This window comes from Podarcis muralis, chromosome Z (assembly GCF_964188315.1).
Source record: "Podarcis muralis chromosome Z, rPodMur119.hap1.1, whole genome shotgun sequence".
NCBI classification, from domain to species: Eukaryota; Metazoa; Chordata; class Lepidosauria; order Squamata; family Lacertidae; genus Podarcis; species Podarcis muralis.
This window is the reverse complement of record NC_135673.1, coordinates 22,528,130-22,806,133: the sequence shown is the minus strand read 5'-3', so window position 1 is coordinate 22,806,133 and position 278,004 is coordinate 22,528,130. Positions and strand designations below refer to the sequence as shown.

At 44.7% G+C, this 278,004-nt stretch overlaps 3 protein-coding genes and 1 long non-coding RNA gene across 6 annotated transcripts; 2 read left to right on the top strand and 2 right to left on the bottom strand.

The window, feature by feature from the left end:
* The first annotated feature begins 32,362 nt into the window (after positions 1-32,362).
* LOC114589382 (G-protein coupled receptor 12-like) lies at positions 32,363-36,034 on the top strand. Its single transcript, XM_028715745.2, has 2 exons — positions 32,363-32,643; positions 34,805-36,034. The coding sequence occupies exon 2, from the start codon at positions 34,807-34,809 to the stop codon at positions 35,917-35,919; it is 1,113 nt and encodes a 370-aa protein (XP_028571578.1). The 5' UTR covers positions 32,363-32,643; positions 34,805-34,806; the 3' UTR covers positions 35,920-36,034.
* Positions 36,035-47,878: 11,844 nt separating this feature from the next.
* LOC114589133 (actin-binding protein WASF3-like) lies at positions 47,879-123,896 on the bottom strand. 3 transcript variants are annotated; one of them, XM_028715245.2, is made up of 9 exons: positions 123,689-123,894; positions 88,389-88,548; positions 69,534-69,668; positions 58,962-59,115; positions 58,191-58,308; positions 57,366-57,481; positions 56,451-56,714; positions 52,708-53,099; positions 47,879-51,468 (listed from the first exon to the last, which is right to left on the bottom strand). In XM_028715245.2, the coding sequence occupies exons 2-9, from the start codon at positions 88,519-88,521 to the stop codon at positions 51,311-51,313; spliced, it is 1,470 nt and encodes a 489-aa protein (XP_028571078.1). In that variant the 5' UTR covers positions 88,522-88,548; positions 123,689-123,894; the 3' UTR covers positions 47,879-51,310. The 3 variants fall into 3 exon arrangements, with proteins under 3 accessions (XP_028571078.1, XP_028571077.1, XP_028571081.1); XM_028715244.2 differs by having other exon boundaries at positions 57,306-57,481; positions 123,689-123,890; XM_028715248.2 differs by lacking the exon at positions 56,451-56,714 and having other exon boundaries at positions 57,306-57,481; positions 123,689-123,896.
* A 24,172-nt stretch (positions 123,897-148,068) lies between these two features.
* LOC114589551 (uncharacterized) lies at positions 148,069-155,640 on the bottom strand. The gene is made up of 2 exons (XR_003704689.2): positions 155,404-155,640; positions 148,069-148,341 (listed from the first exon to the last, which is right to left on the bottom strand). It is a non-coding gene; the product is annotated as an uncharacterized LOC114589551 (long non-coding RNA).
* Positions 155,641-155,816: 176 nt separating this feature from the next.
* SLC16A2 (solute carrier family 16 member 2) lies at positions 155,817-255,034 on the top strand. The gene is made up of 6 exons (XM_028715992.2): positions 155,817-156,255; positions 232,841-232,985; positions 241,227-241,689; positions 244,207-244,350; positions 244,753-244,981; positions 245,290-255,034. Exons 1-6 carry the CDS (start codon positions 155,958-155,960, stop codon positions 245,508-245,510), a joined length of 1,500 nt encoding a protein of 499 aa, XP_028571825.1. The 5' UTR covers positions 155,817-155,957; the 3' UTR covers positions 245,511-255,034.
* Positions 255,035-278,004: the final 22,970 nt, after the last annotated feature.

Below are 278,004 nucleotides of genomic sequence, written 5' to 3'. Positions count from 1 at the left end.
TCAATATACACATTTTTTTTTGTATGCATCTTTGTCTAACAAGCACATATTTGCAACTTCAGTGATATGTGCATTCTTATGAACACTTTACCCTATACATATTTTTGTACACATTATTTGGCTGGAGAACCACACTGCAAAATTCAAGAAATTTCGAAAGATGGCTGCATTTTGGTTCGCATAATGCTTCAGAAAGCACAAATCAGGTAACTTTGCCTTCAAATGCAAACTGAACTGGTTTTTCCCCACAGGCCTAGTAATGTCTTTTCAAAGATGGGGAATCAACCACTATTACACTTCTTGTTCCCAACAGGCCTTGTTGCAACCTAATACCCGCATAGCCTAATTTGAATGTTTACTGCCTCGTCTCAAATTCCATCTTAAGATTGTGACCTGATGCAAGCTTCATGTCTTCAGCAACAGTCTATCTCCCTGCCATCACCACCACCACTACCACCATGATAGTTCTGTTTATCACCTACCTGATGAAAAGTTCTGGAGAAGCCAAAGTTTGCACTCTATTTTGTGATACCTTGCTTTGCCTAAAACAAAGTTTGCAATTTTTGTTTTTCAAAAGTGATTTTCTCCTTTCATATGCCATTCTGAGGACATTGCTGATGCATGTCCTATGAGTACTCCAACTAAATACAGTATTTGAGTCCAACATCTAACATTGACATTTCCTGTTATTCAGTATTTGACAGGATTTGACCTATGATTACGTTGAAAGAGTTCTTATTTGATTCAGGACAAGCCATCAAGAAATGCCAATAAGTTCAAAGTGTGGATAGAGTAGAAATTTGATTGGTTCACATCTTAATATAAACCTACCTAATTTGCAGTTACCAGGAGAACTAAAACTCAGATAAACTTTTAAAAGTGCTCATCTCTGAATTTGCAATGCAATTTTCCAACCCCCTGAAATTATGTTACAAAATGCATTTATTACGGAAAGTGTGTCTAGAAGGGCACACATTAGTCAACCTAACATACAAAAAAAAAAAAAACAACCCCCAAAAAAAGAACCAGACCGCTTGCAGAAATATATATATAATGCAAAAGTACATACAGTTCTTTCTGTTTAAGTTTTGAATGTTTTATATTGCTTTTGCTGCTTTGTTGTTTGCTTCCTTGGACTCTACCGTGGTACCTCAGGTTACAGACGCTTCAGGTTACAGACTCCGCTAACCCAGAAATAGTACCTCGGGTTAAGAACTTTGCTTCAGGATGAGAACAGAAATCATTCTCCAGCGGCGCAGCAGCAGTATGAGGCCCCATTAGCTAAAGTGGTACCTCAGGTTAAGAACAGTTTCAGGTTAAGAACAGACCTCCAGAACGAATTAAGTTCTTAACCCGAGGTACCACTGTATTAGGAACAAAGGGATATAAATTTAATAAGCTATAACAGATCATCATGAGGACTTTAAAAAAAAAAGCATACTGATGCAAAATTGTGGAAAAATGAGAAACCAGGAGATTCATTGCACATTCAGAATTTGAGTAGCAAAGCCAGACATTGCAAAACTTCTGTGTGAATGTTTGTTTCAGCTCCACAAGCAACCAATACTCTTAAAACATATTCATGTTCGTTTTATTTATTTTCATCAACCATAGATTTAAATCTTTCAAACAATTTAAATCAGCTCATGAACATGCCTTGAAATATGAGTACAATCACACTAATGAGTCTCTAGTAGATGGCATAACAATGTCTTTCAGCAACATATTCTTACAGTGCTGAAAGTGCTATTTATTCAGGAGTCAAATGGATAATAGTGCTGATATTTTAACAGGTGTTCATTATCTGAATTTTTCAGGAGCAAGGAAAAACTGGTTAGTTCCAGTTTAGAAGTTGTTATAACATATAGGTAAAGGTAAAGGGACCCCTGACCATTAGGTCCAGTCGTGTCCGACTCTGGGGTTGCAGCGCTCATCTCGCTTTACTGGCCGAGGGAGCTGGCGTACATGTGGCCAGCATGACTAAGCCACTTCTGGCGAACCAGAGCAGTGCACAGAAACGCCGTTTACCTTCCCGCCAGAGCAGTACCTATTTATCTACTTCCACTTTGACATGCTTTCGAACTGCTAGGTTGGCAGGAGCAGGGACTGAGCAACGGGGGCTCACCCCGTCATGGGGATTTGAACCGCCGACCTTCTGATCAGCAAGTCCTAGGCTCTGTGGTTTATTTATTTTTTATAAATATTTTTTATTGAGTTTCTTTTCTTAGGTTCATAAACACAAGATACCAATAAGAAAGTGCAAGAAACAAATACAAAGAGAAGTAATAATAATAATAATAAAGGTTATTTCTGTTCAATTTTCAATAGTTTTTTCAGTATTCCAGGTGGACTTCCCCACATCCTCCAGACCCTGCGTTCTTTGCAATAAAAGTTTCAGCAATTTGTTACCTTGTTTCTTAACTTACTGCATCTTTCAGTTATTATGTTTCCGAATTCACAATCTCATATCCCAAACTTTGTACATTTAAAATTAACATAATAAAGTTGATTCATATTACCACCTCTTTTTTCTTGTCTTAATTTTCAGTCTACCTAATCAAGTTGCTAAAGCAAAAATTTCCTAATCGTGCATATTTCTTAACATTCATACAACTTATAATGTTTTTGCAAATAGTCCTTAATTTTTTTCCAGTCCTCTTCCATTGTTTCCTCTCCCAGATCTCGGATTCTGCCAGTCATTTCAGCTAGTTGCATATAGTCCATCAACTGCGTCTGCCACTCCTCCAGCGTGGGTAGATCTTGAGTCTTCCAGTGCTTTGCAAGAAGAATTCTTGCTGCTGTGGTAGCGTACATAAACAAAGTTCTGTCCTTCTTTGACACCCTCTGGTCCACCATGCCCAATAGGAAGGCCTCTGGTTTCTTAGGGAAGGTATACCTAAATACCTTTTTTAACTCATTGTGAATCATTTCCCAGTAGGCTTTCACTTTTGGGCAGGTCCACCAAAGGTGAAAAAATGTCCCTTCTGCCTCCTTACATTTCCAACATTTATTATCAGACAGATGGTATATCTTAGCTAACTTGACTGGGGTCATGTACCACCGGTATATCATTTTCATAATGTTTTCTTTCAAGGCATTACATGCTGTAAACTTCATACCGGTGTTCCATAACCTTTCCCAGTCTTCAAACATAATGTTGTGTCCAATATCCTGTGCCCATTTTATCATGGCAGATTTAACTGTCTCATCCTGTGTATTCCACTTAAGCAGCAAATTATACATTTTCGATAATATCTTAGTTTTTGGTTCTAACAATTCTGTCTCTAATTTCGATTTTTCCACTTGGAAACCAACTTTTTTATCTATTTTAAACACCTCTTGAATTTGAGCATAGTGTAACCAGTCCCGCACCTTATCTTTTAACTTGTCTTGGCTCTGCAGCCTCCAATTGTCTCCAGTTTTTTCAATTATTTCCCAATATTTTGGCCAGTAGGCCTCCATATTGGGTCTTTTTCTAGCCTTGGCCTCTACCGGTGATAGCCACCTCGGGGTCTAGGCTCTGTGGTTTAACCCACAGCGCCACCTGCGTCCCTCTGTTATAACATATAGGACAGTGCTATTTCCCAAAGCAGCTAAGAAATCCAGAAACTACCAATGGCTTTTGCTACATTCTATAGTTTAGACAGGAGTGCCTGGTGTGCTTTGGTCTATGGGGTCACGGAGAGTCGGACACGACTAAATGACTAAACAACAACAACAACATACCGGTAGTTTAGAAAGACATCTAGGAAGGAGAGGCTCACACTTCCTCCTCCAGGAACCACAATCCCACTGCTGTCACCAGTGTTGGACACACCCAATTCCCTGATACTAAATTGGGACACACCCAATTCCCTGATATTAAATTCCTAATGGGTTCCCTAAAATTCTAGCTTTGATTTTGGCACAAAGAACGAGTCTTTCTGTCTTTCTAACTCCCACCTTCAGCCTAGACTAAAACAAAGACAAGCTCCTGTCCTTTTGTTCTCCTACCCCTAGGCTGGGCTCGGAAACCTCTGGCCCATAGCCCAGTCATGGCCCCCCAGGGTTTCCAATTTGGTCCACTAGGCCATTTCTCCCCCCCCCAACCATACCTGCCTGTCAATCATCCAACAGCACTTGTCTCGTAATGGGTGGGAGAGGAGAGTGAAGCTCAGTTCTGCACTGTTGTGGGTGCCTGTTCCCAGTAGTGAAGAGATGCTGGCAGCTAGAAGCAGCAGGATTTAACCCTCATTTAACAGGTACGTAACAGGCAGGGGTAAATCCTGCTCAGTTTCTCTGGGAAAAGGTGTGTGCTGCAAAAGGAAACAGACCTATTATTTTCCTACATTGCTCTGTGAAGGTAGGGCAGGAGAAAGAACCCCTTTTGCAAGGATCAGCTTTCCTTGTCCCTCTCCCCCTGGGAAGCAGGTGCTGCGTAGGGATTAAACAATGCCCAGAGTTGCTTTTGCAGGCAGAGATGAGGGCCACAAAAATAAAGACTTTATCTCACCCTCTCCCAGTTCCAAGGTCAGCAGCTTCTTCCCAAGGTTCATCCTTATCCAAGTGGTTTCTCACACACTCTTCTGGGAGATGCAATGTAGGGTCTCATGCAGGAAAGCTTTGCTTTCCCGTAGCTGTTATTTGAGAGAGAAAAGAGAAGCCTACTTGCAGTTCCCAGGAGAGTCATGGGGAGAACCACCTGGGGTAGGGAAGACTGAGCCTTTAGAAGGAGTTGCTAGTATTGGACGTGGCTGTGGTGGGGAAATGATATCTGCCCCTGGGAAACACAGTTCTTTGGTAGAGAGAGACAGAAGCCTGCATTTGACTGCACCATCCATGCCCATTTCCAACTGAGAACTTAATTTAGAATTTAACCCTCACTTGTCAGGAAAGGACACACAGTCCAATAAATCCTTTTAAATGGCAAGTCCTTTCCTTCTTCACAGGGCTGGCTGCTCATGAGGCACAGTGAGGGTATCACCTCAGGTGGCAGTCTGGGAGGGGCAGCAGATCCACACCCCAAGGAACACACCACTCCTTATTTCCTTCCCTTGTTGCCTTCCTCATGCTCCACCACCACCACTGCCTGCTCCTTCTGGGCCTCCTTCAGTGTGCCAGGACTTCCCTGGGCCACCTGCAGTGTGATGACCCTCCCTCCCCTTCATCTAAGGATACCAACTCCCCTTGCATTGTGGTTCTCTAATGCTTGGAAATCTGCCCAAGGGATTTTGCTGGCTGGCTGGGATAACCCACCTGTCAATCTAGTGGTGTCATAATGACATTATGTGATTGACAGGTGGGTGTCCCCACCCTACCTGTGAAATCTTTCATCGGCTAAGCCCATCATGACCTTGAAGATTGATGAAGACCTCAAGTAGGTAGTTTAATGAAGATGTCAATGCAGTGTGTGGCAGCTATGAAAAAGGCAGATTCAATGCTAGGGATCATTGGGAAAGGAACTGAGAATAAAACAGCTGACATTATAATGCCATTATACAAATCTACATTGCAACTGCATTTGGAATACTGTGTGCTGTTCTGGTCACCTTACCTCACAAAGGATATTGTAGAGTTAGAAGCAGTTCAGAAAATGGCAACCAAAGTGATCAAGGGGATGGAGAGGCTCCCTTTTGAAGAAAACTTCCAGCAATCTGGGACTTTTTAGTTTAGAGAAAAAACACATAAGATGTGACATGATACAAGTTTATAAAATTATGCATGGCATGGAGAAAGTAGATAGGCATTCCCCCCCCCCATCTCTCTTAACACCAGAACTTGTGGACATCCGGTGAAGCTGAATATTGGAAGATTAGGGACAAATAAAAGAAAGGACTTCTTCATGCAGCACCTAGTTAAACTATGGAACTTGCTCCCATGGAAGGCAGCAATGGCCACCAACATAGATGTCTTAGGCATGGGAGATTAGACAGATTCATAGAGGAGAAGAGGGCTATTGATCTACAGTCATACCTTGTGTTGCATCTGCGTCATGTTGCATCTTTTCACGTTACATCATGTTACCGGAATGGGTTACTTCTGGGTTTCACTGCTTGCGCATGCGCAGAAGCGTTAAATCACGCCTTGCGCATGCGCAGAAGCACCAAATTGCACCACATGCCCGCGCAGATGCAGCGCTTTGAGTTGCAGGCATTTCACATTATGGACGGGCCTCTGGAATGGATCCCCTCTGTAACACAAGGTAGCACTGTACTAGCCATTATGTCTTTGCTCTGCCTCCACAGTTGGAGGAAGCAATGCTTCTGAATACCAGTTGCTGGAAACCACTGGAGAGGTTGAGCATTCTCAGGTCCAGCATGCAGTTTTCCCACAGGCGTATGGTTGGCCACTGTGAGAACAGGATGCTGGACTAGATAGGCCATCAACCTTATCCAGCAGGCTCTTCTTCTGTTCTTCTGTTTCTATGGCAACACATCTGTACTTGACCAACTCTTTAGATATGTAAATGGATGCCCAGCAGACTTGACCAGGGCTGTTACCTTAACAAAGAGAATGGTTTCACATAGGCGCCGACTCCATGGGGCTTGAGGGGGCCCGAGCCCCCTCAAAAATTCGTTTGGGGGGGCTCCGCCCCCCCAATAATCTCCGGCGCCCCTCCAGCAGAGCGCCATCGCCGCCCCTCCCCTAGCCCAAAATGCACAGGGGGGGCGGGCTGCATGCCTCCTGCCCTCCCTCCCGAGCAAAAGCTCCACCCAATTTCCTTTGGAGCTGATTAATAGGCGCAGCACGCTCTCCCCTATTCGCTCACGAGGAGGCGGCGCCACTTTATTTGCATATTCATGAGCTTATTTATTATTCATGAGCTTTCCCGGGCCCCCCCAATATTTTTTATAAGTCCGCGTCCCTGTGGTTTCACCAGTTCAGCCATATCTTCTATGGCAAATTCCCACCTTAGATATACAAAATCAGAGGTTTGGTTGAGACCCAAATGTATCATCCAAGCCAACCCCTCCAGTCCTATAAGCAGTAGTTATAAACTACACAGTTAAGGTGGTGTGAGTCTTAAAATACTGTAAAATGGTACAAAATAATCCCAGGGATGATGGGCTTAGATAGATGATGAATAGATAGATGATAGATAGATAGATAGATAGATAGATAGATAGATAGATATGGATAGATAGATATAGATAGATGATAGATAGATGATAGATAGATAGATAGATAGATAGATAGATAGATAGATAGATAGATAGATAGATATAGATGATAGATAGATAGATAGATGATAGATAGATAGATAGATAGATAGATAGATAGATGATAGATGATAGATAGATAGATAGATAGATAGATAGATAGATAGATAGATGGATAGATAGATATAGATCAGTGTTTCCCAACCGGTGTTCCGCAGCACACTAGTGTGCCGCCGGACGTTGCCTAGTGTGCCGTGGGAGGGAGGCGGGCGAGTCGGGCTAATCCTCCGACGAGCTCCACCTCCAGACCCATTGCTCAAATCCTTTAACCCAGGAGGGCGGGGGGGGGGGGGGGAGAGAAAGAGAAAAAAGAAAGGGTGGGAAAAAAGAAGGGGAAGAGAAAATATTTTTTTTAAAAAAAGGAAAGAGAGGGGAAAAAGCGAGGGATGGAGGAAGGGGAATAAACAGAAGGGGAGGACAATGAAGAGGGGCGGGGCTTGGCAGGCAGCAGATAACTGGGGAGGGGGGCGCGGCTGGCGGCGGCTCAAGGCAGGAAGGGAGGAGCTGCCTCGCGGAGAGTCTTGGGCTGCAGAGATTTCCCGTTCAGGAGCGCGGGAGGCCACGCCGTGGATGGGAATCTCCTCCTCCTCTTCCTCCTCCTCCTCCAGGAGAGAGGGTGGTCCGCCCCACCAAGTCGGGCCTGCTCAAGCGTGGGAGCCTATAGTTAGAGCTCAGCTCCTTTTCTTGCCTTCCCCGCTCCCCCACGGAGCACATTTTCCTCGCCCCCCCAACCCCCGCATGTAGAATAGAAGCCCTCCAGCCTCCACGGTGCACAAACTCTCCCCTCTGCAACGAAGCGCTTTGTTGCATATCTTTGGTGAGGTTTTTAGGCAGTCTTGGTGCACCTTAAATCAGCGCTAATTGCACCTGGACGCAGTATTTACTTCCGAGTAGGCCCCCTTCTCCCCCCCCCCCCGGTAGCACCTGACGTTGCTATTCGTATCATCAGGTTTGTTTGTTGATAATTTAATTGTTTTAAAAGCATCATGCTAAAGAGCTCTCTCCCACCCCCAGACCCTTGGGCAAAACAGAAACACACACATACACAAACACAGAGATTGAGCCCTGCAGGTTTTATGAAATGAATGGATTCTGAATGCCTGTTTCAGTGGCTTGTCCGCCTTAGGCTGCTGGGCCAGACACCTGTTACACGGTGCAGTCCGTAAGCTGTGAGCGCTGCTACCTGCCGCCGAGACCACGTAACGACAGTCTTGAAAGACCTACATTGGCTCCCAGTACCTTTCCGAGCACAATTCAAAGTGTTGGTGCTGACCTTTAAAGCCCTAAGCGGTTTCGGTCCAGTATACCTGAAGTAGCGTCTCCGCCACCATCGTTCAGCCCAGACACTGAGATCCAGTGCCAAGGGCCTTCTGGCAATTCCCTCACTGTGAAAAGTGAGGTTACAGGGAACCAGGCAGAGGGCCTTCTCGGTAGTGGCGCCCGCCCTGTGGAATGCCCTCCCATCAGACATCAAAGAGATAACCATTACCTTCTATGCTGTTACTATTTTTTTATTTTTTTTTACATAAGTAAAAAGTGACCTTTCCCCATCTGGCATGGTGGTGTGCCTCGAGATTTTTTTCATGAAACAAGTGTGCCTTTGCCCAAAAAAGGTTGGGAAACACTGATATAGATGATAGATAGATAGATAGATAGATAGATAGATAGATAGATAGATAGATGATAGATAGATAGATGATAGATAGATAGATGATAGATAGATAGATAGATAGATGATAGATAGATAGATAGATAGATAGATAGATAGATAGATAGATAGATAGATAGATGATAGATAGATAGATAGATAGATAGATAGATAGATAGAGATAGATAGATGATAGATAGATGATATAAAGGAAACGACTGAATAAACGTGTTGGCATAAGAAAGTCTTCAATAGATGTTTGAAGGTTGACAGTGAGGATTAGCATGTTAAAGTCTAAATTGTTTAATACTACCTTCACCAATCTAGTGCCCACCAAATGATATGGAGTTCAACTCTTATCAGCCCCAGCCAGCACACACACACACACACACACACACACACACACCCCAATGGGAGTTATAATTGTTTTATTATTTATTAAATATTTGGTCATTCCTCACAAAGTAACCCAGTTGTAGTTCAAAACATCTGGAGGGCACCAAGTTGTGGGAGGCTAGTTTAATAAACAAATTATCTAACTAACTTTACTGAAATCTATTGGTTTGGTCTTTCTCCAAAAAGTGGGGCAACATTGTGAACCGGTCTTAGATGTAGACCTTATGATGCTCAAAATGTCTAGGTTCCCCAATAGCTTTCTCAGTATTTTAGTAACCTTGCTAAGCAAAGGAGTGAGGCCATCTGCCTCCCCTCCATTCTGGAGCAAGCCAGAGAAACCCAAAGGTCATCTGCCCTTTCAGAGCAGCTTGTCACCATCACCCTTGTTCTATCGATGTAATAGTGTGTGATGAGTCACTTGCCAAAGAGAAGCAGATTGCTTGTTGCTATAGTGATTACTCATTGTATTCTCCTTGGAAATATTGGGGGGGGGGGTGATATTTCACTTATACATGAATGGTTTCTTGTGATAAGTGATAAATTCAGCTGAAGAGAGACTTAATGACTACAGGCCAATAGTACCATAGATTTATTTTATTTTTAAGCGGACTCATCTGTAGTGGAGGCCCAGGACCTGCCTTGCTTTGCAAATGACCATGGGCCAAATTCTGATTCAGCATCACTCTTGCCCTTCACCCATATTTCACATGTGTTCTGCTTGCTTTTTAATCCCTCCCTTCCTCAAGCATTGCAGTTATATATTTAGCCATTTCTCTATTCAATAATCACTCTATTAATATAAAAAGGAACCTCCTTCTCATTCACCCCATACAAAACCACTGTGAGCTTGGAGCAGGAGTTCTCATGCTGATATCAAGGGCACCAGTCAATCAGTGCTGGATTCTGTTGCAAACTTGCAAAACTAATCTTTTTTTTGGGGGGGGGGGCTTAACAGAGCAACCCTAAAAGAAATGCCCAATGAGACTTAAGCATACTTGGTCTGCATGGAAAAATTGAAAACTCTGGGTGGGGATGAGGAGAACAAATGGAATGGAGTGTCCTGGAAAATGATGCGGCTTGCTGACTGAATCCTTGAACAGGAGCACTTCACACTGCAATATTTTGCAGCATGTTCCCACTTACATCTGATTGCTTGTGATACAAATGCTGCCTTCACTATTCATTTGATTTGTACTACTCATTTGATTTGTACCTGGGATATTATGTAGTCCATTTAGGGATGTGCTGTTAGCCTGGGGCATCACCGACTTTTAAAAAGTACAGCATATGTGTGGGTGGGTGGTCTATGCAATCAGGCTTTCCAAGAATATCAGGTCTCATGCCTGGTGACCAGTGCAATGTGCCCGTGTCGTTGTGCAGAAAATACCTCCCATTGTTTATTTTCTTCTAGCTCATGACGTTCCCTTCCAAGAGAGAACAATTATGCTGCGCAAGTTGCAAGGTGAAATGCTTTTGTACAAAGACGGAGAGACCCTGTTAGAGAAGCACAGAGGTCAGCTTTCCTGGGAAGGGGGCCAGTGGCACAGCTCAGCGCTTTGCAAAAGTTCTTATCTACTTTCTCATGCTCTGAAGGTTGCAAGGTTCTCAACCCTGTGGCATGTCCAGTGAAAAAGCTCCCACATATAGAGATGGGGAAGACCTCTACCAGGATCCTAGACTAGAGAGCCACTGCCAGTCAATACTGACCTGGATAGGTAAATAATTTGACTTAATATTATATATTTATTTCAAATTATACATATCCAGTGCTTTTAAAAAAAAAATGTTTAGGGGTGTTTTCATTTCCCTACCCATGTTGAAATACTGCTCCTCAATGAGGCCAAACTTAGATTCACAAAACGTTTAGGGGTATGCGTACCCCTGTGTACCCCCCAAAAAAACTCACTGTTCATATCCCACTTGTACCCAAAGTATATTTCACCACACACTGACAACATGCCTCAGAGCAACTTGTTTTGTCATCACAACAGCCCTTTGAGATATAACAGTAACTAATCTGGAGTCACTCGGAATTTAAGAATGGAGCAGAAATCTGAATCCAACTTAACTCACTTTGGGGCCCTCATGCCTGAGGACGTATTTATAGGGGCGGGCTGTTTGAAAAGGCAACCTGTGTGGTGTAGCAGTTAAGAGTGATGGGCTAGGACCTGGAAGACCAGGGTTCAAATCTACCACTTGGCCACGAAACTCATTGGATGACCATGGCCTAGTCATTACTTAGCAGCGTAACCTACTTTATAGGGTTGTTGTGGGGATTAAATGAGAAGGGGGAGAATTGTGTATGCCACACCTTGAGTTCCTTAGAGAAAAAGGTGGGATATAATTGCAATAAATAAATAGATAAGCAGCTCATCTCTGTTGAGCTGGTAAAGCACATGGGGACTCCTGACCCTGGTCTGCTCTTTTGTTCACTTGGGAACGAAACAAATGAAAAGGCTATCAATTCTTGCCTTTTTTGTGCATTCAAGAAAAAGTAAAAAGCAGCTGGGTTTCATTGTCACCTGTTCAAGTTGAGGTGACTTTTTCCTCATGAAGGAGCCCAGTTCAGGTAGCCTGTTAAAAGGTGGCTAGGCTTTTCTTGTGTGCCATAGGTGAGCCAGGAGGGTGTGCTTGCTTGGCAAAAGGGGGGTGGGAGGCAGTGGGCACCAGTCAGTCAGTGTCGCTTTCCTTTGCTACATCCACATTTAAGAAGGAGAAAGGGTAGCTCATGAGCTGAAAAGGAGGCCCTGACAGCTCTATTCTTCCCACTCAGTTTGAAAGCAACATTTTGAAAGGGCCTGATATGTGGCTTTCCCAATGAGGCGGCAGTGGCGGGGGGGGGGGGGGGGAGATGTGGCACCACCAGCAAAGCCAAAAGAAATACTCACACAATTAAAAATTCTATTTAAAATAGGGTGTGGTTCACTGTGACGATTCGAGATGCTAAAAAAAGAGGATGGGGGAGGTAAGGAGCTAGAGAAGGGTGCATATAAATAGAGGCATCACATCAAGGCAGGTTTTATTTTAGCTCCCCAAAGGCTGAATAGAGCGAATGCATATCCAGAACTCTTGCAGCTAAAGACAGTGAAAAAGAAAGAGTTACGTTTCCATGTGAGGCTTTCTCTGGGAGGGCTAGAAACTTGAAAAGTGCAGCCCTTTGTATATTTACTCAGAAGTTATTCAGTGGGATTTGCTTGCACATAGGGAGGATGGGAGAAAAAATTGATTCCGTTTGCATGTAAAGGTGGATCTATCCTTTAAAGAATTTACTGTTTAAGGATCTACTAACCTTTCTCATAGGGACGAGGATGGCGCTGTGGGTAAAACCACAGTGCCTAGGACTTGCCAATCATATGGTCGGCGGTTGAAATCCCCGCGGCGGGGTGAGCTCCCATCTCTCGGTCCCAGCTCCTGCCCACCTAGCAGTTCGAAAGCACCCTTAAAGTGCAAGTAGATAAATAGGTACCACTTTATAGTGGGAAGGTAAAGGGCGTTCCGTGTGCTGCGCTGGCTCGCCAGAGCAGCGATGTCACACTGGCCATGTGACCCGGAACTGTCTGCAGACGGCGCCGGCTCCTGGCCTCTAGAGTGAGATGAGCGCACAACCCTAGAGTCTGTCAAGACTGGCCTGTACGGGCAGGGGTACCTTTACCTTTACCTTTAACCTTTCTCATGTCTGCAGTTGGAAATATAACAACACAATACTGGAAAAGATAGCCACCTTCAAATATCCAAAGGACTGTCACATGGAAGATGGAACAAGCTTGTGTTCTGCTGCTTTAGAGGATGGGGCTCAAATCAATGGATTGAAATGACAAAAAAGGAGATTCCAACTTAACATCAGGGAGAACTTTCTGGCAATAAGTTGTTCGACAGTGTGATGGACTCCTTCAGAAGGTGGTTAGCTGTCCTTCGTTGGATGTTTTTAAACAAAGGTTTGATGGTCATATTTCAGGGGTGCTTTAGCTGAGATTCCTGCATGGCAGGGGGTTGGACTAGATGACCCTTTGGTTCCCTTACAACTTTACAATTTCTATGATTCTATGAATGCATCTGCTACTTAACTCTAAAGCTCAGGAATACTGTTCAGCCACGCAAAGACCAAAGATTATTTTAAAACAGTACGGCACATGTTTATTCAGTACACTGGAAAGACGGCAAGGAGAAGACACCTAATGGAGGTAATCAATTTTAAACTATTTACAAACTTACTTAATGTTTGGCTGCATTATTTACGTTGCAACTCTCCTGTCTGAGAACCTGGAGAGAGGCTGCCAGCCAGTGTACACAACACTAATCTAGGCATACCAAGTTTGACATAAGATAAGGCAGAAGAGAGTGATAAGGCAGTGAGAGATTTTACTTTCTTGGGCTCCATGATGACTGCAGATGGTGACAGCAGCCACGAAATTAAAAGACGCCTGCTTCTTGGGAGAAAAGCAGTGACAAACCTAGACAGCATCTTAAAAAGTAGAGACATCACCTTGCCAACAAAGGTCCGTATAGTAAAAGCTAGGGTTTTCCCAGTAGTGATGCATGGAAGTGAAAGCTGGACCATAAAGAAGGCTGATCGCCGAAGAATTGATGCTTTTGAATTATGGTGCTGGAGAAGACTCTTGATAGTCCCATGGACTGCAAGAAGATCAAACCTATCCATTCTTAAGGAAATCAGCCCTGAGTGCTCACTGGAAGGACAGATCGTGAAGCTGAGACTCCAATACTTTGGCCACCTCATGAGAAGAGAAGACTCCCTGGAAAAGACCCTGATATTGGGAAAGATGGAGGGCACAAGAAGAAGGGGACAACAGAGGACGAGATGGTTGGACAGTGTTGTCGAAGCTACCAGCATGAGTTTGACCAAACTGTGGGAGGCAGTGGAAGACAGAAGTGCCTGGCGTGCTCTGGTCCATGGGGTCACGAAGAGTCGGACACGACTAAACGACTAAACAACAACAACAAGACAGAAGAGTGGAGAGAAACAGTAGTCTCTTTAGCCATCTAGCACATCCTTCTACACACATCCTTGCTTGAGATTTAATGGCCACATTTAGGGACTGACAGAGATGTTTCCTTGTTACCATTATAACTGGAAATGTCAGTTACAGATAGGTAGCCATGTTGGTCTGCCATAGTCAAAACAAAAAAAATTCCTTCCAGTAGCACCTTAAAGACCAACTAAGTTAGTTCTTGGTATGAGCTTTCGTGTGCACATGAAAGCTCATACCAAGAACTAACTTAGTTGGTCTTTAAGGTGCTACTGGAAGGAATTTTTTTTGTTTTGGAAATGTCAGGAATTGAACCCAGACTCATGGTAAGTCTGTGCATGAGCTACAGCTCCCTCCCAGCAATGGCTTTTAAAAAACAACAACCATAATTGTTTCACACTGGAAATAAAACATGACATAATTTCATGTCACCTTAATCCTTACCAGTGTATAACATAGCTCTGTAGGTTCTGCCTATGGCCCCTGACTCCAGCCTTCTGTCCTCAAGACACACTGCCTGGGCCCTTTCAGATTTGCCATTGTAATCACAGTGGCTCCTTGAAGCAGAATTGATTGATTGCACACCATTACTCAAATCAGGTTTTGGTTCTGTAACCATAAACATCAGCACCACCTTCCAAAGGCATTTCTCTCCAACTCACCATGTGAGAAGCGCAGCTGCACTGCTGGAGGCCTCCTAGCATTGCTAAATGTCAAGAACTCAAAACATTGATAGCGGAGAGAAAAATGAAGCGCTCACACTATTTTTGGATGGGGTGAGGTGCTTCTGTAATTTTTGCATTCCAAAAGCCACATTCCCCCTGTGAAGCCCAGGAGTTTGTATTAACTCTCCATGGCAAGTCCATTCTGCTTTCAGAACTTGCACTGTCAAGATCTGCAGCTGATTCCTCTGTGTTCCTCCTCTCTCAGCTTGAACATTCTCGATGCCAAGCGCAGGTGAGGTATACTTGTAGGCTGTCACTATTTTGGGGTGAGATTCAATCCCATACCATCAAATGGAGGATACTCCTGGACTGGTTCCAGGATATAGGAAATGGGGACATTGTATTACATAAATTCCAACCCTACCTTCAGGACTAAGTCCAGAGAGTAGCAGGGGTGTACCTAGGGGTTGGCCAAGTTGGCTCCCCTACGAAGGGCCCAGACCCAAGGGGGCACAAAAATTGTGCCTCTCCACTCCGACTAGGAGTGACTAGGAGCCCATCTGCCTGCTCCCCAGGCCATTCTTTTGCTGCTCTGCATGGGTGGGCGTGGTGCACAGACTCTGCTAGGGATGTGGGGGTGATGATACTGCTCTTTGCCTATTAGTAGTAGTAGTAGTAGTACCCTGTCCATCTGACTGGGTTGCTCCAGTCACTCTGGGCGGCTTCCAACATATATAAAAGCACAATAAAACATTACATATTGAAAAGCCAAGGACCCAAGGGACAGAGAGGGGGGCTGATACAGCTCATTGCCAATGGTGCTAGAGAGTAGCATTGGAAGAGTGCTTTTTGCCCCCACCCCCAACCCCCGGTGGCTACATTATGGGGTGCCACAAGGATCTATCTTACCTCCAGTGCTATCTTCATGAAGTCACCAGGAGCAGTCATTTGCAGTCAGCTCTACTTCTCTATAACATCTGAATCAGGAGAGGCTGTGCAGTCCCTGGATGCAATGGTGAAATGGATGAGTAAAAACAAGCTGAGCTGGAATCCTGGCAAGACAAACGAAGTGTGGGTGAGTAGCTCTCGGGTCCAAGAAATTGGTCAGTTGCCTACGGTGCACAGGACTGCACTTCCCCTGAAGGAGCAGGCTCTCAGTTTGTGTGTGCTTCTGGATTAAGCTCTGTCACTGGGGGGTTCCGGTAGCCTCAGTAACTGGACGTTCCTCTCACCAATTGCAATTGGTTTCCTGGACTGCAAAAGCCTTGCCACAGTATTTCATGCACTAGTTACTTCAAGACACAGGTGGCGCTGTTGTCTAAACCACCAAGCCTCTTGGGCTTGCCAACTGGAAGGTCAACGGTTCGAATTGGTGCAATGGGGTGAGCTCCCGTTGCTTTGTCTCAGCTCCTGCCAACCTAGCAGTTCGAAAGCACACCAGTGCAAGTAGATAAATAGGTACTGCTGCGGTGGGAAGGTAAACAGCGTTTCCATGCGCTCTGGTTTCCATCACGGTGTTCCGTTGCGCCAGAAGTGGTTTAGTCATGCTGGCCACATGACCCAGAAAGCTGTCTGTGGACAGACACCAGCTCCCTTGGCCTGAAAGCAGAGATGAGTGCCGCAACTCCATAGTCACTTTTGACCAAACTTAACCATCCAGGGTTATCTTTTACTTTACCTTTACTTCAAGACTGGATTACTGCAATATGCTTTATGTGGGGCTTCTCTCATGCTTGATCTGGAAGCTGCAATTAGTTCAGAATGCAGCTCCACAATTTCTGATAGAAGTGAGACCTTGTCAGCATATATTACCTGTGCTCAGAGGTCTGCATTGTTTGCCAATTTTCTACCAGGCCAGGTTCTAGGTGTTACTATTAGTATATAAAGCTCTTAACAACTTGCAACCAGTTTATCTCCAAGATCGCCTTACCGCACCTGTGCTCACTCAACCACTTCAATTGGCGAAATTGGCACTACAACAGATGCCATATAATACCCTTCTATTTTTGTAAGAACTTGGTCCTTTAGTGTGGCAGCACCTATCCTTTGGAACTCCCTGCCTATTGAAGGATGGGGGTAGGGGGTGTTATGTGTTTCAATGTTGTATTTTTTAGTTATGAACCATCCTGAGATTCGTGGCTGAAGGGCAGTATACAAATTTTAATAATAATAATATAGATATAGATGATATAGAGATAGATATAGATATGGATATCAAAGTGCCTTTTTTAGTTAAGGTGAGCAGAAAAATAAATAATTACTAAGTTGGTATGTAGGTAGATAAAGGTAAAAAAGATGCTCCATCATAATAAAGTTCAAAATCCTATATTTTATACATTAAAAATTAGCAACTGTATAGCCAATAACATAAGACTTGGCATACAAGATCTACTGTAGATTCCGGCAGTATTAGGCGACTGGGCGTATAAAACGACCCCCCAAATTGGTAGCTGCCAATTTGGGGGGTCGACTTATACGCCCAGTCTTATACTTGGCAGCTTCACTGGGCAGCGGCAGTGGGCAGCGGGCTCCGCGCTGAGAGGAAGCCGCCCAGCGAAGCCGGCTTAGCATCTCTGGGCAGCTTCGCCAGGCAGCTTCCTCCCGGCACGGAGCCCGCCACCCACTGACGCTGCCCAGTGAACCCATACCTGGCATATAAGACGACCCCCAACTTTTAAGAGGATTTTCCAGGGTTAAAAAGTCGTCTTATACGCCAGAATCTATGGTACTCCAAAGGGTCTAGGTAAAGGTAAAGGTAAAGGTAAAGGTACCCCTGCCCGTATGGGCCAGTCTTGACAGACTCTGGGGTTGTGCGCCCATCTCACTCAAGAGGCCGGGGGCCAGCACTGTCCGGAGACACTTCCAGGTCACGTGGCCAGCGTGACAAGCTGCATCTGGCGAGCCAGCGCAGCACACGGAACACCGTTTACCAAAGGGTCTACAAACCTGCAAATTCCAAATTGCGCCCCCCCCCCATGCTGTAGTTAACAGCAACTTAGAAAGTGCTGCGAATTCACACTTTGGCACTTTTAACTCCATTGTTTAATCATTTTTATACTATATTTCCAATTTTGGTGAAAATTTTATTTAGGAAAATGATTGTTAAGTGCTTTGGTGAAGCCCTGAGTAATGCTCAAAAGTTATTTCCTGTGAAACTAAAGCCTATGGCCGCAACTACTGGCAAAATAAGGCAGGGCATGGACAGATTTGATTTTTGAAGCAAGCGTTTTGCTAAGGTGCTTGCACAGGGAGCATCTATTGGTTGCTTTGTGCAATGCCAAGATAGAAAGCAGCCTTATACTGAGTTAAACTCCCCAAGTGACACTGACGAAGAGGAGGAGTCTGACAACCTTGCCACTCCCATGCTAATAACCTTCAAGGCACCTTATGTCACTGACAGACAGCTGAAACCACACAACAGTACCCAGGCTACACACAGATTTCTGCCTAATGCCTCTAAAACTCATGATCCAACTGGTGCCCAGATACTCACCCTCATACGGGAGGACCAGCTTTCCCCTCTGCATCTCTGGCAGAACAGGACAAATGAGGTCCCTGCTCAGGAGGTTGGCTCCTTGCTAGCCAACGACCCCCACTTTGCAGCACTTGCCTCTTCAATACTTCCGAAGGCACAGAAGGAACTAACAGCCCCACAACCATCTCATGAGGAAAAGAGGGACTGGCAGCCAACAGGCCAGCATAAGGTCACCCTCCTAACGTGGAATGTAGCTGAATGGGCTGCATCTATCAGGGACACCTGTTTCACTGATTTTCTATCACAACACCACATCCTATTGATTCAGGAAACCTGGACCAGGGATGACATATCATTAAATGGATATTATTCCTTTACAACTGGAGCTGAACTGGGGAAAAGGCATGGCAGAGCAAAAAGGGGACTGGGGCCCTTCTCTCTACCAACACCGGCTCCACACCAAGGCCCCTCCCCTCTCTTAAGACACTAGCCATGGCCACTCTGCTGCATCTTAACGAGAAGGCTCTACTAATTATAAACACCTACATGCCCCTAATGTGCCAGAAATTTGATATCAGAGTCCAATGGAATGAGCTGGAAGGATATGTTACAGACCTCATTCTACAAAACCCTAATGCAATGGTGGTACTGTGGGGGGGGGGGGGGACCTAAATGCCAGACTAGGACCTAATGACCAAACCCTATATACATGGTTCAGCCATACCCCACCAGATCTGGTGGTCGTAGGCCTGCTAACAACATGAGCCTCAAAAGACCAGGTGTCGGACTTTGCAGGTCACTGCCTAGCACAAATGTCCATCAGACTAGGTCTTTACATCCTAAATGTTCACTTTCCTGTCTGGAATCAGGATGAGTGCCATTGACTACGTAATCGTCTCTGAGGACCTTCTCCAATACGTAAGCAATAAAGAGGACATACCCAGATTCAAGAATGACCATTTCCAAGTCTCACTCCACCTTACACAGAAGGAACATAGTGAGGGCAATCCCCAGCTACCCAGCTAATGCTTGCAGGAAAAATTATTATTATTATTATTATTATTATTATTATTATTATTATTATTATTTTATTTATACCCTGCCCACCTGGCTGGGTTTCCCCAGCCACTCTGGGTGGCTTCCAACAGAACACTAAAATACAATAACCTATTAAACATTAAAAGCTTCCCTAAACAGGGCTGCTTTCAGATGTCTTCTAAAAGTTTGGTAGTTATTTTTCTCTTTGACATCTGGTGGGAGGGCGTTCCACAGGGTGGGTGCCACTACTGAGAAGGCCCTCTGCCTGGTTCCCTGTAGCGAGGGAACCGCCAGAAGGCCCTCAGCGCTGGACCTCAGTGTCCGGGCAGAATGATGGAGGTGGAGACGCTCCTTCAAGTATACTGGACCGCTGTGCCAAATGGACTCCCCAACTAAATCAAAAAGTAACCAAGATGCTGAACTCAGAAAGCTTACAGACCATCCGAGCTACCCTGATATCAGCTGAGTCCCCAGAGGCCCTCCTGTTGGCCTATAAGGACCTGACTCAATAACTATACCAACATCTTAAGAGAACAGAGCAGAGACACCATCAACACCACCTCCGAACTATGGTTTGACAAGGACTGCATTGGTGCAAAAAAAGCTCTTATAAACTCATATCAAGCATTTGTTTCAAATGCAACTCATACAGCTGTATTGGACCTCCTCTAGCATAAAAGGCACTATAAGCAGGTGTTGGTTTGGGGTGGGGGGAAGGAAGCAGAAAGAAATAACTGGACACAGGCTATCCAGGCAGCCAAATCCAACAATTCAGCTCTCTTCTGGAATACCACAAGGCTCTCCCAATCTAACAAACCATTAGTGGTAGAATCCTATATCCTGTCAAGGATCTGGGAGACACATTTTCATGAACTCTACAAGGACAGAGCTGATGGGAGAGGCCAAATCCCTGAAAGCATAGTCAACCTCCCAAAGTTGGTTCCTGTAACAACGTCAGAGATTGAGAGCCTGGTAGCCCAATTGAATCCCAGGTGCAGACTTAATACCTGCAGAGGCCATCAAAAATAACTTGGACTTTTGGGCCCCTACCCTAGCCTCACTTTTCACCAGCAGAGACACCTATGGACATATTCCCAAAGACTGGGGACTTTCAATCATTGTCCCAATATATAAAAAAGGCAAGAAAGATGATCCTGCCAACTACAGACCAATCAGTCTTCTTAACATAGTAAGTAAACTGGATGCAAGTCACCTACAATGGAAATTTCAAGACTGGCTACAACAAGAAAATATACTTGCAGATGAACAAGCAGGATTCAGAGAAGTATGCTCGACCTTTGACCAAGGCTTAGTTCTCCAACACCTAATAGAGAAGTACTCATCTAGTAATACTGTCTCTCTCTATGTGGCCTTCATTGACTTCAGAGCAGCCTTCGACTCCATCTCCAGAATAAAGCTATGGGAAAAACTGGAGACCTCCGCACTTGACAGGTGCTTGCTATATTTAATACACACACTACATGAAGGGACCTTGCTAAAAGTGCCATGTTCCCTCCAGGGCCATCTATCCAACGCAATAGAGACCGAGAAGGGAGTCAAGCAGGGATGCATATTGGCCCCATCTTTATTCAATTTTTAAATACTGATATGATTCTCCACCTCCACAATATGAATTTCCACCCTCCAAAACTCACAGGAAAGCATATTCCAGTGCTGCTTTACACAGATGATGGAGCAATCCTCTCAAGAATGCCGATAGGCCTTAAAAGAGCCATGAGAACACTGGCAGCATATTGCAAGGAGGGCCTATTGGAGCTCAATTACCAGAAAACCAAAATTGTGGTTTTTGCCAAGAGGCCCAAACCACGTGCATGGTGCATCAACAAGATCGAGCAGGTCACCTGCTTCAAATACCTGGATATAGCCCCACATTCATCAGGAAGCAGAAAAGCCCACGGTGACTATGTTGCAGGGAATGCCCACAGAAGCACAAAACCTCAGGTGGACACGATATACCTGCAGCCCTCAAATTGTTTGAGGCTAAATTGATTGCACAGCTGCTATATGGTGCCCAGCTGGGCCCCTCCACCAACTGCTCACCACTAGAATTGGTACAATCCAAATTCTTAAGATCTGCTCTGCAAGTGCCTAAACGCGTCTCCAATGCGACTATATGTCTTGAAACTGGATCCATAAGAATTGAGGCCAGAGTGTGGCTCGCCACTCTTAATTACTGCTTGAGACTATCTTTCTTCCTGAGTGGCCTTGCTCCCCTGACTATTAAGGATGATTTCCAATCAACATGGAAACAAACTGTGAAAAATATAATAACTACTCTAGGCTTCAACCCACAGATTTTACTTGACATGGGGCATGAAAAAAGCTAAAAGAAATATTAAATAGTGTGTGGAAGACACAGAATGCCAAGCTGGTCTAGCCAGGTCCCCAAAATTTCTAATCGGTGAAACCAGAAGATACCTCACTTCCCAAATGCCATATATAACCAACCTTGAAATCTCAAAACAGTGAAGGGCTTTCACTCTGGCCTGTTGTCAGGCCCTCCCCTCAGCCATTCAAGAAGGCCATTATAGGAAGACACCATATGAGGAGAGGAAATGCCCATGGGGCTCCGGGCAGCAGGAAACAACAGAACATGCCCTTTTCCATTGCCAGTACTATGTAGACATACGAGCCAGGTTTATCCTGCACAAATTCCCAGGACGCACAGAACAACTCAACATCTCCCTACTACTCCAGGATGAAAACCCAGATGTTACACACTCAGTTGCTAGATTTTGCACTGCCATGATGGATATTCGCCCAAGGATGGTTTGTGCTAGAAACCAGTCCTAAACTGAAGGCCCATATTGCAAGACCGATATTCCCCTAAGCTCCACCCTTATAGTTGTTTTAACTGCATGTCTTTTAGTTCATATCTGTTTTAATTAACAATTCTTATTCGTCAGCTATCTGTGTTTAATCTCGTATGTTTTATCCTATGCTTGTTTCTTTGTTCTTATTTGCTTTAACAATTACCGGTTTAAATCCTAATTGTTATTTTATTCATATGTTCCTCTTATGCTGGTCTGTGACCGTAATAAAGTTTTATTCAACTGAGTCAAAACATAGGTCTATCTAGCTCAGTACACTAACCAGCAGCATCTCTCCAGGGTTTAGGACAGGGCCTTTCCCTTCCTGGAAATGCTGTGTGTTAAACCTTAAATGTTTGTATGCAAAGTACATTGTCTACCACTGTGCCACAACCTATTTCATGGGTAGGCAAACTAAGGCCTGGGGGCCGGATCTAGCCCAATCACCTTCTAAATCCAGCCCACGGACGGTCCGGGAATCAGCATGTTTTTACATGAGTAAAATGTGTCCTTTTATTTAAAATGCATCTCTGGGTTATTTGTGGGGCGTAGGAATTCATTCAAAAAATATAGTCTGGCCCCCCACAAGGTCTGAGGGACAGTGGACCAGCCCCCTGCTGAAAAAGTTTGCTGACCCCTAACCTATTCATTTAGTTATAGAATAAGATAAAGGTAAAGGTAAAAGTAAAGGTACCCCTGCCCGTACGGGCCAGTCGTGTCCAACTCTAGGGTTGTGTGCCCATCTCACTTAAGAGGCCGGGGGCCAGCGCTGTCCAGAGACACTTCCGGGTCACGTGGCCAGCGTGACGAAGCTGCTCTGGCGAGCCAGCACCAGGCAGCACACGGAAACACCGTTTACCTTCCCGCTAGTAAGCGGTACCTATTTATCTACTTGCACTTGAGGGTGCTTTCGAACTGCTAGGTTGGCAGGAGCTGGGACCGAAAGATGGGAGCTCACCCTGCCACGGGGATTCGCACCACCGACCATACGATTGGCAAGTCCTAGGCACTGAGGTTCTACCCACAGCACCACCCACGTCCCCTAACCTATTCATTTAGTTATAGAATAAGATAGTGTTGTGCAATTGTTAGATAAGCGCACCAGCTTATTTGGAAACCTGCAACAGGGTCATGGAGAATGCACCCCACAACCACATATGCACCACTACAAACCAGAGGTGGACCTTGGTAATATGGCGCCCTGGGGCAGACCAAAATTGCCCCCCCCCCCCGCCATCCCAAAGCCACCTTCTCAAAGCTGGCTAAGTGAGGTGCCAGCTTTGGGAAGGAGATGTGAGGCTCCAGCAGGGTCCTAGGCACTCCTGTCTCCTTCTAAAAGCTAAGCAAGTGCTAACTAGGCTTTGGGAAGGAAGGAGGACTCTAGAACCTGTCAGAACCTTCACATCTTCTTCTCAAAGCCCAGTACTTACTAGGCTTTGGGAAGGAGACGAGAAGGTACTCCCTTACACCCTGTGCGGGGGATCTGGTTATTCAGCCCTAAATCCACCTCTGTCCATACCCTCAAATACCCTACTCTATGCTGCAGCCCCTTCACTATGCTCCACACACACTGAATCCCCTATGAATACCCGAAACCACTACGCCCTGCAACTCTCTCTCTTTCTCCCACAGATACCCACCCCATACTGCAGCTCCATTCTGGCTCAAATGGGAGTGATGCCTCTTCCAAGATAGCACTTGACAGTTACAGTTTGTCCAATTAAACATTTTAACTGATTCACCTAGCCAATTAATTAATTGACTGAAAACACAATCCTCCACACAGTTCCCTGGGAGTAGAACAGTTGAACTCAGTTAGATATATTGTGCTGCAAAGCTGCGACTCAAATGCTGTCATAGAAACAGGAAATAAAAAGGGGAAACCCCCTGCAGTAGTGTAACCCAGGGGCCAGGGGCTTTTTCTACCTGGAGCCACATTTCCTTCTAGGCACCAATCTAGGGGCTGCATGCCAGTGGTGGGCAGAGTTAGAGGCAAAAGTGGGTGGGGCAGCCAATGTACACTTCGCCTCTGTAGAAGAAGGCTGCTGTCTACACAGATTCACATACCCCCTCCTTCTCCTCCATCCAGACAAATGGAACTTACACCTTGTTCTATTTTCCAAACATGATCTTGACAGCTTTCTGTTATTATGCCATCCATTATGTTATGCAATTGTATGCCACTGTGATAGTAAAGAGGAGCTTTCTCTTAGGAAAGTGGCTGTGATGAATGCCAACACACTGTGAACAGCATTTCTGAAGTGTGTATGTGCTACCCAGGCCACCCAGTAGCAAAAGACTATTTTAAAACCAGGATCATTAACAAAGGGATTTATTTTTTTTACTCCCCAGGAATTGCAGGAATGGATTCTTATAATGGCATGTGGTCATGTCACATGGCAATAAAAAGCCTTTGTTGCCATCCTTGAGCAGTTTTGCCCTGACATGCTTGGATTTTGTGAATGAGCAACGCAGCATCCAACTTCAGTATCCCATTGTCATGTTGTCTATATTTCTCTTTCTCCCCCCCCCCCAACAATCAGCTCTTTAAAGGTCTCACTCAGCTCTAAATTACCTCTCAACAGTCATCCTATCGCCAGCAACAATGGATCACCAGAATCACAAACCCAGAAATTCAACAATCCTGTGCTAATTCTGGTCTCACAGCAATCGGAGCAACATGACCCAGACTAAACTTCTGCCATACAATGTGATATAAATCTTTTCAAATGCAAATGCCGCATCTTCTCAAAGTGGTCACTGTCTGCCAACAACATCTACTACAGTGTTACCTCGGGTTACATACGCTTCGGGTTACAGACTCCGCTAACCCAGAAATATTACCTTAGGTTAAGAACTTTGCTTCAGGATGAGAACAGAAATCGTGCTCCGGCGGCGCAGCAGCAGCAGGAGGCCCCATTAGCTAAAGTGGTGCTTCAGGTTAAGAACAGTTTCAGGTTAAGAACAGACCTCCAGAACGAATTAAGTTCTTAACCCGAGGTACCACTGTATATGCATAGGATAGACTTCCCCAAACATTGAGGATGATTGGAGTTATCATCCAAAATATTTGAAGGAGAGGTTTGGCGTAGGTCAGCTTCAGAAACGGGTCAGCTCCTAGTTGTAGAATTTGATGAGACTTCCTTATCAGAAGGAAGACCCCAGCATGTGCTGCAGCATGAAACAGGACTGGATGGAAATAAGTCGCCAAGAGTGAACACCAGAAAACATGCTCCAAGAATTTGCTCCAACTGGACACATTCCCAGCTTGAGACACTTCCATCATTACAGGAGCCTAAAGAACATGGACTACAAGGAGTCTGAACCAATGTGTAGACTTGTTTGGAAACATGAGGCATCCCCTGTCAGATTCCTACTTGACAGGGGGAACCATGTCCAGTCAGGATCAGAACCTCACTAATGCATCAGGATGAGTGAGTCAACCAAGCTGACTACATAAACCAGGGAATGGGGAACCTAAGGCCCTCTATATGTCATTGGACTACAGCTCCCATCATCCCTGACTGGCTGGGGAGAAGCTGGAGTCTAACAACACCAAGTGGACTGCAGCTTCCTCAACCCTGACATAAACCCTCAGTTACTGCTTGGAGACTTCTGGTGCCATGGCCTCCATAGATCTACTCAATAGATTTATTCTAGGCTACGGACTGAAACCACATGAAGGCACATTTATTTATTCCATAATTTTTTTTACACCACTTATAAAAACAAAAAACTCAAAGTGGTTTACAAAAAAAAGCAAAGCATTGAGATGAATTAGCAACAATAATGTAAGACTTTCCAACAGTTAAAATGGCAATAAACTAAAAAAGAGCTTAATCAACTTTCAGTACCAACTTTCTTAACACCTGTGTAAGCTTGCCTAAACAAAAAAATGTTCTTAGGAGGTGCTGAAAGTGTACAGTGGTACCTCGGGTTACAGATGCTTCAGGTTACATATGCTTCAGGTTACAGACTCCGCTAACCCAGAAATATTACCTCGGGTTAAGAACTTTGCTTCAGGATGAGAACAGAAATCGTGCTCCAGCGGTGCGGCAGCAGCAGGAGGCCCCATTAGCTAAAGTGGTGCTTCAGGTTAAGAACAGTTTCAGGTTAAGTACGGACCTCTGGAACGAATTAAGTACTTAACCTGAGGTAGCACTGTACTGTACAGTGAAAGTCCTGTCTTATATCAATGAGGTCTTGCTGAAGCTAAGCAGGTCTGGATCTGTTCTATGCCTGGATGGGTGACTGCTTGGGAACCATATGAGTGCTAGCTTGGGTTTCATGGCATGGAAGAATGGTGGGAAAGAAATGAAAGGATATAGTATAATATGCTATGTATATTTTTTTAAAAAACACACCTGGAGAACTTTTCCCTTTCTAGGCCTTCTGACTGCTGATGGTGCAAGACACCTTCCTCACTTGATGTATTTTGTGCTCGTGGCTAGACTGTTCCCCTATGCTACCTGGAAAGCTAAGAGGGACCATGGAGGATGCTTTTTAGCCTGTAGGGTTTTCACTCTTAGCTGTACCAGATCCAGTCTCTGCTTAGCAAAAACTGCCAGTTGTTTCTGACTGTGCCAGATTGTGATGCCTAAATGTGTCGGAATGAGAAGAGAGATGTGTCAGAAAGAGAGAGCCTCTCTTGAGGAGGCAGATGGTTAAAGTGACATGTTTCTGCAAGAGTTGCTTAATATAAACATGTTCTTGGTAATCCTTTGAATCTATCCCAGTGAGTTTGGACTGAAAACTGCACACTGCTGCTCGGGGGTGGGGAGATTCACGTCTAGCAACTAATTAGCTTATATTATTCCTCTTCTGCATTCTTAAAATATTTAGTACACAGTGCTGATTACTATACACCCCAGTGTATCAGATGAAAATATAGGAATTGCAGCCTTGCAGTGTTTCTTCACCATTCTAATATGCCCAAGAGAGAGCTGTGCCATACAATCTAAATTAAATTCACACGCAATAAAAGGAAAATAGCTGTGTTGATCTATAAAAGAATTTCCAAAATCCATGTTAAGGCAATACTTTTATTTGATCAACCCAAATGCTATAACAATAGGACACAAGATTTTGAGTTCTGCAGAACTCTGTTTCTTTTATTTACCATCTAGCTCTAGTAATATGGATTTTGAAATTCACACAGATTTCCCACTGCATCATTTCCTTACATGTGGAACTGTGAGCAAAGATTCTTACAAAACCTTTGGCAGGAACTGGCAAACAGATCAAATTAAACAACTTAGCAGGCTATCCATGTGGGACATTATTGCAGTCAAACCAACAAATCATGTTTTGCCAGATGGGCACATGAAGGGGCTGAAACTCACAGAGCTTTCCTATAAAACTTGCTAGAGAGAACTCTGTGAAATCACTTTCTTTTTCTGCCTTGGCAGAAAGCTGTAACACTACATACTTCCTTCCAGCTTGGGCATCCCTTTCTTTGCTTCCAAGCTGAACACCTGTACATGTCTGAAGTCTGCAGCTCAGACACTATTTTTGAACTTACATTTTGTACTTTTGTAACTTAGATAGTAACTTAGATAGATAACTTAGATGCTCAGGTTGCAAACGTGATCCGTACGGGATGCACGTTCACAACCCGCAGCGTTCACAACCCGCAGTGGCGTGTTTGCACATGCGCGGGTTGCGATTCGGCACTTCTGTGCATGCGCAAAAAGTGATTTAGTGCTTCTGCACATGTGTGATCACCAAAACCCGGAAGTAACCCATTCCAGTACTTCTGGGTTTTGGTGGGTGTGTAACCCGAAAAAATACAACCTGAAGCGGCTGTAACCCACGGTGAGACTGTAGTTATAAACCTGCTTTAATTTTGTTACTGTAACTCCTGCTTTAAGACCTATATCATGTAAGTAAATAGTTCTTTTATTTCTTCACAAAACAATGTGTGTGATTGATGTTCTTAAGAGGGGGAAAAGGGTAATACCAGGGGAAATCCTGACTGCTTCAGAGCATCTTGGATTGTATTTTCTAGAATGTCGAGTCAACCTTGTCTTAGCTTCTAAGTTTAAGCTGCAAAGGATGGTACTCTGCTGATCTTACTCACATGAGCTAGGAAGGATAATAACTAAACAATACATCCTCTCCTAGTGTCCCAATCCATTCCTACAATGAAACTGTGCCCCAGAGCTTAGCATTGCCCCTCCTTCAATATAGCCCTGAAATCCACTTGCATAGCATGGTACATCCATTTTCAAAACATTATTCATGTTCCAATTCATTTTCAAGTAAGGAAATAAAACCCACTAGAGTTGCAGCCCTACGTATTTGTTGTAATTAAAAACATCCATAATACTTCCTCAAAGGCAGCATTTTCATACATGCTTTGTTATTTAAATGCATATATCTATCTATCATCTATCTATCATCTATCTATCATCTATCTATCTATATCTATCTATCTATCATCTATCTATCTATCTATCTATCTATCTATCTATCATCTATCTATATCTATCTATCATCTATCTATCTATCATCTATCATCTATCATCTATCTATCTATCATCTATCTATCTATCATCTATCTATCTATCTATCTATCTATCTATCTATCTATCTATCTATCATCTATCTATCTATATCTATCTATCTATCATCTATCTATCTATCTATCTATCATCTATCTATCATCTATCTATATCTATCTATATCATCTCTCTCTCTCTCTCTCTATCTATCATCTATCTATCTATCTATCTATCTATCTATCTAATCTATCTATCATCTATCATCTATCATCTATCATCTATCTATCATCTATCATCTATCTATCTATCTATCTATCTATCTATCTATCTATCTATCATCATCTATCTATCTATATCATCTATCTATATCTATCTATCTATCATCTATCATCTATCTATCTATCTATCTATCTATCATCTATCATCTATCATCTATCATCATCTATCTATCTATCTATCTATCTATCTATCTATCATCTATCTATCTATCTATCTATCTATCTATCTATCTATCTATCATATCTATCTATCTATCTATCTATCTATCTATCATCTATCTATCTATCATCTATCTATCATCTATCTCTATCTATCTATCTATCTATCTATCTATCTATCTATCTATCTATCATCATCGATTTATCATATCTATCTATCATCTATCTATCTATCTATCTATCTATCTATATCTATCTATCTATCATCTATCTATCTATCTCTATCTCTATCTCTATCTCTATCTCTATCTCTATCTCTATCTCTATCTCTATCTCTATCTCTATCTCTGTCTCTATCTATCTATCTATCTATCTATCTATCTATCATCTATCATCATCTATATCTATCATCTATCTATCTATCATCTATATCTATCTATCATCTATCTATCATCTCTCTATATCTATCTATCTAATCTACTATCTATCTATCTATTATCTATCTATAATCTATCTATCATCTATCTCACACAATGTGCAAGTGATACTTCCAGAGATGAAGCAGAATAAAGCTATCAATGGCTACTAGCCATGATAGCTATGTACTATCACCTCCAGTGTCAGAGGCAGGGTACCGCTAAATGCCAGTTGTTGGGAATCACAAGTGTTGTGTTCATGTCCTGTTTGTAGGCTTCCCAGAGGCATCTGGTTGGCCACTGTGAGAGCTGAATTAGATGGGCCTTTGATTCGGCAGGGGTCTCAAGTGGCTTAACTTGAAAAAATGTGCATTATCCTTAGCTTGGAGGCCCGGGACACTGCAGCCCTGGAAAGCATCTTGGACTTTCTATTGGGTTGGCCCAACTTTGGGTTACCCACTTAAAAAAAAATAACAATCCTAGCCATCTCAAATATCTGAAGGGCTGTCACATGGAAGATAGAGCAAGCTTGCTTTCTCCTGTTCTGAAGGGTAGGACCCGAACCAATGGATTCAAGTTACAAGAAAGGAGATTCCAGCTAAACATCAGGAAGAACTTTTGGGCAGTGTGAGCTGTTTGACAGTGGAACAGTCTCCCGTGGAAGGTGCTGGACTCTCCTTTCTTGGAAGTTTTTAAGCAAAGGTTGGGTGGACAACTGTCATGGATGCTTTAGTTGAGATTCCAGCATTGCAGGGGGTTGGACTAAATGACCATCAAGATCTCCTCCAGCTCTATAATTCTATTATTCTATGTTAGCAAAATCAACAAAGTGTCTTGTGGCACTTTAAAGACTAGCATGTTTATGATGGCATAAATGTTTGTGGGCTACAATCCACTTCATCAGATGCATAGTGTTATCTTGAGTTGCATATATATATATATACATAATTTGTGGAGGGTGGGGTGAGGTCGTAGCTCAGTTATGGAGTATCTGCCTTGCAAACAGGACATCCCAGGTCCAATCTTCACGGACACCTCTAGGCAGGGTTGGCATCAGGGCCAGCCCTGGATGTTTTACCAATCAAGGCAAAACATAAAATGGTGCCCTCCTCATCCACTCCCACATTTGCTGGTAAGCAGCATGCTCCTGTGGGACCTGGATCTGCTGCCCCTTCCAGCTGTCCCTAGCCTGCTGCCAAAGGTACGTAATTGCCTCACTGAGCTTCATGGGTGGGAGAGACTCCTACCTGAAATCCTAGAAAGCCACTGTCAGTCAGTGTAGGCAATATTGAACTAGGTGTGTGTGTGATAACCAGCCTCATATAACCAACATGCTTAATTAAGTCTAATCCATGAAGGGGTTCATACTGTACAGTAAGCTGTCCTGCCAGGCTTAGCTCACCGTGGGAGGGACAAGGTCATCAAATATTTCTTCACCCCCAGTCTACCTGAGAATTTTAACATGTGAAGAGGTCTGAGCTGGTCTGAGGAGGTCTGAGAAGAGTTTGTAAGTAAACCATTTTTATCTTACTAAACACGTGACCTTTCTTTTCCTATGCTGGAGGAAGAGGGGACTATTTTGGAACTCACATATATAGAAAAACATATATTAAAGGTATAACAGCCTATATTTCCATGCTTTAAAGGTAAAGGGACCCCTGACCATTATGTCTAGTCGCGGACGACTCTGGGGTTGCGGCACTCATCTCGCTTTATTGGCCGAGGGAGCCGGCATACAGCTTCCGGGTCATGTGGCCAACATGACTAAGCCGCTTCTGTCGAACCAGAGCAGCGCACGGAAATGCCCTTTACTTTTCTGCTGGAACGCTACCTATTTATCTACTTGCACTTTTTGCTGCATATTTGGGGTTCTCTCACCAAAGAGTACTTGCCCCAAACTTGGCTCTTGGCATCCAGGGAATTATTCTTTTGTACCATTCTTTTCCTTGCCACAAACATAGTGGAACTGTGGCCTGACTTGGTAAAAGGCAGTTTCCTATGTTCCTGTGTATGTGTGCACGCATGCACATGTGTGCTCATGCATGCAAAGAGTGAGGCCAAAGTGAAATGAGATGCAAACAAGTACAGACATATTTGCATAGTTAGCTGTGGTCATACACAACAAGCATTTGTGCCAGTAGCACAAACATCCTGGCATGGTAAGCCAATTAACACATGCAGCGTGATTTTTAAAATCCACAATATTTTTTCAGTTACCTGATTATTTGTACTTTCCTACATCTCATTTTCCTCTCACCTTAATGTTTATAATGTCTCCAGCATGCATTTGTTTATATACTTGCAACTCAGTATAACACTTCATGCATTGGAGGTCCTTGTGCATGTTCTAGTCTTTAAACTGCCACAAGACTGTTGCTATTGTTGAAGCAGTGCTTAATGCTCTTAGGTTGCTCTTCTCATCCCCATCAGTATCTCGAGTCCCTGCAGCTGGATCTAATTACACAACATCCATCCAGGTGCAGTTGAGCCCCAGAAGGCATCACCAGCTCGCATCCATCCTCCAGTCAAAATAATAATGATAATAATGCATTCTTTTTCATGTTCATATTGTGTCGTTCTGCATTTCACACCGGAGAGACCTTGCAGGTTTCTCTTCGCTCAAAGCGAAGATGTGAAGCACCTGACCTTGGGAAAAGGAGGCGGGTCTCGGCAGCCTTATGAATGAAATTCCAGAGGACGAGTGTGTATGCGCGTTCGCGCGAGAGTGTGTTTATCTCCTCGCCGGTGCGTATCTGGGAGAAAAGGAGAGGAGGAGCTGAGCTAGTGTGAGAGAGCGCCTCGTTGTTATTCTGATCACAGGCTCCTCTGATTCACAGACTTGGAGCCGATCGTGAATATAAGAGAAGACTTTTGACGTCAGAGTAGAGATATCAGCAGACCCAAAGGGGGGGAGGGAATATTAAGAGCAACTCGGCTGGCAGAGACCTGCCAGCGTTATTAGCCATGTTAACCAGAGAATGAAGCCTTAACTCCGAGGACTGAGAAGGATTTAGCAGGGAGGACAACTGACCAAAGAATTGAAAACCAAGGTAAAAACAACAACTGGGGAGGTGGGGAATTGCATGCCTGTTTCTGAATGTCGCCTGGGGTCTGCCTGGTTCCTTCCACACCCACACATTCTTCCATCCCGCAGTGGGCTTGGAAAGCGGGAGGCGGAGGGTGTTCGCGTTGCATGGAACGATGAAACCAGCCCAACGGCTTGGCTACTGTTTTCTAAATTGTTCTTTGGTGGGCTCTGTTAAGTTGTATTATGGGAGCAGCCGCAAGAGTCAAAAGCAGCGGCTGCAGCAGCACAGACCAAACGCCCAAAGGGTGACCTTTGAATGGCTCTCGGGTTCTTTGTTCACAGCACTAAAACCTGACACGAGAGAGAAATGTTCGCGGTGGTTGTAGAAGGAAGGGGTGATGGGTGGGAATACGTTGGAGTCTCACAGACTGGAAAGGTTGTGCGCGGGTAACTGTGTGATTGTGTCTGTGCGCGCGCGCGTTTGGGTTTGTTTTTTTTTTCGCGGCAGCTGAGCTTCTGCGGTTGTTCGCAGGCGGCTTGTGTCATTCCCCAAAAAAGGAGGGGTCGGGGCGGGAACTGCAAATTAAACTGGCTTCGCTTCGGTGCGGCAGTCTTACTGTTCTAACGGTAGCTGGATGTGTTATGTTATTTGAGTGAGAAGGTGCTTTGGAATCATGCAAATAGATATCCGGAGAGGACTAGACTACAAATTATATCTGCCTATATATATATAGCTAATTAGAGAGCGATAATTCTTTCCCATTCGAGTCAAAAGGTATTATTATTATTATTATTAGCAGCAGCAGCTCTGGGAAAGACCAAGCCAAGAAATTCTAGCCCCGCTATATAACGCTATGTAAGTCATCGGTGTCCCATTTTCCTTCCCTCCCCACCATGTAGCCGCAGCACCCAACATACAACTGATGATGCAAGCGCCTCTGCATCCTAATAGTGTTTAGGGTGTGTGTGTGGAGGGGGGTAGGAAACATTTTGGATGCACAACATGCCACTCTGATTTTGCTCATTTTTGTGAGGGGCATGAGCGGCGGGGAATGGAGATAATTTACAGTAAATTAAAAATACCCACTACCCCGAAAATCAGCAGTCCTCCTATGAAGCACTCTTCACCTGGGGTTTTGGGAGAGGAAGTAACCAAGCAGGTTACACTCAGCTAAGTCTGCACGCACAGACACACGCCCAGAATACTGGTCACTGCTTGCAGGGAAGGGACTGGTTTTTCCTTTTGCAAAGGTGCCCTTTTCAAAGCTGCTGTTGTGTTCCCGCGAGTGCCTCTGGCGTCTGGCTCTGGAGTTTTTAGGGTAACAGCTTTTAATACAGGCTGAGGAGCGCGTCGTCTTCCGTGCCTCCACCTTCGCGGCTCGGGAGCCGATGTGTGTTTCCTGGGGCAGAGAAGCAAGGGAGCATCCACGCTGATTCTAAGATGCCTTCTCAGCCGCAGGGTTAAAGGCTGATGGTTCCTTTCGTTGGCAATGGGACGGGGTGGCTGGTTTGGTGTCAAATCCAGGTGGAATTGACATTCCCTACCCCGCCTCCCCATCCCCAGAAATGGGACTGGGATATATTGGGTAATAGGAACAAAAGCATCTGCTTTCCATTGGCGGTGGATCTCCAGGGTTCCCGCCTTTCCTAGCCCTGCCTGGAGATGCGGGAGTTTGAGCCTGGGACTTCTGCGTGCAAAGCAGATGCTCTACCACTGAGTTAAGTTACTTCCCCATGCATATGGAGCTGCCGTTACATGGAGTCAGGTGCTGACCACTTGTCCATCTAACTCAGTATCGTCCTTACTGTCTGGAAGCGGCTCTCTGGGATTCCGGACAGGGGTTATCTCCCAGCTATACCTGGAGATGCTAGGGATTGAAGCTGGGGCATCCTCCAGACAAAGCAGGTGCTCTGTCGCGGAGCATCCTCTCCAGTCGAGTTTGAATGCACACTAGTGAAACCCAAACCTGAGCTCTGTGGATGCGAACACCGCTAATGGCCCTTCCCTCCTCCCTTCCACGTGCGGACCTAGGGGTGGGCGGGTGGCCACCATACTTGACACACGCACCCCAAACTCTGCCAGCTCCTCCTTGACCTTCTCTCAGGCACCGCCCGCCCCCCGCCCCCCGCCCTGCCTTCTCCCCTATAACTGTCTCCCGTTGCCTTTCTCTTCCACTCTTCAGTGATGCTCGGTCACCCTACAGCAGCCGCAGCAGCCATGGAAGAGCACTTGCTGATGCAGCAGCAAAGTCTGGAGCAGCAAGAGCAGGAGCAACTCTTAGCGCTCCTCAACGCCTCCTCCCGGCCCTTCGCCAGCCTCTGGCCGCCGTCGGTCGCCTCTGCCACTGCGGGGAGCCCTTTGGATCTGTCTCCGGCGCCAGGAGACAGCGGGGATGTGGCCGCGGCGGCCGTGGCGGTCAACCCGTGGGACATCCTGCTGTGCGCCACGGGCACCGCGATGGCCTGCGAGAACGCCTTGGTGCTGGCGGTGCTCTTCTACACTCCCGGTCTGCGCGCACCCACATTCCTGCTCATCGGCAGCCTGGCTCTAGCCGACCTGCTGGCCGGCCTGGGGCTCATCGTCAACTTCAGCGTGCAGTACTTGCTGTCCTCGCCAAGCGAGACTGCCCTGCTGAGCGCCGCCGGCCTGCTGCTGACTGCCTTCTCCGCCTCGGTGTGCAGCCTACTAGCTATCACCGTCGATCGCTACCTGTCGCTCTACAACGCGCTGACTTATCACTCGGAGCGCACGCTGACCTTCACGGCCGCTATGCTGGTGCTTGTCTGGCTGTTCTGCCTGGGCGTCGGACTCCTGCCCCTGCTAGGCTGGAACTGCCTGCGGGAGCCCAGCACCTGCAGTGTCCTCCGGCCCGTTACCAAGAATAACGCCACTGTGCTGGCCGTCGCTTTCCTGCTCATTTTCGCGCTGATGGTGCACCTCTACCTGCAGATCTGCAAGATCGCCTTCCGGCACGCCCAGCAGATCGCCATCCAGCACCAGTTCATCGCCACCTCTCAGGCCACCTCCACCCGCAAGGGGATCGCCACGCTCTCGGTCATCTTGGGCACCTTCGCCCTCTGCTGGATCCCGTTGGCCATCTATTCCCTGGTGGCGGACTCCAGCTACCCAGCCGTCTACACCTATTCTTTGGCCCTGCCGGCGGCGTTCAACTCGCTCATCAACCCCATCATTTATGCCTTCAGAAATCCGGACATCCAGAAATCCCTCTGGGTGGCCTGCTGCGGGTGCATCACCTCCGGCTTCTCCTCTCGGCCCAGGACATCCAGCGACGTATGACAAGGGTCTATGGTTGCCTTTATGGTTTTGGAATCTTTCTCTCTCTCTCTCTCTCTCTCTCTCTCTCTCTCTCTCTCTCTCTCTCTTCTCTCTCTCTCTCTCTCTCTCTCTCTCTCTCTCTCTCTCTCTTCTCTCTTCTCTCTCTCTTCTTTCTCTCTCTTCATTCTCTCTCTCTCTCTCTCCTTTTCTCTTTCTCCTCCTTTTCCCCTTCCTCGCCTTTGTATGATCCCCCAGCACCAGCAGCTGCAGCAGGGGGGAGGAGGGGAGAAAACAAAACGGGGGAGGGGAGGGATCCCTACCCAACCTTCTTAGGAAAAGAAAGCAGGGTGTCAGTGTCAAGGCTCTCCAGATGGTTATTTTCTTATGCCTGTTTTTATTTTGATAAACCATACACAAGTAAGATGTGCCTGATATGCTCCCCCTCCCTCTTCGGGCAAGCGACCGGGCGATATTTTAATTTTATTATTTCTTTGTGTTTAGGGAGGGAGGCCTGGCGAAAGACTCGGACATTTGCCAAAATCTGTGGCCAATGTGGAACACCAAGTGTAAACTGCAAGATAATGTTTCAAAACATAACAAATCTTGTTCTGCTTTCTTGATTTATTTTTTCGCCTCTAAAATTTCTTCTCCTTTGATTGAAAGCAGGATTCTCAGGAAAGGCGTTTGCGGGGAGCGGGCGGGGGTTTCTTCTGCTTTTTTTTTTTTTTAAAAAAAAGTTGCCTGATTTTATTCTGCGGGTACAAGTTTTTTAAAAAATGGGTCATGTGAATTCAGCCTCTGAGTTTCTTTTAGTTAGTTGTGGAGACTGGAGCGTAAGAGGAGGTTTTGCCTTGACTCCGGGGTCTAGGGCACTCAGGGCTCTTCTCTGAATGAAGCACACGTTTTCGAAACAGGGCGTGAATGTAAGCGCGGGAGCAGGAAGCCAGGCACAAACAGTTAAATGTTTGCTTCCCTTTATTAATGTCGAATATAAAGATAGCAAAAGCAAAACCAAAATTATAAACAGATAGTTTGCAGGAATATTTCCAGAGAAAAACGTGGGCTGCTCCGTTTGGAGTTTCCATTTTTATCCTAATCAAATTTTGATCCTCTATGCAATATCAATAGCCATTTAAAAACAAATAAACCGAGACGTCGTGGGATGAGTGGAATCTGCCAGATTCCTTCTCATCCCAAAGACGTGTCAGCACCATCAGGACTGGACAGCTCCGCGGAAGTCGCAATCAAACAGTAAAATGCTACCCGCGTAGAGACTTATTTAAAAAGCACACAGGCTTCTGTTTTGAAAAAAAAAAGATAGTGTGTAGTGTGGATTTATTAGCCCCGGGCAAAGGAGATGGGCCGGGTTGAGTCAGATAAAAATAACTGCCATTCCTCGTCATTGCCTCCCCACCTTCCCTCTAGCCCTCATAAAGATTGCACAACTCAACAACTCATGAGTTGACTGAGAAGGTTGAATGGCTGTTCCATTATCCTACTGTGGAGCCAGTACTCTAAGGGAGTCCACAGAAATGAACGCACCTTAAATTCGTGTATCACTGTGTGAGATTATAGAGTAACCATTTATTTCCTGCAAAGTTCTTTATTTATTTGGACTTAAAAGTGACCCCAGAGATAATTGGGGCTACACAGACTGACCTAAAATGGAAAGGAAAGAGCAGATGTGGGAGAATAGGGTTGATATGATTAGGAAGCCCAGTTAGTTAACTTTAAGTTTTAAGGAAGATGAGAGGTACTACTCTGCAAAACTACCAACCCTATTTAGTAGGAGGGAAGGAGATGAGAGACTGGGGCCTTCAGCTTCGCCAGTCTTATTGTTCTGCATACCTGAAGCTACTAAAGTAACATGTCTGAATAGGCACTCTTTGCTAAACTCTTTTCCTCTATGTATGATGTCATTTGTGATGTGAAATCAGGCAGGGGGACATAAAGTGACCTTTATAATGGGATGCAGCGTGGCCAAGAAAGGGAATGCAGTCAGGTCATTTAGGAAAGAGAATTAAAAGCCCTATGGAAGAATCAGTGAGATTAAGCCAGAAAACAACTGTGGTGATAGAGACTGCAATTCACCCAATGGCTTGCATGACTTACTTGTGACAGATGCAATCCTGCACCATTAAAGTTAAAAGGAACTTTGCTATTGATGACAATAGGAACAGGATTGTTCCTAAGTGTGTTGCTCTTCTGTGTATGTATGTTTGTGTGTGTGTGTTTAGGTCAGCCAGCAATTTGAGGCTTAGATGTAGTAGACAAGATATAGCCACACAGAACATTATTTTCTTCTATTTTCTGCTATGCTGTATCTTCACCTTATGCATGCACACAAGTGCAAAAATGCAGAAATGTGTCTCTTATGTTTGAATAATTCCTTTTGCAATCCACAAGCAAATTCCTCAATGATACTTATGTCAAAATTTTGATGCCTTTGACAGACTAGGTTTCAGCTGCATATATGCATATTTTTTGCTTTCCAGGATGTTTTTCTTGTGCCCAAATTTTGTGCAGACCTGCAACATTGCATCCCTGTGGTGTATGCATTGGTCAGACACATGCAAAAACAAAACCCAACCTCAGCTGAGTCAAGAAGATATTGCATCACTGTGGGAATCTCTGTTTACTTTACTTTTTCATGTTTATTTGTTTTGTTCATAAAACTTATCCCAAAAATTACTTTGTGCAAACCAAGAGATTTGCTGGGTTACAACCTAGAAATGCAGTACAGCTCAGTCTGTGCACGGGTGTTTCCTTACTAATCCACACAAAAAATGCTAAGGGAAACCTATGCAGCAGATGTGGTTTGCCTTAGTAGGCATCCCTTTGTGAATGTAGCTACCCACCCCCAAAAGAAAGATGCACAATTTTTAGATGGTTTTTAAAACTAGGTTACATAACACTTATCTGCTCTACATTTATTAATTCTAGTTTGATTAGCAACTCCTGAACATAAATGCACAAATTCTTTCCAACCACCACACCACTCCCTCCACCCCAACACCTTTATCTCCTTACAGGAATGTTGCTTTACACAGTTCATTCTTCGTTTTCTAAGTTGTATAAAAATAAAACTTTTGTGAAACTTGTGCATCTTACCTACCTGAAGGTCTTAGAAAGAAAAACACCTTTGACTTGAATGACTGTTGTAGAAGAGCTTAGTTGTGTACGCACACTGGAAATAGGTGTGATGTGGAAAGTGGGTGTTGTTGTATACAGATTACCCCTTATGGTATAGGTGGGAACTTCAGGCCTGGCCCTCAAATCTTTCCCTAGGTTACACTTCTCACTAGCCCTGCTGCACACCCTTAATGTTTTTCTCTGGCTGGGATGTGTCCTAGAATCATAGAACTGTAGAGGTGGAAGGGACACCAAATGTCATCTAATCCAACCCCATAAAATCCAAGAATCTTAGCTAAAGGATCCCTGGCAGGTAGCCATCCAATCTTTATTTAAAAACCTCCAATGAAGGAGAGTCCACCACTTGCCAAGGTAGGCTGTAACACTGTCAAATAAGTTCACACAGTCAGAATGTTTAGTTAGACTCTCTTGTAATTTGTATCATTGAACTCTGATCATGCCTCTTGCTTGTCTTGACAGGATAGAGAGGGGTGTCTGAGTCTCTGTGTAGAAACAAGCAGAATGTAGAAAGGTAAAATTTGCATTTGTTCCTCCACTCACTTTTGCCTCAGGTCCCTCCAACAACCAGCATGGTCTCACTGTTCCCCTGGGGGCCAGTGAAAAGACAAAACAGTGTGGGGAAGCCATTCTTTGGCGCAAGAAGTGCTACTTGTTGAATGGAATGTCCACACGTTTACCCTCCAAAGAGATATAAATGTACAGCAATCATTCCATTTGGTGAAACCAAGTCCCTGCAATGCACTTTATAGATGAGTGGGGAAAAACAAAAAACCAATGCTATTATTGCACTGTATGGTGTATTAAACTGATACATTCATCTGTTAAGAGTAATTTATTTTTATTACTGTACATAAAATGCTAAAGTGATTTGTCAAAACGATACTTAAAATTATTTTTAAAAGAAGATTAAAGAGAGATGTTGACTTCTGGGGCATTGGCCCTGATATGTGCCAATATTCTTGTGTCTTTTGCTTTTTTAGATTTGTCTTAATAAATGTCAGCAATGATCTTGTGCTTGAGTCGTTTCCTTTATTATAAAGCTGCAGAGTGTGTGCACCACAGCATCCAGTGTGGTCCATCAGCCATATAGAGTTACCTGCCAGGTGACTGACAACCTACACTGCTTCTGCAGGTCCATGCAAGCAAAAAACCCCAGGAACTTTATCCTGCTCCCAGTAGGATATGTTCAGTTTTATGAGACACAAACTCCATAAGCCTGCCACAGAGTTTCCAGCCCAAGATGAAAATGTGACAGACTGAACTTGGGGCCTTTTGTTTGCAATCATATTCTCAACTATTGGTGAACTACAACCCTTCTGCCATCTCTGCCAGGGAGATGTCTGTAAAGACAGCCCACTCTATGTTGAAGGCAGACAGCTGATTTTAACACACACATACTGGTCAAATGCATTGCCTTATTTTCTCCAGAGGAGAGAAATGGCAGCCATTCTCTTGTATGGATTAGGTAGGTAGTCTTCAGCCCCTGCTGATCCCAGGGCATTTTTGGTGGGCAGATTATTTGCCATGGCCCCAGAGCTTTTTAGTCATTTTAGGCCATGGGCTTGGTGACAAGTGAGACTCAAACCATAGGCTTGGCCACAACAGAGCACATGGCAAAAAGACAGGATTCTGGAACAGCAGTAATTTATGAACTTGAAGTCAGTAGCATTTGATGTGGGGTGGGAGCAGAAGGATGGTAATCCCAGGCCAATGATAGGTTACCTTGTTGTTGTTGTTAGATTAGCAATTTCACTTATGAATGAAAAACTGTCAGGTGCATGACATCTGGGCCCACTGATTTGTTAGTTTTCAATCTGTTGATTTGCCAATGAGCCCTATAGGTTAAGAATATAACCTATATATTCATGGATCATGCCAATGGCCCATCTAGCTTTGTAGGTATAAGGATGTGGCATGTCTCCAGTTTTGTCAGAAGAGTGCACAGTGGGTTGAATTGCAGGCCACTGGAGTTCCTCACAATATGAGCTGGGGTGCAATCTGTCCAAACTTAAAAAATAATTAAGCCCTACTGATTCCAATAGGGATGTGGGTGGCGCTGTGGGTTAAAGCACAGAGCCTAGGACTTGCCGATCAGAAGGTCGGCGGTTCGAATCCCCGCGATAGGGTGAGCTCCCATTGCTCAGTCCCTGCTCCTGCCAACCTAGCAGTCTGAAAGCACGTCAAAGTGCAAGTAGATAAATAGGTACCGCTCCAGCGGGAAGGTAAAGGGTGTTTCCGTGTGTTGCTCTGGTTCGCCAGAAGTGGCTTAGTCATGCTGGCCACATGACCCAGAAGCTGTACGCCGGCTCCCTCGGCCAATAAAGCGAGATGAGCGCCACAACTCCAGAGTCAGTCACGACTGGATCTAATGGTCAGGGGTCCCTTTACCTTTACTTTACTGATTCCAATGGGAACATACTTCCTTACTCCCTTCTGTTGAAATCAAGTGACTCTGTCAAAGTACTGGATCCTGGTTAGATTTTTGTGGCTTCTGGAATCTGCACTTTTCTAATCATCTCAAATTCGATGTCCATGATTTCAATGGGACCACCTTTGCATTTTAAGTGGCAGATTTAGATAAATGTAAATAGCATCAGCTGGTGTGTGTGTGTGTGTGTGTGTGTGTGTGTGTGTGTGTGTGAGAGAGAGAGAGAGAGAGAGAGAGAGAGAGAGAATTAAAAGGGTATCCAGATGTTTGAACTACCACCACCCCTGGCCAGAACAACTGTGCTGGCTGGATTTGATGGAAGCTGCAGCCCAAAATGTTTGGAGGAAGGCTGGACAAGGTTTTGCCCACTGTTTAAAAGTAATGGAAATATCAAAAGGGGGAGCAGAGAGAAGAAAAAGCAGTGGCCACACAGACAGAAATCATCTTAAAAGCTTTATTTATTTCTATTACTAACATGCATAAAGTGTCAACAGCTTCAGATTATGTTGTACAACATTTCTTGAAAAAATAAAAAGTCCCATGAAGCATTACTAGCAGTTCCCCCCACCCATCCCACAGTATCTTGCACAGATTGTATTTTTCCCCTCTACAGGCAGGAAAATAATAAAGTTCCATTTTGCAACCATAAACTTTGGTCCTGATTTTGTCAGCACTGACACAAGCAGAACCCACAACATCGGGAACCCTTGCTTTACAAACAGCAAACTGTACGGCAGATAGATACTAGTAGCAAACATATACTGATCTACTGACTAAATGCACATGTTTAGAACACCCCATTAGACTGTGAAAAGCTTCTCATTAGTGCTGCTGCTTTGCCAGCTCTATAATAATGCACATGAATCAAATTATCAATACCTTGAAGCATGTACAAACTTCATGTTTCTCTGGCTGAACAGAAATCAAACATACGTGTGTGTGTGTGTGTGTGTGTGTGTGTGTGTATAAACACTCATTTCCAAAAAAGAAATAGTATAAAGTATTATATGAGCAGAAGAGAGAGCAACAAAACTCTGAAGATCACTTGCACTGCTTGGTGGGTGTCCCTTCAGGAACCCAAGTGGAGGATAGGTCTCAACAGCAATTAGCCATGAAAGCTAGAGTGAACTTTCATTTTTAGAGGCAGTATACCTCTGGATACCAGCTGCTAGGAACATAAGATTGGGGGAGGTTGTTGCCTATAAGCTTCCCTGAGGCATCACCAGGTGGTGTGGCTGTACTGGCTAGGATGCACAGCAGAGACAACCAAAATGGTACCCTCCAGATGTTGTGGTCTACAATTACCATCATCCCTGACTAGCAGGGCTGATGGAGTGCACAGCAACTGAAGAGAACCATGTTGGTTACACACTTGAGATAGAGTGCTCACATTCAGAGTGTATTACCCAGAGATCTTCTCTACTCACCTATGTTGGTGTGTCAGCATCACAACAGAAGCTTAGGAAAGCTCAGGGGGGAAATGGGAGGCAAGCATGGCACTCTAAGAGCATGCAGTGAAGGAGAACAATGACTTAAGGCTTGGTGGGACTTTGAGATCTTGCTTCCTCTGAAAGCATGGCCAATCCTGCTGGGATTCAGCAACTGCACAGCTGAGCCCACAGTGCCAGTCTTGCTGTTGCCATGTTTCTCAAGGCACTGATACACTGTCAGATCCTTCTCAAGAGGAACTTTAAAACTATTTGCTGTCAGGGGCATAGTGACACAGGTCATCCATTTCTTTCCAAAGGGCTGAAAAATCTTGGCTTCCATTAGCACGCACATACATACATACATACATACATACATACATACATATTGGCAGGTATAATTGTGTGCATGGCAAGTCCCCACCTTTTTAATTCCTCCAGTCCCCATTCCCAGGGACCAGAGGGATTCTGGACATCAATACACTGGCCTGAATTGCTTGCACTTCTCTCTTCCAGCCAGTGGCTCAGGGAGCAAGGAACTGGCACATGGCATTAATGGCTCATGCTCTACAACAAAGCAAGGAGACAGCATCTCCCAAAAGAAGGCAACTGCCAGCAAGAATACTCACTGAACACAATAAGCTGGAAGACAGTGAATTTGGTAGCATCCCTACTTAGAGCAGAGATGGTTGGAGCAACATCTCGCATTCCCATGAAGTCCAAAACCCAGTCTCCTATTATAGGGATACTGAGATACACCTGTTCTCTGACTGTAAACAACTGCATTTAAACCAAGCTGCCTCGTGGACTTAAATATTTGCTTTCCTTTTAGGAACTGTGTTATAATCATGAAACTTCATCATGGGGCTGAAGGTGGAGAAGGTTTAGGGGGTGGGGTGGGGTGGGGAACCTGTGGTTCTCCAGATGTTGCTTGGCTACATCTTCCATCATCCCTGTTCATAGTGGCTGGGGCTGATGGGAGTTGTAGCCCAACAGCATCCGGTGGGTCATCGGCTCTTTCCAAGCCTGGATAATCAGGATAACTAACTACCTCTGCCCCCTCCTCAAGTCTTCCACTTGGTCTCAACTACATCATTTTACAATTGCAAAATAAAACCCAGATACAACCTCCCCTTTTTAAGCAGTTTCTCTCACCATGTACCATCATTTCTGCCTTGAGTTTAGTCCAGAACTACTGATCATTTATTTACAGTGACAGGATAACAAAGACTTTTACCCAAGAAGGTGCATTCTTCCATTGTCTCCCAAAACAGACAAATGCCAACAAAAAGAAAGAAAAAGAGAGGGGGGGGGGGAAACAGCATGTAAATCAAGAGGACAACACCTTCTAAAGTGCAGTGCAGGTTCTGAAATCTTTGCTTCAAACTGCAAGTTTCTCTAAGGACAGAGCCCTTCTCTTGCCCTTTGGGGGCTAAATTCACATGACTTGGCCAACTGGTAGCAGCTAGGCCAGCACAAGCTTATCACACACATCGACAGGGTCAGCTCTGTAATGGCTGTTAAACAGCATTCTCACACATTCAGGTCAGGCTGTATTGAATATTCTCCAATTTCAGTGTTTGTTTCGAAATAGCAGATTGGGTGTTATGATGAGCTGTACTAGTTGCTGCAAAAAAAGGGTTAACTTGCATTGCTGAACATTTTGCATTGCTTTGGCCCCAGTTCTCCCAGCTGCTTCCGACCCAGCAACTGCTGCTACTCAGAGGTCTCCTTATTTACTTACTTACAGGCCAAAGGAATCTTAACCTCAGTGGGATAGGAGGAGTACAGTGGAGCAACAGAGAGAAAACCACATCCTAAGCCCCGATGTCCACAAGAGCCAGATCAGGAAGCAAGGGCAGTTTTTTTTTACTTGCTTTCTCACTTTTTATTTGACACATTTATATCCTAACTTTCTACTATTTAGGTCTGCAAGGCAGCTTAGAATTTTCTTTGTCTACACTCTCATCGCAGGTGGGCTTCTCTGTGTAGATCTCCCACCCATCTACTTAGCTTATGCTGATGTTTTAATTATTAGCACACATATAATAGCTGGGTTTACAAGAAAGCTTAAGCACTTAATGTACAATTAAAAATTATAACAGTCATATAGCCCACTACGGTATAGCGAAAGAACAGTAAATGAACAGCCAAGCAAGCAATCAATCCCCTCCCTCAGCTACCCTCCGAAAAACAATCAGAATGCCCTAAGGTGCTCTGACAGATGAGTGCCTTAGTCAACTATCTAAACATCAGGAGCAAGGAAGCAGAACAGAGTTCCCCAGGACATCCCACAATCTTGGTAGCAGAAGTAAAAAGCCCCTCTCCTGTGTCACCAAATGGTGGAATAATGAGGGCAAGAATTCTGCCTCTGGGGGAGATCTTAAGGTGTGGGTGGGTGCTGACTGACAGAGGCAACTACATGATTTTATTCACATCTGCCCATGACATCATCATGCCAGATGTAGCAGTATGACATCATCCTTAGGATCTTGACTGCCATCAGGCCAGCTGTCTGGGAGAAGAACTGTGTGACAGGAGAACTCCTGGCCCTTTTGGCCTGGAAACTGTCACCAGCTCTGCTCCTGGATATGATGGGGGGGGGGGCGAGTAGCAGGGGCGGGGAGAGAGTGTTTCAGAGATAGTGAAGCTTGATTAAGGGCAAGATAGTCAGAACTGACACTCACAAACCCAGACAATGGAAATCTGCGCAAACCAAACTACATAGCTGCCTCATAAGAACTGTAACTCCATGAATTTGTTCTTGAGCTCAAGAGTTCAAGTTTATCTTTTCTCGCATTATCATGTTTTTTCAGACCTTGAGGGTCCACTTTAATACTGTTTTGGTAATTGTGCCTAAGAGCCTTCTAAACTAAATGGGTAGGGTATGCGTGCATGGAATGGAATGAACCAAGTGCTGACAATCACACGAGACATCACCATAATGTTAAATGCCAAATGATGGTGATGATGGCGAAAGCAAGGGACAAAATAGTACCATTGAAATCAGCCTAACATCCTATATACACACACATACATACAGAATATATGACTGCAACAAACACAATACAATATTGCAACAATTCCTATATAGTGCAAAAGCCAAAGGGTGCTTTTTAGATATGAAAACAAGCAGAACATAAAAGGAAGCCATTCTGAACCACCCTATGGCCATAAAACAGCCTGCCTATGGAGTTGCATCTGTAAACAGCATTGCCCAGGAAGATACCATAACCTTCTCCATTGGAGAAATGTACACCTGACTGGAGCCACTTTATGCTTCCAAAAGCATTAGATTACATGCCATGACAGTTCACAGAAGAGTTTGCCAAGTCTGCCTCTACAATCTTCACATTTGAACGGTCAGTTCCTTTACTACTTTATTGGAAATTTCATGTTGTGTATGTCACACCACCTGCTCTGCCTACTCTGGCCCTCAGCTGCAGTGCAGGATACTATATTGTAAACACCAGTGTTGAAGCAAGATTCAACTGTGAATTCACTCAGCTTCTGAACAGGGAATTGTAGAGTGGGGAGGGAGAGGGAGAGAAAGAAAGAAAGACACACACACACACACACACACACACACACACACACACACACTCACGATCAGGTATCAAAATATCTGGGGTTGTTGTAATCACTCTGCTTTGGTTACTTAGACATTCAAACAGGGTTATATGCAATCCCAAAGTGAACTTTCAAATCCATTTCACAATGTGAGGATGAAGACAAGAAGAATCTCTTGTTTGATGATGCCTGAATCTAAATACAGTTCTTCCTACCCACCCACCTTATTTCTTTCTTTATTTCTTTAGTTATTTAATGCCTGTACAATCAGTGAGCGCCTCAATCACACAGAGCTGTGTGATGGGGATGGCAGCTGCCACTCCTGCCATGCTCAGGGGCATGCAACAGAACTCCAGGGAGGGGCCAGATGAATATTAATTACTGCCATCATGAAGCTAACAGCAAAGTTACGTCCTATAAATTTGCATTCCTGATGATGAATAGGCCAGCCTATTCAGACAGGTAAGAATGTCGGCACGGGTTTTAATTTGGTTTTTAGCATGTTGCTGATTTAATTATTAATTAATTTAATTATTTCTGAATGTTTAAATAGTTGTTTTTAACTAATAATGCCATTGTTTTTATTATTCTTAAAAACCACTTTATGGCTTGCTGTTTGTTTTTTAAAAAGCAAAACAACCAAGTGATGTATAAATTTTGTGAAATAAATAGATAAATTAACGAGGGACTGCCAATTGAGATGGAGCAGTTTAAATATGAAATGGGCCTTATTATCTTTTTTAGGAATTTTTGAATGCTGGGGGTTGCATAACCCTGCCTGGCTTAACTTTTGGCAGAGGCACCCAAACAGAATGAGAAGGAAGCCTTTTTTACAGATTGTATTCTTCAGCAGCTGCTCTAAACTGTGAAGCTTAATTCAGTAGTACTGTTCCCAGTATAGTTTGCTATATATAAAGGTAAAGGTACCCCTGCCCGCATGGGCCAGTCTTGACAGACTCTAGGGTTGTGCACTCATCTCACTTAAGAGGCCGGGAGCCAGCGCTGTCTGCAGACACTTCCAGGTCACGTGGCCAGCGTGACGAAGCTGCTCTGGCAAGCCAGCACCAGCGCAGCACACGGAAACGCCGTTTACCTTCCCGCTAGAAAGCGGTACCTATTTATCTACTTGCACTTAAGGGTGCTTTCGAACTGCTAGGTGGGCAGGAGCTGGGACCAAAAGATGGGAACTCACCCCACTGCGGGGATTCGAACTGCCGACCATGCGATCGGCAAGTCCTAGGCACTGAGGTTTTACCCACAGCGCCACCTGCATCCTTTGCTATATATAATGCTGCTTTAATTGATGCCTAACCCCAAAAGAGACAAATAAGAGCGACACATAAATCCTGCCACAAGAAGCTTGAATTCTGTGATAGCCAGATGCCATCAATTGATTATCCCCCCCCCCCCTCTTACCACAAAGACCTGGGTGGGGGCAAATTACAGTCTAAAATTTCAGTATGCAAATTAATCATGGCTTCCAACCTTGCAGAGATGGATGCCTGGTCCTGTTGGGTGACAAAGGCAGAGTGAGAAAGACTATTTAGTTTTACTTGATTTTGTCCTCTCTATGAAGAAGTGCACAGAATCTCATGTTAGTCGGTGGAAACTCATAAGCCAGAAGAAACGTCAGTGCAGGCTGGTCCGTTAGGATGAATGGGGCTGAGCACCACCAACCTCAGTGTGCTTCCAGCCTGCATCCCTGGTTACTTACAGCTCAGCAGGGAGGGAGGTGGGGTCAGAAAGAGAATTAGTAATCTGGGCCTGACATGAGCTCTAGCTCCACCTACTGTTGGCCTCCCTGCCTTCCATCCTACCAGTCTCAATGGGCATTGGCTACCACTGAAAAACAAGGTAAGAGGCAAGCATAGTACAGTGATGGCAAAGCTGTTTACTTTGTCTCTCAGTGGCATCATGTTTCAGAACCTGGATTTAGAAAAAAAGAATGTCAAGGGAGTTCTGCACTTGCAAGGAATCAACTGTTCAGTTTGGCAGCTTGATCCCAGAAGCTGCAGGTAGTGCAGAATGCTACAGTAAGATTGTTGACAGGAGTGAGACCTTGCTAACAGAGAGCACCTGTGCTCAGAAACCTGCTCTGGTTGCCAATTTGCTAATGGGGCCTAGTTTAAGGTGTTACTATTTGTATACAGAGCCCTGAACAACGTGGGACCAGTTTACCCGCCATATCGTTTTACCACATGTATATCCAAATTTAGTCCCAATACTTTTAATATGGATTTTCCTGGTCCAGGCTCAACCTTCTGCTGAGAGAGAAATCTGTCCTCTCTGCCTCCTGCCACCCTCAGATGTTATAATGAACGGGGGAACAAAATATTCCGCACAACCTTTCCTGTTATTGTCACATGTATGAGCAAGTCAAGCCTTTAAATGCAGCCTTTGAATTCTGATTCAAACTCTGCCTATCTGATCAATCTTTAAGAGGAAGCTGTTCAACACCTCTGCCCAAATCAGAGCTCCTAGGACCTAGCAACTACGTTAACTAATCAACACAAAATAAAAGCTTAACAAATACATCTCTTCACTATGCAGATATATTCTTTGAAAATAAATGCTAACATATATTCTTCTAGAATAATATAGGTGAGAGGGAGAAGAAATGAACCTAACCCTTTTAATAGATGCTTCATATCAAAGCCACTATACTAATACAGTACAACAATAACCAATCACAGGGAACGCTTAGCTTATTATGATGTTGTTACATAAGGTATCATCCCTAAAGTGCACCCAGTTGTTTGCTAGACACATAATGCACAGGGCTAACCTTTGAACACTGTAGTGGTAACTTCCCAACCCCACTGCCCCAACCATTCTACGGAAATTGTTTTCTATTATTACCTATTTATCTCTAAAATGGCTAACAATCCCAAACAGCTTACAAACACAACCAACACCATACCTGACTGGCCCACCACCTTATTTCCCCCACATTTTCTATCCTGATGTCACAGAGGAGGGTCCGCAATTCTATCTACCACCAACTCCACGGTGATTGCTCCGCTACTCTTTGGCAAGGGTGAGAAGAGGGGCCCCAACCTGAGCCCCCTGAGCTGAGGTTTGGGGAGGGGAGAGCCCTTTGTCTGCAACCCCAAGCTGAAGGGGAAGTATTGAGACGGATGTTTGAGCAATGCTTAGAACAGAAGTTACGAGCATCAGACCCAAGACAAAACCGAGATTTCCCTCTGGTTTCAGAATGGAAAGATGGAGGCACTTGGCAGTGATTCTCAACCAAGAAAAACTGACTTTGGAAAGGTGGATACATTATGCAAAGCAAGCTATTTTACCATTTTGACCTTTCATTTTTGTTTGTTTCTGTTTACCATGCCAAGGGCCAAACAGTGATGCCACATGCAAACAGCACTTTGTCACAACTTGGGAGCTGTGTTTAATAAGGAACTGGCCATAAATTCAACTTCAGTTACTCTTCATGTGCAGTGCTTTCTAATTTGAGTTTACCCTGAAGTAAGTCCTGCTATAATCAGTGGGACTGGCTTTCAGAAAAGTGCAGATAGAATTGTCGCTCAAGCCCCAAGCACTAAACCATTAAAAAGAATAACAATAAACACAGTTGGGGTGGGTTTTTTTTAAAAAAGGAACAGTTAAAGCAATGAAATCACAGGTTGTATTCAGGGGAATGGTTGCCTAAACAGGTGTTTTAGTGGATCAGAGTTCACTTTGTCACATGCATGATATGATCACTTCCATGTTCTTATCCCTTAGTACAGACAGAATAAAGTGGTTGTTGTCTAACACGGTGCATTTACTAGGTTCTGCAATGCCTTATATTTAGTAAAACTGCCTATATCATTAATACCATAATGACTCTGAATACCAGTTACTGGGAATCACAGGAGGGCAGAGTGCTATTGCCCTCAAGTCCTGCTTTTGGGCTTCCCATAAGCATCTGATTGGCCAGTGTGAGATCAGAATGCTGTACCAGATGGGCCATTGGTCTGATCCAGCAGGCTCTTCTTATGTTCTTATAATGACTTATATTCACTCAATTGGCTCTGGTATTGACTGGCAGTTTTAACCCTACTTTGTAACCAGCAACAACAACATGTTTTAGTTCTCTCTGTACCTTCTTAAGTGACTTCCCATGCATGTGATGAAGTGACCTTTGACACCTGAAAGCTGACATCATGATAATTTAAAGTGCCACAGAACTCTGTTGCTTTTGTCACAATAGACTAACATGGCTACTTCTCTGGAACTTGCCTCTAAAATGTTAAGCCATAGAGGAAACTTTACAAGCATGTAAAAGCACATTCCTCTAACCCATGACACCACACGGCAGTACTCTACACAGAAAGAAGGCTTCCCACTCATACCCAGGAGCATAGAAAGTGCATCTGCTTAAATAAGCTTAAAACTTCGTCTCTTGTGTTTGACTGCTTCCTCAATCTGCATGTTATCTCTGAGACCATATCTTAAGCTGTAATAGACCACACTGACAACCAAACCAGGAGTGAGTTGTGGTGGTTGTTTTAGCTTTTCCAGGACTTTCAAAGCCTAAAATGCCATTTCTCACACCTGAAGGAAAAAATGGTCAACTGTTGGTCTACCACCACCAAATGCATTTTTTTCAAAAGACAAAAGTCACTAATGCACACTTGCCCACAAAGAGGCCACCTTAAAAAAATTTCAACAGTGCAACATGGCATGAAAGCAAAGCTCACGGAACATGAGCTGCTGGCAGCAGCTGGAATTTACCCGCAGGGGCACCCGGTCACACACACACACACACCTGGCTGTGGAAAGGTGGCAAAAAGAACTTGGGGGAATCCTCCCCAAGGCAGCACTCTGCCCCTTCTCAATCTGACCATTCATTCTCGTCCAGCTCCGAGTCATCATCTGATTCACTGTACTCAACGGCGATTCTGCGGGATAGGATTGTCGCCACGTCATTGCCCACTGGCTCTTTCTTTGCCTCTTGCTCCCATTGTTCTTGGACCTTCCGGAGTTGAATCCCTGCATTTGCAAAGGAAGAAATACTTTGGAGGACTGGCTTCTGAGCAGGTGTGTTGCTGGGACCTGACTTCACACTGAGACTCCAAGCCATGAAAGACAATCCCTGTTCCCTTCCCAAGTCCCAACTGGGGTCCCAGCAGCAACACTGAGCTTAGAAACAGATCTGTAGAGCTGGAAGGCACCCAAAGGGTCAGTAAATCCAAACCCTGAAATGCAGGAATAGATCACCTCGAGAAGCCCAGCACAACAGCAGGGGCGATCCCCACCAACCTCTAGTTCCAAATTTGGAGCTGGGCTTGTTTTGCTGTTAGGAAGCTTGAGTGGCCATTATCCACCCATTTTTCCTTGCTGAAGGCAGAGGAAAATCTGGGGCTTGTCTTGGCACCTGGTGCCAAAGGGCCTGATTACCTAGACATCCACCTCTAGCTTCCATTTCCAGCTTGGAGCTACAGAGGTTGGACTGAGATTTCCCTTGCAGTTGCACTGAACCCTCCACAATTCAGCACAAACAATGGGCATTGCTTCCTCCCCAATTGTAGAGGGAAATAGAGCTTCACTTCTCCTCCTAGCCATGGAAAGGTGGGAGTAGATGGAATTGTGGGACAGTGATCAATTTGTACAGGCCTGGCCAAAACAAATCTCCATCCCTTCCCAGTCATTTTATTTGTTTGATACTAATTAATTCTGCATTCGTTAAAGGGCAGCCAACCTTTTGGGACCATTGGGCACTTTTGGAATTCTGAAAATGTGGTGTGGGCACCAGCCACAAAAATAGCCGCCATAGAGCATGGCATAAAAGAAAATGACTACCACAACTAAAACAGCAGAAAAAGAGGCATGACCACAAAATGGAGTGGGCTTGGATCCCATTAAGGGGATAAAATACATCTACATCAGTCATCATACACCATGCTCACTCACAAAGACAAGTACTCTATAAGTCTCCTGTTTAAGGAGAACGAGAGGTCAAGCCATTGCAAACAGGAACTGAGGCGGAAGAGCAGCCAGCCTCTCACAAATGGTGGATTTGGATGAGATATTTACTGAGACCTTTCATGGGCACCATGGAAGGTACTATTGGAAGCACTGATGCCTGTACATGCTGTTTGGATGAGCATTGTTTAATGACTTCCAATCAATTTATTTTTACCCTTTAGAACTTCAAAAGCAAACAAATAAATAAAAATGTGGACTCTTTGTGGGAGGGAATATTGTCATACAGAAAAAGCCGGTGCTCACCTCTACGAATTGCAGCAAGCAGGTCGCTCCTGGCATCACTCATTGGTATCAGCGGGAACTGAGGCTTCCGTGGTTCAACAGTCATGGCTGGGGGAGAGGCCAAGTGAGCTGGTGAGGTGGTAATCGTTGGGGGTCCAGGGGGAGGGGGCGGAGGTGCAACGGGGGGCCCCATTGGGCCAGTCTGAGGGGGAGAAGCAGAGTAGGGGCAAGGTGGGGCCGGTGGAGGGGAAGGTGCGTAAGAGGAGTGAGCAGCAGTGGCAGCTGCACTGGGCGCCATGGTGGGAGGGGCAGAGATAGGGCTGTCAAAGGCAGTTTGAGCGGAGGGTATCACCGGGGGAGGGGGAGGGGGAGCAGGTGGCACAAAGTACTCGGCCATTGGCACTTGCTGGGGGCTGAAACGAGAAAGGGAAAGAGACAATTTGAAACAGACTATGGTCCCATCAAACATGGCACACATACAAAAACTACAAGTTAAACTTAATATATAGGTTGGCATCAGATAAATGCTAGATTACGTGGATCAAGTAAAGTGAATTACAGACACATCTTTTGGAACTCTCTCAGATACAAACATTTTGAAAATCTGTTTCAAAAGGCTAATGTTTCTAATATTGTTCACTGTTAGAACTGAAAATATTTCTACTTTGTTATCTGGAAGGTGTTATCTTTGGAAATGATCGAAAAATAGTGATCAACCTTATAACTGCTAAGATTATGATAGCTAAAAATGGAGGGGGGAGGTTTTATCTCCTAATATATGTTAAGGGTTTTGGGGGGGAAACACACCCTGGTCTATAGTAACAGTTGATTGAGTTAACTAATTATAAAATAATACACATAAATCAACCTAAATAAATCAACCAGTGTGGTGTAGTGGTTAAGAGCGGTAGATTTGTAATCTGGGGAACCGGGTTCGCGTCTCCGCTCCTCCACATGCAGCTGCTGGGTGACCTTGGGCCAGTCACACTTCTCTGAGGTCTCTCAGCCTCACTCACCTCACAGAGTGTTTGTTGTGGGGGAGGAAGGGAAAGGAGAATGTTAGCCGCTTTGAGACTCCTGAAGGGGAGTGAAAAGCGGGATATCAAATCCAAACTCTTCTTCTTCTTCTTCTTCTTCTTCTAATAGGTTTTGGAAGAATTTGTGTTTTTTTGTAATGTTTAGGAACAACAAGTTTAATGATACTGCTCAACTTTATGTTGTTTTCAACCTGCTGTAATTGTTTGATTATTTCTTTATGGATATTTTGTTTTACTTTATTGCATGTATAATAAAATGGAAACAAAAACAAATGAGCAAGTCACAGAATTAGGCTATTTTAAGTTTAGCCCTTCTTAACTGCTGCACAACTTTGGAGCTAGAGCTATGGTTAAAGGCAGCTCCTCCCTCCAAGTAAGCAAACTAGAGCAGATACAGTCCCACATACATGGGAATTTTCACAGTACTCAGACATGGCAGGCACCCAGATACAGAATGGCAACCAGTACTAGTGCAAGAAAGTCCAGTTGCTAACAAACTCCTGTGCTGAGCTTGTCCAACTCATGACCCACCAAGATGTGCAAAAACCTTTTGTTATCCTAGGCAAGCAGTTAATCAGTAAAGACTGAGGGACCATAGTAAACTAGACTAAAACCTCTTAATTTTTGGAGAAGGGGTAAAAAGGAAATGCTACTGCATGCTATGTATGCTGCCTGGAAGTGGCTTTCCAGGGTTTCAGGCAGGGGACTCTTCCAGTCTCCTCCAAAAATGCCAGGGAATGAACCAGGGACCTTCTGCATGTTAAGCAGATGCTGCACCACTAAGCTATGGCCCTTTCCCAATTAATGCAATAATTAGGTTGCATAAAACCATTTCGTTGGTTATCATTAACCACTATACCTTCTAACATGAGCATCTAAGGAGATTTTAAAAAATAAAAAATGACACACACACACACACACACACACACACACACACACACATCAGAAAAGTCCTGCTGAATCAGTCCAAAGGGCCATTTAGTCCACCATATTGATCTCACAGATCTCACAGCAAGCAGGATCTGCGTGCAACAGCACTCTCCCCCACCTGTGATTCCTCACAACTAGCATTCAGATGAGCTTCCCAAATGTACTCACTACTATCAAATCTCATGCTCAGATGGCATACATGTTTAATACTAGTTGTGTCTGTTTGGACAACAATCTGAATGGTGAAAAACTGACTGGCGAATTCAATAAAATCCCTTTCCAGACAAAAATCTCATAGGAGAAGTAACTGCTCTCTCGCTGTCTGCTGTCCATAGTCCTGAAAAAGACAGTCCGTTGTTTGCATACATAGGGCTCATTCACACTTACCTTTCCTCCACACTTTCCAGGCATGGACTGCACTTTAAAGCTCCATATCCGAGAACTCCCCGCTTCCCCACCCCCGGAGATTTCCCTGCAAAAACCCACTCTTTACCAGTGAATCAGAGCAAATAGCAATCCACGGAAAACCTGAATTGTTGCACTTCAGCTTTAAAGAACAGGTTTTTGCAGGGGAAAGTCCTGAGAGGAAAAGGACACTTGGACATGGAGCTTTGAAGCAAGGACCTGTTGCTGTAAAGTGCAGGGCAAAAGGTAAGTATGGATAAGCCCTTTGTCTAGAAGTGCTACTTCACATTTTACAGATCATCCAGCTATAGTTGTCAGCCTATTGCATTTCTATATTTTCTATGCAGCCCCCTTGGTCTTTTTTCAAGCCTGTCTTTTGAAGCTCATTACATATCAGCCCTTAGCCATTGATCCTACAAGGACTTGCACATGGTTTAATTTTTCCAATGGGGATACCTCTTCTTCCAAAGGAGGAAAAAAATAATTTGCAAGAATTTACATGCCAACTTACTTAACAATGAGGGAGTAAATTCTGCCCATGGGCCTCCATGCAAAAGGGGGTCAAGAGCAGCATGGGAATGGTAGAAGTTGGCTCTTAAGCTAAGTTTTCAGCATTCATTTACTGAGTAATGACAAAGACTAGGAACAACTGGGAGAGAACTTAATCAAGGGAAAAGGAGCTAGGTGAGTAAAGGATGCAGGGAAATGATAGGGGATTCTTGCTGAGCCTAACGGAGTCAGCTTGCCCTTGTGGCCACCAGAGAAAGCCAGCAGCATTCAATGCTGTTTCAGATGCCAGCACTTTCCCTGGCTGGGCGAAATGGATGCTGGCTGGCATTTACATGAAGGGATGAACAGTGATGAATATACAATCAAGTTCTCTCTTGGGAGTCCTGGTAGGATTTAGATTGTCACTCACATTACTGTACCAATGAGCAGCCTCTGCGCAACCATATTGTTGCCAGCTGGTTTTACAGAATGCAAGCCTGCCCTACCATGGGGAAAACCCATATGATCTTCCAACAAATGTAGTAAAAGAGGAATACTTATATTTTCCTCATGTTTCCCAGGATTGACGAATACAGCTGTATTCCTTGTAATCATCTGATCTCTGGACCAGCTGCTTTCCAATGTGGAAACCAAAGGGTGGAAACTTGAGCTTGGCCATACCAAAAATAAAAAATAAATCAATGGCAAAGAAAGGGGTTGGGGGTCAAGTTTCCCAGCTCCTTGGCTATCCATGGATCTGACTGCATTCTGCTTCTCAACACCTTTCCTACACAAGTTTCCTACACTATCAATACCCTGGTAGCTTTAGAAAGTGCCAAACTCTCTTTCTGAAAGCAGAAAGCCACACCTAACAGGGGAAGGAAAGCAGGCAGGAATCCATACCCATAATCCTTGACTATCTGAGGCCTCGGTCCATTTAGCATAGTCTCTGACGGCTGCGGTACATGGGGCTGTTGGACCCGGTTGAGACTGTTCTGCCGGCTTCCTGCTGCTGAGGGCCTGTAGACATGTTCCTGGGCCTGGTTAGCCACCAGGATGACCTCTTTGTTGTCTGCTGACAGGTGTGAGGCTGGAGCTAATATCTGCTGGGCAGGATGGTTAGGGCTGGCCGGGTATGAGTGATCAGCTGCATCTGACGCATAAGATCTGTCACACACAAAAACACCAAAAGGTTGTACTCCTGAATGGGGTGGGTGGATGGAAGGAGCCAAACTGAAGGGAAAATTAAGATGACATCTATTAGCTGCTGGGATCAAGGCATGGTGTGTGTGTATGTGTGCGTGTGTGTGAGCGCGCGCACACACATTTACACACGCACACACACACACTTTAAAAGGAACACACACATGCAGCAAGGATGGAGCAGGCATGGATTAGGAAGTTAGCACCACAGTTTAAGAGATTAGCCTTCTATAGGGGTTTAAGTACTCCTAACTTGTGCTCCAAACAGCACACTGACTTCTCATCTCAGCATCATGTGAATGCAGAAGCAAAGCCCATGCAATGATTCAGCAGCCCCAGAGCAACAAACATTGGTTTTTTTTTAATTTGGGGCAGGGGGAGAGTTTCTCAAAAGGCCTCATTTCCCTGAACCTCCAGCTAGTCAGATCAGAACCCTTGCTGTTGTGAGCAATAAAAGCATCCAGAAAAATAATAATAAGTCAAACAATAATCAAGCCCAAAAACAGCAAAAGAAAGAAAAAAGATAGAGCGAAGCGTGTAATACATAAAACCTGCCTATTATCTGGGGACAGTGATCCTTCCGATGAGGCCATGTGATATGGGGATGGTGAGAACCTGTTATCGGGCCGGAATTCCTTATCGTATGCCATCATGTTCCATTCCAGCCGCCGGTTGCGAGCCTTTCGCACTTTCTTCACTTCCCTGGTGGAGTCTTCAACCAGCCGCTGCTCCTGCAGAGAAACAGAGTAAAGTATCTGCTGTGTCAACCACCTTTCTGCTACTGGTGTGAATTGTAAGGCTTGGCTGGCCTCCACAATGGAACAGAATCCCCAAGGGGTAAAAACAGAATACACCACCTTCAGGCTGCAGAGTCTGAGGGTTTCTTTTTAGTGTGTGTGTGTGTGTGTGTGTGTGTGTGTGTATTTGAGTTTCCCATATGTAAATAATTCCTTACAAGAAAAAAACAAACCCCAGCACAACGAAAGGTGAGAATGCTTTCAGCTCAACACACTCCTTATTTACTGAGATCTGTGCTTTGTTTGTTTTTTCATAATGCAGGTGATTCAAAAATGTGGTCACGCACCTGTATTATGAGGTTGTCTAGGTTATTCTATAACAGTGGGGTCACTGCCCCCTTAATTCTGTACACTCATCCTCAGTGCCCCCTACCCTACCCTACCCTACAAAAAGCATTATTCACCATCCACTAAGAAAGACAATAACACAATAAAATTCAAAGCAGTAACAATGAATTGCACATTTAATCAAAACCCAATTAAAACTTTTTGTAATCAACCATTTATTTAGCATTTAATCTCCGGTGGGGTGTGAGAATTCTCTTTCAATCATCTCTAGACAGGCAGATTATCTGCTTACGTGCTCTGTAGAGAGACTACCTGAATCCCAACTCCTATATATTCCCCCTTCACAAAAATGTACCTTCTGCCTGCGTTTCTCTTTCCTCTTGTCCTCTGTTGCCTGCAGCATCTTCTCTTTCCACAAGTTGAAGAAATATGAAGGGTCCGTGTAAAACTTCAAACCGTCTTTCTTGTCATCTCTAGAAAGAGCAAGTTGGGGGGGGTTGAGGGGGAAGGGAGAGGTAGAGAGAGAGAACTATTTTAATTTTTATTTCATAAAATTTATACACCACTTGATTGTAAAAAAACAACAACACACCTCAAAGAGAATACTGTATTTTTCGCTCTATAAGACGCACTTTCCCCCTCCTAAAAAGTAAGGGGAAATGTGTGTGCGTCCTATGGAGCGAATGCAGGCTGCACAGCTTTTGCTGAAGCCAGGAGAGCAAGAGGGATCGGTGCGCACCGATCCCTCTTGCTCTCCTGGCTTCGCTTCACTGGAGAGGCACTGCGTAGCTTTCCCTCTCTGCGCAGCACTCCTTCAGCGAAGCGGCAGGAGAAATGGAAGGGGCTCCATTTCTTCTGCTGCTTCGCTGGAGAGGTGCTGAGTAGAGAGGGAGATAATATTTTTTTTCTTGTTGTCCACCTCTAAAACTAGGTGCGTCTTATGGTTGGATGCATCTGATAGAGTGAAAAATATGGTAAATTATCAGTAAGGAAAACATTCACATTGCTATGAAGGAACACCTAAATTGCATAAGCTAAGCATCATGGGACAATTTCTTTTAAACTTATTAGACTCCCCAAATGGGTACAGACTTAGTAACAGAGACTCTTTTGCCAAATGCCTTACCTGTAAGGAGTAAGGATGTTGAGCGGTGGGGGCTTATCGCACCGCTGGTACATCTCCATCACAGGGTTTGGGATGGAATTGCGAGACACCACCTGTTGGTTCTGAATGGTGGAGCTCTTGAAAGCTTTCCGCATGTTGATATCCTGCAGCGAGACTGGAAATGCAAGGCAGAAACGTGAAAAGGATGAAACTCAACACTGCGCACCCGCAATCCCAACACACAATGCGGGTTTTGTTTCCTACAAGTCACGCACTGGTTCTTTGGTGCGATGATTCCCATGCTTATCCTACCATCTCAAGGCAGGTAACGCTTTACACTGTACTGCAATTCGTTATAACCAGTATTTTAAATATTTAAATACGGGGGAGGGGGGGAGAGAGAGCGAGAGCGCAAGATTAAAGACAGAATCCCACTACCTACTGAAACCTAAAACTCCTGCCTGCCAGATCATAATCTCCCCCATCTCTCAAGAGCTAGGTTTGACAGATAATACAAACACTTAAAAAAATAAAAATAAAAACGCTGTAATTCACTATGATAATTTTTTGTAATATAAACACAGGGGGGAAACAGTTTAAATACAGAAAAAGCAAGTTAAATATTTAATACAATTAAAAGTAATTAACAATGGGTAATCAATATAACCAGTTAATGAACTAACAATCCTATGCAATCTACTCAAAAGGAAGTCTCACTGAGTTCAGACAGAGACTTACTTCCAGGTAAATGTGCATACAATTGAGACTTAAAGATCGTAAGCCCTGAGATTTAGACAGCTGTTATCTCACATTTACTTACTTACAAGTGGCATCGAGAGTGGAACCAAGAAAACTGCAGTGACGATCTCTGCTTTGAGAATTCTTGCAGATTTTAAAATGTGCTATAAGTACAGGCATACTTTCTACAAAGACCCTGTTACTTCAGGGGTGGGGAACCTTGTGGCCCTCCAGATGTAGCTGGACTTTCTCCCCTGACCATTGGCCACATTGCCTGGGGCAATGGAAATTGGGAGTCCAAAAACACCTGGAGGGCCAGAGGTTCCCCACCCCTGATTCACCTCACAGGATAAATGAGCCCGATGCAATAAAAAAAAGCTCAGCACCCTCTTGCTGGCTTGGAGAGCAGACCAGGGCAGGGGCTGGAATGGTGCAAACCAGCCCGCGCCGTCTTCTGTAGGTCTGCTCCCAAGGCGGAAAGTGCGGCAGCACTTGCTTTTATAGCAAAGCAGGACCTTGGCCAACACCCACACCCCAGCTGTATCCAATCAGCCGAAGCACCTGCCCTGGGACCTTGGGCAAAAGGGCAGGTGATAAATTGCTATAGCAACAACAACACCCCCAGGATATTCTGTGCCTTCTGCATCACCTACGCTTTCCAAGAAGCAGCAGTTATCCAGCTCCACTACTGAGGGGTGGTAGAACACAAGCAATTACTTCATCAGATTTCTGAAAAAGATTAAGGTTGCTAGGAAAGCAGGGGGTCAGTATGATTTGTGGGAGGATGGCAATTTTCTGATTAACGGAAATGGCAGATGGGGAGATTAGACAGCTGTTCATGAGGCTAAACTGAAGGTTCCTGTTTTCAATTTTTTTAACAAGATTGATTTTTTTTAAAAAAAAAACTGGCAAGAACTTCCCAGGCCTATCATCAAAGTACAGCCATACCTTGGGTTACAGACGCTTTGGGTTAAGCGATTTCGGGTTGTGCACCGCGCCAAACCCGGAAGTACTGGAACGGGTTACTTCTGGGTTTCGGTGCTTGTGCAGGCGCAGAAGCATCGAATCGCAACCCGCGCGTGCATAGACACGGCGCTGCGGGTTGCGAACATGCTTCCTGCACGGATCACATTCGCAACCCAAGCATCCACTGTACAAGGAAGGGGCAGACCTACAGAGGAAGAAGCAGAGAGAGGATGGATTGCATTGCACGTTCCTTGCTCTGCCTGATCTTCTCTCCCAGCCAGCAAGAGTGTGCCGATGTTTTCTGCCTGCCTCATTTTGCTTGTTCTGTGAGATATCTGCTAGTAGGTAATAGTGTTGTGCTGATTACTGGTTGGGGCATTGGAGTCTGATTGATCAGCCAGGGACAGACCGAAGGTGGGAGTTGTGTGTGTCAGGCAGCTAGCATAGAAAATAACTGTGTTAAAGCAAATACTAGAACTATTATCTATTGTTGAATAAGTGAAACAGCATTATACTCAAGAAATCTAACATCTGCCTTTATTGGTGCATCTGAGCTCACACCCCTTACACTCTTTTGAAAAGGTTAAGTGTGGGTGGCAAATATGGATCTAAAACAGGAGCAGAGAGGCTGTGTCCCTCCTTATGTTGTTGGACTACAGCTCCCATCATCCCCCCAGCCAGCATGGCCAGATATCAGGGAGAATGGGAGTTGGAATCCAACAACATCTGGTGGATTACATGTTAGCTACTGCAAATCTGGGCTGTACCATTTCAGACTTCAAGTGAGGGCTCCAACAGTGGAATATTCCTGCATACGTGTATTCCTGCACACATACATATAGCCCACTGTATCCTCCTGGCGAGGCTATCTGAGTTGTGGGTCGGCAGCCTTGTTTTGAAGTGGTTCCATTCCTACTTGGGGGTCGTTTTCAGCGGGTGATGCTTGAGGACTGGTTTTTTGTTTTTTTTTAGCACCATGGGGCCTTCAATATGGTGTCCCTCAGGGCTCAATTCTATGCCCCATGTTGTTTAATATCTATATGGAACCACTGAATGGAGTCATCTGGAGTTTTGGCATGCACTGTTGGCAGTATGCTAATGACAGACAACTCTGTTTCTCCTTTACAGTGGTACCTCGAGTTAAGTACTTAATTCGTTCCAGAGGTCCGTTCTTAACCTGAAACTGTTCTTAACCTGAAGCACCACTTTAGCTGATGGGGCCTCCTGCTGCTGCCGCGCTGCCAGAGCACAATTTCTGTTCTCATCCTGAAGAGATGGGTTAGCGGAATCTGTAACCTGAAGTGTCTGTAACACGAGGTACCACTGTACATCTGCAGGTGAGGCAGTGGATGTGCAGGACCGCTGTTTTGCCTCGGTAATGGACTGGATGAGAGCCAACAAACTGAAGCTCAGTGGAGGTAAGACTGAGGCGCTGTTAGTGAGTGGTTCCCCAGAACAGTTAGGTGGAAGATTACCTGCTCTTGAGAGGGTTACAGTCCCTCTTATGCAGCAGGTACGTGGCTTGGGGGTGCTCCTGGATCCATTTAATTAAAGATTTTCGTGTTTTACAGAAGTATGTGTAATGTCTCTCGTATTTTTTCCGTGTAACATTTTTACAAATCAGTTTCATTTGTTGAGACATTGGGGGGGGGGAGATGGGGGGGGGTCGGGTGGCAATGTTTCTATTTTGCTTAATGTATGTAGGGTTTGGTGTCAGGTACCAAATAGTATGGGAAACAGCCTTACTAGAAAAATTAACCAATAAACTGAAACTGACACGGGGACAAACAGAAGAAGATGCCTTTACAGAAGAAGACACTCCCCTCCTGGATCCATTCTGTTGCTTAAGGCCCAGGTGGCCTCGGTGGTGTGGAATGCCTTCTGTCAGCTTTGGCTGGTGGCCCAGCTGTGCCCCTATCTGGACAGGGATAGCCTGATTTCTGTGGCCTCCTCTGGTAACCTCTAGGTTGGATTACTGCGATGTGATATACGTGGGGCTGCCTCTGAAGACAGTTCAGAAACTTCAGCTGGTGCAAAATGCAATGGCCAGGTTGCTCACCAGAACATGTAGGTTTGAGCATATATCACCAATCCTGGTACAACTGTACTGGCTTCCGATTAATTTCCGGGCCCAATTCAAAGTTCTGGTGTTGACCTATAACATGGCTCTGGAGCTCAATACTATAAGGCTCACCTCTCCCCATACAAACTGATCCGACCCTGTGCTTGTCATCTAAGGCCCTTCTCTATATCCCCCATTCCAGAGAAGTTCAGAGGGTGACAACAAGAGAACGGGTCCTTTCTGTAGTGGCTCCCTGATTGTGGAATGCTCTCCCCAGAGAGACTTGCCTGATGCCATCATTACATGTATTTAGGCGCCAGGCAAAAACATTCCTCTTTACTCAGGCCTATGGCTATTAAATAAGCTATGGCTTGTGAAAGTGTGAGGGAGAGGACTGCTATTAGGATGACTATTTTATTATCGGGCTGTCTGTCAGTATGTTTTTAATTAAGTTTTTGATTATGTTTTTATCATTTATGTTCTGTAATGTGTTTTTAATGTTGTACACTGCCCTGGGATCTTTTGACAAAGGGCAGCATATAAATTGAATTAATAATGATCAACTGCACATTTATTCAAAGTCCAGTTAAAAGTATTTCAATTAATTAAAAAAACAACAACTGATGAACTTGATATATTGATACCAGCTTTTCAAAATCTGATAGTAAAGTACAGTTTCAGCGGCCCTCACACAGATTATCCCCCCCCCCCTCGCCCTGGGATGGTACTGCCTACTTTGAGAGCCACTGAATCCTAATATCAGAGAAGAAGGCTAGGGTATAACTCTGCTCTCACCAACCAACCATGGTATTTGGGGGGGGGGACATGGGGGGTTGTGTACCTTAGGAGCATTCACTGATGGGAGTCACCACCTGTAGCTTGAAGTAAAGGTAAAGGGACCCCTGACCGTTAGGTCCAGTTGCGGACGACTCTCGGGTTGCGGCGCTCATCTCGCTTTATTGGCCGAGGGAGCCGGCATACAGCTTCTGGGTCATATGGCCAGCATGACTAAGCTGCTTCTGGAAAACCAGAACAGCGCATGGAAACGCCGTTTACCTTCCCGCCGGAGCGGTACCTATTTATCTACTTGCACTTTGACATGCTTTCGAACTGCTAGGTCGGCAAGGGCAGGGACAGAGCAACGGGAGCTCACCCCGTCGTGGGGATTAGAACCGCTGACCTTTTGATCGGCAAGTCCTAGGCTCTGAAGCTTGAAGTAGCACAACCCAAAATGCAGTGAGAAAAACACCAAAGGTTAAGGTTGTTTTGAGGAAAGTTTTCCAGCTGCTGATGGAAAAACAAGTGGGCTTATCCTGTCCTTCAGAGCTCATCTTTCACTCCCCCAGCGGATTAGCAGAGAAAACTAAGTGCTAAAGCTAATCCTGCAAGAGCAAGAATCCTTCCTCACCACCTGTTGAGAACACAAGGAGGTAAAAAAATCATAAAAAAAATCAAGGCCAGCAGAAATGAACAACAAAAGTAAACGGTAAGGGCCACCAACTGATCTGTAAGTGGTCAGGTGGTCAGATTTAGTTCAGTGACAATAATGTTTGGGTGAGGGGACACCCCTCCACCAAACCGTAGAAATTATTAAATGGTAGGATTTTGATTATTTGGAGTATTGAAGTGAAGATTGGAAGCCAGTGGAAAAGTACAGACTAAGTTTCCTTCCAAGTCAGGGCCTCACCTGGGATACATGACAAAAAGTGTTGATGGTCCATCGAAGAGGAATCCTTGGCCCTAGGCAGACAGAGGTTGCGAAGGTGATGGTGTATGTGTGTGAGGTGACAGGAAAATAGTCTTTTTAGAAAAGTGTGCTGGGAAGAAGAAGGGAGAAAAAAAGAGAGCTATATCTTGGGCAGGCTGGCTGAAGGTGGGCTGGGAGAGATGCCTTGGACTCCAGTGCTGCACTGATGTGAGGAACAAACCCCTCTTGAAATGACCATGCTACAAGATCTGGAATCCCTCCATGCAGACTGAAAGTGTAAGTATGTATATAAATCAGATTTCTTAAAGTTATGACAGTCTTGACCGTGCCTTGTGGGGGTGACACCCAACTTTTGTAACAATAAGGTTTTTCTCTCTCATGCACAGGAAAGCCTTGCTTCTGTTATCCATGCCCTGCTAACTTGATCACTGTATGCAATGTGTTAAATATGGGGCTGCCTCTGAAACAGCAGTTTGGAAACTGCAGTTAGTGCAAACTTCTGTTGCAAGACTGCTAACTGGGACTGTGCACAAGGAAAATATATTGTTAGTGCTGAGATATCTGCACTAGCTCTCAGTCCATTTCTGGGACATGGGTGGCGCTGTGGTCTAAAACACTGAGCCTCTTGGGCTTGCTGATCAGAAGGTTGGCGGTTTGAATCCCCGTGATGGGGTGAGCTCCCATTGCTCTGTCTCACCTCCTGCCAACCTAGCAGTTCAAAAGCATGCCAGTGCAAGCAGATAAATAGGTACCACTGCGGTGGGAAGGTAAACGGCGTTTCCGTGTGCTCTGGCAGTTGTCATGGTCCTTCATGCACCAGTAGCAGTTTAGTCATGCTGGCCACATGACCCGGAAAACTGTCTGTGGACAAACGCCGGCTCCCTTGGCCTGAAGGCGAGATGAGCTCCACAACCCCATAGTTGTCTTTGACTGGACTTAAGCGTCCATGGGTCCTTTACCTTTTACCTTACCATTTCTGGGTCCAATTCAAAGTGTTGTTGCTTACATTTAAAGTTATTCACAGTTTGGGTTCAGGGTACCTGTTATATCATCTTTCCCTATATTAAAAAACCCCACCCCCACCACCCCCATTATAATAATTTTAGCATTTTTTAAAAAACACATATTGTTTGATGAATTGGGGACACTTTAATTTACAAAAAAGACCTACATGTGATAGGTGTTACCTTTTAAAATACATTTCCCTTATCTTACAGGTGGGAGGGAATGCCTATTCAGTGATGGTGCGCATGGCATCTCAAAACAAAAGAAAACATGCTGGTGGGGGGGCATTTTTATTATGATGCCAATTTATTTATGGTTCAGTTATAAGTCATATAAATAATTGGCCAATATTTCTTTAAGTGGGTCCATGGAGAAAAGACAGCTATGTTTTTGGTTTTTGTTATTTGTTATATTTTATTGGTTGCTTTTTTTACCAAGGTAATTCAAAGTGACTTATGATGTATAACAGGCATGTCCAACAGGTAGATCGTGATCTACTGGTAGATCACTGGACGTCTGTGGTAGATCACTGGTAGATCATTGGCTCCCCCCAAAGAAGCTGAACAACTGTGGCTCCCCTAAGAAAAGCTCAACATTTTACCTCCTCCCTGAAAAAACTGAACAACTTTGACCCAAACCCCCCAAAAATGGGCCTTCCTCCTTCCTAAAAAAAACACTCAACAACTTTGACCTGAACCCCAAAAAAGGGGGTAGATCACAGCCAGTTTTTAACTCTGTGAGTAAATCGCAGTCTCTTGCGAGTTGGCCACCCCTGATATATAAGAAGAAGAAGAGAAGAGTTTGGATTTGAAATCCCACTTTATCACTACCCTAAGGAGTCTCAAAGCGGCTAAAAATCTCCTTTCCCTTCCTCCCCCACAACAAACACTCTGTGAGGTGGGTGGGGCTGAGAGACTTCAGAGAAGTGTGACTAGCCCAAGGTCACCCAGCAGCTGCATGTGGAGGAGCGGGGAATAGAACCCGGTTCACCAGATTACGAGTCCACCGCTCTTAACCACTACACCACAAACGCATACTCTAAAACTAGCATAAAATGGAAAGACAAAGAAAAATCTAAAAGGCCATTGTGTTTTAAAAGGCAGAAATAAACATCTCACTCACAGGACACAGATAACTAAGGGCCATAGAATCATAGAATTGTAAAGTTGGAAGGTGCCCTGAGGGTCATCTAGTCCACCCCCCTGCAATGTGGAATCTCTACTAAATCATCCATGACAGATGGCCATCCAACCTCTGCTTAAAAACCTCCAAGGTTTTTAAGTCCACTGCCTCCCGAGGGCGTCTGCTCCACTGTCGAACAACTCTTACTAGCAGAGAAAACTAAGTGCTAAAGCTAATCCTGCAAGAGCAAGAATCCTTCCTCACCACCTGTTGAGAACACAAGGAGGTAAAAAAATCATAAAAAAATCAAGGCCAGCAGAAATGAACAACAAAAGTAAACGGTAAGGGCCACCAACTGATCTGTAAGTGGTCAGGTGGTCAGATTTAGTTCAGTGACAATAATGTTTGGGTGAGGGGACACCCCCCCACCAAACCGTAGAAATTATTAAATGGTAGGATTTTGATTATTTGGAGTATTGAAGTGAAGATTGGAAGCCAGTGGAAAAGTACAGACTAAGTTTCCTTCCAAGTCAGGGCCTCACCTGGGATACATGACAAAAAGTGTTGATGGTCCATCCTCTAATGAACAAACAAGAGTGCAAAAGACATCCCCCTTGTTAGCAAGCGCAGCAGTGGCTCCTGTATGTGCCCTTTCTTCCATGGATTTTGTGATTGGGCCAGAGGCACTCACCCAGAATTCCAAATGTGCCCACAAGCCCCCAAAACTTGCTTCCATAGGTTCAGGTCCTAGCCTCCAGAGCAGAGAAAACAAGCTTGCTCCATCTTCCATGTGACAGCCCTTTAGATATTTGAAGATGGCTATCACATCTCCTCTTTTCCAGGCTAAACATATCAAACACCCTCAACCATTCCTCTTGAGACTTGGTTTCCAGACCCATTATCATTTTGGTTGCCCTCCTTTGCACAGTTCCAGCTTGTCAATACGGTATTCTTTTTAAAGTGTGGAACTCAGAACTGTACACAGTATTCCAGGTATGGTCTGACCAAGGCAGAATAGAGCGGGACTATTACTTCCCTTGATCTGGACGCTAGACTTCTGTTGATGCAGCCTAGAATACCATTAGCTTTTTTTGCTGCTGTATCATACTATTAACTCATGTTAAGCTTGTGGCCTGCTAAGACCCTGAGATCCTTTTCACATGTACTACTGGCAAGCCAGGTGTCCCCCATCTTATATTTGTGCAGCTGGTTATATCTGTCTAAGTGCAGAACCTTACATTTGTTCCTCTTGAAATTCCTTTTTTAAATGTTTTGGCCCAGTTCTGCAATCTGTTAAGATGACATTGAATCCTGATTCTTTCTTCTGTGGCATTAGCTACCCCTCCCAGTTTGGTGCTACCTGCAAATTTGATGAGCATCCAAAAGGTGTGGCGGGAAAAAAATGATTTTGCCTGGTGCCTGAACATTGACAGATAATTGACAGGTGCTGGGTAAAGGCATGCTAGTCACTACATGGGACTATCTCACTGATAACTTTAAGCTGCTTTGGAAACCTTGGCCTATGAAGATAGTAACTAATGTGAAAAACACCTCATTATCATTGCCTTTTCAGAATGCTTACTGGAAGAAGAAAGCAAGGAAGGAAGTAATGGAGATCCTTCCAGGCTGCACACCTTTGTGCATTTACTTGGGAATAAGTCCCCCTGAAATTCTTGGGAGGCATTTCTGAGGGAAAATGATTGGTCAGCTGAGAATATAGCTCCTCAACAAATATGCAATTCTTCTCAGAGACTGAAAATTCAGTGGTGAAACCAGAGGCTTGTTCTTTTCATCATGAGATACTGAAAGACTGACATTTCCCAAGGTCCAGGTTTGTGACTTTGTTAACCCAAACTGCTTGCATTCAACAGGACCGTACATTGTGCTTTAGATAAAAGGTCCCCACTGCAAAATAAGAGGGGGGGAGGGGGAGTGCTAGAATCTGTAAATCAAGGATGGATAACCTGAGATTGAAAGCCTAAATGTTGCCTTTTGCCTAAATTGAAATCTGTGACAAAGGGGTTAGTTTAATCTCTGGTTTGCTAGTAAAGGTGAATTACTGTGTCATGAAATTGTGCATGTCTAAAATGTGTGCCACCAACATGAAAAGTTTGGAAAGCTCTGGGTTAGGGGTTTGTTAGGCAGGACAAACCAGTTTAATTTCCTTAGGGAAATGAAGAGATCCTAGAAAAAGGCTAGAGGCATTTTACAGGCAAAGTAAAACAGATATCCATTCTAGGAGAAATTAGGTTTATTAAAAACAGTCTTAGAGAGGAACGTTAAAAGAAAGTTATAAGTAACATTCTTAATTACACCTTTAAAAGAAGTTTTGACTGAAACAAAGTACTGTGCCTTTACTAGTGAAACCACTAAGTGTTATCCCACAGAATGCTTGTTACTAAAATTCCAATTTTGCTTCCACTGTGCCTCATCTTTAATTTATTCCCAGCGCAAGAAATAAGGGGCCACAGGATCCATACAATGAGTCCTTGTTGCTGAATTATAGTAAATACTACCATACACATAGAATCTCTGAATTAATAGTTGTTTTCGACAGAGTCTCTAAGTTTAAATCACCCAGACCCAGTCATGTTACCTTGCTCCCATTTTTACTGAGGGAGTTTGACACACCACCCACATTTGGCTCTAACCCTATCCACCTTGGCATGCAACCCCTGACAAATTACTCTCCCAAATGACTGAAGGACTCTCCAACCCTTCTATAAATCATCCTTTTCATAATGTATGGTTCAAAAACCCTTAATATTCTAGGAAAACAGATTGTTTACTAGAATTTCCTTTTCCCGGGAGTGTTTTGCCTGTTCCACGGCAGGGTTTTGTTGTACTGAGTCACAAAGGGAAGCTTGAAAATGGCAATACTTAATTAGCGCTTAAGGAAGCAAAACATCTAAATGCAGTTCTGTTCTCCTTGACCAGATAAACAAAACCAAAGGTTAATGTGACCCAAGTGGTTGCTACTAATGCTGCTTACCTTCTTCCACAGTGGAGTCCAGTTGGGTGACCTTGATCACCAGAAGATCAACTCGCTCTTGCAAAGAATTCATCCGCATGTAGAAACTATTGGCTTCATTAAAAAGCTCCCCGAATATGTCTTCAGCATGTCTGCCTGAAATACCATGAAACAAAAGAGGTGACCTGTTCCAGGCAAAATAAATTGAGGTGCCTTTCAGGTAGTCAAAGGAAAGCAAATTTGTTTACAAACCAGAGGCAGAAGTAATAGCAACAAAACAAGTGCAGGAGTTTTTTCTACAACACAGCATACTGTTCTTTTTATTTCCCGGAAATGCTTTTATTCCATTTTCCAGTTTAACAGCACAAGAAGCCCCCATACAATAAACACAACCCCTTTCCCATCATGGGAATATGGTGCAGAGGTTAGCCTGCCCTAACTGGACATGTGTTGCCATCACTCTCTAATACATACGTTACAAAGGAATACCATATTTCTACGAAATCATTTTCCGTTGTATATCAGCAAGTAGTTCAGAGATGGTAGCACAGCCTTCTCCAACCTGCTGCCTTCCAAAAGTTTGACTGCAACTCCCATCAGCCCCAGCCAGCTGATGGTAGTCCAAAACATGTGGAGGGCACCAGGTTGGCAAAGTGTGTGGCAACATATAGTAATTATTTCAAATAACCATTAATAGATTTATTCGCCTACATACATTTGACTAATCCTCTTTCTACAGCTATGTTGGTGACCACAATCGTATCTTGTGACTGCAAATTCTAAAAATATCAATTATGTGCTATGCAAGTAAATACATCTTCCAGTCTGTCTTGAACCTTCTGCCAACAAGCTTAACTGGGTGAACCATGATCCCAGCATTATGAGAGAGGAAGAAAAATGCATCTGTCTTACTTCCTCCATGCCAGGGGTCACCAACATGGTGCGCATGAGCACCAGTATGCCTACTATGTACCTCCTATGGTGCTTGCAAAAGTTCTAAGTAAATCATAGAATCATAGAGTTGGAATAGACCACAAGGGCCATCGAGTCCAACCCCCCTGCCAAGCAGGAAACACCATCAGAGCACTCCTGACATATGGTTGTCAAGCCTCTGCTTAAAGACCTCCAAAGAAGGAGACTCCACCACACTCCTTGGCAGCAAATTCCACTGTCGAACAGCTCTTACTGTCAGGAAGTTCTTCCTAATGTTTAGGTGGAATCTTCTTTCTTGTAGTTTGGATCCATTGCTCCGTGTCCGCTTCTCTGGAGCAGCAGAAAACAACCTTTCTCCCTCCTCTATATGACATCCTTTTATATATTTGAACATGGCTATCATATCACCCCTTAACCTCCTCTTCTCCAGGCTAAACATGCCCAGCTCCCTTAGCCGTTCCTCATAAGGCATCGTTTCCAGGCCTTTGACCATTTTGGTTGCCCTCCTCTGGACACGTTCCAGTTTGTCAGTGTCCTTCTTGAACTGTGGTGCCCAGAACTGGACACAGTACTCCAGGTGAGATTTTTTAAATATTCCCTTAAAAATCCAAAATGCATGATAGACTGTTGCTCTTCCTGCTCTGTTCTTGTCTGCAGTGGCTCAGCCTTTCCTACATTGAATATGCTGCATTAGACGTGCTCACATTTCATTAGATACAAACTAGGTTCAATGTCTTTCCAACAAACGTCCTGAGACATAGATTTACTAAGGGCCAAGTCCCCTCAATGTGTGCTTGTGAAATGAAAACATCTGAATCTCTACATCATGTTATGTTTATCTGCCCTTTGTACAGTTCAGCCCGTGCTAGTATTCTAAACCCCATAATCCAGCCTATGGCTGACAAACCAGTAGACCTACAGCTTGCCTGGGTACTTCAAGATGTGGATCCTTATATTACCCTACAGGTTGCTAAATTCCTAACAGCCATCCTCTCGTACAAGAGACAGAACGGAATGTTAGCTGATTATTGATAGTCACAAGAATTTTCTATAATGACATCAGATATTGTTTTTAGTGTAGTGCCAAAATTTTTTAATCTTAATCTTAAACTTTTTTATGAATGGCTAATATCCGTCCTTGTGAGTTGTGAACTGTGTTTTACTACTTGTGGTTTGTATGAGTCCGCTGTTTTATTTGATTTGTTTTGTTGTGTTGTGCTTCATGATGGGCGTAAAGCCGAATAAACATTTGTTGTTGTTGAGCATTAGATACAAAGATTGGACACGCATCCTCTAATGAACAAACAAGAGTGCAAAAGACATCCTCCTTGTTAGCAAGCGCAGCAGTGGCTCCTGTATGTGCCCTTTCTTCCATGGATTTTGTGATTGGGCCAGAGGCACTCACCCAGAATTCCAAATGTGCCCACAAGCCCCAAAAACTTGCTATCTGCCATCCATAACTTTTATAATCCTCAATTATGCTTCTTTTCCATATCTTTTGAAAATAAACTACCCCCCCAATATATTATAACTTTTGCAGAAAGATGCTCCAGCCCCCTTTTCTGTACCTTCTACAGCTTGACAAAATCTAATGCAAGAGAAATCTGAAATGAGAGAACAAATGCATTCTTAGACTGGAACTACATATTACTTTAAGCAAGGGGTTGCAAAAGGAAACAGCAATTGTAAGTTTCATTCCACCATAACATCTTGGATCACTTATAGTGCTTTGACCAGGCCAGTGCAGAGCTTGTCTGAGGTCCAGGGTGGGAGTTTTGTCCATAAGAAGAACCACTGCAGTGCAACCGCCTCATCTAATCTGATGCTACACACTAATTTGCATTAACACAGGTTCAGATTTTACTATTGAAGTCTTGCAGTGCACATGGACAGGCATGGCCGTTTCACCCATTGAGCCCCAGTTCAGCTGGGAAGGATGGGGGCATTTTTGGCATGACAGTGTAAGTCTGGCAGGGCCCTCTGGCCAACTTAGCCCTCCAAGGCCTGGAGCAGGTGTACCCAGCTTCCTTCTCCCCTGCTTTGGCCTGTCCTTGACGTTATGGGATTGTGTATTTCTGTTCCTATTGCCACCGGCTGTTATCGCTTGCTGTTTTTCAGCCTTGGATTCTGAATATGCACCTGGATATTTTGTCCATTTTGTTTGCTTCCTGTGTTTGGTGCCTCCCCCCCCCCTTTTTTTTCCCCCTCAAGGCTGCAATTATTATAGCGAGGGGATTTTTTCAGCCGGAACTCACTGGAGCTCAGTTCCGGCTCTTCTCGGGTGGACGCCATTGCCATTATAAGAGAACAAGGGAGGCATTCGTCGTGAATTCCAGCACCTCTTTTTCTAGAAAAATAGCAATGATTATAGTACAGTACATGAAGCTCATTTGTGCGGGGGTTGCGTTCCGGTTCATTGCATGTGCCGGCAGTCACACGTAAGCCTGTTCCACCCCAATTCTGGGAGTGAAAGCCAGGCATGTATTGGCAGCTGCACGTCAATAGGATGCGTGCAAAATGGTCGCCACCTGTACCAACTTTGTGCCACAATTGGGGGCAAGGAAAGCAACACACTGGCATGTCTTTCCAGCTCTACCTCTCTTTCAAATCAGAACCAGTGAAGGCGGTGAAGGTCCTGTGTGAGTGCCCGGAGGCGGTTGGAGGATGGATGGCGGCTAATGGATTGAAGCTGAATCCTGACAAGACAGAAGTACTGTTTTTGGGGGACAGGGGGCGGGCTGGTGTGGAGGACTCGCTGGTCCTGAATAGGGTAACTGTGCCCTTGAAGGACCAGGTGCACAGCCTGGGAGTCATTTTGGACTCACAGCTGTCCATGGAGGTGCAGGTCAATTCTGTATCCAGGGCAGCTGTCTACCAACTCCACCTGGTACGCAGGCTGAGACCCTACCTGCCCGCGGACTGTCTCACCAGAGTGGTGCATGCTCTAGTTATCTCCCGCTTGGACTACTGCAATGCGCTCTACGTGGGGCTACCTTTGAAGGTGACTCGGAAACTACAGCTAATCCAGAATGCGGCAGCTAGACTGGTGACTGGGGGCGGCCGCTGAGACCACATAACACCGGTCTTGAAAGACCTACATTGGCTCTCAGTACGTTTCCGAGCACAATTCAAAGTGCTGGTGTTGACCTTTAAAGCCCTAAACGGCCTCAGCTCAGTATACCTGAAGGAGCGTCTCCACCCCCATCGTTCAGCCTGGACGCTGAGGTCCAGCGCCGAGGGCCTTCTGGCGGTTCCCTCATTGCGAGAAGCAAAGCTGCAGGGAACCAGGCAGAGGGCCTTTTCGGTAGTGGTGCCCGCCCTGTGGAACGCCCTCCCATCAGATGTCAAAATGATAAACAACTACCTGACATTCAGAAGACATCTTAAGGTAGCCCTGTTCAGGGAAGTTTTTAATGTATGATATTTTAGTGTTTTTTGGTTTCTATGGAAGCCGCCCAGAGTGGCTGGGGAAACCCAGCCAGATGGGCGGGGTACAAATAATAAATTATTATTATTATTATTATTATTATTATTATTATTATTATTATGCATTTGCAAACATGTGCCAAAACCACTCTTATTCCCCTTGGTGGTGTCTTCTCAGAGCTTGTAATTTTATAATGCTGAATTGCGAAGGGTGTATAATTGTGTGTATGTACCGGTATGTGTATATGTATATTTGTGTGTGTGTGTGTGTGTATCCTTGATAAATGTGAGATAACTAGTCTCATATAACCAACATTCTTGAGTCTAATTAATGCATGAAGGGGTTCAGACCATAGAAAAAGCTGTCCTGCCAGGCTCAGGTTTTCTTTTTCTTTTCTTTTTTGCAGCGAGAAGCTGGGATTTGGGAAGGAAGTGTGAGGACTCTTGATAGGGTCCTAGAGGAAGGTTACCAGATTTTGTTCCAATGAATCCAGGGACACTTTTCAACTTCCTACTAAATAGATGGATTTTGTCAGGGGACTGATTTGTAAATCTGGGGACTTTTCCCAGGAAACAGGGACATCTGGTAACCTTATCCTAGAATCCTCCCTCCTCCTTCCCAAAGCCTAGTTAGTGCTTTCCCAGCTCAACTCCTTCCCAAAACCCAGTGCCCTCCTAAAGCTCAACCACTCTGGGAAAAGAAGCATGAGGGCTAGGTGGAAGGGTGTCAAATTTTGCCCTTGTTTCCCCATTTGACAAGGCAGTGTGCAGTCTGCAGATTCCTTGTCAAGGTACTATTGCAGCCCTCTTGTATGAAGGTTGGACCTCCCTGAACTACATAATCAAGACTTTGCTCCCCTCCAGTCTACCTGAGAAGCACAAGGTGTGAAGAGGCTACACTCTAACAAGCCTCTATTGAGCGCCTATACCAATAATTTAGCAACATTCACCACTTTGCAACTAAGCCAAGTTTTACCGCCTGTGCAACTTTTCTGACTGATGCATGGAAAAATGAACCTCTGAAATGATCTCTGAAAAGTTTGTACCGTATGTTCTGGCGTATAAGATGACTTTTTAACCCAGCAAAATCTTCCCAAAAGTCAGGGATCGTCTTATACGCTGGGTATGGTTGTGGGGGGTCGCCTGAGTGAAGCGGCGGAGGGCTTCAACTATTTAAATGGCCACAGCGCATTCTTCCCTTGCCTTCCCAAGCCGTTTTGCCTTGCTCCTTCTAGCTGCCTTTGTGGCGCAAGCCTCTGGCTCCTTTGTTTCACCCTCGGCTGCTACAGCGTGTGTGCGAAGAGGTGGCAGGAGAGCAGGCAGGAAGAGGAGGCTGCTTATCTCTGCCTGCGTGTCTCTCTGCTGAGCATCTCGTCAAGCAGGGATTTTTTATTTTCTTTTTTAATTCTCTAGATGGAGCCACTCAACGCAGCAGGGCGCACATTTTTATTAAGCATATAGCTCTCTCCTCTCCTCTGAGACAGCTGATCCCAACCACCCGCCCTTTGATGCCGCCTGGCAGGTTGCTCGGATCGCCTGTCTGAAGCCCTGCTGGGGTTGCTGCTGCCGCCGCCCTCTCAGCCTCCTCACGCCGGGTCCAGTGTCTGCGATCCGGGATGGCTTCATCGCCGCTGGTGCCAGACCTTGTGGAGCGCCCATGCTGCTGCTGCGGAAGCTGCCGGGCTGGCAGCCATCAGCGCTGGTTTGTGGCTGCCGCAGAGGTTCCTACTATTAAGTTGCTCTGTCTTTACAAGTGTTTACATGGATTAGAGTTCCTCACTTTGCCTCATAAGCATGTGTTGAAAGGGTGGGAACTGCAGTCTTAAATCCACTTATCTGGGGAGTAAGTAAGCCCCATTAAACTTGGAGGGATGTGTGTAAAGCATATTGTGTTGTAAAGTATATAACTTGGAACAACTTCAGATGTGACTTTAACAGGTAATGTGCTGCTGACCTGTGTTGTGTCTGTTGGTCCGCTAATGCCATCATCTTTGAAGTGGGGACACACATGGTTTTTCAACCATGAAGATGTATGCTGAAGCTCTGATCCTTGAAGCTCTGTGCAGTGTGTTTCTGTGATGTATATGATTTAAAACATGTTGAAGACTACAGGTTCTAGAGAGTGTGTGCAGCATGGGGTTGTAATGCATAGCTGTTAAAATTGTGAAGTAGCTTGCAAAAGGCATGTTGAGTGATAAGTAAGCATCTGCATCGTATCTTGAGTATTGTGCTTTTCTAATCATCAGCATCATCCCCTTCCTTAGGTTATGCCTTTCACCCCATTGCCTCTTTAGGCTTCTGTTAACTGCCCATTAATACTCCTTTTGTCCACTCACCTTTTCCATGTTCCCAATTCCTTCCTTGCATTTAGCATTTTTTGACTGCCTTATTCCTCTCACACACTACCCTTCATTCCTCCCCCCTCATGTTTCCACTTAACCACTCTTTCTCTTTTTCTGACTTACCTTCCATTTTTGTTCTTAATGGCTTTTTCAATTACTCTTTCATGCCTTCTCAATTTGTCTCTTCCTAATGCTCCCTTTTAGCTGCTCCTATGCATGTTTACTCACAAGTAAGCCCCACCACTCTGGGATTTTCTCCCTGTAACCCTGCATAAGAGTGTAGCCTTGCAGTACCAGCCCTTATGCATGCTTATTTAGAAATAAGTGCCACAATATTTAATAAAGCTTACACCCCAGTAAGTGTGTTTATCCTTCCTTTCAGCTTTAGAGTGAGTTAGGAAAAGTTTAATCCACTTGTACTGTTTTATGTTTACATGTTTGATGACAAACAGCCTTATGTTTATAAGTGACATGCTAAGTACCTGCATGTCATAAGCATTTGAATTAAAATTACCATATTGAAATAAAATCTGGTGTTTTTTTAATTCTTATTTAGTGTGCGTTGGAAGAGGGGTAGTCTTATATGGCGAGTATATCCCAAACTCTATATTTTATCTGGAAAAGTTGGGGGTCGTCTTATACACCGGAAAATACGGTAAGTACAAATTTTAACTTACCTAATGTTTGGTCTTCTCCTATGCTGGGGGAAGAAGGAAGTCTTGGAACTCACAAGGGTATATTTTAAGGTATGCAGGCTAAAATTTGGCATTACTTTGCTGCATATTTTGTGACTTTAAATCTCTGCTGGGGTTCTCTTACCAAAGAGTACTTCCCCAAACCTGAATCTTGGCATCCAAGGAATTTTCCTTTCTATATATATATTATACCTTTTCCCCCTTACTGAAAAGGTCTCTGGAACCTAACAATTAGAGCAACTCTTTTTGTTGATTTTATTGTTTACAAAGGCCTACCGAGAGTTACCGTATTTTTTGCACCATAACACACACTTTTTTCCTCCTAGAAAGTAAGGGGAAATGTCTGTGCATGTCATGGAGCGAATGCCTATGGGTGGCGGGGGGGGGGGGATCTGCTGCAGTCATGAGCAGAGGATCCATGGTTCCCCTTCCTTCCCTCCTCCGTGGCTCGCTTTGAAACAGCAAAGCGGGAGAAGAGCCGCTTAGTGGGGAGGAGAGAGGGACAGAGAGCCTGCTTGCTTTAAAGGAGCAAAGCGGGAGAGGAGAGGAGCCGCTTACACGAGTAAGCGTGTAAGCGGCTCCTGTCCGGTTGGCTCCTTTAAAGCAAGCAGGCTCTCTGTCCCTCTCTCCTCCCCACTCAGCTCGCTAAATAGCATTATTAGCAGCATCCTTCTCCATACACTCCACTTGTGCTCCTTGTCCCTTGAGTGCTTTTCCTTCCCTCCACACTTAAAACATGGTTACAAAGCACGGATCCACATGGATCCTCAGAATTTTTGCACTGGGTCACCTCAAATTCACCATCAGATCACATAGCATGTCCATGGCTACATCTTGCACCATAAAAATCACACACCCACTGTTGTCTGGGGCCGCAGTGGTGCAAAAACGTGGTTACAAAGCATGGATCCACATGGATCCTCAGGATTTTTGCATTGGGCTACTCCAAACTCACTGTCAGATCACATGTCTGTGGCCACAGCATGAACCACAAAAATCATACATCCACTGTTTCATTTAGAATATTTTTTTTCTTGTTTTCCTCCTCTAAAAACTACGTGCGTGTTGTGGTCTGGTGCATGTTATAGAGCGAAAAATACGGTATGTGACTTGTGCAAGGCTGGCCAACATTTTTAGGCCTCTGGGCACATCTATATTTCTGAGTAAGTGCTATGGGCTCTCGGTAGAAGTTGGACAGAGTAAAATTAATCTGGGTTTTGAAAAGCGTTTAGATAATTGCTGGAGATGTGGCTCAGCTAAAGCAAATTTTATACATATCTTTTGGAACTGCCACCAGGAAATAACAACAACAACAACAACAACAACAACAACAACAACAACAACAACAAAAATCCATGTGATTTTCAAATATCAAATACATTAGGATGCCATATACCTTTAGAACCTGAAGTATTTTTACCTGGCTGTTTGGAAATTATATTGGAGATTATCCTGGAAAATGATCTAGAAGTAGTAACTAATCCTAAAAAATTCCTACAGAATTTGAATGGATTGAAAACCATCTGATTCCTTGCAACTTTGATCAAGTTCACCTACTTTATGTGCAAATTATGTGTAAATTAGTTATTTGGGGAAATGGGTGGTTTAAAAAAATGTTTTGGAATAATAAGTTTAATGATAACGTTCAACCATATTCTTTTATTTACTTCAATGTTATTACTGAATTTTTCGCTCCACAAGACGCACTTTTTTTCATCAGTAAAAGTAAGGGGAAATGTCTGTGCGTCTTATGGAGTGAATGTGTGGTCCCTGGAGCCGAATTGCCCACAGGGAAAGCAAATCATGCTTATTTTTTTTTATAAAGAGGGAAGGGGGTGTTGAAACAAAGCCGGCAAGTGATAGGGGAGGGAGATAAGGGACTCTAGCGATAAAGGAAGCTGGCTGGGAGGGGAGAGGTAAAGACAGCAAACTTGCAGGGAGAGGAGACAGGAAGACTAAATCAACGAGGAGAGAAATTAGAAGATAAGGAGGAGCAAAAAACTGCTCTAGCTAAGGAAAAGTAACTAAGGTAAACAAGAGGTAAAGGAGTGTTGAAAGGAAGCAGCTGATAGGTGGGATCAGGAGATAGAAAAGGGATGGAATAAAGGAGGGTGCCTGGGAGGGGGGACGTAAAACCCCATGGATCCTCATGATTTTTGCATTGGGTCACCCCAAATTCACCATCAGATCACATAGCATGTCCACGGCTACAGCCTGCACCCAAAAAACCAAGCACCCACTGTTGTGTGGGGCCGCAATGGTGCAAAAACATGGTTACAATGCACGAATCCACATGGATCCTGGGGATTTTTGTATTGGGTCACCCCAAATTCACCATCAGATCACATAGCATTTCCAGGGCTACAGCCTGAATCAAAAATTCACACACCCACTGTTGTGTGGGGCCGCAATGGCGCAAAAACGTGGTAACAAAGCATGGATCCACATGGATCCTCAGGATTTTTGCATTGGGTCACCCCAAATTCACCTTCAGATCACAAAGCATGCCCAGGGCTACAGCCTGCACCCAAAAAACCACGCACCCACTGTTGTGTGGGGCTGCCATGGCGCAAAAACGTGGTTACAAAGCACGGATCCACATGGATCCTCAGGATTTTTTCATTGGGTCACCTCAAATCCACCATCAGATCACATACAATGTCCAGGACTACAGCCTGCACCAAAAAAACCGCACACCCACTGTTGTGTGGGGCCGCAATGGTGCAAAAACGTGGTTACAAAGCACGGATCCACATGGATCCTCAGGATTTTTGCATTGGGTCACCCCAAATTCACCATCAGATTACATAGCATGTCCAGGGCTACAGCCTGCACCATAAAAAGCCACGCACCCACTGTTGTTTGGGGCTGCAATGGCGCAAAAACGTGGTTACAAAGCACGGGTCCACATGGATCCTCAGGATTTTTGCATTGGGTCACCCCAAATTCACCATCAGATCACTTAGCATGTCCATGGCTACAGCCTGCACCCAAAAAACCACACACCCACTGGTGTGGGGCTGCCATGGCGCAAAAACGTGGTTACAAAGCAGGGATCCACATGGATCCTCAGGATTTTTGCATTGGGTCACCCCAAATTCACCATCAGATGACATACAATGTCCAGGACTACAGCCTGCACCAAAAAAACCACACACCCACTGTTGTGTGGGGCCGCAATGGCGCAAAAACGTGGTAACAAAGCATGGATCCACATGGATCCTCAGGATTTTTGCATTGGGTCACCCCAAATTCACCATCAGATCACAAAGCATGCCCAGGGCTACAGCCTGCACCCAAAAAACCACGCACCCACTGTTGTGTGGGGCTGCCATGGCGCAAAAACGTGGTTACAAAGCACGGATCCACATGGATCCTCAGCATTTTTGCATTGGGTCACCCCAAATTCACCATCAGATCACATAGCATGTCTAGGGCTACAGCCTGCACCAAAAAAACCACACACCCACTGTTGTGTGGGGCTGCCATGGCGCAAAAACGTGGTTACAAAGCAGGGATCCACATGGATCCTCAGGATTTTTGCATTGGGTCACCCCAAATTCACCATCAGATCACATACAATGTCCAGGACTACAGCCTGCACCAAAAAAAACCACGGACCCACTGTTGTGTGGGGCCGCCATGGCGCAAAAATGTGGTTACAAAGCACGGATCCACATGGATCCTCAGGATTTTTGCATTGGGTCACCCCAAATTCACCATCAGATCACATAGCATGTCTAAGGCTACAGGCTGTAGCAAAAAAACCACTCACCCACTGTTGTGTGGGGCCTCAATGGCGCAAAAACGTGGTTACAAAGCACGGATCCACATGGATCCGCGGGAATTTTGCATTGGGTCACCCCAAATTCACCATCAGATCACATAGCATGTCTAGGGCTACAGGCTGCACCAAAAAAGCCACACACCCACTGTTGTGTGGGGCTGCAATGGCGCAAAAACATGGTTACAAAGCACGGATCCACATGAATCCTCAGGATTTTTGCATTGGGTCACCCCAAATTCACCATCAGATCACAAAGCATGGCCAGGGCTACAGCCTGCACCAAAAATACCACACACCCACTGTTGTGTGGGGCCGCCATGGCGCAAAAACGTGGTTACAAAGCATGGATCCAAAGGGATCCTTAGGATTTTTGCATTGGTTCACCCCAAATTCACCATCAGATCACATAGCATGTCTAGGGGTACAGCCTGAACCAAAAAAACCACGCTCCCACTGTTGTGTGCGGGGCGCAATGGCGCAAAAACATGGCTACAAAGCACGGATCCACATGAATCCTCAAGATTTTTGCATTGGGTCACCCCAAATTCACCATCAGATCACATATCATGTCCAGGGCTACAGCCTGCACCAAAAAAACCGCACACCCACTGTTGTGTGGGGCCGCAATGGCGCAAAAACGTGGTTACAAAGCACGGATCCACATGGATCCTCAGGATTTTTGCAGTGGGTCACCTCAAATTCACCATCAGATGACATACAATGTCCAGGACTACAGCCTGCACCAAAAAAAATCATGGAGCGACTGTTGTGTGGGGCCGCCATGGCGCAAAAACGTGGTTACAAAGCACGGATCCACATGGATCCTCAGGATTTTTGCGTTGGGTCATCCCAAATTCACCATGTGGTCACATAGCATGTCCAGGGCTACAGCCTGCCCCCAAAAAACCACGCACCCACTGTTGTGTGGGGCCTCAATGGCGCAAAAACGTGGCTACAAAGCACGGATCCACATGGATCCTCAGGATTTTTGCATTGGTTCACCCCAAATTCACCATCAGATCACATAGCATGTCTAGGGCTACAGCCTGCACCAAAAAAACCACGCACCCACTGTTGTGTGAGCCCACCATGGCACAAAAACGTGGTTACAGAGCACGGATCCACATGGATCCTCAGGATTTTATCATTGGGTCTCCTCAAATTCACCATCAGATGACATGGCATGTCCACGGCTACAGGCTGCACCAAAAAAACCACGCACCCACTGTTGTGTGGGGCCGCAATGGCGCAAAAAAGTGGTTACAAAGCACGGATCCACATGAATCCTCAGGATTTTTGCATTGGGTCTCCTCAAATTCACCATCAGATCACATAGCATATCCATGGCTACAGCCTGCACCAAAAAAAACACGCACTCACTGTTGTGTGGGGTCGCAATGGCGCAAAAACGTGGTTACAAAGCACGGATCCACATGGATCCTCAGTATTTTTGCATTGGGTCTCCTCAAATTCACCATCAGATCACATAGCATGTCCAGGGCTACAGCCTGCACCATAAAAACCATGTACCCACTGTTGTTTGGGGCTGCAATGGCGCAAAAACGTGGTTACAAAGCACAGATCCACATGAATCTTCAGGATTTTTGCATTGGGCTACCCCAAACTTACCGTCAAATCACATGTCTGTGGCCACAGCATTAACCACAGAAATCATACATTCACTGTTTCGTTCAGAATATTTTTTTTCTCGTTTTCCTCCTCTAAAAACTAGGTGCATCTTATGGTCAGGTTCTTCTTATGGAGCGAAAAATACGGCAGTTTCCATTATTTTATTTATTTTTGTTTTACTTGCGTGTCAATAGGTAGAACTCTTGTCGTTGTATTAAAGCCTTCGTAAACCATTTATAATTTAAAAAGAAAGAAAGAAAGAAGGAAAGAAAGAAAGAAAGAAAGAAAGAAAGAAAGAAAGAAAGAAAGAAGGCATATAGAGCTATATGGAGAATTTACTCTATGGTCTGAACCCCTTCATGCATTAATTACACTTAAGGATGCTGGTTATATGAGACTGGTTACCCCACTTTTCCAAAGGGGCAGAGGTAACCACCCTCACCACCATGGCTGCAAGTGGAGCAGCCCAGAGGCTTTGAGGGCACCATTAGAAGACCTCAAGGGCGCCATTACAACAGAAAAGTAATTGTGCCCATGACTGCCACATTGGCGACACTTGCTTTTGCATGTCCTTTTTTGCCTACTAACATTTACTTAAGCCTTTAGAGAACCATGTTAATCACCATACAACATACTGAGAAACAAAATTGAATAGCCAAAAATATGACTGGAAAAAGTGACAAATCCAGTGTAAACACCCTCTGAGCCAACTCCACCAGCACAAACTGCCACATGCAGTCTCACTTTGATTTAGTTTTGCTTCAGATCCCTTTGATGGGTCAAACAGAGGGTTTTTCAGAGAGATATGTCTCTCTGGCAAATTACAATGCTAGTCTTGTTCCACAAGACAGCAACACAGGGGCATGCTTTGTCAGTCACATGTGCTCGCCTGAGGAAGCGACTCCAAATAACACACAGTATTGAAAAAAGAATAAAAGAAGCTGCAAAACAGGAGGTAATTGTCACCCTTTGTGGATCTAGCCCGGCTAGCAGTTTGGGCAGGCATTATGCAGGCCTGTTATTGGTTGCTCACTCAATCAAGGCATAAGAAAATGGTCTTCCTTGTAGTTTACAAGCCTTGTGGAGTAGCCATGCTTTTTTATTCAGACTTGAACTAGGTCAAAACAACTAACAGTTTTGCGCAAACATTTTCAGCAGTGCCATAAAATCTCACTTACTTTATTAAAATTTTATTTTCAGTACACCTTGTGAAAAGGTTAGGAACAGAAGAAGAGCTGGCTGCTAAATCAGTCCAAAGGCCTATCTAGGCCACATTCCCACCATACATTAAAGAACTATGATACCACTTTACATTAATGGCTTCCTTCAAAGAATCCTGGGAGCTGTAGTTTGTTGAGGATGCTGAGAATCGTTAGGAGGCCCCTGTTCCCATCAGTGATCTACAATTCACAGAGTTCCCAAGATGGATTATTAAACCACTCTGCAAATTATAGTTCTGAGGGAATAAGGATCTCCTAGCAACCCTGAGCACCCTTTACAGCTCTCAGAATTCTTTTGGAGAAGCCATGACTGTTTAAAGTGGTATGAAAGTGTTTTAAATGTATGGTGTGCATGTGGCCTTACTCTAGCACTGTCTCTTCTTCCACAGTGGCCAAAGATATGTCTTTTGGGTGGCCCACAAGTTGACCTCCTCACCTGAGGACATGGACACGATGCTTGCCGCAGTTTGGCTCACAACATACTCATCTTGGCTTACTCATGCTTGCTATGTGTTTTGTGTGTGTGTGTGTGTGTGTGTGTGTGTGTGTGTGTGTGTGTATTAGTCCAGCTTGGTTAATGCATCTTTGCAAAAGGAGATAGTACCCAATGTCTTGAATAAAGAGGCAGTGTGGCAGCTCCTAAAAAAGCCCGTTCTAGATTGTGAGGTATTTGACAACTACTGCCTTGGAGGTAAGATGCATGAGAAAGATGCATGAGAGGGTGGTGGTGGATGGCTTTTGCTGGGAGAAGACTGGGGAGTGTAAGTAAGCCTGTTGCTCTTGGTCTTAGCAACTTTAGATCCCTTTGCCATGGTATCCTCCTGGACCACACCATGAGTTGGGAGTTGGTGGCACAGTCTTGCAGTGGTTCCACTGCTACTTATGGGATTGAGCTCAGAGAATTGTGTTGGGGAATTGTGTGTCCAAACCACTGAGACTCTTGGGCTTTGAATCCATGCAACAGGGTGAGCTCCCGTTGCTCTGTCCCAGCTTCTTCCAACCTAGCAGTTCGAAAGCACACCAGAGCGGGTAGATAAATAGTTACCGCTGCAGCGGGAAGGTAAACGGTGTTTCTGTGTGCTCTGGCTTCTGTCACAGTGTTCCGATGTGCCAGAAGCAGTTTAGTCATCCTGGCCACATGACCCGGAAAGCTGTCTGTGGACAAATGCCAGCTCCCTTGGCCTGAAAGCAAGATGAGCGCCACGACCCCATAGTCGCCTTTGACTGGACTTAACCTTCCAGGGGTCCTTTACCTTTTACCTTTGCCCCCCGCTACTTATGGGATTGAGTTCAGAGAATTGACTTGGGGAATTGTGTGTCTACTCCCTGGAAGTGTTGCTGTGGGATGCTGCAAATGGCTATTTTGTCCCATTCCCACACTGCACACCCAACCCGGTGCTGTTTAATATCTATATAAAGCCACAAAGAACTATCACTAGAAGATTTGGGACATGGGCTACATTCACACTATATATCTGAAGCACTATGAAATCACTTTGAACTGTCATAGTTTCTCCCCAATAATTCTTAGAGCTATAGTTTGTTAGGAACTGCCCCTGCCGCCCCCAATATTCCCCTCCCACAGACTGTGGAATTGATTGTAAAACCACTCTGGAACTTGTAGCTCTGGGAGGAGAATATAGAGTCTCCTAACAACTCTCAGAACCTACAACCCCTAAGATTATTTGAGGAAAAGCCATGACTGTTTAAAGTGGTATCATGGTGTTTTAAATGTATGGTGTGAATGTGGTCATGGTGCCATCAGTATACGGTACTGCGAAACTGAGTTCTATTTCACTGTGACATCTGAATCAAGAGACACTGTGTCTGTTTTGAACCAGTGCCTGAGTGCCAACAGACTGGATCCTGATAAGATGGAGACTGTGGGTGAGTGGTTCCCAGGTCTGGATGTTGAGGAGTTTATCAATTCTGGTAAACAGGTATGTGTTTTGGGGGTGATGCTCTTCCTCTTCCTTCTCACTGCTACCAGCTGCTTGCTTGCCAGGCAGAAAGCAGGTGAGCAATCAAATCAAGCCATCTACAGCTCTTCATTCTCACCACCACTGTCTGGGCCGCAGCAAGAAGTAGGAAAACGAGCTAGCAAGTTGCCATAGTGAATAGAAGGAGCAGCTTTAGGTGCTCCTACCAGTGGTCCTCTTTTTATGGTGTGAACCCTCAAGAAGTTGCCTTGATCATGTGGACCTTTGACACTAGCCCTGCCTCTCTCACTGTTATTTCTCATAACTGGTAATTAAGCTAGTGTGTCCTAGTGGTTAGAGTGTCAGACAAGGGTCTGGGAGACCAGAGTTCAAATCCCCAGATCACTGGTGACTGTGGCCCACTAGTTGCCTTTCAGACTAACCTACCTCACAGGGGTGTTGTGAGGATAAAATGGGGAGAGGGGACCATATACATCGTCTTGAACGAATTGGAGGAAAGGTGGGATAGAAATTTAATGATGTATAAAATAATTTAGAGGCATATACTGCCTTTGAGGCTGAAGTTTCTACGGAGTCTTTGGGCCTAGCAGCCATTGGCAGGCTAATCTTCCATGAATCTGTCTAGCCCCCTTTTAAAAGTCCATGTTTACTTATTGATGTGCATTGCCCTTCCTTGCTATCAATCTCAGCTAACTTCACTTGCCCTCAGCACTTGCCCATAGCCAGACTGACTGACCTACATTGTGCTTCGCACCCCATCCACTGTGTGACATCCAAGTGGACACCAAATAATTCATGTGTGGTTTTTCCTGTGCCTCTTTTTATTTTTGTTTTAGATTGAGTTCCCAGTTTTATGTTTTTAGTTATGTTCTTATATTCCTACGGATAAGAACAATTTTAAAAAGATGTGTAAAAGAAAAGCAACACCACCACCTACCAGCAGAGGCAGCTAAAAACAGAGAAAGCTAAAAACAGAGGAGAGGGGTCAGATGGTCACCTGTTGAAAAGCCTAAAATGCCTGAGCAAGCAGGTAGATCATTTGGCACTGAAATTATAACAGTGCAGGCGCCTGAGAACATGTGATTTCATTGTTAAAACATCTACACTGGCTGCCCATCTACTACTGAGCCAAGTTCACGGTCCTTGCATTAACTGACAAAGCCCAGAACAACTTGGGTCCTGACTCCTAGGTACCTCAGGGAGCGCCTGAACCCTTTTTGCCCCAGCTCTGTCACTGAGATCATCTGCAGGAATGTCCTTGGTCATTCCCCAGGTTGGTGAGGCTCATCTAACAATAGCAAGAAACTGAGCCTTGAGTGTCATTGGCCCAGTCCTGTCAAATACTCAGCCACTGGAGATTCAGCAGGTGCCTCCTGTGCCAACCTTTAAATGCCTGCTGAAAGCTCTTCTATTCCGTCAGGCTTAGGTAGGCAATAAAACAAATAAACCTTTTTCATCCCAATGACCACATTCCTCTATGGGCAAGTTTCTGGGCCACAGAGGCAAAAGCGGGCAGAGAAACAGGCGAGAGGCTACATTGTCAGATACTTCTATGCGTGCATGCACACACATGCGCGTGCGCGCACACACACACACACCCTCCATCCAGACAAGCAAGAAGCATTATCAGAGTTCAAGAAGACACAAAAAAGCACAACTGGTGAGAGGTGCAGCCTCAGAAATATACATGGCCTGGGCAGAGTCCCAGGGGCCAGTAAGATACAAGATTCTCCACCCCTACTATACTATCATTCCAGAAACAGGATGCTGCCACAGAGATGGTTCTATTCAGCACCACTGAACCTAGCTTGGTATTGTTGACACTGACTGGCAGCATCTCTCCAGGGTGATGACTGTTCAGCTGGCATAAACCCAATATAAGTTTGTCATGCGGACACATCATCAGATTTTTAAAATGGGAAAACTCCCATGATCCCTGATCAGTGGAAATGCTGGCTGGGGCTGATGGGACTGGAGTCCAACAACATCTAGAGGGCTGCAATTTTCTCATTCCCAAGTTAAAGAAACATGCATGTTTCATTTCTGTCCCACTGTTGTCTTCGGCAAAAATATTTTTGCAGAACCCCTAGATCCACTAACCAGAATGGTGCAAAAGACTCAAAATTAAAGGATTCTCACACCAGCATTTGTAATGAGTATCAGAAGAAAATGAGACTCACAGTCCTTCCATTTAAAACACCACTCATGATACCTCAATCTTCTTTCATTTCAGCAATTTAATTTAGGGGAGGAAGGGAGTCATTTTGTTATTAAACAATTGAGAGTCAGAAATCCTTGACAATCTACTGCAAATCATCCAGAGAATCTCCCAGCAGATCCCGATCTATCATTTGCCAATCCCTACAGTGCAGGCAATGATTGCTCCCTCTTATTGCTTTCAGAACTTTGAAACACTCATATCTGGCTGCAGCCTCAGGCCTGGTACAGGACACACATGTTTTTAGTTAAAATAATGCTTGCTTGGAGCATACCATTAGTTAAAAGGTATTCAGAATGACACTTTGTATAAGATAAGGAAGCTTATGCTTATTAAAGGAAGCACAATTTTTATAGGAAAGAGTTATGTAGACCTAACTAACTAGTTGGAGAAACAAATAAGTCATGCTTGCCCCTTAGTTCTCAGGAGGTAGATCCAAGATGACCTCGTGCCTTGAGATCCAGCGTAAGTGTGCTGAGGAGGAGGAAGTTGTAAACAGAATGCAACCTAAGACATATCAGTCTAAACCTCAAAGGATAGCGAGAAGCCAGCACAGAGGTTAAAGATACAGGGATAGTCTGGGAATCTAGAGTTCCCTTACTCTGTTTAAACCCCATGCAAGCCCTTTTCTGCCAGCTGAACGGCACTCAAACTTCTCTAAGATGCAAAACTCATCAGAAACTTACTGAGGCTCCCCAGCTGCTTAATGATGGCGGCTAAAGTGCTGTTGGTCACACATTCCAGCTCACTGGTAACCCCATCTGGAAGGGCTCCGCGGCAGAGGTGACGAGGTTCTATGTTTCTCTTCACCAACGGCATCTTGGAAGGGAATCAGCAGGGCTTCACCTTGGATAAAGGGTAGAAGAGATTACAGAGACCAATTCAGTTTTCTTGTAAGAATTTTTGTGTCAATGGACATTACACTTCACAAAGATTTCATAAGCAAAATGGAAAACAAACAAACCAGGGTCTCTCTCAGAGGAGGTGACATTCTGAAACTGGTGTTGAGGAGGAGAAGAGAAGGAAAGAAAGCCAAGGCAAGGCAAGGCAAACAAGGGACAAGAACAGAGAAGCACAGGAAGTTGCCTTACACCAAATTCTATGATTCCATGACTGAATAAAGTTTTCACTCTTGGGGGCCCTAAATAGCAACTTGCCCCTCTCCAATTCTAAAGCAACAACAACCCACAGTAAAATTTGCAGAACAAAATATATAAACAAGGAGGGATTCTTTTTATTTTATCTATATTATTTATTAAATTTCTACACCACCCTTTATCTGAAGATTACAGGGTGGTTTATAATATAAAAACACAAAAGTATATAGCATAATAACAAATGAAAACCATGCCCCCAAAAGCACTAGCATCAGCATTCCACTCTCTGTGACATCATTTATTTAGCCACAAACACTATGAGGGTGTGTGGGGTTTTTTTTTGGGGGGGGGGGGTGCTTGGATGATGTTCCAGAAAAGCTGCTACAAAGTTTCCTGAACGCCTTGTATGCAGGAATCCACTTCTGCTTGCTTCCTAGGCCTGTTTCTGCGTCGCCACAGAAGAAATATAGTGGTACCTCTAGTTAAGAACTTAATTCGTTCCAGAGGTCCGTTCTTAACCTGAAACTGTTCTTAACCTGAGGTACCACTTTAGCTAATGGGGCCTCCCGCTGCTGCTGCGCCGCCATGCGATTTCTGTTCTTATCCTGAAGCAAAGTTCTTAACCCGAAGTACTATTTCTGGGTTAGCAGAGTCTGTAACCTGAAGCGTCTGTAACCTGAGGTACCACTGTATTACTGAGGAAGAAGTAAACTGAGCATAAGCAGCACATTCTGTGTGTACACACAAAAGAATGAATATATGTTATGGGATTTAGAAAGCAGGTGGGTATAACTCACCTAACAGAACCATCTGGGATATTCAGAACACACAGATTTATGGGGAAAGGTGAATGACTTGAGCTCTTCAGAGTTGCCATGGCACACATTTATTGAGGTGGCAGAATTTAATTTTTCTTGGCTGACAACTCAAGAGTGCCTGGATTCAGAATTCTGTTTTATTTTTAGCACACACCACCCCTATTAGACTGGACTCACAACAAGAATTTAGTGTGTGCTTTGAGTGGACACAGCTGCATTTTGCTGGATTTGCCTTGATATGCTCATTGTGGCTTTCCCTAGGTACAAAGGAATTGATGCACACTTTTCATTTTGTGAATTGTGCTTCAAAAGGATCTGTTTAGTACATTTGGTGTGCATTCCTTCATCCGGAATGTGTGCTGAATCCCAAAATCTTTGCCACTTTTTCGCTCATTTTGAAGTGAACTATTGTCCATCACTAAACAAGAACCCAGCTGCTTAAACGGATGATGAGTGGCATATAAATTGCACTGTCAATTCTGCAATAGCCTGTGGGCAATGAATGCACTGCATTAGCTGCTATCATCATTACACACATTGGCAAGGAATCTGAGGAACTGCTGAAGAATCAAGTGACATTTAATTTCCTGATGGGCTCAATAAGACACTAGGGACCCTTGTGTTAAACAAGTTTTAATGAACTTATTTCCCAGGCTTCCCCCTGCCTTTATTTTTTTTACCCATAATTCCGTTCCATTTCTCTATTAATCTTTAAAACAAAAAACCCTCAAAATACTGTTAAACACTACACTTAGAGGTTCCAGACACTGTTAAACACTACACTTAGGGATTCCAGATTCTGCTTCCTTGCAATGAAGGTCAGCAGAGACTGTGGTGTCTTTAGGATATATGGGGTTGTTGGTTTTTACACCTATATACAACCTGAGCATAGAATGGAGGGGCTCACAGCATTAACACCCCAACAGATCCTGCTTCTCTGTTAGTTAAAGCTTTGGGTCCAGCACAGAGCAAGCAGGTCCCTGTGTTCCCAGCCTGCTTCCAGCTGAGCTCACTCGCACTACTTTGGCTATTGCTCTCCTACCTAGCAGCTAGGTGGGTGGGGTGGAGGAAAGGTCCACCTGTTAGCACCATCACCCAGTTGTAGCTCTTGCAACCTAGCCCATCATTTTGAGATGCTGATGAGGACCCTTAAGTGACCTGCAAAGGCCACTGCCTTACAGTGGTACCTTGGGTTACAGACGCTTCAGGTTACAGACTCCGCTAACCCAGAAATAGTACCTCGGGTTAAGAACTTTGCTTCAGGATGAGAACAGAATTCGCATGGTGGTGGCGCAGCGGCAGCGGGAGGCCCCATTAGCTAAAGTGGTACCTCAGGTTAAGAACAGTTTCAAGTTAAGAATGGACCTCCAGAATTAAGGAATTAAGTACTTAACCCGAGGTACCACTGTACAAAGAAAACTGAGTAGTCCAGCAACCCCCCTCTTTTAAATTCTAAACCCCACGGGATACATGACCCCAATAATTGGAAGTGACTCAGGACATCATGCAGGCTGACATCCCAAATCTACAATACCTATTAAAATGTGTGTTCTCTCCCCCAATATGTATCTAAATCTGTATTTCCTCCCCCTCAAAATAAAAAGGAAAGTTGGAAGCTGCCTTAGCTTCCAAGTCAGAGCACTAGTCCATCTAGCTCAGTATTCTATACACTGGCTGGCAGTAGCTCCCCATGGTCAGAGTAAGGCCATCAGAGTAAGGCCAGGAATGTCTCCATCCAACAGGAAACCTCCCATTTCTGCGGCTGCTATGGTGGTGGGCAGGCCTTATCCTGCAAAGCCACCCTCCGCTTAAGGTAAGTAGTATTCCAAGCCTACCTGGAGATGCCACTGGGTATTGAACCTGAGACCTTCTACATGCAAAGTACAGTGGTGCCCCGCAAGACGAATGCCTCACAAGACGAAAAACCCGCTAGACGAAAGGGTTTTCCGTTTCGGAGGCGCTTCGCAAGACGAATTTCCCTATGGGCTTGCTTCGCAAGACAAAAATGTCTTGCGAGTCTTGCCATTCCCCCCTTCCCCCCCTTTTCTAAGCCACTAAGCCGTTAATAGCCTTTTAGCAGTTTAGCCGCTAATCCTTTAATAGCCGCTAAGCCGCTAAAGGAACATTTCGTACAAAGATTACCATAATAAAGGACAAAAGTGGTAAGGACCTAACAGAAGCAGAAGACATCAAGAAGAGGTGGCAAGAATACACAGAAGAATTATACCAGAAAGATATGGATGTCTCGTACACCCCAGGTAGTGTGGTTGCTGACCTTGAGCCAGACATCCTGGAGAGTGAAGTCAAATGGGCCTTAGAAAGCACTGCAAATAACAAGGCCAGTGGAAGTGATGGTATTCCAGCTGAACTATTTAAAATTTTAAAAGATGATGCTGTTAAGGTGCTACACTCAATATGCCAGCAAATTTGGAAAACTCAGCAGTGGCCAGAAGATTGGAGAAGATCAGTCTACATCCCAATCCCAAAGAAGGGCAGTGCCAAAGAATGCTCCAACTACCGCACAATTGCACTCATCTCACACGCTAGCAAGGTTATGCTTAAAATTCTACAAGGAAGGCTCAAGCAGTATGTGGATCAAGAACTCCCAGAAGTGCAAGCTGGATTTAGAAGAGGCAGAGGAACCAGAGACCAAATTGCAAACATGCGCTGGATTATGGAGAAAGCTAGAGAGTTCCAGAAAGACATCTACTTCTGCTTCATTGACTATGCAAAAGCCTTTGACTGTGTCGACCACAGCAAACTATGGCAAGTTCTTAAAGAAATGGGAGTGCCTGATCACCTCATCTGTCTCCTGAGAAATCTCTATGTGGGACAAGAAGCTACAGTTGGAACTGGATATGGAACAACTGATTGGTTCAAAATTGGGAAAGGAGTACGACAAGGCTGTATTTTGTCTCCCTGCTTATTTAATTTATATGCAGAATACATCATGCGAAAGGCTGGGCTGGATGAATCCCAAGCTGGAATTAAGATTGCCGGAAGAAATATCAACAACCTCAGATATGCAGATGACACAACCTTGATGGCAGAAAGTGAGGAGGAATTAAAGAACCTTTTAATGAGGGTGAAAGAGGAGAGCGCAAAATATGGTCTAAAGCTCAACATCAAAAAAAGAAGATCATGGCCACTGGTCCCATCACCTCCTGGCAAATAGAAGGGGAAGAAATGGAGGCAGTGAGAGATTTTACTTTCTTGGGCTCCATGATCACTGCAGATGGTGACAGCAGCCACGAAATTAAAAGACGCCTCCTTCTTGGGAGAAGGGCAATGACAGGCCTAGACAGCATCTTGAGAAGTAGAGACGTCACCTTGCCAACAAAGGTCCGTATAGTTAAAGCCATGGTTTTCCCAGTAGTGATGTATGGAAGTGAGAGCTGGACCATAAAGAAGGCTGATCGCCGAAGAATTGATGCTTTTGAATTATGGTGCTGGAGAAGACTCTTGAGAGTCCCATGGACTGCAAGAAGATCAAACGCATCCATTCTTAAGGAAATCAGCCCTGAGTGCTCACTGGAAGGACAGATCGTGAAGCTGAGGCTCCAGTACTTTGGCCACCTCATGAGAAGAGAAGACTCCCTGGAGAAGACACTGATGCTGGGAAAGATGGAGGGCAGAAGGAGAAGGGGGCGACAGAGGACGAGATGGTTGGATAGTGTTTTCGAGGTTACCAGCATGAGTCTGACCAAACTGAGGGAAGTAGTGGAGGACAGAGGTGCCTGGCGTGCTCTGGTCCATGGGGTCACGAAGAGTCGGACACGACTAAACGACTAAACAACAACAACAAGCCGCTAAACCGCTAAATGCGCTAATCCGCTTAGCCGCTAATGGGGTTGCTTCACAAGACGAAAAAACCGCTAGACGAAGAGAATCGCGGAATGGATTCTTTTCGTCTTGCGAGGCACCACTGTAAATGCTTGACTAGGGAGCTATGGCAAAATCATCTGTCAGGAACTTAAAAAGTTGTCTTGTTCTATGTTAGACCAGTGGTCCATCCAGCTCAGTACTGCCTACACCAGCGCTTTCCAAACTTTTAAAGTTGGTGACACACTTTTTAGACATGCATCATTTCACGACACAGTAATTCAGTTTTACTAGCAAACCGGAGGTTAAACTAACCCCTTTCCAGCTCCGGGAGGATTGTGGGGAGTGTTCATGAGACACACCTACATGCTGCAGCTGACACACTAACACAGTGGTTTTCAACCAGTATGCTGTGGCACCCTGGGGTACCTTGAATGATGGTCAAGGGTGCCACGGGCAACACTGGCCTCTGTCCCTCTTTCTTTCCCTCCCTCCTGTGATGCCCTATTGCATCTCTGTCTCCCAAAGGCTTGCACAGCTGTTTGTTGCAGCAGCCCTGGCTACAAGCTCCCCAGGCAAATGGTGAATCCCAGGTCCCTGTGGGGCAGTGTGAGGAGGCACTTCTCTTTGGGGCAAGGGAGGCAGCTCAGAGATCAGGGGCAGCAGCTGCAGCTGCCCAGAGGACTCCCAAGGAGAGGAGAGGAAGATGAGGGAACACTCTACAAGGGAGGGTGTTTGAAAAGGGGTGAGGGGCTGCCAGCTCTGCAGGCAAGGGAGTCCCACAGGGGTGCCGCAGAAATAATGCAGTTGGTCAAAGGAGCTGTGGACTCAAAAAGGTTGAGGACCTCTGCACTAACATGTCACAACACACAGTTTGGAAAACTCTGACCTACACTGATTAGCAGTGGCTCTCCAGAGTTTCAGGCAGGCGTCCTTCGTCATTCTACTTGGAGATGATGTCAACTGAGTGATCAGGGGCTATATACCAAATCATACCTAAGCTTTCTTATTAGAGATCAAACATGTCTAATTACTGGAGGACAAACTTTTCTAGATTTCTTATCAAGCCTATTTTCATGACCTGGCCATTCCTGCACCCATTTATTTTGAATTTCTGATGGCATGCTGCTCAGATAGTATAGAAAGGATAGGGAGGGTAAGGGAGAGCCTGAGAAAGCATTTCACAAGCTACTTGAATTAGTGGCATGATTAAGGGAACTGGAACAGAAGAGCTACAGACTCCACCTGCCAATTAAATGCCAGCATTCTGTTATGAAATGAACTTGCAAACACTGGTCTAGAAAAGAATGAATGCAAGGAAGGAATTTGGTTTAGCAAAATGATGGCCAAGATGAAAAGGCAGCACTGGGTCTTCATCCAATACCCTGTGAACTTGGAAGGAAGAGTACAAGTGCCTTGGGACAAGGCCACTGGGGAAGAATGGAATTGTTGCAGCAGTTCCTATTCAGTGCGCAACCTCCCCATTAACCATCTCAAGCAATAATATTGAAAGATCATCACGGCTGAAGGCAGAGCTAATCAGGTCCCATTCATCCACTTGCTCATAATTTAACAGCTTTGCCAAAAAATATATGGTGGAGCCTCCCACTATAAATCAAGGCAATTTAGAACTGGGTTGGGGAAATTTCACATAGTTTTGCAATTCTAGTCCAGTCTATTTATCTTCCCATCACTTGAACTTTATTTGAATGTAAATTGATATTTATTTTATTTTTTGTTATGATAACATTTTAAAAACAGAATAGTGCATATATTTCTTATACATCTTACATTGTGAAGTTTTGTCAATGTATTTTAAGAACTTTTTTTTTAAAAAATAGTATTATTTTGTAATAATAATTTTTATTAGTTTTCAATTACAATCCAATAACAGCCTCATTATAACAGTACCAATTTATAATACAATTATTAATACCAATCATTCAAATACCGGATTACATAATTTAGATAAAGTGCCCCCCCCCACGTGCTCGATTTGATGGCTTGATTATTCACTTTATTTCTGCGTTCCAAAATCTTATTAATTTCCGTTACATTCCAGGCATAATAATAATCCCTTATACAACAACTAAAATATTAATAACTTCTATTTGTGTTGACACTTTAATGATTTACAAAACTACAAGTGAGGAACTCAAACTATATCCTTGTTCTTCCTGTGAGTGGCAATTATTCTGTCCGTGGTGTTTCTTCCTGTCCTTGTAAGATGTTATGTCTTTCTTTCTCCCGGTTGTTGATGTCATCCATCATGCCTTGGGAAGAGCTATCCCATTGTTGTTCTAGAAATTTCTCCATCGCTCTGTCCCACTTTGTTGTTTTGCAACTTTAACAACAGCTGCAAAAGTCACTCTGTCCCAATAAATAACCTATTTTCACCATTTCCCCTCTCAGTCTGGGAAGAAGAGCGGTCTGTCGAACTGCAGATGACTTAATAAAGAACCTTCTCAGTTCCTTGGCAGTTCACAGACTCCTTTCATTCTTCCTTCCAACTGAAGATATACGAGCAATTATACTTCCAATTAAATTAAATCCTCTTAGCATTATTCAGTTCACTCCATAAATAATAAAAGATAGGGAAAAGTCAGCTCTAAGTTTCAATTGTATACCTTTTGCAAAATAGAGCTACCCTCCCCTTTCCCCCTTTTTACACACATAGTTCTGTTTGATGCTATATTCCATATTTATAATCCAATTTCTTCCATCCTTGCTTGTACAAATATAATTTGAACATTCAGAGGAGGGTTGCCGAATCATAAGTGTAGAGAATAAAACTTTAAATAAAGAAACTGTAGGCTCCCCCTCCATCTTTTGCACCGAATGAAGTCTTAAGTTCAAACCCTAAAGTCCTTGCAGTTGGTTTTGTTCCGTAGTTTGTGATCTCATCTTTTCTAACATGCGCCTGTACTTTAGTCCAATTAAACTCTATTTACCAGGAGAACCTCTGCTTCTTAATGGCGGTGTTGGAGGGTTTTTAGCTTTTGCACTCAGCACCTCCCTGCCCCCCACATTCCATGCCGGAGCGAGAGCCAGGTACCAAGATGAACTGCAAGCGAAGCCCGTTCTCCCTGTCCCTGGGGGGAACTTGCAAGGATAATTACCCTCAATCATCCTTGTTTTTCCTTCACCAACGATCTTCCACTGTCGTGGGGAATACCTCCATTAAGGCAGAGTGGAACCAGAAGCCAAATATTAGTATTATTTTAAGAATCATCACATGTACATTCTAGGGGGGGGGGGGGAGTAGCCCATACCTAGCAAAACCAACAAAATTTTCCTAGAGGATGTTTCAAAGACATATTATGAAAAGCTATTAGTATATACAGTCCTTAACATCTTGGGGTCAGTTTACCTTTGAGATTGCCTGACCCTATATATGCCCATTCAACTGCTTTGATTGCTGGCACTGGCACTGTTATGGGTGCCACATAATACCTGTTCCACATTTGTAAGAAAATGCTCTTTTAGTGTTGCAGCACCTACACTTTGGAACTTCCTGCCTACTGACAACTGGCAAGGCACCTTCACTGTACTCTTTTAGGTACCTGCCTAAGACATTCTTGTTTCGACAAGCCTACCTAGCTGTTTAGAAAGTTGATGCAAGTTTTTATGTTATATAATCTATTGTTACATTTAACTTTTTGAAAGTCTTAAATTATTGTTAATTTATCTTATTTATATTTTTTGTTGCATTTTTTTTGTTAACTGCTTTGAGGGTGGTTTGTTTGTTTTTTTACAATCAAATGAAGTATCAATTTTATGAAATAAATTAAATATTCCTGTACATACAACTGTATACAGCGGTAAACTTAACCCCCCCTCTCTTTCTTTCATTTTTGCAGCTCTCTTCCATGCAGAGAGTATTCTTTAGACTTTGGGATGATAGAGAAACAGTGAAGGAGCAAAGAGCCAGTATAACAGGATGAACATGACTCTAAAGCTAGGACAAATTGTGATTATTAAGGCTCCATTAGCCTCTGCATCACCTAAAACCATTAAATATTTTAACAACTGAATCACTGATAAATCTTTTAACAAGAGAAGGACTACCAATTTTCTTCTACTCTGCTTTACCAAGGACCTGTGGGTACTGGTTAGCAGTAGGAACAGAGTCAGAGTAACTGCTGACTTTTATATTTTCACAAGGTAGAATAGCTCCTGGCTCTTGTTCCCAATACACTTTACTGCTGCCTTCATCAGCATGGTGGCTTCCAGATGCTCTGGACTACAACTCCCATCAGTCCCAGCCAGAACAGCCAGTGTTGAGGGATTATGGGAGTTGTAGGCTAAAATATCTGGCAGGCATTGGGTTAGAGAAGGCTGCCTTACTGAAACAAAAGATATTTGCACACCAGGCAGAGTCTCTTCTATCTTGTTCCAAACTGTAGATTAGCCAGAGTTTACACCATTCTCCATGTCACTCTCCCCGCAGAGGTCTATTTTGGGGAGTGTCACCGGTTTGCTTGCACTGGGCACCGAGCCATGAGGATGCTGCAAAGGATGCAGCAACAATGATGAACACAGTCTCTCAGCCTAACCTCCATCACAGGTTTATTGTTTGTGTGTGTGTGTGTGTATCCATTATTTAAAAAAGATAAGGTAAAGGACCCCTGGATGGTTAAGTCCAGTCAAAGATGACTATGGGGTTGCAGCACTCATCTTGCTTCAGGCCAAGGGAGCCAGTGTTTGTCCACAGACAGCTTTCCGGGTCATGTGGCCAGCAAGACTAAACGGCTCGCCCCGTCAAACTGCCGACCTTCCGATTGGCAAGTCTAAGAGGCTCAGTGGTTTAGACCACAGCGCCACCCACACCCACATTTACCTTTATATATCCATTATATAACAACCATTACAAAAAGAAAATTAAACAAAACAAAATTCCAGCTTACCCCACTCCCCTCTCCAGGACAAATCAATCTACAGTGGTACCTCGGGTTACAGACGCTTCGGGTTACAGATGCTTCAGGTACAAACTCTGCTAACCAGGAAGTGGTTGCTCCAGGTTAAGAACTTTGCCCCAGGATAAGAACGGAAATTGCGTGCCAGCGGCACAGCGGCAACAGGAATCCCCATTAGCGAAAGCGCACCTCAGGTTAAGAACCGTTTCAGGTTAAGAACGGACCTCTGGAACGAATTAAGTTCTTAACCCGAGGTACCACTATATTTAAGTTTGCCAAAGTCTAGTCCATGATTTCAGCGGTTGTTATTCCACACAGTTATCAGTAAATTATAAAAGGATGCCATATTTCCACACAACCATCTACATCATTTGTATTATTCAATGCTTGTCATCTCTTTGTTAATTTTTCTGATACAGCAATAAACCATGCATTCTGTTTCCAGCAAGCAATACACAGATGTTCCATCCAATCTTTTCCAATTCTATGCCAGGCATGCTGCTACTAAAAGAAAAGCAATTAATTCTTTATAAGAAAGGTAAAAAGTGCCCTTCTTTAAAAATGGTTAACAATCCCAAACTTGGGATACATTCTACCTGTTAACCTGTGATACAGCTAATGTTAGTAAATACCCTCTGCCAGAAGGGTTTTATATGCTCACACGTCCACCACATGTGATATGTTGTAACTCTACTATTGCACTCTCTTCAGCACAGTGATGAGATTGTTTTATTAATATTGCTATAGTGTAATGGTGTCAAATGCCATTGGTGTAATAATTTAAATGTATTTTCTCATATATGAGTTGATACTGATATTAGTGGTTTTTTAGCCCACAAATTATTCCAATCTACCTCGGCAATCTCTATCTCTGAATCAAATTCCCACTGCTGTTTTACAGAATTACATCCTCCAATTGTTAACTCATTTAATATTTAATAGAGTATGGATTTTTCAAAAAAATGTATATTCATTTGCATGTAAAATCAAATTTTCAAATGATGTTAAAGGTCGTGTGGCTCGCGTTTTAACTTCAGAATTTGATATAAAATACACTACTTGATTAGCATAAAGCCAATTTATACTCTGCACTCCAAATTGTCTCATTATTTGTTCAGGTGATATAGTTGAACCATTTTCAAATAAATCAGTTGGCCTATAAAGATCTTTCTCTCTCCATTTCTGAATAACATGCCATTTTCCTGTCATATAAAAAGTAGATGCAGTACAAAAGGTAACAATGGCGAGATTGAAGGAGCTAATTTAGGTGCCTACATATTCCATTCTTTCAGATCTGCCTGTGCAAATGGATTTACTATGGGATCAAAACTGTTTTTCTTATGTATTAAAAATTGTAAACTTGGTGCTCTATATAACTCTTTCAAAAACCATTTGCAGCCATGTTTTATTATTTGTGTCAACACATTATTCCAAAACGTTTTGAATATGAGTAGCATTGCAATATTTTTGCAAATAAAGTAAAGCAACACACGCACATCCTCTGAGACTGCTGGTAAATCACAGCTAATCATAATCTGGGTCTTTTACCCTGGTGTACAAAGTTTACTATCTTTTGCCATTTTTACAATATCTCAATCAAAATACAAATGGGTATAGTCTGAAACAAAAACAAAATCTTTGGTAGAACCATCATTTTCACCAACAACTCTCTTCCCATCCATGATAATGTCAGCCTGGACCAGTTTTTGAAATCTGTCTTAATATTTCTTATTAATGTCAGAAAATTAGCTTTATGAAGTTTCTTCCAGATTTTTGTTATATTAATTCCAAGATATTTGATTTATTGTGGGCAGATCTTAAAACCTTTCTTCTCTCTTGGTTCATCTTGTAAATCAATTGGTACATTCAAACACAACAATTCTGATTTGGTTTTATTAATTGTCAATCCAGTCACTCTACCAAATGCTTTTATTTCCCCAATGGCCTCCGTCAATGACACCTCTGGATCAGAGACAACCAGGCAATATCATCAGCAAATAAATTGAGCGGATAGGATTGACCATTACATCTAATGTAATTGATTTTATTACTCTTTTGCAGAGTGTTTGCAAGTGGTTCTATTGCTAACATGAAAAGTAGCAGTGATAGAGGGCAGCTTTGCTTAGAACCTCTCTGTACATCTAATGTGGAAGAGTCCTGTCCATTAGCCCAAACAACTGCCTTGCTATTAGTATATAAATGTTGAAATGCGAACATAAAACTATCATCAAAGTTAATTTTAGAGAAGAGTAGATACAAATAACTTCAACATATTTTATCAAAGACTTTATGAACATCTAACGAAGCAATCACATGTGGATTCCTTGACAGTTTCCCATAATATACTGTGTTTGACATCTTCTGTACGGGATCTGATATATGTCTATGCTTAACAAAACCTGCTTGATTTGTATGGATTATACTAGGTAATATATTTGCCAATCTGTTAGCTAAAATACAAGTAAATATTTTAGTATCCTGCCCAATGTGTGAAATGATTCTGGAGTCTCTGAATCTTTACCTGGTTTCAGTATTACCACTATTCCAGACACTTTCTGGTATTTCCGGATCATTGCTCCTGTTACACAATTGTAAGGATAAAATTTGGGAGAGGGAGAACTGTGCATGCCACCTTTAGCTCCTTAGAAGAAAGGTGGAATATAAATGTAATTATTATTAAAAAATAGAGGATGGGATGCCAGTGTGTCATCTAAGACATGCCTATGCATTGTCTAGACCAGCCTTCCCCCATCTTGAGCCCCCCAGATGCTTTGTATACTGCTCCTATCAGGCCCAGCAAACACAGGGATGGTGACACCTGTGTTTGCTATGAACCCAGCCTCTGGAACTCACAGCCTGAAGAGTTAAAACCATGAAAGTCCAAAACTCTGAAAAAGAAAAATGAACAGATCCTGAAAGACACACTAAACATGCAGTTTTATTACACAAAATGGTGTTTTAGGGGAATGCAGAACAAGTAAACATTCCACAGGGACTGAACGTTCTCACTGTAAGTTGTATAATTAAGGCAGCCAGGACAATTAAGCATCTCCAGAAGCAATTAAGTAATTCAGTCTCACAATTAATTAAATAAATGCATGAAATCACTGATGGGTTTACTTAATCATGTGTGCAAAGGCATTTTGTCATTAAACTTGGATGGCTTCAGTAGAGGACTGGACAAATTCATGGCCGGTAAGACTATCAACGGCTACTAGCCATGATGGCTATGCTCTAGCTTATGAATAACAGCAGATGGACATAAGACATATGAATGAACCTTCTAGATCAGATCAAAGGACCATCTAGGTTGTGTCCACACTAGGGCATTCATGCATATGTGGGCCACTGTTTCTGTGTATTTGTAGTGGAGGCTAGATCATTTGGGCAAATGGGGCACTGTCCCCAACCTAAGTTTGCCTTCAGCCAACCTCCACCTGCCTGCCTTCTTACTTGCAAACTGTCCAAGGAGTAGCACTGGCCTTCAGTTTCCTACCCCTTTGTCTTGTCCTTGCAGAAAACAGTAGGTAGGAGATTGGGAGACAAAGCTGCAGCTAGTTGGCTCTACCTTTCAATGGTTGTAGCTCCACCTACTGTTGGGCTCTGTGCCTTTCACCCTGCCAGTCCCAATGTTCACCAGCCACCACTGTGCATTTGTGCACCTCTGTCTACACATAAACACTTTCAGTCATATGCACGAGTGTTTCCCAGTGTTTCCTATACACACCCATGGGTAGTGCTTGGAGTTATATATTTGCAATGTGTGGTGTTAGTACTTCCTCCCCATTACTACCTCTACAAATGCTGAAAACTGGAGATCAGTTGTAGGCATGTGGGATCTTCTGTAACTGAGCTAGGTCCCCTTCCTTGATAAATCTCACAAACATGACCTACAGCAGAAGCCCTTCCTTACAAGTAGTATATGTTGACTTGTTTGGTATCCCTGCATCCTTGTTTGGTATCCCTGCATCCAACCACTCCCACAAGCCCTCCAATTGTGTCAGGACAAAATGGTATTTTGATGAGCAGTCATCTTGTTCAAGACTTTGGCTACTTCATGAGAGAAAGGGGAGGAAGAGAGAGATTCCATTCAGTACATTCCATCATGAGAGTGCAATGAAACAGCTTAGCTAAATTATACTCTCTCGTCTTTTAGCCTAGAGACTAGCAGAGCCTAGGAAAAGCAGCTGAACAAGGCTATGGAACTACTATGGTTCACACAGAAGCAAAAATGTTTCTGAAAATAGTAAATGTCCTGTGGGTGCACTGTTAGAGTTCAGTCATAGAGCACATGATTTGCTTCAACAGCTCCACTTAAAAGGAACTTGGGGACATAAGAAGTTTCTGGAGAATAAGGAGAATGACCAATGTGTAAGAAACCTATAAACAGGACCCAATCACAAGAGCCATCTCTTGTTCTGTGGTTTCCAGTAACTGGTATTCAGAAGCATTATTGTCTCCAACTGTGGAGGCAGAGCAAAGACATCATCACTAGTAACCATTAGTAGCCCTCACCTCCACAAATCTGTTTAACTGTCTTTTAAGGCTATCCAAGCAAGTGGTCATCACTGCCCCCTGTGGGAGCTACTGCCATAGTTTATCTCTGTGCTGTGTGAAGTAGTCCTTTGTTTTACAAATAGTACTAAGCAAGAAATACCATTGGCCTGAGTTGTCATCAGTTAATGTTGGCTGGTCTTTTTAGTATTTGCATTGTAAGCTGAGCCTGAAAGGATACATGCCTCAGCTCTGTGCATGCACACACACAAACATTCTTGATGCCTTGGCATGAATTTGCCTCTGATTTACTGAGATGGGGATAGTGCTGTCGTGCAGGAAGGCAGTAGGAGTGGCCACAGTCCACGGCAGAGACTGCCCTTGTTTGTCCCCTGCTTCTGTCTAGGACAGGAATGTCAAGCCAGTGGTCTATCATAGGAACATAGGAAACTGCCTTATACTCAGACTATTACATATATTCAAGTTACATATGTTCACTCTGCATATTTCTGCTGTTTCTAATAACCAAACCTACAGCCTGCATAGACCTGCTTCGATTCAATGATGAAACAAAGTTGGGAAATGCATGCATGCGAATAAAAATAAACACATATTTTTTCCGAGGAGAAAGCTGCTGCAGCATTTTACTTTCCACTTGTGTGGCAATAATTTTTAACTGGCTGAAAACTAAAATGGCTATTGGAATGGCTCTAATTTATTGCCGGCTGTCATGGCAGCTGAGAATCTGGGTGGTACAAAAGACTGAGGAATTCCAGTGCCTCTTTCGTCTTGCACAAAGAGCCCACTCAAGGAGCACACACTTGCAGATTTTAAGTGACTGGTGCACTTGACTGTGCAACCAGCTTCCAAACACTGGAAGGTTCTTATTAAGCAGACATTCATTTTTATAGGCTTAGACAAATTCATGGCACATCAAGGCTATCAGCAGCAATGGCTATGCTGTACCTCCACTGTCGGAAGCAGTATGTCTCTGAATACCAGTACCTGTTCTGTTGCCTGCTCACAGTCTCCTATCCTTTACTTAGCTGGCCTCTGGAACATCCAAAGGTTCAGGCCATTGAAATGATTGCCCCTGAGCACTCTCTCCCACTTCGTTGAGCCCATTTGGTTCCCTGGTATACTCCAGAGATTAGGGTGAGGAAACAAGCTGAGAACACAATCGAACACTAGTCAAGCCTACCTAGTGGCAATGAAGACAGCAAAGAAGGCATACTTTGCTGCCTCCATTGGATCTTTATTGTGCCGTCCACAGAGCTTCTCCAGGTAGCGTTGGGCCTCTTACAGTCTTACAAAACTTCGAGACATGTTTGGGGATGGATTGGTAAAAAGCATACAGAAAAATCAAAGAATAAATGAGGCATTATCCCTATGTTTCAATATATGCAAATGAAACAAATTTATTAATAGAAATTTGGGGACTATTCAAGAGACCACTGATTTTGTGGAACTGATATCAGGTAATAATAGATCGTAAATAAATTGGAGCCAAATAGATTTCTTATTTATTTATTTAACAAAAATTGTATGCTGCTTGATTGTAGTGAAGCCTCTAAGTGGTTTACAAGAAATATTAAAGGGTGTTCCATCATGAGTAGGGGTCCATAGCTCACTCTTTCTTAACATTTGGGATGCAGGCCAGGTCAGTCTCTGCAATTCTCCCATAAAGGCAGAGCCTCCCCACTTAGTGCGGAGGGGGAGATGTCTCTTGTCTAGCAGCATATGGTCACTTCCTCCAGTGGCATTTTTCTGTTTCCAAAAATGCATCCGTCAAACCTCTTTGGAATCTCAGCTCTGTCAGATCCACTGACCTCCCCAAGCTGTTTCTGTTCTGGGAGATGAATCTGTTTGCTCAGTCCAACTCAATGCACATGTTAAGTCTGAAGGGTGGGGGGAGAGAGAAAGAGAAAGAGCGAGAGGAAACATGCCTGGCACTGGCATCAGAGCATGCTCCTTTCCGAGATACGCTTTCCCCAACACAATACAATGATTCTGAAGAAGTGTGAATGCACACAAAAGCTTATACCCAGAACAAAATTAGTTGGTCTCTAAGGTGCTACTGGACAATTTTTAATTTTATTTATTTATTTCACAATACAATGAGCTCCTGCATTTCCATGGGCTGTTAAATGCCGAGAATGATTCCAACAAAGACCTGCATGCTTTTAAAATTGAAGTTGAAATTCTGCAGCAGATATGCATAACCTCTGGTCCTCTGGAAATTGCTGAACCACAACTTCCATCAGCCCCAGCAAGCATGCCCAATGGCCAGGGATAATGGTAGCAGCATTTGGAGAGCCAAAGGTTCCCCATCCTTTTTTTTTTTCCAGTGATGGCATTTCAACTCACATTCTGTTTCTTTATTTTGTAACTCTCCCCGCCCCCAGCGCTTAAATCTTCCCCTACCTCATGTTTTGAATTAATCCCTGTTCTTATAATTCTTGACCGTTGCCCATGCTGCCTGGGAATGTGTAGTCCAAAACACCTGAACACCAGGTTGGGGAAGGTTTGTGTAAACTTTAAATGCCAAGCAAGACTTCTCAGGAGGATTTAAAGAAAGAGGAAGACTTGATTCCTTTACTGTTTAATATATTTCCTCATCACCAGATCCCATTTTTTATTGAGCCCCCAACAGATACTCCTGGGAATTGAAAAATAATATGGTGGAGGATGCTAGCATAGCTTTTCAGGTTCCAACATGGCTCCATACCCAGGCAGTCTACTGGTTCCTCTGGAGAAGGGATGGTTAAATCTGTCAGTTTTAATTTCTCTCTACAGCGGTACCTCAGGTTAAGAACTTAATTAGTTCTGGAGGTCCGTTTTTAACCTGAAACTGTTCTTAACTTGAAGCACCACTTTAACTAATCAGGCCTCCTGCTGCTGCCGCGCCGCAGCCACACGATTTCTGTTCTTATCCTGAAGCAAAGTTCTTAACCCGAGGTACTATTTCTGGGTTAGCGGCGTCTGTAACCTGAAGCGTCTGTAACCCGAGGCACCACTGTAGTTACCATTTCCCCAATTATAATTTCAGTTCTCCACAATTCCACTTCAGTTTGCGGTTGTTGTTTTTAAGTCCTTGTGAAAATTAATCTGCATCTTAGGGCGAATGTATGCTAATATACGGGACGCAGGTGGCGCTGTGGGTTAAACCACAGAGCCTAGGACGCCGATCAAAAGCTTGGCAGTTCGAATCCCCACAACGGGGTGAGCTCCCATTGCTCGGTCCCTGCTCCTGCCAACCTAGCAGTTTGAAAGCATGTCAAAGTGCAAGTAGATAAACAGGTACCACTCTGGCGGGAAGGTAAACGGTGTTTTCGTGTGCTGCTCTGGTTCGCCAGAAGTGGCTTAGTCATGCTGGCCACATGACCCGGAAGCTGTACGCCGGCTCCCTCGGCCAATAAAGCGAGATGAGTGCTGCAACCCCAGAGTTGGCCACGACTGGACCTAATGGTCAGGGGTCCCTTTACCTTTACCCTAATATACACATTTTTACAAAATTATTTCACAATGTCATTTTCTCTAAATGGTTCAAAATTTACCCTAGTACAGTATATGCATTGGTACACATAACTTGGCTGGAGAACTGCATTGCAAAAGTCAGAGAAGTGTGAATTTGGTGCAAATTTTATTCTGTTTTTTAGTCTATTGTTATTTTGATATTCTGAAAGTTTTAAACTATTGTGGTTAATTTTTCTTATTGCTAATACTATTGCTTTATTTTTTCTGTAAAAAACGTTGAGGAGGTTGTTTTACAATCAAGCAGTGCATGTTTTATTAAATAAATTAATAAATATTATTATTTTTAGGTGGTTTTTTTTTTTAAATTATCACATTTTACATAGGCCTCAAGATGATTTGCAAACATACCATAAAAACAACTGAATTAGTTTTAAGAACAATACAAGATGAACACCTAAAAGATATTTCACCCAGCAGGAATAATTGTTGAAACAAACATGTTTTCAATTGTTTCGAGAAAGTACAGATTGTGGGTGCCTGTCATATCTTAGAATCTCTACCACTGTAGAGTTGGCAGAGACTACATGGGTCATCTAGCACAACCCTCTGACATGCCCAAGGTGGAGCCCAAACCCATGACTCTGAAATTAAGAATCTAATGTTCTACCAACTGAGCTATCCCAGCTGCTTGAAAGTAACATTGTTCCATCAAAAAGGGGCAGCCACATGGAAAGCCCTGCTCTGAGTGACTGTGGAGTGGGGCTCCTGATATTTTGGGAACATTGAGGAGAAACTCCCCTGCACAGCACAGTGACCTTCTGGGCACAAAAGGATAAGGGTAGTAGTATTTTTCTAGAAAAAGAGATGCCAGAATTAACCATGAACACTTCCCTTGTTCTCTTATAATGGCAATGGTGCCCACCTGAGAGGGGCTGGAACTGAGTTCTGGTGAGTTCCTTCTGAAATAAAGCCCTGCCTGAAACTGTCTGCAGACAAACACTGGTTCCCTCGGCCTGTAAAACGAGATGAGCGCCGCAGCCCCAGAGTTGTCTGCAACTGGACCTAACTGTCAAGGGTCCTTTACCTTTTTTAAGGTGACCACATGCATTCAGTTCACCATCTCTCTCCTTCTTTAAGACATATGCAGCCTAGCACTTGCCTGTCAAGGACCCCCAAGACACCCCTGAATAAAAACACGGTTCACACATCATTTTTGTTTGGGTTTTTGGCATTATTTTGGCCACAACTTTATTGAATTACAGTAAGTGAGTGGTTGCTTAGGCATTGGTTAGCGACTATCTGTCCCACTTGGAGGTAGGAACAGAACTGACAACCACACCCGTGTGGAAGTCAGTAAGGGCAAACAATTTTGGGGAGAGAATAAAGCTGGGTGCCAGGCTCACACCTCTCCCCAAATGCTCCCTGGGGCTCTTGCGTGGCCCTAGTCCTTTGTCAGGGATACGGACAAAAGCATGGCGAGCCCCTGGATTCCTTTAACGGAATATCCTTGCAGCAGCAGCAACATTGGAGGGGCAGGCACAGCCAACCTCATCCTCTCCACCAACCAAAAAATTAACCAATGCCTAACCGCAACCTTACAAGTTGTGACAATTTGCTACTCAGTAGGCAAACCCAAGTGGCCCCAGCCAATCAGCCAAATGGTAAAATTCCTACCAGGCCCCTGCTCCAATGCAGACAACCCCATTACAGGCATAGCAAGGTCAGCACAAACAAACCCTAATTAAAGGGAGAATGGTCCCATCACCTCCTGGCAAATAGAAGGGGAAGAAATTGAGGCAGTGAGAGATTTTACTTTCTTGGGCTCCATGATCACTGCAGATGGTGATAGCAGTCACAAAATTAAAAGATGCCTGCTTCCTGGGAGAAGAGCAATGACAAATCTAGACAGCATCCTAAAAAGCAGAGACATCACCTTGCCAACAAAGGTCCGTATAGTTAAAGCTATGGTTTTCCCAGTAGTGATGTATGGAAGTGAGAGCTAGACCATAAAGAAGGCTGATCGCCGAAGAATTGATGCTTTTGAATTATGGTGCTGGAGGAGACTCTTGAGAGTCCCATGGACTGCAAGAAGATCAAACCTCTCCATTCTTAAGGAAATCAGCCCTGAGTGCTCACTGGAAGGACAGACCCTGAAGCTGAGGCTCCAATACTTTGGCCACCTCATGAGAAGAGAAGACTCCCTGGAAAAGACCCTGATGTTGGGAAAGATGGAGGGCACAAGGAGAAGGGGACGACAGAGGACAAGATGGATGGACAGTGTTCTCGAAGCTACGAACATGAGTTTGACCAAACTGCGGGAGGCAGTGGAAGACAGAAGTGCCTGGCGTGCTCTGGTCCAGGGGGCCACGAATAGTCAGACATGACTAAATGGCTAAACAATAACAACAAGGGCGGGTAATCCGATGTGCTCAGCAAAAAGAGGAAGCTCAACGCTGCGCACAGAAACCTATATAGCACCCCCATCCATCAAATAAAATTGCAACCATTAATTTTCCCCAGCAACACTGGGGGTGCCCAGTCAAATTTGTGGCCATCCAAACTAACCCACCCAGCAACAGGGGATGTCATAGTTGCTCCCACCGCAACACGTGCTCTCCATGAAGGAGAAGCCGCTTTGTAAGATACTCCCCCGGGGCCTAATTTGATCAATAGAGCAGGCATGTCCAACCAGTAGATCGTGATCTACCGGTAGATCCCTGGCTGATCCTGGTAGATCGCGGGACCCTTATTGATCATGGGATTAAATAAAGTTTACCGAAAATTAACAAAAAAAACTGAAGAACTCTGGGCAATCCTATCCCAAAAAAGCTCAACAACTCTGGGCTCAACAACTGTGGGCAATCCTCCGCAAAAAAAAGTTCAATAACCCTGGGCAATCCACCCACCCCATTCACGCTCCTCCTCCCTCCAATGACAATAGGTAGATCACTGCCAGGTTTTTAAAACTGGGAGTAGATCACAGTCTCTTGGGAGTTGGACGTGCCTACAGTAGAGTGTTTGGTATGTGGTGGGCGGGGCTTGTGTGTTTTGCTCTGGAATCAGCCCCTCCCTTCAGCCTGTGTTCTGTTAAGAATGTCAGTTAAGAGGAACCAACTGCCTCTTCTTGCTTCTTGCCTCAGACTTGCCTCATATTGTATTTAACCTCTCTCATCATGCTGTTTTGTTACGGTTTCCTTTAATGTTAAAGCTTAGTTTACATTTACACAAGCCACTTATTTTCCTCAAAGACAAAGAAACTCTGCTGAGGAAAGGCATGGAATACAGTGGTACCTCGGATTAAGTACTTAATTCATTCCAGAGGTCCGTTCTTAACCTGAAACTGTTCTTTACCTGAAGCACCACTTTAGCTAATGGGGCCTCCTGCTGCCGCTGTGCTGCCAGAGCACAATTTCTGTTCTCATCCTGAAGCAAAGTTCTTAACCTGAGGTACTATTTCTGGGTTAGCGGAGTCTGTAACCTGAAGCATATGTAACCTGAAGCGTATGTAACCCGAGGTACCACTGTATCCTAAACTTGGATGAGTGAGGGGATATTTCCAGTCTGACAGGAGGATTGATTTTGTTAATCATCCCCCACCTCCACAACAATTGGGTTATGGGTCCAGTCTGGCAGAGAGAGAGAATAATAAAAATATGGCCATGTATATAAAAGCTACAAAAGCCCTAGAGCCTACTGTGCCTGTTCTCACTTCAAGTAACTATCTTTTATGGACCTAAAATCTGTATCAGCAGAAGAGGAAGAAAAAGTAAAGTGGTAAAAGCAGGACAGAAAGCCAAGGACAGAAATTTCAATTTATGTGAGTGACAGTGACTTACACCACATAAGAAATGGTAAGACTGCCAAAGAGTTGTGGCAAGGTCTGAAAGAGGTGTATGAGAGAAATACTCTGAATGAGAGACTGTATTTATCAAGAAAGCTGTTTAATTTAAAATAGAAAGAAAATGGAGATTTATAGAAGCATCTAAGTCAAGTGACAGAGTTGATGGATCATTTAGATATTATAGGCAAGAAATTTGAAGAAGTGATTTTAATTCTGTCAAGTTTCTTCTGAAAGTTACAGTTTTTGATACATGCAGGAGACTAAAGATAAACTTGATATGAAATATGTTGTATCGAGATTTAAAGAGGAGACTGCTAGGAGAGCTGAAAAGGCAGCAGAGCGTGAAACGTAAGTATTTACTGATACGTATATATTTAAAAATAAGGCTGCTTTTCAAGCTGCAGCCAAAAGAGACAAATCTATATGCTTTTTGTGTGGGAAATAGAACATTTTGCAAGGAATTGTACAAAACAAAGTGTTACTAATAAAGAAAAGTTCCAGGGTAGTGACAAAAAGCAAACCAAAAGTGCTTTTACAGTTCATCAGAACTATCTGGCAATCTCAAGTTATAGGAAAATTGATACTATTAACAGTAACTCTTCTGGTTGGTTAATTGATTTGGGAGCTTCATTGCACATAACATGTGATGCTATTTTTTTCAGAGAGTTAAATGAAAACTCATCAGAGACAGTTACAGTTGCAAATGGCCACAAAATTTCTGTGCAAGGAAAAGGAACAGGTTCGCTCAAATGTGTTCAGGCAGAAAAACAGTTTGCAATGAAGTGAGAGGTGTAGTCTACTTGCCAGAATTAACAGTTTGCTGAGTGTGTCAACCCTGACCAAACGTGGTTTTAATGTAAATTTTAATCACAACAGATGTGTAATTATCAAAGATGGACTTTTATACACACAAGGTTTTGAAAATAATGGAGTCTTTGTGCTAGATACAGGTCAAGAAGAATATGGTCAAGAAGAATTCAAGTGGAACCTGTGGCACATAAGGTTTGGGCATAGAGACTTCAGGATTATTGCAGACCTGCCAAAGAAAGGTTTGGTGAGAGGAATGGAAATTAAACCTTGTAAAGTTGACCTGAACAGTGAAATATGTGAAAGTTGTTTGTTGGGGAACAAGACCTTCTATCCCCAAGCAAAGCCAGAAAAGTTCAACTTATTTATACTGATATATGTGGTCCAATTCAACTGATCTCATGGGAAAAATAAGTATGTATTAATTTTTATTGATGATTATTCGCAAGACTGCACAACTTATCTTTTAAAGGAAAAATCAGAAACTGCAGAAAAATTGAAGATGTTTATTGCAAGTGTTGAAAACCAATTTGGGAGAAAGCCATGAGCAATACTTTCAAACAATGGTGGTGAGGGCATGTCACACCACATCAAATCTTATCTAGATGAAAGTGGTATTAAACATTTGCACATTACCCCACTTACTCCACAACAAAATGCTGCGGAGGAGAGAAAGAATCGCTCTCTGATGGAGCTGGTCAGATATATGTTTACAGAGTCTAATTTATCATTGAATATTGGAGTGAGGCAGTGATAATAGCAACATATTTGCAGAACAGACTGCCAACAAAAGCTACAAATAAAACAGCATTTGAACTTTGATTTGGAAGAGTACCAAACATCTGTCACATTAGAGTCTTTGGATCTAAAGTTTTTGCATATGTGCCAGCACAAAGACATACCAAACTTATCACCAGGACTGAGTTAGGAATATTTGTTGGCTTTGAGAAGGGGCACAAAAGTTACAGAATTCTTAATCCAAAGGCAAGAGAAGGAAAAGTGAGAAGCATAGTGTATTTCAGAGAAGGAGAGCAATCTTGTGCACGTGTTCCTAATCTGAACAATTTTAAAGAGAAACAGAGAAGAGAAGATAATAGAAGAGCCAGAAGAAATAAGCAAGTGTTTTGTAAGATATTTCAAAAAATTATACAAGGCAGATATAGAAGAAGAACAGGACAAAGCTTGGAAGACAGAAGAAATACCAACGAAAGAACAATGGCAAGGGAAACTTATGGAATATGCAGAACTGGCAAAATTAACAAATTATATGAAAAGGATAACAAAGACTTTAAAAGAGAATGGGAACCATTTACAGCATATATGAAGAAGCAACATAAAGAACTGGACTCACTGGCAGGGTTTGAATAAACAAACACAATTGTATATAACAAAAAGTAAGATTATACGTATGGGGGGGGAATTAGGAAACAACACGCAGGGTGAGTAATATGGAAATAAAACAAAATGGGAATATGAGGGAAGTCCAGGGGAGGGGGGAAATATGGAAAATTGTTAGAGAAATATTGTTAGAGGATGTATATATGGAAAAACCAATAAAAATATTTTTTTTGAAGAACAGGACATAATAAAATATCTCTAGGGAAAGGAAATCCCAAAGGTGGTAAAAAACAAAATTGGACAATTCAAATCACCTATATCTATGATGGAACTACACCAAGCTATCTCAAAGTCCAATACTGGAAAATCCCTGGGACCAGATGGTTTGCCAGAAATACATTATAAAAGACTAGAAGAGGTGTTAGCCTTACCTCTGAAGATACTTATGAACAAGATCTTGGAAGATGGAAGAATACCAGCGACTTGGCAAGCAGCTAACATAGTGTTGATACCTAAGCAAGGAACAACTCAAGAATCTGTTAACAACTATCAACCAATCTCATTGCTTAATAATGATTATAAACTTTATGCAGGAATTCTGGCCAATAGATTAAAAAAGTATTAAAAGATATTAATGATGATCAGGCCAGATTCTTGCCATATAGACACATGAAAAATAATATGAGAATGTTGATTAATGTAATTGAATATCTAGACTTAAACCCAGGAAAGAAAGCAGCCTTTATGCTAGTGGATGCAGAGAAGGCATTGAACAATGTTTCCTGGAAGTTCTTGTGGAAAATTGTTGAATCAATAGCAATGGGAGACCATTTTACTAGAGGAATAAGGGCAATCTATGAAAAACAGAAAGCCAATCTGATAATTAATAATGAAATGACGGAGTCTGTCCAAATAGAAAAAGGGACCAGGCAGAGTTGTCCACTTTCCCCCTTACTATTTATTATAGTCCTAGAAATACTTACACTGGATATAAGAAAAGATCAAGGAATTCAAGGAACAACATTAGGGGGGGAAATCCTTTAAACTGAAAGCTTTTGTGGACAATTTAATATTAATGGTGGAACAACCAGAAGAAAGTATTCCAAAAATCTTAGAAAAAATGACGGAATTTGGTAAGGTCTCAGGGTTCAAACAACCTGCTGCCAGGTTGATGATAGCAAAAAATTGGAAAGGGGGCAATGTCCCCTCAGTAGAGGATTGGTTAAACAAATTATGTGGATTCATAGAGGTGGCTAAAATGACAGCAGCCATTAGACTTCAGTCAAATCAAAAACTTAAGAAAGAATGAAACTGCTTAGAAGAATATATGACAAGACATCGTTCCAAAACAAATTTATTGATATGCATGGACTAAGTTAATAAAGGAATGGAAAAATTATTGTAAGATTGTTCTGGGGCCAAAGTAAATAATATATATAACACAATGACAGGTTCAAGATATATCAACAGATGTCGTGCTGTGGTGGAGGGAAGTCACAATAATAGAAAATAAAAATCCCATTTTCCATTCTGTATCTATCTCAGTTTTATTAATGTAATAATTTACACTGTATATTCTGTATACAGTGGTACCTCGAGGTACATACTCTTCAGGTTACAGACACTTCAGGTTACAGACTCCGCTAACCCAGAAATAGTAAGGTAAAGGTAAAGGGACCCCTGACAATTAGGTCCAGTCGTGGCCGACTCTGGGGTTGCGGTGCTCATCTTGCTCTACAGGCCAAGTACAGCTTCTGGGTCATGTGGCCAGCATGACTAAGCCGCTTCTGGCGAACCAGAGCAGTGCACGGAAACGCCGTTTACCTTCCCGCCGGAGCGGTACCAATTTATCTACTTGCACTTTGACATGCTTTCGAACTGCTAGGTTGCCAGGAGCTGGGACCGAGCAATGGGAGCTCACCCCATCATGGGGATTTGAACCGCCGACCTTCTGATAAGCAAGTCCTAGGCTCTGTGGTTTAACCCAAAGCGCCACCCGCGTCCCCTATTTCTGGTGTTACCAGAAATAGTACCTGGGGCCTAATTTGATCAGTAGAATGTTTGGTATGTAGCTTGTGTGTTTTGCTTTGGAATCAGCCCCTTCCTTCAGTCTGTGTTCCATTAAGAATGTCAGTTAAGAGCAGGGGTCGGCAATGTGCGGTCCATGGGCTGGAGCCAGCTTACGAAGACTGTTTTACCAGCCCAGGAGCTGCCCCCGAACCAAGCCGCCCGCTTGGCGAGTCCCCCACGTGCTGCGCTAAACCGGCGTGGCACGGGGACTCGCCGAGCAGCGCCAGAAATTGCGTCTGCACACATGCAGATACCAGAAATCACTTCTGCACATGTCCAGACACCAAAAATCGCTTCTGCACAGGCACGATTTTCAGTGTCTGGGCATGCGCAGAAGCAATTTCTGGTGCCACAGACATGCACAGATGTGATTTCCAGTGTCGTGCTGCACTGGTCCGGCCTACGGATGATCTGCACAGGAGTGATCTGGCTCATGGCCGGTAAGCCTTGCCAACCCCTGGTTAAGATGGACCAACTGCCTCTTCTTGCTTCTTGTCTCAGACTTGCCTCAAGTGGTTGTACTGTATTTAGTTTCTCTCATTATGCTACAGTGGTACCTCGGGTTACAGATGCTTCAGGTTACAGACTCTGCTAACCCAGAAATAGTACCTCGTGTTAAGAACTTTTCCTCAGGATGAGAACAGAAATCGCGTTGTGGCGGCGCAGCAGCAGCGGAAGGCCCCATTAGCTAAAGTGGTACCTCAGGTTAAGAATGGACCTCCAGAACAAATTAAGTTCTTAACCCGAGGTACCACTGTATTTTGTTAGTTTCCTTTACAGTATTATTAAAGCTTAGTTTAGATTTACATGAGCCACTTATTTTTCTCAATGAAAGAGAAACTCTGCTGAAGAATGGTGGAATATCCTAAACTTGGGTGAGTGAAGGGATATTCCCAGTTAGCCAGAAGGATTGATTTTGTTAATCATCCCCACCTCCACAACAGGACCAGCATCACCACAAACACATTTTAAGTCTGCTTCTTTTCAAGGGGAGTGCCAAGCACACAAACTGAGGCCTTTCCTGCTCCTCTTTCACCAAAATCAACAGAGTACATTCTTTTGGATGAGCCACCAGGGATGTCAGAAACCTCCTCAAACCTCCCCAAAGACAAGCTGATGGGGTCATTTAAGATCAGATTTCTACTTGCATTTGGGGTGCTGCGAAGCCATAGCAATGGGAAAACGCACTGAGACGGCAAAGGGATTACATTATTCCTGCATGAGTGCAGTGATGAGCTAATGGAAGCAGCACATTCAGAATGATTACATCTGGCTGAGCGCCAAGGGGCAGAGGCAGGCAGGGAAAGTCCCTTGCATGAGTAAATGGCTAGTAATTTAAGGCTGGCTCTGCATTGTTGCACCTCTTTGGGAGGGGCAGCTTATCAGGCAAGATCTACAATAAATAATGCAATCACAACAATATAAAAGAGGAAAGGAGAAGAGTGCAAAATGATAGAGTCTCCTAAAATTATGAATTGTTTAGAGCATCCTTCACCAACCTGATGGCCCCTAGTTATCTGGACTGCCACTCCCACCAGTTCTAGCCAGCACTGTCATGGTAGCCAAGACTCATGGGAGTTGTAGTACAAAACAGCTAGAAGGCACCAGTTTGGTGAGGCCTACTTTAGAGCACAGGTAGGCCACCTGCAGCGCTTCTCTTCATTTTGTGCAACTCCTGAAGTTGCCTCATTTCTCCATCCTTCCTTCTTATTTCTTATGTAATCTTCTTATGTAAAAGTGCATAGATTCTTTATACAGCATGCTGTACATCATTTCATCTCACTAGATGAGGGCATAGGTGGCAAATACCCAACCCTTAGAGATAGCTCCCCTTTCTGGGTTCACAGACCAGCACCCCAATTCTGCAGATAAGGATAACATCAAAGCAAACCAATTAACATATATCGAAACAAATGAGCTCATTGCTGCAACCAATACCAATTAATTGTTGGGTTATCTTGAATATTTATTTATTTATTTATACCCCACCCATCTGACTAGGTTTCCCCAGCCACTCTGGACAGCTCCCAACAGAATATTAAAAACACGATAAAGCATCAAACATTAAAAACTTCCCTAAATAGGGCTGCCTTCAGATGTCTTCCAGAAGTCAGTTGTTTTTTTCCTTGACATCTGATGGGAGGGCATTCCACAGGGTGGGTGCCACTACCAAGAAGGCCCTGTGTCTGGTTCACTGTAACCTCACTTTTCACAGTGAGGGAACTGCCAGAAGGCCCTCGGACCTGGACCTCAGTGTCTGGGCTGAATGATGGGGGTGGAGATGCTCCTTCAGGTATACTGGGCTGAGATCATTTAGGGCTTTAAAGGTCAGCACCAACACTTTGAATTAGCAAAGCTTCTGGAACAGCTCACCTTTGGTTCAACACTTTGGTTCAACACAGAAGCAATTCTCCCCACTTGTGATTCCCAGCAACTCTTCATATTATTTCCAACATTGGAAGGAGAACATAGCCATCATGGCTGGTAGCCATTGAGAGCCTTGTCCTCATGCATTTGTCTAATCCTCTTTTAAAGCCACCCAAGTTGGTGGCCTTCACTACCACCTTGTTCCATAGTTTAACAAGATTTAAGGCATTCAGTGTCACAAGGTATTATGGCCGCCAGCTTAAGTTTGTATGACATCCAGGTTCAGAGGCAGCGTACAAGGAAGGGCTATTATTGTGTGGCATCTGGCTAACCACAGCTGGAAATGGGATGCTGGACTTGATGGACTCTGTATGCACCCAGCAAAGCAATACTCCATCTTCTGGTATTTATGAATGCAGAGGGCTGTCCGGACCAGTAGGTCTGATTAAGATAGCTCCTTCCGATCATAAATTTGGGGCACCAAGTCTTAAACCCACCTGTGAGCCCAACCAGGAGCACAAAGTGAGGTTCTGGGGACACACTTGTACACCATCAACTAAAATAATGTCAAGTTAGCAATGCTTGCCTACTTGGGGTCTTAGTAAAGACAGCAGACCAGAAAGGAAACAGTCTGCAGCCTGATGGTAGAAAGACGCATCAAGGCCTTTACTATCAAAGACTGGCCACAAACTTATTTTTGTGCCTTAGCTGCAAAGCAGGATTAGACCAGCTGAGCAGCAGGAACTTGAACAAATTCAGCAGCAGGACCCACAATTATCCTTAACTCGGCTTGGTGCTGCTTTCCAGGGGATGAAAGAGGCCAGAAAATTGGCTGCCAGCCCCAGGGCCTAGAAATCACTACTTGTGGCACTGGCTCCATCCCCATAATCTCATGAAACAACTATGCTATTATGCACAGTATGTTCGCTGTAGCCCTGCTCAGCAGAAGCTCAGCCCAACAGGCAGGATGGGAGGGGCTGCCATTGGTTGAATTCCTGCAGGGGGATCACAGAGTCCTCAACCCCTCTCCCCAACACACACCCCACCCACAGGGTCAGTCCAAATCATCCAGCCAGTGATCTGCACCCTGTAGCCTTTCTGAGTGCCCAGGTTTCCTGACAGCCCTGTGACATCCTCAAATAGGCTTTTCTTTAAGTGCAGGCATTAGGGATGCTGCCTACCCTGCTCCTGACAACAATTCATTGGGGTTTTTTGTTTAAAAGGAGAAAAAGGACAAACTAAGCATCCCACTCCTCTTCCTCATTACAAACCTGAAGCTCTAAAGAATAGTAGTAAAGTTATTGTAAGCACTGAAGTGGAGAGTCCAAAAGTTGCTGGTGTCAAGACGTTGACACAACCATCTATTACAGAGCGCAACAGGTACAGTCTGTCCTGTAGGGACTTTGTTCATGTGCTCTATGAATGGCTACCAGCCCACCACAAAAGTCTTTCTCTCTTTTTGCCTTCTAGGCATGGAAAAAAATTGTCAGATTTTGATAAAGTGCTATCTCCCAAATCACGTTATACCATGTTTGTACGATTAAAAATATTTGCTTCTTTCTAGTTTCTGGCCATCATTGTTCTTGCTGTCCTTAATAAGTGACCAATTACATGTTTATTCAACAATCCTTGGTTGTCTCCGTTGAGTACACCTAACAATGCTACATACATTTTTCAAAAGTGGAATTGTTACAGGAATCAGAGCAACGAGATCTTTTCTAAAAGATAAAAGGAAGAATGAGTGCACTGAATTCAGGTGCTCAGTAATCACACATAAAAAACACAGTCTTCCTACACTTCCATTAAAATAAGGGAAGACACAGATTCACAGAATTGTAGACTTGGAAGGGTCCCCAAGGTGAATTTAGTCCAATCCCTGCTAAATAATCCCTGACAGATGGCCATCCAACCTTTGTTTAAAAACATCCATTGAAGAATGTCCACCACATTCTGAGACAGCCCATTCCACTATTGACCATTGGAAAGTTCTTCTTAGTGTTTACAGTGGTACCTTGGTTGAAGAACAGCTTAGTTTATGAACAACTAGGATTAAGAATGCTGCAAAACCGGAAGTAGGTGTTTTGGTTTGTGAATTTTGCCTTGGAAGCAGAACACATTCCACTTCCTGTTGAGTGTAAATTGAGTCCCCCGCTGCTATGGGAAAGCACACCTTGGTTTAAGAATGCTTTGGTTTAAGAATGGACTTCTGGGAAGGATTAAGTTCATAAACCAAGGTACCACTGTATTTGGAATCTCCTTTCTTGTCATTTGAATCCATTGGTTTTGGGTCCACCCCTCTGGACCAGCAGAGAACAAGCTTATTCCATCTTCTATATGACAGCCCTTCAGATATGTGAAGATGGCTATCATATCTCCTCTCAGTCTTTTCTTCTCCAGGGTAAATATGCCCAGCTCCAACTCATGAGCTAATTTATCCTATGGGGTTTTTGGAGATCAGGAAGCACAGTAGCTAGAGAGGCTGCAAAGAGCTGGAGAAATGTGTAACAGGAAGACATACACACTGCCCACCCGCCATAGCTACCTCACAGTGATAAACTCCATCTTGCGCCCTTTAAAAGCATAAAGAAACTATAAAGCACCTTGAAAAAGAGCCAGAGAAACTGAATCCCCTTTCACAGATGAAGAAAACTTTTTTAAAATCTGGGTTTCTCAAAATTTTGGCACAGTAAGAGCTGATACACTGCTTTACCTTTCCATCAGTTGTGTGGTTTACCTGAAAACAGTCTCTTCATCTCTTTCCATACAGGTGAATGGGTGAATGGAGCAGGAGTAACCATTCATTTGTATTGATTAGGGAGAATGATCTTCAATGGGAGAAAACTGAAGCAGGGAGGAGGGCACTGTTCCTGTCCTGCCCCAGACCCTTTGTGAGGACAAAACCACAGTTTTGCAAACTACATGTGACAGTCACATGGAAGATCCTTGCCTGGTGCTTACTGCATCTTTGCAGTAAGCACCAGGCAACTTTGAGGTTGCAATCCTATACACCTGGGAGTAAGTTCTGTTGGACTTAACTGGGGGTCATTTCTGTGTAGCCATGTACGGAAGTTACACTGCAAACAGGAGGTTAGGGTCTCTGAATTAGAGCATGAGGTTGGGAAAGAGGTACTCACCAATTTCTACAAGCTCATATTCAGGGTCTAAGTACCTACCCTCCAGCTTCTACCACCATCCCGCCCTGCAATTTAATAAAAAACAAATATCCCAGCCTTAAAAAATTAAAAACCTATTTTGGGGGTTTTCAAATTGCAGTTAGATCCTCAAAGGGAAAAAAAACACAGGGGCATTTCCCCTTATAGTGTTAACTGCTATACGTTTAAAGCTCTCTTACACCAAAGAATCCTGAGAACTGTATTTTGTTAAAGGGAACTGTGAGAAGGTCTCTATTACCCTCACTGAGGTATGATTCCCAAAGCAGTTTAACAGTTCTGTTTCCCATGGACAAGGGTGCAGGCTCCTAGGGGCTGTGGCACTTTGGAAACCCACCCCCCGCCAATCTTTTTTTGAGGCTAGGCCCCCTCAATGTTCAGAGGGCTCCACATGCAATGTCTTGACATCATGCAATGTCGTGCGTGTGACATTCTAAAGTCAGAACGTCACAGTGTGCCCTCTCAGTCCTCTGGAGAAGGTGGCACCTCTGCCTATGAAAACTTGGAATCATAGCTCGGGGGGGGGGGGGATTAGGGATCTCCTACCAACTCCCAGTAGTGATGTATGGAAGTGAGAGCTGGACCATAAAGAAGGCTGATCGCTGAAGAATTGATGCTTTTGAATTATGGTGCTGGAGGAGACTCTTGAGAGTCCCATGGACTGCAAGAAGATCAAACCTCTCCATTCTGAAGGAAATCAGCCTTGAGTGCTCACTGGAAGGACAGATCCTGAAGCTGAGGCTCCAATACTTTGGCCACCTCATGAGAAGAGAAGACTCCCTGGAAAAGACCCTGATGTTGGGAAAGATGGAGGGCACAAGGAGAAGGGGACGACAGAGGATGAGATGGTTGGATGGTGTTCTCGAAGCTACCAGCATGAGTTTGACCAAACTGCGGGAGGCAGTGGAAGACAGAAGTGCTTGGCGTGCTCTGGTCCAGGGGGGTCCAGTCGGACACGACTAAACAACTAAACAACAACAACAACAACAAACAACAACTCACAGCACCATAAACAAACTACACTTCCCATGCTTCTTTGGGGAAAGGAATAATTATTTAAAGTGGTTCAGTACTGCTTTAAATATATAGCACAGATTAGGCCTTAAATAGAAAAAAAGAAGAAAAAGGCAGGAGAAACAGTATCCTGTTTTCCACAGGAGGCAGTGATGACCACTAACCCCAATGGCTTTAAAAGAGGATTAGAAAAATTCATGAAGGATAAGGCTATTAGTGGCTATTAGACTTGATGACTATGCTCTGTCTCCACAGTTGGAGGCAATAATGCTTCTGAATACCAGTTGCTACAAACCACGGGAGAGGAGAGGGCTCTTGTGCCCAAATCCTGCTTGTGGGTTTCCCACAGGCATCTGGTTGGCCGCCATGAGAACAGGATGCTGGAGTAGATGGGCCATGGGTCTGATCCAGCAAGCTCTTCTTATGCTTTTCCCAGCTGCACCACCTCAGTCAAATCTAGAGCTCCCTGTGACAGCCTTAAAATACAGACAAAAATATTGTGATATCTGGTCATGGATCCCGCATGTCAAGTTTAAGTTAGGTGCAAGGGCGGGGGAGAATTGCTTTCTCCCAAAGCCAACAAAAGAAGGGAGATCTTGTGTCTTCCATTAAAAGTTTTTATCATATCACTTTTTTTCACTGTATGTTAATGCATACTATCACAAGTACAAGTACAAAAAATTCAAGAAAATGTAAAAGACTGGGGAAGGGGAAGCAAAACTAATTTTCACCTGGAGCAGCAAGCTAGCTCATGATGGCTTGCAGTGGTGTAGCATAGGGGGGAGCCGGCGGGGGCATGCCCTGGGTGCACAATTCTGATGGGACTCAACCAGGTGCCCCCACACAGGTGCCAGCTTCCACAGGGATCCCCATCCTGCCCCGGTGAAGGTGGAAGAGCAGCTCAGGCCCACAGTGAGTGGGTGTGAATAGAGGGATATAGACAAGGGGCCACCCCAGCCCAGCCCGGCAGTCTTCTCCACAAGCGTCAGGGGGAGGATTCACTTGCCAAGGGCTGTATTAGCTAGCCGGGCTCCCCCCTGCATGGGCAGGCTATCCAATGCGGCCCACTTGTCTCTGTTGGGGGGGGCACTGCGTCATCGTCAGCAGCTTGCCCACCACTGGTGCTAGCAACCAATGCTACGCCACTGCTGGCTTGCAGGTGCAGAGATGGGCAACAGCCTCAGTATTGACACCTGAGACAGGCCTCAAGCTGACTAGGAGACTGTGTTCATGTGCTAACCTCTCCAATGGGCTGCCCAAGCTAAGTTTTCCCAGCTTCTCAAGGTACACTATACAATATATTTAAATCAACAAGGGACAGAGGATGCCAGGGTAGGAAGGAGCAATAATTTATAGGAGTGAAGACATCCAGTCCAGGTACTGGAATTTGAAGTCAGTTGCTTTCAAATTGCTAAATCAGTTAGTGAATTCCCAGGCAACTCATCCACAGAATCATGTGTCGAATATTCTCATTCCTTCTTATTATGAACCTCAATGTTATCAGCCATTATTATTATTATTATTATTATTATTATTATTATACTTTCTCACCCAATAGCATACCCACGCAAACCACAGCATCTGACAGCCAGCAAGAAGCAAATCCAAGTCACAGAACTGCAGTCACAAGAATGCCCCCGAGTGCTCAAGCCCAGCTGTATGGCAAGCTCACAGCCACTGGCTAATCGGCTTCTAAAACCTGAGATGCCAGGACTCAAGGCGGTCAAGAAGCCGTAATCTCTGACCTGGAAATTCCATTTGCTCATCCAAGAGATGCATGGAATGCTGACCTTGGTTACGCAGCTGCAGTGAGGCAAAGCACTCTGCACATGCTTCAAGGTACTCTCTCATGTCCTGCAAGTGGAGCCCTCTTGGGCTCCCATACAAACCAGTTTCTAGTCCTCGAGGCCTCCCTCCCAACACCCTCACGTGCCCTTCTGTTGTGGAAATTGCCCGAAAGGGAATGCAGTAAGCCAACATCGGTGGTTTTCCAAAGTACCCACCCAATATATGCCGAAGCAGGTGCCATAGAATGATGTGCAAAAAGCGATGTCCTTCTCCAGAGAGCTCCCTGAGCTACCCTGTCTTTATAGATCCCTAGATGTAAGGGTCTCGCCCCGCCCCCATATCCTTCGCTCTCCACTTTGGAACATCTACCCCCACCCCACCTCTCTCTAGTTAAGGCTGACAGCGGAATCTGTCCCTCTCTCCCCACGCCCCGCTCTCTCGCGCTCTCTCTGCCCGCCCCCCTTCTCTGCTAATAATGGCACGCATGCCCTCCTGCCCACATTCTAGCAACCGGGAATGTGCCAAGCGCCGCAGCATGCAGCAGGCAGCAGCCAGCCAGCCACCCACTCGCTTTGCCCTGCCACTTCCCTCGCGCAATGCAATGGAGCCCCCTCCAGCCTCCCCACCACCATGCGCCCCCTCCCCTCCTCTTTCCCGGAAAAAAAGAGTGAGCGGGGGGGGAGAGGACTTGCTGCTAGCCCACAAATCCAGGGTGCCCAAAGGCGCTCTCACTCTCGCTGTCTTCCTCCTCGCCTGCCAAGCCCTAGATCCGGGGGTGGGGAGGGAGCCAAAAAGGATAGCATCAGCCGGCCAACCCGCCCTTCCAGCGCATCGCCATGCAAAGTCAGAGCCCTTCACATTTTGCATCACCCTGCAGCGAAACGGAGGGAGGAGGGAGAAGGGGGGGGGGGGAGAGAGAATTCTTTCCAAAAATGCAAAGCAAGAAATCGCATTTCCACATTGTCACCTGCTGGGATGCTGGAAGCGACGGTGATGGGCTCAGCGCCTGCAGCTGCCGCTGCAGCTCCTGTCTCCGCCTGTCATGCTACTTGAGGAGGCTGCAGAACCGAGGATGCACCCGCAGCTTCTGTTCTGACTCTCGCAGCGGCTCCTACTGCCTCTCTCGGTGCGTGCAGGAGAGCGCACGCGCGGCGGAGGCTCGGTGCGCGAGCGCTTCCCTGCGAGCTTTGGGCTCCGCAGTACGAGCACAGCGCATGCGCCTCCATCACCACCACCACAACCAGCAGCAGCTTCTCTAGCTGTGGGGAGAAGACAACCCCTCCCCCCAATACCCATGGCATCCATCCGTGGGGAGGATGTCATCAATGCTGGAGTTGGCAGAGCATTTGCTCTGCACGCAGAAAGCGCCAGGCTCAGTCCCCACCTGCCCAGGTATGGCGGGGAATGAAACCCTGGAAAGAAGCTGCCAATCGGTGCTGGCAATACTAGCTAGATCAGTTACTGTATTCCCAAAGTGGGTGGTACTGTCCTTTGGGATGGTATTACCTAGGTGTGGCACTGAAAGGCAAGGGGGGGGGGTGTGCGCTGGAGTTGTAAATGACTACTGTACCAAGTAGCCTGAGTGCCAACTTGAAAATAGGGGGCAGATAAGCCCCACCCTGCATAATCAGCCACATGATGAGAGACACACACAGCATTTGAATGGCAATGCTCACCCCCTAGGAGTTGGCTTCTATGGTGCCTGCTGTGACTAGAGGCTGGTGCAGGAGAGACATGTTTTGTTGCAGCTGGGGTAGATGAAGGCATCCAGTGTGCTGCTGCAGGTGCACCATGGTATTTATTCTCTCAGCACTCCTCCCAGCAGTCATTCCTCCTCTGATCACTGCTGTGGATGCATGACCTGACTGTCTGTCTCCAGGCCCTGCAGTCGTCTGCAAGGGATTCCCACAGTAGGGTTGATGCTGCCAACCTTCATTTGCAGACATCTTTGTAATCTAGAGTTGGTCTGCCTATGGGCCTGGGGTCTGAAGCCAGTTCCCCATAGAGCATGTCCTTGGGGACCCTGCCATCTTCCATTCTGTGGACATGACCAAGCCAGTGTAGACATTGCTGTGCGAACATGCTCGGAATTTGGGCTTGGGAGAGCACATCTTTGTTTGAGACTCTGTCTTGAGATGTGATGCCCAAAATCTTCATAACACAGTATATGTGGAAGATGCTGAGGCATTGCTCCTGGCAGGTGTAAGTTGCCCATGACTCACTTCCATAAAGCTGTGTGCTCAACATGTGCTCAAGACTCAAAGCAGTGTGCTCAAGACTTCATCTTGGTATTGGTCATTAGCATCACATTCTCCCATCCCCTTTTGGAAAGGCAAGCCATTGCTGGAATTGCTTTGCCAATACGCTTGTCCAGCTCAGAATCAACTGGATCAAGTTAATCATAAGTAGTTATAATTGGACAGATGTGCAATTAATTGTTACTGTTTTGAATTTTATTGTGCTATTATTTTCCTTAGCAGATTGTCCAAACCACTGTTGCTAAAAGGCAAGGGGGTGGCAGGACGTGTAAATAACTATCAGACTTCAAAAAGCTGGTATCACTGCATCACGTTCATCAATCTTGTTGAATTAAATTAAACAGTTTAAACTGGATATTTAATAAATGTGCAACTTGACTGTAACTGCTTTGAATGTTATTGTATTATTATCTTCCTTAGTAAATGGTCCAAACTGCTCTTCTGAATAATTCTTTTTATAGGGTAGGGTAGGGGGCATTGGGGATGAATTTATGGAACCAAGGGGGTGATGGCCCAAAAACGTTGAGGTACCAATGGGTTAAAGAGGCCCTCTTGCAGAGATGTCATCTTAATAGGAGGTCCTTTCTGCATAACATTGAAACCAGGCTTTTCCGTGTGGTGGCATCTACTCTTTGGAATCTCTCCCCTTAAATTTTAGACAGATGCCTTCTCAACTGTCTTTTCAGCACCAACTGAAGAGCTTCCTCTTTTAACAAGGCTTTTAAAGCAGAGATTTTTGCCAGTTTGCATCTGCATTGGAATTGTTTCTAAGAAGGGCAGGGTGTAAATTTAATGAATAAACAATAATGTAGCCTTATTCCAGACGTTTTAGACTACAACTCCCATCCATCCCAGCCTGCTCGACTGATGGGAGTCATAATCCAAAATATATGGGGAGGCACCAGGTTGGAAAAAGCTGTTCTGGTGTTATGGGTGAGATGGGGGCTTCCTGTCTATCCACTTTCTCCACAATGCACATAAATTTTACAAACTTCATAGGAAGCTGCGTTACACCAAGTCAGATGTTTGGTCCCTCTAGGCCAGGGGTAGGCAACCTAAGGCCCAATCACCTTCTCAATCTGGCCTACAGACCGTCTGGGAATCAGCGTGTTTTTACATGAGCAGAATGTGTCCTTTTATTTAAAATGCATCGCTGGGTTATTTGTGGGGCATAGGAATTTGTTCATTCCCCCCCCCCAAAAAAAAAATACAGTCCGGCTCACCACATGGTCTGAGGGACGGTGGACCAGCCCATGGCTGAAAAAGGTTGCTGACCCCTGCTCTTAGCAACTATTTGTAAACAATCAATCTTTTAGCGTGGTAGCTCCCACACTTTGGAACTCCCTGCCTATTTATACCAGGCAGGCAGCTTCACTGTACTCTTTTTGGCACATACAGTGGTACCTCGGGTTAAGAACTTAAATCCTTCTGGAGGCCCGTTCTTAACCTGAAACTGTTCTTAACCTGAGGTACCACTTTAGCTAATGGGGCCTCCTGCTGCTGCCACGGCGCCACCACACGATTTCTGTTCTCATCCTGAAGCAAAGTTCTTAAGCCAAGGTACTATTTCTGGGTTAGTGGCATCTGTAACCTGAAGCGTCTGTAAACCGAGGTACCACTGTACTAAAGCATTTTTGTTTAGGCAACCCTACCCAGATATGTAGAATGTTGCAATGTGTTTTAACGTGTGCTTTTAGCTTGTTAGTTTAATTACTTTTGGAATGTTTCAAATAGCTTCTTTTTTAAAAAAAGCTGTTTTAGGGTTAATTTTATTGCTTTGTTCTCTTTGCAAACTGCTTTGAGGTGTTTCTTCTTCTTCTTACAATCAAGTGGTATATAAAATTTTGCAGAGAATAAATAATAAAAATATTTGCAATGTCTCTTTCACTCCTGACTGGCAGCTCAGTCCGAGGTTTATCTATTATTTATTTGCTTTTTTATTTAAAGGAGGGGTGAAAAAACCTCTGTGCACTTTAAAAAAAAAATCTACAGAGATTTGCATCCATTACTGTCTGAGTGGTCTTTGGCTGCATGCATATCTCAAAGAATCCTGCAAACTGTTGCTTACACCCCAAACAGCTACAATTCCCAGCACCCTCCAGGTCCCAATATTTATTATTTTTTTTGCAGGGGGAAATAACATGCTTTAAATGTTTTTTAAACGTAGCCTTCCATTTATTCCTCTCCATCCCCCTGCAGTTCCCATGTGCCCTTAAACTCTGTTCTGAAGGGCACATGTTCTGTTCTGTTCTGTTCTGAAACTCTGTTCACAACCCTTTGGAGCAGATTTTGAGGGTTCATGGGGTGGGAACTGCATAGAGGAGAGGAAGTTCAAGTCCTGTTGTGCAAGTAGAAGTCTTTTCTGTTTGTGCAACAGCAGCATTAGATATGGCCCATAGTTGTTGTTGTTGGGGATGCGGGTGGCGCTGTGGGTAAAACCACAGTGCCTAGGACTTCCCGATCGTATGGTCGGCGGTTCGAATCCCCGCGGTGGGGTGAGCTCCCGTCTTTTGGTCCCAGCTCCTGCCCACCTAGCAGTTCAAAAGCACCCTTCAAAAGTGCAAGTAGATAAATAGGGACCGCTTACTAGCGGGAAGGTAAACAGCGTTTCCGTGTGTGGCTCTGGCTCGCCAGAGCAGTGATGTCACACTGGCCATGTGACCCGGAAGTGTCTTCGGACAGCGCTGGCTCCCGGCCTCTAGAGTGAGATGAGCGCACAACCCTAGAGTCTGTCAAGACTGGCCCGTACGGGCAGGGGTACCTTTACCTTTACCTTTATAGTTGCTGTAAAATACTAGGTGGAATGTAGAGATTTCAAGAAGAGATGGAACCAAACATTGCTGGCCTTAGCCATGATGGTTGTGCTCTGCCTCCGTGGCTGGAGGAAGCAATGTTTCTGAATACCTGTTGCTGGAAACCTCAGGGTGCTCTTTCTATTGGCTCCTGCTTGCGGATTTCCTACAGGCTTCTGGTTGACCACTGAGAGAACAGGATGCTGAATTAGATGGGTCACTGGCCTGATCCAGCAGGCTCTTCTTATGTTCTTAGGGCAGAGAGAGTGGGGAGGCCCTGCAGTCTTCTGATGGAAAGACTCCTGTGGATGGAAGCTGACAGGGAAACCTGATGGAGCTGGTGTTTGCTCCAGTCCTACAACCTGAGAACCTTTTAGGTAAAAACCAGCCATCTTTGCCATCCCACACACTCCCCAGAAACCTCACTTTCACCTTACCATTTCCTTTATTTTTAACATCAAGAACATTTGTATGTTTGAAGAGAAGAAAATATTCATCATTATCAGCGGGGCAGGGGAAGAAGTAAGTGTTGGCTTACACCTGCTATAAATTCCTAGAACAGACAGGGGGATATTTTTATTCATCAATCCACTTTTTCCTTATCTGGAGCAAGTGAGGCTCCCTCCTGCCAAACAGACGAATAGGGCTAATTCCCCCAAGGGGTCAAACAGGTGGGTGCAAATTCCCAAACTGTGTGGCTGTCAGGACCCAGTGAGCATCAAGTCAAGCAGCACGACCCATCCAAGACAGCAGCCAGTCAGTTTCAGTGGTGGTTGGAGTCCACTGGAACAGGTTGGGCGAAAGGTGGGGAGCGCAACAGTAGGTGGAGCCAAAGTCAATAACAGGTGGGGCCAACAAAGTCTAGTTTTGCCCCCATCCTCCTCCCTGATGAGTTCTACACACCCACACTCCAGACTGCCTGTAAGAAGTGCAGGTGGGGGCTACCTGGAAGCAGACTGAGGTTGGAGGAGCAATAGCCCTTAAGTCCTAATGGACTAGCCTCCCCTGGGCAGGTTGCAGAGCAGGCAGAAAAAGATCTAGTTCAGTGCTTCTCAAAGTGGACACTTCCCCCAACATTCTGTGGGAGTGGCATTGCTTAGCTGGGTGCAAAGAGGCAAAGGGCATGCTGGAAGTATAAATAACTATCAAACTTCGAAAAGTCCATCAGTTTTGTTGAATTAATTAAATAGTTTTGATTGGATTTTGAATAACTTTGCAATTAATTGTTACTATTTTGAATTTTTTTGTGTCATTCTCTTCCTTAGTGGGTCATGGAAACTGCTATTTTGAATAATGCTTTCTATAGGGCAGAGCAGGGGGCTCTGGGGATGAATTTATGGAACCAAGGGAGGCAGTGGCCCCCAGATGGTGGTGGTGCAGTGTAATATATTTTATTCCCTTGTTAACATAAATAAGGGATGGGGAACTTTTTCCCAGCCTGAGAGCCGTGTTCCCTTCTGGGGGGGCCACATCCCAACAGTGTGCAGGACCAGAAGCAAAAATGGGCAGAGAACTTAATGAACATTTTGCCTTTGTTTAGTAAGCTAGTTTCTACATGACTCACATATACCTCTGTATCCTGTACCCAGGTAAGCAAGAGGCCATATCAGAGACATTCCACACAAGCAAAACCAGCCTGAAGTTCCTCATCCCTGATTTAAATACTTGCAGGCTGCATTTCTGGACAAATTGTGCCCAAGGCAGCAAACAAAACACAAATATAAAAACACAATGCACTCTTATGATCAAGCATTAAAATACAAAACGAAAATCTATTAATTTATAATTCAGCCAGTAAAAAAAAAGAAAGACCCAAATTCCAGAGCCATATCTATAGCAACAGGATCAATAAAACACATCAAGTAAAAGCTATTCAGCACAGCTGGGCTTCCAAAGCCTTTTCAAGTCATGCAGCTGCAGGGACCAAGAGCACATCCCTTGGAAGAGAGTCCTGTAATGTGGAGCCCTATCATCAAGTGATTTTAATTGTTGGGTGGCATCTCAATACATTCCCCGTCAGTTTCCCTTGTTAAGGACTGGGGAACCCGCAGCTCTCCAGAAGTTGCCAGATTATTTTATTTTCTTCAAAATACTTATATACTACTTAAAAAACAAAATGCTTCCCAATGTAGATTACAAAATTATACACAAATGAACCAATGCACAGTTTTAACAGCACATCAGAAACAGACATTTCATTGCATTTGAACCATTTCAAAATATTACTAAAGCCAGAATAAACTAACATGGCTGTACCAAAAAAATAATAATTCCCAACCATTTCGCCTGCTGACTGGGGCTAATGGGAGATAGGGATTGACAACATATGGAAGACTACAGGTTCCCCATGCCTGAAAAGGATATTTTTTTTCCCCGTGGGACAGTTCACACAGTTGACTGAGAATCAAGAGTCAAGTAATCAGAGCAGTACAGGGAAGCAGTGTGGTGTAGTGATTAGAGTGTTGGACTAGGACAGGGGTAGGCAACCTAAGGCCCGGGGGCCAGATGCGGCCCAATCGCCTTCTAAATCCAGCCCACGGATGGTCTGGGAATCAGCATGTTTTTACATGAGTGGAATGTGTGCTTTTATTTAAAATGCATCTCTGGGTTATTTGTGGGGCATAGGAGTTCGTTCATTATTATTATTTTCAAAATATAGTCTGGCCCACCACATAGTCTGAGGGATAGTGGACCGGCCCACAGCTGAAAAAGGTTGCTGACCCCTGCACTAGGACTTGGCACACCAAGGTTTAAATCCCCACTAGGCCCTGAAGCTCACTTGAGTTGGTGACTTTGGGCTACTGGCAGACAGTCTTTCCGCTTAACCTACCTCACAGGGTTGTTGTGAGGATAAAATGAGATGGAGGAGAAAACTGCACACACTGCCTTGAGTGCCTTGGAGGAAAGGTGGGATATAAACATACCGACAAATAAATACATATGAATGTGTGACACATGCACATACCTCAGAAGTCTTAAGAATGAAAGTTCAGCAGCAGGGGAGGAAATTTATCCATCCATTTATTTATCTGTTTACAAGGCATGTTTCTCACCAGCTCTTATCTCCCCATCTGCAAAAATATCAGAAGCCTCATGTAAAAGCCCAAAGTCCTTTCTGTGCTCTTGAAAAATTAATCCAGGACAACCTTGCACTGCAGGCCTTTCCATTCCCAAAACTAGAACCAACCTTTACATTATTTATTGGCCTGAGGAAGTGCTATTGCAAAACATGCTGTCACCAAGCACTCAGTGCCGCTTTCTGCCTTACTTGACTCTTCAGTCGCCACTCAGATCATCGCAGTAAAGTGGGTCACCCTCAGAGAAGCAGCTGAGATGAGAAAATACCCATGCACCGCCCCCCCCCCTTAAGAAAAGGAACCTTAGCAACGGGGACAGTTTTGTGATATTTGAGAGCTCGCCTTTGAGACAGACCTGAACCCTCCAGAATAAAGAGATACCGTACTTAGAAAAACACTGTGATGACTTCCTGCCCAGGAGAGCTTCACGACACTCACTGTTTTGCCTGCAATATCAGGTGGGGCAGAGACAGACTTTGGGGATATGAGCGAGGACAAAATTTGGCAACCCTTCCATATAGGTTAATAATAACCAATAAATATAGGTGGTTATTGTTATTATTAGCCCCCTTGGCTCGGCTTCCTGTGCAGGGGAACTGCCTGTACTGCCCTAAATCCAGTGTTGGGTTGGGGGGATTCAGCCACCACCACTGGAGGGGTGATCCAATAGTATGTTGCAGCATGATTGCTGACCAGAGTGAGACCCTACCAGCATACAACACCTCTGCTCAGATATCTGCACTGTGCTGTTGTGGCTAGACTGTGGGACTAGGACCTGGGAGACCAGGGTTTAAATCCTCACTCGGTCATGAATCTCCCTGGGTATCCTTTGGCGACGAAGGTGGGATTGGATGGACATCAGAGCACAGCCAGATTCGGACACTCATTGAGTGGAATCACTGAGCTGAAACACTGAGCGAAATCACTGAACAGAACCCAATTCAGAGCTGACTCTACTGGCTAGAGCACTGTGTTCCATCCATCGCCCACCATGTCAGCATCGGAACCAAGGCTTCACTCGTGCCTCTACTGCCATCCGCCCCAGCCTCTGAATCATGGGACTCATACCTCGCTCGGTTCACCTGCTACCTCCAAGCAAACGAGCTGATGGAAGGGTCAGAGGAGCGTAAGTGGGGCCTATTCCTCAGCCTCTGTGGGCCTGAGGTGTTAGAGACAGCCCGAGTTTTGGTCGCGCCACTAGCAGTCCAAGCAGCGCTGTGGGACGAGCTACAGGAGAAGCTTAAAAACCACTATGCTCCAAAGCCATCCAAAATTGCTGTCGGCCATGCGTTCTACCACTGGGACCAGGCAGAGGTGGAGTCAATCAACAGCTACATCGCTGCCCTCTGAAAGGCCGCACTGCACTGTGAGTTCTGAGACTTAGACGATGCCCTGATGGATCGACTGGTCTGTGGGGTTTGGAACAACCGTCTGCAACGACGTCTCCTCGCCAAACCAGACCTCACACTGAAGAAAACCATTGAGGAGGCAGCCGCCTCAGAAGCTGCTGGACTCTCCGCCCAGGAGATTCACAAGGACAGCAGCCCGCATCCTGCTAAGAAGCCAATCCCAGTGCACCACGAGGAGGCCAGCAGTAATGAGGCGTCCCCCAGCGAAGATGATGACGTGCATCAGATGAAGCGGGAGCACAGGAAGTTCAAACAGAGGTCCAAGGACAGGTCAGAATGTGTTGGGTGTGGAGGCAATCATTCCCATATCAAGTGTCAATTCAGAGACGCCATCTGTCAGCGATGCTCCAGAAGGGGCCACATCGCTAAGGTCTGCCGATCTGCTCCGTCTGACACGCCCCCTTCACCGTCTCGCAAGTCCAAGTCTTCACCCCGGTCCGCCAACGGAAGCTGTTCTGCCCTCGGCAACTGCTGCTGCTTGTCTGGATTCACGATTGGCCAAACCAACTCGCCTACGCGTCACAAGCTACACGTCACCGTGCTCATCGAAGGAGCTCCGTGTGACATGGAGATTGACACCGGGTCTGCCTTGTCCGTCGTATCCTGGAGCACCATCAAAAGACTTGTGCCCAAGCTGTCCAAGAGGCAACTCTACCCACACCACATACATATACAGGCACGCCCATCTCCTTTAGCCTTGATCAAGCTAAAGCCACACTGGGTTCTGTTCGCTCTCAAAGCTAAGGTGGATGAACAACTTGACAAGCTGGTTGCGCAAGGCATTTTGGAGCCGATTGACCACGCCAAGTAGGAAACCCCCATCATCGTGCCTGTTAAGCTGGACGGGTTGGTGAGAATATGTGCAGACTATAAGTGCACGATCAACAAGGCGCTTCAGCAGCACGCTTATCCGATTCCCGTCATCCACCACCTGTTGCATTCCCTGGGTGATGGCAAGGTCTTTGCTAAACTGGACCTTGCCCAAGCCTATCAACAACTGCCTGTTGACGATGCCACCACTGAAGCTCAGATGATTGTCACCCACGGAGGGGCGTTCTGGTGCTGGCGGCTGCAATTTGGGGTGAGTGTGGCTCCTGGCATCTTTCAAAGCCTCATGGAGCGTCTCCTGCAGGGGCTTCCAGGTGTGGTGCTGTATTTCGATGACGTGTTGGTATCCGCAGACTCAAATCAGCAGCTGTTCGAGCGCATCCACACCGTGCTGACCAGGTTCCAGGAGGCCGGGCTCAAGGTGAAAAAAAAAGTGCCAGATCGCCGTTCCGCAGGTGGAGTTCCTGGGCTACCTTATCAACGCCTCCAGTCTTCACCTGACTGCATCCAAGATCCGGGCCATTCAGCAGGCCCCGGTTCCAAAAACAAGGCAGAGTTGCAGGCGTTCCTGGGACTGCTGAACTTCTACAACATGTTCCCGCCCCACAAAGCAATGCTAGCCAAGCCTCTACACCACCTCCTCAGCACGAAGGTACCATGGTCCTGGGATCATCAGGAAATGGCGACCTTTAACACAGTCAAAGCCCTCCTCTCATTGGACAGTGTGCTGGTACAGTACAGTGAAGCCAGGCCGCTGGTCCTCGCCTGCAATGCCTCGCCCTTTGGCATCAGCGCTGTCCTCAGTCACCAGTTTCCAGACGATAGGGAAGCACTGCTCGCCTACTTCTCCCAGACGCTATCTCCGGCCAAACGGAATTACAGCCAGCTCGACAAGGAGGCACTGGCACTTGTGGCTGGAGTAAAGAGGTTCCTCTATGGGAGAACCTTCGACCTCATCACTGACCACAAGCCGCTCCTGGGCCTTCTCGCCAATGATCGACCAACTCCACCGGTCCTCTCGCTAGCATGCTGTGATGGACTGTCTTTCTGGCAGCTTACATCTACCAGCTCGTCCATTGCCCTGGAAAATTGATGGGCGACGTTCTCAGTCGTTGCCCTCTTCCAGCACTTGTGGAAGACCCTGCTCCTGCTTAATCGCTCCTCCTAATTGAGGACCTCCCAGCAGCACCAGTATGGGCCACCAATGTAGCCTCCGCATCTACCCAGGACCACACCACCAACAGTGTACTCAACTGGGTGTGAAGGGGGTGGCTGGAAGGGTATTTCACACCAGAGTTCCAGCCGTTTGCAGCCAAACAGCATGAGCTCTCGGCTCACCGCAGCTGCCTACTGTGGGGAGACTGAGTTGTGATTCCCCAGAGACTCCGCCAACGCATCCTTGAGGCTCTGCACATCAGCCACCCGGGAATCATCAAAATGAAGGCGTTGGCTCGGTGTTACGTCTGGTGGCCTAACATGGACGATGTCATCACTTCTTGGGTTGACTCCTGTCAAGCATGCCAAGAGTCGAGACCTGCACCACCAGCAGCTAAGGGCAACACCTGGGAGATGCCCAAGGCACCCTGGTCAAGGGTGCACATCGATATTGCCAGTCCCTTTCATAGCCAGACCTTTATGGTAGTTGTAGATGCCTATTCCAAATGGCTGGAGGTGGCCCTGATGCCTTCCACCATTATTGAAGCCGTCATCCGGGTGCTGTGGGGCCTGTTTGCAATTCATGGGTATCCTGATGCCCTCATCTCGGACAACGTACTTCTTGGGGCTGGGCATCCGCCATGCCCTAACAGCACCATTTCACCCGGCCAGCAACAGGCAGGCAGAAAGAATGGTGCACTCAGCAAAAGAGGCACTGGCGCGCCTGGAACAGAGGGACTGGCATGAGCAGGTCACTTGTGCATCATATCACCCCTCATGTAGCCACAGGGCGGAGCTCAGCCGAACTGCTAATGGGCTGCCGCCTCCGGTCTCCACTTGACCAGCTGCACCCGGACTTTGGTGTGGCCAAGCCCACAGGCTGTACTAACGCACCATGGTCCTTTATTCCAGGGGATCAGGTTTTTGCCCAGAACTTTGTGGGGGACATTCCTTGGGTGCCAGCCATGGTAGTGGGAGTCACGGGGCCCCGTTTGTACCAGGTGGCACTCAAGAACGGACACTTGTAGCGCCGGCACATAGACCAGCTAAGGTGCAGGGTTGGGGATTTGGACACTACCGCTGTGCCCCCCAACTGTGGCCCCAGCTCTGGAGCGGTTGCTAATGGAAGGCGAGGCTCCACTTACATCTTCCTTACAACCTGCGGGCGTGGAGCCGAGTCGAGCCATTTCAGTGCATCTGCCCGGCTCTCCAGAGACTCAGACCACTGCTGTGCCTGACCGTCTGCCGAGTCTGCTTGTGGTGGTTCCTTCAACAGCAGTGGAGCCAGGGAACTCAGGCTCAATGCCACATTTGGTCACACCACAGTCGCAGCCAGAATCGGTACTGGCCCTCGGCAGTCTGGCAGGGTTTCCAAGCGCCCAGCTTATTTAAAAGACTATGTTCACCGGACAAACTGCACATGTAACGCTGTATGGTGAATAGGGTCAATTAATATATGATGGTGAGTCTTACGGGCAATATAGTTGATAGTGAAACCGTTATGCCTGCGAATTTGTAAAATTGGAATCGGTATACTTATGTGCCTTACTGAATCAATAAGGTTATTGCTGTATGTAATGGAACCACTATGATTGTAACTAATGCCTTATCTCGGTGGGGAGGGGTGTTATGTATTGAAGTTCTCACCCTGGCCACCAGGGGGGTATTGTGTATATAGTTTTCACTCAGGTCTACGTCAGTTAATTTAGGCGGGAAACCCTGGGCTGTTGTTGTTACAATGTTGACAGCCAGCTGCCTATAAAAGCAGGCCAGCTGAGCTGTGTTCAGTTCAGTTCAGTTCCAGCTTACTTATAAAGAACTACTTGGAGAAATCTCTGTGTCGTCTGCTTTGTCCACCAAGTACTTAATAGGGGAGAACCTTGTATGCTACCTCGAGCTCATTGGAGAGAAAAAAAGTTGAATTTAAAGGCAGTAAATAAATAAATTGCTGATTTGTTGAGTCTCATTGATTTCTGCCTTACCAGTCCCCAAAGGCACCGGCCACTACTGACCACCACGCTGGCTAATTGGAGACACTGGCCACAGGTCTGAGTGAGTCAGGGAATACGAATGGGACATTACTGGATTCCAAGGCTCATCATCTTGCAGGGCCACAGGTTCCCTGACATGAAGACCAAAAGGAATCACCGCAGAACTCAAATACACCAAGAAACTTCTTTTCCTATGAGTGGAGTCTTCCACCCCCCCACCCCCAATTTTTATTTTATACAGCCAAAGGCCTTTACAATGGACGACAGAGAGTAAAAGGAAAACTTTCATCTAAAATCATACAATGTAACCTGTAGCAGTTAAAAAGAAATTTACAACATTAAAATTTCAGATTGGAGTGCATTCTTAAGTACTCAGGCAATTCAAATCCGTCTGTCACCTGGGGCTTGAATCAAGATCACAGTTTATAGGGGTTTTTTTTTATCACACGGCATGTGTTAATGAGCTTACCAGTGCCACAGTGTTGGTGTTCTCACCTATGCTGCCTCATTAATTGGTCAATGTAACTGTTTTACTTTCAGATAATTGTCACCTTCTGTTCTTTATGCATTTCATTTCCCTCTGGTGATTTCATTGCCCCACACCTCACCATGTGTGTACATGCTTTCCAAATCGGTATCGTGCTTCATGTATCTGAGGAGAGTAGGTTGTGGTTCCCAATTAGCTTACAGCATACTGTATTAAATTTGTTAGTCTTCACCTTGCAACAGGAATCTTCCTTGTTTTTGCTACAGAAAACTGACACAGCTGCAAATCTCTTCTTCTTCCAACCCCAGCTCCATGTGGGGTTACCTTTGAAGGTGACACAGAAGCTACAGCCAGTATGTTTCCAAGCCACAATTCAAAGTGTTGGTACTAACTTTTAAAGCCATAAAAGGCCGCGGCTCAATATGCCCGAAGGAGCATCTCAACCCCCGTTGTTCAGCCTGAACCCTAATCAAATCCCAGCCTTGCAAAGTGACTTGGAACTGGTGTTGCTCCAGCAATGGGGGTGATGAGGGCTCGGCTGGCGTGCTGCAGGCTCCTTTCACCCTCCGAGCCCCATGCCCTGCCCCCTATGGAATATGGCATGCCCATGTGTGCCCTGGGTGCCATTAAAGTATCTTCTGTTGCTGAGTGGTATCTACACTCACGGGCAGTGGCTCTCCAGGGATTCTTGCTAGCCCCACCCGAAGATGCCAGGGATTGAACCAGGGACCTGCCGCATACCAAGCATGTGGTCTACCGTACTTACCCCAGGCTGCAAATCTATGCACGCTTACCTGGCAGTAAGTCCCATTGCACTGAACCTGTTTACAAGTATTGGACCTCTTTTTTCAGCTTCCAATAATACAGGTTGAAGTTCCTTTGGGTGAACAAGCTTTCTATGTACACTGCAGTGCTAGGATTTCTTTAAACGTTTAGGTTTTTTAAAATTTAAAATATAAATATAAATAATTTAACTTTTAATATTTAAATCTATATAAGAAGATTAGTTGCTTCACAGAAAAAGATTCACCTCAGAAGTGTTACAACCAGTGGCGGAGCTTCATGCTCCAGCACGGGGGGGGGGGGGGGGGCGGAGAGCAGGCAAGGGCGGGGCTGGTGCATGTCCCGGGGGCGTGGCACACGGCCCGCAGGGGTGGGGTGTGCATTCTGGGGGTGGGGCATGCCGCCTGCAGGGGCATGGCGCCCAGCGTGGGTGGCAGGGAACCTCAATGGCACCCCACTGGGATCATGCTGCTGGGGGCAGTGCGCTCCCCCCACACTCCTCTTCCTCCGCTAGTGGTTACAACTACAGTTCCGTTTGTGGCACAATGAGTTAAACAAAGAATTTGATTCTGGCCAGATGATGTTCTGATTAGGTGAGTGAGTTCTCCCCCTCCCCCCCAAAAAAACCACACCATTTCTAGGTGATGTGTTTTCTTAAGTCAGCAATTTCTAAACTCTAGACAAGAGCACACTTGCATGCAGCAGGAGAACTGTCAGCAATAAATTCTCCCATGAACCCAAAGTCTTTGTTATAGTCCACCTTTTCTCCATGGTCCTCACAGTAGCGCACATGACTCAGCCTTCCCTAACCTGGTGACCCCACAGACAGTTTGGACTATGGGTTCCTTCAGCAATGGCCATTGCAGCCATTTTAGTTCAAAACATCTGGAGGACACCAGGTTTGAGAAGTATGCCCTAGTTTATCTTTACAACAACCTTGTGGTGTAGGGTGGAGTATGAGAGGCAGGCAGAAGGAGATTGGCTGGCCCAAAGCCATCCAGTGCCCTTCATGGCTAAGTGAAGATTTCATCCAGGGTCTGCATGATTTTAGTCTGTTTCACCACATTGGCCCACCTATGCAGTCAGTGCAGAGATTGATTCCCATGGCTTTGGGTTGTGGGTTGGGATCTGTGGAATGCTCCGCGCAATGATCAGAAGTTTCTGTGTACACACTGTACCTTTAAAGCACACTCAAAACACAATCTTTCAAGGGATTCTCGACACTGTTGAGAGTTGCTGGGAATTGTAACTCCAAGAGGAGCAAACTACAGTGCTCAGATTTTTTTTTGAGGAAAATAATGTGCTTCATGTCGCAGGAAGGTGGTAGCAATCCTTCCATGTGCCACTAGGTGTCAGGGCTACAGCATAATAAGAAACCGGAGATGGAAATGTAATTTTTCCCTACTGAAAGCTGACAGTGGTTTTATCGTGATTCCCCATTGGGCTGCATAGATGCATTAAAATAACTCCCGTGTCCCATTTGAAAAACCCATCTGCTGCAGTGTGTGTGGCAAAATGTCAGAGCTGGTGGTATCAACTTTACCCTACACTTGTGCTGCAAGAAGACTGGGGTTCCTCCCACGGACGGAGGAAGGGGGGTGCGGTGGGGGCGGACTGACCTGGGTGTCTTCGCTGAGGGGGTGACATTTGGCAGTTGCGGGCGGGTGGCACACTGAATGTCCGCCATCGACGGCTCGCTCTGCCCCCACCTGCAGGGCAGGTGCACCGCTCTGTGCACCCAAGCGGCTATCCCGTGCCTGGGAGGGCACCTTCCATGCCCCGCCCCCCTCAGGAGCGCATCCGCCCTGGGCAGCGTGAGCATGTGCTCCTCCACTGGTTCCTCCTAGTCTCCCCTCCACCTTTCCTCCTGTTCCCCACTTATCTAGCAATTCGTGAAAACGCCTATCAACTTTCTGAGCATGATTAATTTTTGTCCCCTAAGTCTTCTTCTACATGTCGCTGTTACCATTATTGGATTTTCAGGGTAGCAGTTACACAGTGGTACCTCAGATTACATATGCTTCAGGTTACAGACACTTCAGGTTACAGACTCCGCTAACCCAGAAATATTACCTCGGGTTAAGAATTTTGCTTCAGGATGAGAACAGAAATTGGGCGGTGGTGGCGCGGCGGCAGCAGGAGGCCCCATTAGCTAAAGTGGTACCTCAGGTTAAGTTTCAGGTTAAGAACAGACCTCCAGAACAGTTTCAGGTTAAGAACAGACCTCCAGAATGAATCAAGTTCTTAACCCGAGGTACAATTCCCACAGTAGCTTAACACTTTATGCCTCTTTACAGGGAACTCTGAGAACTGTAGCACTGTGAGTAAAATAGGGGTCTCCTGACAACTCTTGGCACCTTTAAGAAACTTTATATCTTAGCCTTCAAGATCTAGCATGTCTGTGTCCTCTAATGTAATCCATTCTTTAAGCCAGACCAGCCCTGCAGCCGTATGATAAAGTTCTAAGTCAGGGAGTGAGAAACCTCCTCTCTCCTTCTTATTTATTAACAATTGACGTTTAATTCGCGGTTTTTCCCCACCACGATAATCGATACAGGTGGCATGTCTATTTGATATATGATAAAGTGAGGGTCCATAAGGGTTTCTTGAATCATGTGATAAGAAAATCCCTGTATAAGATTTGGGAGAAATATAAAAGGTTGTTAGAGCCAAGATACACTTGTGCACCTCTCCTGCAGAAACCATAGCAGTCAAAGAAAGGAAAATGAAAAAGGAATGGCCCACCTATCAAGTACTGCTAGAATTTGTGGACGATAAGCCAATGCTGAAAAAATGTGATGAAATTAAAAGCCACTTGACAGATTGGCTCCAATATTTTCAAATAAACCAAAGACTGAGTTTAGACAAGAGAGATGGTCTGGCAAAAGGAACATCTAAGTTTGAAAAAGAGCTAACTCATAATAAAGGAAAACATATCTCAGGAATATACAAGTGAAAGAAGAGCAAGTTAAAGTTGTAATGGTGAGATGGGCACAAAATCTTGGATATAATATCTATCTGGAACAATGGGAAAGATTATGGAGGAAGGACATAAAATTCATGGTGAGCTATAATCTTAGGAAGAATGTAATGAAAATGCTTTATAGATGGCACCACACTCCAGCAAAACTTGCTCAAATGTATAAAGGTAGATCACCAACTTACTGGAGATGCAAAAAAGAGACAGGGACATACTTACATATGTGGTGTAATTGCACAGTCATCCGTGTATTTTGGGATAAATTATATAATGAATTCAAAAAAGCTATTTAGATTTACATTCAGAAAAAGACCAGAAGCCTTCCTCCTAGGAATAATGTCAGCGGAAATTAGAAAAGATATAAGACCATTGTTTATGTATGGAACAACAGCAGCCAGAATATTAGTGGAAAGAAAGTGGAAAAATGAAACAACACCCACGATAATAGAATGGCAGACTCTTATGACTGAATACCTTGAACTGGCAAAGATGAGGGGGAAAGTAAGAGGGCTCTCAAACCAGAAAGTAGTATACAAAGAATGGAAAATATTCAAAGATTACCTAAAAACATATTGTTCAAATAACAATCTCTTTGCGGAACTAAACTGATCCTTGTAAAATAAAAGGAGTAAATGTTAATTTACTAGAGTAAAAGGTAAAGGTACCCCTGACCGTTAGGTCCAGTCGCGGACGACTCTGAGGTTGCGCCACTCATCTTGCTCTGTAAGCCAAGGGAGCCAGCATTTGTCTGCATACAACTTCCGAGTCATGTGGCCAGCATGACTAAGCCACTTCTGGCGAACCAGAGCAGTGCACGGAAACACTGTTTGCCTTCCCGCCAGAGCAGGACCTATTTCTCTATTTGCACTTGACGTGCTTTTGAACTGCTAGGTGGGCAGGAGCTGGGACCGAACAACAGACGCTCACCCTGTCGCGGGGATTCAAACTGCTGACCTTCTGGTTGGCAAGCCCTAGGCTCTGTGGTTTAGACCACAGCGCCCCCGAAAACAAATCAGGGTAATAGAAGGCTGTGTGTTAAACGTAAATAACAATACAAGTACAATGAGAAGAATTGGAGGTCCTTTCTTTAGAAATTCATTGAATGATTGTATAATAATACAAAATTTTAGTATGTTTTCTTTCTTTCTTCCTTTTTCTTTTTTTTTGTCTGAATCTTTTCTTTTTTATCTCAATGTATGTATATATATAGGGACGTGGGTGGTGCTGTGGGTTAAACCACAGAGCCTAGGACTTGCTGATCAGAAGGTCAGCGGTTTGAATCCCCGCGATGGGGTGAGCTCCCGTTGCTCGGTCCTTGCTCCTGCCAACCTAGCAGTTCAAAAGCATGTCAAAGTGTAAGTAGATAAATAGGTACCGCTCCAGCAGGAAGGTAAACGGCGTTTCCGTGTGCTGCTCTGGTTTACCAGAAGCAGCTTAGTCATGCTGGCCACATGACCCGGAAGTTGTATGCCAACTCCATCGGCCAATACAGCGAGATGAGTGCCGCAACCCCAGAGTCGGCCTCGACTTGACCTAATGGTCAGGGGTCCCTTTACCTTATGTATATATATTGGTCACCCAGTCGGTTTCATGGCCAAGTGGGGATTTGAACCCTGGTCTCCCAGGTCCTAGTCCATGGGTAGGCAAACTAAGGCCCGGGAGCCGGATCCCACCCAATCACCTTCTAAATCCGGCCCACGGACGGTCCAGGAATCAGCGTGTTTTTACATGAGTAGAATGTGTCTTTTTATTTAAAATGCATCTCTGGGTTATTTGTGGGCCATAGGAATTCGTTCATTTTTCTTCTTCAAAATATAGTCTGGCCCCCCACAAGGTCTGAGGAACAGTGGACCGGCCCCCTGCTGAAAAAGTGTGCTGACCCCTGTCCTAGTCCAACACGCTAACCACTTCACCACACTGACTTACATGGTTATGAAGGTTGCACACCACCCCCAATCTCTGCCAAGCAGTAGCAAGATTCCAGGGAGTTCCAGCTGTTCACAGAATTGTTTTTCCATTGGGAAAATCAAGCCACCAATAACCTGGTTTATTGACACATATTTACACCTGGATTTGGCAATGGAGAGATTGCAGAACATTGCACCCCAAGAATGTCTCTCATTTCCCCCCCTCATATATTCAGCAAGCTTAGGTCCAGAGCATCAGTCAGTCCTGGGTCCCATTCTCTTGGTGCAGCCTCTTCCAGCCAGTGCCAAGGGGGTCCCGCCTGCTTCCTCCTTCTTGTTCCCAGAACACCTTTAGATTTCAAAAAGGACCATTTTTCCTTTGACATTCCCCCCCCCTCACTTTAACAACATGCTAATTCTCTCGTCTCTGTCCACTTCTCAAAGGAATACTGTGGAGGACAGTAATTTTGCGTTCCCAATGGCCCTTACTGGATCACTCCTTGGTTCCCCATTGCTCCCTAATAGATCTGCACTTACCTATTCCTTAGAAATTCCCAGGAATTTCTTGTCCAACACAGTTTTGCAGTTTGCATTTCCCCTTCATATCCCAAGTATTATCTGCATGCTACTGTTTATTTATGTCCACCATTCACTAACAGACTCTGGTACCCTAGGGATGACATTTTCTTCCATCCCTACCCCAAACTCAGGCTGTCGTTTCAGTACCAGCCCAGGGCTCGTCCTGGCTGCCTCCCTACAAGACTGTGGGTGGTGTGTCTTCCTTTGTGGCTTGTTTTTAAATCAATAAATGGAATTGCCAGAGTATCAGAAGAGGCATTTCATAATTTAATAAAAACCCAGTAGTACCACACTAGAATGGGCTGCCTTTGAGGGCTGATAAAAATTTACACAATAACCTACTGTTTTTGTGGGGATGCTTTTGGTGGATACAAACCTGGTAAACCTTGGCTTTTTATTTATTTTTAAATCTGGCATTTGGCTTGGGCCTGGGGAGGGACATTTATGGTCTGGGGCTAGAGGGCCATAGAACCATGGAATTGTAGAGTTGGAAGGGACCCAAAAGGTTACCAAGTCTAATCCCTTGCAATGGATCAGGTCCAGTGGTGAGAGCCAAAGGATGAAAACAAGGGGATTTGTTATTGTTCTGGTCAGCAACTCTACGTAGCTAGGTGTTGCAGTCTCAACTCAATGGAAACAGCCCAAAATATTACACTGGATGCTTCGTACAGCTCACTCTGGAATATAGCTAGAGTGGATAAAATCACATATCATATGAAATTTTGACAAGGACTAGGACCTCCAGACATTTCTTTTTTATTATTATGTGTCATTCCTTTATGACATATAGAGTGGAACCATCATATTCAAGGCAACCCTCTTCACAATCTTGACAAATCTGGAACTATGCTTGATGATCTAATAACGTTGATTGTCTTTAATTTGGCTTTGTTGTTTTAACTCATGTGTAACTACTCATCCTGCCTATTTTATAGATTTATTTTTCATCTTTTATTTTTGTCTGTTGTTATAATTGTTCTCTGTTTTATATACATTGTAAAATGAAATAATTTTTTTAAAAAACCACAAAAGAGGGATCTCTTTTTTTTATGACTACCAATTACTGCAGTGCAGAAATGTCACATCTCCTTTTCATTCCCCTTTGCCTTTTCATAATCAACAGAGTCTTCTTTGCTTGTCTTTGTCCAGCCAGCCAGAACAGCTGAATCCTCAAAGGGGGAAAGCATTTTTCAACGACACAAAGGAAAATATGCAACCACATTCAAGCATATAAATTTCTCTGCTGGAAGCCATTTGCAAACACAATCTATTTCCAAATGCTGACAACTCATACCAATATGACCAACATCTCAATTTGTATTATTTCAAGAAAGCAGATGTGTGTGGCTGGGAACAAGCTCCAGGAACAATCAGCAGAAATCAGTGCTATGTTAAAGATGAATTAACTTTTTTCTTTAAAAAAAAATCTTTTAGAATTTGTATTCCTTTAACTACGGTATGCCATGATGTTCAGCTTCCTGTGATGTTTGTATGATGATCATGACATTTTGATTTGTTTTGCCCACTTGGCTCTGCAAAATTAGATGTATTTCCAAACCAAACAAACTTTGCAGCTGACGTTACCGTTGACGAAAGCAGATGCAATGAACATAAGAAGAACACCTTTCTCCAGAGGTGAAATACAAAATATTTGCATTGTGACACAATAGCCTTCGAGAGACATCAATGCATTGTTCCGAAGTCAGAGTTACACAAGGCAGGTTACAGGAAGGAAGCAGGTATTAGCAACCTGTTTCTTTGGACCAAAGATCCAACTATATTTCATTTGTCGCTTCACCCCACAAATCCCTATAATTTAAAAGTCAACGAGCTTATGAGTTTGGGGCTAACCTTGCTGGCACTGACTTGTTCTATCACAATAGCTTTGCTTTGAAGCAGTGGCATACCATGGGGGGGGGGGCACAGGGGCAGTTGCCCTGGCCACAAAATTGTTAGGGGGTGCAAAATTTCAACACCTGGTGCTGCCTCAATACAGCTGTGTGCTTCTGGCACTGGGCTCTGTTGAAAATGGCTTCTCAATGTGAACCAGGAAGTGACCTCTCCAGACAAAGGAGTGCCTCTTCTTTTCTTATCTCTGCAGCTGCAATCTCCAGGGTGACGTGGACGCCATTGGGCAGTTCAATGTGCATGTGCACTCCATCCATTTCCGTCCCTCCCACCCACCCCTCTGTGTGACCCCCAGGCACTGCTTTAAAGTGCTACCTAAAGGGAATCCAGGACTTAACAGAAGAACTTAATCTCAGTGACTATGAGGTTTGTTTATTTGTTTGTTTTACTAAATAGGCAATCAAGTTGCAGGACTGAAAGTCTGAGTGCTGAGCTCCACAGGTGATGTATGTTTTGCACTGGATGTGATGGTGGCAGAACTGCAATCAAACCTCCCAATTTAAAATGGATTAATTAAAAGCAACCTTGGCAGGGGTGAATGAGCCTGCTGCTCCCTACTCTACCACTGCCAATGGTTGTTATGAGGATAAAATGAGGAAGGGTAGAACCCTAGAACATAATGTTATAATAAATTGATTAAGCAAACAAACAAGCATGGAACAGCTCCCAAAGGTAGTGTCAGTTCTCACAAACAGCACTTCTAGGTGAGAGTATTGCCAATAAATGCTGTGAGGGTGGGAACCAGCCCAGGCTCTTGGAAAGACAAGCAAGACAGAGCGAGTGTCAGATGGTGGTTCTGCCTATTGTACCTCTCATGACCTCTTCTTTCAATCTGGGCAGTTCTAGCCAGCAGAGGGCAAGTAGATAACAGCAACAGCCCACATGCTAAGAAGCACACTGAGGCAGGTGAGCTTCAGTTTTGGAACTGGCTATGGGTTAGTACAGTGACTCCCAACCTTTTTCAGACCAATGCCCCATTGGTTCCATAAGCTCATCCCCAATGCCCCCTACCCTGCTCTATAAAAAGCATTAATCAGAGTCACTACTAGTTCCTCCTAGAGCGGGCTTCCTCAAGTTGGAAGATAGCTGGAAAATTCAGGACAGGTAAAAGGAAGTTACATAGTTAAATTATGTTTTTACTACTTTCCACAGGGGCAGTGATGGCCACCAACTTAACATAAGAACATAAGAATAACGCATCTAGTCCAGCATCCTGTTCTCACAGTGGCCAGCCAAGATGCCTGTGACCTGAGCAGGACCTGAGCACAAGAGACTGTGCATTCCCGTTGTTTCCAACAACTGGCATCTGGAAGCATTTCTGCCTCCAACTGTGGGACTAGAGCATAGCCATCATGGCTGGTAGGCATTGGTAGTCCTCTCCTCCATGAATTTGTTTTTTCAAGCTATTTATGTTGGTGGTCATCATTGTCTCCTGTGGCAACGAGTACCGAAGTCTAACAGTGTGCTGCATGAAGTGCTCTCTTTTCTCTGTCCATGCTTCCAACCTTCAGTTTCATTGGATGTCCACGAGATCTAGTGATATGAGACAGGGTGGTGGCCCTTTTCTGCACCTTTTCCAAGTCTACAAAGGTAAAGGACCCCTGACAGTTAAGTCCAGTTGTGAACGACTCTGGGATTGCGGCGCTCATCTCGCTTTACTGGCCAAGTGAGCCGACATTTGTCTGCAGAGTTTTTTTCAGGATCATGTGGCCAGCATGACTAAGCCGCTTCTGGTGGAACCAGAGCAGCGCACGGAAACACTGTTTACCTTCCCGCCAGAGCGGTACCTATTTATCCACTTGCACTTTGATGTGCTTTTGAACTGCTAGGTTGGCAGGAGCTGGGACCGAGCAATGGGAGCTCACCCCGTCGCGGGGATTTGAACCGCAACCTTCTGATTGGCAAGCTGTAGGCTCAATGGTTTAGACCACAGCGGCACCTGCTGTCTACAATATTCATTTTGAGGTGCGTCAACCAGAACCGTAGACAATACTCAAAATATGGTTGCACTATGGATTTGTACAACAACATTATGATACCGGTTGTTTTATTTTCAATTCCTTTCCTAATGATCCCTAAGCATGGAGTTTGCCTTTTCACAGTCACTGCACACTGGGTTGACATCTTCATCAAGCTATCTACTATGACACCAAGGTCTTGCTTCTGCTCCATCACCTCCAGTTCAGACCCCATGAGGGTGTACATAAAATTATTATTATTATTGCATCAACATGCATCACTTTACACTTGTTTACAGTGAATGGCATTTGCCTCTTTACCGCTAATTCACCCTGTTTGGAGAGGTCATTCTGGAGCTCATTGCAATCTCTTTTCATTTAACAACCCTGAACAATTCAGTGTCATCAGCAAACCTGGCCACTTCACTGCTCACTTCTGACTCAAGATCGTATATGAATAAGCTTAAAAGGACCGGTCCCAATATGAATCCACTGTATACATCAGGGTCGTCCCTGATCGATCCTGGATGATTGCGTGATCCTGATAGATCGCTTCCCCAACCCCCCAAAGGTCAACAACATTGGGTCTTCCTCCCCCAAAAAAGCTCAACTACCTTGGTCAATACAGTGGGTAGATCACTGCCAGTTTTTATTTAGTGGGAGTAGATCACAGTCTCTTGGAAGTTGTACATGCCTGTCATATACCTATTTGTTGAGACGCTGAAAGAATTCCAATAGAAGAAGAAGAGTTTGGATTTGATATCCCGCCTTTCACTCCTTTTAAGGAGTCTCAAAGCGGCTAACATTCTCCTTTCCCTTCCTCCCCCACAACAAACACTCTGTGAGGTGCGTGGGGCTAAGAGACTTCAAAGAAGTGTGACTGGCCCAAGGTCACCCAGCAGCTGCATGTGGAAGAGCGGAGATGCAAACCCGGTTCCCCAGATTACGAGACTACAGATTAACCACTACACCACTGGCTCTCCAATAGGTTTGTGAGACAGGCCTTTCCCTTGAAGAAGCCATACTGACTCGACTTCAGTAGTCTTGTTCTTCTGTGTGCTTGGTTATTTTATCTTTAACAATGCTTTCCAGAAGGTTTCCGGGGACAGACATTAAACTAACCAGCCTATAATTTCCAGGATCTCTCCTAGATCCCTGTTTTAAAAATTGGCATTACTTAGCTTCAGCAATTAGATTTGGTGAGCAGGAAATTAAGATAAAAACGTAAGAAAAGGTTGAAATTTAAAGTTATATTATGTTTCTTTTAAGGTACAAGTTATTGACAAAAGGTACTTTAAATTTAGAAGAATAATATTTGAAAGATACAAGTAAGGTATGAAACAAGGTAATAATTTGCTGATATGTTTATTGAAAGGAACGCAGGGTGAGGGAGACGTGGGGAAGTCCGGTTGGTAATGTAAAAATGTTTCTGAAAGTTGGATTTTTTTCTATTTTTCTTTTTGCTTCTTTCTTTTTTCTTCATGTACTTTATACTTCTGACTTTGTATCTGAAAACGCAATAAAAACTTTAAAAAAAATAAATAAATAAAAATTGGCATTACATTGGTTACTTTCTAGTCCTCAGGTATGGAGGCTGATCTGACGGACATGGTACATACTTTCGTTAGAAGAGTGGCAAATTCACATCTGAGTTCATTGAGAGCTTTTGGGTAGATGGCATCCTTTAGGACCCGATGGTTTGTCAGTTTTTATTTTGTCTGTTAGGCCTAGAATGTCATCTCTTGTCACTGCTACCTGTCTTAGTTCTTCAGACTCAACTCCTGCAAATGTTAGTTCAGATAGATTTTTAAAGAGGATTGGACAAATTCATGAAGGGTATAAGATTATAAATGGCTACTAGCCATGATAGCGATGCTTGGCCTCCGTGGCTGGAGGCAGCAATACTTCTGAATACCAGTTGCTGGAAACTACAAGAGGGCAGAGTGCTCTTGTGCCCAGGACATGCTTGCCAGTTTCCGATGGGCATCTGGTTGACCACTGTGAGAACAGAAAGCTGGCCTAGATGGGCCACTGGCCTGATCCAGCAGCCTCTTCTTACATTCTTGTATGTTTTTAGCTTTTTGTATTTTTTCTGTGTTGTTTTAATCTGTGTAAGCCATCTTGAGTCCTGGTCTGGGGATAAGATGGGATATAAATAAATATTACTATTACTACTACTACTACTACTACTATTACTACTACTAATTGCATTCCTATTGAGATACAACAGGCACTCACTGTCTGCACTTCTTGGAAACATTTGAAGACATTTTTGTTCCTACAGTGAGGTCTAGCCCACCCATGAGAGCAGGTAAGGTGACCGCTTCAGTCAAAAGGATGCATAGGGGCAGCAGATCTGACCTCCAAGGACAGTGTTACCTGTTGTTGCTACTGCTGCTGCCCTCCCTCTTCCCCACCACCCTTGTTCCTGAGGTAGGTCTTCATTCACCCTTTTGTCCCTGGTGGGTGGGGAGGCCCTGTTCTGTGGTTTGCCCCAGGTGCCAACATGTCTTTGACCAGCCCTGCCAATAGGCTTCCCCAGCTGGATAAATGGGTCTTTATCACAAGTGTCAATACGTTAGGTTCCTAGTTTTGCTTTGTGTGTGTTTAAACAGTTTTTAATTTTGGGGTGTGTAAATCAGATGGTAGTTAGAAGGCAATTAATAGAATGATGGTAAAAAAAGAACAACATACCCTCCAGCATTCCTCAGATGAAAATAGGGACATTTCTCACTCGCCCTGCAACTGACCGCCCCCCATTTTTTGTCCCTCCACCTGGCAGAGCATTTCCTATCAGAAAATTGGGGGGGGGGACGCCACCACTACAGCAAAGGGACACAGCACACTTAATCCTGATTTTATTTTATTCTCTGGGAGATTTCGAAAAGAAAAACACACACCAATAAATAAATTTTAGAAAGGGGAATGATTAGACACAAATGTACAAAGCATTTAAAAAACAAACAAAAAACCACAAAACCAAGAACCTTTGTGCTCCGCTCCTCCCTTTCTTCCTGCTTGGAGGGCTTTGCCCTCTCCCTGTGCCTCAGGGGCTCTGCACGTCATGCAGGGCTGGGCCTAGGCAGTGGCAGCCTCTCTTCTGCCTTGCCCATTCTCCAGCAGCTACTATGAGCTGCCCAAGGGAGGTCAGCATTGGTGGCCACGGAGAGGCAACAGAATGCTTTCTTGCAGCTGCAGCAGCCGCCGCCACCATCCCTCAGAACAAGCGGCGGGTCATTCTCCTCTCTGAGCTCAGTAGCAGCAGCACTGGCAGAGGAAATAGGGACATTCCAGCATCAAATCAAAAGCCAGGACGGCTTTTGTAATTCTGGGGTTGTTCCTGGAAAATCAGGACACACAGAGGGTATGCAATAATCCATTCCTACTATATAAAGCTCCCAGATTTTTATGTAGGACTGCCTTTGAATAATGCTGAAAAGTACCATGTACAGGCCACCAAAAAATAGCTATGAGAATTTTAACCAGAGCAGGTCAGGTGGTGCAAATACTGTAACATCAGTGCATTATTATTCACTGGCTTTTTGTTGGCTTTCAGGCCCAATTCAGTGTTGTTTGGTGTTTAAATCTGGATGAGGAATCCTTTTCAGCCTGGGAGCCAGATTTTCTGGTGGAAGACCTCTGAGGGAGCACGTACCAGTGATGGGTGTGGCCAGAGGCAAAAGTGACCATAGCAACAGATGTGACACCTAGCCTGGGGCCACAGGTTGTATTCTAGCCATGCAAAAGTCAGAGGATTCTACACATACATGCAAACACTCTATAGATATCTCTCGCCATCCAGACAAGCAAGAGGCATTATCACAGTGCAGTGATGCCAGGCAAAAGCGCTCAGGGTGTGTGTATGCGGAAAGGACTAATAAGGGACACAGCTTGGGGAAAGTCCTGAGGGAAAGGTAGATGTTTGTCATCCTGCCCACCAGTTCAGGGTTTGAATGGAGGGACTTGCTCCATGTCCTGTTGATGGCAGAGGGCCCCAGGCTGTGAACCCTCTGCTATAGGAGGTATGTCCATCTTCCTGGTGGCATTTAAATGCTGGGTAAAAATGGGTAATTTTCCATTGCATTTTTTGAGGTGGATGTTTGTATTTCAGTTTGTAAACATAACCTGTGAATCCTGTGTTGGGGAAAGAGTTAAGTACTTCCACTACCCCTCCACTTCAAATACCTTCCTCTCCACAATGCTTTGCATTTAATATTAGATCCCACCCCTTGCTTTTTATTACACATGCCTGTGCTTGCATGCAATGCTTTCTTCAACCCTGGGACAATGGTTCTTTGGCCAGACTGTGCAACCTTTGTATTTGCTAAATAAATGATAGGTTCATCTAGCAAGCAATAGCTAAGTCCAGCCCTACAAATGTGTGTAATCACAAAGCTCTGGAGGTGGAGCAATAGAAGAGCTTGCAGCTTTGGGCGTGGGGTGGGTTCCCTTTCTTGGTAGTGTTTGTGTTGGTTTAATTCCAGGCAGAGTGTTTTAGGAAAACAGCATGGATGTCAGATTTCCAAGCCAGGTGAACTTTAAGAGCAAGAAAGAAAGAAAGAAAGAAAGAGTGAGTTCTTCTGGATCAGACACAAGTCAAGGCCTTTCATGTCCAGCATTGTGGCCAACCAGATGCCTGTGGGGGGAACCCACAAGTCAGAGTTGAGGGTAACAGATTCCCCAGCAACTGGAATTCAGAGATCTACCTGGAGGTAGCATACAGCCACCAAAATTGATAAAGGTAAAGGTACCCCTGACAATTAGGTTCAGTCGCAGACTCTGGGGTTGCATCGCTCATCTCTCTCTATAGGCCGAGGGAGCCAGCGTTTGTCCGCAGACAGCTTCCGGGTCATGTGGCCAGCATAACTAAGCCACTTCTGGCGAACCAGAGCAGTGCATGGAACCGCCAACCTTCTGATCAGCAAGCCCAAGGCTCTGTGGTTTAGACCACAGCACCACCTGTGTCCCTACCAACATTGGTAGTCATTGATAAACTTATCCTGCATGAATAATCCCATTTTATCTCATGATGTCATGTGGGAGGGCATTCCATAGTTTAACTATGTGAAGCGTGAAGACAGCCTTCCTTTTCTTTGTACTGAATCTTCCTCCATTTCCATTCAGAGGGAGAAAAATGTCTATCCATTTCCCACATACAATGCAAAACTGGCAGGGAGAGGCAGAGAACCCAGCAGAGCCAATGATGGGTGGAGCCAACTAATTCCAGCCCACCTTCCCACCCACCTCTGCTTACTTCTAGAAGAGACAATATTAAGAGGGGGATGCTGACAGTGTCTCCCCTACCTCAACTGGACTAGTTTTAAGAAGGCAGGCAGGTGGGGAGTGACTGAGTGCAGACTCAGGTTTATTTATAATTTATTCCATAAAATTTGTACACCGCTTGTTTGTAAAAAAGAGAGAGAAAAGCAACATCCCTTAAAGATGTTTACAAAAAGGATAAAACAATAAAATTATCAGTAATAAAAATAACAATAATTAAAGGCTTTTGAAAAGTTAAAACAGACTAAAAGCAGATTCAACCCATCTCTAACACCTGGGCAGGCTTGCCTAAGCAATGTTTTTAGCAGGTGCAGAAAAGCGCACAGTGAAGACACCTGCCTGATGTCAATAGGCAGGGAGTTCCAGGGTGTAGGTGCTGCTACACTAAAATATTTGAGTTCTTACCAATGCAGAATGGGTATTATGTGGCATCTGTAATAGTTCCAAGTCCACCGATCAAAGCAGTCAAGTGGACATATATGGGGTTGGCATAGCAGCCCTTCATTTGCCTGGATGGATTCAGTCTCTACTGAATCCTCTGCCATGTCTCTCTTATTCATTTCCCTCCTAATCTATAAAAAACAAAGACCAGGAGTTGTAACCTTTCCTTGGGGAGTTTGCTCTAGTCCATTGATAATTCTGGTTGCCTTTTGCTGATGTTTATCAGCTCTACCATATTCTTTTTGAGATATGCATACCAGAGCCATGGATGGTGTTTCAAGTTTGAGTGCTTTGCTGAATCAAAGAAAGGGTCGAAGAAAGGGTCATTTAATAGTGGCATGAAGTTTAATCCTAGTTTAAATTAAGCACAGATTATTCTGACCTAAGGGTAGCTGAATACAGCCTGTAAAACTATGTGGTCTATTTCTTCTTCTTGATTTTCATATATTATCATATATAACACTGTTTCTAACACTGTTTTGCTTGTAAGTCTCCCAGGGAATATTTATTGAAGGGAAGATATATACAGTACAGTGATACCTCAGTTTACAAACATACGGTAATCCGTTCCGGAAGTCCGTTCTTAAACCAAAACTGTTCTTAAACTGAGCTATGCTTTCCCTAATGAGGCCTCCCGCCACCGGTGCCCTTCCACCATTCGGATGTCATAGTGCTGGTTAGGCCTTCTTGTAAACCATAGCAGAAAGGTCAGTTTGAGTACCTCTCTCTGTGTGTGAGTGAAGAGGTGGAGAATGTTTCAGGCACACAGACACACTCACACTCAAATCTATCTCTTCTAGGTGAGGTCAGCAGTGAAATGGTTGTTGTGCTTCCATTTTATTTTACCTTTTGCTAAGCTTTCTAGGAGTGCTCTTTGCTTTTTCCTTGTGTGTGTGTGGGGGGGGGGGGGAGTACCGCTCCCTGATCCCAAGGGGAGGGGCTGCATGGCCCCTTGGCTCCCTAGAGGGAAGTGAAAGCTGCTTCCAATGGGCTGTCAGGACTTTGGGGTTTCGCAGGGGAAGCAGAAAAAAACAACAAAGGTTCACAGCAGAAATCAAGGGGAGGGGAGCTATTTTCTTCCTGGCGTGGTAAGAGGTCTTGCATTTATAGCTCCCCAACCCCTTCCTTAAACCACCAGAGTTCACTGCTGAGACACTTGGCACAGCCATCCCGATTTCCCCTGACCCACTGGGTGGGTGCCCATCCTTTCCCAGTCACAGCACCACCAGCCAGCCTTCTTGGCTCCCACTCCTCAGGGTCTGAGTCTGGCAGACACCTGAGAGTCAAGGAGGCAGCATTCAGATCGCTCTGCCTCCTTATCCAAATGTCATCTGCTGCTGGTGGGAGAGGGGAAAAGGACTCAGGTTGCTGCCCTCACATACAGGGCAGGGAGGTCTGGAGCAGCAGCTGCTGCCCCATGAGATTTCAATCCTTATGGATCTTCTGAAGGCAGGCGTGTGTGTTGCCTGGGGGGAAATGCTGCAGCCATCTCACAAGAGCAATCAGTAACAAAATAAAAGCAGTAACAATATAACAACAATTTATTATGATGGATCAAAATGCGAGAGCTTCACATGGTCTTCTGTGGAAGTAAATGCGCGTGGGCACACTGCTTGCGAAACACCCCCCCCCCCATCTCAAAGGCATCAACCTGTTTACTGATGGGGGGGGGAGTAGGAAGGAAAGAAGGTAGTAGGAAGGAGCCATTTTGCTAAATCTTTCTCCCCTTCCTCTTTCACTGAGCCCACTCAATAGGAGACTTTTTTTTTAAAGAAAAGATAAAATAAGCTACCCAGCTCTTGAAAATGTCCCACCTTCTTTGAAATGTGTTTTGTTGTATGAGGAGGACGCAATATGTGCCAAGCAGATGCCTGGGCGGAGGTAGTGGGGAATCCTCGCTTGCTCCAAGCCTGCTGGCTTAATGTAGACTGGGTACGTTTATTTGGAAGGCCTGTTGTATTCAATGGGTTTTACTCCCAAGTAAGTATGTTTAGAGTGCTAGTGACCAGCGTGGGGCGAAGCCGAACAGCGCAATCCTCTCCATACCTGCTCAGAAGTAAGCCCTGCTGTGCTCAGTGGGGCTTACTCCCCGGTGTGTCATTGCTGAAGAGTGGCAGCGGCGTGGGGGGCGGGGCGGGGAATCATGCATCCGCTCAGGCAGGACAGGAATTGCTTTGCTCACCTTCACTTTTGGGGACTTACACTCTCTCCATTCCTCCAAACGTGTCTGATCACGCGCTCAAGACCAGTTTTCTACTACTACGACACTGAGTAGTGGTGGCGAAACATTTTTTTACACGCGCAAGCATTTTTCACCGTACAATAAGGTGACCTATATTTTAGACGCCATTTCACCCATTTAGCAACCTAACCCACTGCTGTCATGGAGGGGGGGCGCGCGTGTGGATTATCCCTGATTCTCCCAATCTCGGGGTTAATCTGTCGCCTCCGGTCGTCGGCGAAGCCTCGGTGAACACACCACGCCGCAACCTTGCGGGCAGGGGGAAACGGGACACCTAGACAAGTGAGGGGGCGATTCCAGAGCCCCCGAATCGCCTGCCTCCCCCCAGCCGAGACGCGGCCGCTCGAATTTTTCCTCCTAAATCCAACCATGATTTAAGAGGAGCTGCAAGTGCGCGCAGTTGTTGTTTCTCCTGGTGGGCGAGGGCTGCCATTACTCTCCCCCTCGGTTTCCTTGGAGGAAAACAAAGGCCCCCAACACACACACCCCACCCCTTGGCTGCAGGTGCTGCACTCCTATGCCCTTCGTATTCAGAGGCAAGGCCCACCAATACATTCTGGGGATTGACAGCTGGGCTGAGCCCGGATTGCAACCGCCGGAGCGGTACCTTTGCAGAGCGGGTGGGGGGCGACCCCATCGCTCGCATCCTCCGCGGCCTCCTTCCTTTTGCACAAACAGCCTACCACCCTCCGGTAGGACGGAGACGTGACACCCCCGAGGCAGCTTCCGGTGGAGAATCGGGGCCGTGCACGGCGGCGGCAGCGGCGGCAGCAGTGGCGGCAGCGGCGGGGACAACAGTTCCGGACGCGCTGCCTCCCCGCCCGCCCGCCCGCCGTGAGCGTCTCCAAGCAGAGCCGCGCGTGTTTTGATCCAGGCGGGAGGCAGCTCGGCAAGGCGGAGGGGCGTGGCGAGGCTTGTCTGGGCTGGACGCGGAGGGGGAGGGTCCCTCTCGCTGCGGCAGCAGGAGGAGGAGGCGGCGGCGGCGGCGGCGGGATGACTACGGGGGAAGCTAGAGGAGGAGACCGAGGAGGAGAGGCAGGCAGCGGAGCAGGAGGAGGCGTGAGGGACCGGCTTGCAAGCGAGCTACAGCGTTAGCAGCCAAAGCACCAGCACCAGCTCCTCCTCCTCTTGCCGATCCGAGGAGCTCGACCGGCGGGCGCGATGGCACTGCGGAGTCAGGAGCAAGCGCTGTCAGAGAAGGGGGCCCTGGAAGACGAAGGGGAGGAGGGCGAAGGAGGGGAAGCCGCGGCTGGCGGCGCTGTGGTGGCCAGAGGGGGCCCTCCGGGGGCCGCGGCGCAGGGCTTCACGCCCCCCGAAGGAGGCTTCGGCTGGGTGGTGGTCCTGGCTGCCACCTGGTGCAACGGCTCCATCTTCGGTATCCACAACTCCTTCGGGATGCTCTACGTCTTGCTGCAGGACGACGGGGCCGCCGAAGACCCCTCGCTGAAGTTTAAGACAGGTGAGCGTCGGTAAGGGGCGGCTGCAAGGGTTAGGGGAGACCAATGCGCGGTTGGAGAGAGCTAACAGCGCTGACACTCCGGCCTGCTGGATTTAGGGGAGCCTAGGTAGGCGGGCCAGAAGTAGATGGTAGTAAAAAGGTGTGGGGGTTTTGGAGGGGGTGGGAGGTACGATGCTTCCTTCAAAAGTTCCGCTGGGGAGCTTGATCGGCGGGCCACCCTCTCAACACCCCTGGTTTAGGGTTGCGGTGTGGAGTCCATCGCCTCAGTGCCGGTCATAGCTGTCAACTTTTCCCTTTTAAAAGGGAAATTCTCTTATTCCGAATAGGATTCCTCGCAAGAAAAGGGAAAAGTTGACAGCTATGGTGCCGGTTTCCTGCCACCGCTCCTCGCTGCTTGAAAACTTCCCACAGTTGCAAAAGCTACTCTGAATTCCCCGAGCAATGACAACAAAAACAACAGCGAAACGTGTACAGCGCCGAGCGTGCTGCCGGCGCCTGATAGTAAATAATAGCGGCAGTGTATACATTCACCCACGAGGAGGAGATGTGCGATTTTGGTCTCTCTGAGCATCAGAGCGGCTTGGAAGTCTTAGAGCCTCCCGGTTCCTTAGCAGCAGCCTATTAAGAACAGGAACACACACACACACACACACACACACACACACACACATTTTGATCCTATTTTGAACGTTTAAAAACCTCCCTCTCCCCTCCTCTTTAGTGTGCAGGCCAATTAACCCTGTTGCTTGCAAGCAGTGTATTTTTCGGAATCATAGTATTCATTTCTCTAGTCTTGCTACCTATCTGCAAATCATATTTGTATTCTGTATCTGGAGATGGTACTTTACACACCTCCTTCCCCTAGGGAAGCATGGAAGCCAAACTATAGGGAAAAAATGTGGCGGCTGTATAATGCTAGAATGACTCTAGGAGTCCTGGAAGCTCAGCCTGGCACTCACCCATCTCAGTCTCATTGTACATCTTGTATTGAGAACATTTTAGGTACATTACGTAGACCAGCGTGTGCCAACGGGGTAGCAGGCAATAGCCTGCACAGCTGCAAGGTTCTAAAACGTGATGGGAGCTTAGCCATACTGGTCAGGACTGATGGGAATTGTAGTCCAACATTTCGGGGGTGAACCAGGCTGATGAAAGCTGGAATATACTGTTCCTTCCTGGAGAACCTATAATCTTTCTTGGTTGACATGTCAAATGAGAAGTGGGGTGGTGGAAGAATCTGCTGGTATCGGAAGTCCAGATAAAATGAGGGCCTAGAGCTTGGGATAGTGGTGGAGTCAGTGAACCTGCGGCCCTCCCAGTGTTTTTGAGTATAATTCTCATCACTGCTTACTATTGGCCATGCTGTTGAGGGATAGAGTCCAGCAACATCTGGAATCCTACAGGTTTCCTAACCTGCCTTAAGAGGATCATTTTGTACCAGTGATGAATTGTAGGTTCCAGTTACCGTGAATAAGGAAGACAAGAAATTATGCACAATGGCTTTGGATCATTGTTGTGTTTTAGTTTTGTTATGGTGGTGGCGGTGCTATCAACAGTTTTATTGTTTAGCTCCATCAAAACAGTTCTAAACTTACAATGCTGAAGTTGTTCACCATTTAACATATCTGGTTACATTTGTGCCCTCCAGATGTTGGGGCTTGAACTTCCGTTCGCTCCAGACAGCATTTCCTGAAGAGCACCAAGTTGCCAAAGGCTACAACAGATGTATCTGAGTGTAGGAAACTTTGAAACCGTAATGTTGAAACTACCCCATAAATCCGGATGGTGAAAGACTTTGGAATGGAAGCAAACTGAGTTTGTTTAGGGTGTTCCTATACTGGCTCTTGATTCTTGGACAGGAGTTCCGATTTCTTGTAATGTTTCACTTGTAGTTTTGGTGGGTTTTGTGTGTGTAATGGAATCAGCAGCAGGGTGGTTGATAGCTCCACCGCCCCCGCCGCTTAATAGGGAAACATTTAGTTTAACACTGATGTATGTAAACAAACAACTCTTGTGAACAAGGCAGGGTCAAGCAATATTGCCGCTCCAGGGGAAACTTAATTTTGCTGCCCTAGGCCTGCACTGTGTCGTTTTTGAGGCTGGGAGATTTTACCATACTTCTGGAAAGGCTTTTAAAAATGCAGCCCTTTCCCCTTTGAATGGGGAAGGGACAGGGATGACAACTTGGAAAATTTATCCTTGGGACGCACCTATTCCCTGTCCCTTATCTTAGTTGTCTCAAATTTCTCAGACATGTGAGTGTAGCCACCCATGTCCCCTCTAAAGCATTTTGAATGTGGCTCCTCCTGAATGCCAGCTCTCCATAGAAGGCTGTCTCTGCATATGAATTTTTAAATGTATACACACACAGCTCTTGCATCAAAATGGCTATTTTCAGAATTCTGTTTCTACTTGGAAGGGGAAAGTCTGCAAGGGCTGAGGGACTGTGCGGTGCCAGTTGCTCCCAGGATGAGTTCTCCCTAGTGAATCCTGTTGAGTATCACGTGCAACTGAACCATTTCATGCAAGGTGCCTCATGCATATGTTATTAATTATGTAACTGGCAGCAATTGCTTATGCAAAAATGCAGCAGTTCCAGGATTTTCCCATCCCTGACAGGGAATTCTCAGACATTTTTGGCTTGCTCCTTTCAGAGGTTTGGATCTTGTGAAATTCCCTCTTGCTTGATTTTCCACTAATGTACCTTGTAGTGCAGATGAGTCTCAACTTACGCTGGGGTTATGGTCGAGAGATAGCGCGTAAAGCCAACATTGTGCATAATCAAAACACATTGGGTTCAATGGCAAATGAGATTCCCAAAGTCTTTTTCTCCTGAATGTGCCCCCTTTAATTTTTAAAAATTATTTTGCCAAGCATGTAAAGCTGAACGTGCACAAGTTAAATGTGTGTAATTTTCAAGTTAACTCTGCTATTTTTGTGCAGAAGGAATTGCTACTAATTCATTTGCTGACATACACACTTAATATTAGTTACCTTATAATGGCCTTGGAAAAGAGGGAGAAAGCCAGTACTTCTAGTTTATACAAGCTCCTTTACCTGGTCATATGGAGATGATTTTAACTCTCCACAGGTGACATAGTTCACCCCCCCCCCCCATTACTTGAATGCATTCTGTTCAGAAACTTCCTGCTAAGTTTATGGTTCTGTAGAAGGTCAGGCCCCTGCTACCCAATAGACACCAATGAGTCTCATTTGATCTTTCACTGGATTTTGTGAACAGATACACTGGGGAATCCCAGTCCAGATGAATTTGAGTATCTTCTAGGACTTACCATTTCATCAGTGTAAATTTGATTATTTTTAGCTTTTTCTTTTTTCAACAACCCAAAAGTGTAGTAGCAGGGTATTACCATTTACCAGGGTATACAGGAAACAAAAACAACAAATAATAATAATAATAATAAGGTTTAAAAAAAGTAAAGGACCCCTGGATGGTTAAGTCCAATCAAAGGTGACTATGGGGTTGTGGTGCTCATCTCACTTTTCAGGCCGAGGGAGCTGGCGTTTGTCCACAGACAGCTTTCTGGGTCATGTGGCCAGCATGACTAAGCCACTTCTGGCGCAACTGAACACTGTGACAGAAACCAGAGCACACAGAAATACTGTTTACCTTCTTGCCGCAATTATACCTATTTATCTACTTGCGCTGCTATGCTTTTGAACTGCTAGGTTGGCAGAAGCTGGGACAGAGCAATGGGAGCTCACCCCATCGTGTATATTCGAGCTGCCAACCTTCTGATCAGCAAGCCCAAGAGGTTCGGTGACACACTAATACAAATAAAGGCATCCATATTTCTCAAGCTGCTCTGGATGGTGAATGCTAAACATCTAAGTCCAAAGCATAGGAAATATAATCCCACCAAATGACCTAGGGGCGTTCTGGATCCTGCACCCTCCTGAAATCATGCACTTTGTGTGCAATTTTTCGGCAGTAGTCCAAGTCCAGAAGTTCTTACACTGCAAAGACAAATACAGGTTTTTTTTAAAAAGTTTTTCTGTTGCTGCGCTGTTGAAATCGTACTACAGCTAACATCTATGTCAAAAGCTCTTTTTATTTTATGCATTTAAAGGAGCTGTCCACTTGTAAAAGATTGTAGGGTTGCTGGAAGTGGTGACTGTGTGGAGATGGTTCACTTTTTGATTCTGGGCTGCTTCACATGTTGAAAGGCAGCAAATGCATGTTTCTCCTGGAAGTCTTGCTCCACCCAGCCGAAACCCAAATCTTGTTTCCAGATTGTTCCATTTTTGTTTCTCTAATATGAAATGCTTTTAGGCATTGATTACTTTTTGGAGAGTGGGGCATGAGAGAACTGGTTGCAATAGGAGTATACTGGAAATTTTGCAAGAGTCAATAGTTCCTTTGGAATATAGTTCCCCCAAGCAACAGTCTTCTGTCTTTTCAGACATCATTTTAGTCCAAACTTGCATTTGATTATCCACTTATGATTGTTTATTGTATGCTGGTCGTGCTGTATTGTGACTTGATTAGCTTGGGCTGCAACCATGGATGTTGCAAGTTACTTAATGATTCAGGGACATAGGCCCTTAGGTACAAATTTGCATATGCTGACCTGCATGTATGGAGAAGAATTTAGAATACAAGCCAACTAATTTCCAGTCCGAAACACCCCTAATAATTTTTTCAGCTAATTTGTACCTTGAGCCAGAGCATCAGCTCCTGTTCAATTGGTTTACTCTAGTTAATTTCCCAACAGATCCTGCTCCTTATCAATTCCCTTCTCCTCAGTTATAAGTATGTAAGTAAAAGTTAACAGTTCAGTTACTAAACATCATGTAAAATTCATAAATATTTAAATCAAGTTCCTGCTGTAAACATTTCAATATGTAATAGCAATAAGAAGTCCAAAGAATTACAGCTCTCTCAGGTTGGCATGCACAGCCATTAATATGGTGATAATGCAGGGTACCAAGACTTAACCATAGCCCACAAAACCCTTCATGTCAACTCTGCCCTCTCATCATCACAGGCTAAAACAGAGGTGTGTGAAAGAGGCAGCCTTTTTCACTACCCTGACTAATATAGCCCAGCCTATAAAGTGCCTTCACAGGGTACCATTGGTGCATTTTGAGAGAGTGGATGTGCTGCTCCTGGCTCCTGGGGAAACGTAGGTCTATGATTCATGTGTTTGCAAATGCATTTGACACATTTCTGCTTTACATTCTTTGATGTACAGTCCCATTGTAGTTGTACAACTAAAATGTAATGAGTAAAGTGGACCAGTGCACCAGGGTTCACCTACCCAAACTGCTTTTACTCCACGTTCAGCAGGGTAAAGGTTATATGGAATAACGGGAAATTCAGGTCAGACACTGTTGTTCCAAATAAACTTGAACAGAAGTTAATGAGCTTTGTCATTAACTGTCTTTTGGTTCGTTGACTTTTTTTTACAAGGCTGAACTCAATGCCGAAAGATGCAACGCAGGTTCTGGCAAAAAGATGTAGTCATGTCAGCTTGCCTCTTAATTCTCCTAAAGTGAAAATGGAATTGTTTTTGTTTCAGCCCATCAGGCACCACCAGCAGAGTAACAGTATTGTGTTGTGCTCTCCCTGACAATAAACCTTCAAAGTCAGCTGTGGTTATTCCCATTTTGCACATTGGGTATGGGAGAGACTGAGACTAGGAACAATTAACTTGCTCAAAACTGTGCAGTGCATTTGTATCAGGGCAAATGCAGGCATATTGGATCCCAGCCACTGCTGCATTTTAATAAAATGAAAATCTGAGTCCACAAACCATTGAGATACTTCTTCAGTATTCATTATCTGTGGTGCAGTATTCTTATGTGTGTGATGCTGAATCCTAAGGATTGCTTTGGCTTGACCATGTGACTGAAAATACTGAATTTAACACAATGGGAGGCAGTGGAAGGGAGAGGGAAGGGAGATGGAGAGAAACAGGAGGAATATGTGATCATTTTAGTTATGCATACTTTGGCTTCATTGCTGCGCAGGATGGCTGTGCTGGCTGGGGCTGATGGGAGTTGTAGTCCAAAATAGCTGGAAGACACCACACTGGGAAAGGCTGCACTAAGGTTCTCAGGGCAAGACCTAAACTTTCTCCCAGCAGTGGTCCTGAGTGCACCTCTGTTCAGCATGGTTAGCAGGCAGCAATACAAGTCATTCCTGCACTTACCTTGATCCCCAGTGCACACACTTACATACATATTATATAGCTGCCTGCCAACTGCTGCAAGTACCTGGCAGGCAGCAAAATAGAGTAGTAAATGGGAGGATCTGGGGACTGGATTATAAGTCAGAAGCAAGAAAAGTTCACAAAATAGGAGGAGTAAATAGCTCTTAAGGACCCCAGGGATTGAAACTCATTTACCAATCACAGCTCTGACCTCACCCATTGCCTTAAAACACTGGCAGGTGAGTTCAGTTCCCATAAAATGACCCCCCCCCCCGCTAGATATTCCATAGGCTCAAGGAGACGGACAGGCCTCTGCTTGAGAGCTTAGTAATGAAGTGGACAAGGTAAAGGGGAGGGGGTAGAGGCCGGCTGTCCTGTCCATGTTTACTTTGCTGGAACGTGGCAGAGCTAGGAATGCAAGTTGGACCCAGGGACTACTTGAATCAGCAGCTAGTATGCCTTCAGTGAAAAAATAGCTTCCTAGGGAGGTCATGTGGTTAGAAAGTTCCAAAATGACTACAGTTTTTTTGTAATTGTGTCATTGAATGAAAACATATTTCAAATGGCTTGTTTGCTTGCTTGTTAGTTTAAAGCGGACCTTTTTATTCTAGCTTTTGAGGGATTTTGTATGCACTCGTTCTTTTTTTGGTTTTGGGGGGGATAGAAACTATTTTTACCTATTTGAATTTTCACTTTAGAGGTTCACTTCGATAAGAATCCTGCAATTCCTGTCTTGCAAGGCCTCTCTTGCTTAGCCAGTCTCCCGCCATTCCTTCCAGCCCCAAAGCTTCATAGACTTCCGTCACTCAGGAAGGTCCTCCCCCCTCAAACCTTCTGTTCTAGTGTGAAACATAATTCACATGCCTGAGCCACCTGGGTAGATTCTTCTTCTTAATATTTTACACATTGGTTTCAAACAAAGTTGTATTTAGTTGTGTGCATTAGTTTTCTGCTTCTGCCAGCTTGTTACTTAGCTGACCTGGTCTGAAATGGGAGTCCTGTTTGGAGGATCCTGCCTTGAGGCTAAGGACTGTTCTCCCCTTTGTCCTAAGCCTTTGTTTGAGCTGTACGTCTTTCGACCGCAGGTGGAGGCTTGCACGTTCGAATGCCTCTCGGTACAAAATAATCCTCTGCTCACACCCCCCCCCCCCCAAGTTTTGGGGACAGGACTACAGTGGTACCTCGGGTTAAGAATTTAATTTGTTCCGGAGGTCTGTTCTTTTTTTTTTTTTTTCTTCGTGCATAATTTTTATTGGTTTACAAAAATCATAATACAAAACAAACAGTGTCGATACTCTTCTTGTTACACAAAAAAGACTTCCTTCTGTCATTCCACGAATCGTCCATACTAACAATTAAATAAATCCGCATTTCTTTATCTGTAATGCCGTAAGTCATTCTCATTCGTCCGTTTTCCTTTGGCATTACCCTTTACTTCTTACAAAGCACCTTTGAAACCCGCTAGTGTTATCTGATCATCGGTTAAGCTTTCCAGATATTTCGTAAAACTTTCCCAATCTTTAACAAACCTCTGATCTTTTATATATCTAATTTTTCCTGTCATCCTGTCCATCTCCACATAGTCTAGTAATTTGGATCTCCATTCCTCCATTGTCGGCAAACTCTCTTGTTTCCAATTTTTAGCTATTAGGACCCTTGCTGCCGTTGTTGCATATTGGAACAGTTTGTGATCTTTCTTCTTTATCTCCCTTCCTACCAGACCTAGCAAGAACGCCTCGGGTCTTTTGACAAAGGTATATCTTAGCATTTTCTTCATTTCGTTGTATACACTCTCCCAAAACCCTTTGACCTTTTGGCATTCCCACCACATATGGTAGAAGGTCCCCTCCCTTTCCTTACACTTCCAACATTTGTTGCAGGATCCATACATTCTAGCTAGTTTAACCGGGGTCAAGTACCAGCGATAAAACATTTTCATTAAGTTCTCTTTAAGTGACACACAGGCCGTAAATTTAAGATGTTGCTTCCAGAGTTTTTCCCACTCTTCGAAGTAAATATTGCGACCAAAATCTCTCGCCCAGTGTGTCATTACCACCTTGACCTCCTCGTCAGCTAAGTTCCAATCTAATAGTTGCTTATACATTTTAGATAAGATTTTTATATTGTTCTCCAAGATCTCGGTTAGGTCTGTTCTTAACCTGAAACTGTTATTAACCTGACGTACCACTTTAGCTAATGGGGCCTCCCGCTGCCGTCGCGCCGCCGGAGCACAATTTTGTTCTCATCCTGAAGCAAAGTTCTTAACTCGAGGTACTATTTCTGCATTAGTGGAGTCTGTAACCTGAAGTGTCTGTAACCCAAGGTACCACTGTACTCTAGATCCTTACATGTAGTTTACCTTTGCAGAGTGATTTTTAAAAAAATATGACCCAGCAATCTATTGCATGGGCCTCCCCCGGCAGCCTAAAGTGGTATAGCAAAATGCATGTTGACTACCTTAGGGAAAACAAAGCCTAAAGTATGGTCTGTTCCATCCTGTGGCCACAGCATTCTGCAAACTTAAAATAATTGCTGGAAAAATTCCATTTTTGTATGCATTTTTGTACATTTTCTGAGCTGAGAACTGTGTTGCAAAATTCAGAGAAGTATAAGAAACAAAGAGATAACAGTGCCCTGTTCTGCGCATGGGAAGTACAGATTGGGCCAGTTTGCTTTAAAATGTGGACCTTGAGTATCCTTAACTAGTACTGGGAGGCTTGGTTCAAATCCTCACTCAGCCATGATGCTTGTTGAGTGTGTCTGTCTTTCAGGAAAGCCTGCCTTGTAGGGTTCTAGATTCGTGCTGGTCTGAGGCAGTAGAAATATATTTTAAATTTTTTTAAAATTATCCAATAGCACCTTAGAGACCAACTAAGTTTGTTCTTGGTATGAGCTTTCGTGTGCATGCACACTTCTACCTTGCAGGGTGGTTCTGCTGATAAAAGGGATGGGAGAGAACTTTGCATGCCTCCTTAAGTGCTTTGGTTTGACATGAATGAAGCAAACCCTGTGTGGCAATATATTTCTCATTTTCCAACTGCCCATTCTTATTTGGTCAAAACAGAACCATATACTCACAAGAAGTAGGTACTGGGAGGCTTGGAGAGTCCCCACAGTTTGCAAAAGTACCAACAAAATGAAATCCCAGTCAGAATTGAGCATGCCCAGTAGCTACATAATTCTTGCTGAGGATTGGAAGGGGGTAGAAACGGGATTGAGGGAATGGAATATCCTGGAATAAGGCATGGCTGACTGAGCACTGTACACTGCAGCATTTTATTGCAGCTTCCATGTCTTAATAACATATGTTCTTGAAAGCTGCTTATCCCCCCGGTCTTTACAGGAAAGACATATCCTAACATTTTATTTTTATGGGACCACCTCATTGTGATACAGAGGAGTTGAAAAGGCATATCACTGGGCATGTTAGTGCCTAAACTTCCAGTAAATGTTGTATTTTACTTTGACAATCTGCCACAGGCTAAGCATGGGTCAGAAATTTACTGCAAGTTCCTTCTCTGGCACTGACTCACTTTATGGCCTTAATCAAGACACTCTGTGTGAGCTACCCTTGAGTTTTCCTTGTTCTTTTGGTGTGTTGAGTGTTGCACCTTCAGGCTGAAGTCTGCCTATCTCAGTGGATTGAATGGCTGAACACTTGGGCCATTCTCTCATGGTCTACGTGCGGCACAGTTTTATGGACACAGTGTATGCCTGTAAAAATAGGACTTATGCTAAAGAACATCAACAGATGCAAGGTGTGGACCCAACCCAAACAATAACAGCGCACAGGGCTTTGAATATCCGTGTTTCAGCCACCTCTTGCAATGTCACGTTCTCCAGGTTTTGATCTTATACAAGACAAGGTCCCTTTAGATCAAATTTAGGACTAGGCTATCAAAACAACACCGGCAGTTCGTTTGTTTACATATACTGAACAATATACTCCTTTTAAGTGAAGTAGTGAAGAAGACAAGCAAGTACTGCTGTGACTCCAAACACACCCTTTAGTTGGATTGCTGTCTCTTCCCATCTCTTCAGCTTAGAGAGCTGCCTTGTGTTTGAGTCAGATCATTGGTCCATCAAGCCCAGTATTATCTACACTGACTGGCAGTGCCTCTCCAGAGTTTTAGACAGCCCTACCTGAAGATGCCATGTGGAATTGAGCTTCACACAGAGCAGATGCTCGGTCACTGAACTGCAGCTTTTTCCTGTAAAACCAGCTGTGTTGTTTTGGAGTACTGTTTTTGCTCCAGAGAAGTGTTCAGAAAATAAATAAATAACTAGCAGCAAAAACTATTGGTGACATCTAGCAAATTCTGATGAGAACACACACAAATCAACCATACATTGCCAGGGAGATGTTGGCCTGAATTCTTGGGTTCTGACTCATGTTGGAACTATAGCTCTACCTCCAAAAGTCCTTAACCTCCAAGGACTCTGTTCTGCTCATGCAAGGAGGTTTTTTTTTACTGTTTCTTCAATGCATTCCCATCAAAATGCTGACCCGTATTATTTTCCCCTTTCACATTTTTTGTGGCAATCCATTAAGTTAAAACACACACACACACACACACACACACACACACACACACACAAAAACAAAAATACACACTGGAAATGGCAAACCTGGATTAAAGTGGATGAAACCCTGAGAAGAACAATGTTCCGTGCATGCTGCAGAAACAAACAAACAAGCAAACAAACAAACAAACAAACAAGCCCTTGCATGCATGAGTAGCATGGAGTCCACAACAAACTCTCTTTGTGAAGTTATCCTAAGACTCCAGGCCAGCCCATCAGTGCTAGCAAAGTCCACCCCCACCAGCTGGGACTTGTAAAAGTGCCATAAGGTTCTCTTCTCTTCACTCTACCTCTCCTGTAGTTTCATGCCACTGTTTCGTGTCTTGGTAGCTAGATAACATTGCACTTTGGGGGGGGGGGAGGTGTCCAGGTGGCATTCTCTAGCTTTCTGCTAGAGCTCCTCCTCCTTTTTTCAAAAAAAGACAGCACCATGAAGATGGAGTGGGGTGCGTGCTCACCTCTTGTGAAATCGGATAAACTGAAGCAACTGCTCAACATTGCCACTTGTTAATCTTGATCCTGTACGGGATTATAACTTTTTCAAGGAGCTGCGGATGTCTTATTAGACTCATGCTGCCTCTATTCTTCTCACATGCCAGGGCTGAAGTTCACAGTGGGTCTTGGAAATGATGTGCAGTTAACCTGTGCATTAATGCCCCCCAGCTCCGGGGCCAGCAGAGGGATTTGCAAGGAGACCTGGTGGAACAGAAAGAGGATCTTCTCAGCAGTAGCAAGTCGGAGCTGGTAATGGGATAGTCCTTGGCTGCTGTAAAGGCTTTCCTGTCAATAAATGCACCTTAAGAGGCTGTCTTCTCTTCCTGCTCCTTGGCCAGCTTCGCCTTTCTCCCAGGTCTAAGCCAGGTCAGCAAGATGCTTTTCAGATTCTGCCTTCACTAGCTTTGTGAAAACAGGTAGCCATGTTACTGTGGTTGAGAGTAAGTTGTCATATCATATTGGCTTTGTGAAAACAGGTTGCTGCATTATTCCCATTTTGCAGACCTGCACCTGGGAGGGAACACCTTATTCAAGGCCGCAGAATGAGGAAAGGTAGGGCTGAACACTTAAGTGCTCAGAGTGCTTATCCAGGGATGGTAAACTTCCCCATGTTTTTGGAGGCCAATCTGTTATCCCAACAGTGGGCTGCAAAAGTGGTGTGCCATGCAGCAAATCTCATGCAATTCTGATGCAGCCAGTGATGGGGTGCCTAAGCAGATCTGGCAGTGCACTTTAGAACAAAGTTGTCATTAGGCAATTAAGCACCGTGGACTCTTTGTTAGAAGCATACTGTCTGCCTCTCATAGCAGTGTGGAAAACAACTTCCCTCTAGGATATGTTGGCAGAGATTTTTATTACAGTGTCAAGTACAGTGGTGCCTCACAAGACGAAATTAATCCGTTCCGCAAGTCTCTTCCTCTTGCAGTTTTTTCGCCTTGCGAAGCACGGCTATTAGCGGCTTAGTGGCTATTAACGGCTTAGCGGCTATTAACAGTTTAGCGGCTTAGCGGCTTTAAGAAAAAGGAAACAAACTCGCAAGAACTCGCAAGACGTTTCGTCTTGCGAAGCAAGCCCATAGGGAAATTCGTCTTGCGGAACGACTCAAAAAATGGAAAACCCTTTCGTCTAGCGAGTTTTTCGTCTTGCGAGGCATTCGTCTTGCGGGGCACCACTGTATAGGGATGCCTCTTTGGAATCAAAGGTGCACATCCAACATTATATTTAATTTCCTATAAGCTTGGAGAAAGTATCAGGCACACAGCAAAAGTGCAGAGGATATTGGAGTTGCTAAATGTGTAGGACACTTGCCAGTGCACTTTGTTAAGTTCAACCCTGTCTTGGCTGACATAGCATAGAAGATGACCTCAGAGGCCTTTTCTGGACTACATTATCCCTTTTTTAAAAGAGAGAAAGAGAAAGAAAAGAAAGCTGGATGAAGAAAGGTGAATGCATGTATGGGCACCTACATTTAGATGAAAGAAATTGTACCTACAAACCTTCCTGTGCATTCCTTCTAATTTTCCTCCTGCCTAACATTAATTTGCTTGGAAAGAACCCTGGGAGAAGGGAGCACATCCCTTTGTGGAGTGGGTGCATCAGTTTTTCAAATAAGTATACGCTCCCAAAAATGGGTTGCGTGTTTCATCCAACTTCTCCTTCTTCAGTTTCCCCCAGTTACCTGAGGGAGGGAGGCAGCAGCCATATACCACTTCAGGCCATTGGCCCAGCTAGCTCACTATTGTTTACATTAGCATTCATCTGCCTTGGGTCCCCATATGTTCTTGGACTACGACCCCCATCATCCTTTACAATTGGCAATGCTGGCAGGGGTGGTGGTCTTTGTAATCCTAGCAACAACTGGAGGACCCAAAACTGGGAAAGGCTGCCTTTTGCGGGCAGCAGCTCTCCAGTTATTTCAGACAAGGAATCTTTCCCAGCCCTACTCTGTCACCAAGCTACAGACATCTCTGAGCACACTATTCGGAGCACCAAGGCAGCAGCAACAGAACTACCTTCGCCACTAGACAATTGCGCTATAGAAGAGGCCCAGACTTCAGCTAGGCATCCTTCTCAGTAGAGTCCTTAACCTTGAATGACTTGTAAGTAATTTCTAGCCTGAAAGCTGCTGGTGGCAGACGGAGAATGGAAATTCTTGTAGAAACAGAGACATTATGAGACATTCTGCTGGGAGGGAATGGCTTTCCAGAGGCAGGCCGAAACCCAGCCTGGGGACTTTTCTGTGTGAGGTCCTGCTGGCTTAGAGAGGAAACCCTAATGACACAGTGTGCTTGGGACAGCAGCCATTTTGAAGCCCAGCTGAGTAAAGCCGGCTGTATCCCGCCACAGAGATTGACCACAGTTCCTCCTTCGGATGGCTTGCTGCGAAGTGCTGTGGAAATGGGTGTGTCCTAAGCTCCCTTTCACCAACTTGGTAACTCCCAGATGCTGTTGGACTACAACTTGCATTAGCTGCTAGTCTTTTCAGGTGGGTAAAGACTGTTCCAAGCAAATGGGAGATAACTTACCAATATATGACTTGTACTGCATTCATGCACCACCACTTCGGCCTGAATCATAATTTTCCTCTAACCCAGCCTTTTTGTCAACCCACTGGAAGTATTGCACTCATTTTTCTCTGGGAGGGTGGTGGAACAAGGTATGGCAATTGGTAGCAGTTGAGAATCTTGCAGAGCATAACACGCGGCTATGGGTATGTCAACACATCCACTTGTCCTGCCACTCCCACCCCGCACCCCGGATAAAGTGCTGCTTGCCACTGAAAAAAAACCCAGTCCTCAGAAACTGATTGATGTTTGTTCTGATTGAGCAGTAAACGGGTTTTTCATGGAAACTGGCAGGACAAGTGGAAAACCTCTTGGACCTATGTTTTCTAGGCACGGGGCAAGCAGAAGTGCGAATGAGCCCTTTAGGGGAATCAAATCTTAAGTCATTTGCTTCATTTACTTGGTTTCCGTTTACTGAATTTGTCAGCCCCTCTCCCTTCCTGATTCTCGCAGTCCCCAGTGGTCTGCTGTTATTCCCCAAAGACATTTGGCCCTTGGCTTGAGTTTGTCATTTATTTGACATCTAAGTCATTACCTGATCACTGGAGGGATATTATTTATTTTGCTGTATAATTTTTTATTAGCATTTTCAAACATTTTCACAATAATCTTAATATCAAATAATTGCATTGTTTCATAGTTGACTTCCTACCCCATCTCCACAGTGCTTTTACTCAAATCTTTTTGACTGCATCATATCTTTATTTATTACAAGTTTCTCTGTTACAGTTATTTTATCATTTTTATTTTGCTGCCTTTATCTCAAATCCTGCCCGTGATTTCATTTGACTGTACCATTTTTTTTTAATAGTCCGTGAAAAGCCTCCATTCTTCTATCAGGGATATTGTTTTTTACCTTGCCACTGTGTGGTATCTTTTGCTCCTTTCCCTCCCCTGATTCTCTTTTTTTCCACCCTGACTGCCAAAATGTACCAGGGTTGGGTTTGTTGATGATTTTTGGTTTATGTCCCGTGTTGCGTTAAAAATTCTCAATAAAAACTAAATTACCGACAACAACAACTGGAGATATCAGGGTTTGAACCTGGGGTGTCTTGTTTCTGCTGGATCACTATGTTGCCATTCCTTCTGAAGCAGGTCTAGAAGGGCTTGATTTGTATGTGGGGGGGGGTGCAGAAATAGGGTTCAGGGTACTTCTACCTCTTCAGTGCTGGGCTGGTAGAAAACAGCAAAAAATGAAACAAAAATAAAAACTAATCCTATAAATTGCAAGCTTTCTAGTGATGCAAACATACTTGAGGACTCATTTTATGCACACTTAAGAACTGTGACCCTGGGAAGACCTGAAAGTTATGTAATCAAGGCAGCGGGGTGGGTGGGTGAAATTTGAGAAAAGCAATGCAGGAGTTGGGAGTGCTGTGCCAACTCTTCCTTTCTTTGTTCCTCTAGCTGTCTCCATTAATGTGCATTTGCCATAAATCACCCAGAGGGTGTGTTCATTGCCCGGAGAATCTTCTGCTTAAGACAGGCTTTCTAACCACGTTCTGAACTTTAAATGCCAAGGGGTGTTTGAATTCTTCAAACACCATCTACTTGGCGGCGTTTCCTGCCTTTGCTCTCCTCACCACCCCACTTCCCAAACCCACCCAGCCCTGCCTTCCTTTGAAACTGAAAAGAAAATAAGAGAAGTGAGAGAGAAAATGAGAGAAAATCGTATTGTAGCTCTGGGCAAAAAAGGAAGGGAGCAAACGGGGATAAACGAGCAGTTAGCAGCTATTAAACAGCTGTGTTAAAGTGGCATGGAAAAAGAGCATTTTCCATTAGGATGAATGGCTGTAGGAAGAATGAATGGTCAAGGAAAGGCTCAGTAGGTAGAGCATCTGCCTTGCATGTAGAAGACCCCAGGTTTAATTCCCAGTGGCATCTCCATGTAGGGCAGGGAGCAGCTCCCTGTCTAAAATCCTGGACAGCTGCTGCCAGTCAGTGTAGACAGCAGCTTCTTATGTTTCTAACGGGGCACAGCTCAGCCAGTCTTCGTCTGCCCCATAGCAAGCCTCCACCTGCCCTGTCTTCTTTCTTATATCCTGTCCAGGAGGTGGCATAGGCTGCCACCTTCCTCTTTAGCCTCAGCATTTTCCTCAGCAAGGAGGAAGAAGATGGGAACAAAACTGTTCCTGGACTCCTGTCCCACTAGTTCTAATGGGCACCAGGCACCACTGGTCAGTAACCTCCCAGCTAATACCCCTTTCTGCAAGGCTAGACAGTTGGTCATTAGGGTCAGATCACACACTGATCCACATTCCTTGTCTTGGAGGAGGGCTGCAGCTCTGATCCACATGGAATAGGGTTCCCGATTCAATCCTGTCTGGCATCTCCAGGTAGGACTGGGGAAGGTCCTGTCCTGTCCCCCCGGTCAATCTGCTGCCAATCAGAGTAGGCAGTTCTGAGCTAGATGGAGCAATGGGCTGACTCAAGATTAGGCCTGTCATCGTGGTGTTGAGTTCTAGCTTAGCTGCAAATCCATTTATTCTCCGAGCCTTCAAATCTGCCCACTTAAAAATCAATGTGGGATTTGGCACAGGTTTCTTTGATTGTAGGATTACACACCTGAGCTGCAAAAACTATGCCTGGGTGCAAGCATTGATGGGGAACTTAAGAACCAGTGAGATCTTCTCAGAGCCAAAGACCTGCTTCTTGACCTCCCAAGCAACCCAGTTCTTTTCTCCATAGGAGTAACTGGCATCCATTGCCCTATATGGGAGACGAGGAGGTACTGAAGCAGGACGGTCCAACTTTTCATACCAAGTGGGCTGCAAGAGTATTTCAATATGGAACCCATGGGCCACACACTGCTTTGTTGCGTGGGGATGGAGGTAGGGAAGGGGAAGTGGGCCCAAAATTTGACACCTCTTCCATAGCCCTTGTACTGTGAGGCACTGGCAGGGCCCTTAAAGCCTTCCTACCTCCTGGGGTAGCACTGGGGTAGTGCTAACTAGACTTTGGGGAGGATGTGGGAGGACTCTAGCATCCTGTCAGAGCCTTAGGTCTTCTTCCCAAAGCCCAGAGCCTCATCTACCTTCGGCTTTCGGAAGGCGGCACGGGGGCTGTGGTGGTGGGGGCATCAAATGTTGCCAAGGTCCTCCAAAAAAGGCCTTGAGGGCCACATGTGGCCCTTGGGCCGTGTGTTGGACCGCCCTGTGCTGAAGATTTTCTTAAGGTGGAGACCAAATCTACGTCTTGCCCTAATTGATCATGGACATTAAGAAAATAACCTTAGATTTGGATAGCCGCTTCCTGGGTTCTGTTGCTTGGTCACGCTACAGTGGCAGACTGTAAACAGCTTTAATAAAATGAATCTTTATATTCATTAAAGATAAGTACAAGAGCCACTTTAAAACTCAACTTTAAAAGCAGTTTAAACTCCTTCAGAATTGTTCTTACTTTCTGTGTTTATACAGCAAAACTCCCTAGCGAGCAAAAGCCTGGCAAAGGATTATCTCGATCTGCCTTATTAGTTTTGGCATGAGTTTTTTTTAAAAGGGGGGGGGGTGTCCAGTACTTTAAAGTTCTTATAAAATGCTTTAACCATTTCACTCAAATACTGAAAATTGCAAAGAAAATATCTCTATATTAGGGGTGGTCTAAAGGAAGATCAGGGTATATAAGTAGGTTTCTGGGTCATTTGTGGTGGATTGGCAAAGATTACCATTCCCTGATTGTTAAGCAAGAGATTAAAAATAGCAAAAAAGGTGTGTTTCTGAAGTTAATGGACCTTGAGGAGAAACCAGAAGTGTTGCAAGATTCAGGACGGAGAAAAGAAAGTCCTTCATGCAGTGAATAGTTAAACTATGTGATGGCCACCAACTTGGATGGCTTTATAAGAAGATTAGATAAATATATGAAGGACAGGGCTATCCATGGCTGCTAGCCACAATGACTATGCTCTGCCTCCACAGTTGGAGGCAGCAATGCGTCTGAAGACCAGTTGCTGGAAACTACTGGAGAGACGAGTTCTCTTGTGGTCAAATCTTGCTTGTGGGCTTTCCATTGGGGCATTTGGCTGGCCACTGTGAGAACAGGATGCTGGACTAGATGGGCCGTTGGTCTGATCCAGCAGTCTCCTTTATGTTCTTTTGTACAAAGGGATCATGAGTTCAGTTCCACTGTTGAGAACAGAGTCCTGGGTCCCACCACAAAGCTACTATTTCACATCAGCCTGCCTTTCTGAGCCACCGTTTTGCAGCTGGCTCTGGACCAAGGTAGATCCCCCAAATCTGAAGTCTGTTCACCTCCACTATACCTCTTCCATAGGCTTTGTGTGCCATGTTTTAAGCATGCATTTCCATGTCACTTTCCAAACTGCAAAGAGCCAATTTTTGCTTAGTTTTCTTAGTGGATTTGTTGCACTGTAGATCTGAAGTTTTGAGATGTGCTTGAATCTCTCCTGCAAAATACCGAAGTTGGGAGGCCCCCTGAGTCTAAAGGCTGACCTCATAGCTATACCACCAGCCATTTTTTAAATAGTTCTTTTGAGTTTTTGTTTCCCCTCTCCCTCCTTTGCATAACTTGTCTGCTGAAGGATGCTAAAGCATTCCCCAGGTTTGTGGATTTTGGAGTTATTTTTTATTTACCTGGCTGCCATTGCTTTTTATGTGCCTTGAAATATAATACTTAAATAGCAAGAAAACCTGGTGGTAGAAAGCTTCAGTATTACTGAGGCATGTTCTCAGCAGGATTTAAAGACTAATGCAGGGCAGTGAGGGCACGTGGAGGGGGGACATGTTTGTGTGTGTGTGTGTGTGTGTGTGTGTGTGTGTGTGTGTGTGTAAGATTTGTAGGTGTTTGGATGAGAATGTTAATGTTTTATATGAATTTTTAATAACATAATGTATTCATGTTTTTAAATGAAAGTTGGAGAACTTTGTAATAAGCAACAAAAAACCCACAAAACATTAAAAACAGCACAGTGCAGCACACAAGGAACAGCATGGTCCCAAATGGAGGCCACAACTTTGGGGTTGTTATGATTATTTACTGAATTTACATACTGCCCTATACCCGGAGGCCTCTAGGCGGTTCACAGAATTTATAGAGTATGCAAAGGTTATCAGGTGCAGAGAGAGAGAGAGAGAGAGAGAGAGAGAGAGGTAGATAAGAGGGATCATGGGTATAGAGATGCTTGAAGGTGTTGCAAAGTGATGAAGACTTTAGCTTTGAATCAAGATGTTCCTAGTTTGAATCTTTCATTTGCAATACAGCCTTAGGCAAATGACTCTCACCACTTCTATAGTGTTGTTGTTATTATAAGGAAGGAGGTAATATATGTGAAGTACTTAGAAAGTTTGAAACAGAAATACAAATTTTTCAGTGTTACTATCAATGTTTACATGGAATAAAAGTGAAATTGCTTAGAAGTTGGGAACGTTTGTATGAAGTCATTCTCTTCTATCACCTCCCAACCATGCAATTTCCCCCCCTCTTTATGTTGTAAATTGTTCCTTATCAATTGGCTCTTATTACACAAGCAATTAGCTTAATAGCACTCTCAGAATTCTCATTTGAGACCTGCAGCTCCTTGAACATCTTAATTTAATCAGCAAGCAGCCAAGCCTTGTTAAGATGACACATGGCCAGGAATTGTAGCAAAAGGACAAGAATGGGCTATCTGACAGAACAGGCCTTGTGGTCCTGAATAAATAATTAGGAAATAATGATCCCTGAACATGGAGAGGCCCTGGATGAAGAGGGCTGCTGGTCTGGACTTAAGGGAGGAAACCCTGCCCTAGGCTGTGCCTCATAGAGGCATAAATAAAGTAAGGCCCATTAGTTGTGTAAGAACATAAAAACAGTTCTGATGGGCCAGGCCCATCAAGTTCAGCTTCGTGTTCTCACAATGGCCAATAACTATGGGGGAGTGTGCCTTAGCTACCAGAAGTTCGAGAGCAGCTAGTTCTCTTCAGGGGCTCAGAGCTGACATGATGAGGGAGCAAATAGTTCTGTGCTCTCTGGATGCACCCCATCCGGCCTCACAAGAGGTGGGCAGGTCCAAAGTTGGGCTCCTGCTTTGTGCAGAAAAGCTTCTCATGTGATGAATACAGTGGTACCTTCCGGAGGTCCATTCTTAACCTGAAACTGTTCTTAACCTGAAGCACCACTTTAGCTAATGGGGCCTACCGCTGCGCCGCCGCTGCACGATTTTTGTTCTCATCCTGAAGCAAAGTTCTTAACCCGAGGTAATATTTCTGGGTTAGTGGAGTCTGTAACCTGAAGCGTCTGTAACCTGAGGTACCACTGTAATCCCATGTGCTCAGGGATCTGAATCACTGAAAGGTGGGGAGCCCTCACACACACACACAGGCTGTGAATGCCTGAAGAGGGCTACTGTTGCCTTCACCAAACACAAATGGCTGCTTGTGTGGATCTCCTGATTTGAACCGTTTTCCGCCACACAGCTGTTGTGGGGGGGGGAGGGGGGAAGCTGTGGCCTCCCGGAGGTTGCTGGCTATGGTGTTTGGGGTTGACTGGAGTTGGATCCCAGCCACATCTAGAGGGCCATAGCACCCCCACCCCATGCTATAGCGATGCTAGCTTTCAAAGTAATCAGAGAAATTGGGGTGTGTTGCATGAGTCACACCATTATTTGCAGGGGTGTCTGTGTATCTGCACACATCCAGTCTCCACTGGTCTCTGGGCAGAAGAAGCAGATATCTTGTGGATTGGGCCTCAGATTAAGCACAGAAGGCCTCCATTCATCTTTCTGTGCTGCTTGGGGTGTGTTGCAAGCAGGCTATTTGAAGGCTGGAGTCTCGCTAGGCCTGTAGTGAGAGGCCTCATCTGAGCTTTCTGTTGCAACTTGCAGTCTGCAGAGCGTTGAAAATGGGGCTTTATGGCCCAACTGTCAGTTAGAACCCGAGCAATATTCCGGAGCTAAGAAGGAGCTAATCCTAACAGGAAATACCTGTCGGTAGCCTGTATATCTTGCAGAAATTTGGGCACCGGGTGCAGACGCCACCGCCACTTCCCTCCCCGCCCCCGGCCCCCCAGCTGCCTCTAAAATTAGCGACCTGGGAAGCTTTCCCACCCTCCCCTTCACTTGTACAGCGAGCCTGTTATTCGGTATTGCTTGGCAGAGAGCCAGAGGTCAATGACTAGAATAACAGGGGATTTGTTTGTATCTGGCCTCCTGGTGTCAAAGTTGCAGAACGTATAATGTTATGCTATAAATAATATCGAAACCCATGGCTAGCAAACAGTTCAATCTTGTTGTTCTGAAGAGCCTCCCAGACTTGAGAAGTCTGCTTTTAAGTTGTAAGAGGCTTTTCTCTTTTGTCTCCCTGCCCCCCCACCCCCTTTTTGGAGCAGCGGCCTTAAGAGCAAGGCAGACGCCCCCGAGGCCATTTCTTCCCCTTGCACCATTATTCATTCATTCATTCATTTATTGTATTTATATCCCACCTGTTCCTCCAAAGGAACTCAAGATGATGTACGTGGTTCTACTGCACCTATTTTGAACACCACAACAGCCCTGCGAGGTAGGTTAGGCTGGGAAAGGCAGTGGCTGGCTCAAGGCCACACTTGGTGAGCTTCATGGCTGAGTGGGGATTTGAACCCTGGTCTTATAGAATTAGAATTGTAGAGTTGGAAGGGACCCTGAGGGTCATCTAGTCCAATACCTTGAGATGTAGGCCCTAATTTGACACTCCACTACACCATGCTAGCTCCTTTGTCATAGCATTACACATATCAGTAACTGCTTGCTTTTTCCTTAAATACTTTTTGCATGAAAAGGAAAATGAACTTATGATATCTGGGTTTGAGGGCTGAAGATAATATTGGTTTAACAGGAAGCAGATTTGTTGGGTGTTATCTTGGAGTGGGCTACTAACATGAGTTTGACCAAACTGCGGGAGGCAGTGGAAGACTGGAGTGCCTGGCGTGCTCTGGCCCATGGGGTCATGAAGAGTCGGACACGACTAAACGACTAAACAACAACAACATCTTGGAGTGAATGTGTTGAATAGATTTGGTTTAGGGTTTTTTGCATTTGGCTAACAGATGAAGAATGAGAAGTTCTCTTTTCCCCTTCTTTTTATTTTCTCTTAATCTTTTTTCTGTGTTTTTATTTATATTGTAGATTCGTGTTTAAGTCTTGATAAAGATACCTGATAGGAATATTTGTATTCTTGTCCAAATTTCATATCTCTCTCTCTCTCTCTCTCTCTCTCTCTCTCTCTCTCTCTCTCACACACACACACACACACACACAAACTTGCATTTTACCCTGGTCTTTGCTCCCTATCCACAAAAAGCCCACACTAGGATATGGCTTCTGGGTTTAGGCCCACCCACTACCAGAATGTTCTGTTCATCCAATGGTTGATATCACCCTCTTGGCTGCAATCCTCACTGGCTCATCTATCTACACATGATGGGGCTAGGTCTCCAGCAGGGACTTTCAACCCCTTTCAGCCCAAGGGTTGCATTCCCTTCTGACCTATCATCTGGATGCCACATTCCTGTGGTGGCCAAGACCAGAGGCAAAAACTGGCAGGAGCACTGAATGTAAATACTACCGTCGTACAGTACACTCACACACCCCATCTCTCTCCTTCACCCAGGCAAGCAAGAGGCATTGTTGAATGACAAATTTAAAGCCAGCCAGAGACATACATGGAGGTTGAGAAGCAGGGGCAGTGAGGGGTGTGGTCAGGGAGAGTCTCAGGGGCCAGATAGGGTGGCCTGGAGGTTCCCCGCCCCAGGTCTAAAGTGAAAAGTCTACATGCATATAGCATGCTTCTTACTTTTTACCTTCCCATGCAATGGGTAGGTGAGGATGGCCCAGCTGGGGTGACCTTGATCTTCCCCTCACATGATTGTTTGGATCCAACCCAGTGTATTCATTTATTATTTCTGGCCACAAAAAGCCAGTTTTCATTTAAAACAAAAAGAAAAACAAAAGACTTTCTGTGCTTCCCAAGGATTCCTCTCTGTGCGCTTTTTGGGGAGCCCTGACTTGTTACCTGGATACGTGCATGCTTGTACTATGTTCAGCATCCGGCTGCTGTAGGCGTTTGAGAAATCTTAAATCTGATGGTTGTGTGTGGATTTTTGTAACAGATTTTAGTCTACTGTGCTGCTGCTAAGGAGCTGCGTGCCCATATTCCTGGCATTAGTCAGAGCTGTGAGCAATGGGAGTAATAATGCCTTGCTTGTGCAATTTCTGGAGAGTAGCTGTGTTAGTCTGCTATGGCAAAATCAACTAAGAGTCTTGTGGCACCTTAAAGAGTAACACATTTTATAGTGGTGTGACCTCTCATAGTCTAGAGTCTGCTTCATCATGCATCAGATGCTGTCATTTGATTGCCATAAAACTCTTCCACTAATTTAGTTTGTGCAGTGTAACCACATGTGATGTAATCAGGATGGAAACACAAAAACTACTGACAGATTTAACAAGACCCATAAACAGGATAATAATATAATATAATATAATATAATATAATATAATATAATAAGCAATATAATTGATAGAAACAACCATACAGTATATTAAAAGGACCAAAGGCAAGGTTCGTAGCTCTATGGGTAGACCATCTGCTTTACCTGCAGAAGATCCCAGGCTTAACCCCTGGCAGCTCCAGGTAGGGCCAGGAATGTCTCTTGCCTGAAATCCAGGAAAGTCACTGCCAGCTTCCTGTAGGGGTATGTGATGGACAGCAGAGCCAGATCAGAGTCTGGTGATGCAACACCTCAGAATTCCACCAGATTTCTGGAGCCTCTCACGGATTGGCTACCAAGACAGACAGATGGGGTGTGGGGTGTCAGGGTGGGAGCCAGCACTTTGGGAGGGAGAATAAAAAGAGCAGTTTCTGAGAAAGTTTTCAGATATAGGGTTTAGTTTGAGAGATAGGGTTTGATCTGAGATGGGAGATGGGGATTAGGATAGGGTTTGTCTGAGACCGTTGGTTCAGATTTGAGCTTGACATCCGCCCTAAGGAGAATTATCTATAGCAAGAGCAGGGGTAGACAACCTAAGGCCCAGGGGCCAGATGTGGCCCAATCACCTTCTCAATCTGGCCCGCGGACGGTCTGGGAATCAGCGTGTTTTTACATGAGTAGAATGTGTCCTTTTATTTAAAATGCATCTCTGGGTTATTTGTGGGGCATAGGAATTCGTTCATTTCCCCCCAAAATATAGTCCGGCCCACCACATGGTCTGAGGGACGATGGACCGACCCACGGTCGAAAAAGGTTGCTGACCCCTGAGCTAGAGGAAGAAACCTTGTAGCTTAGAGAGTCAGGGCCGCTTAGATAGAAAGACCCTGCTGATTGTCTTGGGAGAGTATGCAATCAGGAGTTAACTGGAGGGCTGAGTCTGAAGCTGTTTGTAATACAGACTATCTGGCTCTCATTCCAATCAGGGGAGAAGACTTCTTCTAATCTAGGTAAAGAAGACTGCCAAACCAGTAACAAGGGGTATTGTAATCCTCAGGGTCTGTTATACTATTTGGAAATACCCCTGGAGTAGGATTGTTAAGAGGCTGGGTAACTGACAAAAAGGGCCCCTCACACATGAACCAAGTATTAAGCTGTGAAGGAAGTTGTGCTGTGTCAAAAGTATTTAACTGTAACATCTGTCATAACTAAGTAAAGGAACGAGAGGGAAGTAACAGAAACTGAGTTAAACATTTTACCACCTAGAAACCTGAACACCTACCTGAAGTGTAACAACTTATTTTTAGCAACTGAAGTTTAAGAGAAGCTGTGCATTTACTACTTTGTTTTAACTCCTGCAACATCTTTAGATTTAGTGTAATTAATAAGTTAACTGTTTCCTGAAAGAACACAACTTGTGACCCACCTTTGTTTTCTTTTGTAAATAAAACCTTTCTTATTCGTTCAACTTCTGACTAAGACTCCAAATCACTTAAGTCTTCCCTGCCACAAGAACCCAAAAAGATTACCTGTGGTAATTTAAAATTTTGATTAATTGGTGTACTGTGTGGTAGGTTCGCAACAGGTTTAAGTTAGAGGTGGGATCTGCTACATTTAATTGGAGTTAGTGATAGGTTCGTTAGAGCAGTGCTCCCCAACCTTTTTATCGCCACGGACCGGTAAATGTTTGATAATTTTTCTGTGGCATGCTTGTTTTGATTTAATAATTTTAATTTAATTGTATTTAAACATGCCTTCAAAATAAAATACGGCTACACCAAAAAATGAATATAAAGTGATTTATTTTATTTAACTAATTGAATGCCAAATCAATGAGAACCCTGAGCTTGTTTCTTTGCAACGAGACGGTCCCATCTGAGGGGTAATAGGAGATAATGACACCCGAAGTGTGTTGCTTATGTCCAGTTTATTCCGTTGTTTTGTTTTGGTTGCTGTCACTGCATTCTAATAAAACCACTGCTGCTCCTCTTTCCGTTTGATAGTGCTGAGTCCCCCCCTCCGTGCACTTACCTCACGGCAGCTTCTCTTCAGTCCCCGCATCTCCGACCTCGAGTCCTCAGTCCTCCCGTGGCGCCTCCTCCTCGGCCAATGGCGTGAGGTTTGCCTTTCAGCCAATCAGGAAGCGGGAGGACCTGCTCCCTGATTGGCCAGGAGGAGCATCAGTGTAACAATAGCGAATTTTCATTCGCTATTGTCACACAATGGGCGGGCTTGGGAGGGCGCAATGCTCTGCGCCTCGGCCGCCCGCCACAGTGAAATGATTTGAAGTTCCTCGGGCGGCCCGGTGCCGATTGATCCACGGACCGGCACCGGTCTGCGGCCCGGGGTTTGGGGAACACTGCGTTAGAGGGTGTCACTTCCCTTCCTCCTGGCTGTTTTCATTACCAGAGTTTCAGTTAGATGGTTCAAAAGAGAGAGGAGGTAGTGGTGGTAGCTGATTTTGCATATTTGGTATTTCTTCTACGTGCTTTCATATTTCAAATATCTTGCAGCTGCCTGGTATAACAGGGTCTTTCTCTGTACTATCAGCAAGCAGATGCATTAGCCCTAGAAGCTCAGATTGGACTAGCACATGTGCAGGGAGGAAAGAACCCCCTGGTGGGGGTATCCATATCAGCAACTGTGTGGAGTGCACACATGTGCGTGAAATGCCCCATGGGTCCCTGTCAATGAAAGCTGGACCATTCACAGCCAGGGGTGTGTACAGAACCTCCCACCCCTGTCCTAGATACTTTAGTTTCACATTCACTTCCACAGGTTAAAAATAAACATGCACTTATTTTGGGAGAAGAGCTATAGTGCAGTGGCAGAGCTTGTGTTTTGCATGCAGAAGGTTCCAGGTTCAATCTCCAGCGTCTCCAGATAGGGCTGTTTGTCTGGAAAGCCGAGGAGTTGTTGCCTCATATGCACATTCATTTGCATTCCCGTGGCTGTGCTGGGTGAGGGGAGAAGTTTAAATCTCTCAGCCCAGGGGTGCAGTGGGGGCAATTCTTGCATCATGACACTGAGCAGAAGAGAGGGAGAGATTTGGAGTTGACAGTAAAGCAAGGGACCTCTGGGTGTAAGTGAGAGGGGGCTCAGCCTCAGCCAAGGTCATGTCCCAATTTCCCTCATTTCGGTGTTGGAGAGTATGGTCACCCAAAGCATATTGACAGGCACCAGGTTGAGGAAAACTGATCTAAACAATACAGATGTACCACTGGCAAGGCAGATGGCATTGTTTTGTTTTCATCTGAAGTGTGTATTTGGCCTCTGCCTGCTTTGGTACTGGAGTGAATATTCTTTAGTGAAGAAGGTAGACATATGGGAAGCTGTCTTATATAAGTCAGCTGCTTGGTTCATCTAGTTTGTTATTGTCCACACTGCTCCCCAGCAGCTCCCCAGTATTTCAGGAAGGAGTCTTTCACAGCCCTACTCAGAGGTGCCTGGATTTGAACTTGGGACCTTCAGCATACAAACAGGTGCTCTGCCACTGAGCCACAGCCAAACTTTCTCCCACCATCTCTCGGGCTGGAATGTGTGAATAGTCCCCTTGCCTGAAGAATCCATGTCAGAAGGTGGGTTTTGCTTCAAACGAAGATGCTGGTTTTGCTTGCAGAATTCCCATGTCCTCCACTGTGGAGTAACATGCTCCATCTACATTTTTGTCTCTGTCACGACACGCTTTCTTGGTGGCAGGGGGGTTATTTGCTGTAATAGCTCAATTTTGATTTTTTTTTTCATCATGGGAGCCAAAGTCAGTTAATCAGCCTTGCACTCCATCCTGCTCTGCATCTCACAAACCTGCTTGTACCTCTGGGCCATTGTTAAACCTTGCTTGCTCAATGAGAGCCGGTGTCTTGGACTCCTGCCACTCTCCCCACCCCACCTCACCCAAGTAGGGAAAGCGGAAGAGAATCCTGTTCGTTACCTGCTTAACACAGACAGCTTTGCAAAAACCCATTGCAAAAGTCTGCCTGTGCTACAGGCAGTGTGTGAAAGGAGACAAATGGCGTATCTGGGTCGTTTAATGGCCTATGTAGGTGTTGTTCTTTAGAACTCTTTCACCAGCTTTGAACAATAGTTCCTGTTTGCAGGGAATGAACTCTGGTTGACTTGCCTTTCTTAGGATAAACTTGCAAAGGAAAGTCACCTATATAATACAAACAAGGGGCCTGGTAGCCTGATAGAGTTGCTATCCTGTTCTGCACCCCTTTTTTTAGCAGAAGGTAGACCAGGATAGCATAGTAGAGCTCAGGGTCATTTGCAGGAGATCAGCAAGTGCCTTTGACTCAGCTGCTCTCTTTCCTAAATTAGGCTACACTACCTACCAGAAAGCTAGAGTGGGGAGGGGAGAACAACACCACACATGAGCTCATGATATGAGCCAGCTGGATCAGGCTAGTGGCCCATCTAATTTAGAATTCTAGTGGCCCAACAAATGTCTGTGAGAAACCAGCAAGCAGGATTCAAGCACAAGAGCAGTCTCTCCCTCCCACCCTGCCCTGCCCATGGATTCTAACTACGGGTATTCAGAGGCATTTCTGCCAATCTCGCAGGCAGAGCATAGACTTCATTATGGCTAGCAGCTATTGATAGCCTTATACCCCATGAATTCCATCCATGGGCTGACCATGTGCTTGGGGGAACACTGGTCCTTAAGTGCCCCCTGCACCACCAATGCCACTGTTTTGTATTTATTTATTTATAACCCACATTTCCCTCCAAGGAACTCAAGGTGGTGTACATGATTCTTCCCCTCATTTAATCCTCACAACAGGCCTGTGAGGTAGGTTAGGCTGAGAGGCGGTGGCTGGCCTTGGGGCACCCCATGAGCCTCATTGTTGATATTTACTGAGGGATCTGCCCGCTGCTGTTTTAGAGTACAGTGCAAAGATCCCACAAAAGGCGTTGCAAATGGTGTTCCACGAGAGATAAATTAACTGAGTCACTGAATCCTCCTGTGAACCCAGAGTACCTGGCATTGATAGGGCAGCAGTATGCTCTCTCACCCCCCCGTCCCCCTCCACACCCTTCCAGAACTGTTTTTGGGATGCTTTCCAGAATGGCCCTGGGACTTGAGTGCTGATTCTGTGGGAAAACCCCACACACTTGGCCCCACCTATGGGCTTACATCATTTGCATGTAGCACATCCCATAAAAGTGATTCTAGCATACCTGAGTAATGCATGTAGTTAGGAAAATTAAGCTGTCCCTTTGATATAATGTGTGAGATTTGTGATAGGGTTTTTTATTTTAAAAAGCTTTATAGCAACCCCTGGATTTTGTGGTGAGGGTAATCAGCAGTGGGAGAACGCTTATTTAACTTTGGCTTCCTGTTTTCTGCCCTTATCAACCCCACCACCCACCCCTCTACAACTGCCTGTTAAGTTTTTTGTTTTGTTTTTACTTTAATTTGGGGACAACTCAGATATACATCCAAATGAGTACACCAAGGAAAGTTTAAGGCAGCTTTATTTGGTGGAACAGAGCAATGGCTGTTGGAGAGCCTTCCAACGTGGATTCCATAGGCCCATAAATTACGGTACATAGGCTTTTATAGAGGCATTGTCTCTGCTCAGCTATACACATGCATAGAAATGAAGTCATGTTCACAGATGGAAAGCATGCCTGCATTATCCAAGCTGATGCCTGATTCAGCAAGAAGGACAGGGTGCCTCTTTTTCTATTACACTAGTTCAAGGCTGAGTGTTTCTTACTCAAACATATTTGACACATTATTAATACAGTCTGCGCAAGCATATTCTCCTTAATGTGTTCTAGGTAAGGTGACTCAGTGGATTCCTATTACAGGGACCACTCAGGTGTACATCCAAAAGTTTTGTGAATGTGCTTTGAGTTTTCTCTCTAATGGTATGGTTTGCTTATAACCTAAACTCTTATCTTATTAAACCATGGTTTGTTTGATCACCCAAACCTTGTCCAGAAACTTAATTATAGTTTGTTTACTGCAACCCACAACCTCAAACTATGGTTTGCTGTTGGCTTACGGACCTTGGTTTGTTTTAACCATGACATGGTGCTACACGCAAATACAGCATCCTTCCTTACTTGTCTTTGTCTGTTATCCCAGACACTTGCCAAACTACGAAAGTGTGAGTCAGGAGCAGCTGCAAAACAAGCCAAGATTGGAAGAAAGAAACCATGGTTCCTTTGGTGATATGTGGTACAGCTTATGGTTAATTCATGGTTTACTTAACCAGCCATGATTTAGCATTACATGCAAACCAGGTCAGTTTACCTGTGCCTATAGCACACCAGCGCTATAGCAGCAGGCACTGCCCAACTGCTCTGATGCCCCCTCTGCCTTCTCCCGTTGGGGAATAAAATGACTCACTTCCAGTTCCTTAATATGGGAGGAGGTTGCACCACTTGACTGTGGGGCACTTGCTCCTGCAGTGGCATTTGAGGGAGCAGGGAGGCATGTTCCCTGCATGTTAGGGGAGGCTGAAGCTTGCAAAGACTGGGTTTGCTCAGCTAACCTAGCACTACTGGTGGGAGGAACAATGCCTTTCAGCTGTTTTCTTCTTTCTCAAAGCAAGCAGTAGAAGGAAGTGGCAGCTAGAGCAGCCAGCCAGTGTCTGTAGCAGGATTTATAGCATTATTGACATGACTTGGCCAATCTGGCGCCCTCTGGAAGTTTTGGAATACAACTCCCATCAGCCCCAACCAGTTTTAACAATATTCCCACATCACTTTCAGAATCTTATGGTTGTGCTGACTGGGACTGATGGGAGGTGTCGTCCCCAAAACCTGTAGGGCACCAGGTTGGTGAAGGCTGCTGTAGGCAAACACATGAGACCTCCAAGTGACATGCACAGCTCTTTTGGATGTACGATTGTCTTGACTCAGGTGGGAGGAATCAACTGCAATGTTTAAGTGTGTTTGTGTGCGGCATTGGGGCCAAACTGGGCTTCCAGCCTTTGGTTCCTTATTCCTGCCATGACACAGTAATTGGCAATGGATAAGGGTTGGATCACTGCAATGTGCTCTGTGCACTGCATCTTATGCAGAACGCGGCAGCTAGCTTGCTCGTGGGGGCAAACTACCACCAGCATATAACCCTTTATTGTGGGATTTGCACTGGCTGACAATTTGCTACTGGGCCAAGTTCGATATGTGTTGGTACCAACATATAAGTCCTTATACAGCTTGGGACCAGGTTACTTGAAAGGCAGCCTTATCCGTTATACACCCAGGAAATCTGTATGGTTTAAGGGAGAGTTACTCTTTCAAGTTCCAAAGCCCACTTGGCAGTAACTTAGAGCAGGGCTTTTAGTGAGGCTTCCCCTATTCTGTGGAATAGCATCTATGTCAAGATATGACAGGTACCTACTACCTGAACTTTCTGGAAACAATTGAAGTCATTATTGTCCCAACAGGTTTTCTCAGCAGAATAAATGAGTCTATACTTGTTAGGGTTTCAGTCTTGTTTTTAAATACATTTGTTGTTTTTGTGTTTTTAAAACCGTTCATTATTTTACATGTAAATGGCCTTGAGAAAATTAAATTAAATTGTAATAATAATAACAATAATCTGGAGACTTTTTAATGCATTCCCTACAACGTACTGGGTGTGCAGGAATGCAAACAAGCTCTCTTTCTCAAGCGTTGTGCAACACAAGCAATCGAACTCCCACAACTTATTTATTTGGCACACGCTGGAGAAGGATCAGCAACAGTCGCAATGTTCCTGACGGCTGTTTTAGCAAAAGTACATCTTAATTTCCAAAGCCTTGTATAAACAATGGGCGCTGTTATCACCCAGTGGGAGCGAAAGGGAGTGGGAAGAGATTGATGTGGGGAGAAAACATGCCATTATAGTGGGTATGCAGGGAGCGTAATAGAGAAGGGAGGAGAGGTGGCTGCTATGTAAACAGAAGCAGGTGCTTTAAGATGGAGTGTTCTTATTCCAGAACCAGAATGTCTCCCTCTTCCTCTTCATGTTGGCCTTAAGAAAACACAAGTCTGGACTTTGAAATAAAAGGAATCAGAGCACAGAAGGAAAGGAAATTTGAGCTAGGCTATCAGTGCTGAATGCTGAAAAACAATAAGAACATAAGAAGAGTGTGCTGGATCAGGCCAATGGCCCTTGTTGTCCATCATCCTGAGTGGGCAACCAGATGAGGCATGTACAATTCAAGTGCACTCTTCCCTTGTGCCAGGGGTGCCCGCTTGAATAAAATATTGGCGGGCGGGCAGGTAAGCCCTGCCACACATAATCACATGATGGGGTGAAACCCACACCATTTGAATGGTGATGCCCATCAACTTTGGGGTGCCCAACCCCCTCAAATATTGGCTGCTATGCCTGTTGTAGTTCCCAGATGTATTACTGCCTTTGGACATGGAGGCAGAGCATAACCATTGCAGCTAGTAGCCATCAGTAGCCCTCTCCTCCATGGATTTTTCTAATCCGCTTGTGAAGCTATCTAGGTTAGTGGCCATCACTGCTTCCTGGGGCAGCAAGTTCCTCAGTGCAGTGTTGTGCTTTATAAAGAGGTCATTCCTTTTATCCTCCCCGAATCTTCATTGGATGTCCATGGGTTCCAGTGTTATGAGAGAGGGAGAAAAACTTTTCTCTTTCTGTTTTCTTCATGGCATGCACAGCTTTATAAATTTCTGTTATTACTCACATTTTCTGTAGACTAAAACGTTGGTAGAAATCTCTCTCTCCCCCCCCCCCACCTTCACCCCATGCATTGAGACTGGAAGACCATCAACTTCCCCTCCCCAGAAACTCCACATATTTCCTTGCCTTCTCTTTCACTTCGAACCTGAAATGATATTTCCCAGATGTTGGGGGTGTGCAAATTGCCTTCCTGCTGCATCCTCCTGGGCCTCTCAGGAAGCACCTGGCTAGTTGTTCTTGAAAAGAAGGCAGTGCGGCTAGTTGACCCTTTGGGCTGATGCAACAGGGGATGGCCTGCCTGCCTGCCGGTGCTTTCCTGTTGCTGCCTCTGAGGGTCCTCTCATCCTTTCTGTGGATATTTTAAGCAAGAGCATAATCTGGTTAGAAAGTCTTGGGTCATGCTGTGTTAGTAAGGACCCTAAAACGAGTTGCTAATTAGCCTGAACAGTGTCAGTTCCCTTTATAGCAGTAATGCCTGCCAGGAGACATCTTAGAACCTTGTGGGAGGCTGCGATAGCTTCAAGGAAGGTTATCTAATAATTCTGGAGATGTGTGTTTTATTTCGGGGTGGGGTGGGGTGGCGGGGAGATGCTAGGGCTCAAGACTTGGGTTAGCTTTGCTTTGGTTGGCAGAAGCACCTCGGAGGAATAGAAAGGGGAAGCATGGGCAATAGCTTAAAAATATGTTTGCATGTACCCATATCTGTATTTACAATGGGTCCGTGTAGTCTATTGCTGCATGTACCTCAGTCTCCAAGTGGCAAGAGATCCAAAAGGTTCTAGCACTTACCCAGGGTTTGGTTTCCTTCAATGAAGACCAGTGGATATATATGGTTTTACAGGCAAGAAACATTTTGTGCTCTCCCAATAGATGCGCAACTGCTGACACGCAGGTCCTTTTGGACCCTGGAAGAAGGTAGAACATGGTGGAATTGAGGTGGGACGGGGGCATAATGAGGCAGGGAGGGCTTATGCATGCTCTGCTGACTGCGTGGGGGAGCCAGGAACAGAACCCCCGCAGAAAATGGTTGCCACCTGTATTTACACATATATACAACCAGAGCATAAGATTGGGGCAGGGGCTTACAGCATTAACACCCCAGTATATTTTGTCTTCCCATTATGTTTCCAGGGAGACTCCAAGTCACAGCTTTGGGGTTCAGCCCAGAGTGTGGCAAGCCTCTGTGCCTGTAGAATAATAATAATCCTTTAATCTTTTAAACTGGGGGTGAGGTACAGTGTATTGATTTTGTTAGTCACTATGGAATGCATTTCCCCATTTTTATATTGTAAACTGACCATGATTTTCGGATGTTGATGGCTGCAACATTTCAGAGTCCTGGAGCACTTCTCCCCAATGAACCCCCATTGTAACCCTGATTGCCTGCGTTTTCCATGCAGCATATATTTTGCTCAATTACGGAATGGTGGCAGCAACCAGCAATCTCTGTAGCATTGCAGAATGTCTATTCTTCCCGATTCTGTGTGCTTTCATTCACACCTAAGCCTAGCATGGAACTGATAGCATCAGGGGCAAAGCAGGGAGCGATGGTCAACAGACCTCTCAGACAGTAAGTCACACTGGACTTTTGAAAGATAAACAGCTCACACCAGCACTTGGTCCTCCATCGCTTTGTAGCTCAGTGGCAGAGCATCTATCTGCTTTGCATTTCAGAAGGTCTCAGGTTCAATCCCCAGCTCCTCCAATTAGGGATGAGAATAGATACCCCACCTGACACCCTACCAGTCAGTGTAGACAGTATTAAGCTAGGTAGGCTAGTGAAATGACTTAATTTTAGGCAGCTTTCCATGTTTCTAATTAAATCAGAATCAAGAGGACTGGATTCTTCCCTTTTGAAAGAAAGCTGCTTAGTAAGAGCATCTGCTTTGCATGCAGAAGGTCCTAGGTCCAATCTCCAGCAGGGTAGGGACATTGAAGAGACTCCTGCCTGAAACCCTGGAGAGCTGCTGCCAGTCTGTGTAGACAGTACTGAGCTAGATGAACTGATGGTATGACTTAGAATAAGGCAACTGCCCCTTTGTGTTTGCATTCTTTTGTAGTTCTAAGTGCTGTGTTCTTAACTTTGCACGAGCGACCTTGAGAGGCTAGCAAAAATCATTTTGAAATATTTATATAGAAGAGCCCTTTAATATGCTCTCCAGCAGCTTTATTTATTTATTCTTTCATTACTCTTTTACCTCACCCTTCTCAAGGGAGCTCAGGGTGGCCTATGCAGTCTTTTTACCCTCTCATTTATTTTTATCCTTGCAACAACCCTGTGAGGATGTATTAGCTGAGAGTTAGTGACTAGCCCAAGGCCACCCATGCGGTTAGCTGTATGGCTGAGTGGAGACTTGAACCTGGCTATCACTAATCATTGCCTGATGCACTATAACCACTGCACAAGCACTGACTTTGCAACTGTAAATCTTTTAGGAGTCACAGAAGCAAGGCAGGAAGCTTCTCCCTTGCAGCTGACCAAAGAAGTCTCATAACCTCACTTTTGGACTTTTTAGTGTAGAGGAAAGGTGAGTAATAGGCAACATGATAGAAGTTTATAAAATCATGCACAACATAGAAAAAGTGGATAGAGAAAAGTTTTCCTCCCTCTCTCATAACATTAGAACCTACGCACCTGCAAAGAAGCAGAACACAGAAGGAAGTCCCAGCACCCTGTAGTTGCATCACCTGCGCAAAGCTTTCCAATGTTTGTTCTGACCCAGGCAAAGTCACTCCTGGCCTGGCAGTAGCAGAGGCCTCATCAGTGCTCGGTCCTTTTCATCCACTGTGTGTACAAGGAAAACGAGACCAGGCTGGCTTTTGAGTGAGGACGAGGGCAGCTAGAGCCAGGGAACATTCAGGTAGCACGTGCCACATGCAGGGATATCCCAAGTGGCTTAGCCATGATGTCTCTAGCAATTCTGTTAACAAAATTCCTCGCACAGATCTGTGTTTTTCTGGACAGTGCCCTGGGATCCCATGACACTTGTTGTTTTTTTGCTTGGCATTGTTGGGGAGAAAGCGATTCATTGGTCATTGATATCACTCCAGTCCTGAAACACATGGCTGGGTGCCATAATAGTTAAACACAACCACCATGTTCAGAAGTTGTATGCCCCAGAGTATTATTATTAATTTCCCACCCTCAACATCTGGAGGGCCAGTGTTTTCCCACGCCTCATTTAGGCTGCCTTGTGGGGCAGATTTCCATTGGTGTAGTAAAAGATGGCCTGAAGGAATTCATTTAGTGTGAATTCCAACGCGAACTAAGATGGTCTGCACCACCTGAGCTAATGATATTAACTGGATTTTTATCTTCAGAAATTTTGTGATACAGGTCTTAGCTGAAAAAAACATTCCGCAGTGCATTAAAAAGAGTGTATTTTAGCATAAATGGTATTTAGAAATAAGTACCGTAGAACAGACTATGTTAAGTGTATACTTTCAGAGAAAATAATTCAATGGAGTGTTTTAAGATGACATTTAAACATGAATTTTTGTGCAGGATAATGGGCAAGCTGGGAGGAACTAGTTGAATCCAACACTAATCCAACTCAGAGCAGACCCATTGGAATTAATGGATCTAAGTTAGTCACGCTTATTAACTTTAGTGGGTCCACTGCTGGATAATGGACCTATAAATGGACATCTGCAAAAGTGGCTTGGAGAAAAAATGGACAGATCCATCCAGATGCAACATTCCTGGCAGAGAGCTAATGCGGCATAATGTTTAGGGTGTTGAGCTAGGACCTGGGAGACCAGGGCTCAAACTCCTACTTGGCCATGAAGTTCACTGGGTGCCCTTGGGGCAGTCTTTGGCTCTCAACCTAACCTACCTCACAGGGTTGTTGTGAGTATGAAATGGGGAGAAAGAAAGCTGTGTATGCCACTTGGAGCTCCTTGGAGGAAAGGAGTAGAATAAATGCAAATAATAATACCTATATTTAGGTATAATAATAATACCTACCGTATATTTCCCTATATTTTGTTGCTGCTGATGGTCTGTGATTACGCTGATGAAAATGCTCTGAACAGTTACAATAGCAGGGAAAACGAGTGATGGTGTGATAAATAGACTTTGCTTTTTAAGGAGAGAAGGATCTGTATACAAAAAAATAAAATAAAATAACCTCAGAACAAATTGGTAGCAATGCTTCTTTAAAATGACAAGCAAGATTTCCTCTTTCTGTAGCCAAAAGAAATGATTGCTTGCTGCATGGGTGGTAGAGACAGAGAAGGCTATAGCAATGCATGGTTCTTTGCAAACACTGCTTTCCTTTTGTCTGAGATCCACAGTATACTTAATTGAGTTAAAGAAAAGAAATTTGGCTGGTGACAAGAGACCACAGCGGGAGGAGAGATGCCCCCTCTACACTGACTTCCCCCTAATAATTTCTCTTGCTCAGTGGTGCTGACTGAGGTTGGTTTCCTTCCTTCTTTACTGTGTTTTTGCTTATGTACAGCATAAACTGGACACATATTTTATATACAAAGCACACTGTACATCCACCTGCCATTGTGTTCTTTTCATAAATAGCATTTCAGAAAAGCTATTTGCTCATTCACGGCATGGAACCACTGGGCCTGTGTTGGTCCCTTGAATTTCCTGTCTCTGTCAGCTTCGTGGCTGTGGCCAGTGCCAGCCTGAATGAGCTCTCTCTCCTACGCTCTGCTACACATTCACTCTTCTTTTTTAAAAGGCTGCAAACATTTTTTTTTAAAATAGTCACAATGCTGCTCTAGGGTCTGGGAAGGGAAGGAGACAACACAGGACCTAGCCAAGTGGCGCTGCCCCAGACGAGGTCGCTCCACTTTTTGCTGAACCACACTGCAAACTTGTGGAACCATGTTTGAGAGCTTGCCCTGAGAAAAGGCTATGCTTAAGAAGATAAGACGAGACCTGCTGGAATAGGCCAGTGACCCCATCTAGCCTAGCATCCTGTTCTCTCATTGGCCCACCTGTGGGAAGCCTGCAAGTTGCATTCCAGCACAAAAGCACTCTCCTCTCCTGTGGTTTCCAGCAACTGGTATTCAGAAACACAACTGTGGAGGCAGAGCATAGCCACTAGTAGCCCTCAATAGCCCTATCCTCCATTAATTTGTCCAATCCTCTTTTAAAGACATTCCGGCTGGTGGCCATCGCTGCCTCCTATGGGAGTGAGTTTCATAATTTAACTATGTGCTTTGTGAAGAAGTCCTGTCTTTTACGTGTCTTGAATCTTCTATCAGTTGTCAAACCAGCATTTCAGTACCAGAAGGCGCTTTCTTCTCAGGACAAAGAACTCCGCCGTTTGCATCAATCAAGGCAGAGTCAGCGTATTTGCCTGTGCTTTGAGTGTTGTCTTTGGAAGATGATAGCTCAGTGATGATGTTGACCCAGTGTGCAGCAGCTGTGAAAAATGCAGGTGCTGGGCTGGTCCTTTTTGTCCAAGGAACTGATATTCCCAAGGTCAAAAACAAGCAAGAGCAAAGTGATGCAAATTGGGGCAAAAAGAAAGAAGTGTATCCCTAGCTTTTGTTGTAGAACTGGGAAAGGTTCAGAAAAGGATGACAAAAATGATCAAGGGGTTGGAGCAACTCCCGTTAAGAAGAAAGCATACATTTGGGGCTTTTTAGTTTGGGGGATGTCGATGAGAATAAGGGAGGGCAGGAACAATAGTGGTGTGTAAAGTTCTGCATGGTGAGGAGAAGTCCCCACCCTCCAATAATACTGGGGCCACCAAATGCAACTGAATGTTGGAACAACAGACATAATTAGGCAGTTCACACACTACAAACTCTATGGAATTTCCTACCTCAGGAGGTCATGATGACCACCAGCTTGGATAGCTTTAAAAGAGGGGTTAGACAGATTCAAGGAGGATGAGGCTGTCAGTGATTGCTAGTCATGATGGCCATGTTCTAACTCCCCAGTCAGAAGCAGGATGCCTCTAAATGCCAGTTGCTGGGATTCACAAGTGGGGAGAGTGCCCTTGTGCTTTTGGGCTCCCCACAGACCATTGTGGTGGGCCATTGTGAGATACGGATACTGGATTATATCTCCTAGTTGTGCGGCAATAAAACTGCTAGCAAATTTGCAAAGCTAAGGAGGGCCCGGTATGGTTTCATATTGGATGGGGGACCACGAGTTGAGATTCCTGCACTGCAGGGGGTTAGAGTAGATGACCCTTGGGGTGCCTTCCAACTCTACAGTTCTATGATTCTATGACTAGATGGGTCACAGACTTGATCCAGCACAGTTCTTCTGATGTTATTACATTCTGATCTCTTTGCTCTTTCTATTTACCTTTTCCTTACCCAGGGAAATGGGGGAAGCAAATTCCTGTTAACATTTGCTGCACAAAGTACAGCTATTTTTGAGAAAAAAATAGCCTTAAAACTGCTTATGCATGGACTCTGATGACTGGGCAAGGTTCCTTACAGTTGCTTGAGTAGTATAAAAAGGCATTTGTCTAATATGTGGAGACCACCTTTATTTCCCGTTTTTAGACGCTAAGACCTGACAGTAACACAAATTTTCATCTGAGTTCATGGGAAAATACAATATTGCCCTCATCTACAAAGTTCGTTACATTTTGTTGTATGTAAGTAATAAAGGTAAAGGTAAAGGGACCCCTGACCATTAGGTCCAGTCATGGCTGACTCTGGGGTTGCGGCGCTCATCTTGCTTTACTGGCCGAGGGAGTCGGCATACAGCTTCCGGGTCATGTGGCCAGCATGACTAAGCCGCTTCTGGCGAACCAGAGCAGCGCCTGGAAACGCTGTTTACCTTCCCGCCGGAGTGGTACCTATTTATCTACTTGCACTTTGATGTGCTTTCGAACTGGTAGGTTGGCAGGAGCAGGGACCGAGCAACGGGAGCTCGCCCCATCACGGGTATTCGAATCACCGACTTTCTGATCGGCAAGTCCTAGGCTCTGTGGTTTAACCCACAGCGCCACCTGCGTCCCTATGTAAGTAATAATATGGGTTAAAAATGTACAAATCTATTTTCTTTTATCACTGAATCTGTGAAAATAAATTAGTGGGGAAAATAATGTTTTTTAGATTCATTTGTGAAAAAGAAGCAAGCTGTTGAAACTTTTGGCGTGGCCAGAAAAGTTGCTGAATTTGCATGCCACATTGATTTTTATGGGCGAAAGTTTCAGATCTTCTGAAGTTGTGAATGCTAACAATCTTGCTTTACTTTTATCAGGAACAAATAAGTCTCTGGGTCGTTCCACCCCTTCTTGCCTATATTTACTACTTTAAAATCTGCAGCTCTCTCTCTCTCTTAATCATTAGCATCATACCCAATCAGCTTTAGCACACCAAGCAGATTAGACACAGTACATTCTCTTCTCTCCCCTCCCCTCCATTAATATTCAGGAATTTTTGGCTGCAGCCAACGATTATGAGGGGCCTATGGTTGTTTGTGTTGGGTGACTTTCTTTGTTCTACTATTGGGTCCTCCATTGGAGTGCATGGGAGAGGGGAGCTGGCAAGTGTGAGACTGTGAGGAAATTCGCTTACTGTTAAATCATTCTTTCTAAACCTTCTCTAAGCAAATGTTTCCACCAGGGACAAAAGGGGTCATTCTCCCTAAACGAAGGCTGGTGTTTGCTAAAAAGGGTGAGTGAGCAGATGCATTCTCTAAACTGGCCATCCATATTCTCACTGTCCACAAACCTGGCAGAGCTCCCGGGTTCTGTTTCATGTCCTTGCACACCCTGTTTCTCTCAGAAGTGAAATTCCTCCTGTCAAGCACCTGGAATGAAATGAGGCTGAAAGGAAAGGTGAAGTCTGCGTGGAGCTGAGCCAAAAGGAAAGTACAAATCCTTAAAGCAGGGGACACCCCATTTTTATGTCAAGTAATGATGGAGGGAGGTTGGTAACTTCCCTTTCCCCATTTTGCATCGTTTCTTCTGATCACAATGCTGGGATTGGGCAAAGGGCAGAAAAAGCTAAAAAGGACCAGTAGTTTTTCTTCTTGGCCAACAGAGGCCATGCCCAAGGCAATTTTCAGTTTTATGAGACCCAAGTCTGCCGAAACATTTTCAGCCTAGGGTCTAAGGCAGCCAGACATACAAAACAAGAGCTAGTGAACCTGCTAAGTAACAAAAGTAAGTATGTCAGGCCCAGCCCCTTTGCAGGCAAGGGAGGGATGAAGGCAGAGGTGGCTCTTCATGTTTAACAAGAGCAGGTCTCCAGGCTGGCCCAGACTACCAAACCACGCTGACCCAGAAGTTTTTATAATACGTGTTAAGGTCCATTGCTGGACCCACTCTGACCTGAAAGAAAATTCCTTCCACCTTTAAGCAATTCTTATTTGGCCGAGCTGGATTGTGTGGGCTAGATTCATCTAGCCCAGTGGTTCCCAAACTTTTCTGGGCCACTGCTGTCTTGGTTCCATAAACTCATCCACAGTGGCCCTACCCTATAAAAACCATTATTCAGAACAGTGGTTTGCACAACCAACTAAGTAAGATAACAACACAAAAAAGTCTTACCAGTAACAGTTACTTGCACATTTATTCAAAACCCAATTAAAACTATTTAGTTTAATTAGTTCAATGAAATTTATGAACTTGATCTAGCATTGCCAGCTTTTCAAAGCCTGATGATTATTTTGCAAGAGTCTTAGATATGGCATTTAGTAGTGACTTCACTTTTCTGTAAATTCTTAGTGTTAGTGATACCAGTTTCTCAAAGTTTGGTTTAAAGTCCCTTAGCAGGTGCCTTAAATCACTACATCCAACATCCCCCTGTTGACCCATGCCTCTTAGCACCCGCACCTAGGGTAAGCCTACCATGCCGTTTGGGAACCACTATGCTAGCAGAAGCCTCTGCATGAACTTCCACAGTGCAATGAGGCTTTTTCCCTTCTCCGCCCACTTTGTGCCCCTGATCCCTCAAAGTAGTTGGGCGAGGGGGCTGTAGAACCTCCAGAAGGGTGCACAGAAGGAGGAGAGAGGAAATATTTCCATTAGGCAAGCAGAAAGACTTGTACTGGTGGAGCCGTCTCCATAGAGTGCTTAATCGCTCTCTGACACATAGGCTGAATCCCTACTTTGAGATCGCCAGTTCATGCCCAGCTGCTGGCTCATGTCCTTATGGTAATAAGAATCAGATCCAATTCATACACACAGACCAGCAGCATGGGAAGCCGCTTGAAATGCAACAAACCAGAGCACCAGATGTTCCACACATCAGACTGTGACGCCATTGTGGGAACTCTTCATCATTTCATCAGATTTGCAGTACTATAGTGAAAGTCACTCTAGGACCATAGAAGATAGACTCCATCCAGCTGAGTTTCAGGGAACAACCGCTGCTAGCAGCTGTGTGTGTTCGGTCTCAACTCCACTAGGAGATTGTTTATTTATGACAATATATATCAGTTTCCCCATGGTGCACCAGGAGCCATTCATGCATGGGAAACCTCAGGGACTGTCCCTTGGGAGTGTGGCTCAGATGAGCTTGCTTTGGGCTGCATTCACATGGCAGTTTATTCAGTTTCCCTGTCAATTTGTGCTTGTTTCCATGTTTTGTGATCCTAGAAAAAAATCCATTTGCAGCCCCCATAACCCGGAAAATCATTGGGTTAAAGTGAAACAGAGGATTAAAACTCTGACACAGAGTTTTTAAGGGCAGACCTGTGCCTACAAAGCGCAGGGCAAAGGAAAGTGTGGATGAGCCTTGACTGACAGTGGCTCTCCTGGGTTTCATGCAAGGAGTCTCTCCGAGCCTTACTGAAGCCACTGTGGATTGAACTTGAGATCTGTATGCAAAGCAGATGATCCACCAGTGAGTTGCAGCCCTTCTCCTAAATGTGCAGAAAGGGTAGGGGAATAGCAACATTGTCCAGTGGTGTCTATTCTAAATCTTAGTTGAATACCATCCAATATTTTTATAGTACCTTACTTCTTGAACACCTTGTGACTCAAACGTTTTGGCTCCCGAACGCCGCAAACCCAGAAGTAAGTGTTCTGGTTTGCGAACTTTTTTTGGAAGCTGAACGACCGACTTGGCTTCCGATTGAATGCAGGAAGCTCCTGCAACCAATCAGAAGCAGTGCCTTGGTTTTCGAACATTTTTGGAATTTGAATGGACTTCTGGGAATGGATTATGTTCGAGAACCAAGGTACGACTGTACTTGAGAATGCGGAAGAGTTACTAGGGAGCAGCAAATGTATTTGTACACCGCCCTCCCCCTCTCTCCCCCCTGCCAGCTCTGCTACTGAGTTGTTGGGCCACACCGACTCTCAAAACAATTTCACAATTTGGGCTTCTAGAAGCAAAGGAGTGTCCCTTAGTTCTCAGATACATTTGCACATCTTATAGGGTTGGCAATTTCTGCAATGGAGAAGAATACTCTGTGGTGATTGGGAATAGAGAAATCCTCACCTCTGTGATGTTACGCAACAGTCAGTCTGCTGAAATATTGATGTGACTGATTAGCAGCCAAGCTGGCCTCAGATACCAAGCCAGTCACTGGTATGTGTGCCTAGCTTGCTATTAAGGCTCCTGGTGATTGTTTACGTTCATTTCCATAAGGTAATGGGAGGTAAAGAGAGTTCAGATACAAAATTCCAGGTATGATGCTGCAATATGATCTTGAAAGATTCTGACCCTCTAGCCACAGTGTCCCTAAACCACCCTGCAGTGGGCAAATCAACCAACGTGATTTCACTTGCTGGTTGCCTGGTGAGCCATTGTTGTGAATGAGCCTCTTATTTTGTGTGTGTGAATATTTAGCCAGTAGCTATTTTTCCTGAAGGGGAAATACTGTGAAAAGAGAACTATGGATTAGGGATGGAGAATGAATTCTGTTCAGTTTGCATTTAAAGGTGAACCTAATTCACCTTTTCCAAAACAATGCATGAATTAAAAATTAAGTTTCATGAGAACCTTTATTTTAAAAATGCAAACTGATCAGGGAGTTTGGAGAAACAAATTTAAGATGGAAAAACTGAGAGGAAATGAAATAGGCAGATTTGTCCCCCCCTACTATGGATGGAGGAGCAACGTAAGCTCCCCTGTCCCCAACATCTCTAGAACACACTTGACTGGTAGTAAGCCCCATTTAACACTGGAACTTACTTTTGAGTAAACATGCCTAGAATTACACAGTACATTGGCAACATTTTGAGACGTGAGGATTTTGGCCAACATCTGATCTCTGTGTGCTGTCACATTGATAAACCTAATTGCACAAGTGTCTTCACTGATAAGCAATCTCTGGCAATTGAAACCTATTAGGTAAGGCATTTCTCATTAACAGGGAGTGTTCTCTATTGTTATAAGGAGATGCAAACTTTCAGCAGACTCCAGGTATAATTCCCAAGTAGGAAGCAAGCCAGCAAAGAGCTAGATGATGTTGGAGGCTTATGGGCTGCTGCTGAAGACAGCATTTGTGGTTTTATTATGGGCAACAGCACAACCAGACCAGAGGGCTCAGTGGATATGCTACCAGTAACTTCCATTGGAAGGGTTGAAACAAGGAATGGAGACTAAACACATAGGCCTCCACCCCCTGAAATGCCCATAACATTTGTGTTTTAGCAGCCATAAGTTTAACAGGCATGCGTCCATGCCAGGGAGAAATCTGATCATGCCAGGGAGGTTGCATCCTCAATAACTTGCCCGGTAGAGAACTTATACGGTGTGAAGAGGAAGTAGTGACCTTACCAGTGAGTCCCATGAAGGCAGCCACTTCAGGCATTAGACATAGAGGATCACTAGGGATGAAGAAATCCGTGAATTTCAGTTTCTCTGAACTTTCCCTTTTTCTGGTCTTAGGTTCCGTTCTCCACATTTCCACATTTGTTTGTGGAACATCTTTTTAAGTCCTTTCAAAAAATGGTCGGCATTTTTAGTATATGTTTACCATGTTTCTGTGTGCAATTTTACCCAATGTAGCCATTTTTGCAAGAAAGTTTCCCTACCGAAATGAATTTTTTTGGCATCCTGCTTTTTTTGCTGGGGAAGGAGTGGAGGTTTACACATTTCCGATGGGAGCACTGCACCATGAAATTCTGAGAAGGACAAATTTCAAAGGGTTGCTGCAGGTGTTGGTTTATGCATTGTTTCAGGAAATGTGAATTAAGTTTGCATTAAGATGCAAATCAAACTGAACTTTCCCCTTACCCCTTTGGGCATCATTCAGGCAGCACTGTGGGAGATTGAAAAAACTGATCCATCGCAGATATGGGGAATACTTTTCCTCAATTCCCTTTTCCTCAATTCCAACACCTCTGGGCAAGCTCCCAGCAGTGGCGTGCCTGTAGAGAGCATGGCATCATGTGCAATGCACTTCCATTTGTCCTAGTGCTTTCTCCTGGGAAAACCTGCCGTTTAGCACTGAATGGCAATCAGGCGTTCCATGGATTTCCGTTTGTTCCAATTTGTCACTAAAGAGTGGCTTTTCCAGGAGAAAGCATCAGGGCAAAGGCAATTTGTCACTAAAGCATGGCTTTTCCAGGAGAAAGCGGCAGGGCAAAGGCAAAACCACTCAAACCATAGGACAAGCAGAAAACTATTCAGACTTATGCTTGCTAGGCACAGGATGAGTGGAACACAGGAGACACATGTCAAGGGGATTTTCACACACAAACAGCAGTCATCTCTCTGTATCCTGGCATGCAAGAGGCATTTTCAAAAAGTGAAAGACACATCCTAGCCAGGCAAGAGGCCCTGATCTGCACCTGAGCAGTTCCTAAACATTTCAATCAGTGTTATGAAGGAGAAATTCACAGTGGATTGTGCTCCATGTTAACTAACAGGTAGGGATTTTGTTTGATTCTACTTCTGGGACACCAAAATATATGAAGCCGGGATTGTAATTGCCAGAACGCTACAACTGCAATGTCCTTTTAATATTGTAGATTATATTGGGTTCTCCTGTACCTTCCAAGTGAGTTGTTGCACTTCTCCCCCCCCCCTTTTATCAGAACGAGTCTTTCAAGGAGGAGCCCAGTGTCTTCACATTTTCACTGATGCATTTAAATTTTACGAGGCTGCCTTCTGAAGCTGTGTGCAATGCAGGAGAAGTCTAAAAACTATTTATTAATTAAAACCCTGGGTTAAAATATGGAGCTGCTACTTTCAAATAAACAAGTGCCCAAGCTGATGTTAGAGCAGTGGCTCCCGTGGTGGGCAGTGCCTCCCCCTGGGGGGCAGTGGCGTTACTGAGGGGCATGCAAAGAGGCAAGGGGGCAGGGGGAGGAGGAGGAGGAATGCTAGAGGTATGAATGACTATCAGACCTTGAAAAGCTGGTATCTCTGGATCAGGTTCACCAGTTGTTGTTGTTTAATTAGTTAATTAAACTATGCAGTTTTAATTGGATTTTGAGTAGATGTGTCGTTAACTATTACTGCTTTGAATTTTATTGTGTTATTATCTTCCTTAGTGTGTGGTGCAAACCGCTATTCTGAAAAATGCTCTTTATAGGCTAGGCGGGAGAGACACTGGAGGTGGAACCAAGTAGGCAACAGCTGAAAAAAGTTTAGGAACCACTGGCGTAGAGTAATATTGCATTAATATAAAAATGTTTGTTGTTTTGCTTTAAATTTGCTCTGCATATTTTTCAAATCCATAGCTTGGGGTTTTAAAGAGGTTGATTCTTATCTATCTCGGCATGCTGCTTAATTTATTTTTTCAGGCACTGATTCTGCCCCCTGTGTGGGGGGGAGGAATTGTCTCTCTGATGCGTCTCCTCTCTTCCTCAGGGCTCGACATGCAGAATCTCCCTAATTTATCAGGCAACCCAGGAAGACTTACAGTAGCATTATTCTCTCTTTTACAGACTGAGACTCAGGTTAATGCTTTTGGATCCATTTTTTCCCACAGATCCCTTGGAAGAGTGTGTGTGTGTGTGTGTGTGTGTGTGCGCGCGCGCACACACACACACACACACACACACACACACACACTTTCTAACTCTTGGGAGAAGTGGGGTATTTTATCTGGGGGGGGGGGGGAAGGGGAGAGAAGTGAGCAGAGGGGGTGGTGCCCACAACACACTCCCATAAATCAGAATGTGGCAAGCTAGCTAGAATCTCAACTACCTAACAATGGGAATGCCTAAGAGACTTACAGATTTCTTTGTGGCACAAAAACATATGGGGCTTGATTTTAGCAGAGAAGATCATGTGCAAGCTGTTGAGTCTTGAAGGGTGGAAAACCCAGAATGTTTCCATGTGGTCTGGTGGGACTTCTTTTTAATATACCCTCTGACTCAGATATACGAAACACTTTGTCATTTCTCCCCCCCCCCCTTATGTTGGGAAATGTGGCTGTCTTGAAAAACTTGATATACCGTAATGAATGCTTTGCAATTTGGTGATGCTGTGGACCTGCTCTGCTCTTTTCCTCCTACTTTTGATGTTCTTTTTCACAGATTTCTTGGTTTCCCCCTACTTTTTGATAAACTTGACGTTGCAATAAAACAAAAACCAGAATGTGGACACAGGCTGTAAAACGTTGGCAACCCCTAGTCTTGCCCAATGGTCTCTTTTCCTCCTAGCACTGGGCCCTAATGAGCTCAAGTTCATCCAAGAGCTCCGGCAGTGACGATGTGAACCATGCTGTTGGGTTGGGATGCCAAGCAGAGTCAATTGATACCCCTGGCAGTTTAGGTAGGGCTGCCATACGTCAGGGGGAATTTCCGAAAAGGCAGCGCTTCTTTGTCATGGATCTTAGGCAAAAGAAACTCAACAACTTTCGGGTTTTCCTTTAAAAAGCTCAACAACTTTCAGGGTGTTCTGGCAACCATTGTTAAGGGACATTGTGGTGTAGTGGTTAGCATGTCGGATTAGGACCTGTGAGACCAGAATTCAAATTCCCTCTTGGCCACGAAGCCCACTAAGTGAGCTTGGGGGCTAGTCACTCACTCTTAGCCTAACCTACTTCACAGGGTTGTTGTGAGGATAAAATGCAGAAAGGGAGGACCTTGAGCTCCTTGGAGGAAAGGTGGGATATGAAACCAACAAACAAAAAACAAGGTTAAGAAGTAGGTCATGCCTAGAAACAGGAAGTCACTTTCTCACATTCTTTTTGGCATTTTAAATGTGCTGATTTTGTGTCTGAGGACCGTGATGTGTTACTGCAGCACCTGCTCTTTACCAAACACATTTTCACCTGTTGGAAGACAAGCTCCGAAATGCTATTTTCAAGGTTGCTGCTTCTGTCTGTACTGTTTGTGTGTGTGTGTGTGGTCTGGCCCAAGACATTTTGGCATCTGATATGAATGACAAAATGATGCCCTTCTCCCCACCAGGGAACAATGGATAGATGAAGATCTATATAAGAAACAAAGAGGGAATAAAGATCCACATTGCAATCTGCTGCCCCTGTGGATCCTGCCACCTGAGGCGGTTGCCTCACCTTGCCTCATGGGTGGGCCTCCCTGGTTTGGGTTTTTTTTTTGTTTCTTTTAAAGTGTTTTTGTTACTCTCCCTTTGAATTTCTTTTTTGTGTGTGCACACACACGCTTCATCCCTGCAGCTGCACAAACGACTCTCTGGCAGACACGGCACAGCTGGGAGGCATTTGGTGACATTGGTGGTGATGACTCAGGATTCAGCTCCGGCCCACTCCCCACTGTGGCACCTCACACATGTCTCTGTCTCTCGCCCCCACTCTCCTCATCATTGCCTTTGTGTTTTCTTTGCTCTCCATCCCACATTGCTCAGCTCCCAAGAATGCAGTCATTAAACACTCTTAACCTGTGGGTTCATTCCCCCGTCACCCCCGCTCCAACCCCCTAGTGTGTCAGACTAAGACCCAGTGACCTTGAGCCAGTCACTGCCTAACACACTTCACAGGGTGGTTGTGGGGATTAATTGAGGAGGGGGAGAACCATGTATATACTGCCTTGAGCTGCTTGGAGGAAAAGGTGGGTTATAAATGCAAAGAATAAATAATATGGGGAGGGTAATTCTTCTTTGTATACAAGATTCCTATATTTGAAAAAGCTACCTGTTAGGTCACTGCAGGAACCATTGTTCTGAACTTGCCACCTTCTTACCAGGTACTCTTTCAGAGCCATGGATCTCATAGCAGAGGGAATAGGCTCCTCTGATCATTCCATCTACTTTTCTAGTTTATTGTCAGTCTTAACAGAATAAATATGAGTGTTTCACACTGTTAAAAGCACAACCCAAAGAGCCATTTGGCTGAACTCAAGAGCCTCCAATGAGAGTCACTCTTTTGTGGTCAATTTTTTTCATGTGACTTCCGTGTTGCCTGGTTCCTTGTATTGCACATCTGTTTATGCTATAAGGCCAACTGTGTTAGTAGCAGCCTTGCTTTCCTGGGAAGTCAGCATCTTAGTAAGTCACTGGATGTCCTTGGATGTCCTTGGGTGAATAGCCGACTTGCTGTTTCTACAGGGAGAAGGTCATGACTTAAGTCATTGCTCCCCAGGAAAGCCCACTTTAGAAGCTTTCTCTACTCCTCACATGTACAGGTATTTGTTTGAAAGAGTGTACGCTTGTTGATTCGTATAGTTCGACTATTGTGTACACAAACTACCCATGTTTTACATTATTTGTAATAAGATTTTATTAAAGCCTTTTCATAATAAAATAATATAAAAGAAACTAATCTAAATAAAAATAAAAACTTTAAAAAATAATATTTTATTAAAGCTTTTTCATGATACCATAAGATAGAAGAAACTAATATAAATAAAAACTAAAATACACATGTTGAACATTACATGTGGGTAACTACAAATTGTTGCATACACACATTGTACAGTGGTTGAATGTAATGTGTGAACATGCCTATTCAGACTAAAGGATTGCTTTTAGATTCTCAAAAGACCATGCTGCTCTCAAGAATAGCCATAGAGCTCCCCAGATGTTGTCAGACTACAATTCCCATTGTCTCTGACCACAAGCCACAACTCTGTGGCAAACAGGAGTTGTCCAAAATACCTGAAGGGCACTGTCTGGGGTCTGGAAATGTACCTTAGTGGTCAAAGTTCTCTGGAGACTGGGCTACGCAGTCCAGTCAGCCTCTTCTGGCAGAAGTGATGTTCCCAGTTCTGGAGCAAATGGTCTTGGATATAGCCTTACTTAATGAATATATAATATGTTACATCTTTGAGATGTCACGTTCAAATGTAGAGTATCTCTGTTTCTTAAAACTTATATGCATAATTTTCATAATTAACTATATTAATCAATTAAATCTGCATCTTTTTGAATACAACTAAGCAACGTATCTTGCATATGATACAGTGGGCCCCATCTAAGGAACGCAGGAATCTCTCCGTCTACACTGCTGGCAGAAACTCAGCAGGGTTTCAAACATGAACCTTTCCCTCTCCCACCTGGATATGCCATTGGGGATTGAACCTGGGACATTCTGCATGCAAACCAGATGCACTACCAATGCCCTTCTGCATTTCAGAATAGATGCCCTAGATTGAATTGGTCCTTTTTTGCTTTTGAAAAGTTAATTAATCTAACTGATTAAACTTCGTTGTTGTTGCTACTGTAATAGTAGTATCTGTAGTAGTATTACCAACCTAACTGGTAAATACTGAAGCATAAACCATGAAAGTCTTTGTTTTGAACTGTTTGCCCAGGTCACTCACTCAGTGTCCGGTGGAGCACGTCAGAAATGTCTACCGTCCCTCTGGAATTGAGTGCTTTGAAAAATCAATCGGCTGGCACTCTGGGAGGGGTGTGTGTATACACACATGCTTGTATGAGAAGCAAATGCACACCAACAGCTTCGGTGACTTAGCAGTGCAGAATGTGCATGCAAAGCATTAGTGGAGCGCCCAGCCTATCGCTCAGCTTGCTCTACTGTTCCACAAGCAGTGCTAGGCAACCAAAACCAGTGACCCACTTTTGTCTGAGGCCTGCTTCTGATGCTGCAGTACATTGTTGTTTTTCTGCTCCTCAGCTGAGAGAGAACAGCAGCATTTGATCTGCTATGTAAACATGGCGTGGATGGCAGTTGCTACAAACCCAAGGGGTGTGTGTGTGTGTGTGGTGGTGTTGTTGTTGTTTGCTGAGCTAGATAACAGCTGTCTGATCTGCAACATCTAGGATTTCCCCTCTCAATCCTAAACTCAAAAGCAATCATACAACTGTACAAAGTTCCAGTCTCTCCCCCCCCCCCATCTCTAGCTTTTTTTAAAAAAATACAATTTTTGTAGGGGGGAAAAGTGGCACAGGAGGAGGTCCATCACTTCCAGACCATGGCAATAAAGTAGCGGGAGCACAGTTCTGTACCCATGCATAGCAAACAGCATAGCATTCTGGATTCAGGACTGCAGACTCTCCGCACCACCATGTGCAAACTGGAGGAAGTGTACCTGAGCCTGCTGGCCATATTTTCTTAGAATCATAGAGTTTGAAGGAACCCCTGAGTATCATCAACCCCCTGCAATGCAGGAATATGCAGCTGTCCCATATGGGGATCGAACCTGCAAGTTTAGCATTCTCAGTACCACACTTTAACCACCTGAGCTATCCATCCTGGAGGACCACAAGTCCTTGTCAATCTGTTTTTCTTTTAATTTACACAGTGTGTGTGTTGCTGCCTACCTGCCATTCCCCTTATGTCATGTGAGACTTTCAGAGACTTTGCTTTTTAAGATTCTAATAGACTTCTCCTAGCCTGCTTGAGCTGATTTTATTTCATTTTTCTATCATAGAGTTTGGAGGGACTTCAGAGGTCATCTTTTCTCCATTGCACCACCTCTACTCTCAGAGGCAGTAAATGCCTGTCATTTTCATTTTCTGAGAATCGCAAGTGGGGAGAGTGCTGTTGTGCCCAGACCCTGTGTGCAGGCTTCCTTTAGGCACCTGGTACGTGAGAACAGCATGCTGGACTACATGGGCCACAGGCCTGATTCAGCAAGGCTCCTCTTGTGTTCACAACAGCCACTAGGTCGAATAGCACCTCCAAACTGCAAACCTGGTCCTTCGGGGTGAGGGCTGTTCCACCCAGAACCGGTTGCAATGATTAAAAGATTAATAATGCTGTTAACTCATATAAATATACTGGCACAACAGATAAATAATACTCCAGTCAAATGCCTGCTTCAATAAAGAAAATAAAATCTAAGGGCAGATCCACTCCACACATTTAACGCCCATCGAACACACGTTTGAAATATATGACCTCCTTCAAAGAATCTTGGGAACCTTAGCTTCTTAAGTGTGTTGGGAATTGTAGTTCTGTGAGGGGAAACTACAGTTCCCAGGATTCTCTGGAGGAAGCTGTGTGCTTTAATTGTGTGTTGAATGTGCTTTAAATGTAGACCTGCATTTAACCAGGAAACAAACAGTCTAAAGAGCAAGAATCAATCTCTGGGATATCACAGTTTGGGAAACACCAAACTTCTCTGCAGCCACAGAAAAGGCTCTGTCTCACATCCTAAACAGTCATGCCTGGTACATATATAAAGCCCTCCCCTGTCTTGTTTTATACACCAACAATGACTACTGTGCAGAAGGTAATAGAAAAGTCGTGATCTCTTGTCATGCCATGTCAGTGCAGTCATGTCAGTGCAGTCCAAGATGAAAATGCAACCCCTCTGCCCCTCTGTCTCTGGGCAGATATTGCAGCCAACACAGTTAATGCTGAGGTTTTTCTTTCTCAGTTGTTCCCTCCCTGCCCTGCAAGCTCAGATCCTTATGAGGTAAGTTAAGGACAGAGTCAGTCATCAGTTTTGCAAATGACTCTTGCCTTGTCTTACTCTGGTGTAATGTCACCACGTTTCCCCCGAAGAAAACAAATATTTAACTCTAATCCATGAACAGCAATGGGATAAAATGGAGCTTAGTCATTAAGGGTCAAGCTGCCCTGCATGCATATAAATTTTCAGCACAGCTGTGTTGACTCAGAGATTTTCATTAACGCTTTTGTCATTAACATACCTCTTCACTTATTGATGATCCTCATGGAGTTGGAAGGCCCTTGCTAATGCCAACAGTGGAAGTGCCCTCAGTTCATAGCCGGTAGTTCTCCAGGATCTTGGGCAAAAGATTTTCCGAAACCTGTTACATGAGATCCTCTCAACTGGAGATGCCTGGGATTGAACCTGTCACCTGCAATTTAAAAAAAAAAAAAAAAATTGTAGCATTTATATCCCACTTTTCCTCCAAGGGGCTTGAGGTGGTATGCATTGTCCTTTTTTCCTCCCTCTATATAATCCTCACAACAACCCTGTGAGGTAGGTAAGGTTGAGAGTTGGTGACTTGCCCAAGATTACTCAGTAAGACTCATGGCCAAATGGGGATTCGAATCCTGGTCTCCTAGGTTCTAGCATGACACACGAACAACTACACAACACTGGCTGTCTCAAGCACTTGATGTCCTTGGCGCAGAGCTATGGTCCCTCTCCAGTGTCTCCCAAATGCAGAGGGAAAGGGGTGGTGAATGCAGAAGCTCCCAGGTTCAGTCCCAGCATCTCCAGGTAGGGCTTGGAGAGAAGTCAGCTGGAAACCCTGGAGAGCAGCTTCCAGTCCATATAGACAACATTGAGCTGGCTGGACGAATGGTGTGACTCTACATAATGCTACATCCTAAGGAGCTGCCAAGCATCCCCCTTGCCTCTTCAAAAAGCTGCTCCTGAAGGTCAAGAGACCCTCTGCTATGGTTTTCAAAGCATGAAGGGCGGGGGAAACTGTTGTCACCATGGCATGGCACAGCACTGCACTGTACCTCATCTTTAACTAGGGATGGGGAAGAAAATCAAATCAGACTTCACCATGTAAAGGCGAACCTACCTAATTCGCACCTTCTGAAACTCCTGCTGTACAGGGCCTTCCTAATTGCTTGAATTGAGAGCTGAAAAGGCGCAAGTACCAGAGCGAAAACCAAACTGCTTCAACCTTAACTCTGTTTATGCCTTCAACGTCCACAAGCAGGGACTTTGCTGACCCAAATCAGCCAACCTCTCCAGTTGCAAATTGGGCTGAAATTTTCCTTAGTGTTTACAAAGAGGTCCTTGTAGAAGGACCAACCGTGTCTGCTCAGCCTGTGTTCATCGGAGTCTAATGTTTATCCAGGCTGGCATGTTTTATTTAAAACAAAATGTTTTTTAGCAAAGCTCAGAATGGAAACAACTTTTAAGAGGGTGGTGTGTGTGTGTGTGTGTGTGTGTGTGTGTGTGTGTGTGTGTGTAGTGCACACACAAAGGTCTCCTGGACACCACATTTTGTTGTTGTTATGGGAATGTTCTCTCCCCCACTGTCACTGGGCGGACTGTGCAGACTCTTTGTGAAGGCTATGACTGTGGGGCTCATTTAGTATCCCCCCCCCCAGTAAATAGTTTCCACAACAGTTATTTCCATGCACACTGTATCTTAGTGTGCCTTGTTAAACCTTCTGAACTTCTAATCCTAGCTCTAGCAACTCAGCTTTCTTCCTTGGCCTTCCCTACGCTTAACCTATTTCTCTTTGAAATTCCTTTCTGCGGTGATGTTCAGCCATCTGCTCTGCATTAGCACCTTGTGTCTTTGCCCTCTGAGTAGGAAATATTTGCTAGGCTCTCATTAGGCTCTGCGGGGAGCGGAAGCTACAGAATGGGTAAACAGCTCGAGACTTAACCAGATGGCCCTCTCTGTGGGCTGCAACAGGGCTCCTCGACCCTTTTGTCCAAGTGATTCAACAATGTGGCAATATGTCATCCAGGAGACATTGACATCCAATGACTGACAGTAGCTGCGTGGTATGCGCAGCTAGTTTTCCATTCCTTACAATGGGGCTGTCTCTCCATAGAGGTGGAACCAGCCAAATGTTCCCACTTGTGCCAGGGAGTGAAAATGCACCCTAACTTTCTTGACTGAGAGTTTCCCAGCCTTAAGCGTTTTGCTTTTACATTGCGAGCTACTTTACATTTGTGAAGAAAGCGGCAAATATAATCAATAATAACTGGATATAACATGGATTGAACCCAGAACCTTCTGTTTATGCTCTACTGCCAACCTTTTCTCCTCTCTTCATTCTTTAGCCAAGTTAGGTAAAGGGATCCCTGACAATTAAGTCCAGTCATGAACGACTCTGGGGTTGCGGCGCTCATCTCACTTTAAAGGCTGAGGGAGCTGGCATTGGTCCGCTTCCGCAGACATTTTTCCAGGTCATGTGGCCAGCATGACTAAGCTGCTTCTGGCAAAACCAGAGCAGTGCACGGAAACACTATTTACCTTCCTGTCAGAGCAGTACCTATTTATCTACTTGCACTGCGTGCTTACGAACTGCTAGGTGGGCAGGAGCTGGGACCGAACAACAGGAGCTCACCCCATCATGAGGATTCGAACCGCTGACCATTCGATCGGCAAGCCCAAGCAGCACAGTGATTTAACCCACAGTGCCAAGTTAGCTGCCTCTAAATACATAAAGGGTCTTGTAATCGTCATTCTCTCTATTTAAAATAAAGACCTCAGGCTGTGTCAGGATTGGGAGAGGTGGCTTTATTTTTGATATCTAGCTTTTCCTCCAAAAATGGAACCAGGTATTAAATTTTTCTTAAATAATTATTGTTATTATGCTTTCTAAGAGCATAAGCTTCACATCTTGCATATTGCAGAGCCAGTTATTTCTGGGATCCTTAATCACAGTGAATATTACAAATATAGATGTTTGTTTTGTTATCTCCAATATGTTTGCCCTTTCGCCTCCTTTAGCAGTTTACTTTTTAAAAGAAGGTATGTTATAACAAGAATAAGTTTTCAATGATACTTTGAGAATCTTGGTTATGTTAGTTGAAAAAAACATTAGGATCAAATTTTGGTAAATTTGAGTTTACGTTAAAATAGATAGTAGTGTAAGTAACCTTATTGGACTCTATGGTTCACAGACTTCCTTAAATCTGAATTGTTATAACAAGTTGACTCCTGAACTGGCAGAGCCCAACACAATGTGTGAACTACCAAAATCAGAAGCCAATGTATTTAGTTGTCCCTGGAGAGACGGCACATTTCAATTCCTCCAAAGTGCTGAAGGCATTAGACATGGTTCTCCATCCCCTTGAATTTTAATCCTCATAACAACCCTTTGAAATAGTTTAGGCTGAGAGATGGTAAGTGACCCAAGATCACCCTTGCCACCTGTGCCACAATATTGAACACCTGCATATCTGAGCTCCCTCAGAAAAGAAGACACCTGCTTGCTAAGCTGCCTTCATCCTCTTGTGTAGGTTGTAGAGCTGAAGGCTCTTCTTTGCTTGCTCTGCACATTTTATCCTGAACATATAGGGTAACTCTTCCTGTGGACTCTGGTTAGAAACCTTTGCAGACAGGAAGCTGTCTTATAACCAGAGCTGGCCCAATACATTTTTGCTTTTGTGGTGAAGGACAATATGGTGCCTCCGGCCCATGCTGTGTGCAGAAACCAACTGGACTTATAGTTGAATCTTACTTATTCCAACACTGGTGATGGGATGGCATGCTCCATGGCAGCAGGCTCATTAAGGTTGGCCAGGAGAGACCGTGAAGGATACACAGCTCTGTCTTCCAGCAGGGACTGGCCAGGGCAGCAGCAAGGAGGTTGCCACCACTGCCTTCAGTATCCAGTGGAAGTGGTTGCCTCACTGTGTCTAATGATGGGGCCAGCCCTACATATAAGACCATTGGCACATCCATCTCATTGTTGTCTACACAGTGACTCACCAAGATATCAAAGATGGGGTCTTTCAAAGCCATATCTGGTAGTGCAGTAGGTTGAACCCAGTACCTTTTGCATTAAAAACCCAGGCTTGACCATTAAATGGTGGTCCTTCAATTACCCAAGTCAGCATGGCTTCTTCTTATACTCATTCCCTCCCTAATCCTATTACTCACCACCCTCCATTCTCCCCCACACATGTGTGCATACACGCACACACAGAGTTATGAGATTTGCACCCCATAGCAGTGAAATAACAGGATTGGGCAACAGGTCAAGGGAAGGAAGAGTTGGGAGAAACTGGTTTGTCTCACAGTACCTTAGGAGATTTACAGTTCCAGTTGTGGCAGAGCACCCCAGTTCAACCCCCAGCATCTCCAGGCAGGGCTGGGAGAACTCCTTCACTCTGAAGTCCTGGAGAGGCACTGCCAACAAGTGTACACAATTGTGAGCTGGTTGGTCTGACTTTGTTTAAGGCAGCTTCCTAGGTTCCTAAGTGGTGTGCACCCTAGAAGCAAGAATTACTACACATTACTAAGTATTCTCTGATCCTCTATGAAGTGCAAAACTGGGGCAGTGGTTTCCCAGGTGAGGAGCATGCATTCTGGTGCTGTGCCTGAGAAACAGGAAGCACTGGAGCACATTAGAGGTAGAGCTGTGTAAGTCCAGCTTCATATCTAACAATTAGGGTGAAGTGGCCAGATACTTTGCTGCAAGTTTCTGTGCTTTGCAAGTTGATCTTTTCAGATAGTGCAGAACCAGGATTTTTGTTAGGGGGCAGGGCTTTTGTTGGGCGGGGGGCGGAGGGCAAGACCATCGTGATTGGTAAGTTAGTTAAGTATTTCTATTGTTTTACTTGATCTGGGGAAGGGGCAGCTGCCCCTCCCTGGCTATGCCCAAGGCCTGGCAGATGCTCAGCAGCAGAGCTTTGCGGGCAGAAAAGCCTGCATTCAATCATTGACACCTTCGGTTAAAAATATTTCAGGGAGCTTGGCTAGGAAAGGCCTATCTCCTGAGGAGTGATTACCAATTAGATAGAATGGGCCCAGCAGAACCAATGGCCTAACAACATAAGCCATGTGCTTATATTAAAAATGTGAGCAGTTGGTCCATGGAGTGCACATTGCACAGCCCCTTGTTGATAAGAAACTTCCTCAGGTTTGCTGTTAGGTCCCTCCCTATTCAAGAGCAGAGAGAAGATCTTAGCCAGTCAGTTAGCCTAGTACAGTCTGCCCTGACTGCCAGTGGCTCACAAAGGCAGACTTCCCCAAGCTGGTGTTCTGAACTCTCAACTCTCTTCAGCTGGTGCTGATGGGAGCTGGGAGTCCATAGCACCTGGAGGGCACCAGGTTGTGGAAAGCTGCCCCAGGGTCTTTAGTGGGGGGTCTTTTCCAGCCAGCTGAATCCTGGAGGTGAGCCAAAGTTTCTTGCTCTCCCACAGCCTCTTCAAGCCTGCCCTCCCCATCAGCCTTTTGTGGCTGGCGCTCCCAGACTCTTCTCAATGCTCTCCTTAATGGACATTTTCCTGTTGGTGTTCTTATCTGGTGCCGGCAGCCCATCCCCTCTTGCCTCCCAGCCCTGGCCCTGCATGATTCTCAGGGCCTTCCCAGCCTTGCACCCCCGAACGGCTCCAGCTTTTGGCCAGCTTTTCATCCAAGCTCTTGATATTTAACGTCCTGCCTTAATGAGGGGAAGGTGTCCTGTGGGCTTCTATCCTGCTGAAGACAATATGTAAGTGGAATCCCCCTGAGAGGTGCAAGCCCGGAGAGAGTTTTGGAAGTCCAAAACAGGAAGAGTTCTGTTTGGGATTCAAAGTTGACGCTTTGCAGCAGCGGATGTTTGGAGAGAGGCGGATGTCGGCCCCTTGGGGCGGCCCCTGCTGGCCTCAGCAAAGAGTTCCAGAGCAATTCCAAAAGGAATAATAAACCCTTGAGGTTGTTGCCTGTGGGCCCCAGTGTCTTCAGAGAGCCAGCCAGCTGTCAGGGCTGCAGAAGGAACCAAGAAAAAGCAAACAGGTTTTGGAAAAGCAAGTCCCTCTTTGAAAACTTGGTTGCCAAAGAAATGTGGTGGCATCCGGTGCAAGAGGTGGAGTGATCTGCAAGCGGAACACCATGCAAAAATAATGTGTGGGCCTTGTCAGGTGCAAGGCAACGGAAATTGCATTCAGGAAGGTCCTTCCCAAACTGTTGTGCACCTCTCTCCCCACTGCTTTTGTAGGCTTGACCAGGCAGCAGAATTAGGTGCACCAAGAGTCTGACTTGGGGCACTTAGGACGCACCCTTATACCGAGTCACATTTAACTCACTACTGTTTGCACCCACTTATAGCAGCTCTCCAGGGTTTAGGCACTAGACCAGGTGTCCCTAAACTACAGATCCCGGGCCAGATCTGGCCCACCAGGCTCGTAAATCCGGCCTGCCAGCCGAAACGCCTTGCTGGGTTTATCTCAGCGTGCAGGGACTGACAGAGCCAATCCCCGCATGCAATGGTGTAAGCAGCGGCAGGAGGCAGCGCACCCCAGGTGCCATCCCTGAAGAGGGCACCACAGGAGGTGTGCTCCACCACCGCGCACAGTGGATTGCGCTGCCACTGCGGCGCATGGTGTACCCTGCCCCCTGGATGCAGGCGTGGCCGCTGCTCTGGCCATACAGCTAACTCCGCGACTGGCGGGAGAAGCCATGAGAAGGCAGCCAGATGCGCCCCCTCAGCTCTGGAGCACACGTGCCGGGTGGAGCGAGGCATGTGGAATTCTCCTCCTTGGTTTAGCCGCGGTCGAAGAAGGCGGGAAGGCAAGTGGCTGAGGAGAGATGGTGCCACTGGGATGAAAGGCTGAGGCGGGAGAAGGTGACGGGAGTGGCGGGAAAGCAAATGCCGAGCGCGCTCTGGCAATGGAGAAGGCGCTTCTGCCCCTCCCAGTCCTTCAGCATTCTAGGCTCACTACTCAGTCTTCATTATATGTCCTCCCCTTGGGACTTCCCACACCTGCTAGAATATTTTTGTAGTTTTGCAAACTTTGGTGGCAAATAACCTTCCCCTTGGGCATGAATGGTGTCACTCTGGCTACATGAGGACCCACCTTTGGAGAAGGGGGCTCACTCTGTTGGCACAGGTCTTTCTCTTCCGTGATCACCCTACAGCTCCTTGAATGCACTGCTTACAAAGCCAGCAAGTTCCGGAGAAGCGTTTGCATTATCCCAGTCTTCTCCAACTTGATGTCTTTCATAGGGATTGGGACTACGATGCCCTGGGGGCCAATGGGAGCTGTAGTCCAAAACTTACACGGGGCACCAGGTGGGTGAAAACCACTGATCCTTCTGCCAGGCAAGGGCTCCTTAATATTCTCTCCCATTGCCCCACCACCACACACCTGCTGCCACTCGAGGCAGGAGTCTTGCTGATTCTGCTTCTCAACTTCCCAGTGAAATGTACATCATCCCCTTTACCTGCCTGCCTTCCCTCCTCTTGAACCCTCAAAAGGTTGTTTTAATTATCCTATGCTGGTTACACAACTAGTAGTTTTATGCGGCTTGGATTTTCTTAGGGGCATTTGGGGGGGGGGGTGCTGCTGGTTTTTTTGGGACTTTGTTCTTTCTGGATATAGGAGTTGTCCTAACAATTGGCGAAGGGTCACACCTCTTACTTGGCAAGCAGAGAGTTCCAGGTTTGATTTGGGGTTGGAGAACAGGTGTGCAAGCTGGGGTGGTGATGGTTAGGGGTTAGGGAGACACATGGGCAAATTGGGTCATAAGGATGGGACTTAAGGAGACACGGGTGTGGGCTAGGTCATGGGGATCTTGGTTAGGGAAGCATTCATAGGCTGGGTCGTGGGGAAAGGTGTTAGGGAGAGGTGTATAAGCTAAGGTTACCAGATTATTTTCAAAGAATCTGGGGACACTTTTTTTTTTTAAAGAGGAAAAAAAATATTTAAAAAAATTATTTTAAAAAATAAAGAAGTAATATCTTCTCTTCTGTGGTCTCCTCTGTCGTTCGGCCTTCCTCTGGGCCTCAGCCTGGTCATGGAGCCGCCATGGAGTAGGCTTGGGTCGGGCCTGGGCTTCAGCCATGTGTCCATGCCCTCCTGGTGCTCTCGTACCTCTCCTCCTCAGTGGCAGCAGCGGCAGGGGCACGGCAAGGTCAGGGCTCTCCTTTTTTCTCCTTCCTCTTTCTCTGTCTCCCTTCTCCTTCTCCTCTCCTCCTTCTCACTGCGTCAGCTCCGGGGGTTTTACTGGCCCCGGAGCGCCACTGGGCAGTTGGCTGGGTAGCTGGACACTCTCGTTCCCGGCTAGATTTTGGTCGCATGGGAGGGAGGTGTCAGTGGTTCCCCCAGTTGACACGCCGGGTATCCCTGGTTCCCCCTCGGCAGTGGCAGTGGCAGTCTCAGCAGCCCAGAGCCAGCCTGGTAGTGCAGTTGGCTCTGGCTGGCTTCAGGAGCGGCTCACTGCCATGACGCCCATTTTGCCTCGCCAGAAGTCCCGTTGTCTTGTGCCGTTGAACCAATCACGCAACATTCATTCCCTACTAATAAATCTACAACACTTAAAATATAAATCTAGGGACATTAAATGAAATCCAGGGACATTCCGGGGACGGTTTTTGTCCTGGGACACATTTGTAAATCCGGGGACTATACCCGGGAAACGGGGACCTCTGGTAACCATAGTCTAAGCTGGGTTGTGGGGATGGGTGTGTGCAGGCAGACACGTTTATAGGCTGGGTTGTAGGGACAAGCATTAGCCATATTGACCATCTCATTAGCCAAAAGCAGGTCCATACTTCCCATTGAAATACTTATAAGTTTATGTTGATTAAAATCGTTCTTCATTTTAAATATTGTATTGTTTTTCCTGTTTTTGTGTGCACTACAAATAAAATATGTGCAGTGTGCATAGGAATTCATTCATATTTTTTAAAAATTATAGTCCAGCTCCCAACAGTGTCTGAGGGACAGTGAACCGGCCTCCTGTTTAAAAAGTTTGGGGACCCCTGCACTAGACAGTCCTACTAGGTGATTCCAGTGACTGAGCCCTGTCCCCAACAGACAAGGCTCAACAGCAGTTTCTTGTAGACTCAGTGCTGCTGAAGCGCTGCAATTTTTTGTGCACTGTCCATATGACGAAATTCCTCATCAAAATGTACCTCACATTAATTTCTCCTTTAATACCGATTTACCATTTCTGTGGGGAATCTAGATAACTGAAAACTAAAAAGCACCATGGAAATCTGAATTAATTTAGGAGCAATAAGGATGGTGTTTTGATGAGGATGACATCATGTGTGGACACTGCAAAAAACTTAAACATGTGCATGCATGACTGTAATGATTCTGGGTCCACAGGCTGACTATAGTTATGAGGAATGGCTCCTCATTACCCGCAAACGCCTGATGACTGCTCCCAGTGGCTTCATGTAGATATTAAATGACACTGGGGACGAAATAGTGTCAGGAAGCCAAATAGTACTCTGCCAGTCCTTCTCTCTGGACTCCATCCTATAGGTAGGACTGGAGCCACTGTAATACCTGCAGTTCCCATTCTACTGAGTTGATCCAGGAGGATACTATGGTTAATGGTATCAGAAAGCTCAGAGCGTTCAAGAAGCAGGAGCAAGGTCACACTCCCCATATCCTGCTCCCCAAAAAGCTCATCCATCAGGCAGACCAAGGCAGACTCAGTCCTGTGGCCAGGTCTGACCCCAGATTGGAATGGATGTAAATATACTCATGTCTCCCAAGAATCCTTCCAGCTACCCTGTCACAACTCTTTCCACCATCTTCCCCAAGAGGCAGGTATTTGTGACTGGTCAATAGTTGTTCCAATAGGTGTTCCATTTAGGAGTGGTGACGCCACCTCCTCCTTCAAGGCAGCCTGGACCAGACCCTCATGCTGTGAAGCATTAACCATGCTCTGAACCCAACCAGTCAACCTCTTCTGCTAGATTGAATATGCCAGGAGGGCACATCGGCTGACTGCATAAGCTGAGACTGATCCTACAACACACCGCCAATTCTGGCATTGTAATAATAAGCTTGTAATGCAGCTAAGGATGTTTACCAAGAAGAAGCCGTGTGGTGTAATGGAGTCAGCGCTAGGGAGATCTGTGTTCAAATCCCATATCAGTTGTGAAGGTCGTTGGGATCTTTGGATTAGTTACTATCTCCAATCCTCTTTTAATAAATAATACCTTGTGTTGAAATCAACTGGAGGTGAAAATTCCAAGAAATTTCACCATCTCTCTATCACTGCATGGGCTCAGATGGTTCTGAAAGTCTGTCATTTGTTTATTTTGAAAAGTTACAGACAGTTTTCCCTTGAACAAGAGGGGCTTGTTAATTAACACTTCAGAACCCTATCTTTTTAAGTTTGAAAGAAAAGACAGAAAAACCTGGTTTGACCACTGATGGGTAAGTGTGAGGCTGCAAAGTGCCAGTCCAGAGCCACCTTTTAGAGGCCCGTTTTGGACTAGGTTCAGACCATCACACCAGCTGTTGGTGCCAGTCTGCTCCATGTTGAACTCCTACTTCAGTAGTGAACCCCTCTGTTAAGGTCCTAGGATCAGAGAGCAGAAACCTTGAACTTTAGTGAATGGTAACTGTTGACTGTACCCATGTCCAAGAGACCCACGTCCAGCTCAGCAAAGTTTGTACAGTGATAGCCAGTTAATCATATCCTAAAGACAAGGAAGTCCATTCAGATCACTGCTTTTTCAAGTCTAGAACTTGGAAGAAGCTGGAGTCCTCAGAGCATTTTGCTGATTCAAGCTGTTTTGCAATAGCAGGGCAATCTGTAAAGTTAATTATTAGGTGCCCATTTGACTTGGAGCCCTGTCCAATTTTGGCAAGGACTGCTGTTCTAAGAAGAGTATGTGCTGTTGATCCAGCTTGATGGACCTTGAATGTAGAAATATTCTTTTAAAGACATTAAGTTATCAACTGTGTGATGGGCACGAACAGATCTGCCTATGTTTCTGCTCTGTTATCAGTTTTGCAGGCATTAATTTATAACCTTGTTCTGTCCTTTTCCCATATTAATCAGGGGATGGGGATTTATTCAGCTGAAAATTGTATTTAAATACATATTTTATCACAAAATATGTGTTTTATCTCAAGGTATGCATCTCTAGATGGATTTTATACTGAAATACACATTTTAAAACATATTGTGGTTTTTATTTTGAGCAAAGAATCGTATCACAACACCCAGAGGTGTGAAACCCAGAGGATAATTATGTTCCAAACCACACCTTAGTTCAGGAGGTGAGTTTGCATAGGAATTCACAGAAATTGAGTTCCTCAAACATCCTTAGATCTGTCAAATTTTTCCTTAAAGAATTAATTCCATTGATTTAACAGGACTGGTCTCATTGGTGGCTCAGGAGGCAGGGGTTTAGCACATGAGGGGCACCATTTCAGGAAGAAGTGTTATCTTTCTCATATGCATATGCACACTTATGTAGCATTGTATGAACCACACATAGAACATGTCAAACCATCACAGGATTATTTTCCAATTGGTTTCTGCTGATTCTAGGATATATTCAGCTGAGGTATATTTGGTGTTAATTTATTATCCCCTTCTATTTGTTGTATTTATTATTGCATTTCTATCCCACCTTTCTGCCAAGGACCTTTCAGTGACATCATGGTTCTCCCCCTTGGCATTTTATCTTCTCATTCACCTTGTGGTGTAGATTAGGTTGAGAGACAGTGGCTGTCCCAAGGTCATCTACCCAGTGAGTTTCATGGCTAAGTGGGAGGATTTTATCTCTGATCTTCCGAGCCCTAATCTGGCACTCTAAGCACTACACAACAGTGGCTTGTTTAATGATACATCATTTTATGGATTTGTAGTGATTATTAACTGAACTGTCAGTTAATATTTCAAGTTGTTGCTGTTGTTTTTGATTTTGGATGGTGCGGGCTCTTTTGCACTTCCTTTCGGAGGGAAAAGTGGGGTAGAAATAAAATGAATGGATGATGATCCTTGAGGAGCACGTATAGTTCTGTCCAGGTCACTTGTTCTCAGGTTCCTGTTGCAAACAATCAAATAGACCTGTATATTAGAGGTACGCGGGTGGCGCTGTGGTCTAAACCAATGAGCCTCTTGGGCTTGCTGATCGGAAGGTTGGTGGTTCGAATTTGCATGATGGTGGTGAACTCCCATTGCTCTGTCCCAACTCCTGCCTACCTAGCAATTCGAAAGCACACCAGTGCAAGTAGATAAATAGGTACCGCTGCAGCAGGAAGGTAACAGCATTTTCATGCACTCTAGCTTCTGTCACGGTTTTCCATTGCGCCAGAAGCAGTTTAGTCATGCTGGCCACATGACCTGGAAAGCTGTCTGTGGGAAAACAACGGCTCCCTCAGCCTGAAGTGAGATGAGTGCCACAACCCCATAGTCGCCTTTGATTGGATTTAACCATCCAGTGGTCCTTTACCTTTACCTTTGCTTTATGCCATAGGTGCAAATAAGAACATAAGAAGTGCCTCTTGGATGAAGCCCATCTGGTGCAGCATCCTGTTCTGACAATGGCCAGTCAGATGCCTGTGGGAAACCTGCAAACTGAACTCAGGCATAACAGCCCTCTCCTCTCCTGTGGTTACTTCACTACCAATCACACGTGTTTTGCTCTGCTACATTGGGGGAGGGAGCAAATTCCATAGTCCAGGGGTCAGCAAACTTTTTCAGCAGGACGCCGGTCCACTGTCCCTCACACCTTGTGGGAGACCAGACTATATTTGGGGGGGGGGGAGAAAAAAGAATGAATTCCTATGCCCCACAGATGCATTTTAAAATGCAGTGATGCATTTTAAATAAAAGGACACATTCTACTCTGTAAAAACATGCTGATTCCCGAACCATCCGCAGGCCGGATTTAGAAGGTGATTGAGCCGGATCTGGCCCCTGGGCCTTAGTTTGCTTACCCATGCCATAGTCTAACCACATCTTCTGTCAAAACAAAAAAAATTCCTTCCAGTAGCACCTTAAAGACCAACTAAGTTAGTTCTTGGTATGAGCTTTCGTGTGCATGCACACTTCTTCAGATACACTGTATCTGAAGTGTATCTGAAGTGTATCTGAAGAAGTGTGCATGCACACGAAAGCTCATACCAAGAACTAACTTAGTTGGTCTTTAAGGTGCTACTGGAAGGAATTTTTTTTGTTTTGACTATGGCAGACCAACACGCTACCTATCTGTAACCACATCTTCTGTGAAATACATACTTTCTTTTCTCTGTCCTGAATCTTCAAGATGGTGTGAACATCCCCCCCCCCCCAGCTTCAGGGAAGCGCTGATGCCTTTGTGACATCAGCCAAGTTTACTTTACTCAACTAACTTTTTATCATTGGCTGGATCTGTTTGAAGCCATTAAGCAAACTCATCTAACAGAATTTCTAACATGCTGTTCAAAGCTTGTTGCTAATACGGTCTTCCTGTTACTTCCTTGTCCTGGGAGATGTTGGAATCATCCCTTAAGATCTTGCCAAAGAACCAAAACAACTACGTAGTCCTCCCAGTTTCCTACCATGTAGTATTTCATTCATTTCCCTCTCTTTTGGTATTTTCTAAAAGAGTTACAGAGCAATTAGAATCAACAGGCAGCAAGATAATTACCGTAAATGCAGGATTTGATTATTTAGTGGGGTGTGTGCATAATTAGTAAAGCGAGACCACTCTGGAAATTCACTTGCCCCAGGTTGTGCAGATGTACCATGTTCTTCCCTGGATTGAACTCAGGGGCCACCAGTTCTGTGCTGGGCAAAGCACTGGTTGGCTGGAACTCAGCGATGTCAAAACTCCCCCTCCCACATAACTGTTGGGGATAGGGGCAAGACAGAGTAATCAATCAGTCTCAGTGGGCCCAGTGATTCAGTGGGTAGGGGTTCTTTCCTATTAACACCAAGGCTGTGGCTTCAGTGTCCATGGGAGTACCTTCCTTAAGGATGGCCCATTGGCCAAAAGCAAAGCGCAAGTCATCTGAAATTAAAAATCCAGTTAATTTCAGTGGTTTCAAATCAATTGGAATTCAAGTGGGCCATGCCCTAGGCTTCAAACAATCCATAGACCAGTGTTCCCCAACCTAATGCCCTCCAAGTATTTTTGACTACAGCTCCTATCAACCCTGACTGTTGACCATGCTGGCTGATCAACTGTGTCCCAAAACTTCTCAAGGGACCAGACTGGGGAAGGCTGCCATAGACTGTACCTACCCCATGTTCAAAAGCAAAGTTCTGTTCCTCAGATGAGTTATGGCCATGGGAATGGTGAGTCGGCCAACTAATAATTGGCTGTCCATGGAAGGAACATAGCAATCCTTCCTCAATTAAAGGAAGGATGTTGCAGTTCTGCGCTAGGTAGAACCAACCACCAGCAAAGTGTTTGAAAATTTCTTTCCCCCTTTTTTAAGAGCAGGGATGGGAGATGATCCATTGAAATCTTACTTACGCAACTGCTGAGTCTCCAGGGATATTGGCAGAGACATCTGTCAGGAAGACATAGTTCAAAGGGATGAGCATAGAACAGGCAGCTCTTTCTATATACATAGTAGGAGCAAAGGCTACCTAGGTGTGCAAAGCAAAATATTTGATCAACTGAAGGTCTGACTACAAGGGAGATGCAAAACTGATATCCAGAAGGACAGTTGCATTAGTCCATTGCAGCAAAAGTCAACATAGAGTCTTACAACACCTCAAAGACTAACAAATTTATTACATCATAAGCTTTTTGTGGAGTGGGATCCTCTTCATCAGATGCTGGGCTCTAATTTGTTAAAGTTTGGAAAGTTTGTGCCACAATAAATGTAGTAGGCTGCAATCTGGACCATGTTGACTCAGAAGTAAGTCCTACTGAAAGCACTGGTTTTATTCCCAGGTAAATGGAATTGGATTACAGCCTTAGAATATATATTTGATTTGAATTAATTTTATAATGAAATGATTTTAGAATGTTGTATTATTTTATTGTTGTTAGCTGCCCTGAGCCCGGCTTCGGCTGGGGAAGGCGGGATATAAATAAAAATTATTATTATTATTAATTTATTATAGTTTATAAAGTGCAACTGAACTCCTCGGTTGTTGCTTTTTGCTGCATTTAAATACAAAAAACCTCTGAAAAACAAAGTCTGAGAAATGCAACTGTATTGTTCACCCTAAGCTATTGTATCCAGGTGATGTTGTTCCATACACAATAATCTGCATTGACATATTCCCTGTGCTGAGAATGAAAGTCATGTTAGCCAAACCCTCGATATGTGTGGCAGCTTTGATCTGTCGCTCTGCAATTCCAGTGGCTCAAAATCTCGTACCCTGTGTGGGCCTGCCATGTCTCTCCAAGCCTCAAACTTATCTCCACAACGACCAGATTTTAACTTGGTCAGCCAGCAGTTTTTACCAGAAACCATAATTCAGGTCAGCTTCATACCTAATTTGAGCTCTCTTAGGAAAACATGGTTTCAGACAGATTTGTCTCTTGGGATGGTGGAAATGAAATTCAAGGATTGTTGACCTCACACATTTGCAACTCGCCAGAAAACTCTCGCCAAGAAAACTGCCTGACTTGGCAGGCTGCAGTGAGGGAGGAAAGGGCAATTCTTTCTTCCAGAAGCAACCTATCAAAATGCTTGGCATTTGCAGGAGCAACCCCTGGGGCATAGTAAAAGGTGCTTTTTGCACACCCCTGGTGATGGGATGTTGAATTTATGTGTGGCCGACTGAACTGAGCGTCCTCAAGATATGCTTTGGAAATGTGAATTCCCAATGTACCAAGGGACCTAGCCACAGGATGCAGGACAGCTTGGAGTCCACCATCACTAAGGCTAAAGAGCCCGAGTGATGCGGTGCTTAGAGTTCTAGAATGGTGGACGTTGTCTTCCATGGAGGACCATAGCTTCCCTACACCTGGATTACTAGTGTTGAACTAGGACCTGGGAGACCTTGAGGAGGGGTTCAGACTTGGGACTTTCTGCATGCAAAGCATCTGATCTGCCATGGATCTGCTGTGGCCTTTCCCTATTCAAAGGAAGCAGCCTTATACTAAATCAGGCCACTGGTCCATCTAGCTCAGTATTTACACTGATGGGCAGTGGCTCTCCAGGGTCCTAGGCTGAGGAGTGCCCAAGCCCTATCTGGAGATCCCAGTAACTGAGCCTGGGACCCTCTTCATTCAAAGCATATGTTCAATCAATGAGCTCTGGACTTCCCCTGGATCCCTAAGGTATAGGGTCAGTCCTCCCTGACCACACGCATCACCCTTGCCAGTCTAGTCTGACATCCTTCAAACCACAGTGCCTTACCCAACACAGTGCAGCCCTTATATAGGCACAGTGCTTATATAGGCACACACAACAGTGCAGTGAAAACCTTAGTTTATGCCTGCCAATCTCTGCAGCTGGGAGGAGCATCTCTGTGCTCCTGTTGCTCGCACATAGGGCAAAAAAGGTGGGTGCAATATTTTAAAACAGCAGCGCCGGTTTGGGCGAACTCACAATTTTGGGTGCAAGCACACAACCCTCCTTTACATGGAGAATAGGGCTACCAATGGCCACTAGCCAGGATGGCTATGCTCTGCCTCCACAGTTGGGCACAGTCATGCTTCTGAGTACTAGTTGCTGGAAACCACAGGAGGGGAGGATGCTCTTGTACCTGAGTCCTGCTTGCAGGTTTCTCACATGCATCTGGTTGGTCACTGTGAAAACAGGATGCTGGACTAGATGGACCACTGGCCTGATCTAGCTGGGCTTTTCTTAAGTTAGCCTTTTCTCAGGGCAAGCTCTCAAACACAGTTCCACAAGTTTGCAGTGTGGTTCAGCTCAAATTGTGGGGCAACCTTGTCTGGGGCAAAGCCACTTGGCTAGGTCCTGTCTCTCCCCCCCCCCCCCCCCATTCCCTGGAGTAGCACTGTGACTATTTTTTTTAAAAAAATGTTTTCAGCCTTTTTAAAAATAAGACTGAGTGTATAGGCAGACATGTGCCCCAAGTCAGACTTGCACCACAGGTGAAGAATCTGCTGAACTTCCAGAAAACACCCAGTCACTGTTCTCTAAGCAGATCCCTGCCTAGATAAGATAAGATGACTGGGATGAAAGCTTAGCATAAGGTTATTTTGCCTGGCAAATCCCCAAGTGAGAGATAGAAAGGGGGGGTGTTGCATCCTCTGAGGATTAAAATTCAGCACATCATGTTTCCCTCTCTTTGCATTTGAAGTCCATGGGCCAGAGAGGCAGTCAGGATGCTTGATAAGCAAAAGTGCTGTTGAGATGCTGTGAAATAGTTTGGTTATTCTTGGTTCCTGCCCCCTCCCAGTGGACAGCTTGATGATGGTAATAAAAGTCTTTAGTGAATAACAACAACCCTTTTTTATTGGTCTTTACATTCCTTCTTAATCTGCTGTAATACGCCTAAGAATGGAACATTGAGTGTGGTTTGCTAGACCTGCTTGGACTCTGGTTGGCTTGTGACAGGGGTGCCCCCTCCCTCCCTTCTACAAAGTTATATATGAAAATTGAAATCAAAAGCCCAGTGAATGCTCTGTAGCCAACCTGTTTTCTAAACAAATTAGAATTAGTTTCTAGAAACCAGTAATTCCCCCTACAGAATGTGGGACCCACAACAAAACAATGGCTGTGTCCTCACCTTCCTAAGATGAGTGTTTCTGTTCAGAGCTGTATGTATACAGTACAGGGTTTTATGGGGTGTTAGGAGAGGATTAATACTTCTGTCGGCGGACACATCATGTTCCTTCAGGGGTAGTTTGTCCATCTTGGGTCCCCACCCTGGACTCAGCACCTGTGCACCTGTGGCTGCTAGAAGCTGTCAGCAGGCGACAGCGGCCACACCCGGAAACAGCTTCAACTGGCCAGCTAAACCAGGTGAGGGTAGCCAATGGATCTCAAACCCTCAGTGATTTAGGGACTTCCCCTGCATGTGAAGACAGGTTCCTGCAGATTGAGCAGACAAGACCAATAGTGGGTCCACTGTTGAAGAAGTTGGTTTCTGCACATACTGTAGAGGGAAGTGATGGGCAAATGAAACTCATCAACCTGGGGAGGTAGCTCATCTAGGAAAAGGGAAACTGATCCTAAACCTCTTCTGCCTTGCAGGATATTTTTGGGATAAGAAGAGGCTAAGGAGTAAACCCTACACAAATCCAGAGTGGAGGCCTTATACGCCTCCTTGTGGCAACTCCTGCAGGCACATTGGTGCCTAACGTATTGCTCTGCTTTTCTTTGGACCACGTCAGTGAGGCCAAGAGGGGGTTCTTGTTGCCTTGGCAGCCCAGGACCTCCACACACTGCCCAGGCTTGCACCCCAGGGAGGTCACTGGTGCTGCTAATGCAGTGGTTTGACTTCACTCCCAGAGGTGCATTCTGATGTCTCTCAAGATAGATGGATGCAAAGACATGTTCAGGATTCCAGCTAGCTAGTTCCCCCTGCTCATGGCATTCCATCTCCAGTCTCCCAATTTTCTTTCCCAAACAAACACAAAACATTCCACGGCTCTGGGAAAAGCTGTTTTCACTGGGCTACTCCTGAAACATCTGGAGAACACCATATTGGCTACCCTGTCTCACTCAAAGCCTTACTTGGTAATGCTGATGATTGAACACATGTGCAAAGCATGTGCTCTACTCATCTTCTCAAATTACTTGCAGAATTACACGTACTCAGAGGAGGCTTCCCCTTGCAACCCTGCTTGAATCACTGTTCTGGTTTTGTCTCCTTCTAATCAGGAGACATCCTTAGAACAGTTACGTGGGTCCTGAAATGTAAGAAGGAAGTAAGGTTTTCAGTGTAAACCTTTTGCAGGTGTTAAAGAGAAGGCTGCCTCTGGTTCAGAAGAAAAGGATTCCAGAAGCTTGGTGATGGCACAGGGGAACTGTTCTAGTCAGTGGTTCCCAAACTTTCTTGGGAATGTTTTCCCCCTTAGGTCCATAAACTCTTCCCCAGTGGCCCCTACCTTGTATTATTCAGAACAGTGATTTGCTTGACCCCCTAAAGAAGATAATAGCCCAATAAAATTCGAAACAGTAACAATTAATTGCACATTTATTTAAAATCTCATTAAAACTATTTAGTTTAATTAATTTATCCACCTTCCCTTGCCTCTTAGTGCCCCTCTAGGTCAGTGTTTCCCAACCTTGGGCCTCCAGCTGTTTTTGGACTACAACTCCCATCATCCCTAGCTAGCAAGACCAGTGGTCAGGGATGATGGGAATTGTAGTTCAAAAACAGCTGGAGGCCCAAGGTTGGGAAACACTGCTCTAGGTAATCCTGCTGAAGGTGGAACCTCTCCCATTGGGAACCACTTTTCTAGTTCTTCCCCCCTGACATCAGTTGTAATACCCTAAGCAGCTCACAGTTGTTTCATCCTATTTCTGCATCCATCTGATGGAATTGCAAGATGGGAAGTGGTTGGGGAAATTCGTACAATGGATGAGGCCTGCGACAGGATGTCGTGCACTTGCCTGCTGATCCTCCAGTGAGCATGCTCCCTTCCCTGTCCTTAGGGGGAAACCACTAATCCAAGAAACAGATGCCTTCCCACTATTTCTCTAGAGGTCAATTTATGATGAATGAAAAGACTTGTTGCAATAAACACAGAGGGCAATTTTTAATGGTGGTGTTTTTGTAGCAGTGTTGAGCAAAAATGCCCAAGGAGATTTGAGGTTTTGCCTTAAAACAATTCCTTCCTTTTCCTTTTTTGTTTCTGTTCCTGGAAAAACAAGTCAGTAAAAAATTAATTATCCATTGTATAGATGTCTCACTTACCAGGGCTGCATTTGCAAATATCCAGCCTTAATATCTATAGCTGCTGGATACAGTTATCTCAGCAAGCAACTAGACTGGCTTGTGCCTTCATCTAGGGCAGCAGGTTTGGGGAAACTTTGGGCCCTTGCATGCTGCTGAATGATATCTCCCATCTTCCTTGGCCATTGACCTTGTTTGGTGGGGTTGATGGGAATTGTAGTTCCGTAATCTCTGGACAGTCAAAGGTTCCCCCCACCTTATCCAGGGGCATGGTCTGAAGACATCTGATGCAGGAATCTTGCAGAATATAAGGAGGTTTGGGTCTGGTCAGTGCCCAGATAAAAGACCTCCTAGAAACTGTGCATACCACCTTGAATACTTTTCTGAAAGAAAAGTATGATGATGCTACTACTAATGATAATCAATTAACAATGATATATATAATTATGAAAGAGTGGGAATAATTTGTTAATGAAAAGGTAGATGTTTCATGTATAAACATGAGATGGTGAAATTCTATAGGTAAGGACTTCAACTCAGTAGTAAAGGACTTAAGAGGAGCCTCCTGGATCAGGCCATTGGCCCATCCATCTAGTCCAGCATCCTGTTCTCACAGTGACCAACCAGATGCCCGTGAGAAGCCTGCAAACTGGACCCAAGCACAAGAGCCCTCTCCCCTCCCGTGGTTTCCAGCAACTAGTATTCAGAAGCATTTCTGCCTCCAAACTGAGGCATCCCCTTCACACCAAGGAAGAAGAGGTGAGGGAAGATCTACTGCAGGAACAAGGAGGGAAGAAAGATTGACGGGAACTGCTGCCCATGTGGACGCTGCTGCCTGAGGTGGTTGCCTCACCTTGCTTTGTGGATGGGCCAGCTAGCCCTGGCAAGTAGCCATCAATAGCTCTCTCCTCCATGAATGCACCCAGTCCTCTTTTAAAGGTTGGTGGCCATCATTGCCTCCTGTCGGAGCGAGTTCTGTAGTTTAGCTATGCGCTGCCTGAAGGAGGACTTCCTTTTATGTATCCTGGATCTTCCAACATTCAGCTTCCTTGACTGTCCGTGAGCTCTAGCATTATGAGAGAGAGAAACTGTTCTATATCTGCTTACTCCATGCCATGCATAATTTTATAATCTTCCATCATGCCACCTCTGACTCGTCTTTTCCCTAAATTAGAAAGTACCTCATTCTTCAGCCAAAAAGTCTCTCAAAGTGACATATGTGCAACCAAGTAAAACAAGACAGTTCTGCCTGCAGGCTTATAGTCTAAAAGCATGACATGCAAGGGGGAAGGGGCAGAGAGGGAAGGGAAAGGAAAGCAAATTCAGGTACCAGTTCTTAGATAGTATTATTATACTGACCAGCTGGCACAGAAGCTCACCAAATGCCAACTGTGCCATGTTAAAAGGACCAAACACTTAATCTTGTCATGCTTTGTTCAAAGCATCACAGTTTGCATAGCAACAAATGACTTCTTCTGTGATGGCTGATCATATGGAAAAACTTCAGTCCCTGTGTGACACGGACTTAACATGGTTATCAGTAAGCATCATTTCTTCTCTGCATTATTCTGAGTATCCTGAGTATCCAAAGTACACATTCCTCACTGAACAACAAATCTGGGCAGAAGACATGGCCTGGTAAATACTGCTATCAGTATTGTAAAGTTGAATGGAGTTTCCCTCCCAATTTTCACCAGTTTCAGCCAGCAAATACAACTTCTACAAATTGGAGGCCATAGACCAGTGGTCTTCAGCAGGTGGGTTGGTACCCATTACCCAGTCACAGACTGATTTTAACAGCAACACTACCACCATACAAATACACAGTAAAAAATTAAGCAATAGGTTCTGAAATGCTTGTTTGGGTTAAAAGTTAAAGGTCTGAAGAAGCTGAAGACTACTGTTCCAGAACAGCCACCCCAATCTGGTGCCCTACAGTTGTTTTATACTATAACTTCCATCAGCCCCAGCCTGAAACATCTGGAGATCACCAGATTAGGAACAGCTCTTCTACAGCCTTTTTCCCCCTTTAAGGGAAGGGGGAGAAAGCAAAACTTTCTGAACTCCAGGTCAGTGGGTTTTGTGTGCATGCTTTTTTGGATCTTCTCCCATGTGACCAAATTTCAGTCCAACTCTTCATGTGTAAATCCTTCTTAATTGCATTCTGAATCTGGTCCATTAAACTTAATATCTCAAGAAGCTTTTGTGTCAGTGTTTCTTGGACTAAATTCCCCCTTAACAACCACATCACAGGATGAATTTCAAACCATACAGAGACCATATAACATTTTACTGCTGCAGGTTCAATAGGCAGGAACATTTTTTGGAAGTATCCAATTTAATAAGTCGGCTCCAGCTTGCTTTTTCCAGCCTCACCCCCACCTACCCCACAACTGCACCTTTTCATATATATCTATTATTTGCAGTATTTTGGAAGTGAGCCACGTAATCCTATTAGAAGTACTTGATTACACTGTGTGCCCTGTTTGTATGCAAAAGAGCCACTTGCAGTAAAGGTTTGCCTCCCGTCTGCCCTTTCTCTGGTTGTATTTTACCCTGCCCAAACAGGAGCCCAGTTGGAGTGAAGTCGATCCCAGGGACCCCCTGCTGTGTCTCAATTATTGTCCTTTTTTAAAGCTTTCAATTTATTACAGGAAAGCCTTTGGCTAAATTGGTTTGGGGAGGGAAAATATAATTAATTTGAAAGATAATCTGCTCTCACAATGGAAGGTTTCTTTGTGCTGAGTGTCTGGGAAAAGGTTGGGTTGAAGAAAGCACTCTGGACATCTTAGCTTCCTTCTTAATTGGGCACTTGCTGTTCTCTGAATATCTTGAGGCGTGATGAGGACTGGCTGTACTGGGAGACCAAGTCATTTGCTGAATTCATGCAGTACAAACGGAAACTCATAACTACAGAACAACAAGACCATCCAGAAGCTGCATGGACAGACCTCCTTTTCAATTGATTTAATAGTACCATGATGGGGAGGCTGAGCTACTAGGCAAGGCAGCATATCCAAAGGTAGCACCCCATCAGCCAAGTGATGAAAGTAGAAACCTGTTTCTTTGGACACCTGGAGAAAATATCTCACACAGGAGGCATAATATAGGTTTTAAGGGGAACAAGAAATGCAACATGCAGGCTTTAAAACTGAATTTTACAGGTAGTTTTGGTAGAAAGAAACAGCAACAAAGAGGTAGAGAAGGGAAATTTCATGGAATCATAGAATAGATTGGAAGGAGATCCTGAGGGTCATCTGTTGGCATTGTGTAGCAGCTATTGCATGAGCAGCTAAAAGAGATCAGAGCTGAGATGGATATGATAGTGAATCAAAATAGACCAGAAAAAGATGAGATGGAAAATGAGGTTAAAGAAAACACAGAACTTTTGGAGAATATTATTGATAAAGGACTGCCAGAACAGGGAGAGCAAAATGTTAAAGTTGGTGGCAATTGATGATAAAATTGTGAGGATCTTCACACAGGTGCTCTTGTGTGAATAAAGATGAAGGGTTTATTGTTTCTCAACATGGAGGAATAGTTGTTGAAGTTACTGGAGGTAAAGTTCTTGTGCTGGACTGGAGGGTGATTCTTGATGACGTAAATTGATAATAACAATTGAGGAACCCATATTTTGTGTGGAAAGGAAAATGAATGGACTTGAGATGTTTGGGTCTGAAGGTTGGGGAAATATCACCTAACAGGTGGGGGAACAGCTGGATGTCATCCTGGAGTGAATAATTGGAATACTTTGAATAATCTTTTTATATGTACTGTATCTGACAAACAGAGAATCAGAAGCCCTTTTTCTTTCGCTTTTTGTTTTTTTCTGTTTTAATTCTTTTATTACTTTTATCTTTCTTCTCTTTCTTTTGTTCCCCTTGCTGTGTGTGTGTGTGTGTCCGCTATTCTGGGTCATTGAAAGGATTGTATGCACATGAAGGTGATGGTTGGTTGATGAAGGACCCTGTGCGAGAGGCAGGGAAGGGAACTTCTCCCAGAGTGGGAGACTGGGAGAAGAAAGGGAAGCTCCCAGGTGAGAGCTAGGAGGGTCATAGGATTATAGAATCATAGAATTGTAGAGCTGGAAGGGACCCTGAGGATCATCGGGTCCAACCCTCTGCAAGGCAGGAATATATAACTGTCCCATACGGGGATCGTACCGGCAACCTTGGCGTTATGACCATCACACTCTAACCAGTTGGGTCCACCCTCTTCTGTGTGAGACAAGGATTAAGATCTACCTTTCAGAGAGGGCTTTGAATTTTCTTCACTCTTATTCTTCTTTTTTTAGATTAATATTTTTTTATTGCATTGTATGATAGAAAAGTTTCCCAAAAAATTATTTGGAAAAAAAGAATTTTGTTTCATGTCATTTGAATCTATTGGCCTTTGGAACTCTCCTGACATCACACCTGTCACTGGTCCTTCTTCACACCTTGATTGTTTTTGCATAGCTGAAATGTGTTCCTGAACTCTGTTAATATTGATTTATTTCATAAAATTTATTTGCAGCTTGATTGTAAAAAAAATAAACAGCTCAAAAAACTCAAAGCGATTTATGAAAAGAACAAAACAATATTTTTTCCCATAAAAGCAGTCAAAAACAGCTATTTAAGACAATAATTAAAATCAATGATAAGCTAAAACATGAGTGCTGCCACATTAAAATATTGAGTTCTTACAAATACTGAATGGTTAATATGTGGCACTTGGACCAGGGCCAGTTTTATGGGTCAAAAGTGGTCAACTGGGCATATATGGGATAAGGCATCTCAGAGAAGCTGGTCCCAAGTTGTGAAGGGCTTTGTATGCTATTAGTTAACGTTTTGAACTTGGCCAGGCAGAAAATTGGCAACCAGCACAAGTCTCTGAGCACAGGTGTTATATGCTGGCAAGGTCTCACCCCTGTCAGCAATCGTGCTGCAGCATTCCACACTAGCAGCAGCTTCTAGGTCCAAGTGCAAGGGAAGCCCCATGAGGAGCACATTGCAATAATCCAGTCTTGAAGTCCTCAGAGCATGAACTACTGCCTGATACTAATGCCTCTTGCTTGTCTGGATAAAGGATAGAGAGGAGTTTGTGTGTAGAAAGCCTCTGCAGAAAGGTAGCATTTACTGCTTTTCCTGCAAGTTGCTCCACCCAGTTTTGTGCCTGGCCCCGCCCACTTCTGGGAAGGCTGCCCAAAAGGGAAAGTGACCCTTTGGAGGAAAAAAATGTTACCTCTCACTGGTCTGGAGTCTAAAAGGACTTAACTGCATTTTGGCTTCTTTACTGCCATTGATGCCCAGCTGGACCTTGCTTTTACCAGGTGCCGTTCTCACCTTCCTCTCCTCCCATCTCTCTTTTCCCATCTGCAGCCTGGGTTGGATCCTTGGGCATGGGGATGATATTCTTCTGCTCTCCTATCGTGAGCATCTTCACCGACCGGATCGGCTGCAGGACGACGGCTGCCTCGGGAGCAGCCATTGCCTTCATAGGGCTCTTCTCCAGTTCCTTCACCAAGTAAGTCTTCAGAACTTTGATCCTGCATCACTGTCCAGCATTAACGTCTGGTGTGAATTGTGCTTTAGGGCTCTTCTTATACTCTGTTACCAAACCAAGGCAATTGGTGTTTTAGCGAAGAAGAAGAAGAAGAAGAAGAAGAAGAAGAAGAAGAAGAAGAAGAAGAAGGACCCAGATCCTGCACTGTGTTTTTCTCTTCCTGATTGTCACTTCAGATCAACTGCAGAGGTCCACTTTCATGGAGAATAATGGCAACTAGCCATGAGGACTATAATAATAAGAATTTATTATTTCTACCCCACCCATCTGGCTCGGTTTCCCCAGCCACTCTGGACAGCTTTCAACAGAACATTAAAAACAGAATAAAACTTCAAATATTAAAAACTTCCCCAAAGAGGGCTCCATGGTTGGAGGCAGTATCCTTCTGAATACCAGTTTCTGGAAACCACAGGACAGGAAACTGCCCTTGTGCTTGGGTCCTGCTTGCGGGTTTCCCACAAGAATCTGGTTAGCCACTGTGAGTACAGTGTTGGGGCTAGATGGGCCATTGGCCCAATCCAGCAGCTGTTTCTTATGGGATAATGCTAGAAAAAGCCAGTTTGTGGCATGCATCTTAGGTGGTCCATCCCATGCATGCAAGCAACCATCTGAAGTGCCTGATTCTGTTGACACCCTTCAGAGGGGCATGCATTTGCAGAATGTTGCATATTCAGGAAACTCATCCTAAGAAGGGGTGCAAGTTGAGGGGCCAGGAGAAAATATTGTCCTGTGTACCTGGCTCTAGCCAGCCTGAAACATGGAGCCTTCTTTTTATTTTAGAGACTTGCAAAGGGCACCTTTCTCCTCTTCCCCACCTCATCCAACCTCCTCCTGCACCCCATCCACCCTTGGTGCTGTGCGGTATAGGGCAAAATGGCTCAGGATCCAAGCTGTCTGCCTGATATTTGGGTTTATTGTTGCTACTAAGATGCAAGAGGAGAGGATATATTTCAACCTCATCACGTACACATTCCCTTCACAACCCTACTGCTCAACCCCAGGGTATTATTAGGCTCAGCCAGCCTAGTTCTCTCTTCCCCTTCTCCTCATTTACCCAACCCCAGCTGACTCTCAGTGTCCTTCAGCCATAAACGCAATTCTTAGGCTTGCACAGCCCGCCTAACTGTAAACCCCTTTGGTTGTTTCGATGAAGTCCTATTCAGAGCAAACCCACTGAAATGGGTCATGTCAGTCATGTCCGTTAACTTCTTTAATTTTATTGTTCACATAATGCAATAGAAGATTCAAAATGTAGAACAAAGAGAGAGGGGGAAAAACAGATAAAATCCTGGAAGTAAATAAAATAGTATACCTAATAGGAGATAAGGTAACAAGAAAGGAGAGAGAATGCACATCAAATAAAGTGGCCCCATTATTTTCAATATAAGTATTATGTGTCCCAAGAAGGAAGGTAGCAAAGTTTGTTGTAATAGTTTGCATTGATGTAGGAGATCTTTACTTCTACAGGGTCTGGTTCTGCTTTTCCATTCTTAGCTCATACGTGAGTCCAGGATTTTAACGAAGCGGTTGGGCAAGTCATATGAATCCCATCTCCCCCAAATCAAAGGCAGCAGCAAGAACAGAACTTCCTGTCATTGACATTCAGTCTGAACCCAGAAGTTCCCTCTTCATGCAGTGAGGAGTTGCCTTTCTTACTTTTATGTCCTATGTTTTCAGAAGCTTGCTTGGCCATTTAGATATACATTTTTTAAAAATTAATAAATCATATTTATGTATTTATTATTCCATGGAATTTATACTTGATTGTAAAAAAACAACGTCCCTCAAATCAGTTTACAAAAAGATAAAACAATAAAATTATCACTAAGAGGGGGAAATAAAAATTTAAGACTTTTGAAAGGTTAAAATAACAATAGACTAAACACAGATTAAGGAACGTGGGTGGTGCTGTGGTCTAAACCACAGAGCCTAGGGCTTGCTGATCAGAAGGTCGGTGGTTTGAATCCCCACGACGGGGTGAGCTCCCGTTGTTCGGTCCCAGCTCCTGCCAACCTAGCAGTTCAAAAGCACGTCAAAATGCAAGTAGATAAATAGGTACCACTCCGGCGGGAAGGTAAATGGCATTTCCATGTGCTGCTCTGGTTCGCCAGAAGTGGCTTAGTCATGCTGGCCACATGACCCAGAAGCTGTACGCCGGCTCCCTCGGCCAATAAAGCGAGATGAGCGCCGCAACCCCAGAGTCGGTCACGACTGGACCTAATGGTCAGGGGTCCCTTTACCTTTAAACACAGATTAAAACTCGCACCGGCTTTCTAAACATCTGGGTAGGCTTGTCTAAACAAAAATGTTTTTAGCAGGCGCCGAAAATAGTACAGTGCCTGCCTGGTATCAATAGGCAGGGAGTTCCAAAGTGTAGGTGCTGCCACACTAAACGATGGAGTTCATACAAATGTGGGTTTGTATTGGGCACCTGAAATAGTGCCAATACCACATATGGGAGTGGTTGGGTGGGCGTTCATGGGGTAAGGTGATCTCACAGATAAACTGGCCTCAAGTTGGTAGGGGCTTTATATGCTGATAGTAACATCTTGAACTTGGCCTGGTAACAGATTGGCAGCCAGTGCAGATCTCTGAGCACAGGTGCTGTATACTGACAAGGCCTCAATTCCTGTCAGCAGTTGTGCTGCAGCATTCTGCACTAACTGCAGCTTCTAGATCAAGCATAAGGGAAGCCCCACTTAAAACACCTTGCAGTAATCTTGTCTCCAAATAATATTCTCTTGCTATATAAAATTAAATCTGCATGCTTAGGGAGTCCTCTGAGTATGCAGAAACTTTCAGTCAGCCTTGTTTTGCTTTGAAATTAACAAGCATTCAGCCACCTATGTTCAAATGCTTAGTGACATAAAACTTTTCCCATGCCTTTTAGAGCATGTCAACCACTGTGGTGCTGCTCTTAAGATGTCGTGGCCTATAACTCTCATTGTCCTTGGCCATTGACCATGCTGGTTGAAGATGATGACTGTGGTAGTCCAAAACATTTAGAGAGGACCATCACGGTGGTCACCCTGGTTTAAGCTTTTAGTGCCGGTTGAATGCTAGAGGGACTTGGGCCCAACATCAAGTTCGGCTGAAGCAGGATCAGCATCTTCTGAAAGCCTCTTGGGTCCTTTCAGGGATTGTCCACACTTGACTTATCCTCTGCCCAGAAAGCAGGGTTCCAAGTGGTTTCCTCCTTCCCCGCTCCTTTCCCAGGGAAAACCTGCTCTTCAGTGCTCAATCAGAGCAAATGTCAATCTGGAGAAAACCTGAATTGCCAATAATAGCCATCTGCCTACTTGGAAATAGACCATCTTCTCTGAACTATAGCCCAGATGGCCACATCCTTAAGCTTTCAAAAGAAGATTTTTTTTCTGCCACACTAAAGTCATTAATAACTGCTAAACGCAACATTAACATTAAAAAACAGAGGAGGTTCATGTTTTTATGTAAGCCAGAACACAATGACAAATGGCCCTTGCAAGCTTTGCTTGGCTATGCATACTAAAAGGAAACATCAGGATATTAAATGGGTTTTTAGCGAAGAATGCATTCTTGCCATAAAATACTTATTTTCCCCTCAGCAATGTGCTGTTCCCACCAAAACACAGAGTTCTTTTTCTGTTTATTTTTAGGGTTTCAAAATGTCTGAGGCTTTCATGCTTGCTGCAAGTTGCAGGTTAGATTTTCAACAGATTTACAGGCCAGCACAATTGAAACCATTCAGTCTTCCTCTATCTTTGAAGCATCGTTGCGCGGCCAAGAATTCCATTCCATTTGTCCTTTATAACCTGTAACTCCTCCAGCCAAGCTTCAAATTATAGGCTATGACCAGAATCCTCAAGTTTAAAAAACACAACGCCACAAACTGCTGGAAAATAATGGAAATAAATCATGTTGTTATGACTTGAGGTTGGGGGTTGGAATACCACTTTTATGTAACATTGTAAAGTATCTTAAAATCTCTGGATACAATCCAGCCATAATTAGGCACTGTTAAGAGATTATGTAAATGTTGACTTCATTGTATTGGCTTGTATTAAATTCAGATTTCATTTTCAACTCCACTCACTTCAAGCAAGAGAGCTAAGCACTTATTGTAAACAAGTGGTATTTTTAAAAAAAGAATAAAAAAAAAAGACATGTTTAAAGTGTCCCACTGAAATCATTAAGATTAAAATGCCACAGCTTTGGCTGGATCCCACCCAGTATTCAGCTCCAGAAGAGAAACCAGGCAAGATATTGCCCAACTAAAGCCTTAAAAGTACAGTCGTACCTTGGTTTTCGAACAGCCTAGTTCTCAAACGTTTTGGTTCCCGAACGATTAAAACCCAGAAGTGACTGTTCTGGTTTTCAAGCGTTCTTTCGGAAGCCAAACATCCGATGGGACTTCCACAGCTTCCGATTGACTGCAGGAGCTTCCTGCAGCCAATCAGAAGCCATGCTTTGGAAGTCGAATGGACTTATGGATCAGATTCCATTCGACTTCCAAGGTACGACTGTATAGTGACATTGGAGAGATAATCGAAACATGAGGGCAAGGCAGAGGACTCCTCCACACTGCTGTCGTTACTGCAGCTGCCTTCTGCAACATGTTCTTGACACAATAGTGCATTAATGGTGGATTTGTTCTGCTTTATTACTTGTTCTGCAATGCTTCCCCAATGCTACCGCATTATTACTATCAAGAGGGACCGGACCACAGCATGACAAAATTGGGCCAAAAAAAACCCCCTCAGAATTTTTTTATTTATTTATTGGGAAGTTTTAGAATGTGTACTGTTTGGCTACGAGGCAGTATGACTGGCCCAAAACATTTGCAGGCCAAACATCCTTGAAAGTTGGGGTTAATTTTTAACACAGAAAGTTGCCTTATACCATTTCATTTCATCTAGTCAAGTATTGTCTGGTCCTGATGGATAGCAGTTCTCCAATGCCTCTAGAAGGGTCTGTTTCAGCCCTGTCACATGAGTGGTGGTCTTTTTGTAACTAAAGATGCTAAGAATCGGACCTATTATTTATGTGTGTTGCAACTCAGCTATAATACCTGTTACTTGATACTCTTTGAGATGGCATGGAGTTATAAATGGATGACATGGAGTAAGATGACACCTCAGCGTGCAGTACCACTTTCTGTACAATACTCTCCCAATTCTTGGTAGTTCCTCCACCCTCAGAAGCTTGAATGTGTTTGCATACCCTCCAACATTTCTCCACTGAAAATAGGGACGTGTTGTTGTTGTTACTATTATTATACCCCACCCATCTGATTGGGTTGCCCCAGCCACTCTGGGAGACTTCCAACATATATAAAAACATGATAAAAAATTAAACATAAACAAACTGCCCTATGCGGAGTCGCCTTCAGGTATCTTCTAAAGGTTGTATAAGTTACTTATTTCCTTGGATCAGGGGTTGCATAACTCCAAACCCTCTAACATTTTCCCAATGAAAATAGGGACGTCCTAAGGGAAAGCGGGACATTCCGGGATCAAATCAGAAGCGGAGCATCTTCTGTAAAATTGGGACTGTCTCTGGAAAATAGGGACACTTGGAGGCTTTGTGTTTTGTGACACAGGAGAGTGCATTTTCCATGGCAGCTCCTCAACTGTGGAACTCCTTTCTCATGAAGGTGCATCTGGCCCCCTCGTTATGCAGCTTCCGGACGATGCTGAAGATACATCTCTTTACTCAGACTTTTGACACTTGAGATACATCTTTTTAGAGACCAACTTATTTATGTAATTTTAAGTTGTTTTAAACTGTTTTTAATAATACATAATTTTGTTTTTTAATAGTAGTATTGTACCTTAATTACTGCCACTCAGCCTGGGAAGGGCAGGTAATAAGAAAAAGAAAAAGAATACACATACCCCATGGTCAACAGACTTGTGCTGCTTTGTCAGAGGTTTCAGATCATGTTCTGAGATGGCAAATTAGGCTTAGCTACCATGGGCTGTGGCTTTGTCATCTCAAGAAAACTAAGCAAAATCATTTACTTGAAGACACTTTCCAAAAGGGCCAATAGATCATGGACTGCACAGAATTTTGCCGAGGGTTGCACAGAATATTTGAGAATCTGCCAAGCACCTGCACCCCAGCAGGAGGTCTGCTAAGAACCTGCTGCAATGAGGAGGTAGACTCACTGAAGGAGGAGAGGCATGGAGGGCATCTTTCCCAAGGAGCCTAAAATCTGTGCTTTGCTTGATTCTGATGTGGGGCGTTGACTTCATTTCAGCTAGCCTTGAAAACTTTCAATTTTGAAAGCTGAGCTGTGAGGGAAGAAGTGAGTGGAGATCTTAATCTGTTCTGGGATCTGTTCTCCATCTCTGCACATTGGCACAGTACAGTTTGTATTTTTATAGTCCAGAGAAGAGTTTCGCCTTTGAAGTAGCTGAGCGCTGAAGCTGTTAGTGGCTGTGATGTTGTGCTTCTCCCAAGGTGTCTCTGATGTGGTTTGGAAGAACTGAAAATTGGCTTTCAGGACAGCCTTTGAATAGCATCAGGTAGAAATTGTGTGTCTCTTTGTGCTTGAGTAGCCAAGGAGAAAGGCATGTCATGGAATAAATGATACCCTCATAAATGTTTTCTTAATTTCCTCTTGCCTCATTTCTTGTGGGCAGGACCACCTATACCTGCCTTATTAGGAGCAATTTATGAATGTTCTGTTTTTAGAAAAGAATAAGATGTTGTTTTAAGCCAATTTCCTTCCATAGTACATTACAAGGCTCAACAGACAGGGTTTTGTTGAGCTTTCTGCTGAAATGCAGAGTGGATGAAGCTGTATGATTATCCTTCTGAAATGAATGGCGTCGCCTTCTGGCAGCCATCTTGTTATTACTTTTTTTAAAAAAAGAAAGAAAAAGTCTTAGTGGTTGGAAAGTATTGGAGTGATGCTGGTAGAGATTACTCCCAGAGTGGCTAACCAGAAGCCTCTGAGATGCCTGCAAGCAAGGCTGCTGTTGCCCTGTTCCATTCCTGCACTTCAAGCTGATTGAATAGCCATTCCTTCTCCGCAGGTAATCTTGGTATCTGTACAGTGGTACCTCGGGTTAAGAACTTAATTCGTTCTGGAGGTCCAGTCTTAACCTGCAACTGTTCTTAACCTGAAGAACCACTTCAGCTAATGGGGCCTCCCGCTGCTGTTGTGCCGCCGGAGCACAATTTCTGTTCTCATCCTGAAGCAAAGTTCTTAACCCGAGGTATTATTTCACGGTTAGCGGAGTCTGTAACCTGAAGCATCTGTAACCTGAAGCGTCTGTAACCCGAGGTACCACTGTAGTTCTGCATCAAGAGCTGGGGGGGGGGGGGGTTGATGAGATTAGGGATTCTCAACACAGCAGTTTACCAGACTATAACTCCCAGTGTTGTACTGCAGATATGTCTACATAAAAGAGGAAGGCTCTGTGGACCAGAGCAGGATGTGTCTGATGTTAGAGATAAACTCTGTAGTAGTAGTAGTAGTAGTGGTAGTAGTAGTAACTTCTGTAGTAGCACCACCACAGCTACCCTGGTCTATAGAATCCTCTCCTCAGGGAGCCCTGCCTGGTGCCAACTTCCTTATCTTTTCAGCACCAGGCAAATAGATTTTTGCTCCCCTGGGCATTTGAGTAACATCATTGGCTGGATGAGTTGCTCTTCTTTCCTTTAGGGTGTGTGTTCAGCTTAGGTTGGGATAGTATGTTTGAGAAGAGCCCTTTTATGATACTGTATCCTTGAATCTGGTTTTAATGTGCTTATCTGATTTTCACTGTGTTACTTTTACTTTGATTTAGTTTACTAAACCTAAGTTGTTAAACTCCCACATACCTGAGGTGCATCTGAAACCCTCATTGTAGAGCTTTCGACGAATGCTGAAGACACATGTTGTTGTTGTTGTTAATATTCCTCCTTTTCCCCAAACTCAAGGCAGCTTACACAAATTCAGACAACACAGATAAATTACAAAAAAGCTGAAAACATATAAAGGATATCATTGAAAGATAATTGAACCCTAACACGATTAAAACAATATAAAAATCAAACAGATTAGAATACAGATAATAAAAACAGCATAGCACTATTGAAAGCCCTTTCTTTAAAAAATAACAGTCAGTTCCCAAAGGCCTGTCAGAATAAAATAGGCTTCATCAGATGGCGTAAGAACAAAGACATGACAATGGTGATGATGGAAAGTAACTGGTGTTTATTTGTTTCCAACAGATCTCTTGAAGTCCGTTATTTCACTTATGGAGTCCTCTTCGGCTGTGGCAGCTCCTTTGCCTTCCAGCCCTCTCTGGTCATCCTTGGTCACTACTTCAAGCGGCGCCTAGGCTTGGCTAATGGCCTGGTGACGGCTGGCAGCTGTGTCTTCTCCATGGGCCTGCCTTTCCTCTTGAAGATTGTTGGCAGGGCCATTGGGCTGGCCCACACTTTCCAAGTTCTCAGCGCCTTTATGCTCGTCCAGATCTTCTTGTCCCTAACTTTCCGTCCCATGTTCCCTTCGACCTCTGACCCCCACGACGTGGAGCACGTGAAGCTAGACAGCCGGAGCTGGCGGCAGCAGTGTGCATCGCAGATGCGGAAGTATTTCAGCCTAAGGGTCTTCAGGAAAAAGACCTACCGGATCTGGGCTTTCGGGATTGCAACTGCCGTTCTGGGGTACTTTGTACCTTACATGCATCTGGTGAGAGGAGGAGAAGACAGTCGGGGGTTGGGAAAGGTTGATATAAGGGAGTGAGGGATGGTGAAGGTGGTTCAGAAACCAGTGTGATTAGTTTTTGATGAAGAAGCTCCACAGGAACACAGCCAATCTGAGCAGGAGGGAATATTATGAGACTAATTCTGATTGGCTGACTTTCCTCCTACCTGGTGAGACTGTAAAATTGGTACATTGCCACTGAGGGAAATTTCATAATAACGATTGCGGGTTACACAGATTCCTTATTGCATGCCAGTGCTTGAGAGACTTCGCTGTTATTACAAGCCACCAAAAATAGTTCATTGAAAGTCAGCCAAGTTGGAAACATAAGAGCTATCCTGAAACTCAGCATCTTGAGAGCATTCTGCTGCCTCATCAATGGATCCAGCACTGTAGTTAAAGTGAAGGAAAACAGTTCTCTTTGCCTAGTGCTGAGTGACATGAGATGCTGTAAGTCACAAAGCAGATATCATCTTACCCATTTGTTTGCTTGCTAAACTTATACAACGTATTAGGAAAAGAAGAACAAGCAACAACAGCAACAGCGTCCCCCATAACAGTGATAGAATACTTTGGCAGCATGCTAACAGTAAACAAAACAAGACTCCAACCTACTGACTAGCAGATAAAAATAAAAACTCAACACCAAAAGCGTTGGACTAGGACCTGGGAGACCAGGGTTTGAATCCCCACTCAGCCATGAATCTCACTGGATGACCTTGGACCAGTCACTGTACCTCAGCCTAACCTACCTCACAGGGTTGTTGTTGAAATGAGGGGGAGAACCATGTAAGCTGCTTTGAACTCCTTGGAAGGAAAGGTGGATATAAATGCAATAAATAGTAACAGCAACAATATCCTCCCTAGCCCCCAAATCACTCACATTAACCGAATTTTTCTTCTTTTAAATCTCCCCACCCCACCCAGGAGTCTGGTATTAAGGCCAGCTGCTGTAAAGTTGTGGTGGGTGAGTCCAGGGTCCTCCAAGGATAGTCCAGCACCTCTCCTCTAATTTCGAGGGGAGCAGCAGCAAAAGCAGAGCAGGAAGATGGTAAAAGTTTCACCTGCTCTGCACTTGTTTTGGGTGTTGCTATTCTCCTGCTGCTGGAGGTTAATTTATTCAGTGATATGAGATTTCAGGGCAACTGAAAATATTTCTTCAATAGGGTTGAGCACTATATCCTAGGCATTGTTATCCATTTTTAAAGTGAAATTTCAGCTTTTTTGCCGTTACAGTGGTTGGTTAGAAACAAGCTTGTCTTTTAAAACAGCCTTTACAAAGCAGATGCCTTCCAGATGTTTTGGGCTGCAACTCCCATCAGCCCCAACCAGATAACCATGCAAGGACTTTGCTGCCCTTCCTATCACTCTGTGGTGTGGAATACCAGGATTGTGTACTGGGCAACTGAGTAGGGCATCAAAAGTCTTTCAGAATCTTTTCAAGATCCCCTTCAGTGTGCTAATTGATATATACAGTACTTCATTTTCTCTCTGCAGAAACCCAAGGAGATGTTGTGCCTGCATAGTGCACTATGTGGGAACCTTCTAGAACAGGGTAGGGCATTGCACATTCTTCAGAGCCTGTTGGAGATTATGGATTATGGCCAGAGAGTGTGCAAAACTGATATATGCATATTGCCCAAGTCCTGTTGGGATTATGCATAATGACTGGTGAATGTACAATTTTTTGTTTATGTATATATATAGACGTTCTCCAAGACATGTTGGCACTTACATATGTTGACCAGGAAATTACACCTTTCCCACTTCATGGCTGGATTTTGTGCACATACTCCATGAGGCCTGGTTGTTATGCACATTAACCACCCAACTTACCTCTCCCTTAACATGTGATGCTTCTTGTGATGTGGAGGAACAATATGGTGATATCAACATCACATTATGACTGTGAGGTAGGTGAGTCACCATGTGGAGCTGCTTTAAGGGTCTCTGGTTCCAAAGGTCCCCTTAGGCTAGACTTCAGCTTCCAGTTCCTGAAGGCCCAGAACAAGACAATGGATTGTATGCAAGGCTGTCCCAGTCATGGTGCCAAACTAGATCTCTCTAGAGAGCCAAAATGTGAGTGGCATGTGCTTTTGTTTCATGGAGCCATTCTCATGATTGACAGCTTTCTGGTCCCCAGGGCCCAGACAGTGCTGTGAAGGAGAGGAAGAAAATAAACATCAGGCATTATGAATGAAATAAAAAGATAGGATCTGCGTCAAAACTTGATCATTGAAGGTGCTATTGTTACAATGCTTAGCAAGGGTGACTGTGGAAAAAAAATGAATTCAGAGCAGCAGACAGCCTTGCTAGTGAGGCAGATCGTTGGAGCTCCTCAACCCATAATTCATTGCTAACCCAAACATTGTCTCTGTTTCTGTGGTCCATTCACACTGCAGGTCTCAGGGGTTGCTTTTGCTTCAAGCTCCTGCAGGTGAAGCCCACTGTAACAAATACACACCTGATGTCCTCGTTCCCTCTATCTCCTCACTTTCCCAGGTGAAGTACGTGGAAGAGGAGTTCAAGGAAACAGAAAGGGCATGGATTCTGCTGCTTTGCATTGGAGCTACATCAGGGGTTGGGCGTTTGGCTTCAGGGCCAATAAGTGACCTCATCCATGGGCCGAAGAAGATTTACCTACAGGTAGGCAGCAAATCTCTGAGTTGTTACAGCATTTGTAGTATTGAAGGACCATTTCCAGTCCGCCTCTTCAATTAAACTTTTGGGAAGGCCGTCCATTTCTTCACGGCCCAGTCAGTGACCTCCTGCCTTCAGAGTGCAGGTGCTCTGTGCATTTATGCCCTTCCTACTGGTGATACTTACTTTTAATATTTAACTGGAGCATCTGTGAGAGGGGTGAATTGTCTGGCCCCCAGACCACTGATGAGGATAGAGTCACTGGGCCCTGAGAATACACAAATCAGCCAACCTTCCTCTTAGGTGCTGTTCCTAGTTTACAGTCCTTTCAGTCTCTTAACGCCCTTGGGTGTGGTGGAATCGCTCCAAGTTTGTTGCCTGAATGACATCAGTATTTTGTCTCCTCAGGTTGCCTCCTTTATACTCTTGGGTATAATGTGCATGATGATCCCACAGTGCCAAGAGTTTTGGGGGGTCATTATTGTCTGCCTTTTCCTTGGACTTTGTGATGGACTCTTCATAACCATCATGGCTCCCATTGCTTTTGAGCTGGTTGGACCCATGCAGGCATCTCAAGCCATTGGTTATCTCCTGGGACTTATGGCCATTCCAATGACAGCGGGTCCCCCAATTGCAGGTAAGTGAATTGTCAGGCTGGGTTACCTTGATTAAAGTAAATGGTTTTTGGAACTTCCAACAGGACTTCTCCCTGCAGAGGCATAAGTAATTGATAAAGGGTGTGCAGACTCATACTGGGCTCTTGCCTTATAGCCCAGAAATCTCCATGTAGTTGCAACTGGACCTGCACCAGTACCAAAATGTGCCTGGCACCTGGGGAATTTGGAACGCTGTCCAAGTGGCACAGCCATGAGTGCATTCCAAAGCAGGTGGAAGGCGCCAGGTTGGCAAAAGCTGGTGATAAAACCATTCTCTCCTGTTTTGTAGGATTTCTCGGTGAACATTTTGGGAATTACCACCTCGCCTTCTATTTTGCTGGTGTTCCTCCCATTGTTGGGGGTCTGGTTCTGTCTCTTGTTCCTCTGATCCATCAAAGACAGCTCAGGAAGAAGCGGCTGGATTCTGGGAAAGACAAGATGCTGGTTTCAGAGACCATTATGAACGGAGAGCTTCTCCCCGGTTCTCCAGCCATGGAGGCCCACATGTAAAGCCATCCTTCAAATCTCCCAGTGCCCTGGTGCACACACTGTCACCACCAGCATTCTCTGGCACTGTACCTGAGCCCAGCCCTTCCCGAAGAGGAATCAAGCTTCTTCGATTGTAGGCAAGGACTGGTCACGTAAGGACAATCCTGATTGGACAGTTTCACCTTTCAAGTTGATTCTGTTTGGCTCTCTCCTACAGAGAGAATTCTTGTAGCGCTATAACTCGTTTGCCCTGCTATGATTGTTGGCACAGCAATGGATTACACATAGGAAGGTGTTAAAAGTTTTAAAAATCGATTCCTCAGTCCAGCCCCCTCCTCTCCACCACCAAAATTCTAAAGCCATGCTTGGATATCTTGCCTTGAAAGTGGAGTTTAATCTCACTGTGAGATCCTTTGGGAGTTAATTTTGTATCAGCCAAATTCTCAAAAGTCTGAAACACTCAAGGAGGCTAAAAAAGGTAAATTCTGAATCACGTTTTTTCTTTTGAATCTGACTCTGAAATTGTAGGAAAGCGTACTTGGTTTTCTTAGCAGCCTTTTTCAGATAACTTTTTTTGCCACCTACTTTTACTAAATGCATCCCTCTGTCAAAAGGATCCCTCTCTGCTTCCTCCAATTCAACTGTCCCTGTGGCAGATATTGCTTCTCTCAAGGTATGCAGTCCAGTGTTTTCAGAATAGTGTTCTCCAACCATTGCCTGAGTGGGTTCATTGCATAGGAAAACAGATTTAACTCTTGAAAGTGTGGGTGGTGATGTCCAACTCTCTAATACTTTCAGTTTGGCAAAATGTAGTTTATCTCTCTCCATTAATAACTCATTATCGTCCAAGCCGCCACCCTTCCGACTTGCAGATTTCATACAGGACCAGATTTAGAATAATTATTTTACTAGAAAGAATTTACAGAGCAGCGTTTCCGTGCGCTGCTCTGGTTTGCCAGAAGCGGCTTAGTCATGCTGGCCACATGACCCGGAATCTGTACGCCGGCTCCCTCGGCCAATAAAGCGAGGGATGAGTGCCGCAACCCCAGAGTCGTCCGCGACTGGACCTAATGGTCAGGGGTCCCTTTACCTTTACCTTTACTAGAAATAGTGCATTTGGGCCTCAAGGAGGACTGCTCCATAGGAATTGGTATGTGCATTTCTCTCCAAGATTGTTTCGACTAGAATAGTTGAGGTTGATAAAACCTCCTTCCTCTTTGCACAAGGACTTGAGACATTCATTCCAATGCAGATTCTGCAACCCATGTGTGGAAACAGATTTTCTGCATGCAGAATTGTGTTGAGTGCCCCAGAACCCTCTGCGAGTAGGTCCGGGTGGGGAGGACCAGCAACTTGTTACCACATGTGGGTCTTCACAGGAATCTCCATTTGGAAGCATGAAGATTGGTCTCCTAGGAGCATACTCTTCTTCCTGGGAGCAGCAGCTGACATGTGCACGGGCTTCTGTTATACTTGGGAGTTCCCTGGATCAGGGTAATCTTTGCATGGGGAAAGTGGTTCCTTAATCCCCTTGCAAAGGTAGCTAATCATCATATTTCTTCTGGTTTGGTCTGGGGTCAGTGTTGTAGAAGCTCCCGAAAGCAGCCAGGCTTTTGCCAAAATAAAAACTTTGCTTTAACCCCAGCTGAGATTTTGTGTTGGGTCATGTGCTGATGTCTTTCTGCTTACTCACCTTTGACTTCTCCATCCAGTGTCACCTACCTCTTGGGAAAGGCCTGTTCAGGTGTTCGTATGTGGGGGTTCAGTTCCAAGGGTTTTGTGTATACATGAAAATCAGTATACTCAAACTCTTGGAGGTGCAAATGAGTGGTAGGGAGAGGAAGAACCCCCCCCCAATATTCTCAGAGCCCACATGCCAAGTTGGCCTTGCCTGGGAAACAAGGTGGAGAGCTTAGAAGCTGCCAGGTAAGGCCCTCTCAGCAGGCAAGCTCTGGAAGGCGGTGCTTGCACGAGATCTTGCAGGAACTCAGATGGCACTGCGAAATCTTATGCAAGCATCCCTGAGTGCACTGAGCAGGCCTTAGACCTCAAGCAAAGCAGAGCTTTAAAGTTCTTTATACGCCAGGTAACCCCAAGCAGACCTGGCACAAAGAGTGCCTTTAAACTCACTGCCTTGCTTGGATTTAACTTGCACGATTTCAGCGCACCTCCCTTCCACTACATATGGTTGAAATCACGCCTTTTCACGTCTGCATCTTTATTTTGAGAGTATGGAATAAGATAGAGGGATATTAAGTGGTCTAGGATCTGGGAAACCAGTGTTAACATCAGCCATGAAAACTCATTGTATGTGACCTTGAGCCAGCCACTGTCTCTGAGCCTTACCCATCTCACAGGGTTGCTGTGAAGTGCCTCCTTGAGCTCCTTGGAGAAAAGGTAGAATAGATATAATGCAATACTGATAAATAAGGAGTGAACAAAACAAAAAGGTTTCTCTCCAACCTGCTTTTCCCCAATTTTGAACTGGGGAAGGTGAGCTGGGTGTGGAATAACGTGGGGTAAAGCCTATCATAAAAATCAAAGGAAAAAACAGATCTGGGACACAATCAGGATATTTAGGGCTACAAACACTGGACTTAATGGGCAGGTCATTCAGTATGTGGCTGTCTGCTAGGACAAGCTTTCTTGGCTGGGCAGGCAAGGTGCAATCCATGATCCTATAGTGCATATAGACTCTGCAAGCTGAGCTCCCAACCAAATCATGTTCTGCACCACCTGCTTTTTGGCCCAACATCCTTCTTCGAAGGATTGCCCCCAGTAGTGTTTGTGAACTGACCTCCACGGTAGACTGCAAACAAGGTGGTCAGCCTGTGTGGGGACTGTACCACACTCCAGACCTCAGCAGGTGATCCCATGATTGAATGCCTTTTGACACCAGGGATGGGAAAACTAGAAAAGACAGATAAGTAGGTGCTAAAGGAAGACAAGGCTGGAACTGTATTCCTTGACACTTCTTCTGTTTTTGTCTCAAGGGAATTCTTTGCTATCCATGGGCGTTCAGCCCAAATGAACCTCCTTCCCACCCCACCCCGCCTTCCGAAATGGTGCAGTCTACAAAAAATTCCCCCACCACAATGAGAGCTGGGACCCAACCATTATACCTTTTATGAGACCTTGTGCTCTGCACACCCACTGTGATAACAGTCATATTTCAGAGAGGTGGGCTGTACTCAGGGCAGGAAGAGCCTCGATTCCAGGCATCTGGAAAGCCACCTTTCATCTACAGCGCAGAATGGGAACAAGCCCCCAGAAACTCCCAGTGGGCTGGTTGTTATGCCCAGAATGTATGTTGCAGAGACAGTGCAGTAGAATCAACCCTTTCTGAATCTACCAGAACTTGGCAGTGCCTCAGTAGCCTTATCTCCTGGTCAAGGGACATTTGTTTAATGTAGCCACTGAGTGCTGGTGGATTCAGAAAGCTACTGACATATAAAAAGAAAGTCCTTCATGCAGTGCATTGTTAAACTATGGAGTTTTCGCCCACAGGAGGCAGTGATGGCCGCCAACCTAAACAGCTTCAATAGAGGATAGGATAAGGCTATCCATGACTACTAGCCATGAGGGCTGTGCTCTGCCGTCATGGTTGGAGGCAGCTCTGCTTCTGAATACCAGAAACCCTAGGAGAGGAGGGTGCTCTTGTGCTTGGGTGCTGCTTGAAGATTTCTCATCGGAGCATCTGGTCAGCCACTGTGAGAACAGGATGCTGGACTAGATTGGCCCCTGGTCTCATCCAGCAGGGCTCTCATTATGTTCTACCGTATTGCCTCTCTTCTTAAGGTAATTTACTCAGAGTATTAACCATCTGTAAGTTGCCTGAGCCTCATCCATGGACGTATCAAAATCATTTGGGTCCTTCCCTATAAAGACCATTTAGAGAGTGAGAGAGGAATCATGTGTACGCTTCTCCCACCCACCTAGCTGCCCTTTTGTGTTCCTTTCCCCCCCAATAAATTTTTATTGTTCTCTTTACATATTCTTTCTTACAATACTTTAATCAACACAAAACCATTTTAGCTCTGCTTGTGACTTCCCTCCCTCCCTTCAGTTGGTATCCCATATCACATCCATTCACGTATTTTATCTTTTCACTTTTTCCATCTACATTGTAGGAGTTACTTCAGTCCTGCTAGTGTCCTTAAATTTGTACATCTATCTTTTAAATATACAGTGGTACCTCTAGATGCGAACGGGATCCATTCTGGAGCCCCGTTCACATCTAGAAGCAAACGTAACCAGCGATGGCACATCTGCGCATGCGCACACCACTTTTTGCCACTTCTGCGCATGCGCGTGATGTCATTTTGAGTGTCTGCACATGCGCAAGCGGCAAAACCCAGAAGTAACGCATTCCGTTACTTCCAGGCTGCCGCGGAGTGCAACTCAAACACGCTCATCCCAAAGCACATTCAACCCGAGGTATGACTGTACAATAAATTTACTCCCCCCTTTTGTGTTCCAAGCTGATTGTTATTTAAGAATAGCCATATTCCTGGATATATTATGTATTCACGAGATATACAGGGCTTTTAAAAGAGAGAAAATCTACTTGTAGTGTATTGGTTAGGAGACTGAGTTCAGGACTGAGAAGCCCTCCTTCAGATCTCACCTCAGCCACAAACTCAATAGCTAGATATTAGTCTAAAGCTTACCCCTGCCCCCAGTCAATTTGCAATATCAGGTCTACTGCCCTGCCTTCAGGATTGTTGTATGATTTACACGAAGATAATGCATGTAAGGCACTATATAAATACTAACAATTACGCTTTCAATTTTTATCATATATTTCCACAAGCAGTCTTTGTACTTTGCTATGAATCTTAACCTCCACTTGCCGAAATAATCCCCAAACATACAATATGCTAGTCTGAGATCCAAAACAGTAGCTTTATCCTTGAAGCCGAGCCTTCAGTTCCCTGTGTCAGGGCCGTTTTGATGTTGCAAATCTTCAGAGAAAATGCCCCCATTTTCCCGCCTAGATCTTGAAGGCCAGAGTCTGGAAGCGGACTGTTTCACTCCTGTTCCTCACCTCTTTTTGCCTGTTTTCTGTGCTTTCTGTTTAATGACTCTCCCTCGTTAGATGGAAACAGCTACTGCCTCTGGTCTTCTGCCAAAGGTAGATCATCACTGTCCATGATATATGCGTACCTGTTAGGATCTGCCATCATTGCCACATCATAACCACATGACAGAGGCAGCATTGTATAATGTTCTCCTCAATCTGTGACTTATGAAATCTTCACCTGTCTCGGAGATAAACTGCTGAAATCAAAGTGAGAGCACAATGATGTGTCATGGGGCAGCTAAGCTGTGAGTGGGTGGTGGGGGCCTGCTGGTGAATGTGGTGATCACATTCAGATAAGGCATGTTGGAGCCACACTTTCTTGGTAGTTTTCACTCTTGAGTCTATAGCTCTAACATGTTAAACAGTCATGAAAATGAAAGAGGCGTTTGACTGCCACTGCAGCACTCTGAGATATTTAAATGCCATCCCCTGAGGAAGAGAAGGAAGATAAGGTGAAGAAGATAAATGGTATACACGGTTGTTACCAAGGCTTTCAGTTTTTGGTTGCAAAATCTTTTGCTGTATCTCTGAGATATGGGGACGGTTGATGGGGTAAATAGAAAATTCTAGTTCCAAATGCTGTGGTGGTTTGCCGAATGCCAAAACTGGTGTTAGCAGGCAGTTTTTCCTTCTTTGTGATGCAATTTGTCCTTGCAAGATAATACTGTTTCTGCAAAACACTAGACTGTTGGAGCTGGAGGTGCAGTTTGTGTAATCCTCTGATCAACATCAGTTTGGAAGTCCAACGATCACTTCCATTAGAGTCCCTGGAAGCCTTTTCAGAAGGACCCATTTTTATTAAGATGAGATTTCCACGTGCCTGAGGGGGCAGAGGCTCAGGCAGGGCACAGAGTCATCCAACATGGGGAGGAAACAGCCCCACGTGGTGCCCTCCCCCCTGGGTTGATCATGCCATCACAAGTTGTCCCCTCCCTTTCTCCTTGCAGAAGAAAAAGCATCAAGGCTGAATGTGAAATTTCGGTTTTTTTCACACAGTGTGATGCTTCCATAAGAGAGCCTGTGGTGGAAACAAATGAAATTTGTCACCTCAGAGAAAACCGTTCAAAACAAAACATCTGTGTTTGATGGGGGCAGGGAGTGGCTGTTGCCTTCACCCCACCCCACCCCTGCTCATGGGTTTCAAGGTGGAATTTGGCCGACCAAATTGTTGGAGGGGAAATGAGCCCCCAGTCTGATCCTGCTCCTGTGGTCATACCTTCTTATCATACAACATAGTTTTCCACACTACAGAATTAGTATGAAGAATGAGCTGCACTAGCAAAGAGTCTCTTCCTAGAGCTAAAAGGTACCCATCAGAAAGAAGTAGTGGGGCCAAGTGGATATGTATGCCAAGGATTATCTACAAAACCAGGCACACTGCCTCCAATTTTTTATTACATCGTGTGTGTGTGTGTTTTCTGATTACCCCCATCAGGTGGGGGTCTTTATATGTACATCATGGTTTGGGGACCAAATTCTACCCTGCCCCTTAATGGCATAGTCCTTACTTAGTGAAGAAAAGTTTTATTAAGTGCCTCAGAGTAGTAATCACAGAGGTAAGGAGAGAGTTGATGGGGAAAGACTCTTAACTTTGATGAGATGGTGTCCACCTGGATCCAAATGGCTCTCACACACCATCTCTACAATGGACCAAATTGCAGTCCTGGCTTTAGCAAATTCAAACTCATTTTTTTTTGCTTCTGCTTCCTGTTTCATCACTTTCTTAACTGTTTCTGTTGTGGGTGGATTTAATTTTTTTCCAGTCCCGGGCTTTAATTCTCCACTGCAGTGCATCTACAGAATTACCGGTGTGCAGATTTGTTGGGAGTTTTGAAAAGCAAGGGGAAGGCCTCCCAAGGCTAGCCCTAGACATGTTTCTGCTGGAGGGGAAAAGCAAGATGGCAAGATGGAGCTGAATGTTACTTCAACGCTGGTACTCCACTGCATCTGAAGCAGCATGGTAGTTTGGTGCAGCTAGGACAAACTGTGTAGCTTACACCAACCAATGGGGAATGCCCAGCATGCTTAGGAGGAATAGCCAGGAGCTGTCCCAACATTTGCCATTGGGAGCTTCCATCTCACTTCCTAACAATAGAGCTGGCCATGCTAAGGGATAGGAGGTCGAAGGAGCCTTGATCTTCTCACTGATGAATCTGCTTGCCTCCCCGGAAACACTTAATTTCATGTCTCAGTGAAGCCCTAATACAACACATGAGCTTGCCTTCCCCCTAGTCAGTGGGAGTCGCTGAATATACAATGTTATATCAAAACCAGCCTTAAGGACTGTGTAATATCAGAAAGAAAATAGTTGCACAGATTGTTTCTTTATTCCCAACTTGTGTCAATACACAAATTTTTTTTTTTAGAGGAGTGGGGAATCTTATATGCAAATGCAAACAATCAAAAACACCCAGTATATACCCTGTTTTAATTGAAATGGTTGGCATTATTCATTACAAGTGGTTTTATTCTTTGTTGAGGCTCAGCACTTTAGGGCTCCCCATAAGGGTGGGAATGCTGAGTGTGCATGTTTATATAAAATATTCTGATATTATAATAGGATAAAAATGATATCCTCTGAAAATTAGGTATTTGGAAAGCGCTTGAAAAACATATTAAAAAGTTTGCTTCTTCTTTTAAAAAAAAAAAACATAGAAGAAAATCTTTATATTTTGCTTCTGAAAGACTTGACTCCAACAGGAGAAAAGTCACCACTTACTGCCTTTGCAGTCCCTTCTTTTGGGATGTTCAGCCTTTGCCACCAGTCCACAAAGCTATTGGCCTTTCCCCTTGGCCCCTTCACCTTCCAGAGTTGAAGCTTAAGGCACAAGTAAGCTCCAAAATCTTTCATTTCCCATAAGCTGTTCTCAGAGAGGGAGCAGGCAGGATGTGGCGCTGAACTTGCAATCACATCAACTGGTGGGGGCAGGGAGGCATTTTTGTTGGTGCTCTAAAACACAAGGTGGGGAAGATTTACCCTCCACAGTTCCAAAACTGTTGGGTCTGGGAGACCAGATTACGTTGCCACAAGTTGAAGTTTTGCTTGTGATGTTAACGGCATTTTTAGGGTGTGGGTGGGGGTCTCATTGTGACTGCAGCAGGGAAGGGAAGGGCTCCCCAACGAAAATCTCTCCAGTACACACACATGCACACACACCTGCCAGTGATGTGTTTAAAATCATGGTCTGTTTTTGGCACTGAGACAAACTCGAAATCATCAAATTTGTTTGATGGCGACTTCGCTCCATACTATGTTATGGCCTTGTTTCTCTGGGTACCATATTGCTTTTGCAAGTGTTTTTTCTGGGTACCATGTTGAGTTCTTATACAGTAAGTCAGTGGAGAATTAGCACCCCCTGCCACTCATTCGGAGACTGCAACTGCAGCTCTCTTGCTGTCTTGTGCCTTTTATGTCATTTGTGTCGAAGCAAGAGAACCACACTGTCCTACTGTTTCACCCTGGTTATTTAATTTAGATCCTCATACCCTTGCATGAAATAAAACGTTGGCCAAGGAAAAGGCTGCTACCATCTGTTGCTCCATAGCTTGCCAGCAGTCTGCTTAGCCACGCTTTTGCTTTCCTTATGTTTTTTAAAAAATCCATATCAGCATTTCCACATTATTATTACTATTATTATTAGTCTCCTGCTCAACATTCTAGATGAGAGCCTTGCACAATGGAATGAAATGCCAACTCTCAAAGCCATCTGCAGGAAATGTGGGGACCAGCCACTTGCAGATTTAATCTTAGCTTATTTGTCTGCCTTTGATGGTGGTTAGGACTGGTATGAACTAAGAGTGTCCTGTATTCTCATTCAACCTGTGTGACATGCATATTATTATTATTGTTGTTGTTATTATTAATTATTATTATTATTATTAAAAATACCAATAAGATTTCCTAGCTGATTGTTTTCTATGTAGATGTCTAAACTGTATGTATAAAGATTTTAAATTTTTGCTGCTGTTGCGTTTTTTCCAAAGTTCCCCCCCATTTGTCTCCAAATTTTCTGCCTGCCAAGACAATCGTATAAATCAAATTTTAAGTGTATTGTTATTTGCTCTACTGCATTATGCTAAAGGAATGAAATGTTTTTGTACAGGGTTCCCCCCCCCCCCTTTATGTACAGTAGTTGTTGTGTTGATGGGGAAGAGAGTCGTACTAGTCTGAGATCTTTGCTTCTGATCATCACGATTCACAACTGGATTGAAATTGTGTTTCTTTGGTAAGAGCTTGTCCTTTTGTCTGAGTCCATCCACATTCTTCTGACTTTGAAATAACCAACTTTGCCTCAACCCCGGACTTTTGCCTGATGTGCACAGTAAATCAAGTTACTTAAGAAGAAATGCAATGTTTCACCACTTCGCAACTGATCTTCCCAGTGTATCCAAAGTCAGCAAACTTGTTTTTCCTGTAGCGGAATGTGTTAAAGGAGTAAAGAGAGGGGATTCTTGGGAAACATCTCGCTCTGTGTGTGTGTGTGCATTCCTCTACACAGATGGATGAAGGACAGTTGCATCATAACAAATTCCTCCTGAAAGATTAATTTTTGTTTAAATGGATTTGCAGGGTGGCAGAACCTAAGCATGCTCCTTGAAGACTGCCTCAGGTGTCTGTGCCTACAGTGACTGTGTTGTTTCTTTTAGCCTCAGATGATGAAAGAGAGCCTGTGGTCACATCCACACCACACATTTAAAGCACTCGTATACCACTTTAAGAACCACAGCTTCCCCCAAAGAATTCTGGGAAGTACAGATCATTAAGCGTCTCCCAACAACTCTCAGCGTCCTTTAACAAACTTTGGTTCCCAGGAATCTTTGGGGAAACTTTGTCTCTTAAATTGGTGGGGGGGAAGTGGATGGTGTGGATGTTACTTTAGTAAGAATTGTGTTATATGTATTTAAGAGACAGGATGCTGCTTTTGTGATCCATGAAGCACTATTAGCTTCATGAAGATGGAATAACACAGGTTTGCACATTGATTTCTTCTCTCTGAGCAAGTTTCTACTACGTCTCATGGCTGTGAAGATACTCTTCAGACACTGAAGCAACGATTGACTGAAATCTCAGAAGCCAGAGGGTTATCTGAAGGAGAGCCTCCAGTGCCTTGCAAGTTCCTCACCTTTCCCTGTGACCAGCAAAATTGGGTTGAATACTCACAATATTAAAATGATGCAGGATACACAATGCAACATATTTTTATTAGGCAACTCATAAATGGAAATAAATAAATATATAAATGAGAGAAAATATGCAAATCCATTTGTTTGCATCATTTAGGTGGGGGCCACAGAGTGAAGCTTTCCTTAGTGGAGGAGGCACATGAAGAAGGGCCTCAAATGATGACTGCAGGGTCTAAGTCAGATAATATGGAGAGAGGCAGTACTTGAGGTATCACGGTCCTGAGCCATTTAAGACTTTATAGGTCGAAACCAGCACTTTGAATTGGGCCTGGAAACTAATTGGCAGCCAATGCAGTCGAGCCAGAATCAATGTACTATGCTCAAACCATCTTCAGAGGCAGCTCCACATATAATGTGTTGCAGTAATCTAACCTAGAAGTTACCAGAGCATACATGACAGAATATAGGCTATCCCTGTCCAGATAGGGGTGCAGCTGGGCCACCAGCTGAAGCTGATGGAAGTCACTCCATGCCACCAAGGCCACCTGAGCCTCAAGCAATAACTATGAATCCACTGGTACCCCCCAAGTTATGTACCTGCTCCTTCAGCAGAAGTGTAACCCCATCCAAAGCAGGCATTACTGCATCCATCCAGTCTAGGGATGGATTGTCCACCAACAATGCCTCTGTCCTATCTGGATTGAGCTTCAGTTTGTTGGCTCTCATCCATTCCACTACCAAGGCAAGACAGCTGTCCAGCATATCCACTGCCATACCTAATTAATTTGCTAGTAAGTTTATAGTGTAAGAAATAAGTAGCTTCAATTGCTGGAAAATGTGCATTTCCAGGAAAATGCACACCGTGAAGGGATTTGGCAACTGGTCTGCTCTCCGGGCACATTAAATCAAATGCCAATACCAGGCATCCCATGTCAGACATTCCCAAAAACTGAAATGAGTTGCTTTCATTTCAGATACGCTGGCAAAGGTGGTGATTTTCGCAATTGCTTTGAATAATGTAGGCTTGCACTTCGCACCCAGCAGGAATAAGAGAAAGTTGCACCATAACCACTACAGTATTACATTGCCTTGCTATAGACTCCTAAAACCAGTAGGGAACAGCTTTCTGCACCAACTTTTATTGCCCTGCTTGATGGTCATATAGGTACTCAAATTACAGTTTATGTTCAGTGTTCACAGATGTAAGTAACAATGTGTATTGTATTTTTTTTGTAGGGTAGATAGATATTTGCAACAGTGCTATTACTTTTTCCAGGGACAGCTAACCAATGTCCCCGTCAATGCTGTTGCTTAGCTTAGTTGATGGATAAGGATGATTGGACTTCTAGTTAGCTGCCTCCACCATACTCAGTCACAGAATGACATGACATGGAACAGCTGCAGTTCTCTTCCTCTCATACCAATAAGCTTGCTTATGGCAGCAAGCAGCTCTTTTCCAGACCATGGGGAGTGGTGGGAAGTGCCACCAAATAATAATACAGATAAACCCCAGCATGCAACAGAAGACTGTAGCTGCCATGACACTAAATGCAATATATTTATTGATACTCTTAACAGCAGACAAATAAAATGTCAAATAAAATACCTTGGGGAAGTGGGTGGAGAATGCAAGTGGCTTACTGTGATTGTAGAGGTGGGGAACATGCAACCCTTGTTGGACTTCAGCTCTCAGCAGCTAGCTTGGCCAATGGTCAGAGGTGATGGTAGTTGCACCCCAGTAACATCGGAAGGGCCTCCATGGGTTTCCCATCCCTGCGACAGAGCTTGTGGATGCACAAGAGCAATCACATTCAGTTATGCTCTGCTCAATATAGACTATTGCCTGGCAACTGCTCAAGGTGACAAGCCATTAAGGCTCATGGAGGCTACACACTGATAATCAAATATAAGGGAGAGATTCTTCCTTACTTCTAAAGGTCGCCTAATCCGCCCTTTCCCCATGTGGTGACCTCCAGATATTTTGTCCTGTGGCTCTCATGAGCCCCAGCGGGTATGGCTAATTGTCAGGGATAAGGTGAATTTGTACTCCAAGATATCCGGAAGGAACAAGGTTGTGGAAGGCTGACCTAATATTCATGGTATTTTGAACAATGCTGCACCCGGATTCAGAATCTAAATACTTGGGTGAAGAAGATGGTATTTAAACATTTATGCCAGCAGTGAGGAACCAACACTCTTCCATGTGTTGGAGTCCCACTCCCATGAGCCTAGCTGGGGTGATGGGACATATAGTCTAGTGATATCTAGAGAGGGACAGTTTCCCTACTCTTGGCTTACAAACACACGTATCCTGAAACTGAGGCTGCAGGCAGTCTTGAAGAGCTGGAAGCAATTTGAGCGAGGCTTTGACTCACACAGATTCCTTTTGTGTATATTCTGCTTTTTTAAATAATTTTTTTTGAAAGAACACAAAAAGTTACTTTCCAGGGGCAAATGTTAGATGAGTTTACCCAACACATGCAAATCCAGCCAGCTCTTTGAAGGAGGGAAATCTCCCGCTAAAACCACATGAAAAGCATAAACTTACAAATGTAATTACAGAACCAGTCAGGTTAGTAAGTGGTTCCTCACTTGACAGAAGGTTTTGGTTTGCTCAGAATTATTTCCTCCTTTTGGGTCTCTGCCTCATCAGAACTTTCTGTATTCCCCAGAGGAGGGGTGTTGGGTTATGCTTTTTCCTTGCTTTTAAACTTGCTTTTGTATTTATAAGCGAGATTACCTCTGTGCTTTTGAAATTAGGACCATTCTCTTCAAATTCAAATGTTGATTGTTGACATTAAGCCTGTTTTGTGGGATTGTTCTGAAAACTTTTTGGAAATGTTTATTCTATTTTTGTAGAGAATAAAATGATGGCTTTTGGTTTTTTAAAAAAACCAAAACAAAATACAAACCCACAAAACCCTGGGATTTGTACAGCTCTGTGCTTGTTTTTCTCTTTCCAAACTTGGCACAGTAGACAGAGCATTTTTTTAAAAAAAAAGTATATGGCTGGGGTTACCAACTAATCAGAAAAACTGAAATAAAACTGGCCTGGCCTGCTCCTGTGTCATTAAGGACAACTTGATATGCAGGTGAATCCACCCTTATCAATGGCTAATATCTGCACATCAGGCTGCTCTTAAAAGTGGCAGAGAGCAGGTTGTCGAGGAAGAAAGAACATGATGCTTTTGGAAAGTGGACCATGAAGGGAACAGCTGTCCAATGCTGTTTGACTGCTGCTACTGGCATTCAGAAGCCGTGTAGCAACCCAGACTACAGCCATATTTGGTAAGGCGCTCAGTGGAGCCCATATCTTCTAAGATGAAGAGCTCTGTGCATATTTTGCAGGGCTCTTCCTTCAGATGCCCAGATGCAAAAAGTCTTCCTGCACTTGTAACAGTACACGGAGGGTTGTCGCCATCTCCATTTTATCCTCACAACAAGGAACAGTGCCAGCATGGTGAGGCAATGCCATGCCACTACCTTCCCTACAGCATTGTTACTGCAGTAGGGATGCACCAGCAAAGCAGGCATGGAGACCTACAAATCCTGCCTCACAGTAACCCTGCTGGATAGGTGATGCCTGCGGGATAGGTGATGCCTAAAAGGCGATGCCTGGCATGATGTTAACACAGAGAGCTTCATGGCTGAGTGGGGACGGTTATGTAGCAGAGGAGACTTCAGCAGGTCTATCTTGTCAAGATGCAGCTATTCAAGTTGCAGAAGCCCTTTCTCCTCTTTTGAAGGTGGCCACCTTGCCTGTGACCTTCTCTGACAAGGAATGTTCCCACCAAGCCTTTCCCACCCGTCTTGCTCACTCCCAGGTCATGCAGACCATAAGAAAAGCCAAATATGTCTCCACCACTCCCCTTTTATCAAAGTAAAGGCACATTTTAAAAGTGCAGATCTTTTCCATTTTGTATTGCAGCACTTCTTTATTGGCATTGATTTGTTAAAATGTTTAGGTCCTGTCTTTCCATTTATAAAAGAAAGCAAACAGCCAAGGCAGCTCACAACAAATTTTAAAACTGGTGGATTAAATGAATGAATGTAAAAGATTTAAGAAACAGCAGGTTTTAATAAAATGCAGTGCCACAAAACTCTCTCAAGTCACTCAAAATCATCAGCTCAACCAGTGAACTTCCAGACTGAAGATAACAACATTCAGAAGACAGCCCAAAGACACCAGAGAGACACAGAGAGAGAGAGAGGTTGTAGAGAAGCAAGGCAGAGAGTGGCAGAGCTAAGAGGCAGCCACAGAGAAGATCTTCCTGCAATTCAGCTAAGCACAGCGCAGATGTTGAAGGGATATGGAGAAAAGCCTCTCTGGGAAATCTTCATGAGCTGACAGGATCATATGGGGCTGGGGGGGCGGGGGGGAGGCAGTCTTAAGCTGCTTGGGACTTTAAAGATAATGACCAGGCCTTTGAATTAGAGTGGCCACTTACACATTGCCAAAAAAAGGAGAGAGAATACAGTACAGCCACACATACACACAGGTGGAGTGGCTAGAGTGCTGAACTAGGGCCTGGGAGACGAGGCTTCAAATCCCTACTCAGCCATGAAGCTCACTGGGTGACCTTGGGGGCCGCTCACTGCCTCTCAGCAGATTGTTGTGGGGATTGAGGAGAGGGAGAACCTTGAGTTCCCTGGAGGAAAAGGTGGAAGATGAATGCAATAAATAAATAAAATAAAAGGATGCTGATTTGCACATGCTGATTTGTATGTTCATATATACACAAAGGAAGACTCACTATAATAGAAATACAATTCCCCTTGAGGGAGGAAGCCGTGGCCAAGTGATCAATGTGCCTGACCTGCTTAGTTTGGCACAAGCAAGAAAATAAGCAACTTCAAGGCCCCTTCTGCTATCCCTGCTGAGGTTTCTTCACATGAAGGGTGCCTTCAGATAAGAAAGCTGTCCTCTGCAAAGTAGGATATATGACACCCTACTATTAATTGGGCCTGGGATTAATTGGGCTTCCTGGGTTCAGTTGCTGTTCTAAACTGGCTCCGGTCAACACATTGTGGTAGCCTGAGCCTGCATTTCCAGAAGCTTTTCAAAGATAGTCATGATGTTTCAATAACAAGCACATATTGTCACCCTGAGCAGATCCATCTCTAGGCATGGGTTTGGCAGGCTATAATGGGCAAAAGCAGCCCTGACCATTCCACAAGAATAGCCAAGTCCAGAAACACCCCAAAGATTGGAAAAACAGAGCTTTTAAAGAGAGAGTGGCTGTTCCACTGACCAGGAACATCTCTGTGTTACTTGAATGAAGCTTCAACTTGATTTGCCCCAATCTGGACCCTCTCTGGCCTTAGGTACCAATTCAGTATCTCAGTCAAATGGTGTGGGGAAGTCTGATGTTCTTCAATAGGCAATGATGGAAGACAAGTGCCCTTGAAAGACACACGCACAATATGACCAGCGTGCAGCCACCACAAGGGAGGAAAGGTGAAAATGAAAAACAATAGCTGCAAGTTGTGCTACGCAAAACACTGGCTTACTTTACTTGGTCTGCATGCACCCTTTTCCTTTGTCCTATTGTCTCTTGCCAAAGAGGCATTTCAGGTTCTTAAAAATAAAATGCCTGTTTCTCAGGTGAATTTAGGTTGGATGAGTAACAATTTTTTCTTTAAAACAGCTTTCCACACTGACCCTGAGCATGGTCTCATCAGCTTTTGAAGGGAGGGGTGGTAGGGAGGCTTTAACAGGCCAGTGACCATCTCATAAGAACTAACAGTGTACTCATAAGAACTAACAGTCTCCCCAGAATCCTTTGCTCCTTGCAGTGGTTCCTCATCGGTCAATCTCTGCAAAAATAAAAAATAAAATTACCAATCTAGAAACTGATGATAAATCAATATTTAAAAGAAATACTGGAGGGCTACACAGGAAACAACTGAAATGAAGTTTTGTGTCATTGGTACTACCTTTAAAGTCAGAAGTCACCAGTGTGGTTTTGGATATTAGTTCCCATCCTCCCCAGCCACAGACTGATAGAAGTGGTAGTCCAGGACCTCTGGAAGCTACCACACTTAAAACGGTGCTTTGCACTTGTTTGCATGCCTAGCATCACATACAACTCAGCCTTTCATAGAGCGACCATTTAAAAATGGGAACTGACAGAAATAATGCTATTCTATGAAGACACCTAAGGGAGTTCAGCATTCTCTGCATAAAGTAAGTGGTGTGGGTTTCATGTTTTAAAAGGTACTTTTCTCACTCTCATAGTGGTGTTCGTTCATTGCACACCACATGCAGAATAGGAAGGAAGAAGAGAATTTGAAGTCACACATGTCTGGCAGAGGAACACATTTTGATTGTCTGGCAAAAGAATCGTGCCTTTGTGATTGCATCCTTCCAAGTGGCCAGTGCTTCCTGGGTAGCACTCATTATCATCTTCTCTATGCATCTGTCAGCTTCTAGAGTACACAAGATCACCTCAGAACCTGCCAAGATTATAAAAAAGCAATCATTCTTATACAGAGAGAGACAAACCCGTTCATTTCTGTTTCTCTCACTTCATGGTTTTTCCAACCGTAAGTTCGGTTTGCCACATTTCCACATCAGTTTGGAATATTTCTTTTCTTTTCAAAATCCACACAAGGATGACATGCAAATTTGTGAAGCGTTCCATTAAATATATTTAAAAAGCCCACACAAACATTCATTTTCATATGTAAAGCACTTTTGCCTAATCATTTGTAATGCACTTTTCAAGCCATTCCATCTTCAGTAACACAGTAGGTCCAATTTTCACACACTTTCAGACTGGAGAACTGTGCCACAAAATTTGGAGAAGTGTGAATTTTAAAGGATATACCTTTAAAGGTATGTGTTTTACCTCACTTGCTGAGTTGAGAAGTGTGGACTGTGTTTACATTAAAATATGAACAATTCCCCCCCCCCAAAAAAATCTCTACTCTTAAAAGAGCATTGAAGTTGCACCATTCTTCTGTCACCTCCTATCTGGATGTGAATCATTGCTGCACATGTGTCCAGAACCAAATCCAGATCTATGGCAAACAGCTACAATAGCTGATGGCAAATTCTATAGTGGGGAAACAACTGGGTAGGGTGTACCCGCCCTGCATGCAACCCTTAATTCAGGTGTGGAGAAGCTTTGGCCCTCCAGATGTTGCAGAACTACAACTCCCATCAGCCCCAGCGTGCATGGCCAATAGGCGTGGGATGATAAGCATCATAGTCAGGTCGGAAAAAAGGTTGCTGCACTCTATGTGTCAGATCCATATGCAGTCCTTGAACATTGTTAATTTTCTTCTTAAAATGGGTTAAAGCCGTGGTTTCCAAAGTGGGTGGTAGCACCCCCTGGGGGCTGTGGGATTACGTAGGGGGGCACTGGAGGTGTAAATGACTATCAGACTTTGAATAGCTGGTGTCACTGGATCAAGCTAATCAGTTTCGTTGAACTTATCAAACTAAATAGTTTAAATTGGATTTTGAATGAATGCTCAATTAATTGTTAACATTTTGAATTTTATTGGATTATCTTCCTTAGCGGGTCGTGCAAACCGCTGTTCTGAATCATGCATTTTTAAGGGTAGAGTAGGGGCACTGGGGATGAGCTTGTGGAACCAAGGGGAACCACTGGGTTAAATGGTTAATTTGAAAACAAGCAACTATTGGGATATCACACTGCATTTCTAGTTTCTTCCCAGCGATATCAGAGAGCTGCCAAAGGGCACATTAGACAGGAGACTGGCTGCAAAAGACAGAGGGAAGATGACTTTATTTGTCAGAAAACAGTTCCAACAAGCAAGTAGCCCTAAGGCAGAGCTGAGCAATTCAGCTCTCATCTGGGGATGATGAAGTTGAATCAGAAACCCTATCAAGGTAATATACACCACTAACTTAGTCCTTGACATTGCCGTTGTGTGAAGTGCCCTTGATGTACCAACAGTCATCAAAATTTTCACTATTTAAATATCAGGGGATAGCTGACATTTATTTTGGCATTTGAGATAGCTCAGTTGGTTAGAGCGTAGTGCTGATAATGCCAAGTTTGTATGTTTGTTACGCATATGGGACAGTGGCACATTCCTGCATTACAGGGGGTTGGACTAGATGATCCTTAGGATCCCTCCCAAACCTATGATTCTATGATTCAATGATCCATTAACAACATCCTCTGGACCATTCACACAAAATTCAAACAATATGATATGAACATTTTTAAAATAGTAAAACCAGTACAGTAAGATTGACATAAACAGCAGCAATAAGTGCATAAAATCTTTTTGTGAACAACATATATAACTCAACCAGAAACAATTTGTTTCATGGATCAAAAGATGGTTTTAAAAGAGGATTAGACAAAATAATGGAGGAAATGGCTATCGATAGCTATGTTCTGCTTCTATCATTGAACACAGTGTGGCTCTGAAAATTGAAGGCCCCTGCTAAGCTTAGGTCCTGCTAGCAGGATTCCTAGGGTATCTGGCTAGCCACTATGAGAACAAGATGCTGGGCCAAATAGGCCCCTTAGGCCTGATCCAGCTGCAGGGCAGCTTTTATATGGAAGTTGTTGTTGTTGTTGTTGTTGTTTATTTTCCCCAGACATAAAACTCAAGGCAGCTTACAGATGGTAAATAATAAGAGTTTATAGTATTTGTAGACTGCTTTGGGGGAATATCTCACAAAGTGGTTTACACAGTGCTTTCCCCCCAAGAAAAATAGGTGCCAGAACTCACATTAAAGTAGCTCACTTGGTTAGAGCATGGTGCTGATACTCCCAAGGTGGTGGGTTTGATCCCCTTATGGGACAGTCACATATTCCTGCATTGTAGGGAGTTGAGTTGTTACTGCTTCTTCTCTCCCCTGCTTACGACCCTGAGGTGGTGGTTAAGGGGGAGGGAGGGGCCCCCATGGAATCTGGAGGGTGATAGTCCCTCAAGCTTCTTCCTTCTCCATTCCGCTCAGGGCAAGATGGTTCTTCATTTCCCAGGTGCCACTTTCACTCTTCCTTCAAGATCAGAAAGGAAGGCAAAGAGTAAAGGTAAAGGACCCCTGGACGGTAAAGTCCAGTCAAATTCGACTATGGGGTGTAGTTCTCATCTCCATTTTCAGGCCGAGGGAACTGGTGTTTGTCCACAGACAGCTTTCCAGGTCATGTGGCCAGCATGACTAAGCCGCTTCTGGTGCACAGAACACACTGACAAGTGCCAGAGCACACAGAAACACTGTTTACTCTCCCACCACAGCTGTACCTATTTATCTACTTGCACTGGTATGCTTTTTAACTGCTAGGTTGGCAGGAGCTGGGACAGAGCAATAGGAGCTCACCCCATCATGCGGATTCAAACTGCCGACCTTACAATCAGTAAGCCCAAGAGGTTTGATGGTTTAGACCACAGCGCCACAGCATCCAGCAGGGTACCAGACTTGATGCAAAAGCCTCTGTTGTTCCCCTCTGTTCTGCCAAGCAAATCTGCAGATGGAATTATGGCTCACCCTGAGTTTGCTCTCAGAGCCTTGCCATGGAGAAAGTGCTGCCTTTCTCCACCCTTCAACTTGCCACCACCAAGTTCTTGTTGGGCTTTTGACTGATACAATCAAACACAACAATTCTTTATCATGACTCCATCTTAACCACAAGGCAAGTTCAAACCCCAGTTTCACATCAGTTCTGCACGATTGCTGCTCTCACAGCAGGAAAGTTCAAATGCAACACTTTTAAACACCTAGCAGTGGAAAACTACAGCTTTGTATTTTCCCAGAACATGTTTGGCTGGAGCAGTCTTAAGCTCATCTTGGCCAAATATGTGTGTGGTGGGGGGTTCGTTACTGTAATCAACCTCACCCAGGAGACCGATAAACAAAGGTTATACTAGGAAGCCTAATTTTCTTTTCTTTTTTTAAAGTCACATTCCAACCCCCAACCCCACGTTTCAGCTGGGTTAAGCTATTTTTTAAATTCAATCTGGGCTTCAGCTAAGCTCTTGGAGAATGCGAATTAAGTATGCCAATTGGAATTGGGTTGGAGGAAGAGAGAGATTCAACTGCCTGCTTGGAATCCAGCGTGAGAACTTGCTCCATATGGACAGCTCTGGTTCTCATTCATGGAATGCTAAGGCTGAAATCTTAGAACCACTTACCAGGAAGGGAGCACCATTGAACTCAGTAGGATTTACTTCTGAGTGAACATGACTGCACTGTAAGTCTTAGTGTACTCAACAGGACTCACAATTCAGCAACAGGCTGAGACTCTGCCTGTTTACTCAGAGGGAAATCTTACTGTGTTCAGTGAAGCTTGCTCCTAAGTATGCATGCACAGGATTTCAGTTGCTACACCTGACCCTATGCAAGTGAGTAGACCCAATTCTGATGGGAGTTACTGCAGAGTAAGCAAACTAGGTTGACACTTTGCTGGGTAGCAGCAGCCCACTGAATATAGTGGGACTTACTTCTGAGCAAACATAGGAACAGGTGGCAATAAAAACCTTGTTACTATGTTGTTGTTTAGTCGTGTCCGACTCTTCGTGACCCCATGGACCAGAGCACGCCAGGCACTCCTGTCTTCCACTACCTCCCACAGTTTGGTCAAACTCATGTTGGTAGCTTTGAGAACACTGTCCAACCACCTTGTCCTCTGTCGTCCCCTTCTTCTTGAGCCCTTATTTTTCCCAAAATAAGGGTCTTTTCCAGGGAGTCTTCTCTTCTCATGAGGTAGCCAAAGTATTGGAGCCTCAGCTTCACGATCTGTCCTTCCAGTGAGCACTCAGGGCTGATTTCCTTAAGAATGGATACGTTTGATCTTCTTGCAGTCCATGGGACTCTCAAGAGTCTCCTCCAGCACCATAATTATTACTATAAGGAGGGGAAAACTAAATTAAAGATCAACAAGAGTTCAACTCTATGGGCAGTAATTATAATTTATTTATATGCCGCCCATCTGACTGGGTTGCCCCAGCCACTCTGGGTGACTTCAACAAATGATAAAACCACAGTAAAAGGTCACACATTAAAAACATCCCTACATGAGGCTGCCTACAGATAGCTTCTGAAAGTCAGATAGTTGTGTGAGGCCCATCCCTTGGTCTCCAAGAAAGAACCACACATCATTGTTAAGAAGGAGAGGGTATGGACAAGTCTGTTTCTGGTCGTTTAGGTGAGGAAATCTCCTGTTGCTGAGGAGAAATTATTGTGAGACCAGTAAGAATCTAACTAATTGGATAAGAAGGAGGCGGGTCCTGTTTAAGGAGGACAGGTGGCAATATTTAACTTTCTTTCTGACCTTTCTCATTGCTTCATCAACCGGATTACTGAGTCCACCAGCTGAGACTCACTCACTAAGAAATTCAAGAATGAACCACCAACTATGGAAGTTGTCCTGTGGCCAGAAGAGTGGGCAAAAAGTACCACCCCCAACTTCCTCACCTTTTTTAAAGTGAAAGCCTAATTCTGGGAGTTCATGTGGTGCAGTAGTTAGGTCAGGGGTGTGAATGTGCCACTCATGGGCACACATGTGAACAGAGAGGTGCCTCTTCTGGTGCCCACAGGATTCCCTCCCCACTTTGAAATTAGGTTTGAAACAAGCATCCTAATGTAGCCTACAGTTCGTGCTTGGTTGTAGTGGGACATGGTACCTTAAGGGCTGCTTCTGAACTTTTCTCTTCCATCCTAACATTCTCATTGTAGATCTGGAAACTGGAGAAAAACACATCTACAGTGGGTGAATGAGTCAAGAACAAGGGCAGCATCTGGTCACAGCTTTAAGGGCTGGACCTTGGTGGGTTTGCCCACTGGGGCACCTGCAATGCATCCATAGATGTTCACCAGCCCAAGGTGTACACTTCCATCTATATCTTTACAGTGAGAATGAGATACTGAGCAGCCTGGTTTATTACCACATGCAGAGCCAAGAAAGAGATTTCCTTGTGCATTGGTATGGCCACATCATTGGACTTTTGGATAACATTCTAGTATAGCCTTTTGCTACCCTTTCTTCACACAGTCTATCCTTCCACTCTGAGGAGCGGTGTGCTTCCTGAAGGATGACCACATCTGCTTTCAACATTTTAAACTTAAGGAGGGCATGTTGCCTTTCACTAGAAGAATCAAGACCCCCAACATTCCTAAAAGTTTTCAATGCCATCAGGCGAGCTTGGACTCATGGGGCAAAGGGAGGGGTGGAACATAAGAAGAGCCTGATGGATAAGGTCACTGGCCCATCTAGAACAGCATCCTGTTCTCCCATTGGCCAACCAGATGCCTACCCTGCAAGAAACACTCAAGCAAGACCTGAGCAGAACAGCATTTTCCCCATTCGCCACTAGTCTGTGTAGTGCTGGTAAATACTTCAGCCCATGCAAAAAACTGTAGGCAAATGGGATGATAAGTCATTCTATGTTGCAGAATGTTTCTGTTATATAAACTTCCTCTCCTTCCATTGGCAGCAGAAGCAATTCTCTGCCAAACACAAGGACATTCACCTATTGCTCATTAAAGCATACACAGATTTTGGAACTGATCTAACATACTTTTGACAGGGATCCAAACTGAAACCTCACGGTCTAGTTCAAGCCTGCCTGCTCAGCTAACATATCATCTTTGTTCAGACCACAGAAGAAAATAGCTTCCTAGTGTTCCATGCGAGGGCAGCTGTATCCCAGTAGTAGCACCCATGAGAGGTCATTGGACTCCAGCTCCCATCCACCCCAGGCAGCAAGGACAATGGCTAGGGATGACAGTTCTAACATCTCGAGAGAACCATGTGAGCTATTACTCTCACATTACCCTTCTGGCTAGTCCAGGGGTCTGCAACCCGTGGCTCCGGAGCCGCATGTGGCTCTTTTACATCTTTGCCGCGGCTCCGGGGCGGATACTAGCGAGGGGAGGAGGCACATTGTGCGCCCCGACACTCCCCACTGTGGCGGGCGCTGTACTGGCTGTGACGTCGCATGGGGGCGGTGCGTGCGTTAGTCATGCACCGTCCCGACGTCACCTTCCCGCCCGCTGTCAGATCGCGGCTCCGGAGATATATTTGTTTTAAATGTCGCAATGGTTTTGCGGCTTCCAGTTGTTGTTTTTTCTTTGGAAACGGGTCCAAGTGGCTCTTTTTGTCTTAAAGGTTGCAGACCCCTGGGCTAGTCCATAGCTCCAAGTTATGCCTAGCTTAGATATTCCCAACATGGATGACCCCAACCTCCAACTTCTAGTATCATGAGTGAGAAAAGCTTCTCTCTATCCACTTTCTCCACACCATGCATAAATTTGTAAACCTTTATCATGTAATAATAATAATAATTGTCACCTCTTACTCACCTTTTCTCTAAAAAGCCCCCGAAGTTCTAATTTTCCTCCAGTTTCTCCATCCCCTTGAACATTTTGGTTACTATTTTTCATCCAGAACTATAGACAGTATTACAAGTGTGGTTGCACCATTGATTTTTTATAACAATATTATGATATTGCCAGTTTTGTTTTCAGACCTTTTCATGTTCCCCAGATCAATGTTTTCACATCAAGCTACTCAGAACGACTCCACAATCTCATTCCTGGCAGTCAGTAACTGGCAGTCAGTCACTGTCAGCCCATACCCCATTAGTGCATATTGCACATATATAGGGATGGCATATTTCAATAAGTAAAAATCAGGACACTCCAAAAGTTGGCATTTTCAGCACAATTTAACCCATGGTGAAATCAGACATTTGCCTGATTTACAAAAAAATATCCAGGACGCCATTTTCAGAGGTGAATTCCAGGACATGTCCTGGAAAATTAGGACATATTGCAGACCTACTATATACAGTGGTAGCTCGGGTTACAGACACTTCAGTTTACAGGTGCTTCAGGTCACAGGTGCTTCAGGTTACAGACTCTGCTAACCCAGAAATAGTACCTCGGGTTAAGAACTTTGCTTCAGGATGAGAACAGAAATTGTGTGACAGCAGCGGGAGGCCCCATTAGCTAAAGTGGTGCTTCAGGTTAAGAACAGTTTCGGGTTAAGAACGGACCTCCAGAACTAATTAAGTTCTTAACCCGAGGCACCACTGTATGTGGTTAAGATTTTTTTGGTCCCAATACACATCAGCTGACATTTGTAAACTGAGAATTATACAATATGCTTTGATAGATAGCCTACATGTGAAAAGAGGTAAGAAAGAGTGCCTGAAAAAATATTGTTAGGAGAATCCGCTTACTCAGACTGTATTAAGAATGAGTCAAGGATGTGTGTGCAGGGGGGGAAACCTCAACCTTGAGCTAGCAAAAAGAGGCACCCTGTTCTTACTAAACTAGGCATCCAACTCTAATAACACAGGCGGCCGTTGCAGCTGTGGGCAAACTTGGCGAGGCCCATTGTGGCTGCAGGAAGGCCTGATGGGGCCCGTCACTGGCCATAGAATATTGAAAGGGGCTCTCGGCCCTCCAGATGGAGCCTCTGGCTTCCGACTTGCCTCCAGGAGGAGCAAGGGGAGGGGCAAAGCAGTGGCCATGGGTTATGGGGGTTAGAGTCCAAAAACATCAGGTCTCCCCATCTCTGACCTTAGCCATCTCCCCCCACAACAACCGTATGAAGAAGGGAGGCCAAATGGGAAGAACACATTCCTGGGCACCCAGTGTACTTCACAGATGAACAGAAACTGGACCCCAGCAATCTCTCCATGCCTTTACTGACATGTGTTGTATTGTAAATGCTACCCTAAATCCATTAGATAAAAGAGCAAAAACAAGCATAATAAGATCCATAGCTAGACCAGAAAATGGAAGGCAAAAGTAGCTCAGGTGTGGGGGGGAGGGATCCTGTAAAAACCAGGTTGGGAGTCTAGTCTACTATCAGTTACGTACGATTTGCCTATTCAGTGACTTAGCTTTGTAAGCCTCCCTAAATTGGGAGAGGGGTTATTAAGCAGATGCTCAGAACCTTGTGCCACTTGGGAGATAACCGGCCTTATATGACCAACATGCATGAAAGGGTTAAGACCACAGAGTAAGCTTACCTTGGGAAGGACTAGGTAATCAAGCTTTGTTCCTGTTCAGTCTACCTGAGAAGCTCAACAAGTGAGTTGTTTTTGTGCTGGTTGCTGCAGCTCAGATCACATGGCTCTTACAAGCCATTCTTGTGTTCCTATACCAATTTTGGAACTTTCACCATTGTAACTAAGTCAAATATTGCTGCCTGTGTTTTCTGAATGCCGTATGAAAAGCAAATGAACCTGACCTTTGAAGAATTGTAAGTAAACCAATTGTTTACTTACCAAACTTGTGGCCTTTTTCTACGCTTAGGAGAACTTTGGAAAGAACTTAGAAAGGCATATTTTAAAGGTTTAAGCCTACGTTTCTATGCTTTACTTTGCTGCATATTTTGTGATTTTAAATATCTGTTGGGGTTCTCTCACCAAATAGTACTTGCCTCAAACCTGGATCTTGGCATCCCGGGAATTCTCCTTTTATATACCCATTTTTTTCCTTGGCACCAACACCATGTGGGTAGTGGAATGGGTAGACTTTGTCCTTATTAACATGTTTCTAGATGTGCATTTTATGTATTTTGTTTTGGTCATTGTTTTATATTGCTTTTATTTTTATCAACTCACTTTTAGACTTTTTGTATGGTGCAAAGTGAATAATAATAATAATAATAATAATAATAATAATAATAATAATAATAATAATAATATTGTCAAGAGAGTTGGAAGGTTTTTGTGGTGTTTGTTTCACATATAGCTGCTTTGCAGGAATGCTTTGCTTCTCCAGATGATTGCATAAGGAGTCTGGTTTCAGTCCACCATTCCTGACTACAAGGGCCAAGGGATGAGAGACAGACAGATTTATAAGCAATTAGAGAGAGTGAGCCAGAGAACAGATCAAGCAAAGGCTTTGTTAACCAAGGACCTCACAGCAGCCAAAGCCTTTGGGCTCGAATTGCCAAACACAACACATGCATAAGAATCCAAGCACTCACATCTTGTGTTAATTCAAAACAGAAGCATTTAATGTCAGAATGTTCATTTTCTTCCAAAGGGAAAAAAGCTGCCTGACCCCTCCAACCAAGTAGTGAAACAAGTCAGCAGTGCCTAAACTTCTATTGTCAATAAACCCTCTGCATCTAGTAGTTCTATATCTCAGGCCTGGTTGTATACATTTCCCAAACTTGTCACAGCAACGAAAAAGCACATGTTAAATACTCCCCCACACACCAAAAAAACTGCTGATTCAAGTAATACACTATTTTTTTTCTTGTTATACAATATCCCCCTCTTCTGGTCAACTGGGTTTCTACAAGAAGAACGGTGACAGCATCAGCCATTCAGACTGCATTGATGCTCATTCTTTGGGCGGCAAAAAAGAAAACTAAATGTTGGCAGGCTTTTGACAAACACCCACCCACACTGGAAGCTGCCTGCTGCATCCCTGCACAAGTCTCTGTTCTGTTATTACCTCCTACCAATGAGCGTCTGCTAAGGGTAATTCTGCTGCATGTCAACAGGAATGATTGAATTATCTAAGTCAATCTTGACCAACCTGGTGTCCTGCAGATGTCGTTGGACTACAGCTCCCATCAACTGCAGCCACCAGACCATGCTGCCCAAGGCTGATCTTAGTCATTTGTGCAACTTGATTAGCATAGGTGACTACAAGATTGTAGGATCTACCTTTTTTCTTTTTTCTTTTAGTAGGACTCTGTGAACCACCATCCAAAGAGAGATGCAAAATACATACACTTAGAATTAATTAGTTATGAGCCCAATAATTTGTTGGGTTGTTGTTTTATTTGATCAGTGGTTCCCAAACTTTTTTTCCAGATCACCGCTCTCTTGGTTCCATAAACTCATCCCCGGTGCTCCCTACCATACTGTTTTTAAAAAACATTACTCAGAATAGTGGTTTGCACAACCCACTAAGGAAGATAACAGCACAATTAAATCCCAAATGGTAACCATTAATTGCAATTAAATCCAATTAAAACTATTTAGTTTAATTCAACAAACGTGATGATCTTGATCTAGTGATACTAGCTTTTCAAAGTATGATAGTCATTTACACCTCCAACTTACCCTGCTCACCATGGGCGTAGCCAGGATTTTTGTTAAAGGGGGCAGGACTTGGGGGGCAGGACTTTTGCTAAGGGGGCAGAACCAACATGAGTGGTCAGTTAGTTAAGTATTTCTATTATTTTGCTTGATGGGGGGGCAGCTGCCCCTCTGCCCCCCTTGGCTATGCCCATGCTGCCCACCTTATTGCTTCTAAGTGCCCCACTGGGGAATCCCACTGCCCTCCCCCCACTGCACCCAACTCTCTTGGGGAGAAAAGGTGTCTCATTTTGTTAAACAACTAGGAGTAACACAGAATTATTCCACCCCCCCTCCCCCAACAAAAAAACTTTCTGAAAACTTTCCAGGTACTTTATTTTCCCAGGGAAGATTTTTCCATTTCATAATTTCTCCAGCGCCTATTGCAAATTAAGTATTAAAAGGTAAAGGTAAAGGTACCCCTGCCCGTACGGGCCAGTCTTGACAGACTCTAGGGTTGTGCGCCCATCTCACTCAAGAGGCCGGGGGCTAGCGCTGTCCGAAGACACTTCCGGGTCACGTGGCCAGCGTGACGAAGCTGCTCTGGCGAGCCAGAGCAGCACACGGAAACGCCGTTTACCTTCCCGCTAGTAAGCGGTCCCTATTTATCTACTTGCACCCGGGGGTGCTTTCGAACTGCTAGGTTGGCAGGCCTGGGACCGAGCAATGGGAGCGCACCCCGCCGCAGGGATTCAAACCGCCGACTTTTCGATCGGCAAGCCCTAGGCGCTGAGGCTTTTACCCACAGTGCCACCCGCGTCCCTTAATTAAGTATTAGCCAAGCTTCAATGTGTTTTGGTTTGTTATGAGAGCATATGAGAAGTCTTCTGGATCTAGTCAGTGGTCCATCCAGCATTGTGCCCACAGTGGGCCAACTGGATGTTTCAAAGATAAGCTCACAAGCAAAACCCAAGTGCAAAGAGCACTACCTTCTCCTGTGGTTTCCAGCAACTGGTATCGAGAAGCATACTATCTCCAGTTGTGGAGTCAGAGTATAGTTGTCATGGCTAGAAGCCATTGATATTGTCCATGAATTTGTCTAATCCTCTTTTAAAATTCTCCAACGACAATGGTTTGTTTACTGAACAAAATAAGCACGTTAAATTGAGTTGTTGTAGGGCATGAGGAAATTTTTCAGTGCAAACTGAATGCAAATTACCCCAAAGACACAAGATCCTGCCACTCCTGCTTCTGTGCTGGTGGCAGATGCAGTGAGATATGTCTAGAGACTTCCTCATGAACTTCTGCTGCCTGAGGCAGCTGCCTCAGCCCACCTCCTGTGCAGGCCAGCCCTGGGCTCCATAATGGTGCACCAATGCCTAAGGAGGTTGTTGTGGACATGTCCCCAGTTCTCAAGTCAGAATGCATTCTGGCATTCAGTTTCCACCCCTGTCAAATGAACTAAGAATTTGAATGAAAATCAGGGATTGCCAAATCTGCCGTATTGCTACATCAGGAATAACATAGCACATATGATGAGCCTGATGGCAAAATGGCCTAGTCTGCGAGGACGGCATTGCCTAACTTGTCCCTTATACGACAGAGTATGGCTCAGGTTTTGCAAGCAGGATATAAAAGTGGTGAAGCCCCTGATGAGACACACAATCACTTTTGCTGTGAGTGACACCAAGGGACAAGGATACAGGCCAGCCAACCAATTGTGAATCAAGTGAAGGCATCCTTTTGCAAGGAATTAGAGGGCTTCCACCTCAGGCAGATGCAAGGAAGAACATTGCAATGAAGCATGCTTTCCTCCTGGGTCCATGGAAAGGTGCAAAGGCAATGCTTTCATGCTCATGTTAAAGTAAATGAATCATAATGTCACCACAAAAGTTGTTCCTGGAACTTGGGGTAACCAGCAAATGCTTCCAGAACTTGCAAATGGCACAGTTAAAAGTTTCTGATGGGATTTCATTGTGGATAGCTGTGATGGCTCTATTCTATGGGTGTGGTGGTGTCACAGCCAGCAGTGCTTCCAGTGAGACTTCATTCTTAGGCACATTCAATCACTGGAGGGTACCATGAAGCTAGCTGCAGCAGCTCAAATGACATCTGTGATCAATGAGGATGACGGGAAATAAATGGTTCAGGAAAAAGGTGAGTGCTCGATGTGCTTCTGAAACAAATGAGGATCTCTGCAGTTTCTCAGAATCCCATGTAATTAATGACAGTGCTCAAGAGAAAAACAAATTTAGTAGCAATACCCAGGTCAGGAATGCAAACAGTGTACTAAGTCCAATTTTGGGGAATGATGACAAGGAGGTGATTGACAGATGGCAGAGTATAATTGTACCAGAGTTGACAGTTTGTGTACAGCTAAAGAAGTGCATGGAACCATCCCAGTCGAAGCCCCTCTGATGTTTCTTCTTATCTGGCAATCACTTACAGTGGTACCTCTGGTTACGTACTTAATTCATTCTGGAGGTCCATTCTTAACCTGAAACTGTTCTTAACCTGAAGCACTTTAGCTAATGGGGCCTCCCGCTGCTGCCGCACAATTTCTGTTCCCATCCTGAAGCAAAGTTCTTAACCCGAGGTACTATTTCTGGGTTAGCGGAGTCTGTAACATGAAGGGTATGTAACCCGAGGTACCACTGCATAGTCAAGTAAGATGACAATGAGAACTGGGGTGGTGGTGGGGTGGTTGAAGGAAACAAGAAAACAAAATAATCAGAGTGGTGGCACATGGACCTCAGTCAGGCCAAACATGTACTGTCCAACAGTCTCCTGACAAGACTAATTGAGATCAGTTCGGGTAAACAAGATATTAACAATAGTAATAAATACATGTGCCTTTGATTCAGTCTTACAGATAATCTGTGCCAATCAAATGTAGGAATTTGTGAACAGTGTGAATGAGTTTCCTTTGGGCAACAAAGCATCAGGCATAGTGAGAAAGGGTGTGCCTGCTCATACATATAAAAGAAGGGCAAGTTCTTTGTATCTGGCAGATTTATTCCACCATGAACCATTGCCAGGTGGTATTGCTAAAATCAACTGTGAAACTGCAGAATGCAGCTTGGTTACCGGAATTATTGCAAAATTTTACAAGTGTGAAAGAAGGTAGCAAATGTCCAGAGCAGCAAAGGGCAGAGTACAGCCAAGCCACACTCATCTACCAGGACTGGAACTAGAAGAACTGGAGGTGTTATTGGTGGAGGTCACACAGGAGAAATACTGTTGCTGCCACCATAAGAAAAGGGCTACAAGCAGAATGCCAGCAGAATGCAAAGGTGACAGAAGCAGAAGAACTGTGAAATCCTTCTCTCTGTAGAGGTTACCCAACCTAATGACAAGAATCTGCTTCAGTGTATTGTGCAAATTGGAAAGACACCAATCCAGGCAAAATTAGGTGATGTGACATATGCTCTTAAGAGGTGCTGTGGGCTTCTTGAGGAACTGGTAACACTGATCAGTGTGAACACCATGGAGCATTATGTGGCTCATTGTCAGAGACATGATGACATGTGGGAGGAATATGATGACCTAAGGAACAATAAGTCATTATGCAGCAAATACAAATAATTTGGCACCTGCTGATTTACAGTGCATAGAAACATACAAGTTTGGTAGAGGCTGCTGCAAATACAACTGCAGAATTATGGCACAGGTTTAGAGTAGATCAGTCAGTGTTGGATTTCAAGTGGTGTAAACTAGGAATTCCAGTTTGATATATCAATTACTTCATTTTGAGGGCACTGAAAAATGACTGAAATATTCAGCACAGGTTTGGAATGACTCAGACAAAATTGAATTAATTGCTTTAATTGCATTATGTATCATGCAATTTTGGTGGCGCTGCAAAAATCTGGCATAGGATTGGAGGGGATTACAAATTTGGGGGGTTCATAGTCAACACAGCTCCATGCCACCAAAAGATTGTGGAAGTTCCTTCAGTTTTTGAAGCAGGGGTAGGAGAAATATAGGGAGCTAGAATTAGTATACACAAACACCTCAGACAACCCCTGGCCATTTTAACAGTAAAGTAAGACAGCTGTAAAAGGCAACTGGACAAATGCCAGCCCTCCCTGGGGGCAGTCACTCCACCAGACAGCCTCAGGAAGGAAAATAAGCTGAGCTCCTTACATTGCTGGGGGCTCAGCTCTATTAGGCACCTCTTCTCCCTCAGCTGTGCCAGCTGGACATTATAGGCGCTGTTTAGCAATTGGTATATGAGTTTTTATTTTACTCTTCCCTTGGCAGTAAGCCTCCAGGTAGGGTCAGTCTCATTTTGACTATATGTTAACTGCTCCTGGAGTCCTTTTGGCTGAAAGGCAGACAAGAAATGCTCTAAATAAATAAATAAGCAAGGAAGCAGAGGCCATAGCTACATCGCTGCTGTTGCTGTGGTAAACTGCCCTTGAAGGTGGAGACCTTCATTCAAGGGCAGTTTACCATAGCAACTGCAGCAACAAGTGAAGGTTGTTCCATTCATGTTTTGTTTTAGGGAACAGGAGCTATACAGGTGTTTAGTATTAATCTAAGAACCAGAGACAAGTCCATCCATCCTTCCTTCCATCCCTCCCCACCCACAGCTGTCTTGCAACATGCCAAGTTCCTAAAAGCAACTTCAGCATTCAAGTTAGTCCACAGGTTGTGCAAAAGCTGTTTTATACTAGGCTTTGCTGCACATACACTTGTGTTAACCATATGGGGCCTAAAAGGAAAAGAAACCAGCTTGCTTAAAGCTTTCCTGCCTTTCTTCATAAGGAACCTGGCAATTTGCTATTTAGAAAACTGATTTCACTGTACAAGTTATAGGTAGGTAGCTGTGTTGGTCTGCCATAGTCGAAACAAAATAAAAAAAATTCCTTCCAGTAGCACCTTAGAGACCAACTAAGTTTGTTCTTGGCATGAGCTTTCGTGTGCATAAGGGTGGCGCTGTGGGTTAAACCACAAAGCCTAGGACTTGCCGATCAGAAGGTCGGCGGTTCGAATCCCCGCGACGGGGTGAGCTCCCGTTGCTCAGTCCCTGGTCCTGCCAATCTAGCAGTTTGAAAGCACATAAAAGTGCAAGTAGATAAATAGGTACTGCTCCTGCAGGAAGGTAAACAGTGTTTCTGTGCACTGGTTCGCCAAAAGCGGCTTAGTCATGTACACCAACTCCTTCGGCCAATAAAGTGAGATGAATGCCGCAACCCCCAGAGTCGGTCGCGACTGGACCTAATGGTCAGGGGGTCCCTTTACCTTTTTAAAGCAAAGGTCAAAAGCACATCTGCAACAAAGCTTTTAATGTGGGCTTCACTGCATTTCTGAATGAAAATA

Coding starts and splice junctions, on each gene's coding strand:
- LOC114589133 (XM_028715244.2), bottom strand. CDS start 88,521: ATGCCGTTGGTGAAGAGAAACATAGAACCTCGTCACCTCTGCCGCGGA. Junction 69,669..88,388: donor TAAGCAGCTGGGGAGCCTCA/GTAAGTTTCTGA, acceptor ATGGTATTTCAG/GCAGACATGCTGAAGACATA. Junction 59,116..69,533: donor GGACTCCACTGTGGAAGAAG/GTAAGCAGCATT, acceptor TTGCATTTCCAG/TCTCGCTGCAGGATATCAAC.
- SLC16A2 (XM_028715992.2), top strand. CDS start 155,958: ATGGCACTGCGGAGTCAGGAGCAAGCGCTGTCAGAGAAGGGGGCCCTG. Junction 232,986..241,226: donor TTCTCCAGTTCCTTCACCAA/GTAAGTCTTCAG, acceptor TGTTTCCAACAG/ATCTCTTGAAGTCCGTTATT. Junction 241,690..244,206: donor TTGTACCTTACATGCATCTG/GTGAGAGGAGGA, acceptor TCACTTTCCCAG/GTGAAGTACGTGGAAGAGGA.
- LOC114589382 (XM_028715745.2), top strand. CDS start 34,807: ATGCTCGGTCACCCTACAGCAGCCGCAGCAGCCATGGAAGAGCACTTG.